Raw genomic sequence first — 275,621 nt, 5'->3', positions numbered from 1 at the left:
GTAATGTTCATGTCACCTACACCTTGGTGACGGGTGGCGAGAAGCTGGCTGCCAAAGCCTCCGCGTGACAGGCCCACGGCAACAGGAGCCAAGGTCGAGGGCCGGCAAGGCAAGGCGCAACGGCGGCCGCGGGCACGACGCCGCCACGCACGAGTCCAGGCAAGGCTGTCATGGAGTCGGTTACCGCGCGACCGGTATCAGTTACCCCACCCAGCCCGGATTGGTGGAAAAGCGAGTGCATCCTCCCGCGATTGGCCAAAACCGCGACTGCCGCGCCATCTGGCGGTTCCCGAAGCTTCGGAAAATTCCCCAAGCCGAGCGTTTGTCTTGCCTTTGTATGCGGGCACAACGTGACGACCTCGGCTCCCCCCTCTCCCCTCGCGGACTGACTCTCCGGCGCCTTTGCAGCGCCAGCGCCATTCCCTCTTTTGCCTGCAAAGAGACCGACCCGTCCAAGCTCCAATCAGACCATGCAATCGGCGGCGTACCTCGCGGCCTTCGCGGCCATGCTCGCGGCCGTCAAGGCCGAGTCCGGCTCGGGCCAGCCCGGCTACTGCAAGAACGACAAGTCCTGCGAGGACGGCTACCAGTGCATCTCCGTCCAGACGACGCGTTCAGGCACGGAGGACGTGAAGCAGTGCCTGCCGTACTCGACCGAGGGCGACGTGTGCTCCGGCACGTTCCCCGGCCTGTGCCCGTCCTTCTCGACATGGAGCACGGCCTTCCAGTCCATCAGCAGCGTGTGCGCGGCGCAGCTGCCCTCGGGCACGGACAAGTGCCTCAACAGCTCGCACTCGGGCTCGGACATGACCGGCTACGTGTCGTGCGTGGACATCACGGAGGGCTCGGGCTCGACGGCCGAGACCGTGGGCGTCATTTACGGTTGCGTGGACTTCGACGGCACCAACCTGCTCTTCGACAAGAACTCGGACAACTGGGACATGTCGGAGCAGATGAACTACACGGCTGTGATCAACGACGGCTGCGTGAACCCCAACAACGCAGCGGACTCAGACGTCGTGTGCTCCGGCCGCGGCACGTGCAGGCCTTACACGGCCGGCCAGATGGACTACTACTGCGAGTGCAACGTGGGCTACAACGGCACCTACTGCCAGAAGGTCGTGTCCAACAAGTGCACGCTCGAGTCGCAGTGCCAGGCCGGCACGTGCAACCTCAAGACCCAGGAGTGCGAGTGCGACGCCGGCACCACCGGCGACCAGTGCGCCTACTGCGACCCCACCTCGTCCAAGGCCTGCAACGGCCACGGCACGTGCGTCGCTGCCTCGACCAGTTCGGGCTCGTCCACGACCTCCGGTTCCACCACGGGCTCCACCACCGGCTCCACGGCTACCGCCGGCACGGTTGTGGCTGCCGGCTCAGACAGCTCGGCCGCTCGCTTCTTGATGGAGACCGTCGGTATGGCCTCGACCTCGGGCTCCTCGGGCGAGGGCAACGTGTGCAAGTGCGAGAGCGGCTACGCAGGTGACCAGTGCACGCGCAAGGTGGACTCGAGCTCCAGCGGCACCGGCAAGAAGAAGTCCAGCGGCTCCACCTCGAGCGACGCCTCCTCCGTGGTCACCTCCATCGCCCTCGTGGCGTCGGCCTTCGTGGTTGCTCTCCTGAACTAGACGGATTGTCCATTGCTGCCCTAGCGGAAAGGTGGAGGCAGTTGTGGCTAGCAGCTCGGTCATAAGGGCTGTTGGCTGCGCACTGCCAGTTGACTGTGTTGTTTTGATATGAGGAACGCCGCGTCATTTCCCCTTAATGCATTTTTGCTTTTCTTATAAAACTCGTATTCCTGCTAGCTTCAACCCATGCTTGTGAGCGTCAACTGCTTCACGGTGTTGCATGTCAGGTGGAGTTTACGATCCATCCTTAAACCATCGCTTTCACCTTACTTCCAGTAATCTGTTCTTCGCTATCATTGGTAACCTATCAATGAACAACCGACAGAACCGATCTTCGCCTTCCAACACTCGCAGGAAGCAGCGAGGATTACGGTCTTTGGCATTATGGACTTTGGTTGCTGCATGGCTGCAAAAACATCCGCAAATACAGCAATGTGAGTAATTCGGGCCAAGTGCGCCCAACTGGATATCGAATCAGGCTTAACTTGCTTTTAATATGACCCATTCTGACGGGGTTTGTGTAGCCACACACATGGGTGAATTTCTCTGCTGAGGCGAGTCACAATTCGAACGCGGTTGACTACCTGCCAGGCATGAGCCACTACAGCCGCTCGTCGCTCAGCCACCGCTCGTCCGTGAGCAGCAGCGTGGCGGCGGCGCCCACGGCGCTGCGCAACGACGCCATCCTGTACCTGACGATCGTGTCGGCGCGCGACCTGAAGAAGGTGCAGACGCTGGGCGAGCAGGACCCGTACTGCAGCGTGTACCTGACCACAGGCGGGAAGGAGCAGGAGAAGTCGTTCAAGACGGACACGCACGACAACGGAGGTGGGTGCAGCCCAGACTGGAGGCTGTGAAGAGAGGTGATAGTGCTCACTACTGCTGCTGCTGCTGTGGGGCGCAGGCACGCAGCCCATGTGGAACTCCAAGGGCCACATCCTGATCCCCGACATCTCGTCGGACGTCGTGCGCTTCCGCGTGAAGAACAACAACTGGGGAAAGAAGTGAGTGCAATGCGACGGGATGTGATTGCATTGCGTTGCATTGCATTGCAGTGCACGGGCGATCGTGCCGTTGGTGCGGAGACTTATGCTGCTCGATCGATCACTTGTGACACTCGTGTGCAGTACTGTCATCGGGGAGATCGCGCTGGCGATGCGCGACCTGTCCCGCGGCCGATCCATGGAGAAGGAGTTCGCGCTGACGCCCAAGGGTTTTTTGAAGGTCTTGATGTACCTGTCGTTGGGCCATGGTGCGTTGTGTGTTGACGGCTGTGGGTTTGAGGTGCAAGACTGACGACGGTTGCTTGCTCCTCATTGCTCAGAGAACCCGACGTCGCAGCCCCGGGCGAAATACGGCGAGTATCCGCAGCACTTTATCCCCGGGAAGACCAAGCTGTATCTGGGCCTCATCTCCGGCAGCAAGCTGCGTGACATTCAGTCGTTCGGCACGCAGGACCCATTCTGCGAGGTGTACCTCGGACGAAGCCGCACACCGACGGCGAAGGACCTGGTGTACAAGACGAAGACTCATGATAATGGAGGTACGACGGTGGTGATAGTAGCATTTGCTTCGGGGTGGCCAGTGCTTTACGTCGGCGTATATGTGCAGGCAAGAACCCGCGTTGGATCGAGGGCATCACGGTCAGCGTGCGATGCATAGAGCACGACTTTCTCGTGATTCGAGTCATGAACGACAACACCGTGATGGAGTAAGTGGAAGGATATTACTTACTGGGCAGAGCAGGATCCATGATACTAACATCGTTGCTGGTGTGTGCAGCACTCTCATCGGCGAACTGTGTCTAAAGGTGGAGATGCTGATCGGCCGCAACTTCGAGGACAAGAGCTACCCGATCGAGGCGGACGACACGATCGTCGGGCAGGTGCGGCTTCAACTCGCGCTGTTCAACGACGAGATCATGGACGAGGACGAGATCCGCGACTGCGACGTGGACGGCTGCTCGTGCGCCTCCACGCACCCCGTGCGCGCGACGAAGGTGGGCGACGTGCTGATCGACGGCGTCTCGCCCGAGGGCGTGCAGTACCTCGAAGCCGGCACCGCCGTGCACACGGGCTGCGAGCTGGCCGGCAACTACGTCGTGGACAAAGACGTGTACGAAGGCGGCGGCTGGCAGAGCGACGAGCTCGACACGCGCCGACTCGAGCAGATCGACAGCGACGAGTGGGAGGGCGACGAGCTCTAGTCCGTCAGCTCTGGCCCTAGACAAGCGACATCAACAGCAGCAGTAACAGCAACAGCAGGCACCCAAATGAACCTACCTACACCTTGAAGTGAATGGCTACACTATGGAACCACATGTCGTTTCGTTGTAGGTACAGTGTACCATGCGGATATTGTGAGAAGAGCTAGCTGGAAGGGGCGGTCAGTTATTATAATAGTTTTCAGTCTCTCGAGCGCAAGCCAACGCCAGGAGGGGAGGGAAGCATGCGCGCGTGGAGTGGACAAGCGGCCGCGCTGGCGCTGAGCGCGCTGTGGGCGGCCCCCGCCGAGGGCTTCTCGCTGCCGGGCGTGCAGATGACGACGTACACCAAGAGCGAGGCGCTACCCATGTTCGTGAACAGCCTCAAGTCGGGCGAGACGCTGCTGCCGCTCGACTACTACAAGCTGCCCTTCTGCCAGCCGGAGCACATCGAGTACAAGTCGGAGAACCTAGGCGAGTACCTGACGGCCAACCGCATCCAGAACTCGCCGTACGAGATCAAGTTCCTCGAGGGCCAGGAGTGCTCCGTGCTGTGCCGCCAGGAGTACGAGGACAAGGACGTCAAGGTGTGGGAGGACAAGATCAAGGACTCGTACCGCGTCAACTGGATCCTGGACAACCTGCCGGCCACCTCCGTGTCCTCCGAGGGCGGCATGACCGTGGGCTTCCCGCTCGGCAGCTTCAACCCGGAGGTCGAGGTGGTCCCGCAGCTCAACAACCACGTCAAGATCCTCATCGGCTACAACAACAACCCGCTGGGCACGGCCGAGGCCTCCGAGGACGAGGGCCGCATCGTGGACTTCAAGGTCATCCCCTACAGCTTCGAGTACGCCGCCCGCAGCTACGACGAGGAGAACAACCGCATGGACGCGTGCGAGCACTCGAGCGACCTCAAGCGCCCGCTCTACGTGCGCAAGAACAAGGAGGGCAAGATGCCTGTCTTCTGGACCTACAGCGTCGAGTGGGTGCTAGACAATGAGCACGACTGGCGCACACGGTGGGACGTGTACTTCGATGCCGGCTCGGGCGGCGACGAGGTGCACTGGTTCTCCATCATCAACGCGCTGGTCATCGTGCTGTTCCTGAGTGGCATGGTGGGCATGATCCTCATGCGCAGCCTTCACCGCGACATCAGCCGCTACAACCGCGTGCCAACCGAGGAGGAGCGCGCCGAGGAGCGCGAGGAGTCGGGCTGGAAGCTCGTCCACGCCGACGTGTTCCGCCCGCCGTCGAAGCACCCGATGCTGTTCTGCGTCATGGTGGGCACGGGCTGCCAGCTGCTGGGCATGGCACTCGTCACGCTGTTCTTCGCTGCTGTCGGTGTCTTGGCGCCGTCGAACCGTGGAAAGCTGGTGATTGCGCTGCTCGTGTGCTTCGTGCTGCTCGGTATGCTGGCGGGCTACACGTCGGCTCGTACGTACAAGATGTTCAAGGGAAAGCGCTGGCAGATGTGTACGGTGCTGACGGCCGTGCTTTTCCCGGGCATCATGTTCTCGCTCTTCTTCTTCCTGAACTTGTTCGTGTGGGGTGCTGGCTCGGACGCCGCTGTGCCGTTTGGCTCCATCCTGCTGGTCTTCTTCCTCTGGACGGGCATCTCTGTGCCGCTTGTGTTCGCGGGTGCCTACTTCGGCTTCAGGTACGAATGCGCTTGATACGCAGCAAAATGCTGGGATTACTAACAGTGCCTACCTGTGTCTTGCTGTCATGGTTTCAGGAAAGCGCCTCTTGCGTTCCCCGTCGCCACAAGCAACATCCCGCGGCCCGTGCCGCCTCAGCCGTGGTACATGAGCCACATGGCGGCGGCGGCCGTGGGTGGCGTGCTGCCGTTTGGCGCCATCTTCGTGGAGCTTTTCTTCGTGTTATCGTCGCTGTGGACGGACAAGTACTACTACGTGTTCGGCTTCCTGCTGCTGGCCTTCCTTATCCTTATCAACACGTGCGCGGAGATCACCATCGTGCTCACCTACTTCCAGCTGTGCGCTGAAGATTACAACTGGTACGTTACTCGCTGCGAAATCGTCAGGTAGTCAAGTGGCTGACTTACGCGTGTGTTAATCCGTTTGCGTGCAGGTGGTGGCGGTCGCTGTTCGTGTCGGGAGCCTGCGGCGGCTACGTGTTCCTCTACTCGACTTACTACTACTGGACGCGTCTGGACGTGACGAACTTCATCGGCGCCATGCTCTACTTCGGCTACATGGCTGTCATCTCGGGTGCACTGGCGCTGCTGACGGGAGCTGTGGGCGTTGGCGCCTCGCTGTGGTTCACGCGCAAGATCTACGCGTCCATCAAGGTCGACTAGAGCAAGCGGAGAGAATCGGTGCCTAGTGGTATGCGAGCAAGTTGTTCGCGTTGTAGGAGCGCAGGCGTCCACCATCCTCCCTGCTTTCGGTGTCCGTTCGCCATAAGGCGCGCAGATTGACGCATTGAAGTGGACGCGGGGAGGCAGTGTAGGCGGGCGGCGCGAGACGAATACACTTCTCTTGATAGTGATTGCAACATGGCAAGCAAGGCGACGACGTCGTCTTCTTGCACCGCGTTCAGTTGTGGCGATCCGCTGTCGTTGCATCGAAGGGCTCTTATCCTGATTTATCGGATCTGGTTCAACTGCAGTTGTCCCTCACGCTAATAACTGAAAGATCCGCAACAATGGAGACGTCAATGCAGGACCGTCAGAATGCATTGGCGGGATCAGCTCCGCCGTCCGCGGTCCCTCCTCCATCGTGTGGTGTTGGTGCAACGGACCATGTGCCAGCTGGCGCAAGTTGAAGGGTCAACCGGGAGGCGGTAGAGACAAGATCGCCAGCAACCGGAGCCCGAGTTTTAGTTTCCCGGCGTCATCGTCTCGGCATGATGGATACAGCTGCAGTACAACTGCTTGGTGCTTGTCATGCTGGTGGCGGTGGTGGCCGCGCGTGTTTTTCTGCAGTCGGACTCCCGCGCACAGATGGTGTGGTTTCATACGGAAACGTTTATGCTTAAGTGGGGGTATTTCTAGAGCGACTGCGGCATGTGGATTTGGCGATAACCACGCGACGACTGTGGTGTTTGGTCGGTGTTAAAAAGCAGGTAGCTGCTGGAGAATGGAGATTTCGGCGCTTTTGATTTTTGAAGCTTAATTTAAAAAAGACCACCCATTTCCATAAAATTCTAGGCGACGAATAACTTTGACGCTTTCTCGCTAGAGAGATGCAGGAAGCGGGAGGGATCAATTTCGGTGAGTGCAGCACAATGTCGTTATGCAGCGCTATGTAGGGACGCGAAGCAGTTAAAATACTGCGAGTTCCTTTTATTAGCAGGGTTGATTCAATACAGCAATCTTCACAAAATTGCTCGCTCTTGCGTGGTTCACACAGTAGATACGTTTGCGTTTGGATCCATTACGACTCGCTTTGTTAGTCGTATTGTACGTCCTCCATGAGTTGATGTTCGTAATGGATACGCAATGGTAGTAAGCTTATCCGTTGGGATTTCAGCGACTATGGTAGTACAGTGGTAGACCCTGAAACTACTTTCATACTCGTCGCGTGGCCACACTAAATAAAGCAAGCATGCACGCATAAGATCCATAATTTCGTCGGCAATAGTGCACAGTGAGTGATGTCTTTGACTTGCAGTAGGCCATGAACCTCATTCATGACCGGACAAACGCGCAGGGACACTATTTCGGCATCATTTCATAAAAACTGTTTTCGACAAAATTTCTACAGATCCTAGCACTTCCTATGGCTGCGCAGGTTGCACGCGCAGAACAAGCTTTTGAGGATGCGTCGCTGCCAGCTTCCTGGGCAAGCGTTCTCATGTGGCGGACGCTCGGCCGCATTCCAACCCCGCAACATACATGTATCACTAATCAGAGTCTCCCCACATAAAAGTCCCAAGCCCAAATAAACCTCACATTTTGCCGTTCTCTGTCCCTGGTTTTAGTGACCTCCGCACTCTCCGACAACTCAGAACCATCACTCCGAGCTCACCAGCCACCACCACCTGCAGCCCTTCAACGCGGCCACATGACGTTCGCCATGCGTCGCCCCACACACGGTCAGCATCCTGCAGCGCTCTCCGACACTGGCCCACTCCCAAATCGCTCCATCTGTCTCGGCGGTGTTGAACCCACTTTCACCTGTCCACACCGGGTTCTTATCTGCAGCTCCTCCGTGTCAGTAAACCCAGGCCCCCGCGACGAGGTTTTATTCAGATGGCCACCGCGACCGCACTCCGCACTCCGCACTCCCCGATCGGCAGGCAATCGCGCAACTGATAGCGCAGTGGGCGCTCGTCGAGACACGACTCCGCCAGCCGCCAGCATGCAGCGCGGGGGCACGCGCAAGGAGCGGCTGCTGCGCGCCAAGATGAAGAAGAAGATGCAGGACGACGACAACTCGCCGCTGGGCGCGGGCGCCAGCACGTTCGAGGACATCCTGCAGATGTCGGACCTGTCGGAGCAGTCGCTGCTGAGCAACCTGCGGCGCCGCTACGAGCACGAGCTCATCTACACGTACGTGGGGCCCATCCTCATCGCCATCAACCCGTACCAGCAGCTGGGCGACGCCTACAGCGAGCGCAAGATGACCGAGTACTACGGCAAGGCCATGGGCATGCTGCCGCCGCACGTCTTCGCGCTGGCCGACCACGCCTACACGCAGCTCATCCAGGGCGGCGCGCTGGACCCGGCCAACCAGAGCATCATCATCAGCGGCGAGAGCGGCTCCGGCAAGACCGAGACCACCAAGATCATCATGCAGTACCTGGCGCGCGCCACGAGCTACCGCAAGGGCCCCGACGGCGACGTCGTGGAGGCTGCAGCAGTCGCCGCTAACAGCGGCATGTCCGGCGCGCTCGGCAAGCTCGAGGAGCGCGTGCTGGAGAGCAACCCGCTGCTCGAGTCGTTCGGCAACGCCAAGACGCTGCGCAACGACAACTCGAGCCGCTTCGGCAAGTTCATCGAGATCCAGTTCAACCACCACGGCAAGATCGTGGGCGCGCAGATCCTCAACTTCCTGCTGGAGAAGACGCGCATCGTGTCGCAGAGCCTGGGCGAGCGCAACTACCACATCTTCTACCAGCTGCTCGCGGGCGCCGACAACGCCCTACGCGAGCGCCTGCAGCTCAAGACGCCGCACGACTACGAGTACCTGAGGAAGAGCGAGTGCTTCAGCATCCACTCGTGCGACGACGCCAAGGAGTTCGCCACCACCAGGAGGTGCATGGAGACCATCGGCATCACCGAGGACAGGCAGGAGATGGTCTTCGAGCTGCTGGCCGCCGTGCTGCAGCTCGGCAACTTGCAGTTCGCCATGGAGAACGACACGTGCGTGACCGTGGGGGACGCCTCGGCCAACGGCTTGAAGCTCGTGGCGTCGCTGCTCAAGGTGAGCGAGGACGCGCTGTCCAAGGCGCTGCTGACGCGCCAGCTCTACGTGGGCGGAAAGGTTATTGTGCAGCAGCAGAACTCGGAGCAAGTGCGCGACAAGCGCGACGCGCTGGCCAAGGGCATCTACTCGTCGCTGTTCCTGTGGCTCGTGTCCGAGCTCAACCGCACCATCTCGCGCAACCAGGACAAGTGGGGCTTCATCGGTGTGCTTGATATCTACGGCTTCGAGAAGTTCGAGTGGAACACGTTCGAGCAACTGTGCATCAACTACGCCAACGAGAAGCTCCAGCGGCACTTCAACCAGCACATGCTCGAGGTGGAGCAGAACGACTATGCGAAGGAAGGGATTGACTGGAAGCACATTGACTTCGAAGACAACCAGGAGTGTCTGGATCTGATTGAGAGCAAAGTGAATGGCAAGCCAGGCATCTTCATTTCGCTGGATGACAACTGGCGACTCAAGGGAGAAGAGGCGAACAAGAAGTTCGTGTCCAACCTGCACAACTCGTTCGGTCGCACATCCAGCGGACATTCGAGCAGCAAGAACAAGTTCTACGTGCACCCGAAGATGGACGCGGACTTGCACTTTGGTATCAAGCACTATGCCGGCGAGGTGATCTACGACGCTAGCGGCTTCAACGACAAGAACAATGAAACGTTGAATGACGACATGAAGGAGCTCATCCGGCAATCTAAGAGCGACTGGCTGCGTGGAATCTTTGACCTGAACATGCAGTCGATCGAGGCGATTCCTGGCAACAAGCCGCAGCAGCAGCACTCGGTCTCTCGACGACCGAATGAGATGAAGGGCAAGGGCGCGCACCAACAGGGAAACAAGTCGCGAAACATTCGTGAGGTCTCTGTGAGTGCCCAGTTCCGGTATCAACTTCATGAGCTTATGAACAAGATTTCTCTGGCGAACCCTCGATACGTGCGTTGCATTAAACCGAACGAGTTCAAGCGTCCGAGCGAGCTCAACGACCAAGATTGCGCACGCCAGCTCAAATATTCCGGTATGATGGAGGCGATTCAGATTCGTCAGCGTGGTTTTGCTCTGCGCGAGGACCACGACGTGTTCTTTTACGACTACCAGTCGCTCGCGCCTGACGCTGAGAATGTCAAGGAGCTTGTTGAGGAGATCTCGTCCATGTTGGGTGCCGGCAAGGAAGAGTGGCAGCTAGGTAAGACGAAGGTTTTCCTCAAGAGAGCCATGGCATTCAAATTGAGAAAGCTTGAGGTGTTGCGGTGCAAGTCTGCCGCTCGCGCGATCCAGAAATGGGTTCGTAACATGGCGAGGGCAGAGGCTGCTATCGTGATTCAAACGAAAGCTCGACAGTTCGTGGCGAAGAGACAACTGCAACGACTACGTCGTAGTGCGTACCGCCTGATGTACATTCTTCGCATGCGTGTAGCCATGACCAAGTACCAGCGACTCCGTGGAGAATACCGTCTTCAAAATGAAAAGGCTGTAGTTGTGCAGAAAATCGCGCGTGGGTATTTGGTGCGTAAGCGCGATTTGCTTCATCCGTTTGGAGGAATGGGTCCGAAGGAATTAGATGCAAAGATCGTCGAGATGGAAAGGGCCATTGAAGATGCAGCGTCGAGCAAGCAGTTCGAGCTGTGTGCAAATTTGCAGCTGGAGCTGGAAAAGATCGTTGAGGCTCGTAAGAAGGTTCGCACCGCAAAGGAGATCGATGCAGAGATTAAAAAGCTGAACGAGGACATGGAGGCAGCCGCAATGTCGAAGCAGTTTGGTTTGTGTGCTGAACTCCAAAAGCAACTTGAGGTGCTGCAAGAAGCTCGTAAGCACGTTAAGGAAGATCTCAATGAGCTGGAGCCTGAAGAGCTTGATGAGCGCATTCATGCGATGGAAGCCATCATTGCCGAAGCGATGGCTGCGCGTGACTTTGGCAAGTGCAGCGATCTTCAGGTTAGTTTGGATGCTCTGGTGTCTGCCCGTAAGAAAAAGCAAACCCCCGAGGAGCTGGATGCGGAGATTGAGAAGCTGAACCAGGAGCTTGACAACTTGATGAAGAAGAAGCAGTTTGACAAGTGCGCTCAGCTTCAGAAGGATATCGATGTCCTCAAGAAAAAGAGGGCGAAGTTCCCTGCTGCTGCTCCGAAGACTCCTACTCCGCCGCCTTCTCCAAAGAAGCCTGAGCCGCCGGCAGAACCAACACCACCCCCGTCTCCGAAGAAGGAAACACCGCCAGAAGAACCTGAACCGCAACCTGCTACACCTGTTGTGCCTGCTCCCCCTTCGAACATGGACCGCAGCGGAATTCTACCGGCTCGTGAATCTACTCCGGCCGCACCGACCTCCGCTCCTGCTGCTTTCCCTGGTGAAATGCGACCTGCTCCTGAGATTCCCGAGCCAGTCCCTGCCCCCCAGGCAATTCCAGCCCCGCAGGCATCTCCGGTTGCGTTAACCCCTGCGCAATCGTTTGAGGATTACCCAGCCGCAGCTGCGCCTATGAATGACTACCCAGTTCCTCAGGAGGTCCCTACAGCACCTGCTCCTACAGCACCTGCTCCGACGATGCCCAAACGACCGCCTGCAATTTACAACGGGCCTGCTCCGACCATGAGGAGAGGGGATTCGAAGCCGCCTACTATGACACCAGTGATGCCTCAACGGCGTGCCCGCTCGGGCTCCAACAGCTCTGCAACTTCTGGACACTCGTTTGCGAGGTCACACTCGTCAATGATGTCGACGTCTTCTAAAACGAAGAAAGCATCGTCTACGTCAGATCCTTCGCGCACGGTTGCCCGCCTCCGGCCTGCCAAGGCGATTACGGTGAACGAGGACGCAACAGTTTTGGAAGCTGCTAGACTGATGAAATCCCACCGCTCGGCTGCAGTTCTCGTTACCAACTGGGAAGGCGCCTTGACTGGCATCTTTTCTGACACGGACGCCGCTCGCCGTGTTGTTTCCAAGGGCGTCGACCCAGCTCGTGTCACTGTTGGGTCAGTCATGACACCGAACCCCAGCTGTGTTAGCCTGGAGGACAGCGCAGTGGATGCGATGGATATCATGCTTAGCGGAAAGTTCCGCCACTTGCCTGTGATCAGTTCTCACAGCGGCAACATTGTTGGAGTGCTCAACGTGGCGAAGTGCTTGCACGATGCAATTCGACGAGTGGAGAACATGTCGTCGTCTCTGCAGCAAGAGCTTGGCGCAAGCTCGAACAATGTCATGCTGCGTGGAATGCTCGAAAAGATGCTGTCCCCGTCGCTCCAAGATGTGGTGTCGGCGCCAGGCGAGGTTATGCCGCCGCTTGTATACGGAAACATGACGGTTTATGAGGCGACGACGTACATGGCGGAGACCAGACGGCCAGCTCTTGTGGTTTCATCGAACCCAGAATTCCAGGAACTTATTGGTATTTTCACTCCGAAGGATGTGCTGCTTCGCGTCATTGCGGAGGACTTGGACGTTAGTACCACTCCGGTTAGCCAAGTGATGACTCCAAACCCCGAGTCTGCAGCTCCAGAGACGTCAGTGTTGGACGCCTTCCACATTATGCATGATGGCAAGTTCTTGAATCTGCCTGTGGTATCTCCGGACTCTGGCGACATTTTAGGTGTGGCGGACGTGCTGTCAATTAGTTTGGCTTCTTTTGGAGAGGCGCGCGATATCGGCAAGTTCTTCAACGCTGCTTTCGACTACCATGATGACGACACCAACTCGATTGTGTCGGGTAGGTCAACGTCCAATATGTCTAATGCTAGCAAGGTGCGTCAGCAGAAGGACCGTGATAAGGGCGTCAACGTTCGACCAGTGTCAAGTCTGCGGCCCCTCCCTGCAATCACAATCGACGAAGTTGCGTCCGTGTTTGAAGCCGCGCTGCTGATGAAACAGAAGCGAACCGATGCATTGTTGGTTGTGGACGAAGCTGGCGGTCTGAATGGTATTCTGACCGACACGGATATTTGCCGCCGTGTGCTGGCCCTGAATTTGATTCCCGAGGAGGTGCCTGTGTGCAATGTGATGACTAGAGACATCAAGTATGTGTCTCCCAACGACAGCGCCATCGATGCGCTGCTTTCGATGCAGGAGGGACACTTCCGCCATCTGCCGGTTGTCGATGGTGGAGGTATTGCCGGCGTCTTGAACATTGGCAAGTGCATTTACGATGTCTCGAAGCGCCTTGAACACGCTACGCAGTCCACCGACCAGTTGAAGGCATCTCTCGAGAAGAGTGGCAAGTCATCAACACTTCAGCAACTTCTGGCTCCGATGTTGGAGAAGCTCGCGACTCCCACTCTGGGATCCATCCTGGAGAACGAGGCTCAGAACGGCTCCACGCCGGCTCCGCGCCTTCCTAAGTCATCCCTTGTTAGCGACGTGGTTAAGGCAATGGCATCGACGAAAAAGGCGGCGCTTATTGTCGACGATATCAACTTCGACAAGCTGGTGGGCATTTTCTCCCCGAACGAGCTCGTGTTGAACGTGATTGCGAAGGGATTGAAGGCGTCGGCTACGTATGTCGAAGAGGTGATGCAGAACGATCCGGAGATCGCTACGCCTTCGACGTCTGTGCAGGATGGCTTACACATTATGCACGACTCTCGCTGCCTCAATCTGCCTGTGCTGAAGGACGACTCAAACGAGCTTGTTGGCATGGTCGATGTATTGGACCTGAGCTACGGCACAATTGATGCTATCTACGGCGAGAACCGTGAACAAATGCAGGAGTTCTGGAACACCACGCTGCAACTCGACCAACCCTCCCTGCCTTCGGAGACTGGTGATCGCGAGCGTACGACGCTGCTTTCTAGGGCTGAGCGCGAGGAGAAGAGTCGCACGGTGGCAAAGCTACGACCAACCAAGGTGTTGACAGTCTCGGAAACAACAACCATTGCAGAGCTCTCACGGACCATGGGCCGCAACAAGATGGACTGCGTGTTGGTCGTGTCGGAGGAGGGAATGCTTAACGGTATTATCACGGACACGGATCTGACGCGCCGTGTCGTGTCAGAGAACAAGTCATTGGACTCGACACGGGTGGGCGACGTCATGACTCGCAACCCTGTGTTTGTGTCGATGGATGACCCTGCCATTGATGCTCTAATTTGCATGTTGGAGGGAAAATTCCGTCACTTGCCGGTCGTCGAGCGCGATGGCCCCGTCGTTGGTATCCTCAGCATTGCGAAGTGTCTGTACGATGCTATTAGGAAAATGGAGAAGTCAGAGCAGTCATCGGCAGCCCTACGTCACACGTTGGAGAAGGAGATGAAGAACCGCGTAAATGGTGGCGCTCGTACTGGTGGTGTTTCTCAGCTCCTTGGATCCATGGTGAACAAAATGTTCTCGCCAGATATTAAAACGGTTATCGATGAAGAAGGCATTGATCCCCCGCGTGTGCAACGCTACACGTCTGTGTATGAAGTCTCGAAGCAAATGTCCATTACGAAGAAGGCAGCTCTGGTTGTGAACAACCGTGGCCAGTACTGCGGTATTTTCACTCCTAAGGAAATGCTGGAGAAGGTGCTTGCGCGTGGGCTACCTGTTCACACGACGCCTGTGTGTGAAGTGATGTTGGAGAAGGATGTGACTATCAACGGAGCAACCTCGGTGATTGACGCTATGCACGCGATGCATGATCACAAGACACTGTACCTGGCTGTGATGCAGTCTGAAACGAACAAGCAGCCCATCGGCCTGATCGATGTGCTTTCTCTGAGCTATGGCTCTTTTGCGAAGGGCAAGCCCAGCGAATGGAAGTCTTTCTGGAATGCCTCGTTCGAGGCTACTGACGACGATGATGTGTCGTCGCAGCACAGCTTCCGCAGTGGATTCTCCCACAATCTTGCGCCAAGCAGCACTGGCATGAGCCAAAAGGGCCGCCAAGCAAATTTGGCAACGGGTAATGTGCGCCCTGTCTCAAAGCTGCGGCCGTCAAAGGCGATCACGATATCAGAGACGTATTCTGTTGCTGACGCTGCGAAGGAGATGAGCATTGCACAGACGGATGCTGCATTGATTATTGGGCGTGACGGTGGACTTCTAGGCATTCTTACTGATACGGATGTGACACGGCGTGTGGTGGCTCTCGGAAACGACCCGTTTTACGTGAGCGTGCTCGACGCTATGACCCCGGACCCGAAGTTTGTGGATGAGCGTGACAGTGCCATGGATGCTATGTTCATGATGCTTGAGGGCAAATTCCGTCACCTGCCCGTCGTTGATGAAACAGGTATGGTCGCGGGTATGCTCCGTATTCAGAAGTGTCTGTACGATGCTATCACGCGTATCGAAAAGGTACAGCAGTCGTCGAGTGGTTCCCTCCGAGCTCGTCTGGAGAAGCAGCTGCAGGCCACCGGTATTGGTACTGGCCAAGGTGCGTTAAAGCAGCTTGTCGCCCCCATGGTGGATAAGCTTCTTTCCCCCACAGTTGACTCAATTCTGGAGGATGAGACGCTCCCCCCGCTTGTGAGCGAGCATGACACGGTGATGGAAGTGGCTCGTCAGATGGCTGCGTCCCGCAAGGCTGCTCTCATTGTGGAGGACCCGAACGCTGACAACAGTTCGTCCGTCAGTGGTGGCCACCGCTCTTCGATCAGCGGAGGGGGCTACGATATTGGCACGTCAGCACTTACTAGAAGGGTTCTGGGTGTGTTTACACCGAAGGATCTCCTGCTCCGCGTCACGGGTGCTGGTCTGGATGCTGCTGAGACGACTGTCGGTCAGGTTATGACCCCCGATCCTGAGACGGCTCCACCTACCACGAAGCTTGTTGATGCACTTCACATTATGTATGAACATAACTTCCTGCACTTGCCGATTGTCAACGACGAGACGGCTACCATTGTTGGCATGCTCGATGTGTTGTCCTTGTGCTACGGCACTTTCGCTAGCGGTGCTGCTGCTGAAAGTGGCAAGCCTATTGACGAAGACTCGGACTGGCGCGCGTTTTGGGATGTGTCGCTGGCTCTTGGTCACGACGACGATGACTTTAGTGAACTAGCTAGTATGACCGGCTCGCGTATTTCACGTCGCCGTCCGGGCAAGTACACTGAGAGTCACCACTCGTCGATGATGGACCATGTTCCCGAACCTGAGGGTGCGATGCGGCCTGTTTCGATGTTGCGGCCACAGGACGTGACCCGCATCAACGAGTTTATCACAGTTGCAGAGGCAGCGAAGCGCATGCGACAAGCACGCGTCGAGGCCGTTGTTGTGACGACGGAGGAGGGCGAGCTTCGTGGTATTTTGACCGACACCGACATCACGCGCCGCGTGCTGGCTGAAGACATCGACCCGGAGAGTTGCTCTGTGGCTTCTGTGATGACCACCAAACCAAGCTGCGTGTACATGGAGGACCAAGCTATCGAGGCTATTACGAAGATGCTTGAGGGCCGATTTAAGCACCTGCCGGTGCTTGGCTCCGATGGTACCCCGCAAGGAATGCTTGACATCTCCAAATGTCTCTACGACGCCATTACGTGTCTGGAGAAGGTGCAGCAGTCGACGGAGGCGGCAGCATCTGAGTTCTCCCGTGACCTCGGTACCGGCTCGAACCTGCAGCGGCTGCTGGGTCCGATGATGGAGAAGATGGTTCGGCCTACGGTTGGAGACGCGCTTGACGGCGAGATCATGCCGCCTGTGATCAACATTCACACCACGGCGGCTCGTGCGGCAAAGCTAATGGCTAACACGAAGAAGGCTGCGATTGTTCTGGGCGACGAGCAAGAGCTGTGCGGTATGGTGACGACGAAGGACCTGCTGCGCAAGCTGGTGGCCAAGGGTTTGTACGCTGAGACGACGACTGTGGAAGAGGTGATGACGATGGACCCCGATTTGATGGGCCCCAATATGAGCATTGTGGATGGCTTGCGCTCACTGCATGATGCGGGCCAGCTCTTCATGCCAGTCCTGGCTGATGACGGCGAGATTTTGGGTATGGCGGATGTGATTTGCCTGAGCTACGGTCAATTCCAGACTACGTCTGGAGGCACTTCCAACGGCGACTGGCGGCAGTTCTGGCAAACGGCGATGAACCTGCAGGAGGAGGTTGCTGGTGGTGCGTATGGCGGCATGAACGACGACGCTCGGTCGGTGGGTACGATCGAGGAGTTCGAGCGCGATGAGTACAACGCATCGACTCCGACGGCGAGTGCTGTTGGCATGAATGGAGCTGGCCGGTATTCGAACTCGCTGGGCGCGTACGCGGAGCTGGGCGAGAGTGTGTCGGTTGTCAGCGGTGCCAACACCGCTACGACGAGCGTCATGATGCAGAAGGTGACAGACGAGAACACGTTCGTGTTCAAGGTGAGTGACGGCCCTCAGGGCCACTTCCACCGCATCATGTGCCGGTTCAACACGATGGGCCCGCTGCTGGAGCAGATTCGCTTTAAGATGGGTCTGGACGACAACGAGGCATTGCGGCTCAAGTACGAAGACGACGAGGGTGATCTGGCGCTGCTGACGTCAGATGAGAGCCTCGTGGAGGCTGTTCACATGGCCCAGCGCGCCGGGTGGAAGCGCCTGGTCCTTGTGGTGGATGTAGTGAAGCGCCAACAGCACGACGGCAACGGCAACGGAAACGGAAACGGCAGCGTAGTGTCGGTGGCCAGCTCGGCAGCCAGCGGCTCGAACGCGGCCGGCCCCAAGCCGCGCAACCGTCTCCTCACCAAGGTGGACGAGATGTCTTCGTCGTCCGAGAGCAGCGACGACGACAGCAGCTCGGAGGAGGAGGTCGTGCGCCGGAAGAGCAAGAAGTCTCGTCGCAAGAACCGCGACCGGGGCTTCTCTTTCAACGGCAACGCGGGCCTCATCGCCGGCGGTGCCGCCACTCTGGTGGTGGGTCTAGGCGCGATGGCTCTCATGATGCTGCGGCGCAAATAAGGATAGGGAGAGAATTGTAGGATGACACGAGTTGATCTCTGTTGTGATCGAATAAAGCAATACCAATGCGTATAGAAGAACAACGTCGATTATCTCGTGACCTCGTGGCCGCCTTGCGACCGGTAGCGAGCTGCGCCAATTCCGAGTCAAGTCACTTGTAAGTTTTGGTCTACTACACATAACGAAGCCTTCGGTCGGCTTCAGTTTGTTGGCTACACGGACGAGAGGTCGAGTTTCAGTTGTTTGGAAACTGTCTCCTGCGTGTTGCCGTCCGTCACAACGGTAAGTTTCGGGTCTCCTTCCCCGGGTTCACTGCACTCGTCGTCCGTAGGCGTACCCAAGCTGGGTAATTTTCCGTCGCCGTTCAAACTTCCGGCTGGAGACTGCGCCGCCTGCGCCACAAGGAAACTTTCGTCCCGGACATCCTTCTTTAGGAAATTGTCCTGGACCCAGAACTGCAGCGCGTTCATCAAACAGGGACACGCGATCATGACCAGCGCCAACTCGACCTCCGGGTGCTTCGCCAGCGGTTTGAACAGCAGCACCGCGAAAGCTCCCAGCGGCTTCTGGAACGCCACGATGAGCGACGCGATGAGGAATTTGCACGTGAAGATGACCACGATCCACGACATCACTTGCAACAGCCACGTGCGGACACGAATCGGGATGCCGTAGTCTCCAGGGGTTTTAAGTGACGTCCAGCCGAAGCGATGAGCTAGCAGCACCACGGCCGAGAGCAACACGTAGTTGAGGAAGACGCCAAAAGTCGTATCCAAGGTGAAATTTACGAAGTACAGCGCACACTGGAAATGACAATATGTATAAGAAAAATGGTTAGATAATAGTTGGCAGTGGCCAATACTGTAGCGATTCTTACCTGATCCACGGCTTCCTCGCCGGTATGTTGCTCCTGCTGATACGAGTAGAGCAGGATGGCGATGAGCAGGTTCGCCACGTGCGCGAACGTGGCGCCGATCATCTGCTTGGAGGCGTCGAAGGCCCACACCTGCTCGAAACCAATGACAATATTTGCAACAGCAATAACAAAATATTGGCGGGTTAGACACTGCGTAACCCCGTTTAGAGACGCTATGTTGCCGTTGTTGCCGTACCATCAGCGGACGCCGCGGCACCTCGCGCAGCCGCTTAAGCACGAGCACGGAGATGGCGATGAGCCCTAGCAGCACCTGTAGCCCAGCCGCGAAGTTGCCGCTCAGCAACTTGCATTCGTTCGAGCTGCCGCCCTCGTCGCTCTCTTCTCCCCACGCGCTCATGCAGCCGTTATGCGTCTCTAACTGGCTCGGCAATTGGAAATTAGTTGAGGAGTTGTTGCAATGCGATGAAAGGTGGGATGTGTAAAAATTCTATAATTGGATAAAAATGTCGCTAGCCAATCAGCGAGCTCTATAGAGACGAGACAGAATCAGGAATCAAACTCAGACGTAACGGACAGTCCAAGTACAAGTACGTGGCAAAGTCTCTTCATATTTTTTCACCGCACGACTTCCTCTACAGTCATGGCCCTCCGTTGCGGGAACAGCTCGTTGCATCCGTTGGCCGCTGTTGCTGTTGCTGTCACTGTGAGGTCCAGAGACCGAGTTTCGTGGCGCTTTGGATCGAAGTACGACTGCAAAATCTCAAAGTCCTGACTCATGGAGCCGCCGAGGAAGCAGCCGACGCCCGTGGTGGAGAACACCTTGCTCTCGCTGCCCCCGGGGGCGGCCGAGTCACCGTTGATGCAAGAGGATTGCAGCGTCGTGCGGCTCTCGCCGACGGGGGTCACACTCAGCAGCACGGCGTCTTCGTCGTCCTCCTCCTCGTGCACCAACACGCCGTTCATCGTGTCGCTGTACACCTCGCCCTCAAGCAGGCGGTGCAGCTGCGCGCTCTCGCGGCGTAGGCGCTCCAGTTCGCTCTGGAGGTCCGAGTTCTGCTCCACTTGACACTGTAGTTGCTGGTGAGCGGCGCTGAGCTGGTCTTGCAGCTCGCGCTGCGTCACTTGCAACTCCTTCGCCCACGCGTCCTACAGACAGCAATAAGAAGCCAAGTGTGAGATGAGTTGTTTCGAGTTACGATGACAACACAAGTGCACGCTGAACGAGCAGAACACCACACGACACCAGACAGCACGCAACATGGAGGAAAGGGGACCTTATATACCCGAGAGTCATTCGATTCCAGCGAGCGCAGGTAGAACGCCGTCCAGATCGCCAGCGAGCTCGTGTGCCACTTGAACTGCAGGACCTCCGGAGATCTCTCGGTTGAAGCTTCGCCACGCAGCGGCACCATGTAGAATGGATTCCGGAAGTCGCCAGCCTGAGGATGCGCTTCCAGTAATGTCCAGGCGCTCGTGCATCGGATGACCGTCTTCGACCCCTGTTACGCGTCAGCAAAAAAATCAAGGACGATGAGGATAACGCATCCAGCACGAGCTCACTCAGTACGGCACAAAACTACGAACCATTCGAGCCTCTTCGCAATCGTGCAGGAAGGTCCCACTTCTCTTGTTGTACACTTCGTCGAGCAGTGCAATGAGATAGCGCTCGTTGAATTCGAATGAACACGGGAATTGGCGCATCAGTTGCCACATGGCGTCTACAAATTGCATGAACACTGGCGACGTATTGTCATCTTCCCAGTACGCCGCTTGGGTATCTGTGTGACCCGATCGCGCGCGGAACTGGTGACCAAATGCACACCATTCCTGTTCGATCAACACCTGAGTAGAGAGAAACGCACGAAGATATGTAAGGGGGATGTAAAGACAACGCCAATGTTTGATCATTGGACTGTACCTGGAAGCCCTTTACGGTTCGATAAAAGGGATCTGCACACAGTTTGACCAGAGCTGTGATTTGAGCAGTGCGATCCCACCCATCAGAGCAGTGGATCATCAGGCTGGTGCCTTCAACGAGTTTTGACACACAAATCGAGCACGACACCAAGACGGAGCGCACATGCTCTAGCCATCTTGTACTCTTCAGAATGTACCAGAAGTCGAATTTCAGCATCACCTCTTCACGCTTAAAGTTTAGTAAATTTGCGTACCTCAAGACACGACAGCCAATTCGGCCGTTCATTGCCACGCACTTCGTTCTTGATCAAATCGAAGAGCTTGCGAATCGAATCTCGCATCGAGTGGATGTTTTCAATACCCATGAACATGATGTTGGTATCCTTGTAGTAGTCCAGCCTATTGTCACCATAAAACCGCGTTGGTGAACAGCATCCAGAAGCAACTACAACGGTAGCAGTAACATCGATCACTTACACTTCAAATCCTCCACCCAGCGCGATATTACCATACGCGCTCGTCTGACTGCGGCAGTCAATAAACAACAACTTCCCCTTGCACTCTCGTCGTAGTGCGACCATGTACGCTTCGTCCGAGGTGCACCTCTTCCTCCTTAGTCCAACAAGAGGTTGTGCACACCGCGCCACCACCGCATCATTCTTGTGTCGGTACGTCACCGCCGGCACGCGTCCACGCGCTCGAAAGCAACTTATTTTCCTCAGCTCCCCATCCGACACTGAGGCCGGCACCACAAAAGAGCTGGGGTAGGTTGGCGACATTTTGTAGTTGTTGTTCACGTGCGTGATCCGGAACCCCCCGATCTGCGCACCGCTTTTCGGCGCCTTGAAGCCCACTCGGGTGAACTCTGCCTGCAGGTCGTACGCCGCCCACCCGGACGTGTCTGGCTGGCGCGCGAACGCATACGCAGCAGGCTGCAACTTGTCCATGAGCATTTGGTTAATTTTCACGTAGACGTCCCCCGACACGGCCTCTCCGGGGAAGTTGAACTTGACCAGCTCGAAGTTCTTGCACGAAACCTCGAGCTGGCTCATCGGGCCCAGTTTCCCATTCACTCGGAACTCCGCCAACTCGGCAATGTTGTTTAAATGAACCTCCACCAACTCCTCCTCATCATTGTGCTACATACCAACAAAATGTTGCATACAAGTAAGTAAAAATATTTTTGCAAAAATGAAAAGAAAAAAAAAACTCACGTGGAAAGAGCGGAAGAGCAGCCTGTAATTGGTGAGGAACAGAGTGCCGTGCATCACGTCGTCGTCGTCGTCTTGAGAGACTTTTTTCTTGTTGCTGACCCCCGCCACTCTCCCCAGCGTGGACTGGTCGCACAGGGCGTGCACCTTGCAGTGCACCGTCTCGCCCAAATAGAGGGCCCCCGCCGGGTTTTCCATTACCAGATACATACTCTCCGACACGTACGACGTCTGCAATTATCACAGAAAAATGTTTAGCACCACTTAACCCAAAACATGCCAATAATTATTGTCCTGGAACTATTTTTTTTGTCACGTCGTCTTCTTACTGCGTGGTCGAGCTCCTGGCGCTCCACCTCCGTCCACGAGTCCTCCTCGACACTGCGTCGGCTGCTGAAGGGCAACGCCCCGTCCGCTCGCCTCGAGGTGGTGCGCACTGCGCCGCCGAACATGATCTCTCTGACAGGTTAGCACTAGCCTAAACGCGCGTGGCAAATGGCTCCACGTCGGGCGTTTTTTTTCCTTCACTTTGTGGCTGCTTGGGCTTTCTGATACCGGTAAGGTCAACTCGCCGCGCTAAGTACGATTTGCCCAAGCTGAACTCTTCGATTGGCTGGCTGCGCGCACTTCAACTTGGGGGCGAGTGTAGCCATGTACTTAAGTAGCCATGTCTAGAGGTAGGCGTCGCCCATGGCCGCCAATGCCGCCTCCAGCTCCTCCGGCGCGTCGGGACTCATGCCGCTGCGCGTGAACTCGTAGAGTGTGCGCTTGTCGCTCTTTGCCACTCGTTGCGCCAATGCCGACAGGTACTTGCCGGCTTCAGAGCTGGACGACAGTTGGGACACCGCGTCAATCGACGTGCCCGCCAATGTCTGGACACGAAAGCTGGCCGGTAGAGCGAGCGGGGAGGCTTCGGACCAGTGCAGCGCGACGTCGCGGGGAGAAAGGGGGAACCGGTCGATGCAGTGGCGCAGCGACGGGTAGTTGGCGAAAGCCCCGCGGAAGTGGAGGCGGCGGTAGTGCGTCTTGTTGCTGGAGTGGTCTTCGCCCTTCAGCTTGTGGGTGGGAGGGTGTGAGATGGCGGGGAGCAGTGAGTTGGGCGCGAACGGGTCGTTGGTCGAGGAATTAGTGGGACCGACTTCGGCCGTGGAGCTTTCGCTAATTCGCTGGAGTAGAATTGTCGGATCGCTTGAGTGCGAGAACGATGCGGCCAGCTCGGCGACTTTCATGGTGGGTTGGAAACCCTCGAGGATCTCGTACGCCGGCCGCGTTCGGTACGCTGACATGGTGACTTCCAGCGCCGTGGCGACGACCGAGCTGGTTTGGGCGCAGTTCGACCGGTCGAATCCGAGCTGCGAGAACCGGGTGATCGGTAGCGTGCTGGACGACATGGCAACGGGCACCAAGAGGCCAGAAATTTCCGACAGCAGCGCGACCGACGACGCCACGTTGACACGCCTCCTGCCCTCGATCTTGGTACGGTCGCGCTCCTCCGCCGCGACGCGGAACACGGCGTCGTCGTCGTCCGAAGCCATGGGGTAGCTCCAGTCGTTGCCCACCACCACAATCACTGCACCTGGACACTCCTCCGCGACGTACGTCATCACCTCGTGGGCCAGTCCTCCCCATGACGAGTCCATGTCCACCAGCCCCTGCACGAGTCTCAGCTGGTCGCAGGACTCCAGCACTGCCCGCACACGGTCCTCGGCGTCCTCCAGGGTGGCGTTGCCAATGATTCCTCCGTTGGAAACGGCGTGACCCTCGTAGAAATTGTGCAGCGGCATGTGCGGCCGGAACTCGTCCACCTCCACGAGGTTGCGCTCATTGAGGCAGCTCCAGCTCCACAGGCCGGAGTCCTGGGACCCACGTACTGGTTCAGCCCCCGATTGGTCGTACACCTGCACACCTCCACCCCTGCATAATAGTAATAAAATACAAAAATACATTCCCAAAAACAGTTTTTTGTTAGAGAGAGAGAAAAAAATAAAGGGTAGAGCGGGTGTATCGACAGGTAGTTTTCAGGGTTTTGTACCACGTCGTGGGGTCTTCCTGCTGCTGAGCAGTGGGTCGGAGCTGCCTGCGTACGCGGCCTTTGGCCTCGAACGCCAGCACGTGCGGCGTCTTGGAGCACCCATTGGCCTCTTGCAGCGCCAGCCACTGGCTGCCGATCGTCGTGGCGGCCGAGCCGAACTGCAGGCGCAGCGTCTCCTCCATTGCTACACTGCGCTAATGCGACTTGTGTACGTCACACCAGTTGCGGCTGATACATGGCTACACTGTATTTTACAAAGTTGAAGAGAAGGTCAACTTTAACGCAGACAACGTCTGCAGCGAGCAACAATTTCCGCTGGTGGGGGCAATTACGATGGCGTGTCAAGCTTCTGATGTGGCGATTGCAGGCCGTCTCGAGCTGGGCTGGACCCTGCCCTTAAATGGCTCCGACACAACTGATCACTGAGCTTAATTGAGAGCTGCGGTGCTGGTGGCTGTGGTTGAATTCGACCAAGAGCGTGGGGGGTGGGGGTGAACCGATGGCGACGGCTTTGCTGTAGGCGGGCTACACCCACGTAGTCGCTGGTGCACGATGCAGAGCTTTAGTGACCATTGCGCGTTGTGACTGTAAACCGTTTCGAGGGGTCTCGGCGTCCGGGCACTTTCCGGCCTTCACCGCCCAGTGCGTGGGTGCAGTGCTTGAAGCGATTACACGCTGCCGCCTCTCAGGAGAAAGTCACATCTAAATGAGCCCCAGCTGGCACGGAGGCACCTCGTGCGTGCTGTCGTCGTCCGAACGTCCAGCGTTTCGGACAGCACAAGCGACACCCGACGATGGAAGGAAGACGGAGCATGAAGGCTGGATGCGGATCCACCCGTGCAAGTGAGCGACAACAAAGACGTCCAACGTCCGTCTCGCACTTGCGCTGTGTCCTGGCACGAGGCATGAAGACGCAATTGAGGCGTTAACCTGGGGTCCAAGTGAAGAACGCCCCACACATTTTATCACAACGATCTCATTTCGAGGCGTGACTGGTTACGAGGTTTTCTCGTCGCGAAAGCCGCGCTGATAGGTATCATTTCGAGTTGCGCGGCGGTGAGTTAGCCGAGCAACTTGTTTGGGCAGTCCGCCACACGAACGCTCTGAAACGTGAACCCGACGCTAATGCGTTCAGGCACTTGTTGCTGTTGTCGTTGTTGCGGTGGGAGACCATATCGACTTAATCCGTGTGTCACGTCGAGACGTGGGGACAGGCGGCGGCGCGGGCGGGCACAGAATGCTGTCGCTCTTTTCAGCGCCGAAGAATTTGGCGCTTCCTGGCGACCAATGATCCTCCTCTGGACTGCGCTGCTCGCCATGGAGATCGCCTCCGCCCCCAAGCGCTTCCGCGTCTGGAGCTGAGCAAAGTCTCATTCCCCAATTTGCCAGCGACTCAACATCTTGAGTACTACAACCCCCAATCCATCGACACCATGGTCCGCGTCTTGAAGCCTTTCAGCGTTGCGCTCGCGACCGCGCTCTCGCTGGGCCTCGCGGCCGCAGACACCGTGTCGGTAATGGGTGATGCCACCTACTCGATCCCGGCATCTCGCGGAGTTATCTGCGGTGCAGGTGACGGAGCCTGCCCTCTCAAGGGTGATGTCGCCACCGATGCCTGCAGCGAGGGCATCCCATCGTACAAGGACGGCAAGTGTGTTGCGCCCAAGGATGCGCAGTGCGTCGGGGTCTCGGAATCGACCTGGGGCTGCGCGTTCCCCGACGGCGAGACGACCGAGGCGCCCTACAAGAGCGTGGAGCAGACTTCGTCGTGCGCCGGGGAGACTGAGGCCCCGTACCAGCAGACCACGTCGTACAGTGGCAGCGATACCGAAGCTCCGTACCAGATCGCTTCGTCCACTTCCGGCTCGTGCGGTGACCAGGAAGAGGTCATGAACCCCTACGGAAGTGCGGCATCAACGCCGTGCCCCACGGAGGGCACCGACTATCCGGTTGACGAGGCCACCCCCTGCCCGACGCTCCCTTACACCTACGGCGGCGATCACAGCTACGCGACTGAGGACACCCCGTGCCCGACGCTTCCCTACAGCTACAACACTGGCAGTGAGAGCTACCCGACTGGCGGTGAGAGCTACCCGACCAACGATACCCCGTGCCCGACGTTCACGCTTCCTGGCGGTAACAAGAACCAGAACGGCGGTGACTATGGTAGCAAGAACCAGAATGCCTACAACAGTGGTGGCGACAAGAACAAGAATGCTTACAACCAGGGAGGTGACTACAGCCAGAATGGCAGCGGCGTCTACAACAACGGCGGCGACAAGAACCAGAATGTCTACAACCAGGGAGGCGACTACAGCCAGAATGGTGGCGGTGTCTACAACCAGGGCAATGCTGGCGAGCACAGTCACAAGGGCGAAGACAACTACAACCACGGTGGAAAGCATATCCACGACGGCGACCACGATCACCAAGGATCTGGCAAGTACGGCCACGACGACAGCTATCACCAGAGTTCGGAGGCCCCGTGCTCTTCGTCGAAGGACAATGACTGGCACCACCAGCACGATGGCGATTACAACCAGGCCGGCGAGCAGGGCTACGAGGGCAGCCACGCTTACGATGGACACTACGGCAAGTACGGCCAGCAGAACTACGACAACAGCGATGCTAGCGACTCCGTGGACACCCCCTGCTCTGCGTCCAAGGACTATGATAACAGCCACGACCATGACGGCAAGTACGGTCACGATGGTAAGCACGGACACGACGGCAAGTACGGACACGATGACAAGTACGGACATGACGACGACAAGTACGGCCACGCTGGCAAGTACGGTCACGATGGTATGCACGGACACGATGACAAGTACGGACACGACGACGACAAGTACGGCCACGATGGCAAGTACGGACACGGAAGCGAGTCGGTCGATAACTCGGCCTCGAACGACTACGAGCACAACCACTCGCACGATGGCAAGTACGGCCACGGTGAAAAGCAAGGCTACGAGGGAAGCCACGCAAGCGGCTCCGCCGAAGCTCCGTGCTCATCGTCGGAGGACAACGAGGGCAGCCACGATCACTCGCACGATGGCAAGTACGACGGCAAGCACGATGGCAAGTATGGCCACGGTGAAAAGCAAGGCTACGAGGGAAGCCACGCAAGCGGCTCCGCCGAAGCTCCGTGCTCGTCGTCGAAGGACAACGAGGGCAGCCATGATCACGCGCACGATGGCATGTACGACGGCAAGCACGATGGCAAGTACGGACACGATGGCAAGTACGGACACGGAAGCGAGTCGGTCGATAAGTCGGCCTCGAACGACTACGAGCACAACCACTCGCACGATGGCATGTACGACGGCAAGCACGATGGCAAGTACGGACACGATGACAAGTACGGACATGATGGCAAGTACGGACACGGAAGCGAGTCGGTCGATAAGTCGGCCTCGAACGACTACGAGCACAACCACTCGCACGATGGCAAGTACGACGGCAAGCACGATGGCAAGTATGGCCACGGTGAAAAGCAAGGCTACGAGGGAAGCCACGCAAGCGGCTCCGCCGAAGCTCCGTGCTCATCGTCGAAGGACAACCAGGGCAGCCATGATCACGCGCACGATGGCATGTACGACGGCAAGCACGATGGCAAGTACGGACACGATGACAAGTACGGACACGATGGCAAGTACGGACACGGAAGCGAGTCGGTCGATAAGTCGGCCTCGAACGACTACGAGCACAACCACTCGCACGATGGCATGTACGACGGCAAGCACGATGGCAAGTACGGACACGATGACAAGTACGGACATGATGGCAAGTACGGACACGGAAGCGAGTCGGTCGATAACTCGGCCTCGAACGACTACGAGCACAACCACTCGCACGATGGCAAGTACGACGGCAAGCACGATGGCAAGTATGGCCACGGTGAAAAGCAAGGCTACGAGGGAAGCCACGCAAGCGGCTCCGCCGAAGCTCCGTGCTCATCGTCGAAGGACAACGAGGGCAGCCATGATCACGCGCACGATGGCATGTACGACGGCAAGCACGATGGCAAGTACGGACACGAAAGCGAGTCGGTCGATAAGTCGGCCTCGAACGACTACGAGCACAACCACTCGCACGATGGCAAGTACGACGGCAAGCACGATGGCAAGTACGGACACGATGACAAGTACGGACACGATGGCAAGTACGGACACGGAAGCGAGTCGGTCGATAAGTCGGCCTCGAACGACTACGAGCACAACCACTCGCATGATGGCAAGTACCCGTCGAAGCACCTTCGCGGCAGCAACTACGATGGCTCTGAGAGCCACCACGGCGACTACCAGAAGGAACCTGAGTACGTGGGCAGCGACAACAGCGCGGGCTCCGATGAGGACTGCGATAAGAACAAGTCGATTGAGGGCAGCCAGAACGGTCCGTACGCTCAGTCAACGACTGAGCCTGCCTACACGACTGAGCCTGCCTACACGACTGAGCCTGCTTACACGGATGCCTCCGCCTCGACGACTGAGCCTGCCTACACGACTGAGCCTGCTTACACGGATGCCTCCGCCTCCACGGATGCCTCCGCCTACACGGATGCCCCCGCTACTCAGCAGAACGCCTACACCCAGGCCCCTGCCTACACGGATGCCCCCGCTACCCAGCAGAACGCCTACACTCAGGCCCCTGCCTACACGGATGCCCCCGCTACTCAGCAGAACGCCTACACCCAGGCCCCTGCCTACACGGATGCCCCCGCTACTCAGCAGAACGCCTACACCCAGGCCCCTGCCTACACGGATGCCCCCGCTACCCAGCAGAACGCCTACACTCAGGCCCCTGCCTACACGGATGCCCCCGCTACCCAGCAGAACGCCTACACCCAGGCCCCTGCCTACACGGATGCCCCCGCTACCCAGCAGAACGCCTACACTCAGGCCCCTGCCTACACGGATGCCCCCGCTACCCAGCAGAACGCCTACACTCAGGCCCCTGCCTACACGGATGCCCCCGCTACCCAGCAGAACGCCTACACTCAGGCCCCTGCCTACACGGATGCCCCCGCTACCCAGCAGAACGCCTACACCCAGGCCCCTGCCTACACGAATGCTCTCGCTACTCAGCAAAACGCTTACACTCAGGCCCCTGCCTACACGGATGCACCCGCCGAGCAGCAGCAGATCGCCCCAATGGAGTTCGCGTTCTAAGTCTCTTGTCCCGAAGTTTCCAAGCTGACTGTGGGCACACTGGAACTGGCACCGGTGTTGTGCACTTCGGCTTTTAAGCTGAGGCGACGAGGAGGCCGACGTGGATCTCCACATGTATGCAGTACTACATTGAACGTTATGAGCCGAACGCTTTCCTGAAGCCTGGTCGCGAGGGCGACGGGGGTGCGGGGATGGCTCATTTGTATGTACGCTCGCGATTTTGTTGCGACTACCTTAGTTAGCCTAATGTAGATAGACAATTGTGCGTGGGCTCAAGGTAGAAGCTAGCAGGAAGACGAGCTTCCATAACTGCTGTCCATTGAATCAACCTTTCTCCTTTTCATTTCGACTATCATCACAAACTTCATGAATATTACCGAGAATTCTTCTTCCCTGTCATACGTTTGGATAGCTTCTAGTAACCTGCGACGTAGCGGTATCCCTTCCAGTCCCGCGGTGTTTCAAAGTTGTTCGACTTCAACACCCCCATGAGGTGTTTGCAGGGCCCGTCTTGGGGTCGAATTTGCTGAGCGTGAGTGAGGTAATGTCGCGCCTTCGGCCAATCTCCACTGAGGTAGGCTTCAACGGCGCTGCCGGCGGCCTCGAGGAAGGCTGGTTCGAGGCCTTCACGGATCTCGAGATACTCGGGGTCGTTCTCGAAGTCCACCGCTACTTGAAGCCCCGTTGCCGGGTCGATCTTGGGCGTGCCAAAACCAACCTTCATAACGGTGACGTCGAACGTATACACCGTGAGAGGCGTGTCCACTCCTCGGATACTCATGCGGTCCATCTTGCGCAGGAAGCGGCGTGCTCCGGGCGAAACTAGTGCTGCAAGCCAGTGCGAAATGTTAATCGGCGTCATGAACATCTTGGATCCAGCTTCGAGGCGGTCGGCCATCTCAACATGCGGAGATATGTACGTGGCGTCGATCTTGAAGCGCGACCCGATGGCGCCTTCAACTGCCCAGCCCACGTGCATGCCGAAGCCCATTTTGATTCGGAAAGCTGGACCAAATCGCTTCACGACAGCGTCCTTTGTCAAGTACTCCGTTAGCGGACCATCCGTGTTGGCGTTATCCAGGTCGATCATACACTTGATGAAGGCCGTGAGGGCGCTGTCGGCCATCTCCGTCGGTGTGATGCGACGCAATTTGGTGCCCGCACCGGCATTTGGTGGACACGTGATCGACTGGTTCACCTGAACTCGGTCCTCCTCGGTTGGTGTATCCGTAAATCGCGAAAAGCACGCGAGCTCGCCGTCGCAGATTTTCCACGATAACAGAAAGGCGTCACCGACATTCTTGTTGGCCATGCCGTAGTAGTGGTGCGTTCCGGTGTGCATGATGTCGCCCAGTTTGTTCACGTACACCATCACCTCTTCTTGCAGACATTCGGTTGTGTCGGTGAATTGGCGGATATCGCAGAAGCCGTAGATAGCTGTGATCTTCTTGCCCGGCAGCATCGGATCAAGGTCTCCAGAGCCCATGTTCTTGCCGATGATGTCAGCGCCGGCCGCACCGAAGCCCACCTGCATAAGACGACCGACCTTCGATAGTGTAAGCTCCAATAGTGCCGTCTCGAAGCCCTCCTCCTTGGCATTCTTGCGGATCTGAGTGTCGTCACCCGATGTCTGCACGCTAGCCAGCGGGTTGTCGGCGAGCTTTTTCACGACGTCCATCATGCGTTCGATGGGGTCCAGCACAAGAATGCGAGCCGTGCGGATGAAGGATGTCGAGGCCGCGACCAGCACGATAATAATGAAAAACGTCTTCAGAATGTTGTAGGCTGCCGACGACGAACTCGCCGAGGACACGTCAAAGATGGCGATACTTACGCACGCACTGGTGGTGTCCGAGGAGTCGATCACGATGAAGTTCTGGTTGAAGCAGCCGTAGGTTTTCACGATGTTGACCTCGACATCGCGATATTTACTCGTCACAGCAGCATAGTTGGGCAGCAAATTATCCACCGACCAGTCGTTGGACGGGTTGACGGTCAAGTTGTGCGGAGAGCTGGCCGAGGTTTGGAACCGGAGACTTGTGATGTCAGCCACGAGCTGATCGTTGGTTACGTTGGTCATTTGAATGTACAGCAGCAAACCAGCGTCACGCACGTAGCCAAATAGGAGGCGAGAATACTCCGAGGAGCTTGCAACGCTCGGTGTTGTCATGCCCGAGGACACGAGCATGTGGATGATTCGAAGTCCATAATCCTGGTAGCGGTACTCCACCTGGGTGTATCCGCCATCGAATACCGGCAGTAGTATGATGAGGAAGAGCACCAGAATCACAACACGCTGCACCGTCACCTCGCCCATCTTGCTTCCGACTTTGCTTTCCTGGAGCACTTCAGAAGGTCCTTTGTTGGCGTCGTTCTTCCACTTGAGGATTTTGACGACTCGGAAGAGTCGAACAGCTCGCACGACACGCACGATTCGCCCGGCCTTGCTACCCGCCCGTGTAGCCTTGCTGGCCTTGATCGCTGATGAACTCGTGGTGGTACCGATAATTTGATTCCAGATCCACCCGATGTCGGGCAGCACGGAGAAAGTAGCGATGAGGTCCAGCAAGAAGTAAAAGCTCAAGACGTAGCCCGGTTTGGCGTAGCACGAGGCGATGAACTCGAGGGAGAAGAGCACCAGACAAATGGTGGCCAGCGAGTAGAACCCGTTGTCCGCTGAAAGCGAGAAGAGCGACAGCCGGATGTCGTCTCCGAACAGCGCGTACACCGTGACGATCAGCATCATCACTGTGAACCACTTGGCTTCCAGCACGGACAGCACAGCGCGTCTACGCGCCTCGCGCAGCGCTGCCTGTGCCGGTGTCAGCGGCTTTTGAGCGCCAAGAAACGGGAATCTTCGAACGGGAGCGTTGGTACCGTTCATTGCATTGGTCGATGGCACTTTCTTGCTGATGCCGACGTTGGTCGGGATTTTGGGCGTCAGGGTGGCATCCGGATTCGGGTTTTTGAGCGTCACCTCCGGGGACACGCGGTGGTGACCGCTGCCGCCACTGATCATGGTGCTAGTGTACTAATGTGGTAAAGTTGGTCTTGGGCTCTTGATGGTGTCTTGGTTCTGTTGAAGAGTGGGCGCGGACGTTGCTGCGGAAGAAGGCGAAGTCGTTTCGTAGGCACCCAAGATGGATGTGATAAAAATATGGTTTCGTTTGTATTTATGTTTTGAACTGCGGGCGTCATGCCTGCAAAACTCTCGTTCTTTCCAACGAAGTTGAAGTGTTCTGTGCATCACCCAAAGTTTGAATCTACCGGTACCGCGAGACGGTAGACACATAGATTGCAGTACTTCAGACGCCTAAAGTGATACAGTTGCAGTTCAACATACATGGCTCGACCCCCGAGGTGGGTGAATACTACGAAAGTCACAACAATCAAGTCTTCAACTCGTCAGCAAAAAGGCCTGCATTCTTCACATTCAAAGCGTCGTGAGCCGCGTGAATTTGCACGCCTTGTACTAAAGAAAACGCGCGAGATCATGCAAAATGCTGGCAAAAGTACACGTAGTGGGAGTGTAAGGATTTTTTTTGCTTCAGCTCTTAGTTTGTCGTACACTGGTCCACCAACTCGTACTACAGCCAGGTCACTTTGATGCCAGCCGCGAACAACACAATGGTCGCGATAATGAAAAACTTCTCCTTCTTCGAGCTGTTCGCCGAAAGCCTAGAAAAGTACGCTCGCAGGTTGTTTGAGCTCTTTTCCGTAAGGGTCGCCTGCTCCAACGCCTTGACCGTACTGGGGCTCTTCTGTAGCTTCTCGGCTTGTTTGGCGAGGCTCGGTTTCCGATTGAAAATGCCCATCACTCGCTCCGCAAAGTTTCCCAACGCAATGTTTCCCAGCCTCTCTTCATCGCTTGCAGCAGTACCCCGGAGATTGCGGCTGCTGATGGAGGCCTCGATGGAGTCCGAGTGGAGAGCATTGACCTTGACGGCACGCTCGGCGCTGGCGATTCCGCTGCAGCAGGCAAGCAGCGCGAACAGGAGGAATACGAAATCAGCACGCATTTGGCAGCTTAAAGTTTACTCGACGGATAGGGTGCCAAATGTGAAATGGAGGGATGCTCAATACAGAAGCCACGATGTGAATTGGCCTCACCTGGAGTGTTGAAATTTCTGTACATATGTAGTAGCTGCGCTGTACCTGTCGAAAATGTACGATCTGTTGCAATGGCAGATCACACATTTATCGCGTTTCTCATAGTATAAACAAATAAAAGTGATGGGCCAGTCCGGCTTGTTGAGCTGGGCGGCACACCTGGTGCCTGTACACTGTACCGGTACTCTCGCAGGAGCATTTGTACGGAATCCCTGATCATCAGAGCCTGATGGCAGCGGAAGTGGCGAAGGACGGGAAGATACACATACGACAAGCGTGGACTCGGGGTCTACCAAGAGCACGGAGCATGTCAAACTCTGGCGAACAGCCCCAAGAGGTCCACCATGGCCACCGATTGGCATGACCAGATTATGTTTCACCATAAACGTAGGATGTACATTTACAGACATAAAATACAGCAATATGTTCAAGGAGAACATTCCCTCAGAGCGGGGTTGGCCAGCATGCACCGGCCTCTCTAATCGAGGGAAATTGGCCCGATTTCCCTCGCATCACTTCTATTAAGACGCCTGGTCATCCCTTGCAAAATCGAGATTTTTACCCACCTTCTCCATGGGATACCGCCAGCCCAGCCTTAAAATCTAGCGCCAAAGCGAGACTCACCAACACATTGAAGGTTAAAGAAACATGCAAACAACCTCCAGGCCCGTTTCAGTTAGTCCAAGATGTCAAGTACGCCTTAGACGACATCCGGAGACGTCTAAAGTGCTTTTGCTACTTGCAGTTTTTCTTCATTAACCGATTTTAAGAGAAAAGGGACCGGAAATACGGAGTACATCAAGTTTCTGTTCCGAGTTAACAGGAAACGCCATACTCGAGTTGATCTACTCGAACACGAAGCGTGGAGAAGTGCGCGGATAGCTTTGAAAAGGTGTGGAAGAAACTAAATGGTCGCTTTCAGACGCTGTTGCGTCTTAGTAGGGCGATGTGGATAGTTTCCAAAACGGTGTCACGGCAGCGCCTCTAGAGCGAACCCCCCCCCCCCCCCCCCCCCCGACTCGCTCATCAAGCTCGGATCCTTGCGACTCAACACTCTCAAGTAGCACAGTCAATAACTTAGTTCAGAATATATTATGTTGCGTTTACTATACGGATCCATCCTCGTCATACCTATATTAGAATGACTCAATTAGCTTAATATAGGGAATTGAGGGTATTCCCTCAATTAGAGAGGCCTGTGGACGCATGATGCAGGGCGAATCACTCGGAACAGCCAGACACTGCTGAAACCGTTAAATGGATTGGCAGAGCACCACCAAAAGTCGAGATGTGCTGTACAACATCAGCAAGCACAGAGGGATGAACGAGAGCAATTTGACGTGTCATTCAAATACCTACAGTACAGTACAACCATACATTCAGTACTGAACATGTACGTGTACGTTTAATTACTGAACATAACGTTAATTTGAGCGAAGAAATACGAAAAACATTCTCCTTTACGGTAGAATCCGAGACTCTGAAGATCACTGGGGTCTCGCTAGCTATGACGACAACGTACTGCAGCCAGTGTTCGATAGCGATACATGGATGAACACAGATAGTCGGCGTGTCTTCACTTCCCAGTTCCAGAGCTAAACACCTACAAATGTGTGTTGGGACCTATATATATCGTCTTTGTGTAGTAATTCCCGACCTCCCGTAAAGGCGGTAACCTTTATTACAGGTCATGAACGCATTAAGTCACACGCTTTGATCACGTAACCAATTTCCCTTAGTCATGTGTTAGATAAATGGAAATGGATTAAGGGATTAACAAAGTTTGCTGAGATTAATCTGCACTACTGTGGGCGAGTGACTGCTCCTCACCGTCGGACTCCACCGCTTCTTTATAGTCTAGGAAGTGTCGTAAATTATTCCGAGATCCTCGTGGAGCTGTGAACCGTCATCGATACCATTAATATACTCACTCTCGAGGTTTGTGTCGTCTTCACTGACGGGGTTCTCGACTTCACTGGGTTCTGGTAATACTGCCGGTCTTGAAAACACATGCTCAGCCTTACTGAAGCGGCGGAGACTCCTGCGATTATGCTCGACCTGTGGACAACATACTCGCGCGCGATTTCTTCGATGACACACACGAACCGCTTGAGCGTTGGATGTGCGTTCATTCTCGTGTTTAACTCTAAGGTGCCCCCCCCCAAGCGGAATTTTGGTCCTGTTTACAATTTCGCGCTGCACCTGAAAGACATTCCACAACTCTGGGGGAGGGGGATACATACGAGACCGCGTCAAACAAAAACATGCTTACGAACCTAAGTACGAATCGCGATTTAGCCGCATGAATCGAAAGAGCTGTGTCTTGTGCTTCTTTTAAGCTGTTGATCGTTTTAAATTGTCTAGAACTCGTGGAGTCACTTCGGTCGAAAAAATATATCTCCATTTCCGGACCCCCGAAATCCGGGACTTTATTTGGTGCGTGTGATCTCAATATTTTTTCAATTTTAGCGTATTGTATATTGTCGGAAAGCTCGTGTAAAAAGCAAATGAATTGGTTAGATATTAACTAACCACGTTTTAGCGACGTACAGCCAAAACAAATTCCATTTGCCTCGCGAATACACCAGATTTGTCGCCTCTTAGCGTGCCTTGACCTTCGATTCCACGTATTAGACTTCGCATTTGCATGTCCAACACGAGTTGTCACCTGAGCTCGAGAGATTCCTCGCACACCACTAGTCGAGGTTTTGTAGAACCTTTCGTAAGTCATTGCCCAACTGTTCTTAGCGAAAAGGCCTGCTCCGCAAGGTCATCTAGGTATTTCTACATGGCATCTTCATTGTAGACACAAACACCGTCATCATTCGCTAGCACTTCTGCAACTCCTGCTTCGCGCTGCCACGTGTGGGGCACCATGTTCTCAAAGTCGTACGACATCGTTCCCGCATAGTAGAACAAGCCTCCTTTACAGAAATCTGGGTTACGGTAGAAACTACAACGATATGTAATTTTTACCGCTCGAGTGTACTCGTACCTGTAACGGGGTTACACGCACAAGTGGCTACAAGCCACTTGTGATTTTAACAGATAAAATATCTGTTAAAAGTTTTAGATATTTCCTCATCTTGGTGTAAGACACACCAATGGATACATTGAAGTGGGCCACCACAATGAGTGGTCCACACCTACCCAAAGAAACTATTGGTAGAAAGCAGCATATTTCTACCAATTAGAGACGTGCATATTGGTGGGGCTCTGACAGCCAGCCGCTGCCAACCCCTTTCATAGATGATAAACAGTTTTAGCAGATTTAGGAGGAAGATCAATTTACAAACAATACAGTTCTCAATTTACCTTAAACTAGCTACTTGGAGTCTTGTCTAAGTTAAATTATATCTGTGTATTCAAATAAAATTAACCTAAGTAATTACTAAGTATTTACGCTTCCTCATACACGTTGCGCAACGTGTAAGCGAAAGTAGTGAGTCAAGTTAGACCCACTACACCTGGTAGCACTTTGTAGTCCGTCCAACGACCGACTACGTGACGTTCGTACGAGGTGTACGAACGCGGAGCCGAGAATCCCATGAGCACGGAGGTGCCCATGGAGAGCTCCAACACGCCTGCAACGCATGTTGCACGCGCTGACTGCCCCCACCTGTCTGACCCAGAGTGGGAAGCCCTCCAACGACTGTCAACAGTCATTCGAGAAGCGGCGATAGCTACGATGCTGCGTACGCTATCGCCGACGGAGCAACATGGTGTTGCTCTGGGGTTCATCATGAAGGAGCAGTGCGATGCTGCTTCCTCAGTGACGGCGTCGTCAGGGACGACACCGCGTGCTCAATCATTGAAATTGAGCGTAAGTAATTACGTGGGAAGAGAGGGCGAGCCTCTCCTCCGGTGGCTTGTCGAGCTCGACACAGCCATAGCGGCTCGACGCATCGTCGACCCGCTGTCGAAGGCCGCGTTCGCCATGTCCTGCCTTGGCGGACGCGCAAGGAGTTGGGCATATGGGCGCCGACTCTCCGATCCTACGTGCTTCAGCACGTACGAAGTGTTCAAAGAGGAGCTCAAACAAGCGTTTGAGCCCCCGCAAAACGAGTTCCGGTCGAGGGCGGAGTTCCTCGACCTTCAGCAGGGTAAGCATGACGTCCATGCTTACGCGCAGCGTGCACGGTACTTGGTCTCGAACATCGTGACCAATCCGATAGACGAGGCGACTAAGGTTGTCACGTTCGTGAAGGAATTAAGAGATGGGCCCGTGAAGACCTATCTCCTCCGAGAGTACCCGAGTACTCTCGAAGCTGCAATCACCCTTGCCATGCAAGAAGAGTTTAGCCTGCGGCAGGCTAAACTCCATGCAAATGTACCGAGGCCGCAACCGCGCCCGGTAATGAGGACGGGAGGTCCAGAACCAATGGACCTCTCGAGCGCAACAACCGCTGGTTACCAGCAGCAGGGAGGTAACGTGCGATGCTTCCGTTGCGGAAGGATCGGTCGCTTTGCCAGAGAGTGCACGGCTCCCGTGCACTACAATGGTGGCCGTCGTGGCGATGCTAGGCATCGCCGCGGACCAACAAAAAACGCGAACATCCAGTAGGCGCGGGGCGCCCTACTGGTAATGCTGTCACGCGTGCCGACATCGGGCACGCGACACTGAGGGCTACAGCCCCTAGTGAGACTCATTCTCGCTGCAAGAAGCAAGATGACAGGCCGAACTTAGTCATCTTGAAGATTTACTCGAAGGGAGCGAGTGACTCTCTTCGAGCTTTGGTAGATTCGGGCACATCTAATAACTTTGTTCGACTGCGGATCTTACCGAGTGTTGACTTCGAGGATGTAAAGGTAACTCGAAGTGTTCTGGAAGTGCGACTGGCAACAGGTGCCATCATGAAGACCGAGAAGCGCGTCGTGAACGAGCGCTTCTCGTACATACAACGAGTGTTTGTCGAACACTTTATCGTCCTGGACCTGGACGATAAGCACGACGTTGTTATGGCGTGCGCTTCGGCGGCGACAGCGGAACAGAGAGCGATGGCCCTGTTACCGCAGCGCACGCACCCGCAGGTGCGCGCGACTCGCCAGTCGAGACAGCGCTTAATGCCGCTGTCCCGGAGTGCCCAAGGGGTGCGCGAGGATGCGCACAAGTGGGATCCACGTCGGCGGTGCTGCCGACGTCGAAGGATGAGGATGTGTCGGTTCCGGTAACCAACACTCGCGTTCAAGTACGCATGGGACAATCCCTGACCCGAAGAGGTCAGGTCGACAACGACGCGTCGGCTCCGGGATCCGACGCACCCTCGGTGATGAGGGGCTCCGCCAATGAATGGCGTCGAGGTGACGACGGCGTGTCAACACCAGGAGTTGACGCTGCAAACAGTGCGGACGGTTGCAAACGTACCGCACTGACGCAATTTGCATGCTGTCGTGCAGCCGGGCTGCACGACGAAGCGCCATGCGATCAAGCCGGGCTTGATATCGCGCGCCCGCAGACAGGGTCTGCCGGCGAAGGGACACATTTCCGTGCAGCCGGGCTGCATGAAGGAACATGCGGTCAAGCCGGGCTTGATACCGCACGCCCGCGGACAGGGTCCGCCGGCGAACAACTGTCCACGGCCGGGCCTGGACCAGAAGAACAACTGTGCGGAGCCGGGCTCCGCACAACAAGAAGACGGCGCAAGCGGAGAACGCTGCGCAAGTCTCGGTCTGGGACCGAGACGCATCAAGAGCAGTCTGCTGGGCAGACTGAGGTGGTGACGCCGGATGTCGAGACGCTAAGCGTCTTGACGCGCACCGATACTGGATTCCAGTATCGTGAGATGGAACTCGCTAATCCTCCGACGACGGCGTCGGAGTTGACTTCGCTTCCAGTCGTGAGCTGGGAGCGCTTCACACGCGTCTTGCACCATGGACGCATCGAGCAGGTCTGCGTTCTTTCGGACAGCGAAAGAACGAAGAGCGAGAGAGAAGAGCTGAGACAGCTCTTCATGGGAAGTACCACTGAGAGTGAAGACACTCTCAGTGCGAATACGAAGCGAGAGTGCTTCGAGGAACAAGGTTGGGACTCGCTGAAGTCGATTCCCTATTACGAATTACTGAGGGAGTACAAAGACGTACTCCCGGAAGACATTCCTGCGGAGCTTCCGCAGGATAAGGGCATACAGCACGAGATTGATCTCGTGCCGGGCACGAAGTACTGTGTCACGCGGCAGTGGCCACTGCCGCGAGAGCAAGTAAAAGCAATCGACGACTTCTTTGAAAGTCGTCGCAAGGCTGGACAAGTGCGGGAATCAAAGTCCCTGCACAGTGATCCGACGTTCTGTGTCAAGAAGCCACAGGGCGGATGGCGCATCGTTCATGCCTACAACAAGCTGAACGATGCGACGGTACTGGCGCAGACGCCGATACCGTGAAAAGATGTTATCATCGATTCGATGGCCGGGAGCACCGTTTACAGTACTCTCGGCTTACGAGATGGATTTTATCAAATCCTAATGCGTGAGAGCGATATCCCTCTCACGGCAGTGAGCACGCCAAGCGGCATGCTCTGGGAATGGCTAGTAATGCCACAGGGGCTTAAGAATGCCCCTGCGACTTTCAACAGGTGCGTGACGCACTTGTTGCGCTCGGTGAGCGACTTCGCACCAAGCTACTTCGATGATGTGTTCATCCACAGCCGGGCTGTGGACGGGAAGACCGACAGAGAGATGCACTCTGTGCATCTCCGGAAGCTACTTGAGCTTATGCGAATGCATAAGCTCCACGCGAACCTGAAGAAGTGTATCTTCGGGGCGAGCGAGATACCCGTCCTCGGGTGTCTCGTAGGGAAGAATGGTGTCCGCCCTGACCCGGAAAAGGTCAGGGTGATCAATGAATGGCCAACGCCTTCAAGTGTCAAGGAACTGAGGCAGTTCCTTGGCTTGGCCACGTACTTGTGCAAGTACGTGGAGGATTACGCGGGCAAGATCCGCCCGCTGTCACAGCTTCTTAAGAAAGAAGCTGTGTGGAATTGGACAACCGATTGCCAAAAGGCATTCGATGCAGTCAAGCGGGGCTTGATTGTGGCGCCGATCTTGGCAGTGGCTGACCAAGATCGCCCATTTCACGTCGTATGTGACGCATTCGATTTCGCGATCGGATGCGCGTTGATGCAACACGATCACGAGGGTTGTGATTGTGTCGTCTACTACCAATCGCGTCAGCTGAATCCAGCTGAGCGCAACTATCCAGTACATGACAAGGAACTCCTTGCCATGAAATACGCACTCCCGAAATCCCGAGTGGATTTGCTTTGAAGTAGACCGTTTCTGGACTACACCAACCATACATCACTGCGCACTGCAGTGAAGTCGCCACACATACCACAAAGAATGGCGAGATGGCTCTCATTCTTAAGATTGAATGTGGTGGCCGACGCGTTATCACGTCGGCCGGATTATGCAGAAGCTGCTGACGTCAATGCCATTGACGTCACGCGATCGAGCAAACCCACATCGTCTCTGCTGGACGATGTGAAGGCCGCGTACGCGCACGACGCGGACACGAAGCTCTTGTTGGCCTATGGTACAGCGCCTTCTGACAAGTCCCGTCAGAAGCTGCCCAAGCACCTTCGAGCGCGTGTACACCGCTTTCGTGTGCACGACGGACTACTGCTTTACAATGCAGTCAACGACAACGCGGATCGCGTTGTCGTGCCGAATGACCATGACCTGCGACTCAGGATCATGCACGAATATCATGATGCCTCGTCTGCGGGATATCTCGGACATGAGAAGACATACGTCCTTCTCACGCGCGACTTCTACTGGCACCACCAGTATAAGTGGGTGCGCAAGTACATCCGTGCTTGCGAGGTATGCCAACGCGTAAAGCCTGCGCCATTCGCACACGCACTACCGACTCCGTCGGAGTGTTGGAAGTCCATGTCTTTGGACTTCATCTTTGGTCTTCCCCCGGATAGCGGAGGGAACACCGGTGTTGTGGTCTTTGTAGACCGTTTCAGCAAGATGGTACATCTTGCTGCGGTGCCGGCAGAGGTGACTGCGAAGCAGACGGCCCGTCTGTTCGTCGACATGGTGTTCAAACACCATGGCATGCCGACCGACATCGCGTCGGACAGAGACCCGCGCTACACAGCGCACCTGTGGCAAGAAGTGTTTACACTTCTTGCTGTCGACTGCGGATCATCCGCAGACGGACGGTCAAACCGAGCGCGTGAATCGCGTGCTCGTCGATATGTTGAAGAGCTACGCTCACTCGTTCCAATACTGGAGCGAGTGCTTATCGATGGCAGAGTTTGCCATCAATAACTCAGTGCATGCCTCGACAGGGCATACACCGTTCTACGTGAATGCCATGCGACATCCACGTCTACCGAGTTTACTCGGAGTGATGGCTCCCACTTTAAGTGGGGGAGGACCTACGACTGCAATACAGCAGCCGCAGAAAACCGCTGACACTTGCACAGTGTCAGCTGCAACAATGAACAAACCACATGAGTCTGCACCCTGCGCAGACTCCTCCACCGACAAGGACAACGACCACGGGTCTGCGCAGGGCGCAGACACCGCGAAGAACCACGCAGAGGCCGAGCCTCTTGCAGAGAACGAGCTGAATGACTTCAGCCCGGATGCAATCAATTTCATCACCAAAAGACAAGCCGTAATTCGGTTTGTCCAAGACACAATGGCAGCTTCTGTTGATCAACAGAAACTGAACGCAGTCAATTTGGGCAGAGGCAACACAAATGAATTTAAAGTTGGTTCATTAGTTTTGTTAGCTACACAAAACCTGCCTAAACATGCAGTTTCGGACTTCGGAGCAAGCAAGCTTGCTCCGCGCTTCATCGGTCCATTCACTGTGTAGGCACGGCACGGCAACGCATACACGCTAAACATACCGTCTAGCATGCGCCTCCATACGACCTTTTACATCGGACGGCTGTAGCCATACCTGCAGCACGAGCCATCTAGCTCGGCTGACCCGAAGCCTCGGCCGGAGCCGAGGCAGAAGCGGAAGCCTTGGCCCCGGCGACGAGCAGCCTCACGCGCTTGCTTAATCCGATCACGGTAAGCACTCGGTTTCTTGTTGAAGTTCTCAACAAAGCGTTCCAACTTTGACAAAGTGCCTGCCACTCGGGCACTTTGCTGCAAGAAGATGTCTTCTTGCTTTGAAACCATCGGAGCTCATGGAAGAGTCCGATGTAATAATCGCGCCTTTGATGCGTCTTCGCATCAAAGTGCAGCTCGGCAGCCACGGCGTCATCTTTGATGGCGCTGCATACGTACAGCGGCACCTCATTCGGAGGTACCGAGTTCCCATACCGGTCCGTAATCTCGGACGCGGACGGCATCCACGGATCGCGCGCTGCAGGCGCAGCGCGCGGAGTACTGAGAGCCCCAGCGGAAGCGAGTGGGGTATCGCTCTCAGTTCGCGAACGCTTCGAGCTCGAAGCGTCCGATTCGTCCCCTTCACGCGGGCGAATGTTCTTGGCATGAGGGTCGAGCGATTCGCTCGACACTGAGTCCTTGCGCTTTGAGGACGAGTCCTCCTCGTCCTCCATGTCTTCATCGTCGTCGTCGAAGTCGACGACGTCGCCATACTTCGCCTTCTGGCGTTCAAAGTAGTCATCGATGGAGAGATGACTCTCCACCGACTTCGGAGTCTTCTTCTCTTGAGGCGCGCTCATCGTTGAATGAGCGCGGATTTCTTCTCCAAACGCGGAGAATTGACGAATGGTCAATTCAGAAGATTGACGTGCCGAGACCCCGCGCGTCTAACCTTAAGGGGGGATGGTGTAACGGGGTTACACGTACAAGTGGCTGCGAGCCACTTGTGAATTTAACAGATAGGATATCTGTTAAAAGTTTTAGATACTTCCTCACATTGGTGTAAGACACACCAATGGATACATTGAAGTGGGCCACCACAATGAGTGGTCCACACCTACCCAAAGATCCTATTGGTAGAAAGCAGCATCTTTCTACCAATCAGAGACATGCATATTGGTGGGCCAGCCGCTGTCAATCCCTTTCATATATGATAAACAGTTTTAGCAGTTTTAGGAGGAAGATCAATTCACAAACAATACAGTTCTCATTTTACCTAATCTAAGTCACTTGGAGTCTTATCTGATTTAAATTATATTTGTGTATTCAAATAAAATTAACCTAAGTAATTACTAAGTACTTACGCTTCCTCATACACGCCGGGCAACGTGTAAGCTAAAATAGTGAGTCAAGTTAGACCCACTACACGGACCATCCGCAGGCGGACGGCCAAACCGAGCGCGTGAACCGCGTGCTCGTCGACATTCTGAAGAGCTACGCTCACTCGTTCCAATACTGGAGCGAGTGTTTGTCGATGGCGGAATTCGCCATCAACAACTCGGTGCATGCCTCGACCGGGCATACACCGTTCTATGTGAATACCATGCGGCATCCCCGTCTGCCGAGTTTACTCGGAGTGGTGGCTCCCACTTTAAGTGGGGGAGGATCTACGACTGCAACACAGCAGCTGCAGAAAGCCGCTGACACCTGCACATTGTCAGCCGCGACAACAAGGAACAAGACAACCAGGTCTGCGCAGGGCGCAGACCTTGGCAGGAAGAACCAAGGGTCGGCGCAGGGCACTGACCGCCAGAACAAGGAAAACGAGTCTGGGCAGAGCACAAACTACACAAGGAACAAGGACCACGGGTCTGCGCAGGGCGCAGACACCGCGAAGAACCACGCAGAGGCCGGGCCTCTTGCGGAGAGCGAGCTGAACGAGTTCAGCTCGGATGCGATTGACTTCATCCATCGCAGCCAAGCCGAAATTCGGTTTGTCCAGGACACGATTACAGCTTCTGTGGATAGACAGAAGCTGAACGCCGATAATATTGGCAGGGGCAACACAAATGAGTTCAAAATGAGTTCATTGGTTTTGTTATCTACTCAAAACCTGCCTAAACATGCAGTTTTGGATTTCGGAGCAAGTAAGCTTGCTCCGCGCTTCATCGGTCCATTCACGGTGATGACACGCCACAGCAACGCCAACACGCTAGATATACCGTCTAGCATGCGGCTCCACCCGACATTTTATGTCGGGCGGTAAAAGTCATACCTCCAGCACGAGCCAAGTGGCTCGTCTGACCCGAAGAGACAGACTCAGCAGGGGAAACCCTCCTCTCCAGCGCGACTACGCGCTGGAGCAGTTAATACAGTCGGGCCTACAGTCCGACCGCACGTTCAAGGCGGTCTGGGAGACCGCCACAGCCGAGACACGATGGTACAGAGCGGCAACCTCCGCGCTCTGAAGGTACTCCGCGACCGTCACCTGGTCGTGGAGCGACACGAGGTGAAGGTCAACACGGCGTTGACCATCGGTGCGTGTTTCCACCACCTCCGCCACCGCTGCGAGACGCACGCGGGGAAATTCGCTGGATCGTCCAGCGAATTGTTGATCATAGGAAAACAATCCGAGGTCCGGATTGTTTTCGCATTCGCTGGAGAGGTTTCCCTCCCCAGCACGACACATGGGAACCACGAAACGTCCTGATGGAAGACGTTCCAGACATGGTGAAGGAATACGAAGCCCAACACGCACTACCAGCAAGAAGGTAGTGCGAGCGCTGTAGTAATCTACAACGCCTGACGACTCGCGTGCTAGATAATTAGCACGGAGATCATTGAAGCTTTCAGGTATACATATAGTATACCTGTTGTGGTCGCGGTTGCTAATACGCACCGCCACCTCGACGGACAGTGCGCACGGCGCACGGACACCAGCCTCCACCGCAACAGCGTGGAGTTGCTAATACTTGCTTCGCTTCGAGAAGGACTCGAAGTGCTTTGGCGCTTGCTTACCCGATCACGGTAAGCAACAGACATTCGCTTAGAGATGTCGACTCACAGACGCGGTCGACATCGAAGAATCGTACACAGACACTGTGTTGTCTGTTCCCGTGGTAGCGGCGCACCTCGCCCTCCCACGCATGGTACTCAGCAAATGAGAGCTTACCCTCTGTTGCAATGGCGGTCTTCAGCTTGGTCGTACTCATTGCGGATGAGTACGGAAACCCCCAACACAAACAATTGACCAGCAGTCAATATTAATTGACGTGTTGAGCCCGGCACGTCTAAGCTTAACGGGGGGTTGGCGTAACGGGGTTACACAAACAAGTGACAACTGTCTCTTGTACATGACAATGGTTTAACAGATAAATATCTGTTAAATGTTTTAGATACTTCCTCACATTGGTGTAAGGCACACCAATGGATACATTGAAGTGGGCCACCACAATGAGTGGTCCACACCTACCCAAAGATCCTATTGGTAGAAAGCAGCATATTTCTACCAATCAGAGACGTACATGTCTCTACTAGCCAACCACTGGCAATCCCTTTCATAGATGATAAACAGTTTTAGCAGATTTAGGAGGAAGATCCAACAGATTTAGTCTGCCCATTTAGCCGAGGACGAATGCTCAAGGCTGAGGTGTTGTCGAAAGCCTTGAAGACAGCAGCTATCGGAACAGGTCTGGACCCGCAGCGGGTATCGAGTCACTCTCTGCGTAGTGGTGGAGCATCAACGCTAATCGCCGGAGACGTGGATCAACTACGGTTAAACTCCACGGGCGGTGGAAATCTAGCGTCTTTCAGCGATGCACGCATTACACTCAAGAAGTTGGAGCACCTCTAGCTGCATTGATGGCAGGCGAGAGCAAATTGGCACCTCGTGTTACGAGTATCCCACATCGCAATGCGGTTCATGCGGAAGCGTGGCAACATGCGATGACTGCGTAATCTCTCAATGTCAAGTATGCTTCTGATCCCCATCTCATGCTTCTAGCTCTATTACATCTTCACGTAGGATGGATCCCCTCCTTCCGTCTTTAATTTACGTACTGTTCTGCAAGTGAAAAAAAAAGTGAGCACAGAGAGTACAGGCAAGCCACCACAATCGACTTAGACAACGTCAAACGCACATCCACATGGCGAAATTCTATGTAAATTCGAAACCTTCTCGACAGGCAGTGTGTGGGGGGCGTCTAATTGAACGGGTTGGTTATAGGGAAGGGTCCGTCCAGCTTGCAGCAAATTGTTCAGAAGGCGACTTGACAACTTTGTATGCGCATGTTTTTGACCGCACTATCAAAATCTCAGCACCAAAAATATTCCTTCAAGCATGAAGTGAAGTAATTCCCCTGTCTTCACCTTCTCTTGTAGTCGACGGGGGGGGGCGACTGTTACTATTGTCTTGTTGAAACCTGCCCTTGGTAAGCAATTGCGATCCCATTCGCTGGTTGTGATACTAATAGTAGCCGAGCAGTATGCATAGAAGATAAATGTACTCAACGAAGTTTTCAGCCTGATAATATGTCTTTGCAATCTGCAACTTTTTCTTGCGACGGCCACTTGGGATCTGTACAAACATATATTGTCTGTATTAGAGATCTTTCAGAGCACCCAAATCAATAACCTGTTTAGTTGTATATGTCGTGGGCCTACTTGGCTCACTACTGTTTCTTACACGTGCGCCACGTGTGTGAGGAAGCGTTAGGTTTATTAATAATTTGAATTAATTATACTTGACTCCACAAGTATAATATAAATCAAGTAAAGACACCTAGTAGCTAGATTAAGATAAAATGAGAACAGCATTGTTTTTAAATTGATCTTCCTTCTAAATCTGTTTATCATCTATGAAAGGGATTGCCAGTGGTTGGCTAGTAGAGACATGTACGTCTCTGATTGGTAGAAATATGCTGCTTTCTACCAATAGGATCTTTGGGTAGGTGTGGACCACTCATTGTGGTGGCCCACTTCAATGTATCCATTGGTGTGCCTTACACCAATGTGAGGAAGTATCTAAAACATTTAACAGATATTTATCTGTTAAACCATTGTCATGTACAAGAGACAGTTGTCACTTGTTTGTGTAACCCCGTTACGCCAACCCCCCGTTAAGCTTAGACGTGCCGGGCTCAACACGTCAATTAATATTGACTGCTGGTCAATTGTTTGTGTTGGGGGTTTCCGTACTCATCCGCAATGAGTACGACCAAGCTGAAGACCGCCATTGCAACAGAGGGTAAGCTCATTTGCTGAGTACCATGCGTGGAGGGCGAGGTTACCACGGGAACAGACAACACAGTGTCTGTGTACGATTCTTCGATGTCGACCGCGTCTGTGAGTCGACATCTCTAAGCGAATGTCTGTTGCTTACCGTGATCGGGCAAGCGCCAAAGCACTTCGACTCCTTCTCGAAGCGAAGCAAGTATTAGCAACTCCACGCTGTTGCGGTGGAGGCTGGTGTCCGTGCGCCGTGCGCACTGTCCGTCGAGGTGGCGGTGCGTATTAGCAACCGCGACCACAACAGGTATACTATATGTATACCTGAAAGCTTCAATGATCTCCGTGCTAATTATCTAGCACGCGAGTCGTCAGGCGTTGTAGATTACTACAGCGCTCGCACTACCTTCTTGCTGGTAGTGCGTGTTGGGCTTCGTATTCCTTCACCATGTCTGGAACGTCTTCCATCAGGACGTTTCGTGGTTCCCATGTGTCGTGCTGGGGAGGGAAACCTCTCCAGCGAATGCGAAAACAATCCGGACCTCGGATTGTTTTCCTATGATCAACAATTCGCTGGACGATCCAGCGAATTTCCCCGCGTGCGTCTCGCAGTGTAGTGGGTCTAACTTGACTCACTACTTTAGCTTATACGTTGCGCAACGTGTATGAGGAAGCGTAAGTACTTAGTAATTACTTAGGTTAATTATATTTGAATACACAAATATAAGTTAAGTAACAAAAGGATTCCAAGTGACTTAGATTAGGTAAAATGAGAACTGTATTGTTTGTAAATTGATCTTCCTCTAAAATCTGCTAAAACTGTTTATCATCTATGAAAGGGTTGGCAGCGGCTGGCTGTCAGAGCCCCGCTAATATGCATGTCCCTGATTGGTAGAAAGATGCTGCTTTCTACCAATAGGATCTTTGGGTATGTGTGGACCACTTACTGTGGTGGTCCACTTCAATGTATCCATCGGTGTGTCTTACACCAATGTGAGGAAGTATCCAAAACGTTTAACAGATAACCTATCTGTTAAATTCACAAGTGGCTTGCAGCCACTTGTACGTGTAACCCCGTTACACCATCCCCCCCTTAAGGTTAGACGCGCGGGGTCCCCGCACGTCAATCTTTGGAATTGACTATTCGTCAATTCTCCGCGTTTGGAGAAGAAATCCGCGCTCATTTAACGATGAGCGCGCCTCAGAAGAAGTCTGCTAAGTCGATGGGGAGTCATCTCTCCATCGACGACTACTTCGAACGCCAGAAGGCGAAGTACGGTGACGTCGTCGACTTCGACGACGACGATGAAGACATGGAGGGCGAGGAGGACTCGCCCTCAAAGCGTAAAGACTCAGTGTCGAGCGAATCGCTCGACCCTCACGCCAAGAACGTTCGCCCGCGTGAAGGGGACGAATCGGACGCTTCGAGCTCGAAGCGTTCGCGTACTGAGAGTGATACCCCACTCGCTTCGGCTGGGGCTCTCAGTACTCCGCGCGCTGCTTCTGCAGCGCGTGATGTTAAAGCTCAAGGCTCTCCGCGCGCTGCGCCTGCAGCGCGCGATCCATGGATGCCGTCCGCGTCCGAGATCGCGGACCGGTATGGGAACTCGGTACCTCCGAATGAGGTGCCGCTGTACGTATGCAGCGCCATCAAAGATGACGCTGTGGCTGCCGAGCTGCACTTTGATGCGGAAACGCATCAAAGGCGCGATTACTACATCGGACTCTTTCATGAGCTCCGATGGTTTCAAAGCAAGAAGACCTCTTCTCGCAGCAAAGTGCCCGAATGGCAGGCACTTTGTCAAAGCTGGAACGCCTTTGTTGAGAACTTCAACAAGAGGCCGAGTGCTTACCGTGATCGGATTAAGCAAGCGCGTGATCGCTTCGAGACGTACTCGAAGCGTGGAAAGCTGGAGCAACTTCATGTTGCTGCTGAGGAGGCAAATGTGCCGTGCGCTGTGCCCGAGGGCTTTCAGTGCACGAAGTGCTTCCAGGTGCGGTCCGCTTGAGCGACCGCGACCTGAACGGGTACACGTCGTTCCGTGTGCCCGAAAGTCTCAAGAGCTCCGTGCTAAGTTCTTAGCACGTGAGGGTTCGGGCGCTGGCGATGATCGCAGCGCTCGCTCTACTCCGCTGTGCCAGTGCGTACTGCTCCTCGTACGCCCTCACCATTTCCGGAACGTCCTCCAGCAAGACGTTCCGCGGCTCCCATGTATCTTGATGGGGAGGAAATCCTCTCCAACGAATACGAAAACGAGCCCCTTGAGGGTTCGTTTTCGGGATACTATGGTCAACAATCCGCTCAACAATCCAGCGGGTTGAGCCGCGGGCGTCACGGATCGGCGGTGGCGGGGTGGAAACACGCCCCGGGTATGGTCAGCCCCGGGCTGATCAGTATGCGCCTCTCCACGACCGGGTGACCGTCGTGGAGCGTCTTCAGGGCGCTGAGTTCGCCGCCCTGAAGCAGGAGCTGGCGAACCAGAAGGCCCAAGTCGCGGCGGTCTCGCAGACCGCCTCGAATATCCAGGTCGAGCTGGGGACCCAGATGAAGGGGTTGCTCCAGCGCGTCCGCGCGCTGGAGGAGAGGTTGCTCGTCGCCGAGGCCAAGTCCTCCGCTTCTGCCTCGGCTCCTGCCGAGGCTTCGGGTCAGCCGAGCTAGATGGCTCGTGCTGCCGGTATGGCTTCAGCCGTCCGACGTAAAAGGTCGGATGGAGGCGCATGCTAGACGGTATGTCTAGTGTGTATGCGTTGCCGTGCCGTGCCAACACAGTGAACGGCCCGATGAAGCGCGGAGCAAGCTTGCTTGCTCCGAAATCCGAAACTGCATGTCTAGGCAGGTTTTGTGTAGCTAACAAAACTAATGAACCAACTTTAAATTCATTTGTGTTGTCTCTGCCCGCATTGTCTGCGTTCAGCTTCTGTTGATCAACAGAAGCTGCTATAGTGTCTTGGACAAACCGAATTACGGCTTGTCTTTTGGTGATGAAATTGATTGCATCCGGGCTGAAGTCATTCAGCTCGTTCTCTGCAAGAGGCTCGGCCTCTGCGTGGTTCTTTGCGGTGTCTGCGCCCTGCGCAGACCCGTGGCCTTTGTCCTTGTTGTTGGGGGAGTCTGCGCCCTGCGCAGACTCATGTGGTTTGTCCATTGTTGCAGCTGACACTGTGCAAGTGTCAGCGGTTTTCTGCGGCTGCTGTATTGCAGTCGTAGGTCCTCCCCCACTTAAAGTGGGAGCCATCACTCCGAGTAAACTCGGTAGACGTGGGTGCCGCATGGCATTCACGTAGAACGGTGTATGCCCTGTCGAGGCATGCACTGAGTTATTGATGGCAAACTCTGCCATCGATAAGCACTCGCTCCAGTATTGGAACGAGTGAGCGTAGCTCTTCAACATATCGACGAGCACGCGATTCACGCGCTCGGTTTGACCGTCCGTCTGCGGATGATCCGCAGTCGACATGGAAAGCTGGCTCCCAAGAAGTGTAAACACTTCTTGCCACAGATGCGCTGTGAAGCGCGGGTCTCTGTCCGACACAATGTCGGACGGCATGCCATGGTGTTTGAACACCATGTCGACGAGCAGACGGGCCGTCTGCTTCGCGGTCACCTCTGCTGGCACCGCAGCAAGATGTACCATCTTGCTGAAACGGTCTACAAAGACCACAACACCGGTGTTCCCTCCGCTATCCGGGGGAAGACCAAAGATGAAGTCCAAAGACATGGACTTCCAACACTCCGACGGAGTCGGTAGTGATTGCAGTGGAGCCTGCGCGAATGGCGCAGGCTTCACGCGTTGGCATACCTCGCAAGCACGGATGTACTTGCGCACCCACTTATACTGGTGGTGCCAGTAGAAGTCGCGCGTGAGAAGGACGTAAGTCTTCTCACGTCCGAGATGTCCCGCAGTCGGGGCATCATGATACTCGTACATGATCCTGAGTCGCAGGTCATGGTCATTCGGCACGACAACGCGATCCGCGTTGTCGTTGACTGCATTGTAAAGCAGTAGTCCGTCGTGCACACGAAAGCGTGTACACGCGCTCGAAGGTGCTTGGGCAGCTTCTGACGGGACTTGTCAGAAGGCGCTGTGCCATAGGCCAGCAAGAGCTTCGCGTCCGCGTCGTGCGCGTACGCGGCCTTCACATCGTCCAACAGAGATGATGTGGGTTTGCTCGATCGCATGGCGTCAATGGCATTGACGTCAACAGCTTCTGCATAGTCCGGCCGACGTGATAACGCGTCGGCCACCACGTTCAATCTTCCGGGTTTGTATTCGACCCGGAAGTTATACTCCGCAAAGAATGAGAGCCATCTCGCCATTCTTTGTGAAATGTGTGGCGACTTCACTGCGGTGCGCAGTGAAGCATGGTCGGTGTAGACCACAAATGGTCTACTCCCAAGCAAGTACACTCGGAACTTTGCGAGTGCAAACTTCATGGCAAGGAGTTCCTTGTCATGCACCGGATAGTTGCGCTCAGCTGGCTTCAGCTGACGCGATTGGTAGTAGACGACACAATCACAACCCTCGTGATCGTGTTGCATCAACGCGCATCCGATCGCGAAATCGGATGCGTCACACACTACGTGAAATGGGCGATCTTGGTCAGCCACTGCCAAGATCGGCGCCTCAGTCAAGCCCCGCTTGACTGTATCGAATGCCTTTTGGCAATCGGGTGTCCAATTCCACACAGCTTCTTTCTTAAGGAGCTGTGACAGCGGGCGGATCTTGCCCGCATAGTCCTCCACGTACTTGCACAAGTACGTGGCCAAGCCAAGGAACTGCCTCAGTTCCTTGACACTTGAAGGCGTTGGCCATTCGTTAATCACTCTGACCTTTTCTGGGTCAGGGCGGACACCATTCTTCCCTACGAGACACCCGAGGACGGGTATCTCGCTCGCCCCGAAGATACACTTCTTCAGGTTCGCGTAGAGCTTATGCTTTCGCATGAGCTCAAGTAGCTTCCGGAGATGCACCTTGTGCATCTCTACGTCGGTCTTCCCATCCACAGCCCGGCTGTGGATGAATACATCATCGAAGTAGCTCGGTGCGAAGTCGCGCACCGAGCGCAACAAGTGCGTCACGCACCTGTTGAAAGTCGCAGGGGCATTCTTAAGCCCCTGTGGCATTACTAGCCATTCCCAGAGCATGCCGCTTGGCGTGCTCACTGCCGTGAGAGGGATATCGCTCTCACGCATTAGGATTTGATAAAATCCATCTCGCAAGTCGAGAGCACTGTAAACGGTGCTCCCGGCCATCGAATCGATGATAACATCTTTTCGTGGTATCGGCGTCTGCGCCAGTACCGTCGCATCGTTCAGCTTGTTGTAGGCATGAACGATGCGCCATCCGCCCTGTGGCTTCTTGACACAGAACGTCGGAGCACTGTGCAGGGACTTTGATTCCCGCACTTGTCCAGCCTTGCGACGACTTTCAAAGAAGTCGTCGATCGCTTTCACTTGCTCTCGCGGCAGTGGCCACTGCCGCGTGACACAGTACTTCGTGCCCGGCACGAGATCAATCTCGTGCTGAATGCCCTTATCCTGCGGAAGCTCCGCAGGAATGTCTTCCGGGAGTACGTCTTTGTACTCCCTCAACAATTCGTAATAGGGACTCGACTTCAGCGAGTCCCAACCTTGTTCCTCGAAGCGCTCTCGCTTCGTCTTCGCACTGAGAGTGTCTTCACTCTCAGTGGTACTTCCCATGAAGAGCTGCCTCAGCTCTTCGCTCTCGCTCGCCGTTCTTTCGCTGTCCGAAAGAACGCAGACTTGCTCGATGCGTCCATCGTGCAAGTCGCGCGTGAAGCGCTCCCAGCTCATGGCTGGAAGCGAAGTCAACTCCGACGCCGTCGTCGGAGGACTAGCGAGTTCCATGTCACGATACTGGAATCCAGTATCGGTGCGCGTCAAGACGCTTAGCGTCTCGACATCCGGCGTCACCGCCGCAGTCTGCCCAGCAGACTGCTCTTGATGAGTCTCGGTCCCGGACCGAGACTTGCGCAGCGTTTTCCGCTTGCGCCGTCTTCTTGTTATGCGGAGCCCGGCTCCGCACAGTTGTTCTTCTTGTCCAGGCCCGGCCGTGGACAGTCGTTCGCCGGCGGACCCTGTCCGCGGACGCGCGGTATCAAGCCCGGCTTGACCGCATTTTCCTTCGTGCAGCCCGGCTGCACGGTAATGTGTCCCTTCGCCGGCAGACCCTGTCTGCGGGCGCGCGATATCAAGCCCGGCTTGATCGCATGGCGCTTCGTCGTGCAGCCCGGCTGCACGACAGCATGCAAATTGCGTCAGAGCGGTACGTTTGCAACCGTCCGCACTGTTTGCAGCGTCAACTCCCGGAGTTGACACGCCGTCGTCACCTCGACGCCATTCATTGGCGGAGCCCCTCATCACCGAGGGTGCGTCGGCTCCCGGAGCCGACGCGTCGTTGTCGACCTGACCGCTTCGGGTCAGGGACTGCCCCTTACACGCTTGAACGTGGGTGTTGGTTCCCGGAACCAACATATCTTTTTCTTCCGACGTCGGCAGCATTGCCGACGTGGGTCTCACTTGTGCGCGCCCTCGCGCACTTCCTGGGCACTCCGGGACAGCAGCATGAAGCGCTGTCTCGACTGGTGAGCCGCGCGCACCTGCTGGTGCGCGCGCTGCGGTAACAGGGCCATCGCTCTCTGTTCCGCTGTCGCGTCCGAAGCGCACGAGCGTGCGCTTCTTCCAGTCTATTACCGGATCATGCCGTGCAAGCCACGGCATGCCCATTACTACGTCGAATTTATCGTCCAGGTCCAGGACGATAAAGTGTTCGACAAACACTCGTTTTTTGTACGAGAAGCGCACGTTCACGACGCGCTTCTCGGTCTTCACGATGGCACCTGTTGCCAGTCGTACCTCCAGAAGACTTCGAGGTGTATCTACCTCCTCGAAGTCAAGCCTTGACAGGCTTCGTAGTCGAACAAAGTTGTTCGACGCGCCTGAGTCTACCAATGCTCGAAGAGAGTCACTCGCTCTCTTCGAGTAAACCTCAAGATGACTAGGTTTGGCCTGTCATCTTGTTTCTTACAGTGAGAGCTGGTCTCACTGGGGCTGCAGTCCTCAGTGTCGCGTGCCCGATGTCGGCACGCGCGACTGCATTACCAGTAGGGCGCCCCGCGCCTACTGGATGTTCGCGTTTTTTGTTGGTCCGCGGCGATGCCTAGCATCGCCACGACGGCCACCTCCAGGGGGCATGGGAGCTGTACACTCCCGTGCAAAGTGACCGATCCTTCCGCAGCGGAAGCATCGCACGTTACCTCCCTGCTGCTGGTAACCAGCAGTTGTTGCATTCGAGAGGTCCATTGGTTCTGGACCTCCCGTCCTCGCTACCGGGCGCGGTTGCGGCCTCGGTACGTTTACATGGAGTTTAGCCTGCCGCAGGCTAAACTCTTCTTGCATGGCAAGAGTTATTGCAGCTTCGAGAGTACTCGGGTACTCTCGGAAGAGATAGGTCTTCACAGGCCCATCTCTAAGCCCCTTCATGAACGTGACGACCTTGGTCGCTTCGTCAATCGGGTTAGTCACGATATTTGATACCAAATATCGTGCGCGCTGCGCGTAAGCATGGACGTCATGCTTACCCTGCTGAAGGTCGAGGAACTCCGCCCTCGACCGGAACTCGTTTTGCGGGGGCTCAAACGCTTGTTTGAGCTCCTCTTTGAACACTTCGTACGTGCTGAAGCACGTAGGATCGGAGAGTCGGCGTCCATACGCCCAACTCCTTGCGCGTCCGCCAAGGCAGGACATGGCGAACGCGACCTTCGACAGCGGGTCGACGATGCGTCGAGCCGCTATGGCTGTGTCGAGTTCGACAAGCCATCGGAGGAGAGGCTCGCCCTCTCTTCCCACGTAATTGCTTACGCTCAACTTTAATGGTTGAGCACGCGGTGTCGTCCCTGACGACGCCGTCACTGAGGAAGCAGCATCGCACTGCTCCTTCATGATGAATCCCAGAGCAACACCATGTTGCTCCGTCGGCGATAGCGTACGCAGCATTGTAGCTATCGCCGCTTCTCCAATCACTGTTGACAGTCGTTGGAGGGCCTCCCACTCTGGGTCAGACAGGTGGGGGCAGTCAACGCGTGCAACATGCGTTGCAGGCGTGTTGGAGCTCTCCATGGGCACCTCCGTGCTCATGTGGTTCTCGGCTCCGCGTTCGTACACCGCGTACGAACGTCAAGCAGTCGGTCGTTGGACGGACTACAAAGTGCTACCAGGTGTAGTGGGTCTAACTTGACTCACTACTTTAGCTTACACGTTGCGCTACGTGTATGAGGAAGCGTAAGTACTTAGTAATTACTTAGGTTAATTATATTTGAATACACAAATATAAGTTAAGTAACAAAAGGATTCCAAGTGACTTAGATTAGGTAAAATGAGAACTGTATTGTTTGTAAATTGATCTTCATCTAAAATCTGCTAAAACTGTTTATCATCTATGAAAGGGTTGGCAGCGGCTGGCTGTCAGAGCCCCGCTAATATGCATGTCCCTGATTGGTAGAAAGATGCTGCTTTCTACCAATAGGATCTTTGGGTATGTGTGGACCACTTACTGTGGTGGTCCACTTCAATGTATCCATCGGTGTGTCTTACACCAATGTGAGGAAGTATCCAAAACGTTTAACAGATAACCTATCTGTTAAATTCACAAGTGGCTTGCAGCCACTTGTACGTGTAACCCCGTTACACGCAGCGGTGGCGGAGGTGGTGGAAACACGCACCGATGGTCAACGCCGTGTTGACCTTCATCTCGTGTCGCTCCACGACCAGGTGACGGTCGCGGAGTACCTTCAGAGCGCGGAGATTGCCGCTCTGTACCATCGTGTCTCGGCTGTGGCGGTCTCCCAGACCGCCTTGAACGTGCGGTCGGACTGTAGGCCCGACTGTATTAACTGCTCCAGCGCGTAGTCGCGCTGGAGAGGAGGGTTTCCCCTGCTGAGTCTGTCTCTTCGGGTCAGACGAGCCACTTGGCTCGTGCTGGAGGTATGACTTTTACCGCCCGACATAAAATGTCGGGTGGAGCCGCATGCTAGACGGTATATCTAGCGTGTTGGCGTTGCTGTGGCGTGTCATCACCGTGAATGGACCGATGAAGCGCGGAGCAAGCTTACTTGCTCCGAAATCCAAAACTGCATGTTTAGGCAGGTTTTGAGTAGATAACAAAACCAATGAACTCATTTTGAACTCATTTGTGTTGCCCCTGCCAATATTATCGGCGTTCAGCTTCTGTCTATCCACAGAAGCTGTAATCGTGTCCTGGACAAACCGAATTTCGGCTTGGCTGCGATGGATGAAGTCAATCGCATCCGAGCTGAACTCGTTCAGCTCGCTCTCCGCAAGAGGCCCGGCCTCTGCGTGGTTCTTCGCGGTGTCTGCGCCCTGCGCAGACCCGTGGTCCTTGTTCCTTGTGTAGTTTGTGCTCTGCCCAGACTCGTTTTCCTTGTTCTGGCGGTCAGTGCCCTGCGCCGACCCTTGGTTCTTCCTGCCAAGGTCTGCGCCCTGCGCAGACCTGGTTGTCTTGTTCCTTGTTGTCGCGGCTGACAATGTGCAGGTGTCAGCGGCTTTCTGCAGCTGCTGTGTTGCAGTCGTAGATCCTCCCCCACTTAAAGTGGGAGCCACCACTCCGAGTAAACTCGGCAGACGGGGATGCCGCATGGTATTCACATAGAACGGTGTATGCCCGGTCGAGGCATGCACCGAGTTGTTGATGGCGAATTCCGCCATCGACAAACACTCGCTCCAGTATTGGAACGAGTGAGCGTAGCTCTTCAGAATGTCGACGAGCACGCGGTTCACGCGCTCGGTTTGGCCGTCCGCCTGCGGATGGTCCGTGTAGTGGGTCTAACTTGACTCACTACTTTAGCTTACACGTTGCCCGGCGTGTATGAGGAAGCGTAAGTACTTAGTAATTACTTAGGTTAATTTTATTTGAATACACAAATATAATTTAAATCAGATAAGACTCCAAGTGACTTAGATTAGGTAAAATGAGAACTGTATTGTTTGTGAATTGATCTTCCTCCTAAAACTGCTAAAACTGTTTATCATATATGAAAGGGATTGACAGCGGCTGGCCCACCAATATGCATGTCTCTGATTGGTAGAAAGATGCTGCTTTCTACCAATAGGATCTTTGGGTAGGTGTGGACCACTCATTGTGGTGGCCCACTTCAATGTATCCATTGGTGTGTCTTACACCAATGTGAGGAAGTATCTAAAACTGTTAACAGATATCCTATCTGTTAAATTCACAAGTGGCTTGCAGCCACTTGTACGTGTAACCCCATTACACCATCCCCCCTTAAGGTTAGACGCGCGGGGTCTCGGCACGTCAATCTTCTGAATTGACCATTCGTCAATTCTCCGCGTTTGGAGAAGAAATCCGCGCTCATTCAACGATGAGCGCGCCTCAAGAGAAGAAGACTCCGAAGTCGGTGGAGAGTCATCTCTCCATCGATGACTACTTTGAACGCGAGAAGGCGAAGTATGGCGACGTCGTCGACTTCGACGACGACGATGAAGACATGGAGGACGAGGAGGACTCGTCATCAAAGCGCAAGGACTCAGTGTCGAGCGAATCGCTCGACCCTCATGCCAAGAACATTCGCCCGCGTGAAGGGGACGAATCGGACGCTTCGAGCTCGAAGCGTTCGCGAACTGAGAGCGATACCCCACTCGCTTCCGCTGGGGCTCTCAGTACTCCGCGCGCTGCGCCTGCAGCGCGCGATCCGTGGATGCCGTCCGCGTCCGAGATTACGGACCGGTATGGGAACTCGGTACCTCCGAATGAGGTGCCGCTGTACGTATGCAGCGCCATCAAAGATGACGCCGTGGCTGCCGAGCTGCACTTTGATGCGAAGACGCATCAAAGGCGCGATTATTACATCGGACTCTTCCGCGAGCTCCGATGGTTTCAAAGCAAGAAGGACATCTTCTTGCAGCAAAGTGCCCGAGTGGCAGGCACTTTGTCAAAGTTGGAACGCTTTGTTGAGAACTTCAACAAGAAACCGAGTGCTTACCGTGATCGGATTAAGCAAGCGCGTGAGGCTGCTCGTCGCCGGGGCCAAGGCTTCGCTTCTGCCTCGGCTCCGGCCGAGGCTTCGGGTCAGCCGAGCTAGATGGCTCGTGCTGCAGGTATGGCTACAGCCGTCCGATGTAAAAGGTCGTATGGAGGCACATGCTAGACGGTATGTTTAGCGTGTATGCGTTGCCGTGCCTGGTGAATGGACCGAAGCGCGGAGGCTTGCGCTGCTCCATCAAACTGCATGTTTAGGCAGGGTTTTGTGTAGCTAACAAAACCAATGAACCAACTTTAAATTCATTTTGTGTTGCCTCTGCCCAAATTGATTCGTTCAGCTCTGTGATCAACAAATGTATCTGGACAAACCGAATTACGGCTTGTCTTTTGGTGATGAAATTGATTGCATCCGGGCTGAAGTCATTCAGCTCGTTCTCTGCAAGAGGCTCGGCCTCTGCGTGGTTCTTCGCGGTGTCTGCGCCCTGCGCAGACCCGTGGTCGTTGTCCTTGTCGGTGGAGAAGTCTGCGCCCTGCGCAGACTCATGTGGTTTCATTCGTTGTTGCAGCTGACACTGTGCAGTGTCAGCGGTTTTCTGCGGCTGTTGTATTGCAGTCGTAGGTCCTCCCCACTTAAAGTGGGGAGCCATCACTCCAGAGTAAACTCGGTAGTGGATGTCGCATGGCATTCACGTAGAACGGTGTATGCCCTGTCGAGGCATGCACTGAGTTATTGATGGCAAACTCTGCCATCGATAAGCACTCGCTCCAGTATTGGAACGAGTGAGCGTAGCTCTTCAACATATCGACGAGCACGCGATTCACGCGCTCGGTTTGACCGTCCGTCTGCGGATGATCCACAGTCGACATTGAAAGCTGGCTCCCAAGAAGTGTAAACACTTCTTGCCACAGTGCGCTGTGTAGCGTGGTCTCTGTCCGACGCGATGTCGGTCGGCATGCCATGGTGTTTGAACACCATGCCGACGAACAGACGGGCCGTCTGCTTCGCAGTCACCTCTGCTGGCACCGCAGCAAGATGTACCATCTTGCTGAAACGGTCTACAAAGACCACAACACCGGTGTTCCCTCCGATATCCGGGGGAAGACCAAAGATGAAGCCCAAAGACATGGATCTTCCAACACTCCGACGGAGTCGGTAGTGATTGCAGTGGAGCCTGCGCGAATGGCGCAGGCTTCACGCGTTGGCATACCTCGCAAGCACGGATGTACTTGCGCACCCACTTATACTGGTGGTGCCAGTAGAAGTCGCGCGTGAGAAGGACGTATGTCTTCTCATGTCCGAGATATCCCGCAGACGGGGCATCATGATATTCGTGCATGATCCTGAGTCGCAGGTCATGGTCATTCGGCACGACAACGCGGGCCGCGTTGTTGTCGACCGCACTAAAAAGAAGCAATATTCCGTCGTGCACCCGAAAGCGGTGTGCACGCGCACGAAGGTGCTTGGGCAGCTTCTGACGAGACTTGTCAGAAGGCGCTGTGCCATAGGCCAACAAGAGCTTCGTGTCCGCGTCGTGCGCGTACGCGGCCTTCACATCGTCCAGCAGAGACGATGTGGGTTTGCTCGATCGCGTGACGTCAATGGCATTGACGTCAGCAGCTTCTGCATAATCCGGCCGACGTGATAACGCGTCGGCCACCACATTCAATCTTAAGAATGAGAGCCATCTCGCCATTCTTTGTGGTATGTGTGGCGACTTCACTGCAGTGCGCAGTGATGTATGGTTGGTGTAGTCCAGAAACGGTCTACTTCAAAGCAAATCCACTCGGGATTTCGGGAGTGCGTATTTCATGGCAAGGAGTTCCTTGTCATGTACTGGATAGTTGCGCTCAGCTGGATTCAGCTGACGCGATTGGTAGTAGACGACACAATCACGACCCTCGTGATCGTGTTGCATCAACGCGCATCCGATCGCGAAATCGAATGCGTCACATACGACGTGAAATGGGCGATCTTGGTCAGCCACTGCCAAGATCGGCGCCACAATCAAGCCCCGCTTGACTGCATCGAATGCCTTTTGGCAATCGGGTGTCCAATCCCACACAGCTTCTTTCTTAAGAAGCTGTGACAGCGGGCGGATCTTGCCCGCGTAATCCTCCACGTACTTGCACAAGTACGTGGCCAAGCCAAGGAACTGCCTCAGTTCCTTGACACTTGAAGGCGTTGGCCATTCATTGATCACCCTGACCTTTTCCGGGTCAGGGCGAACACCATTCTTCCCTACGAGACACCCGAGGACGGGTATCTCGCTCGCCCCGAAGATACACTTCTTCAGGTTCGCGTGGAGCTTATGCATTCGCATAAGCTCAAGTAGCTTCCGGAGATGCACAGAGTGCATCTCTCTGTCGGTCTTCCCGTCCACAGCCCGGCTGTGGATGAACACATCATCGAAGTAGCTCGGTGCGAAGTCGCTCACCGAGCGCAGCAAGTGCGTCACGCACCTGTTGAAAGTCGCAGGAGCATTTTTAAGCCCCTGTGGCATTACTAGCCATTCCCAGAGCATGCCGCTTGGCGTGCTCACTGCCGTGAGAGGGATATCGCTCTCACGCATTAGGATTTGATAAAATCCATCTCGTAAGCCGAGAGTACTGTAAACGGTGCTCCCGGCCATCGAATCGATGATAACATCTTTTCACGGTATCGGCGTCTGCGCCAGTACCGTCGCATCGTTCAGCTTGTTGTAGGCATGAACGATGCGCCATCCGCCCTGTGGCTTCTTGACACAGAACGTCGGATCACTGTGCAGGGACTTTGATTCCCGCACTTGTCCAGCCTTGCGACGACTTTCAAAGAAGTCGTCGATTGCTTTTACTTGCTCTCGCGGCAGTGGCCACTGCCGCGTGACACAGTACTTCGTGCCCGGCACGAGATCAATCTCGTGCTGTATGCCCTTATCCTGCGGAAGCTCCGCAGGAATGTCTTCCGGGAGTACGTCTTTGTACTCCTCAGTAATCAATAATAGGACTCGACTTGCGAGTCCCAACCTTGTTCCTCGAAGCACTCTCGCTTCGTATTCGCACTGAGAGTGTCTTCACTCTCAGTGGTACTTCCCATGAAGAGCTGTCTCAGCTCTTCTCTCTCGCTCTTCGTTCTTTCGCTGTCCGAAAGAACGCAGACCTCGATGCGTCCATGGTGCAAGACGCGTGTGAAGCGCTCCCAGCTCACGACTGGAAGCGAAGTCAACTCCGACGCCGTCGTCGGAGGATTAGCGAGTTCCATCTCACGATACTGGAATCCAGTATCGGTGCGCGTCAAGACGCTTAGCGTCTCGACATCCGGCGTCACCCCGCAGTCTGCCCAGCAGACTGGCTATCGTCTCGGTCCCAGACCGAGACTTGCGCAGCGTTCTCCGCTTGCGCCGTCTTCTTGTTGTGCGGAGCCCGGCTCCGCACAGTTGTTCTTCTGGTCCAGGCCCGGCCGTGGACAGTTGTTCGCCGGCGGACCCTGTCCGCGGGCGCGCGGTATCAAGCCCGGCTTGAGCGCATTTTCCTTCGTGCAGCCCGGCTGCACGGAAATGTGCCCCTTCGCCGGCTGACCCTGTCTGCGGCGCGCGATATCAAGCCCGGCTTGATCGCATGGCGCTTCGTCGTACAGCCCAGCATGCAAATTGCGTCAGTACGGGACGTTGCAACCATCCGTACTGTTTGCAGCGTCAACTCCCGGAGTTGACACGCCTTCGTCACCTCGACGCCATTCATTGGCGGAGCCCCTCATCACCGAGGGTGCGTCGGATCCCGGAGCCGACGCGTCGTTGTCGACCTGACCTCTTCGGGTCAGGGATTGTCCCATGCGTACTTGAACGCGAGTGTTGGTTACCGAAACCGACACATCCTCATCCTTCGACGTCGGCAGCACCGCCGACGTGGATCCCACTTGTGCGCATCCTCGCGCACCCCTTGGGCACTCCGGGACAGCGGCATTAAGCGCTGTCTCGACTGGCGAGTCGCGCGCACCTGCGGGTGCGTGCGCTGCGGTAACAGGGCCATCGCTCTCTGTTCCGCTGTCGCCGCCGAAGCGCACGCCATAACAACGTCGTGCTTATCGTCCAGGTCCAGGACGATAAAGTGTTCGACAAACACTCGTTGTATGTACGAGAAGCGCTCGTTCACGACGCGCTTCTCGGTCTTCATGATGGCACCTGTTGCCAGTCGCACTTCCAGAACACTTCGAGTTACCTTTACATCCTCGAAGTCAACACTCGGTAAGATCCGCAGTCGAACAAAGTTATTAGATGTGCCCGAATCTACCAAAGCTCGAAGAGAGTCACTCGCTCCCTTCGAGTAAATCTTCAAGATGACTAAGTTGGGCCTGTCATCTTGCTTCTTGCAGCGAGAATGAGTCTCACTAGGGGCTGTAGCCCTCAGTGTCGCGTGCCCGATGTCGGCACGCGTGACTGCATTACCAGTAGGGCGCCCCGCGCCTACTGGATGTTCGCGTTTTTTGTTGGTCCGCGGCGATGCCTAGCATCGCCACGACGGCCACCATTGTAGTGCACGGCTCCCGTGCACTCTCTGGCAAAGCGACCGATCCTTCCGCAACGGAAGCATCGCACGTTACCTCCCTGCTGCTGGTAACCAGCGGTTGTTGCGCTCGAGAGGTCCATTGGCTCCGGACCTCCCGTCCTCATTACCGGGCGCGGTTGCGGCCTCGGTACATTTGCATGGAGTTTAGCCTGCGCAGGCTAAACTCTTCTTGCATGGCAAGGGTGATTGCAGCTTCGAGAGTACTCGGGTACTCTCGGAAGAGATAGGTCTTCACGGGCCCATCTCTTAATTCCTTCACGAACGTGACAACCTTAGTCGCCTCGTCTATCGGATTGGTCACGATGTTCGAGACCAAGTACCGTGCACGCTGCGCGTAAGCATGGACGTCATGCTTACCCTGCTGCAGGTCGAGGAATTCCGCCCTCGACTGGAACTCATTTTGCGGGGGCTCAAACGCTTGTCTGAGCTCCTCTTTGAACACTTCGTACGTGCTGAAGCACGTAGGATCGGAGAGTCGGCGCCCATATGCCCAACTCCTTGCGCGTCCGCCAAGGCAGGACATGGCGAACGCGGCCTTCGACAGCGGGTCGACGATGCGTCGAGCCGCTATGGCTGTGTCGAGCTCGACAAGCCACCGGAGGAGAGGCTCGCCCTCTCTTCCCACGTAATTACTTACGCTCAATTTCAATGATTGAGCACGCGGTGTCGTCCCTGACGACGCCGTCACCGAGGAAGCAGCATCGCACTGCTCCTTCATGATGAACCCCAGAGCAACACCATGTTGCTCCGTCGGCGATAGCGTACGCAGCATCGTAGCTATCGCCGCTTCTCGAATGACTGTTGACAGTCGTTGGAGGGCCTCCCACTCTGGGTCAGACAGGTGGGGGCAGTCAGCGCGTGCAACATGCGTTGCAGGCGTGTTGGAGCTCTCCATGGACACCTCCGTGCTCATGGGATTCTCGGCTCCGCGTTCGTACACCTCGTACGAACGTCACGTAGTCGGTCGTTGGACGGACTACAAAGTGCTACCAGGTGTAGTGGGTCTAACTTGACTCACTACTTTCGCTTACACGTTGCGCTACGTGTATGAGGAAGCGTAGGAATTTATTAATAATTTGAATTTATTATACTTTTGTCCACAAGTATAATATAAATCAAATAAAACACCAAATAGCTAGTTTAAGGTAAAATGAGAACGGTATTGTTTGTAAATTGATCTTCCTCCTAAATCTGCTAAAACTGTTTATCATCTATGAAAGGGGTTGACAGCGGCTGGTTGTCGGAGCCCCGCCAATATGCACGTCTCTAATTGGTAGAAATATGCTGCTTTTTACCAATAGTTTCTTTGGGTAGGTGTGGACCACTCATTGTGGTGGCCCACTTCAATGTATCCATTGGCGTGACTTACACCAATGTGAGGAGTATCTAAAACTTTTAACAGATATCCTATCTGTTAAACCATAAGTGACAAATGTCATGCACAAGTGACAGTTGTCTCTTGTGACCGTTGTCATTCACAAGTGACTGTTGTCACTTGTGTGTGTAACCCCGTTACAGCTTCTCTGCCAGTTCTAGCAGTAATGCTGCCTCAAATACCGGACACACCTGTGGATGGCCGGGCCGTCTTAAATGGCGCGACGTTCCCTGTCCTGGCTAGTCGGTCTTGCTGCCACTGAGCGTGATAACGGCGTGTGTGGCGTCATGAAATTTAATTGCAGGCTTTCCTTCGGCATCGAAAACTTCAACGTCACGACGCACTAGAGCATATGTGCGCCTACCGCCTTTTACTGTCAAGTCCTCCGAGCGTTTTAGGAGATAAAAGAAACCCAACGACACAGCCCCAAGGAAGAGGCGTTGATTGGGTTTCTTGTAGTCAGTGCTGCCTGCCATCCATTCGAGCATGGTGCGCGAGACGTGTGTCCTGGGTTGAGACGGTGGACTGATTCATCGCATTCCTTCGAACGCTGTAGCATGACTTGCGCTGATGACGGGCTCGAATCCTACGTATCCCTTATGATACCACTTGATGTGGCTAATCTGGACGAGAATGGTGGAGGTAGATCTGGCGCCGATCCTTTTGATTGAGTATGATGACGACCATCGGTCGATGGCAATTAACACCAATCGGAGAGACTGGGGGATCGGATCGTGTTCTGGTAGCCATGGTGAGCTTTCGAACCGGTGGCAGAACTCGGGCCATTGTTTCCATGTGGACCCGTATTAGCTTCGGGAGGTTTCGGCCAAGGAGCGTCGTTGAAGGGCGACCAGCTTCCGTCGTAAACCTTCCTCGTTGCGTCGGGAACCGTGACCTGCATCCAATTAGTGGTTAGTTCCTCCCATTGGGTGAGATAAGAATCGGACCATGCTCGGGACACCAGATCGGTGAGAAAATTTGATGACCCTGCATGATGCCCACCAGATATTCTTATACCCCATTCAGCTTCCACCGCACCAAAAATACGATTCACTTCCTGCGAGAACGGATTGGTACTGGCGAGTTTGTTGCACCACGCCACTGCTGCGGTGTTGTCTATCCAGAAACACACGTGAGTCAGTGCATGGTGACTTGATGTACGCCACCGCTTTACCCAGCATAGTACTGCCAGTAAGGCACTGAATTGTTCACGGACGTTGAAGCTAAACTGGTGGGTTTCGATGAGGTCTTGCTCGGTAGCATCGAATTGAATACGTATAAATTCGTGCTGCGCAGGATGCAGAGTCCGACGTTGCTGGCGTCCATATTCAAATGCACCGCCGGTGTCGGAAGCCCGCAAAAATACTCAATGGGTACGCCTCGTAAGCGGCCGTGCTGTAGTTACAGCGATTGAAACAGTGGAACACTGCTCTTTTTCGTGTCGAATGCTCAAGGAGATGTGGCAAGTACTATGGTGACCATGGAATCAGGTTTTTACGACATGATTGGAGTGGAGACTGTTGCTCTTTCCAAAACTACGTGATATCAATATCAAGTCGGATTGGAGAAACAAACTAAAAGTTATACTGCTTTTGTGAAGAGTACACACAGCTATTACATTTCATGCGACATGGAGGCTACGAAATGCTATTCATTTCCATGAATCCGATGCAGAAACACCGAACACACAGAGTGTGACAAGCTTCTTCAATCGTCACTGTCTGTTTATTTTTCACCATTCCTCGGAGTTTGTTATTGAAGATAAAGTTGTCGCTGATGTACTAGGGCGGCTTTGATTCGACACACCGCTCCCTCTATCTGTGCCTTCTGAACACCGAATTTGGGTTCCACGTGCATAGTAAAAAAAAAAAAGAAAAACACACACACACACACACATGATAGATAAGAAAAAAAGTGTAGCTAGCAACACGAGTAGTCCAGTAAATTGACAATCAACTTTGTCTCCTTCCTCCTAATGATCACAGTGATTCGTGGCATCGATGACTTGCCTCTGGAATCCTGGTTGCCATCTGCCGATGCGAACACTAATCGATGGATACTCTGGTGCGGGGTCAACTGGACCTACGTAGTCACTGACGACTTCCAGTGTTAGTATTATGCGCGCAGCTTGAAGTTGTGCAATTTGACGCGAGACGGAGTTCGTTGGCTGCAACTCTACCGACCAACCAACAACAGAGGGAGCCGTTGTGGTTACCGAAGCGGCAGCGGAAAGGCACGGATGCTGTATCATTCCCTGCGTATCTTTCATCCGCGTCTGCCGAAGGGTCCGGGGTTTGCATGCTGTCTGCTGCCAGACTTGTGTGCCAGATCCAAGGAAGAACGGGTAGCATTTCTCTCGCAAACGCGAAAGGTCTCCGAACGGCGGAGTCGATGCTTATCCTTATCTGCAGACCGTATTGTCCATACTCTAATAAAGCAGAACACTGAGGTGTTCTCACAACACTGTCCAATATCGTCCAAATCCCAACAGAGGCTAAGTACACGCAAAGTGTTCGAGTCAACGCCGCGCAGACTTTCCGCGCAGCCGTCTTCATGACATGCTCGTTGGATATAGGTGCCTACACAACGTACCTGCACGGTCACTGGCCAGACGTGGAATGATATGCATGCTCCTGGCAGTGCCAACTGACAACCCACGAGTCTGATAATTGAGCCCAAGCTCTCGTTCGAACAGGACCGTGCTACTACAGTACTTTTAAGTTTGTACTTAAAAGTACAAACAAGTCCGTGTGCTTCAGACGATGTCGAAGTTGCTCACAGTTTCGCGATTTGTAGCTATCTGCTATCTTCTGGTCGGTCGTTGGAAGCTGGTGGAAGTTCCCAACATATATTTTTTACAAAAATACGAAGCTCCCCCTTCTATCACTTCTATCACTATTTAGAGGTTTTTAATTACGGAATGATGGCGTATCGCTAAGAGGTGCTTGCCATAATATTGCCTTTACTCAGCACCATGGGAAACTTGGGCCTGGTCAGAGAGACCTTAGCAACTTGTTTTGGAAGCCTCAGAGCACGGAACTGGCACCAAGTTACGGCAATATCCCTAACGTACCGCGACGCTGGCACGGCTGGTTCCCTTCGCGCAGTGATACTAACATCATCTACCTGTCCATCAGGAAAATTCTCGGGTCTCATTCACGCCTCGCGCCATAGTCGCCTAAAACCACAGCCAATGGCACCAAGTGAATCACCTCTTCACCAAGGGGCCTCACTTCCAGATCTTCCCAGTCTCAATCGCATCTCACCACCTACGTTTAGAATGGCGCCCGCCTCGGTGGCCACTCGCGATTCCTGCCCAGAGCCGCGCAACGACTGCAAGTCCGATAACGAACTACCCGATGAATCCGAAGCCGCCGACACCATCTACCTCCAATGGCTGCTCAGCTGGGATGACTCGACACCAGACTCTCAAGACGGCTCCGACACCATCTCCCGGCGACCTCGCATCCGGCTGCACTACAGCGACGAAGGCGTGCGCGACCGCTTTTGCGCCAATGCGCAGCGGCTCCTGGTCCTTGCGATGGACGACCCGCGCTCCGTCTTCAAGAACACGGAGCTGGCGCGCAAGGCGCTTGGCTACCGGAATCTCATGAGCTGTTTGGACGGAGTGGACCCTCGTGCCTCGAACTTCGATGTGTCGTCGTTCTTCGGCGTAGAGTGGCACAAGCAGCAGCCCGAAAACGAGTAAGGCGCTGCATGACTAATAGCTGTACGGCAGTAGTTGTGCTTACAAAGTGCTGTCAGTATATGCATGGTTTCGTTCATCCTGCTGCTGAAGCACTAGTTGCGCAAAGAGTTCGCCGCGACGTGATATCTTGCTTTGAGCAGTACTTTGTGTATTAGATATTGTTTGTGCACGGCAAATAGGCTCGTTTCCTCAGCGGTCGTCGTGGGACGACCAACGCGGGAGTTACGTGAGCCCAATGCCTTCCCACTTTGGTCTGTGAGATGGCGCACATGCACCTGATGCAAGCTTGCTCTGGCTTTCCTCGCTCCCTGATACTTCGGAGATGAACAAAATACAAAGACTGCCCCAACAGGGATGCAGAACATAGAGATTATTAGCCACAGTAAGACAAGACCGACACGCAAGAACTGGTGGCGCTACTGCTGCTCAGCCGTTGTGGTTGTCGTTGCAGTGGTGTTGGATGTAAATAGGCGTCAGTGTTTGCAGAAGGTCGTTGTTCTAATTTACGACCATAGAGCCTTCCCGTTTTCGCCGTGTCGGGTTTCAATAGCAGGTACAGCTCATTATGTGTTTCTGCTCGAGCACGCTCCCGGTGTCGCTCCTAACAAGCGTGCCAGCACATTGATCCACGTGGCTTGAATGTCGACGTCCTACGGTGGTAAGCAGGGCTGTGTGCGGCTAGGCTGGCGATTCGTGAGTTGCTCGAGGTTGGTGCATGAATTAAACTGCAGATTGCGAGGAGGTGGGCGATTTCCGCGAGCAACCGATGTACTGGAACGGAATCGTATACATCTCCGTGATCTCAATCCGAATCGACTGATTTCTCAGTTTTTATCGAGAGACTGCACGCTGGTAAACGTGTTGTGGCTTTCATGAGACTATGGTCCCTGATTTATTGGCACTAATGGTTGATTGTTTTACGTGTTGTGCGACGCGAAAGAGGTATCTCCTCTGTGGCTTTTGATATTGTTTTTGATACTCCTTTGTTGATCATTTAGCCTGGCTTGCGGCGAGTGGTACCCATAGCAAGGGAGACGTAGATGACGCACATGGCTGGAACATCGTGAAATGGTGGAAGTTGGCATTCCGTGGAGCAGAGCGCAAGATGAATCACATGGGTGCGGATAGTGAAACCGAGGCATTGTTATGCCTGATGGTAATGTGTATCGTCGTTCAGGCTTTGGTATTGTTTTGGTACTGCTGCCAGAAAGACTTCACTGTGAGATCGTCCGGGGCCAGCATACATGTTCTGCGCTCTCACCGTCGCGCCGCTCGTTTATGGGCTTTGCCGTCCACTAATGAGCATTGAGCACACTTGCACGCTTCTATCGGCAAATGCACCGTGATGTCGGGAATCTCCGTGAAGTATGAAAGTGCGTCGAAGGATGATCAGTGTAAAACACGCTGCAGTCTCGCTGATCGCCTACAGTGGTCCTAGCTGTCAATGCTTACCCGAGGTGGGCAAAGGAACCTTTATCCAGCCTTCGAAACTACCATACGAAAGAAGACAAAAAGCCGTGTCCCAGCACCGCGCGAAGTGCCTCGCAGCATCCAAGCACGACGCTCAGATGAGCTACCATCACTATCACGAAGCTAACACACATGGCCTTCGGTCACTAACGCGACGCCTTTGATTGATGGGGCCGGATCAAGGCACCCTCATGCATCCGGAACACCCGATTCCAGGGGACGACAACCGATTCCACTGGACTGTTGTCCTTGGAGCTCCTTCGATCGAGGGATTCCTCGCGTCATCCGTCTGCACGACCGCACGAAGCTCGAACCCAGTGCATGTCGAAGTAACTCCACCCCGTTCACAACTCAATCCCCCGCCCGCGAGCTAAACTGCCATCGCGCCATTGATCCATGCTCGGGTCTCATCTGTCCGATGGCTGGACGCCGCTGTCCATGAACATGACCTTGAAATACACTAAGCTGAGCTGCGGGGCCGCCGTGAACTCGGTCGCCAAACGCAGCAGGTCTCCTCAGCAGCTCGCGGTCGCTAGAACTCAATTGGATGTGCTCCGAGTGTTGAAGGAGGAAGGACTGGCTGCAGTCGACGCTAGGGACGCCAAGGCGTACGCTTCTGCCTTGGTTCTTGCTGCGGAGAGGGGGCACACCAGCAACGTGCGGTGTCTGGTGGATCGAGGCGTTGGCGTCGACGCCACGGATAACGACGGGAGTACTGCTCTGCATGTGGCTGCGACCGTCGGGTGGCTCGAGATCTGCCAACTGCTGCTGACCGCAGGAGCTGCAGTAGATCGCGCGGACGGGGACTCCTGCACAGCGTTGATGCTTGCAGCACGGGAGGGGCATGCGGACATTGTGCAGACTTTAGTGAGCCGACGTGCTGCACTTGAAGTGCAGAATGTCAAAGGAGAGACCGCACTGAGCGTTGCGGTGCAGAGCTGTCAATGGGCGATCGCTCAGCTGCTGCTTAGTGCCGGTGCAGAGGTGGATGCGGAAGACGGTGCGGAGATGACACCGCTCATGTTCGCCTCGAGGAACGGGCAGCTAGCGTTGGTAAAGCTCTTGGTCGCTAGAGGAGCGAGTCTCGACAGGGTCTGCAAGTCCGGCCACGCAGCCCTTCACCTTGCAGCGGGGCACGGGCGGCTGGAAGTTGTCAAGCAGCTGCTGAGTGCTGGCGCGGATCTGGTGGCTCGTGACAGCGTCAATGGCTTGACGCCACTCATGTATGCCGCCGTTCATGGCCACACTTACATTGTGAAGAATATGCTGCCCCGCTTGTTCCAGCGCGGAGGCGATGCCATCGAGACGAAGAGCGCGAAAGGATGCACGGCCCTGTATTTGGCGGCGGCGAAGCACCACGTTGCAGTGTGCGAGGTGTTGCTGGATGTCGGTAGGGCTGCTGTCGATTCTGCGGAATGGAGAGGGTTTACGCCGCTGATGGCTGCAGCTAAGAGAGGGCTCGTGGACGTTGTCAAGGTGCTGTTGAGTCGTGGGGCGACTATCGAAGCGCTGAATGATGACGGTAACAGAGCGCTGGAGATCGCGGCGCGCAACGGGCGGACTGCAGTTGTTCGGCTCTTGCTGGAGGCCGGAGCTTTCGTCGACGCGCCCAACCGAACTCGAGGATACACGGCACTCTCCACTGCTGCGTTGCGCGGTCGAATCGAGGTCGTTCATTTGCTTTTAAGTCACGGGGCGAACGTAGAGGCAAAAAGCTGCAACGGGGATACACCACTGCTGCTCGCAGCGACCCAGGGGCGAATTGAAGTGGTGCGAGTTCTCCTCGCCAGCGGCGCCTCATCACTAGTAAGAAATGCCGCGGGGGAGACGCCTCTGTCTCGTGCAGTTGCTGGAGGCTATGTTGAAGTGGCGGCTTTACTGCGAATCGCTTCCGGGACCAAAAGCCGAGGAGCCCTCGCAATTGCACCAGCTCGACAGTCGTTGAGTCACAACTACCGAGGCAGTCAATGTGTCCGACGATCGTACCGTTAAAAACAATTAAATGTTTCTCGAGATGATTAAGACGATTTCACCGAGGATGGGGATCGCCTACTTCTCCGGTCATGAAAGTCGGGGAGATCATGTAGTACATGGCATGGACAGTGTACATTGTACACCAGCGACCTCGTCCCTTCGATACAGGCTCTTGTATTCCTCCTGGACCCCACGTGACCTCAGGAGGGATTACGGATGCGATTGAGTTAGCAAACGAAAAAGACCGCCGAAACTTGGCCGATCTCTCATACATGTTGGACGTGTAACATGTCATGTACGAGATCGACTCCGTCGATTCGACGGAAGTGTGAACTGCTCTACGATGAAGACGTGTGCGCTAAATATGCAAGATATTTTTGAGTCTACTTCTTGCTCTCAGAGTGAGTTTGCTACGGTTATCGGTGGGAAAGCATTTCTCGGCTAGGGTGTGCGTGCACCAGAAGTCAGGACGGGGGTAGAGCTCCACCGTGGAGCTCTTCGCGATAAATCAAGTGGAAGGTCCATGGCGAAGTCACACTAATCAAAACCGTCCCACAGGCACAAGTGCCGATCTATTCCGGCGAGTCTGGGTTGTTGAGCAAGATGTCGACGAAGGTGACACCATGGGCAAACTTCAAGCCTATTCTTCGGCTGGTATCGCGCCACAGTCTGTGACCCACAGAACGCAATGCAAAAGCTAAGGCTGCTTAACTACGCATACAAACGACATGCGTGCGGTGCAAATGCCGACACCTTACAAGCTGTACATCTTGATCTTCATGAAGATCGCGGCCGTGAGGAAGCCCAGCGTCGTCATGATGCCGCCGAGGAACACCGGCAGCTTGTAACCGAGCGATGTGTCCACAATCGCCGTGCCGATGGCGAAGTTGAGCAGCTGGCCGAAGCAGTTGGCCGAGTTCAAGGCACCCACGTACATGCCGATCTCCACATCGTCGCCCATCACGTGGATGATGACTGGCACGATGCACGAGAACCACACGGAAGAGGTCATGCCGCAGATAGCGACGACGAACACGTCGAAGCCCTTGTTGCTGACCCAGGCCATGATCATCAGGAGCATCTGTGGCACGGTGGACATCGTGAGCACCCACTTGAGACCGAACTTGCTCACCAGGAAGGGCAGGGACCACGAGTACACGTAGCCCACGATATTGTACGCCAGATCGGCGTCTCCGCCAGCGAGACTGACACCGTCGTTGTAGGCGTTCTGCTCGTCCGAGCAGGGATCACAGCTGTCAGCGTTATCCGATGTTCCGCCGTACACCTCAAGGCCGAAAAACTGTCCCTTGTTGCCGTTGTAGGCCGTGTAGCCGTACTGAATGAAGAAGAAGCCGATAGCGTACACCACCAGCACCGGGGGCAGCGTCTTGATGCCAAGCCACACCGAGTAGAAAGCGCCCTTCACCTGCGCCCAAGCGGAGACCTGGGCCACCTTGCTCGGGTCCAGCGGCTTTTCGTGCGCGAAGATGGCCGCGACTGCAACGCAGACCAACATGATGACAGACAGCGTGCCCATGAACCAGTGCATGGTCAGGTAGGCAGCGCCAAAGGCGCGGATGTAGACGGCAACGACGATCGATCCCAGCGTCGACCATGCCTGACCGAGAGCAGCACCGGTTGTCTGCCGATCGCCGGCAAAATCGGCGACTAGCAGCATGGCCGGCGTCTGCACGATATTGACAGTGATATCCATCCAGGCGTAGAAGAAAATGGTGAACACGGACGTCCACGTGCGGTTCGTGTCGCCCGAGTCGCCAAGAGCTTCTCCAATCTCACTCGTGTAGCCCATGGCGATCCAGCAGATCACACTGAGGATGCCAGCAATAACGAGGTACGGGCGACGGCGACCGAAGCGGGAGGTGGTGCGGTCACTGAAGACACCGATACTAGGGCCGACAATGACACCGACGATGGGGCCGATGAACTGCGTGGCTTGCACGGCCGAGTTGGGCAGCATAGTGGACAGGTACGGGCCCAGAGCAGCCCACTGCGCCGACCAGGCCATGTTGATCGCCATACGCGGCATCGACACCGCGAGCAGTAGCCAAATCGACGGGTGGGCGAGGGGTTTCTCGTCACCACCTTGAATGGAGCCCGGCTTGGGCGAAGCGTGGAGTTCATAGCCCGGGGTTCCGGCTTCAATGTCCTTCATGGTTCCCGAGCTCAGCAGGAGAGAGGAGTTTGTTGAGTTGTGCTTCGGAGGAAGCAAGTTGAGGAGTGCGATTTGATCTGAAAGCGACTCGGTCGCTAGGCAAATCTGGCTAGGACCTCAAAGAGTAGTCTTAGGTTGAGCTGCAGGCTTAACTTTCGTTAGAGCCTCCCGACAGGAGCTACGGCAACACGCCAGGACGCGCAGCCTAGCATATGTCAAGTCGATCGCCGGGATTCGGCCGGGAGTTAGCATCGGACTTGGTCCTGCTGCAGGACTCTGCAGGAAGGAGCTCCGCAGAGCGATATCGAGCAAATCCTTGAAGCCCGCAGTTTTAGGCTACAGTAGAGTTTCAGCCAGACCAGGGTCTTTTTGCGGGGCTGCCCTGTGTATCGACGATAGATTAATCGGGAGTGGGATATCGAACTGACAGACGGTCTCGACGTAGCGCTCTATCAGACTGGCAATCATTGTTGTGTGGAGGCCGCAGACGCCTTGCACTTGCACTTTGGCTTGAAGTTCGCCGCCCTGCGTGGACCGCAATGCGGTGCTGCGACCACCGCGCTGTTCTGTTGTTGTGAGGTGCAGGACCCAGTTTTGTGCAGATAAACATCCACTGGATCGCGTGACGGTTAATTGAACGTCTCGAAGTCGAAGATCATGAAGGGTCGTATCCTACCATAGGATCCTGCACAATATTCCACTGCACTCTGTAGAGGTGTTCGTGAAAGTGGCATCTCAGCAGTTGATATGGTTGAGCCCGGCTGCAGGGACTGCGGTGGAGCATCAACTTGAGCCGGCCCAAGCTCTTATATCGTTAACAATGGTGTCAAGCAGACACCACCTGTGCATCGAAGAGCGACTAGCGGAATGGATATCCTACCCTTGTCGAGACATAGAGGACGTAGAATTTCAAAACGGGTCATGCGCCTACGTAGTCCACCGAACCGTGTTGATACCTGTGAACAATGCGAGATTGCACAACCAGTGTGCACGTGGGCACCCTATCGAGCTGATGGGGTGTCCAGCCGGCTGCGCAATCCGAAAATGATGTAAGCTTCTTAAAGAAAACAATCAAGCGTGGCAGTTCACTTCAACTTCAACATTACCCTCGAAACGGCTACACACATATTCGATTGCCGAAGTGCGTTTCGCTCTCTACTTCCCGACTTTCGGGAAGCAAGGAATACATGTGTACTGTACTGTATTAAGTGTAGCTCAGACCAGAGACTCGGCGAGGCTTTTTGTTCACCGCCGTCGAGCACTGGACAGCTGCAGTATATGTAGCTGTACGTGTGCGTGTTCAATGAACGCTGTTCATGCATGAAAACTTGCCATCGACAAGACCAACAAAGTGCAAATGCGCCTTTGCGGCGGGCCTATGCAGATTGACGACGGTGACTGTACTAAGCTTAAAGTGTCGAATACATGTACACGGATGCTTCGAAGCCGCAACCTTGGTGACAACGTCACACTGAGTTCCTGAACTGACTAGATTCTAGATGCAGCACTTTCTCGTTGAGCGACTGTCGCGTTTCAAGGTATTTGTTTTTTGTTTTTTGTGTGTGTGTTTGTTTTAGGTACATTGTTGTCACTTATCATGCTATATGCTAACGACATCCTATGACCTTGTCGGCGGTCGGCTCTATCCTACCTTTTGATTTGATTTGATTGCGGTTTTGACGGCTAACTGTTCCCAAAGCCGCGCTGAGCGCGGCCCGCCTACGGGTATACCCGCGACAGCAGCCCATTCGACCTATCCTACCTGCCCTCTAATAGGAACTGAGGCTAGAGTTGTCTTAGCCCTTAAAGCGCTGAGGCCTCGAGTACCGAAGAACTCTCATCCGTGTTGCGCTCCATCCAGTGACTGATGTCACCGTTCGCAAATTTGAAGACTTGCTCCCATGGTGTTACGTTTCAAGGTATTGGGAGTCTCACATCGCCGTAAGGTGATCAATTGCATGCACATGCATGCGTCAGCAGCGGCGAACGGGTTCTCGCCGTGACATGCACGCTTCAAAGTGTACCGCTCGGTGCAAACGGTTCCTGTCGGCAATCCTGTCGGATGGGGGTTGTTGCGTCTGTGCCATTGCCGAAGGCCCTTTGGCGACCAAAAGTAGGGCGATCGCACTTGGCGGCGACGCGCTTGGCGTGTACCGAGAGTACCGCGCTGTTGAAGTTGACCGTAATGTACGCCTTATGCGCATTTGCTGGTCACAGGAACCCGCATGTGATGTGTACATGGGCGCAAATCTTAATTCTCACCGCGAGGCTCGCTCAAGCGCTACAGTGCATGGTACCTGTACAGCGCTGGAAACGGCGTCTTAACTGTGTACATGTAATATGTTCACAGTTGCGTCAGTGTTGTCGAGAAAGCGTGATCGAAACGCACGAAGAAGGCTACTCTAACTACATGTACCATGTACGGACCATTTTCAAATCGGATTTTCAGTGCACGATCGTTCATTGGTCTTGACCATCAAAGTCCTTATTGAGACTTGGAGTACATTGCATTGGCGTGGGCTGTGCAAACTAAAACGTTTGGGGCGACATAAGAACGCCCGGGGGTCCTCTAGTGGATGAAACCTCCGAGCGGTCCTTGTTGATACATCACTTCGGAATGAAGTCAGAAATGGGGCAGCGTACTGAGCACTATCCTATCGTCAGGCAATCAAACCTCACTAAAAGTCTCCAGACACCTTGACAGTGTTAAATCGCGCAGAATGAGGGCCCACTTGATTGCTTTCCCATAGCTGCTTGGAGCAGCTTTTGTGGGTGAAGCAGGTGGCTGAGCCGAAGGTTTATTTATGAGCCACAGCGGCTCAAAAACCTTCGCCCATACAGCGCGCGAATGTACACGCAGCAAATAGCATCCCTAAGCCGCACAGCTACCGTTCAACGGTCGGTTTTCTCGCTCTCTAAAACACCGCCATACCGGTGCAACACAAAGCAGACCTACACGACGACGTCCCCATCGATGAGCCCGCCGGATTTGCTTGAACGCGACCGAATACTTCAAGTTGAAGCGTCCAAGCGCTTCCACTCAAATCTGATTGCCCCGTTACATCTCGTGGTTTGTCCGCAGGATTTAGACTCGAATCGAGGCCCCTACACTGGCGCACAGGCCTCCGTACTGTACAGTAGTTGAACCTATCGAGCGAAATGTGCATGTATGCAACTAAGCTTTCGTATTTGGGGCGAACCTCAGGAACGCCAAGCAGCACGAGCCCAGATGGCTCAGAAATGGGAGCCCCGCTCAGCTCCTCCCATCCAAAGCTGAAGTAAAGTCTGCATGGTAAAAGGTATCGAGGCAGAGCAGTTATGGTCGAACGTGGAGTTTTCCAGTGCTGCTGGTCGCTGTTCATGACTTCTCGGAGCGCGGATTAACCTGTAGAAGGTGCGAGTTGATACAGTACTGTACGTGCGGCAGCACCGCGCCATAATATGTGTTCGCCATATGGGCCCTCGCCCAAAACCAGCATCGAGGTCTCTCTGTTGTCTCCACTCTGTCCACTTCGAGCGTTATGCACGCTCGTGCCTGGCTATTGCGAGCCGCAGTCTTGCGCTGTGTCGCCGCCCGCAACAACACCGCCGACGTGTCTGAAACTGCAGTTCATTCTTCAATTTGCTTTCCACAGCAAAGCCTCCTTCCCCACTCCGCCCCGTCTGAAGCACTCGAGGATTGCCAACCGCATCATGAAGGACATCGAAGCCGGAACTCCGGGCTACGAGCTCCACGCTTCGCCCAAGCCAGGCTCCGTTGCGGCCACTGGCAATGAAGAGCCGCTGCCGCACCCGTCGATCTGGCTGCTGCTCGCGGTGTCGATGCCGCGTATGGCCATTCAGATGGCTTGGTCGGCGCAGTGGGCCGCTCTGGGCCCGTACCTGTCGACTATGCTGCCCAATTCCGCTGTCCAGCTCACGCAGTTCATCGGCCCCATCGTCGGTGTCATTGTCGGCCCCAGCATCGGTGTCTTCAGTGACCGCACCACCTCTCGTCTCGGCCGTCGCCGCCCGTACCTGATCGTTGCTGGCATCCTCAGTGTTGTTTGCTGGATTGCCATGGGCTACACGAGTGAGATTGGAGAAGCTCTTGGTGACCACGGTGACGGAACCACCGGCGAGACCGACCGCACGTGGACGTCCGTGTTCACTATCATCTTCTACGCCTGGATGGACATCACTGTCAACATTGTGCAGACGCCGGCCATGCTGCTTGTCGCTGACTTTGCCGGTGACCGTCAGACGACGGGCGCTGCTCTTGGCCAGGCCTGGTCGACGTTGGGATCGATCGTCGTGGCCGTCTACATCGACGCCTTTGGTGCCGCTTACAAGACGATGCACTGGTTCATGGGCACGCTGTCTGTCATTATGATTATTTGTGTGCTGGTTGCCTGTGTTTTCGCGCACGAGACCCCGCTCGACCCTACCAAGGTGGACAAGTCGTCGGCCTGGGTGCAGGTCAAGGGCGCTTTCTACTCGGTGTGGCTCGGAATCAAGACGCTGCCTGGTGTCCTCATTGTGTATGGTATTGGTTTCTTCTTCGTGCAGTACGGTTACACGGCCTACAACGGCAACAAGGGACAGTTTTTCGGCCTTGAGGTATATGGCGGCTCGGCTGCCAACGCCGACAGCTGCGACCCCTGCTCGGACGAGCAGAACGCCTACAACGACGGTGTCAGTCTTGCCGGCGGAACTGCCGATCTGCTCTACAACATTGTCGGATACGTTTACTCGTGGTGCATCCCGTTCCTGGTGAGCAAGTTCGGTCTCAAGTGGGTTCTTACATTGTCCACCGTGCCGCAGATGTTCCTGATGATCATGGCCTGGGTTGACAACAAGGGCTTCGATGTGCTTGTTGTCGCCATTACGGGTATGACGTCGTCGATCTGGTTCTCGTGCATCGTGCCAGTCATCATCCACGTCATGGGTGAAGATGTGGAGATCGGCATGTATGTAGGCGCCTTGAACTCGGCCAACTGCTTCGGCCAGCTGCTCAACTACGCTATCGGTGCGGCCATCGTCAACACTTCGCTGGGCTACAAGCTGCCGGTGTTCCTCGGCGGAGTCATGTCGGCTCTGGGCTTCTTCGTGTCCGCCATCTTCCTGAAGATCAAGATGTACAGCTTGTAGGCCAGCGTGTTATTTTTGCAAGTCGTTGAAAATGTATTGCCTTTTGGTCCTTTTGTTCACTGAGAGGTAAGGAGCGATTGGAAGTTGTTAACCCTTTCCTTATCCTTACCCAGAAAATGGGCATTTGGGTAGACCAAAATAGAAAGTAATTGATATGTTGTTTTTTGCAGAATCTAGACATTTACTATACCGTTGGGTAGTAATAACATAAAGTATGTATTATACGGTAAGATAATAACGGAAAATGCCAATTAGTGCACTGTATACAATCGAATTGAACACACTTCATTCTTAGCAAGGTACACAATTAGGAGGAGGTAAACTATTGCCTAGACGGAATCCTCGGAGTCCCAAATCGTGAACTCGTCCAGATTTTCGAGAAGATCCTCTTCAACATCATTGTCATCGGAATCATCGTCGCGAGAGAGCCACTTGGCAAAATAGCTCTCCATAGACGTCATGGCGACTGATGTGCCAATCTTGGTAACAGGGAGCGAATCCTGCCGCTGCCAAAGACCGAGTAACAACGTCGTCAGGCACATCTATTCAGGCTGTTTCCACCCACTGAGCAACGTCTGTAACTGGAGGCTGCTTCGGGATTCCACCTTTCGTGTACTGCACGTGGTCCAATGATTTCCATTCGTTACTGGTAGTCGAGAGACCTCTCGGTGCTCCTCGATCCACGTGACGACCTCCTACTTCTCCGACATGGTCTTAGCGAGGCGGGATCCAGGCATGGTGGCGTTGGTTGGTCGGTGCAGGTGCTTGTTGTTGACAGCAAATTGAAAACTGACAATATTTCCGCAGCGCAAGTGCCAAATGTCGTGCTCTAGGATGCCAACGTGAGGTATACTAATTGGCGTAGGTACAACAGGATTGTATAGTGAACGAGATGATCGGATTCTACCGGGGGTATTCTATTTGGCACCGCAATACAAATTGGCATTTTCCGTTAATATGGATACTCTAGTTATTTAAACGTAAATCCTGAAATCATAATGTATAAATGGAAAGGTTCGTATAGGCACCCAATGTATCGATAATTTGTCGGCTGATGCATGTATTAACGTCGCGCTATGCAAATTCATGCGTTGTCGACGGTAAAGAAACTCTAGCCTTCAATTGCTCTTCTATTTGTCCTCAATATTTTAAGCATTCTGATTTCCCTGAAGTCTTAGGGATTGTATCAGACCTAAAACAGCACTCTCTTTTCGGCAGTAGTTCCGAGACGCAACACTATTTCCATTTAGAAAAAGTAGGAAGTGCTCCACTGGATCAATGCTGAAGACAGGAGTCCAAGTCGTTATGTCGCTCAATTTTGTTCACAAGGATGTTTTTAGCCTTGAACAGTGAGAACTTGGACGTGGTCGTGTTGTTCGCGAGCACAGAATCGATGCAGCCTGCATTTTCTATTGAAATTTACTCTACTACGTAGTATTTGCATTGTAGATATCCATGTCCTCATTGAGAACGGGGCGAAATTGCCGCCAAACCGGCGCTAAAAATCCGAGAACGAGGTTATCACTCTGATTAAACAAAATGAGTCTTGGAAATCAGTGCAATACGTCCCAGAATTATAAGCTCTCACCTGTTTAGAAGTCCCGTCGCTGATTTTTGGAGGGGCTCAAATAAATAGTAATCCGGGTACTATTCGGTATGTCGTCGTCGTAACACCTTCGGTCTAACGCTCCGACGTGCAGGACGGCGACCTGTGCCGGCTCCAGCTTCCGTTGAACCGTTTTTTACAGCAACAACCGGACGCTGGGTGTTCTGGGAAGCCTTAAATGTCAGTTTCCAACTGTAGTATCACTACATAGTACTACAGTCGGAATACCTGTACCTGTACTGTAACTGATATCATAGTTTCTTGCGATTTAACATCCCTTCAACGCAGGTGCTGTGCCACTACTTCTGATCATTCGGCAACAAACACTCTCAAGTACAAAATGGGAGTATGATATTTTAGATCGCTCACTCACTCGCTACGACTCCGCTTCCTCCTTCTTTTCTTCCGCAGAACCTGCTTGTGACTCCATATCCTCTTCCTTTGGCTCCTCTTTACACATCTTTGCGACTGCTTTCTGCGTCTCATCCCTATTCACATCCTCATCGGTTCCGTTCTCTGTTCTCACGGCCTCATCGCTCATCATGACTTCAGCTGAGGATTTGTTGTTTGTGTTAACCTCAGTCGTGGCTTCCGGGGAGACTTCACCCAAGGGCTCCGGACCAGCATCGCTCGCACTGTGCTCTGACTCAGTAGAACAGGGCTTGGCTTCAACATCCGCCATCTTGACGTCATTATCAGTGGCTTCCTCGTTAGCCTCAACTCCGGTTGAAACCGATTCAGCATCAGTTTCAGCATGGTCGCCTTTGGCACCATTGCCATTACTTTCCTCCTGCTCACTTGATGGAACGTCCGCGATGTCGCCCTTTGCGTTCGCGTTAACTCCTTCAGTGTGGCTGTTTGTGGTGCCTATATCGGCAGCCAAGTTTGCGGCTCCAGATTTGACTGTTGTAGGGTCTTCAGATTCTGCGGCATCGGCAGTAGCCTCCGTTTTCATAATTGACTCAGTACTTTCCACTTTGCCGACAGAACCATTACTGTCTTCAGTTTTAACGCAAGTACCCTCGGTCTTGGACGGCATAACAGCATCCTCAGCTTTACCGGCGCTTGTGTCGGCTTCCAACTTGGTATTTGAGGTGGCAACCTCTACCTTGACGCCAGCAATAATCTTTAGCTGTTTGTCAGTAGTTTCAGCCTTAGCATCAGAAGGCAGCACAACGAACAATTCGTTGTGAACAGCGGGGCATTTGGACAGCAATGGCTCGTAGAATAGCCGACAACCAGCAAACACTGGGCTACTCCAAAGCGCTTCAAATGCCTCTAAAGATGAAGAGCACTCGCGTAACACACCTAGGGTTTTTCTGAGATATGAGGTGGTCATCGCATCGGCACCAGCCCCGGCACCTCCTTTTTCAATCACAGAGAATAGTGACGATAGCACCATAGCAGCCTTCTCGTGGAAAATAGGAGTCGGGAAACTCTTAACCACATGCTGGCGCTTGCGCTTCTTCGTAGACGTTTCGCCCTCGTTCTCTTCGTCTATAGCATCAATTTCACCATCCGCAAAATGCACGACAGACCCCGTCATCTTCTTCGCAGCTTGAATACGCTTTGACAAGACATCCACAAAAAAGTTGTCGAAAACCTGCTTCCAGACTGCCAGTGCCTGCAGCTGCTCGCCAAGCGTCATGGTTACCTCGCCATTTTCAGCAGAACTTGATCCACCATCGTTACCGGTTGTATTGCTACTACTCGCGGCCACTGTTTTCACCTGCTCGAGTAGCACTTCCGCCACAGCATGAAGCAGCACGCGGTCGCGAAGAAGCGATTCGTCTTCGGCTGACACTAAGCGGTGAAGCAGCTGGACGCCCGCATCGATCTGGTGGTCGACCAAGCATTGCACAGCGAATGATTTTGCCATGGCACGAATCGCCGAGCTCGCACGCAGCACATTATCCCAAAGCATGGCACCAAGGACATCCTCCTTCGCTTTTGCCTTCAAGTCGCGTTGTAGCCCCACCGGAAATGCGTAATACACACGGAAACCAACCATCGTACGTAATAGAAGCGGCAATACGACGCGCATTGTTACCACCTGCGGAGCACGCAGCACAAAGTCTTGCTTCCGAATCATACGGCGCACACTAGAGGGGTTCCCAATTTGCAGTAGTTGTACGAGTGCACGGCAGATGAGATTGTCCGTAGGAAGCTCTCTCTTTTGCCAGCACACCACCAGCTTCTTCATAAGAGCATCGCAGATCAGCTGCTTCACGAGCGGATCCGACAAAATTAACGCCACGTCCGCAAGCAACTCGTCGCACATACCCTCCGGAATCATTCCTGATTGGTCCACATCACCAAAATCCTTGATCGTCACAACCCCCGAGCTGGTAAGCATGCTAAGTGCCTCGCTTGTGGGCCCAGTTGCAGTTTTGCGGCGTTTCTTCGTACGAATCCGTTGGGGTTCACCACGCAATGATGTAGCATGTCGCTCGATCAGTTCATTGCCACGCTTCCCGATACGCTTTCCCTCTTTGTAGAAGATAGTCGTATCCGGGTTGAATGTCATGCAATTACGAATCATGAGGTTGAAGTCCGCCACGAAGGAATCGAGAGTTTTGTACTTGCCCCGTTTGGCTTTCCTCTGCATCGTTGACAGGTCCATGGGATCTTTGATAATCTCCCGATACTTAGGCACGTCATCTGGCACAGGTTCCGCAAAAATCAAGCGAGCATCGATTTTTGCAATCTTGTCCAGCACAGCCAGCAGTTCATCCACAGGGGGCGGCCCTAACACAACTTCAAAGCTCTCCTCTTCTTCCTCTGCGCCGCCTTTCTTGCGAAACTTCTTGTTTGGCGGGAGGTCCGCTGTACGTAGTCGACCAATGAAACCTAGCAATTCATGGAGCTGAGCGATCTCGAGAGTCTGGTTCTTCAAAGCACGATCCAAAAACCAGATAAACTTGTGCAAAGGGTCTGTTCGGAGAAGTGGTGTTGTCTTGTCACGTTGAAGATTAGCAAGGTCACTGCGCATCGCACCCAGCAGCGACACATAGTCCACATACTCTTTCGGATGGTTGTTTGTTGCGCTGCCGGGAATGCTCGCAGCCACCACGTAATTGCGCCATATCTCCAGTGTCGCCAAATATAATGCTTCCGAGTCACCTAGCATCTCCACCAACTTCATCAGCGCAGGGTTATTCCGACGACGTTCGTCTGGTGAATACGAAGGTCGTCGCTCGCCACTAAATCCAGACGCCGACGCTGACGTCCCTGCAGCCTCAGCAGAAGACGGAACGTGACTCGAGACGTTCCATAAACTTCCGCCCGCCGATTCATCCAAGCTGCGCTTCCTGTTCTGGTTTCCAGTTCGCATACTATTATTGCTGTTCCTCCTCGATAACGACCGATGAGTCGTCGCTGACCCCGACGTAGGATGGTTGAGGTACCACTCGAGCTGCTCGGTCACGTACTCACGCGTGCACTCCTCCACGAGGAGCTGCAGCTCTCTTCTGTCCACCTGCAAAATCTTCCTCCGCACATGCACGGGCAATTCGGACAGAATACGTCGGTTCTCCGTCAGCTCGCGCAGATACAGCTCGGGCGTGTCTTCCTGCCTCGCTAGCACCGCAATCGGGATCGCGCGGAGCTCCCGGAACTCAATGTATGGGAAGGTCTGCTCGAGCACGCGGGGCAGCTCGCTCTGCGGCAGGTCGGCAATGCGCAGCAGCATCTCCTTCTTCATCTGCTCCAGCAGCGACTGGTACACGCTGGAGCGCGGCACCTGCAGCAGGTCCAGCAGCTGCACCGCGGGCGCAAAGGTCGTGGGCTTGTCCTTCCGCTTCTCTTTCTTGCGCACGAATAGCTGCGCGTGCGCCTCCGCCACGCCGTGGGCCGCCTGGAAGTCGCGGATGGCCACCTCGATGTTGGGCGCCGTGCTCAGCAGCTCTTTGACGGCAACGCCGCCCCGCGCGCCGATCAGCAGCTGCTTCTGCGCCTCCTCGGCCACCGAGGACACGGACATGGAGCGCGGCAACTTGAGCTTGAGCCGCAGCTTCATGGCGTCGCCGGCCGCGTGCTCGCTCATGCTGCTCTGCGCTGTGGGGGTCGCCTGGGGGGAGCAGGAGCTGGAGCTGGAGCTAGAGCTGGAGCCTTGGAGCGGGGGCCTTGGGCGGACGCTGGCGACTGGCTTGGGCTTGCGGAGGAGAGGGGAAATTCAATACTAAAGCGGCGCGCGCAACATCGGCGCCTCGGCGCCCAGTGCGGAAAGTGCAGAGTGATTGTTTAAACTTGAAGTTTGTAGCAGGGGGGAAGCCGCTGGCGCATTCGTACTTAATCCGAGTGCGCACTGCCCGATGCCCACACCCTCCCGGCCATCCACAATCTAAAGCGCGATCTGTATTGAGCAGCAAGAAACGCGGGGCAACATGGTGTCTATCCGGAACGCGACGGTACGTGGGCTGCGCAGCGCATAGAGCGCCGAACGAGACGTAGTTCTGCTCTCCACATGCGACTCTACTGCTTTCCAGCGCGGCGTGGCGTGGATCTCGCGGCAGCCTTCGCTACAAGAGCGTAAACTGACGGGATGGTCCCCCCCTTGGTCGTGTGTTCATTCGTTAGGCGGACGACCTGCTGCAGGTGCAGAACTCCAACCTCTGGTGTCTGCCGGAGAACTACCAGATGAAGTACTACTACTACCACATCATGACGTGGCCCCAGCTGCTCTACGTGGCCGAGGAGCGCGGCGGCAAGATCGTCGGCTACGTCCTGGCCAAGATGTGCGTGGCTTGATCAGGCTTCTGACTGGGGGAAAGACGCTGAGGGACTATCGCGATGACTGATGCTGTTGCTGTTTGTTGCCACAGGGAGGAAGAGGCGTCGGTGCCGCACGGCCACATCACGTCGCTGGCGGTGCTGCGCACGCACCGCAAGTGCGGCCTGGCCACCAAGCTCATGCAGGCTGCCCGTACGTTGCTGCTCTACTGGTAGGCAGGAAGTGGGGGAATTGTGTGTGTATGGCTGACAGGTTGGTGTTGTGGTGCAGAACGCGCCATGGTGGAGAGCTTTGGCGCCGAGTACGTATCGCTGCACGTCCGCGAGGGCAACGTGGCGGCCATCCACCTGTACCGCAAGACGCTCAAGTACCAGTACGTGCAGCTTTCACTGGCTGGGGATTTGAGCGGAGGTGGTGACTTTGGCGTTGGGGTTGTTTGCTACGTTGCTGCAGGGTGTACGACATCGAGAAGGGATACTACGCGGACGGAGAGGACGCCTACGACATGCGCATGCCATTCACGGAGAAGTGCAACCAGGCGTTCGCCTCGCAGGTGAACCGCTTCAAGAAGGTGCTGGCAGAGAAGGATGCGGAGAAGGAGGCCAAGGCTGCCAAGGAGGCATCTGCTTGACTGCCCAGCAACAGGCTGCGTGTGGCGGAAGAATAGGAGGCGCATCTAGATGGTGACGACCTGTTAGACGCAATAGTGCTGCTGAGGAGAAGGAGGCGGCAAGGGTGATCGATGGCTAACGTAGATATTTAGCAGCTGACCGGCCCAGCCACCTCGTGCGCTTTCTGACCTGCCAGTGTTTGGTGTCGAGTGTTGTAGTTTGCTGTGATCGTGGCTCTACAGGGGTTGGATCATTTGTAGTTGCAAGATTCTCCTGGAGTATCGGCACGAGTGCTTACTTCAGCTACGTCGACAGGGTCCGCGACGCTGGCTAACTCTGAAATTGCAGCAACTTGGTGGGACTCGTTTGGCTCTGGTTGTTTGATTCGCGATGCGGATTCAACTAAGTCGAGAACACCCGTATCGCTGGTTTTCCCTGTGGTTGCAGCAACCTCGTGGGGCTCGTCTTTCGGGCTTGGTTCTGCTGTTTTGTTACGCGGTACGGATTCAGCTACAACAGTATCAATCGTGGAACCGCTTAGGGCCCTCGCATTCGCGTCTTCTTCAGCTGTGCTTCTCGCACACTGATCAGTATTTGGTGTGTCGTTCTTTTTTGCGGTGACGGCGCTGTTTATCTCGGCAGTGGACTGCTCAGATTCCGCAGGGGGCGCATCAATATTGCTGCTACCAAGCGATGTTGAAGTGTCCGAAATCAACGCATGATCTCTTGACTGCTCCTCAGGCCCAACGCCAGAAATTCGTTCTGACGCTATAACCTCTGGCCCAATTTCAGGTAGCTGTACTGACTTCGGTGCTGTTTCCACGGGTACTTCCTGCTCGCCCACACCTAGATCAGTCTCGCTGACCATTGCACCATCGCCATCGACAGCACTTGAGAAGTCGACCTCGTCACGTGCTGATTCGCCTTCGTTGGACAAGTTTTCAGCATATTCAGCAGGAGTACTTGTCGTTTCTGCAGTTGCATCGAGATTTTGAGCATGAGTAAGGCTCACATTCTTCGTAGGAGGGGGTACGTCCGTTATCTCCGCCCTCACACGACGTGCTAGTGCACAGGCTTCAATGAGCTCAGGTATTGCTTTCTTTGGTGCTGCTGCTCCACTTTGAGTGGCATGCTCGGCAGGTTTGTTATCACGATCCTTCGAATTGGCAGGTGCAGGTTCGGCCGATCGAGTCGTGTTTTGTTTAGCTGGAGATGGAAGGGACCGAAACCGTGGTCCAGTGCATTCCGCAACACTTACGGTTCTGATGTTCGAAGTTGGCTTCGCTAAGGCTGGAGATGCCGCCTTTGTCACGGGTAATGGAGCTACAACAGTCGTCATTGGTATTGCTATATGAGTCTTGCGCCTCCGTGTTGAGTGCACATGCACCCAACAGATCGGACAAAAGTGCAAGCTTTCTTCGCACTGCTGACACTCGAGTACAGCACGCTGGTCACCACACTCCTCGCACCTTCCGCGCCGAATAGCACGACCACGAACCATCACAAAAAATTCAGCTCGCTGCTCGCGCGCACATTTCCGCCCTTGCATTCCTCGTGCATAGCGTTGAATCGTCATTGTCGCTTGCTGCTCGCGTGTGATGCGAGCTCGCTGTTCCTCCTTCCGTTGCACGATTTCTAGTGCTAACTGAGTGTTGGCCTCGACTTGGGCCTCTATGTCGTGCACGCGGCGCCCAACCTGTGCGGTCAAAGCATGCGTTCGTTGTTTAATATCCTGTTCCAGACTCTTCGTACGTGCAGCACGCTTGGCTCGCTGCTTTAGTTCGTAAAGATCTCTATTCGCCACGACCTCGGGTGTGCAGACTGGGAAGATATCTCCCTCGTTCGTGACATTGTTGCTGAACTCGGCCCTATATGGCTTATCAATGACCAGTGCCCCGTTGGTTATCAAGTGAGACTGCGTGCAGTGGGCTCGCCACCATTCAGACGCCTCGTCATCGCTAACAGGCTGAATTGGTTTGGCCTGCGATTCTGCGCCCACGTCTCCGACTAGGAATCGCTGAATTTCGTGTGAAGGCCACACGGAATTGGAGCATGAACTGCCTGAGGACTCGGCATCATCACTCATAAATTCGTTCTCTTTGTAATTGCCACTGCCATTGCGAGGCCATATCCAAATGTTGTTCTCGTCCTCCCAGGGACTTTTCGCCACCACCACGCGCCGGATGTCGCGCTCGTCACCAGCAAGCTGTGTTTGCCACCAATGCTGTCTGTTTAGAACTGAACAAACTGCACGGCGGTGGTGATTCCAAGCAGGGATACGTCTAGCTGGATCCCAGCTTTCCGTTTCGCCAACACCTTGCTGGTTATTCTCCTTCGACGGTGTCATTTGTTCGGGTGACTCACTTCGGAGGTGTTTGAGTCGATTCTCGCAGCTTGCTATGAGTTGAGCTGATAAGAGGTCTCTTTGCGGCCGTGAAAGACGAGCTCCGCGCTCACGACTAAGCACACGCTCAGCTGTGGCTAGCTTCATGGCTACCACTTTCTCGTACAATTCACGTCGTCGGTTTACGGTTGTCTTTGCACCGTCCGTCGCACTGCAACTATTTTGTTTGGGAGAAGACTCGACTTTGGCTTTTTCCTGCGCTGCCTTACGCTTGATTCTGCCACGAGAAATTACATGAATGAGCCCGTTGATGAAGTCAACATGAACATATCACGGGTATGTACCTACCGTTCCTGAATTTTCTTCCGTCTTGACACAAATGCTTCATCATCGGGGGATGGAGGTGTGCTAGCTGAAGCCGATGCCTGGAGTTCATCCTGGGTCAGGAAAAGTGACAGCGAAGGTTGCGAGCTATCAACATTCTTCTCGTCACGTCGCCATTGATTAAACCGAACACCCTGTGCTTTAGCGTCTGTGGAAGCAAAACCGAACAGGTCGAACGTGTAGATGCGGTCGCTTGGGTCGATATCCACCGCATTATCAACTCTTGGGGCAGCTACCGACTGGGTCGCAGTCCGCCAAGCCCGTTGGATTAGCCTCGCGGAGTGCTGCTGCTGGAAAGCACGCACCCTCTCCAGGTCCGCTCCATTGGTATGCTGCAAGAAGTAAAGTTCCTGCTCATTGCGCCAGATACGGATCTGTCGGCGTCTTGTGGCTTGCTGGAAGCTTTCCTACACCAGATTCCCGACAAACCCGTTAGACGTCGCAATGTACCAAAAACATTGAACACTGGGTCTTACCTGCTCCCTGGAAAAATCTCGCAGCTCTGCAAACTCTCGACGCGTGAAGCGGCCACGCTGCAGAGCCTGAAGCTTAGTGACTGCTCTCTGTCAATGATTCCAAACGCACAGGCGATGAGTGACAAACCACCGCGTTACAGCATCTGAGGCGATCAAAAGTTTCTCACAATGCCTCGACGCTGCTGCCGTCGCCATCGGATGCCTCGGAATCGTGCCTGGATACATGTTGCCGCCTGGTTCTCCGTCGACATCGCCAGCCAGCGGGGCTGTGAACTGCCTCAGGCGCAATGGCGACTGAACTCTTGATTCAAGAGTCGCGTCCGGTGAACGAGGAAAGGAAGATGGCTACAGCGCGTTTTAGGTCATCATAATATTATTCGGACCGACTACGACTGGCACTAGAGCAGGAATTGCTCGCCTGCTGGATAGGAGGTGGCTGTTAGATACTATCTGCGAAATAATAAGTGGGCGAGGAGCTTGAGCTCCTCACGAGCTCACTGTCGTCCGCCAGGTGACACACATACATCAAAATTGACGCACCGGGCTTTGACAACTAGCTGGCTTGGGTCTGGGTGTGCTGCACTGCAGCATGGAATAGCTTCGGGCTTCACTGAGCTATTAAGTACTCCGTCGATGAGAGGCGCGAACTTCAGCCTGAGTCTGGCATGCTCTCGTTGGGGTGGTGAGCTAGTAAATACGGTTGAGGACGGCCTCAATCAAAACTCGACCGGCGCAGCGCGCAATCCACGGAGTCGACGGACAACGGTGACGTAGCCTCGAGAATAGGAACAAAATCATCGCTCATTTTGAAAGATTCCAGGCCCTCTTCTTCGTCGTCTTCCTCTTCGATCAGGACATTCATGCTTTCGCGACACAGAAGCGTCGCGATAGTCGGCGTGAATTGGATTCGTGTAGATTCTCGCTCCTGCTCCTCATCAAACTCGTCGTCCGACTCCGAGTCGTCGTCACTCTCACTGTCCGACATGGACTGAGAAACTTCCTTGATGCCGGCGAGCTGCCTTTTCCGCTGCTCCATCTTCCACTGCTGTCGCTGCTGCTCCCGTGCCTTATCCGATTTGACCTCGTCATCCTCGTCATCCTCGCCACCACTGTCACTGTCGCTGAAGCTAAACCGCGAGTTCTCACGCTGGTCAAGAGTGCTGGAAGCAGTGCTTGAAAGCGCGATCGAAGCGGCTCCGTTTTGCACAGACTTTTTCCTCGTATCCAGCGTGTCTCGGTCATCATCGCCAAAGTCCATTTGCGAGCTCTCGCGAGTGTCCAGGTTGCTGGACAACACGCTCAGCTTCGAATCGTTACCAGTCCAGCGCTTACTTGCCTTGTGTCGGTTATCATACTCATCCAGGTCATCGTCATCATCATCATCTTCTTCCTGTGGGACCTGTGGGTTTGACGACCATGAGGACATCGACGACCTCGAAGACCTCGATATTCTCGACGTTCTCGAGAGCTCAGCCATCTTCATCTTTGAGCGTTCTGCATTCGCCACAAAAAGCACAAAATATCAGCCTCACCGTACAGCGGAGCAAGAAAATGAGTTGCCACCACTATCAATCAACTGCACTTACCCAGTTCTGATCTCCTCATTGTACCCCGATTTGCGTACGACGCATCCAGGCCAGCTGCGACCGCTGCCACTGGAGGAGCCTGGGTAGACGCCGGGGCCGGTTTGGTCGCTGCCACAGGTGATTCCAGGTCGCTGAAAACATCGACGTCTTCATTCGACGCCCGCTTCGGAAGCGGCGAGGCCGCCGGGGAGGCGGACGCATCACTGGCAGGTTCCGAGTCATCGATGGACTCGTTCGACGTCGCGCTAGCACTGTTGTCCCGCGGCGTCTTGGGCGACCGTTTCTGGTCGTCGTCCTTGTCGCTTGCCGAGCGGTTGCTGCCGTCGCTGCTCCCCAGGACAGTCGAGTTGACCGGCCGGCCGTCGAAGCGCCTGGCAGATCTGTGGTACTTGTGGTCGCGTCGCGAGGCCTTCTTGAACGCGCGCGCCGCGACCTCCTCGGGGGACTCCTCAGCGGGGATACTGAGGTACGAGTCGCTGTTCTGGTGGTTACGAGGTCGGTTGGGGACGCCTTCCTCATCCTGCTCCGGTTGTCGGCTCGGTATCCTGGGCCTGGAGGGGTCCACGAGCCTCATCTGGAGACGGATGCGACCGGCGTCCTTCTTGCCGGTCTTGAGGTCGACCCACTTGTCCACGGTCGCGGGGCCCTGCAGCGCCAGGTGCTTGAGCGAGATGCAGCAGGCGCCGATGGCGGGGGACGACATGAGCCGCGCCGACTTGACGCGGATGCTCAGCATGTCCTCGCTGGCGTCCAGCACGGGGATGTCGAACTTCTCGTTCCAGACGGGGTTGGAGTTCCTGCCCTTCTGCACCTGCGTCTTGAGCACGCGCATGCGACTGCCGCCGGGGCCGCTGAGGTCCCCCTCGGACGAGGACGTGGGGGGCAGCGGCGTGGTCGGGGGCACGGCCGTGTTGCCGAACGGCGAGTGCAGCAGCGTGCCGAGGCTGTGGCTCGAGCCCGACGACGTGAGTTTGTGCGTGCGGCGTGCGAAGGCCCCGCTGCCGCGCACCATCTCCGTGCCGCCCACGTAGAGCTTGCAGTAGGTGCCGTGGTTGGACACGTGGCGCAGGTCCTCGGCCGCGTGCACGCGGAGCAGCAGGCGGCACGGCTTGGGGCGGGCGAAGTACGACGAGGTGGACGCCGGCCGCTCGTACGCGGCGTCCATCGCCGAGGAAGAAGAGGACCCCACAATGGGCGGGGTGCAGGCGAGTACTCGACGCTGCGAGTGACGGCCGGACCGCGGACTGCAGCGTCGGTCGAGCGAGCGGAGCGGAGCGGAGGGCGGTCGTTCTCCCTCCTCTCGGTCTCTGATCTGGCTTTGGCGCGTTGTGTCATTCCTGCCCGTTCTGTCTGAGTTCCGCTCTCTGGCGCCTTCGCCAGGAGCATAGTGAAGACAAGTCGGACATACTGGGCGCGAGTCACGCATACTTTAATCAAGACGAAGGATGTGCACGGTCGAGACGGGGCGGCGATCCGAAATGAGTGATGCAGTACGCACTATAGTCACATCGAGATGTGATGTTTCAGAACCCCACTCTTTGCGGGACGACCGACTGATTGATGAAACAGCCGAGAGGTTATAGCCCACAATCCCCGCCAGCCGGCCCGTGGACGGACACAGCTAACATAGCAGCAGAGGCCACAGCGCCCGCCGCAGCATGACGTGTGGGGATGACGCCGACCCGAGCAACACGCGCACCTGCTATCGCAATCGCGTTTCCGGTCGTGCCCGGCAGCTCTTCCTAACCTGCTGCCGCGGGGCTCCTTTCGCCGTCATTTTGGTGCCGCGAGCGCTTGTTGATGCCCTCGCTGATCGAACGAAACCACTGGATATTTTCAGCGGGTGATCACTTCGGCCCCGGAGGGTTGTAACGGGTCAAGACGCTGAACTGCCCGACGCGCACGTCTCGGAGCGTGCTGGCGCCGTTCGACTACTAGTATTAGGAGTTTTCGAGTTCCGACACCGCAGCCAGCGCACCGCAACGGCCAAAGCTGACCACCAGCACCAAGGTACGACGCAGACAGCAAAGTACCGGTACAGTAGCCGCCGAGATCGACGGGTAGACACCCCTGAGGTGAGCCCCTGTTGCACTCGCCGCATTGTTGTATTTCGGGGCGGAGCAGCTCGCGGGCCTCACGCACGTTGGTTGCTCACAGTGACCGCTGGCTCTACCGACTGAGTTCATGGCGGTGAGGCAACGGGCGCGCCTGCACACCAAGAGCGGAGCACTCTCTGCAACACGGCAAGACGAGCGCGGGATCAGCAGCTGTGGTCTGCGGTCGCCCAAAAAGATGCAGCGGGCACTCCGAGCGGACAACCAGCGCGGAGTGCGGCAGTCTTTCCGTCCGTTTGTCTCGCACAATGTATGGGCTCAGATTAGTCGAGCGCGCCACACAACGCGCACACCACCCCGTCAAAGCTCACCAAGTTGCAGTCCATGGCTGACGACGCCGCGGCCGAGGCGCCGTTCTGCGTCGCGTGCCGCCGCTCGAGCGCCGTCAAGTGGCGGAAGCACGTCTTCTCTCGCGGCCACCAGCAGGCGGCGCGGCAGTTCCTGCTGCGGCACGCGGCCAAGCTCCAGGAGCTCTGCGACGCCGCGACTGCGGACGCCGCTGCCTGTTCGCGGAGCTGGTGGCGCTGCGTCTTCTGCGACGTCGCGCTGGCCGCGGCCGACGCGCCAGCGCACTTTGGCGGGGGGCCGCACAGGGCGCAGGTGGAGGCCTTCTGCCGCCGCCACCGCTGCGACGCGGACCGCCAGACGCGGCCGCAGCTCTGGCTGCAGACGGCCAAGCGGCGAGAGGTACGCCACCACTTCTACTGCTGCTGCTGTTGTTCTCGTGGCGGAGTGAGGGATCGGCGAGTTCTCACGGCTGTTGCATGACGTGGAGCAGCTTGAGGCGGCGTTGACCAAGGCACAAGACGTAGAGGAGAGACATGAGGAGCGGCAGCAGCAGGAGACTGCGGACCAGGCAGCAGGCGAACGGGTAGAGGCGTTCTTGGCATCCGCTGCGTCGAGGCTGCAGGAGGTGCAGACGGAGAGGCGGCGAGCTGTGGAGGAGACTCATGCGGAGGATGTGGCGGCGCGAAAGCAGCAGCAGGAGGCTCTTCTGGGCCCGCAGTTGGCGCTGACGACGGCGCCCAGACGCTGCAAAACGGTCTCGTCGACCGACGGAGTGCTGCAGAACCCTCTCGGCCGACATGAAGGCAGGCGCGTGTGGGGAGGCGGTATCGTCAAGCTGCGGAAGGCCGAGTGGATACCGTGGGCGATAGATCAACTCGTAAAGGAGGAGCAGGCCGACCGCCCGGAAACGCATCTCGCCGGGAAGGACGGTCCCGCGTTTGTGCATCGAGTGACTGAGCTCGCGCGGGGCGAAGGACTCAGCTCCATCGCGTCGGTGTCCTGGGGAGCTGGTGTGGGGAATGTTCACACGGCGGCTGTGCCGCCCTGGATGGTGCAAACGGAGGAGGAGTACAAGAAGTGCAATCACCGCGAGCAAGCTGCATTGACGCCGACACCACCGACCAGGACGAACCGGGTAGAAACAGAAGCCACCAAGAGGCGAGACATCTTCTCGGAGCTGCAATCGAAGTCGGAGTATGGGCCAGACTGGCTGCCCAACTTCGGCGGTGTCTGGCAGGAGGGGCCTCGCTCCAAGACGAAGCAAGCTTTCAGGAAAGCAACAGGTTTGGCTAAGCCCCCGCGTGGCCAAACTGCTGTTCGAACAATGGAGCCACGGATGTCACTGACAATTACAAGTCAGCAAGTGCCACCCGCGAAATCGTTGGCGGTATCGGTGCCGCCAATACAACTGCCGATGCCAGCAACACATCAACCGCACCCTGGAGACCACTTTCCAGACCCTGTTGTGTTGCAGACAAAACCTCAACAAGAGGCACCAGTATTATCGACTCAAGAGCCTTCTGACATACAAAAGGATAGCAATAAGGCAGCCAACTCGTTAGACGTCAAAAAGCAATTGTTGTTAGCCCAAAAAGAGCGCTTGCGCGCAAAATTGGCAGCACGAAGGCGTAAGTAAGTTGGCAAAGTCAATGATGACACCGCTGTCCATTACACCGTCGACCACATTTGTTTACTTGCCGCCTCGAAATGAGAATTCTTCTCGGTACGAAGGTTCATGGATGCCGCCAGTAGATCGCACAAGTCCGTCGTGCTCATTTGCGACGGCCCGCGCTTCACAAGACCTCCATCGCAAAGAACTGGGTTATCGTCCACCTTCACGGTGCAAGGAATGCATAGCACGTAGCGAGCCAGCCGTGCTAGGAAAGGATACTTCATACGCACATTTTGCCACCACTCCAAAGGGTTGGCACGCAGCACGATGCGTCCTTCTTCCTGGAAAAAGGATACTTCCACCTCCAACAGGTTGCTAGACTTGGCAATCTCCAGCGAGGATTTCGCGGAGCTTAGAAGCATTTCTTCCTGTGCGCAAGATGCAAGGTTTGCTTGGAGATCATCCCATAAGTCGGTATTTTTCTCCACACCGCTCCCATCCAAGTGGCTGTCGTCGTCCAAAGAGATGGCGCTATCACCAAGATCGTTTCCGTTCTCTTTATCTTTCATCTTGGTGCCTGCAATGTTTGCAGCCTCCGACTTGACAATGTCCCAGAATTCTTGTTGGGGTAACGAACCCTTTATGATGAACGACCGCGTCCGAGGGTCCAATATCGTAGCAGACCACAACAGATTGAACGTTTGTCGCTTTCCCACACTCCAGGTATCATCTGGTACTGAGAAGAGGTGCCCGAAGCACGCCGACAAATTAGCGAACGCCAACTCTCTCAGTGCCTCGATATCTTCCGGCACTTCTTCCGCCGCCTCCGTGTTGCTCTTTTTGCGTCCAGAGGACTCGCTAGAGAATCCAATATTGAACGTGTGAGATTCGCGTAGCTTTTCGACCAAAGTAAAAACTGAAGGCACAATCAGCGATGACACTACATACTTCTCGCCGTCCAGCTTTGCGGTGGCCTCAGCAAATGGCTTCAGTATCACTGTGAGATAGCGAACTCGAGCCCACTCGTATCGAGATAAAGATGACAGTTGGATGAGTTTGGAGAAGTCCGAATCGTTATCCTTGTGGAGCAAGAAATATCTCTTGAGCGCCGCTCTCATGTCTTCAACAAGTGCGAGCATGGAATGAATCCCTCCCACGGATATCGCCATGTCTCTCAAACGATCGATGAACAAGCGTTCATACGAGTCTGCGCTCATGTTGGCTTGTTCCACTGCTAATCTCCGCAGAACCCATCGTGACTTTGGAGCTTGCTTGAAGTGTGCTAATAGGTACATGACTTTGCTCACTAAGTCACGGTACGTGTGCCCTGTAAGACTCGTAGGTAATTCCTCCAAAATGCTGGAAGTGGTCTCCACTACTGGCACGCTGTAAAAAGCGTCATTCGATGAGCCCGCTGCAACTGCAACAGAGCTACTCTCAACGTATTCACCCTGATCCAGTCGACGATACTGGAAACCCGCACAGCCAGAGGTATCAGCGGTTGCCACCACGTTGCTGCCTAGACAGTAACTACCCGATAAGTCGACTCCATTAATGGTCGCAATCATGATGTTTTGCAGCACCGTCGGGACACTTTCCAAGAAGTCCAGCTTATGATCCGTGCAAAAAGATCGATATTCGCTCGATGGGGGCTCCACCGCGAGAATTTCTGGCATGTATCGACAGGATGCGACACGATGCATCGCCTTCCTAAGCTCTTTGTCTCCGGTAAGCTCTGCTGCTATCGATTTCCCCTGCCCTGTGCGGCTGGCCACATGCAAACACCGCCGAAAGGGGTTGAACTCTTGGTCCAACCCAACCGCAAACAATGCGAGGAAAACCATCTCATTGTTACTGCGAGAAGCGAAGTAATCTCCTGGTGACACAGGTTCTGCCGGAATTTGTTCACCAATAAAATTCGATGATCGCCATTCAGAAAGCATGAGATGCGAAAAGTCTGTCATCTTCATCTGCATGACCGTGCGCACCTTCACCTCGGCAGCCATCTTTTTCGCATAGCCAAAAGCGATTTCCTTTGCGAACATCGCAAAGCTGTTGGAGTCGTCCACATATCCACCCTCCCCGCCAGAGCACTCCACCATAAGATTCCGGAATGCGTGGCTCGAACACAACTCGAACGGCAGCATCTCGTACAGACACAGATACCCCATCGCCTCGCGTACCTTTTCCGGATTGAAGTTCCCAGTCACCGCCACATTCGAAACGCCAGCAACACTCACTCCGGCTGCACCTACCGCGGTCTGTCGACTCGTCGCTTGATGCTGATGATGCAACGCGCTGCTCACCGCACCGAGCGGATAGTCTGCAAACAAGTGGGTATGGTTCTCTCCCCGCTTCGCTTTCTTCGTCGCAGGCACGCGAATAGCGGTCGTCGTCTGTGCACCGCCGTCTTCAGCCAGTGGCTGCACCTTGTTCACATCCTGCTCGACGTTGCCAGCTGCAGCATCCACCGACACTGCTCCAGCAGCAGCAGCAGCCGGCGGAGTCTGCACAGCCTTCTTCTTCCTGCCGCGCTTCTTGACGCCCATGACGCGGTGCATCTGCACGCTCTTCTTCTCGCCCGCGTGCTTCTCGTACACGTCCGGGTGGTTCTCCTTCAGGTGGCGCCACAGGTTGGACGTGACGCTCTTGCTGAAGCGCACGCACGTCTTGCGCTCCAGCTTCCCCTGCTGCCGGCACAGCTTGCACTTGGCGATGGACGACTCCTCGCGCTTCTTGGCGCCGAAGCTCTCCTCCACCTCGTACCAGCGGTACACGGCCGACACGTTGCTGGAGCCCGCGGCTTTGGGCCGCGCGCCAGCGGCTGGAGTTGCTGCTGCTGTTGCTGTTGGCTGCGAGTTGGCGGCACTGAGGGAACTGACGGCACTGGTGGCCGCCGACGCGGCGGCGATGAGATCGGCGGCGTGTCTGGGCTGCGGCTCGGCGCCGCTGAGCAGCGCCAGCGCCTCCTCGTCGCCCTTGGCCGCGTCGATGGCCAGCGTCATGTCCACGTCCTGCTCGGCCGCATAGAGGGCGGAAGTTGAAGTGCCCGGCAGATGCGATGACATCGAATCGCGCGTGGCGGCGGGGCGGCGATTCACTGGTGAATTTTGGAGTGCGGAATGAATTGCGGGTGTGGGAGGATAAGTCGAAATAATGTTGAGAGTGACAGAAAATGTTGTATTATTACAAAACTGGGCTCGATACAGAGGCAGAAGGGGATTACAAAATAGGATTATTGTGAAAACCGGTGATTTTGTCACTCCGTATAGCTCTGTAAATCAGGGCTGTGAACAAAAACGATACGTGGTATTTTGTACTGAATAGGAAGTTAATGTGGGTACTAATCTGAGTAAGTCGGCTTAAATAGGAGTTGTGACTGGGCTCTAAAGCCATCTTGTCAGAACAGAGTGGTGAGGGAGAGAGACAGCGGAGACACGATGTATGCCGCAGAATTTCGATGGAGAGCTGTGGTGCTGCATTACGCGTATGGTGTGCCATGCAAGCGTGTCGGCCACATATTCGGCATCAGCTCGCGTACGGTACTTCGATGGTATCAGCAGTTCAAACGTAACGGCCACGTGATGGCATGTAAGCGATTAAAGAAGACGAGACAGCCCCCTCACGTCCAGCGATTCGTTGCAGACTATGTGAAGGTCCACCCATGCTTTTACATGGAAGAGTTGCAGACTGCTCTTCGTCAGAGGTTTGGAGCTGGTACCAGCGGCTTCAGCGCGTCAGCTTTGTTGCGTGTACTCAAGTTCGATTTGGGGCTCTCCAGGAAAGTACTGGAGCGTAGGGCTCGTGAGGCTGTCCCTCACGAGATCGAGGACTTCCTGGCGAAGATGAAGTGCTGGTACAAGTACCCGGAGCAGCTCGTCTTCGTGGACGAGACGTCGAAGAACGGCCTCGATAGTATGAGGCGCTACGCCTGGTCGGCCAGAGGTTCACGTGCTGTAGTGCGCGTCCCGTTCTCCCGTGGGAAGCGCGTCAGCATTCTAGCTGCGTGTGATGTCAGCGGCTTTCTTTCGTGGAACTGTACTCGCGGCACGTACACGCGAGTGGAGTTCCACCGAGCTTTTATGCGGGAGGTGGTGCCGAAGTTAAACCCCTGGCCGTTACCTAGATCCATCGTTGTGATTGACAATGCGCGTATTCACATGTACGGAGAGATGCTGTCCACGCTTGTGGTGCTGTTCTGTTGTATCTGCCTCCGTACTGCCCACAGTTTAATCCTATCGAGGTCATGTTTGGGCAGTTGAAGAGATGGTTGGCTCGACATGCAAACCTCGCCTTCCCAATGTACCCTGAACTGGTGCTGGAAGTAGCGATGCATGCCTGTGTGAAGAGCGACGACGTTGGTGTGAATCTGTTTCGCCACTGCGGCTACGGAGATTGCGGTGTGGAAGACGCGGTGTTCACCCGCGAGCTGGAGATTCATGGAGGCCGCGGGGAGGGCAGAAGGTGAGGAGGAGGTGGGACGGGCGGGAGGCAATCCCCGAGCGGAGCGAGGGAGCAAAGCTGTAAAACCGAGTAAAAACATTAGAAAAGTTGGTGTGTCTCTTGTTTTCCTAGTCCTCCTGGTGGTCTACGTCTTCTATGTCTTCCTCGAGTTCCGGTGGCGTGACAAACGCTGAGAAGATTCCGCTGCCCATTGCGTTGTGACTTGGCAGGCCGAGTATGGCGCGTAGGCCCTGAACGTTAAACGTAAGTTGTAGCTCGGTCGAGCCGTTGATGCGGACAGGCATGGTTTGGAACACGGCCTCGTCACGGTCCGCGGGAGGTTTGGCAGCTCCCACGGCATCCAGGTGTTGCATCTGCCGAAACGTTGCAGTCTCGGGAACAGCAACGGTAGTCCCTGCTGGCTGACGCGCTTGGGTCATCTCCCAGTGCGTACGAGCGATGACACCAACCTGAACGTCGGGTCGCTCTGCAAGGAACTCGTCGATGTCTTCCGCAGTCTGTTGAATACGATTACGTGTTGCACGTCGCCGCGTTGTGTCGCCTGCCTGATTTTCCCTGACAGCAAATGAGAATAGCTCCAAGCAGAGCGGCCCTGTGTCCTTGCGACGCCGCTGGAAGTTGGATCGGACCGTGGCCACAACGGCAGTCCAATTTGACTCAGTTAAAGCCACCCAGCCCTGCTGAGTGGCGCCTTGACTTGGCTTAGCGTAGAGATTAGTATCAGGGCGCAGCGTTCTAATATCGAAAGCAGCTAGCGCGGCTACGATGCGCTCTTCCGCTCTCGCGTAGAGGTCATCGAAGCAACCCTCTGGGTCGAAGCGAAACTCCACGTCCTCGACACGGACGCTGGTTCTGCTCGTCCTGTTGATTCCTCCTATTTTGACTGATATCTTGGCTAGTGTTTGCATAGCCGCCTGCTCGGTGGATTTATTTGTGCGGACTTCCTCGGAATGCCGAGGTTGGAGCTGACATTTCAGCCTATTTAGAGACCAAATCGATTCCGACTCTAAAATAGCTTTGACGCAATGCTGCATAAGACCAATTATAATTAAGGGTTCCCAATTCTAAATAAGGGACGGATCGAAATAAATAAGGGTTCCCGTCTCTAAATAAGGCACTAAATCAGCCGATTTACTATCCAATTAGACATTCTGAGTGCTTTTCACAATAACACAACGCCAAACGCACATCGAGGAGTTCGGCTACTACGGATTCTTAGAGCTGTTCGAGAACGGTTTCCACGACGCGCTGATGTGGCTCGGCGGCAAAGCCGCCAAGCATGCGACGAGTTCGGCCAGGGATTCGTCAGGTCAAGAGGACCCCGCGACGCTCCTAGAGAAGGACCGCTCCCACTACGACCGAGTGCTCGCCCGCTCTCTCGACCCGACGACCATCGACGTGGACGGCTACGCGTCGTTTCCCGAGCTGCTCGAGCAGGCGCAGCTCATTGACCTCACGCGGAAGATGCACCAGCGTCTGACGGACAAGGCGTTTGCGCGCATCAAGCTGGATGTGGCAAACAACAGTCCCCCGGTCTCGTCGCGGATCAGCAACCGTTCTAGTGGGCCGCGGGAGGCGCTGCTCTCGGACGCCACGCTCCGCACGACGCAGCTCGAAGTCGCGAAGTTCCTGGTGGCCCAGAAGAAAGTATCCAAGTATGACGAGAAGCCGTTCAAGTCTTCACAGTTAGGCGACTACCACTCGGACTTCGAGAATGGCAACGGGTTCACCGTGCTCTCGCCGACGCCGCCGTTCCATCTTCCCAGTCCGGAACCCTCGGAGGACGGCGGCACCGACGTGCTGGCTCGAAGTGCGCGGCCGAAGCATGCCGCGCCAATGATGTCCGCCATGTCCGCCGTTGGTGGTTGATTGTGAAATGAGCTTCACGGGGCCACGTGGCCTAGCTGCGGAATGGGTGGTCCTGGTCGTGCCCCCGTTGTGTCGGCCACGTCCTCGTTCTGAACGTGGCACCTGGACGTTATGGGGATCGGAGAACAGGACTTCGCCTTCTTGGAACCCGAGGTGCTTGGTTTGATCTTACCGGGGCTGGGTGCCCTCGAGTTGGTTGTCAGGGTTGCCCCTGTACCGTTCTAGCTAATGACTGCGGGTTGTTGCCTACGTTTGCGCAATATTGCTATGTCACGTTCAGCGCCTTCAAACTTGGTCGTAGATGACGATCGGTATCAAGGTTAGAGTGTAGCATTTATTAAAGCCAGTTAAAAGGTAAACTATGTATGGTATGCTACATGTGTCTCCCTTCTTCAGACTTCCACAGCTTCGGCTTCAACGTAAGCACGCTCTACCTAACGCCGCTTGCGCTGCCTGTACTTCTTAATCTCACCAGCAGGCCCCCAAGTAGGCCCCCACGATGACAGGCACTTCCTAAGAATGCCCCCCTCCCCCAACCAACTTTAATGCATAGTTTGGACAAAGCAAATGTGAAATTTCACTCAACAAATTTTGTTGTTAAATTACTGTTGACAGCCTACACCTGGTAGTGCTTACGGACGACCACCCCCAGGCGTGACAAGTAGGGGCAAGCACCCTCCCCGCAAATAACCAGGTCTTCCGTAGGAACTTGTCCAGATATCCTGCCAGCAGCTCCTTGCGGACGCCCCTCACACTCTTCAGTTGACGCTTGATGCGGAATTCCCAAGCGCCCTCAATGCGATTAGTGTGGCCCCCAGTCACGGGGCCTACGAAGCACTCGTCACGGTTGACCCAGCAGTGGGTATGCTGCATGCAGCGTCGGAAGCGATTGTTTTCGAGCGTGTGCTTGCCGTTCACGCTCACATAGGAGTCGAAGGCATCACTGACGATGATGATCTTCGCCTTCACATTCTTGCGCACGATAGGGGACAGCGGCTTTTTCCTACCGTTCGCACCCGTGATGATGCCGATCCACAGGCTGGTGGTTCGGTCGACACCACAAAATAGCCAGTTAACTGAGTGCTGAAGACTCGACCGTACTTAGACTTCTTATTCAAGCTAGTTCGACGACGTGACCCGGGTCCCCACTCTACAGACATCGCAGTAAATAATTAATACCCACTCTACAGACATCACAGTAAATAATTAATACATCGCTAAGTCCTGTAAGAATGCCTGGATGCTGCACGTCAGCATTTCATTCAAACAGATGTCATGACAAAAACTGTACCAATCGATCACCGTGACATCTGAGGTGTCAAGCCACTGCTGGGCAACGCCAACTGGTAGATCGCTGAGCCAAAAGAAAAGTAGACGCCGGCATTTCGTCAAGGGCATCTTCGACTTCGCGAAGAAGCTGCCCACCCGCACGCTCACTTCGTAGTCGCGGCAGCACAAGTGGCGGATGCACCAGAGCCGGCACGGCGAGGCGTGTCCATTGACATCTCGCCGTCAAAATGGCGGCACAACATCGTGCGTGAAATGAGCCCGTACCTCACCATAAAAAGACGCATGCATGGTCGACAACGGTACCTTGCCGTACGTGAACACCGACGCCTCCGGGGCGGACATACCTCACAGGTACAGCGACGGCTCCGCGGGAGCCATCTGCATGACGTTGAGCTCTGCATCGGCAGCAGCGCGGGAGGCACGGAGACGAGCGGCGCGTGAGCGAGGCATTACAGTTAGTTGGAGGGGGGGGGGGGCTTGATTGCTGGTTGGTGTATTTGATTGTGAGCTAGCTGCACAGCCTTCGGTTTACGGAAGCGCACAATGTGCGCGCCAAAACGGGAGATGTGCTTCACATGTGGTGCGCCCTTTAGGAGGCATTTTTATTGGATCAACTGCGGGACAGGTCAACTTTTGGATCGACTATTTATTAGAGTAATTAGACTAATATGTAACGAATACTCTAATTCCTACATAGTTTTTGATCCAAAAGTTGATCCATCGCGCGGGGTTTCTACCTTTGTAATCTTATACAATTTTCTGATAAATTGTATTAGTTTGTACGCTCAGTTGAGAAAATGGCACGCCACTCCAAGATTTGCCCCAAATGCAGTTTTGCGACGCATGGAAACATGAAACGCCACCAGAACAACGTGTTCGCGTGCTGTGCGCAGTTCGTTAAGCAGCGCAAAGAACTGGCTAAACAAAAGAAAACCTACCGTAACGGCTTCGACTACCTCAAGGGCCGTCTACACGAGTACCAAGGCCCCCTTCCACCATTCGACGCTCCTCCACCTGCCCAGACGCCGCCCCCTTGACTATGTTTCGGTTACAGGTCGCCTTGTGATCACCGTTCTGAGTGACACTCCCGTCTGCCCGTACGTAGAGCTTGGTCATGCACTTTGTCCGCTTGTAAGAGCTACAGCGGTAGTTTGTGGTCGTTTTCGTGTTGTGATATTTGCGCAGAAAACTTTCTGAAAACAACCAGAGCGGAATTTGGTATGTGCTCTTCATCCTTCGTTTCATCTTCTTCATGCTTCGCTTCTTCTTCATCTATGGAGCAGTCGTAGTACTTGGTTGAAGTGCCTGTATTGTCGCTTGAACCATCAGTCCAGAAATCCGTGGCTGCAGACTCTTGAGATGAACACGACGACGGGGCGCGTAGAAAATCTATAGCAGACGAGGTTGGGACAGAAGGAAGGGGGGCTTGTAGTTTTGATAGAGAAAAGTGAAAGTCTGTGCATGAAGGTGAAAACAAACACCACGAAACCGTCGCCTCAGACGATATTGATGCAAAAAATAAAAGTAAAAATGACGACATTAAAAAATGGTAAGATTTACGTTTATCGACGTTAGCGATGTTATTAGCACAATATACGAGCTCCCATTCATGCATATTCATTATATACTTTATTTGGTATAAGAATAACAGCCCACAATCTCCACTTCCATGAATAGACCTTTCTTACAAAAAGAGTTTGTTTGATCCCAACAGTCCACAATGACCACTTCCATGAATATACACTTCCTTAAAAATGATTTTGCTTAATCCCATTATTAAAAAAGAAACGGTTTTTTTTACTCAAAACTTTTGATCTAAAAATTAATCCATCTCACGACAAAATTGAATCCAAATTTGACCTGTTCCGCGGTTGGTCCAAAACAAGATATATCCGTACGTCAAGTTGAGATTTGGTACTAACCTGAGTTTTTTTCTTATTGTAACGTTTTGGTTAGCGGGGGACATTGTTAGCACGAGCTTGCCGCGTTCGCGAAAGCAAGTTTTCAAACTCAAGCGGGCGCCTGCCCAGACGACGATCTCCAGTATCCTGCAAAAGGCCCCCACCACTATGGGCGATGGCGTATGATGACGGCAGACGCCACAAGTCACTGGAAGTGAAGTCATTGGCTATGGAGCAGAAGCTGTGGGCGTGGATCCGGTATGTCGAATCCCTGAATGTATGGCTTTCAAGGGGGCTTATCAAGCGGAAGGTCCAGGACGAACCTACAGAAGGAGATCTGCAACGCACGTAAGTTGGATGTCTCTGACGAATGGCTCACTGGGTTTGGGCACCGCCACGGACTGCGCTATCGCAAGTATCATGACGAAGTTGCGTCTGCCGATACGACTGCTGTTTGTCAATGTAGGTAGACCTAACCGACCAATACGCTCCTCAAGACGTAACAATATCGATGAAACAGGCCTTTGCTGCGTTATGGCATCGGCCCGATCCATCTGCACGAGAGGCGCCCGCTGCGTGAAGATGAAGAAGACAAGAATCACAATCGCGCTACTGCTTATGTCGATGGATGCAACGCACTACCTCCGTTATTATTCGTCCGCGCCACGCAGCCGTACTGCTTCAAAAAGCGCACAGCTTCCTGGCTCAGCTTCCAGCACAAGGCCTACCAGAAAGCGTCGATGACAGGTCAAGTTTTTCGCGAAATGATGGTTTATCCTTGATCGTGATATGCGTGCATCAGAGCGACGCATCGTGCTGTTCGTCGGCAATGCATCTTCGCATAGTCATGATGATATTGTACGCACTAATTTCCCCCTAGGGTTTCTGCCACCAAACGCGACTAGCCTATGTGTAGTGGACCTACCTTGGCTCACTCCTACGACTTATACGCGCTCAAACGTGTATGTGGAAGCGTAAGGTTAACCCCTTCGCGATGAGAGGGCGCATTTTACAAACAAGGTACAAACTCCCCCACTACAAGGGCGAATCCACCATCTTTAAAACAAATCAGAAAGGGTGATTAGCGTAGACATCATGTAATCATGTTCAATACAAACATAAAGATCTAATTTCCCACATTATGTAACCAGCAAATCACAGTAGATGACATGTCTCATGAGACACGGAAACCGCAGTACCGTGATTTCGTCAATGGACAAATTCTGCGACCTTTTACAATCAATTGTCTTAGGTTTGTATTGCTTAGTTAATATAGGTGGCGCGAAAGGGTTAATTTAGCTTAAATTAATTGTACTCGAGTCCTGTTGACCATACCGAAAAACATCCGACCGTCGGCCTTTCCGACCAATCGGTGTGACACACAAATAAATGTACTAAAATTATTATGCCTATACAAACAATAAATAATCTCTGTAGAAACACATAAAAATGTAGTTATGCAAAAAAATGACTGGTTTTCAGGGTGGATGTGGTTCTGCAGCGCTCACGTTGTAATTACCGAGCGGACCGCCAATAGATGTCTTCATGTGCCGAAGCGACCACCCGGCAGAGTGAATTGAGGGGGCCGTGCCGCGCATCGGTACGGCTAGGAGGGGCTGTCGCTCACGAAGAACTGTGTTGAGTTAATCCTCCCTTCTGGCACGCAGACGAGTATCCCTGTGTTGAGGTGTGCTAACTCCTATTAAAGTAGCTCAACGGAAGAGCTCCCGAAAGGGTAGATGTGGGTTCGATCCCCACCTTTGGTATATTTTATAAATGCGTTGAAGAGAGCTAGTGACGCTTTGTGATATTTGAATTGATAGCGGAAGCGGTTAATTTGAAAATCTAATTCCTTTCGGTATGAAAACGATTGTATTGTTCGCTTGTTTACACGTTGGTTATCTTTTTAGCAGAGCAGGTACTTTGCTGTGCACGCACCTCGGATACGGTTGTCTGATGTGTATATACTGACTGACTACTTCTAGTACGTTTTACGTGTTTCCGGGAGCACGGTCGCGGATTGCAGCGGTATGCAGCAGACGCTGGTGGCGCTCGATCTTCGCGTTCAGGTCTTCTGAGCGATGGAGCGCACGTAGGTGCTTGAAGACAACGCCGGATAAACGCGATGTGGTGTCGCGCTCTGCGAGGAAACGCAGGACGGCATCGTCCTCGCTTGTCCAATTACAGAACACGGTCACGTAAGTCCGATGCGGACGAGTCCAACACGAATCTGCCCTCCAAAAAGAGGTTCGGGAAGGCCACCAGCAGCTTCGCGTCGAACGTCTGCTGCTTGGAGCTCGGCGCCTGCAACATCCGTGGCTCCTGCGCGTACCACGCGAACCACGTTGCATGAAGGTAAGTTACTGATGAACGGCGCTGTTTCTTCTTTGGATTGTTCACGTCTGCATCTGTGCTTTCGGGCTTGTTTCGCTTGGTTATAGCTTGGACATGATCGCGATTTACCTTGGCTTCAAGCGGATCCATGTGTGTGTCTTGCCGTTGTGAGTGCTCGATCAAGTGGTTAATGACAGCGACTTGGTGTCGGATGGTCTTCTGTGCTTCGGTCTCCTCGATTGGGTTGGTAGCTTGCTTGTGTGGTTGCTCGGTTGACCTGTCTTTCTTGTCACAGTTCGCGGGCGGGGTTGCCAAGTGAGTCGACCGTGCGAGGAGATCCGCGATGGAACTGCCGGTGTGAAGAATGCTTGTTTCGACTCGCTTGATCGCTGAGATTTATGGATTGAGTTCCTTCAGCACAGGATAGTGGAGAAGCACACAGGCGGTAAGTACATCAAGGACGATCTGACTGACGCTGTGACGTGCAGCTTCAAGGTCTTGACAAGTCGCAAACAGAAGCCGCTAAACCCCGTCGATCTTCGACCGCGTCTGGTAATCGAACGCCTTCAGTCGCTGGAGCGACACATTTGCCTCCGCGTCCCGGCCGCTGAGTATCTTGCTGATCTTGTGGTCTTGTTTGCTGGTATTGAAGATGTAGTTAAACTCTTGTTTGTTGTTGTCATGCTCCAGGCGCCGCAGTCGAAAATCCAGTGAGCTGTCAAACTCCCGGAAGCGTTTGCGTGTTGTACCCGCCCCAGCGAAACGAATGCGAAGTCAGCGCAGCAACCACGCCAGCGGGTTTGGCGATGCGGTCGAGGACGCGGTTAACGTGGGAGTAGATGATCGGTGTTGTGTCCAGGCTGACGGTGTCTCGGCGCAGCAAGTCCAAGCGTCGTTGTCGCATGGTCCAGAATATCCAAGACAGGTACGTCTGGAGACAGTTCGATGGCGATCTGGCTTGGCTATTGAGGCAAGTTGTCGGTGACGTCAGGCGATGGTGCAGCCAGCATGAGGAGCGCCAGGGCATGACCAGCAGCGGCTGAAATCCGGGAAACAGCGAGAGGCCCTGCTCTTCGGACGTCTATATGCATATGAAGCGAACGAAGAGCACTTCACCAGCGTCTATCAACACGTTCGGCTTGCGGAGAAGCGCGAGGTCGGATGCGCGGTTAATCAGGTACTACAATAGGCAGATTAAGGCAGCCTCTTCGTAGTCACTTGGACAACTTGCAATAACATTCAAATTCACAAGCATTCTTTTCAGATTTCTCTTTGAGCATGGTGGTACCTTAGTGATAAAACCACCAGCACCTCTCTTCATGCAAAGTTGTCAAGGGTTTCCCCATTTTAAGCATCCATGCCTCAAGTTTAGCACGGTGCGGAGGGAATTGTTCGAGTAGCCATAGTTTAGCTTGCCGGTAGTATTGCATCGAAGTGTTTAGAGCCAACGGTTTTCATTTTCTGCCCTCGGCAAATGCAAGATACATGCCAAACTTATCCAATATGGATCCAAAACATTTTCCAGTATCATCACGCTCGATGCAAGTAGCATAGTCCTTCGTGTACTTGTGCAAGTAGTCTCGAATACGCATCACTCACATTCTCAGACTTCAGGAACTTCTGAAATGCTGTGACAACCGTCGCCTTGGCGCGCTTAGTGTTGCTGGACTGTGTTCTTCTAACCAAATGCTGCGCGTCGGATAAAAGCAAACGTGCGAAGGATACGTAGTCAACTTCATAATACACATATTTTCCAAGGTGGTCCGACCTGATACAACGGAATGTCTGGCTTACAGGACTTACCCTATTGAATTCTATTTTGCTATTTGGGGTGATACCTCTAAAATGATTGGACAATTATTATCACAGTGGACATGATTGGCTGTTTATATACATACAAACTTTGAGTGTAGTCGTATAGATTGCCATATTAAACTACAACAAAAGCTTACTCCCTTTTGACCAACCTATGACCAAAAAATGGGTTGATCCAGTTTTGACCTGCACAGCGGTTGTCCCATAAAAAGGACACCGTTATCTTTTATGAAATAGTAGCCTAGAGGATATGTTTTAAGGTCGTCCTTGTTGTTATTTCCGCCAGGGATACCCTTATTGTCCCAGCCATAAATGCTTGGACAGAAATGGTAATTTAAGGGGCGTATTCTGGAGGGTCGGATCTCGATGAGCAGTCGCTCAAATGGGATAAGGATGCTACCATTAGGAAGATCAATGTCTATAAATACATGTACGCACACCAGAGCACCGCCTTCAACTTCATATTGAGAAATGGCGTCTGGTAAGAAATTGTCTGCTGCTGAGAAAATCTTGCTGGTGAAGACCTACGAACATATACGACGCCATGCCCCATCTATGGAAAGGAGATGTACGGGACCATGTTCATGACTGTCTAGGTCTCGCTACTGGCACAATTTCGGCAGTCAAGGGGCACTGGGAAAAGAACCACGGCCCAAAGTTCACATCGGTGGGTGCTTACAGTGCTTATAGCAATTATAACTGATATTTAACTTTTCATTAATCGCAAAAGCATGTATTCCAGATGACAGGTCAAAACCCACCTGGTAGACCAAGAAAACATAGAGAAAGCTTGCATCCAATAGTGCGTGAGTTAGTTTTGGAGATGAATAAAAGTGGAAACCTTTTGCGGCACGAAGTTGGCGAAGCGATTGAAAGAAGAACACGACATTGTTGTCTCGGCACGTTCGCCGCGGCGGATGGGTATGCAATTCATCAAAGGGAAGTTGCAGAACATTTTAACTGAGTCAACAGCAAATGTTGGCTTCCGAAATCAGTAACTGAAAATGAAGTTGGCTAGCTTAAACCCCTTAAGTGTTTCTGGACGAAAAAAAACGCAATTTGCACCATATTGCTACGTTGTCCTGGGTCGACATCGATACAGTAAGATATAAAAAAACGGTCATGGTCCCAGGTAAATAAATATTGGATTTGTGTTATTATTTTCATGTCCGTGTTAATGACAATTTTTTTAAAGGTTTTACTTTGTTGCTTCAGGGATCTTTCACCATGTCAGAAATGACATTGTTGGGTCGTTGATTGAAGAATCACGTGAATTTTGGCAATCCAACCTAAAACGCAAGGGCGATACGGATTATCACTGAAATTTCAACACAGAGCAGTTTGAAAGGTGGTTTGAGAATCTGAGTGCTGTTTTATCTGCGAAATATACGGGCCTTGTAATATTCATATGGATGGTTCATGCTATCACACGAACCAAACTAATCCTGCACCTAACTGTAGAACGCTAAACATGACATTTAGGAGTGGTAGCAAGATAACGGTGAGGTATTACGCCTAAATGAATATGTATTTAATTCTAAAGAGTTGTCCTGCTTATAAATTTGGTACAACTCCAGCTACACGAAAGCCGAATTGCTCGTACTTGTTCATGCCAACAAACCGAAAGCAATCTATAGAACGACTGAAATTTCCACGTCGCATGGTTGCGTGCTGTATTATACACCACCATATCCTCCTGAGCTGCAGCACATAGAGAGCTGATATGGGCGAACATTAAGGGGCAAATTGCTGACGACCCTGCAAGGGATATGGCAGAGCTTCGCCGCAAAATCGACGCAGACTTCGTCTCACTTACCTCAGATACATGGACAAATGCGTACGCTCACGCACAAAAATTCGAAAAGGTGTACATGGAGATAGCGGACGAATGCGAGCTGCAGTTGGAAGACGACGAAAGCGATGGTGACAACGACGAAGATGGCAGTGATAACGACTGAATGCCGGGTTCTCCACTAAAAAATTCTTTTCCTAACTTTTTTCTAACACGCTCACCATCTTTCACCAATGGCGATATGTGACTGACATACGGTAATTTATCCAATCAGATCGAACAATTCCAGCTGTTATCTTGCCTCAGCCAATCAATTGCACGAATATGAGCATGTGGCCTGCTTACAATTGCAAGCAATAATACAAGAATAAGAACCATTTTCCAGCAGTCGAAATGAATGGGATGGAATTGAGATACGCAAACATGGACGTCAAAATCGGAATCTACGCCCGATTGTATGCCTGTTATCTAACTATCTTTGTAGATTTTACGTCTGTAAGTACTCCCAATTATTTGTCCAAGGTTTGATTGCCGGGACAATAGCTCTTTTGTTGCCGATACCTATTGTAAATTTCGTATACATTATTAGATATGTTTTTGCAAAACGCGGCATTATGCTGCATTTTAAGGCCGTGTTCGATGATTCTACCATTTTTCTAAATCGTGATGTTCCCGGGTCCGCTCGGCAGGAAAAATATTCTCAACCCGAGCAAAGTATCATTTCAGCGGTGGTCGTGTTCGGACCAAAATCACATTATACGGACCACAGACTGAGTGGTCCACACAATGATCAGACATCATCTCCTTAGAGTTCAAATTCGCTCTTCTTCGTAAGCTCCTGCTTTTGGTCACGTGCTCTCACGACTAACGAGCCTTCACTTATATTTTTGGCCCTAGAAGGTGCTGCTGTGTCTACAGAACAAACGGGGGAAGCCTCCATTTCAGCGGGTGTGAAGGCGCCGCTATAAGTTATGTAACATTTCGTGTCTACTGTAAGCACACCGACTAACACTTACTACTTGTGCTTAGAGCGTGAAAAAACATGCTAACTAGCACAATGCTCCCGCTCATTTATATTGCAATGATACGTCTAAGCGCCACGCGGCGAGAGACCCAAAAGCAAGCTCATCTCAAGGTGGTGCGGAAGTTGGGGCTTACAACCTCAGATGGCGAACGCTTTTTCGAGGCAATTCACGCGTCATCAAACCGATTTAAGTTTAGAGACCACTTTTGAATGGGTACCGCAGCTTATGATGCTCTCTTTGAACGCTGTGAAAGTCACATCACGTTGGCCGATCGAGATCAACGAAAGGTGGTTGAGGGATGACGTAAATCCTGGATTAGTGCAGGCAAGGCAATAAAATCAAGCGACAGTAGCGTTGATTGATTGGACTAGAACGCACGAGTGGAAAGACAGGGGACACACTCGAATCAATATCACTTCTCGTTTTGCCTTCCCAGCAACACTTCTCTCTACAAATAAGACCTCTTCAACTAGCGACGTGTCACTCTGTGACATAGCAATACCTGTTCGTCGATCTGCCTGTGAGTGGTAGCAAAGTGGGAAGTTTAACAGGTGGCTTCAAGTGATCCACGGGAATGGCTACATAATGACTAGATCCCCGTCCCTGTGGGACAAGGCATCGACTTCGCTTACTATGCTTTACTGGACTGGTGTGTGGCATACTGAGGATCATATCAATTGGCACCCAGCTCCACTGCGACACCTGAGACAACGCGGTGAACCTGTCGCCGGTTGAAGTCTACTTGCTCTGACGAGGGCGTGCCTCCGCTACACCACAAGCACCCGCGATGTGTCCTGCTGGATATACTACGGGCACAAAACACTTTGTCTATCCGCCACCACCTCAACCCGACTGCTTCGGATTTCAACAGCTTCGGCGGCTGCCGAGCTTGTACGGAGTGTATACGGTTTCGTCTCGTCCAAGCGACGGTATCAAATACCAGTCACAATAATTAATTAGTTCCAGTATTCATGACGACACCGATGACCAAGATTACTTTAAACCCTTACCATGATTAAATTGACGTCGTCGAAGACAGCGAAATAGAAGCCCAAGGCAGTGACGATAATGACGACACCATCGAGAATGATGAATCGGGGAATGCCCACGAAGTCGACGCAGGCAATCACAATGTGCTAACCGAGACACAGAACAATGACGTGGGTAGCGTTAGATCAATCGATTGTGAGGTCGGTAATAAAGATCTATAATAGTGGCGGTATGTAACTGATACCTATGTATGCCAACGTTACAGAAACCATTTATCTAGGCGAGGCGACAGTGGGTCTGCACACTAGAACAGAGATTCAAATTTACTCTGCGTGACCAATTTTTCAGCCATCACCTGGGGCTCATTGGGCCTTCGTTTGACCCAGTTTTATCCAGTTTAGAACTCGGGTCTTTCGCTTCAAAATCCGTTTTGCTTTAAAGTCGGGGTGGTTGCAAAATATTGAAGTTTGACATTGGTGCTTTTAAACGTGATATTTGCGAAAATACTCAAAAATCGTGAATTTGGACCAAACTTGACTCGAACGTACCTGCTGGAAAAAGGAGAATCCTTTTATGGAAAAATTATCGTGATCGTACATGTACGACGATCCAATGATGACGAACTTGGTGATCATCATTTAAATCGCCTCATGAAATCACCGCACGGCGTCCCACTGCCACAGGTTTTGAATACATATTGCGACACGAGTATTTTTACACTACGAATTCTGAACCTGTTCGTATAGAAGAAATTCAAACAATCTCATTTTTAACAACAATATAACATTTAACCAATCCCATTTCTATTTGGAACTCTCGTTTGATGGGCCAGTTGGCGGGCGTGGCTATAGCCCCAGTTTGTACAAGATTCGCGAGACCTAATTCCGCAATTTTACGTGAACGCAAAAATGCATATGCTGGGGAGGGGGCTCATTTCGCCCAATGAATTCCCAAGCACGCCCATAATCCATGACATCTATACTCGAATCGCCCCGATCCACTGCTCGTTCCTCCGTTAGTCCAACGAACGCATTGGCGGTGCTTTTGGAGATGACTTCTGGCGCACGTGAGGACTTCGGCTCCGCCAAAAGGAAGTCATGCAAGCCGAGAAGCCGTTGCGCCTTAATCTTACAAGCGCCCAGTGCCTAAGTGCCCTTCTTCATGTGCAACCAAAAGCCTTTTGTCGCCGCCGTTGTCATAGCGTTGAGACTTATCGACTATATCGCGCATTTATCATGACGAGGGGTGGCCGTCACTACAGCTTGCATTAAGCACTAACACCCGGAAGCATCGATTGGGAGTGTGCAATGGTGAACTGTGCCTTGTTCAGCTGTGTTTATGCGTTCGAAAGTGCTGCTGCAACACTAGCCCGCTCCAGGCGCCAACATGCTTCCGCACGAGCTGGAACAAGAAATAATGCTTATAGTGATCGTTTACATGCGTCCGGACAGACAATCAGAAGCCAAAAGCCACCACAGTCAATGGCAAAACAGCAGATACCGACTTCATCACCTGTTGCTGTGAGGACACCCGCGCCGGCACTGTCAGTGATAACTAAACCACCCACTACCACGAGGCCACTAGCGCTGTCACCGCCAGCGACGACTCCACCATCGGTTGTCGCGAGGTATTGGACCCACCGAATTCAGCGATCGCGTATGCCTCGCGGACGCCTGTAGAAGTACCGATTACACCACCTACTGAGATAATGCGTTACATTTGTTTTAAACTAAGGCTTCTGCGCTACGCTACCTACGACCGGTACTCAAGCATTGCTTTTGACGAGCGCCGGCGCGAGCATGCTCGATTGGTTAGACCATTTAAACTGACCGAGATAGTTGGAGTTCTTCTTAAGAATCCGCGCAGCCTCCATTGTCGCCTTCCAGCCCGCCCTTCGGATTTACCCGCGCCACACATGGCAGCAGCATAGCGTCGATGTAGACTCGCTTGTGTGTTTCGTTCTTGTTGTGGAAGGATCCAATACAATTGAACTTCTGGTGTACTGGCGCTGATGCTAAGAACCTGAAGTTGTAATCGAAGGGGCCCCGAGGGCCAAATGACCTTTCGAAGTAGCGGGGTAGAGTGATGCCGACTATGCTGTAGAAGAGCTAGGGTGTAAATCCACCACCAAAGGTCTGGTGACTGCCGACGACATGAGTATCAGATGGATTTGCAAGAAACAGGGTGGTGTGTTGCTCTCCACCATGGAGGCTGAGTACACCGCTCGATCAGCGGTGGCGCAGGAATTGCTCGGAGTTCGCGAACTACTGGGTGGATTGGGACTGACTGGACTATGATGGTCCCATTCCACTGGAGGTTGTCAACCAGGCTGCCTTAAAACAACTCGAAGGAGAGCAAACGTCGGGGGAAGTGAAACACATCAACGTTCACTTAAATTTTGCGATCGATTACACTCGACGAGGCATTTTGAAGCCGGAGTACGGGGTTAATGAGATCATGCCTACTGACTTGCTGACAAAGGCCCAGAACGCGCCAAGGTTAGCAGAGCTAAAAGGTCAAGTCGGGTTGGCCTGAGTTGCATCCAGCTCGCTGGTCGGTCGTGCCGGCGAAGAGGAGTGTTGAAAGTGGCGAGCACGTGCCTACATCATGAGCTGGGAGCATCTGTAAGTATCCACGATACGCATAGGAGCCGTCGGGCTTCGTTGAGGACCAAAAACGACTCACGCTCTCTTTTACATCACATCGAGCGCCCCGCTCTCCAACATGAAGATCTCGATCTAACAAGCCGATGGCCTCGCTGGTTTGAACATTGGCGCGCAGGTTCTACACTTCAATGCGACTTGCCATTTTGACACGAATTTTGGCGATAGTTTTAGTAATCTAGTATAGCGCTCTCACAGCATGTTCACCGCTTGTGAAAAATAGCCCAAAGATGTGACTTGGCAAGCATACCATCAGTAGTCGATCATTGTTGCTTATATGAAACTTGAAAATGCTGTTAAGAGAGAGTACATGTTTTGTGTTGGAAGGCTAGCGTCTTCGATGTGGGCACTGTGAATATCATCAGTGTCTACTTTTGAGAGTCCTATTGAGTTAACCCCTATACCATCCTACAGAATAAAAAATGTGACAGGACAAAGTGTGTTGATAGCTTCCCATCAAACATTTTCTCCGCATAAAGATATTTGTATGACATAGGGATTGGGGAAAATTCGCACAGTAAGAAGCTAAGTACTACTCCATTCAAGATTAATTGCTCCATACCAGAACAAGATGTTAATATAAGCTCAAAATGTAACAAAAGTAGATATAAATGAATATAAAAGACGAGTGTACTGACAACCATTCAACTCGTGTGGTCAAATTCGCAAGGCGTCAAGATTTGATGCCACAGCGCTAACATTACTGATGACGCTTGCTTGTTGCCTGCAAGCAGACCTGTTCATTACAAGGTTTCGCCTCTCCTGCTATAACGCGCGCCACAAGCCCTTAACCATGGCCCATCCCACATTATCCCTGTCGACGACAGATGCATCAGCCGCGCCCGCGTCGCTCTCGAACGCTCCCACAGAACCCCAGCCGGCTGAGCACAATTCAATCCGAGCTACACATCGTCGCACCCAGAATCTGACGGGTCGCGAACGCGACGAAGTGGTGCACTGTCTTCCTCCACGTTGGAAGAACGGCTGCCCGCACAGAGGAGCCAAGCCCGATGTCGCAGCGCTGCAAGGCCTCCACGTAAAATCGTGTGACGTATCTGCAAACGTGCAGAATTGGAGTGGATGCGATCTGGTGTCTATCGCTGCTTACGCGTCGACACCGTTGTGGGCGGCGCCCACAATACAACAGCCAAATACTCGAACGTCTTGAGACTTTCTGGAAGCTTCCTTCCCGCTATCTAAACGCTATTCTTCTAGCGTTGTGGCCTACATGGGCTTGTGAATAGAAAACGACGGAGATAATGCCTTCCAGCTGCCTCACATGGGGAAGCAGCGCTTGGATTGGTAAGAACGACTTTCTTTCATGCTCACCGAAATCAGCTGCAATCATGTCAGCGTTGGCCTCATCTCTCTCGCCACGCAATAGTTAGATCAAGAAAAGGTAGGGAGCCCATATTCAGTAACAGTAACAAAAGTGCAATGGAGCTATTAAAATGGAATGGTGTAGTACACAATATTGACATAGAAACAAGACGATACAAATGGGTAGGGGCAGCCCCCATTCTTCATTCGAGAGCGTGGCACGCGGTGCGCAATGAACGGACCAGGGAAGAAGACGTTCAAGCACTTGTGGCGGGGGCTAACGGAGGCCGGGTGGAAGGCGCGCACATCGGCGTCAATTACTCTTATGTCAAGCCTGGTATTACGGGGCGGCTCGATGTATCGAAGAAGGAGGTCGACTTCTTTGTCGGTGCGTGCTATACTGGTGCTGTTGGCGTGGGCCATGTTACCTACAGTTGTTGCATTGTAGGGGAGGAGACACTCATGGCGTATGCAAGGGCGATGAAATCCTGCAGCTAGAATCAGCACACGTCAAGACGAAGCTCGATCAGCTGCTGAGCCTGCGTCTGCCGAAGAATCTAGCGGTTATCAGCTCTCGCCGCTGACTCTCCACGTACGCCGACAAACGTGTCACCCGAAGCTGATCGCCCTTATCGAGGAAGACGATCGTAGACCACGTCCCTGAACCTACCACCCCATCCAGTCTCATGTGCAAGCATCTCACTGGTCTCTGCTATGGTGCTAAATCTGACCTATACAGAATTGATTGTTCTAACCCAAACAGAATTGGCTGTTCCGGATTTAGCTGCTACAGAATTGACTGTTCCAGCTCCTACAGAATTGATAATTCCGTCTTCAGAATACAACCGGCGGTTCCACAGAAGGGAATAAGATGAAGTGCGAAAGAGCGAGATGGCGAAGATCACGTGTTTTGGCGAAGATCTCGTGTTTTGCGGGTCTGGCGCCACTTCTCGAGGAGAACGGACTCCCACATTGTGTTCATCACCGAAACCCTCGCCGATTTTGACAAGCAGCCTGGCTGCGTTCGCTTCATCGTTGGTGACAACCGCATCACCAACCAGGCTATAGCCACGCGAATGGGCCTACCTCTCGTTGGTTGTGCCAACCACCAACTCAATTTGACAATTCAGCACGTCGCGGAGCGCGAGTCCCTTCTCTCTCAATTCAACGGGCTGATGTGCCAGTTTCGAACCAAACCAAAATACCGTGACGCTGCGCAAGTACACATAGCTACCACCAGTGAAGAGAAACGTCACCCACTCGAGTTCTACTTTCAAGATGGCGAAGAGATTTTAGCAGATCAAGGATACTGCCAAACCTGTGGAGGTAGTAGAAGTGCTCGTGCCTCGAGATCGTGCTTGCAGGAGACTCGGGAAGCTGCATGAGGATTTGCTAGCCTTGGATAGCATACGTATGACATTGCAGTCTGATGGAACGACGCATGCGGGCACGTCCGCGTTTTGTTTGATGTTGGCATAATGCGATGCCCAGAAACGCCGGATTACCTGGTAAAGGATGCAAGTATTGTCATTTCGCCAAATTTTGAAACCGCTGTCGTGAAGTAAGGTTGTTTCTGTCACTTTTGTTATTTGCGTAGTAACGCTCTCCGTACCACTGTAGCTACAGTACTGTACACTTTTCTACACAAAAACCAGCTCTCAAATTCAAAAAGTGAGCGCTCGCATTCAAACGAACTTTACAACATAATATCAGATGTATTATAAAGATAGTAGGATTATTTTGGTTGGTCCCAGAGGCACTTGGAAATGGCGGGAAGCTTGGTGTGAACGCTGCGCTCGTACATTCTTCGAGCTCACTTCTTGTTTCGCACCATGACCCCCATAAGATACAAGCGGTACCCGCAACAAGTGCGAGCGTGCGTCCTGCGCGCCGCAGAGAAGGGCAAGGACTGGAAGACGGCAGCGAAGGTCCACGATGTCCGCGAGCGGACCACCTGGGGCTGGGTCACGACGGCGTTGGACACAGGCGATTGGAGCGGCGTCCAGAAACGGCGCGGCGGCTCCGACAAGAAGATCGTCGATGCATACGTCGATTACCTGCTCAGCGATCTCCCTAGTACACCTGAATTGACACTCCTCCAGATGGCTGAGCTCGTTGAGCAGATGCGCATCAGCCGAGAGACCGTGCGCCGCGCTATGGATGTGCACAGCTTCATGCTGAAGAAGCTCCACCGCGACGTCGTGAATCGCAACAGCGACGTCAACAAGCAGAAACGCTATGATTACGTCGTCAAATTTTACGCGGCTCTCTCTAATAACAAGAAGGTCTTCTACCTTGATGAGACCAACTTCAACTTGGAGTGCTCGCGTGGACGGGATTGTAGCAAGCGAGGACAACGTGCGGTGCAGACAAGTGTGGCAAGCAAAGGTAAGAACATTCCTGTCAGTGCTGTTATCTCGAGCACGGGTGTAGCCTACCATGAGTCTCAGTTCGGCTCGTCCACAGCTGAACTGTCGAACGAGTATATGCGGTGTTTCCTGCGCCATATCCTCCAACGCCGCTGGACGAGGTTGTCCTGGTACTAGACAACGCCTCGTGCCACATCTCAGCCAAGGACGTTTTTCAAGAAGAGGAGTTTGTGGCGGCGGAGATGTTGAGGCTCGGGCCTTACTCTTCGATGCTAACCCCCATCGAGAACGTATTCTCGGTGTACAAGAGTTCTGTAAAACGCTTTCTGGCGCGACGCCGCCCAGCTATCCTGTGTGTTCCAGAAGGAGCGACTATCACAGAGCACCGCGCCGGCTTCCTGGAGCTCGCAGCAGACCCTCTCTTCGCTCAAGTCGTCACACCTGAGTTGTGCAACAGAGCGTTCTGTCACTCGTTACCTCACCACCAGCGTGCGCTCCGCTTCGAAGATATGCAAGTTGGGGCTCAGCATTGCAATCGAATTACGCATATATATATATATATATGTAACGTAATATATCTGACAGGGTTTTGAATTTGAGCGCTCACTTTTTGAATTGAGTTTTGACTTTGAGAATAACGGTGTAAACTTTTGAATTATTTCACTGTAGAGCGTTTTTAAACGTTAAATAAATTAAAATTCAAAGGCCGATTCGCAATTATTTTAAATATCGGACCTGAATCACAATCTCCCCGTTATTAATTGTAACGAGTCTGCTAGCATCAATGGAGCCGTGCGAGGCGCTAGGCCCTGCGCCCGCGACGCAGCCTCAGCCCCAGCCCTTCAGTTACCATGCGTCCATGCGCCCTCAACTGCAGTTCACCGCGTCCAAGGAGTTCTCCGTGGTGTCCGCAACCTGTCGCAACAACTTCACCAAGGGCGTCCAGGTCTCCCCCGACGGCCTCTGCCTGCTCACCAACAGCAACGACCACACGCTGCGGCTGTTCGAGGTGAGCGGCGACGCGTCTCAGTCCAGCACCAGCATCCTGCAGGCGAGAGAGGGCGGCACCGTGTACGACTACCAGTGGTACCCATTCATGTCGTCCGCTGACCCCAACTCTTGCATCTTCGTGAGCACCAGTCGAGACCAGCCCGTGCACCTGTGGGACGCGTACACGGGCGAGCTGCGCGCGTCATACCGGGCGTTCGACCACATGGACGAGCTGGCGAGTGCTCAGAGTCTAGCCTTCAACTCCACGGGCACCAAGCTCTTCGCCGGCTTCGACCGGATGATCCGCTACTTCGATCTGTCACAGCCCAGCAGGGACTTCAGGGCGAGGCCGCTGACCAAGACTCGGCGCTCTCGAAAGGGGCAGAGAGGGCTGATCAGCACGCTGCACTTTAATCCAGACCATTCGAAGATATATGCGGCAGGATCCTACGGTGGCACGACCTGTGTGTATACGGAGGACGAAGGAGAGGAACTCCTGGCGCTGCGTGATCACGATGGTCGCGGCATCTCTCAAGTGAGGTTCTCGCCATGTGGGAGATATTTATTCACGGCTGCACGCCGCGACGCTCGCATCCATTGCTGGGATATACGAGCTACGAATGAGATTTTGCACACTTTTAACCGCGTGGCCGACACGAACCAGCGCGTGGAGTTCGATCTACACTGTGGAGGGAGGTATCTCGCGACGGGTAGCCGGACGGGTCGCGTCATGTTGTACGATGTGCTCACGGGGGAGCTGCTGGACGAAAGCATCCAGCTCCCTGACTGTGCGAACGGCATTTCGTTTTTCCCCGACCCGTGCAGAGCCCTTGTTGCAGTTTCCAGCGGGCAAAGGCACTATGACCTGCCGGAAGACATGCAAGACGAGGAAGTTGGCGACGCCGTGGAAACGGCTGATAGACCGACAAATGTGCTGCACGTGTATAGTTTTCAAGCTCCTGGGGGCAATGCCATCCCTGATCCTGCAGCATGCAGCACGTAGAAGAACGAGACGTAAATGCTGAAGAAATCTCATACTACCGTATACGGCCCATGCCTCCGTAGCTCTTGTCCTCCTGCTTGTCCCTCCCGCCGTCCTGTTTCCTGCCCGCATCCCGTCTCGGTCGTGGCGCCGAGGGCTCCAGCCTGCCTCTCCAGCCCGTAGCACTGGGCTGAGCCGCTGTTTGGTCGCCCTTGGTCTCCGCGTCCCTCTCCTCCCTCGCCCTCTGCTCCTGTCTCTTCTGCTGCACCTGCTGGAAGATCTCCAGCTGCTTCTTCTCGATCTTCTTGAGCTTCTTGGCCGCCTTCTTGGCCTTCTTCTCCTCGCGCTTGCGCTTCTTCCGGTCCTTCCTGGTCTCCTCGGGCGCGGCGAACACGTCCACGCCCTGGTGCAGGTCGAAGTCCGAGGCCAGCTCCTTGCCCTCGTACGCGTGGCCGGGCAGCCCGCGCGGCCTGCGCTCCCTGTCCTCGTCCTCCGAGTCGCTGTCCTCCTGCAGCTCCTTGGGCAGCTTGTACTTGAGCACGTGGTCCACGCGCAGCACGCGGTCCAGCAGCCGGAAGCCGTTGAGGTTGTCCACGGCCAGCACGGTGCTGCGCTGGTCCTGGAACTTGAGGAAGGCGAAGCCCTTGGACTTGCCCGTCTTGCCGTCGCGCACCAGGTGGATGTCCTCCACCTCGCCGAACTGGCTCAGCACGCACAGCACGTCGCCCTCGGACAGCTCGAATGGCAGCCCGCCCACGAACACCCACGCGGACTCGCGGTACTTCTGGTGCCACGAGGCCGACAGCGGCACGTTCAGCTCGAGCTCCCGCTCGTTCAGGCGCTGGATCTCCTGCACCACGTTCATGGTTGCGATGGTTGTGGTGATCGAGAACTCACTTGAAATCACTATTGACTCTCTTACGTACGAATTAAGAAAAGCTAATCGCGAGGAAAGCATGCAAACAGCGTGGAGTTAATTGATACACATTTGGTTTTGGTTAATACGTGGTCCTGCGACGACCGTCGCTGTTTTTATAGTTTCTCCATCACGGTCTTGAGTTCCTTGATGGCAGCGCGCGGATCGTCCACAATCGCGATTACTTACGCCACTGTAGTCCACCTAGCAGCAGTCAAAGCTGGAAGTTGGCCTCCTACGAGAGATCGTCCACCAGGACGGTGTGCAGTACGTTTACCAGCGGGTCCTTGCGCACCGACAGTGTCTTCTTGGTCAGCGGGAACAGGGCACGTCCATGGAAGACTTCTGGAACGGCTCCACGTTGGCGAGTCGAATGATGGCACCATGACGCTCACAAAGTCAGGCGAGACCTTCTGGTAGCTCTCGACCGGCTTGGCCAGCAGCTTCTCCACCGCCTCCTGTTCCTCGCAGCACTCCTTCGAGTTCTCCTCGCCCAGTCCCAGCGAGTTGGCAGGTCGTCGTAACTCTCGGCAGGGCGATGGTGCATACAACGGGAGACTTGAACTGGAACATCTTGGTGAAGATGTCGTTGAAGTTCATGGTCTTCATAGACTCGATCAGGTACGAGCAGTACACACGCAGCGCGTACAGCTCGAGAGCCAACTCGCGGGTCTTTGATCCTCGTGGTCAAGAAGCGAGATAGGCATGTCGACAGCGGTTGCAACTGGCCCAGCAGGTTGCCGCACGCGGCAACAAGGTCGGTCGACGAGCCGTTGGCGAGGTAGTCCTAGAGAATCTTCTCCACCTGGCGGTCGCGGTTGGACGGCATTTTGTTGTCGATCGGAACTGACGGCCTCAAGAGCCACCAGTGAGTACTGGTTCACCATGATTGTAGAGAGCTTGAGGATCGGCAACGCCGCAGTCTTCATCGACTTGTGGGGATCCATTGCCGTGACGCGCTCCATCTAGGCAGCAGCACCTTGTTATTTGCCTCCAGCGCCTTGTGTGAACGAGCGATGGCGAACACCTTGTTCAGGTCGGTGCCGCCCCACATCGAACTGGAGCAGGTATCCGAATTTATCGCCGTAAGTTTCCGATAGCTTCCCACCAAAGAGACTGATTGATGATAATTTACGTGTTCGCGTTGCCAAATTACACCCGCGCTAGTCTCAGTTTAGCTAGTTGGCGGCATAGAGTGGTGTCAGGCTGATTCCTGTCAGATCAGCCTACCATGTAGGTATACATGTAGACATAAAACATAAACTGATTTTCAACCAATCAGATCGTTTTATCGTTTTGCCGTCATGTCAGGACTTCTTGACTGCGTCGATTTGGGCGTCAACTTGACGCCCAAAAATCGAGTCCAAACGACATAAGAGCCTATTGACCTGCCTGGTATCTGACTGGCCATTTCAACACGTTCCCTTCTCTTTTTTTCACCGGAAGCGCGCGCGCAACTGCAGCTCGAGCGCTAGCGTTCATGGCGCCCAGTAAGTTACTGTAATAACAAATTGGACTCCTATCATCAATTTCGTGCAGTAAATAATAAGAGGGTTGTCGCCAAAATCTATAGAACTGATGGCTAGTAGACCACTAGTGTGGGCCATCCATTCACACTGGCCACACACTCCTTGGCATCCCTTAACACACCTCAATCTGCTTTGAGAGCAACAACACCAGCGTCACGTTCCCTGCCTCCAATGTCCTCCATCTCTCCAAGATCTCTCGCAGTAGCCCTCTTCGTCCCTGAGGAAGGCGACTAGTACCAGTGTCGACTTTGCTTCCTGCGCAGAAAGCAAACTCGTGAGACGGGGTACATGAACCTGGTAGAGCATTGCCACCGCTGCCACGCGAGCTCGTTCGAGGGCGAGTTCAAATTCGTTCGAGACGTGACGGAAACCTCGACGCGTTCGTCAACGGCGACGAGTTCTCTCGTAACCTCTACCACTGGTTGGACTGGGATCATCATGGACAATCGAGAACTAAGCATGTGTGAGAAGCTCAAGACTCGCAACTATACGAATCGGAAACGCTCGAGCTTTAAAACTATCCAGAAACACATGTTCGCGCTGAAGGATGTCGTGCAAGACTACGTCAAGAAATGTTTGGTCTGTCAGAAGCTCGGCTTCGCAGTGGACGCGTGGACCGAGGATGGTACCCACTTCGTCGCGATCGTCGCAATGACATTTACGGACAAGTACCTGCTGTCGTTCTCTACGTTGTCGGATGAGTCTGACATGAGTTCTGACGCCATCATCGAACGCTTCGATTACGTGCTCGACACGTACGGAAATGATACCGCCTCTCAAGTGTGCTTCCACGTATGTGACCATGCATTTGTGAATATTGTCATCGCACGAAAAACGCACGTTCCATTGATCGGGTGTGCTAGCCATAGGATGAACCTCTGATTGAAGATGACAAGTGTCTCCTCGAGAAGGTGTAGTGACTGATGACTAAGCTCAACACGCACCACCTTCGCGAGGCTGATGCTCTCATGCCCGTGTTTACCAATGCAATGCGATGGAGCAGTATATTCGCAGTGATGGATCGCTATTGCAAGCTGGACCGCGTTGATGACGACCGACGACCTGGCTGACTATATTCCCACGTAACGCGAGAGCGTTTTGCTGAAAACTCTGTACGATGATTTGAACAACTTGGAGAGTGTGCTCAAGAAGCTTCAGTCAGCAAGTGTGTCATTGCTGGATGTGCGTAAGCTGTTTGATCATGTCGTAATGCACTACCCTGCTACGCAAATGTGCCTAGCTGCTACTGCTACCCTAGTGAAGTACCCCCACTTCGAGAATGGGATTGCGAAGGTCTTGGATGGAAAACCGGGCACATTTACGCGTGCTGAGCGCACAGCGGTCAGCATATTGCAGTCAGGCGGCACAAGGGAGCGACAGAACCAAACTTCTGTAGTAGAAGTCAGAAAGAAACACTTATTCAGTGGCGCGTCGTTACAGGAGAAGGAAGCGACTCCAACGAAAATTGACCTACGGTGGGTCCCGCCAACATCTAACGATGTCGAGCGCCTCTTCTCTCAAGCTGGTATAATGTATTCCCGGCCTGAACCCAATGATACAGGAGACAATTCTTTTCCTTCACTTTAATCGCAAGTTTTGGGATGGCAACGCTGTTGCTCAAGCTGTCGACAACAACAGGAAGAAACGTTGCGTAGCCAACATGTAGTGTGGTGGTACAGTGAGAGAATCTGTTTTTTTACAGTAGCCAGAGATAATATCATTTTTGGTTCAATTATAATATGCTGACTACAATAATATACATATATATATATATATATATATATATGGATTGAGGTTAGCGATGGTGGTTGTGTAGGTGTTCGTTTGATCGGGGGGGGGGGGGGGGGGGGGGGGGGGCGGAGGAAGGGTTCTCGAGGGGTAACCCCCCTCTGAATTCATTGTGCGTACTGGTTTGCCCTGATTCCGCGATTTTTTCAATGGTGTGATACTAATGCGACGGGGCACAAGACCAGCAAACGAAGCCATGAGCTAGGATAAGGACGGCGAGGAATTGGCTGCCACTTGTTCACGTAACGGCACTTGTTGATCATCCAGCAGGTTTCAATACACTCCACCAACATGTTATTACTGCAGGCTGAGACGTCTAACGACGACACTTCTTCATCATCATCGAACAGATCAAAGAAAAAACAACATTTTCACCAAGATTTGCCGCACGATTCCCGCATCTCAAACTGCACAACTCGCGTTACTGTTGTGACATTTGGGGCATTTTAGCAATGCCGCGTTGGTGTAGCGCAAAATCTCCGGTCGCCCGCTGTTCATGACTCTAGCCTCGGCACTGGCGCTGGGGTTGATGTCGGTGTTGGTACTCGATTCGCCGTCGGTGCTGGTGATCGACTTGCCCTCAGCGCCTTGAAGAAGTATATAGCGGACTCGATCTGCGAGTTGCTCAGCGCGGACTTGGTGCTGTTGGCGCGACTACACGGACGCGTTGGCGCTTATATTTTCCCGTCAACTGGCCGACCTCGGAAAAGGGGTTCGAGGTAGCGTTTACAACAGCCAATCAGACGGGTTGAAAATGTTCATGTCTTCAGGCCAATATGTTGGCAAATCCTATTTTGAAACCCCCTAATGTCAGTAACACTATCACATTGGTACGACCTAATATTATTTGATCAGAACTATCTTCACTTTTTTGGCGGACTATTTCCACAACCCATGTTCCTGATAGTTAGCAACACCTAGAATTGAGGATCAGCTGCTGACTATTGTACTTCTGATTGATAAAAACACCGCAGCTCGCGTATAATTAACGGCATATTGGCCATAATTCCTAGATACAGCTGGTTAGTGTCGCACACGCGGCTGTTTAGCTATGAGCTGAATCTAGCCTTAGTGAAGCTGGAGGCCCACCTAATTCGCGCTGTGTGGTAAATCTCCCACTTTCAAATTCGACATTGCCCGCTCAAGTGAGTGAACTTGACGATCCCACCCTTCATCGGACGCCGATTCACTGAAAGATGATTCCGATCAAGTGCTACAGCTCCGATGTCACGACAACCTGCAGATGCAGCTACTATCGTCCTGGACGTAAATGCTCTGGGTGCAGAGCTCGAAAAAAATATTATATAATAATTGTGGAATTGAATTGACGGAATAGCGGATTATAGGAAATGCCAGGTTCCCGTAAAATTGGCCCCGTAACAATATATTGAGTTTTTACCACCAGTAAAAAGTAATGAGGTGGTAGGCATGGCCCACCTCGAACGACTGACTTGTGTAAGCGCTGCAAACCGTCTTGCGCTGCAATCTCAGATAGCTCATTCTCATTTCTGACAAGAACCACATGTCCAGCTCCCGCGTGATCACAAGTTTTTTTCTTCATGGACTCCTGCGGCGGTCAGTATTCCAGCAAGCAGTGCAGCAAGATTCGAAGGCAGGCATCTGGAACGGGCTACTCCAACCTCCTCAGCCACCTTGCGACAGACCACACGGGCTACAGGGAGACGTACGACGAGAACCAGCGTGTTTACGGCGAATCCCTAGAAGCGCATGGCTACGCGGACCAGCGAACGATGGAGATCTTCCAGTGGATGGAGTGGATCATCGCTCAGAACCATGCTAGGAGCGAGGTGGACGACCCTCTGACGCGCTCGTCACCGAGTAGATCTACATCTTTAACAGCTAAGCTCCAAAACAAGATACTTGTTATCTCGCATAAACATGTGATTGATGAATATAGGAGGCTATGTGCTATATCGTGCAAACCCATATCCGCTGGTGGACTGTCTTGTGCCGTTGCCCGCTCTTTTTTGTTTGGAGTTTGACCCCTAGCCAGGAACATACGTCCAAGTGACAACCACCAGCTTCTCGATAGGTGTGATACTCGAACCCAAGCATAGTGATGCGGTCGGGACATTTCCAAACCACTACACCGTTCCGACCCTAAGGGCTTCATACAATAACGGAGATATGTATTATTGCTGTGACATGAATTGCAATTACTTATTATTTCTTCTTGAAAAACAATGCAATTTTGTATTTTATTTCCTAGCTCTGCCTGGGTGCCCAGCCAAGTTCAGCATCAGGGTTGAAAAAAACCTCGGTAAAATTTGACAGGCGGGTGGGCCATTGATATCCAACGGGTGGGTGGGTTTGTGGGTTTGGGTTTAAAGTGACTTTTACAAAGTAAGTAAAACATGCTAATAAAAAATAATGAACCCGTCATTTCCCGTCCACCAACTTGTCCAACACCACATTCCGCTCCACAGATGCCAGCTTTCTCACTCTCCAGTTTACTCTGAGCCAAGCAAGCCAAGCACTTCACCTTCCTCCTTTCTCCCTCCTCAAGTCGTCATGGACGCCACCACTCCTGCCACGGCTCAGCCAACCACCAGTACCCAAATGGTTTTGGGTAGCGCTTCTGGAAAACGCAAGGTTGGGCTGCGCACGGATCCTGTATGGGACAACGTCATCGTGGATGAGGGGATCGTTTCTTGTAAAAGATGCGAAAAGATCATCCACCACATGGGGAAAACCCATGTGGAGCGAGTGCGTTACCACATGGAAAAGAAGTGCATCAAGCACCCGAGAAACCAGCTGATACCATCCTGTTTCAGCCCTGCCCTCAGCGCCGAAGCTATCGACACGTTTCAAAAGGGCTTTGCGCTTTGGTTTTACTCGACCGGCATGGCCTTCAACAAGATATCGCATCCGACGCTGGCAGCTGCGCTATCACTGCTTCAACCTGGATCGTTCGTTCCTACACGACAGCAGTTAGCGACATCGTTGTTGAACTCGTGCTACGAGGACTACCGACTGCGGATGGCACATGAGCTCAGTGGACAGCCTTGCACTCTTACGACGGACGCGTGGACTGACATGACCGGGAAAGCAGTCCTGAACTACGTTGCCATTTGTGGCGAGAAAACGTTCTTCCTGGAGTCCGTTTACACCGGTGCTGTTTCGCATGATGCTGCTTTCTTAGCCTCAGATATCGAGAGAGTGATCCACGACTACTCGTGGTTGACTGTCAGCGCTGTAGTGACGGACAACACCCCTACGAACAAGCTGGTATGGAAGAGCCTTCAGCCCAAGTACCCTAGAACGTTCTTTCATGGATGCGCGTCTCACGTTATCCATCTGGCTGTAAAGGATCTTGTAACCAAGCTGAAGTGGCTGAACAAGCTGGAGTCTGACTGTAGGACGGTCGTTCGGTTGCTGAAGAAGCGCCAGCAGCTTTGGTACGAGCTACGCCGCCTTCAAAAGGCTGAAGGGAAATCGGCTTTGGTGCTGCCTGCTGACACCCGTTGGGGGACTATAGAGAAGTGTTTTTCCTCTATGTTGGACTCGGAGGAAATACTATTCACGTTTGTCAGCTCACGGGATTTTCTCAAGGCTAAAACGAAAGACCTGAAGGCCAAGCGTCGCTTCGCCTACTCGACCATCACCGCTCGTGACTTCGTCAAAAATCTGGAGAAGGCCGTCAAGATCGTGAGCGTCCTGTCAAAGTTCCAGAAGGCATTCGAGCGGAATACCACACCGGTGTCGGATGTCTACGACATGTTTCTCCAGCTGCCCAAGCTCTTTGAAGACATCCAGATGCCCATTACCGTGTACAGCAGCATCGTGCGCGTCATCCAAGATCGCTTCAAATTTGTCTACCGAGATGCACACGGTGTGGCGTATCTTTTGGATCCGCGCTATGCTGGCGTTGACATGGACGCTGACACAATGCAACGCGTACAGGACTTCATCTCCAGTTGGCACGGCCCCGACAAGGAAGAAGCCACATCGATTGAGCTGGTCAAGTATCATGCCAGCTTGAAGCACCGATCGCGCGAGTTGAAGCTGTTGAAAGACAAGAAGATCACAGTGCACGAGGACTGAGCCAATATCCGCTGCTTCAAGATGTCGCGCTGGCGGTATTTACCGCTACCTGCTCAAGCGCTGCCGCCGAGCGCAACGTCTCTGCTTACAAGTTCGTGCACTCGCAATCTCGGAACTGACTCGCAGAGGCAACTGTCAAGAGGTTGGTGTTTCTGTTCCTCAACATGAAAAATCTTGACGACGAAGATTTCGAGTTTTACGACATGGTTGAAGATCTTGCAGACGAGAGCGACACCGAAAAGAACACGAACGAAAGCAGCGACTACGAGTACTATTAGGGAGCTGGTAGTTTGCTCTGAGTTAGATAGTTTTTTGTTGGAACATAACTTTTTATCCACAATAAAACACGACATTTTGGTCCGTAAAGGTAAACTAGTAAGGAATTGGCATGATATCTATCGGCTTAATTATTTTTTCTATCGGCTAGAAGCTGTGGTATGCTTTCTTTGTTGCGCCTTGGACAGCGCAGGTCAAGGTTGATGTCCACGGTAATTGCCACATGTGCCAGGATAAATATATGGCTGCTAAAAAACATTTGTTCTCGAATAAGATTTTTTTAAAATTTACATTTGGCAGGATGGATACATTTATAGAACTTCAATGAGATGTTTCACTTGAAGCGAATCGCTTCGTGCATTGCCATAATGGCACCGCAGACACCACGCCAACAGCTTTGCTCGGGACGATGCTGGGCGCTTCTCCGGCATCGATCCAGCGAGGAAACACCGTGCCCGAGCCCCCGTAATCGCTCCCGTCTCCGACGAGGAGGATGACGATGATGACGGAGCGCCCGCCGCGGTTTACACAGCGCAGTATGTGATCGAGGCCCTGCTGGCCAAGCGAGTGTACAACCGTACCACTTGGTACCTCGTGCATTGGCAAGGATACGACAATGTCGCCGATTTAACTTGGGAGTCCATGCAAGAGCTCCCGAGTTTAGCCGTGGTGCAATATCAGCGGAGCGTGCAAGACATGGCGCACGAGTACGTGTCCACTCGAGGACGCCCACGACAAGAACAACGCCCCGCACGCACAAGTCAAAGAGTACGTGCACAGAGCCGTCAGCGCCGCGTTGTTGCGGGTTTGAACTTAGCCTAAACGAACATAACAATATAACCCAATAAATCTGCTGTTGAAATTGGTGGGTGGGTGGTGGTTTATTCATTAATTAAAAATAAACGCCAAAAACAACCCTGTTCAGCGTGATGGCAAATAGACGCTTCTGAGAGGTTCGGTTCCCGCACATTTGTGCCTCGACACGTCAGCCCCCAAGGGACAGCGAGGTGATTGATGTTTCGTGCGACTCGTCCGACAACTCCACCGCCACAGTGCCATCTCAGGACGTGGTCACCGCGGTTGTCCCAGAAGACCTGACAAGGCAAATGACCGAGGAAACCAATGCATTGGCGTTGGTAGAAGTGGCACTTCCTTCGTCATAGATCTGGCGCTTGATCCACGAGCAGTTCACCCGGGTTCGATCACCTGCGGGTTGGCTCGAGAACAATTGATCGGTCGAGTCTACCGCACCAGAAGTCGATACTTTTTAGGGTCCATATATGGCCAGGTTGAAGCCCCCCCCCCCACCACCAGGTGTCTGTGGCTAGAGATGGGACCGAGTTTACCGGGCTTTAACACGACTTCTCACGCACGACAATGTGCCATTGTTCGTAGACAAAACCTTCCACTGTGTCCCGTCCTCTTTCTACCAGTGCGTGATTGTCATGGTGTAGTACCTCGGATCTCATTGCTACGTTCCCTGTGTCTCAAAGCTTTCGAGTGCAAAAACCAAACTGGGATGAAGGTGCAGCCGGGAACCATCACATGTGACTACTAGCGAGCAGTGATCAACGTTGTTCGGGACGAATTTCCAGACGCTACCATTGTGGAATACCTGTTCCACTTCAAGCAGGCTATTCGACGCCGAATACAGACGCTATTTAGCCAAGTGAAGAGATCGCTACCGCAATGGGGCAGGGAATGCTTGATGCCTTCGCAATCTTGTCCCACGATTAGATTAACTGTTTCAATGGATTATGTGCACCTCCCATGCTAGGAGTAGGCATTTCAGAAATAGACCCCTTTGGTCCGGCTCAAGTATTGTGTCTTCTATCTAAAACATAGATTAATCGAAATAATGTGCAGCTATCTTCCCTACTTAGAGAAGAGCTATTTTTACGGACCAAGATCCGAATCTACTTATTCTTGTGTATACAAATCACAATTGGGACTATTTGAGTTACGTTCCAGACCTAGCTCAAATCGGTAATAGACTCAAAAACCCTAACCATCTCAACCATCTCGGTAATGATGAACTAGTGGGTAGCCGTGCCACAGCCTTCGTGAAGGTTTGTCCGTGTGTTGGCGAACACGTCGAGCACCATGCGGCCAGCAAACGACGATGTGGCCATCTCCTCCACGGGTAGGAGGTGCTCGTTCAGCACCTGGAACAGGTCGACCAGCGCCTTCTAGGTGCGGTCCTCTCGTGGGCGTAGTAACCCCGTTGCAATTGTCCGAATTTGGACATCGCGTTCGTGTTCAACTTTCTCGTGAGTACGGGGAGGGGAGGGGGTCTGCGGAACACTCGTAGACAGGGCGTGTTGCTGTTGCATTCGGTTGGAATATATTATTTTTAATAAAATACTTGGTCGTCACACCAAATTGTTGCTTCGTTAGCTCGATTATTATTATTATTATTATTATTATTGCTCTTCCAGCGGTTCCGGGGGATCCGATCTCCCTTTCCTCAAGCAAAACATGGTGGTGGGCCCTTCTGAAACTTATTGCGGTCGTGTACGAAGCCCACGGACTCTTAAGTCCGACGTTAAAACGTCAGGTTCTGGCGTGGATGCTTCGGGTAACAAACCGATATAAGAGTTGTTATATACACGCAGCTGTAATACGTGTATATGTTGGCGATTTGATGTATTTACTGGTGATTCTATTGTCGCTGCATGAACGCCAAACGGACGTAAAACTCAGTATTGAATATGGCACCCAGATTAGGGCTCTCGCAACAGAAAAAATATTGCGTATTCATTTCGGGGTACCTGGACCCAAGTGTTCTCGATCGCCATTCCAGCTGGACCGATTATTACCAGCGGGGGGGGGGGGGACCATACTGAACATGTGTGTATTTTAGAGAGGGATTGCTCGACAATGTTGCTTTCTGCAGCCCCAGGGGGTTCTTCTTGCTACGTCCCTTGTACCTATCGCCCTCAGCACCGAGCTGCGTTCTTCTGTATTCCTTCGCTCCTCTGCAACCCAAATCCGCAACCCCGTTCTTGCCACCCAGATCTTACTCCTTGCCGCACTTCGACACTTCCAGCCACAAGATTGCGCTCCCTTGTCACAACTATTGAGAACGTATGGATGAAATTCAGCAGTCCTTCGACATCGGCAGAGTGGCGCCTGCGGTGGCGACTGCGACCAGATCATTATCCCCTCTTCGTTTTGCCCTTCTCGCCCTTCTCGCCCGTTGCGGTTCTGGCTCGCTAACAAGCGCCGCCCACATAGCGTGTGCTTCCAAGTCAGCGCTCTATTGTTGTACGAACATATTGGTCAGGTCAGACACGTATTCATACAATTTTGGAGGTGAATTCCCATGATGCTCCGAGGTGATCCGGCGGGGCCCATTCAGTTTCGATTTTCCAGACATGAGTGTCTGCCCCAATACGACAGCGGAGAATCTTAGACACGACAAACCCCCATGTTCATGCAGGGCTTGCTCGATCAGATCTTCGGTCAAGTTCGAGATAAAACCGTAGACGGGACGCGTGACCTCGAACGGTGGACTGATGTTCTGAACTTCAAAACTATAACCGTCGGGAGCATTGACGGTACGACGCGAACCTCGCCAGTGTAACGCAAACTTGTTTGGGCGGGCAGTGACTTGGGCAGCCAACCCAAGTCTTAAATTGAGCATCTGCACGACCTGTTTCTTTGGTCTACGAGCTCGAGTCTGTTCTTGACGTTTCATGGCACTTTGTTCAGCTCACGGTGCATTCCTTCCACCTTGCACGGCTATAACATGCTGCTTCTGCTGTTCGTACACACTCGGCATGTCGACCACCTCAGCCGTTATCGGATACAGAATAGTGGGGATCAGGGGCGGCGCTGACAGAGCGGGGGAGGTGGTATTCGCAGGAGCCACGTCTGTATTTACAGGAGAGCCAGTAAGGGCGCAAAAAGGTGGGGCCCTAAACTTATGTAGCACACCCAAAGTGAGTTCCTCCAATTGATCAATTCAGCGCCCCCTTGTCCAGTAGCCAGCCACCTTCAGCCCCAACAACAAATCGCTGTCTGCGTCTCGCGCCGCCCCCGCACATCAGGTCCCTGCTGCCAACTCGAAGGCCGCCTGCTACTTGACGAGCGACAGCTTCTTGATGGCAATCTGCTACTCGAAGTCCGCCAGTATATATAAGGCCGTCAGTACCTACGAGTTCGCTCCCTGGTTATAGTAGTTTGCTGCCGCTACCATGGCACAAGGGTGGAGACTACCTTGCCATCGTGAAACTGCATTCATGGATATCGATACAGCAAAGCGTGCAGCTAACGAGTTTACTCTCGAACATGGCTACGCATTGGTGGTTAAGTCTTTACCAAATGATCGGCGAGGGCAACGCCGCCGAGTAGTCTTAGGCTGCGATCGTCATGGAGCACGCTGTCCCTACCTTTCGAGGTCTATCCGGCGTCGTATGAATGTATCATCTAGGCGATGTGGGTGTGGCATGGAGCTAAATCGCATACGAAGTGGGGAGGTTGGCGCAGCAACTAAGCGGTGGGTGTTTGAGCGCCGCCATAGAGCTACCGTTCACAATCATCCGCCCTCGAGTCATCCTCCTGTTCACCCGGTACATTCCAGGGCTGTATGTACCACCGCAATGCAAGCGGGCATAGCGACTGATGCAGAAGTTGGTGTAACCGCAGCCCAAACACTGTCACGATTGAACTTGGATGGCACGCGTTGATTTGTGTTATCTAGGAACATCTACAATGAACGACGTCGTGCAGTGAATGTACGCATGGTAGTCTGACGCGAATGGAGTATCTTCTTCAAGAGTTATGAAATGGAGATTATTTTGTGCAGTTCGAGAGCGAAGATCAATCGCGCCTTACACATTTATTTTTCGCGTTTGAACCTGCCGTTGCAATCTACAGAGCCAACTACGACATCCTACTACTGGACTACACCTACCGTACGAACCGCTTTGGTCTGCCGCTGTTGAATATTGTCGGTGTCACGGGAACCGACAGCACTATTCACGTGGCTCAGGCTTTCGTCCGGACGGAACAGCAGCCAGACAGTCACTCATGATAACGTACAACGTCTCGCCACCTTAAGTGTTTTTCAGTGATACTAGAGGATCTTTTTCCAGCAATACCGCACCCCTGTGTTTGTGGAATGTCATTAAGAACGTTGATACTCATGAACGGCGACACACATTCAGGCAGGTGCGCGATGACGATCAATCGACGACAAACAAAGCCACGTGGAGGGATTCAGATGCGCATCGAAAGTTTTGTGGCACCTTATTACAGTTTTCCTTATTGACAGTGATCTGCCGCAAGCTTTATGGGGAGAATGTCCTAAGCACGGTATCGACGTACTCAATATCACACCTAGTTCTGTGACGGAAAAAAACACCCCACACGAAAAGTGGCTAGAGCGAAAACCCTCCGCACACTACATCAACGTGTTTAGATGCAAGGCATATGTACGCATTGCGGAACGCTACCGTAATAAGCTCGAAGCTAGAGCTCGCCAATGCATGTACCTGGGACTGTCATCCAAAAAAAAGGGATATAGGCTACTTGACTCTCGGGAAAACTGCATCATATACGGCAGGGATGTCACTTTCAGTGAGCATGAATATCCTCAATTGGAATTTCTCAACACAAATACATCACCAAATGTGCTCAGCACTACAACCGAACGAGCACCTATTCTACCAACACCACAGGTGATACCACCATTACCTGCCATCCTCAAATACACTGCCGATGCCCTCACGACTGAAACGAGTAGCAAGCTAAATCAGATAGCGACTCGTCTAAATTCATATTCATTCTCTAGTGCGCTCAACAAGAGGGCACATACGCCTCTCTGCTACTCCATTTTGTTGTGGTGTATAGACGTTCGTGGACTGCGCATGGGCTTTGTACTTTCGATGATATGTCCCAGTTTTTCGTATTCTCGAGCATTGTCACTGTGCAAGTACTTGATTTCATCGTCGTATGCTCTCGCCTATAGAGGCTGCCTACATTGATGACACCTGGCTTAGTTTATGGAAACGTCGGCTAGTTCAGTGTTGAACGAACGAGTTGCAGGCCACTTCTAGAGCTGAAGATTATCATGCAACAATGAATAAATGGATTGCAACAAGCAGAGGTGGTCTTCTCACAATCTAGACACGGTTACAGCACTGGTAGCCAACAAATACTGGGCTACACGTGCAAGAGAAGAAACAATATTATTGAATCGGCTCGCTGGCCACTATTTGACGCTGTCGTGAGAGTGATATCATCGCATGCATTAATTCAAACTGATGAAGTAAGCGTATCGACAGAGCTAATATTGAGACCGTGTACAGAGGTATACAGTCGCGCCTACGGAATGCCCTGCTCACATCAAATTCAGGCGGCTGTGGAAAATGGTAGAAGGCTGTTATCTCAACACTTCCACGCTCATTGGTGGATCGACCAGGAAACTGCCCCAATAGCTCCCCCAGCTAGGGTCCTTGAACCAGAAACAATAGCAGACCGGAGAGCAAAGCGGCGCGCAGACCGGCAAAGAGAACGCCAGTGAGGTGGTGCCGCTAGGGCGCTCGAAGAGTTCCATCGCAATTTGAGTCATCCTTGCTAACTAACAACAGTGCATCAAATAACTAAATTAACAAAATGAAGAACCACAGAATGTAGTTTTATTCGCTCTCAGGTGAGTCACCTCCTTCCTGCCGATCGAAAGATGGCAGTCACATTGTTAGTCATTTCGTATAATAATGGGATTGTCCGCTGTGCCTTCTGCCGGAACCTCGAGGTTTTCAGCAAAGGCGGTCGACACTTGATCGCGTAGGTGACGAATGTATACCACAAAGGCCTCCCTACCTTCGAGCGTGTCGGCAGGGGAGGGGGCATCCCCAGCTATCAAAGTTAATGTACAAATCTTGCGCCACTTTGTTGAATCAGATGGATACTGAGCTCCAGTCAAATCACCCCAGCGCTTTACGAACCCCGTTACGGGGGTCTCTCTCCGGTGGTGATATTCAGTAGAAACTCGCCATTCGAGTCGGTTTTGAGAACGCTCGTAGTGCGGAGACCGCGCGAGTCACCTGTGACGTGCATAGGCGAATAGGACTCGACATATTCACCGGCCTGGAGAGCCTCTGCGAGTAGCTGAGAAGCAGATAGCGGTGCCATTAGGCTAGAGATCTTTCTCCAAGGTGAAGTTGTGGGCGTTGGCCTGCATGCAGTCCTAATTTAGGCTTGTCCGTTAAAGTGTGAAATCACGGTACTCATAGCCAGCGCCTGGCCATACTAGAAACTCTCTTGTCTAACAGATGGGTTCACACCTTCACATACAGCGACTTTGTATGGCTTCCAGTAAATAAAGACGTGGTTTCAGCGAATATCACCTCCCCAGAGCGGTGAGGGCTGTTACTGGTGTCACACCGTCAAGTCGGTCTGCGAGCATCTGATTCAGGGTTGTCTAGGGGAGGGGGCAGAATGATTTTGTTTTTCCTTTCGAGCGTCGTGGTGATCCCTAAATAAGTCCACCACGGCATGCCTCGAGTAGCGAGAAGTCCAGCGATAGGCCGACCTCGGACACCCACTCAGCGTCCCGATCTCTTCACGCCACATATCATCATCGCTAGCCCACTAGAGCTGTCCGCAGTTAGCACTGGATATTTTCGTCATACACGTCGGGTAGCTAGCGTCCCATCAGCTTAATAACAAGACGGTTGGCGCCAGAATTTTTAACACTCTGTAGCCCCGCCGATTCGCGCTGAGTAAGTCGAAAATAAGCTTGTATCTAATCCACTCGATGCTGGTGGATGCTCGAGAAGTCGTCCACCGTGATGCCTTTCCTCGATTCAGTCGATAGCGCAAGATGAGAAGCTCGCATACCATAGGTTCGTGTTCCTTTTAAAACCAGCAAGCTGGTTTAACGGGACACAGGCCCTCGTCGCCTGATGTAGCCGATCCGATGATATACAGAGCCCAAGCGATCTCCCCCTCTGCGACCTGCCTTGCCTGACCGGATTCGGCGTTTGTGTACTGTCGTAGGAGAAGCTAATACGCAATGTGGTGGTTGCGCATCGGCCAAAAAGCGATGGTCATTAGGGCACGCAGTAGAGCTGGTTTTGGTTAAGAATTCAAACTCACTTTTGCTTTCGCTTTAGAGTGCGGAATTGACTACACTCGACCGGTGGGGAAAGCGTCGCTCCCCGTGGCCAAACTTTCTTTGCGCTGCGGAGACGGATGCCCACCACACCAACTTCCCACGGTTTTACCACATTGTTTATTTTATGCTGGAAAGTAAGGCCGCCCAGTCGAAAAATGTACTGATGGTGCTTCCTCTCGATAAATAAAGATTCCGATCTCCGCAGTAGGGAGAAAAATGCAAACAGCAGTCCACCCCAAAATAATTGATCCCGCGCATTTCGTAGATCCAGTCCACGATGTACACACCGTTACGAGCGGGGGAAACGGGCTGCTGCTTGACGGCTGGGTTAGTGAATCTTCGAATTTCCCGTAGCAAAATCGCATGTCCAGTGTTGACCCCGGGGTCGTATCTGGTCGCGTGCTTATGGAACCACCTCACGCGCACAATTTGTGTCCGATTGCTAAGTAAGTATTCATGTTGCCTGACCGCGACCTCCATTGTATAATTTGGCCGTGGGCAGTAGGCGGTCGTGAAGTGGTGACGGCTGTGATAGCATTTCCGAAGTAGCTTCATCACCTTGTTTTAAAATGAACACCTTGCTCATATACCCTCGGAGTGGTGGGGCCATAGCGTTTGAACCAGTCGATAAGAGCAGTACAAATCTCCTCTACTGGAGCATTAACACACGCGATCAGATCCGCAAAACCGCTCATGTTATGTTTGAACACCAAAGCGTACTTGCCTTGTGATGTACTCTTCGGAAGCGGCAAGTAATCGATGTGTAGGATCTCGTTGGGCGCTGTTGCACGAAGTGTAGGGCCATACGGACGAGGGATTACGTGATTACGACAATCAGGCTACGTAGACAGCCACAGACGAATGATCGGACATCTCTATATAAAGATGGCCAGCTAAATACATCAGCCATCACGGCCGTCGTAGTTTCAACTCCGCGGTGCCTACTTAATCCTGCGTGATCCACCGTTCTTGGAGATCGATTAACTCATCGGGAATCCAAACCTTTCGGCTTAAGTAATATACGTTTCCATTTCGCTATCCTAACTCCAATCTGGAAGAAGATCCTAATTACTGCGCTCTCCAGGAGCACGCCTCTGATCGGCAACGGTTGCTTCATCGGTTGGCCAGTCAAAATCAGGAGTTTCCAATGGTGAAACAGGGCATACCCTAACCAGGGCATGACTGCGGACGGGCGGAGGCGTCGCTGCGGCATCGGCGCTTCAGCGTGAGACTAGACCTGCCCCAACGTTGTCGATCGCCATAGCCCGCCGTTGTAGCCGGTCCACTTGGTGCCATGCCTGGGAATGATTCACCGCCAACGGACCCGATATGTACTGGAGGTTTCTGTGATCCGTGTACATACGGAATCCACCAAAACGTAGTAGCAAATACATGAAGCGCTTGAACGCAGCTGCAATAGCGAAAGTTTATTTATGCACGGTCTCTCATCGCAGAATTGATCCTGTGAACTTCCCGCTGAGGAATTCGCGCGGCTGGTGGAGTAGTTCGACCATGGCGCGTCCGACATCAGCGGGAATTTGCATCACAACTGTTCCTTAATGTGGATGACTTGTATATGCAAATAGACAAACACAAACAGCCCAATCGGGCTTTAGATGAGCTGGTGTCGCGAGGCCCTCTTTGCCTCGGTTTAGGTTTGTTCGTTCACGCCACAGAGTCCAGTCGCACTTGATGAAATCGCGGCTTTATTCTGCCACAGACGACCGCCATCGCGGATTCCAGCACCTCCATCTGTTAGTGCAGCGTACTCTGGGAAATTGGATCCCATCCAATTTACTGCGCAGGGGAATTGCTGGAGTTCACCAGTCGTAACACGGCACAAGTCCTTCGATTTTTTTCGGGATGTGCCTGGCGCCCGCAGCAGAGATCGAACTACCACACCACTCTGCTTCACGAGTGGAGAGAGCTGTACTTTAACGGGTGGAATTTTAGACAGACCCATTCGCACAACTCGAGCACACTCATGCATACTTCGCAGTACCTGCACAAACTACCCCAGCCGGTCGCCCAACGACAGCAGGACTTGCGTTGCGAGAAGAGGTCCAGCAATTATGTCGACGACACCACAGCAATGTGCGACAGCATTCGTACAGCCCATGACCACTCGGGTGAGTGTTTACCTTCCATTGTGCGCCATGATAGTGAAAATCTTTCGAGACTATTCATGCATTGCTAATAACCACGCCACGTCAATGTGAAGTAGGAACCTGAATCATCTACCTAAGCTAGCGCACATTCGGTATCTGGTATGGGCAACGGCATTAGCTCAGTAAGTGTGTCCACCGCACGTTTATCCACCGTCATACGGTAATAATCCGGAGGCCGTTTTGTCACGATTCGAGGTGCGGACGCCCAGCGGCTTCGATGATTCTTCACTACTAGTCCGTGCTTCTCCAGTTCACGAATATTCTGCCCGAGATAGCGCTTGTGTGCAGAGGTAGGCGTTCGGTCTTGGCTTTGACAGACCGAGAGTCTTCCTTCCGTCGCACTCGTAATGGCGGCACCTTCGCCGAGGATCATCGCCGAGAGAGTGACGGAATACATCGATGTAGCGAAACGACAAATCACGGAGCTCGTCGCCTTTAGAATCAGGTAGGTCGTTGTTCCGCACCTTCTGTCAAGGCTTCCTGTACGGCGGTAGTGGTGGTCGCTGCCAGAGTTGCCGTTGTAACCAGCTCATCCACATCGTCTCTGTCATCCCGATCGTTCCACAGTACACGCGTTCTTACAGCATGTTTCCTTTATCAATGGCGTGCTGTCATTGCGGGGTAGAGGCTCATCTGTGAGACAGTACTCTTGTTGTCTCTCGGGAACTGCAGCTAAGAGACCGTCGGTAGAGTACCCCAATCGCTACATATCCAACTTGGTTATTGTTAGCGCGGTATCAATGTCTTTTTCATGGACGAAACAATCGAGATTCCGCCGATCTAGTGGCCCGGTAGAAACCTGTAAGACGACTTCTCCAAATCGAACCTTGTGGTGAACGAGAATATCCTGGTCGCCAACGGGAATCAAATGCGTCGTTGCTGGTGACATCCCCAGAACAGCATCCCGAGCTTCTAGCTGGTCAACGCACCCCTTGCTTACAGCTGAGACGTCTGTGGCGAGGCGGGTGAGCGCCTTTTACCGCCCAGGTGTGTAGCACGTAGCCACGGGGCTGCCCCTCCGGAGAAAATACTCCTCCTTCCGGATTTCCCAATGGGGTCAGACCTCGGAAGCAGCACTAGGTGCCTCAAAGAACGAGGTTGGCGTGTGACCTTGTGAATACCTGTAGATGTAGTTTACCTTCGGTGGGACGGAATTCACCGATTGAGTTGTTTTCACTCTGAAGAGGCCTTGAGCGCAGAGCGCTTACGTTACTTCAAACAGTAAGTCGTCACGACTGGGGGGGCGAAATCACAGGTACGCCTTCCTAGATAACCAAAAATACAGAGAGTTAATATGCAAATATACAGCCGCTACTTATTCTTTTGGGTCCTTGAGCGGAGGGTCCGTGCACCAGTCTACTTGAGTTTCTTCCGGATCACTGGTCACACCCGGAAGCACCCTTCACTCACGCGCACCAGCTTCCACAAGGAGATAATTAACTCCAAGCAGAAGACTTTGACAAAGCTCAACTCCAAAAGGAGGACAACCTCAGTCAAACAATATACAGTCCTATCACAAAGTAGTTAATCGATTGGATCCAGGGGTGACTACACACAACCTCCTAGAAACGCAGTTAATATGAAATATGAGGCCTCCAGAAGGAGAACCAACAACTGGAATATGAAATAGGACAGGTCACTTCAGGCGCGCGTCGCCCGATCACCGCCTAACTTGGTCTTAGCCTTTGGGAGAGTTCCACGGCGGTAATCGTGGTCACGACGCGTCCAAACGCAGGCCTCGCAGCTTGGGGCCGCCAGCAGGGTTGGTTCCTCCAGGCTAGGCTTGTTCCTCTCACTGCTTGACAGCACCACTTCACCCCTAAGGACTCCACAGCACTTGCGCTCTTCTTGGCAAATTGAACTCTCTGTTTATCTAGTCTGTTAGGCGTGTGTACCTACAATCTCTCTGGAAGCAGTCATTTTATCTTGAATTCACTATGGTCGGGCGTAGCGTAATCACGTCGCACGTCGAGCAGGTCATGGATCGGGCAGGAATCTGGTCGGTGCATAACATATCATGGTCGGCCGTCTTGGTCCGTCGTTTACATCTTGACTGGACTATACTTGAAACTAGGAAGGACTTTCTGGGTACATCCCCGGACTTTCTGGGTACACACCAGGCGTCGACTGGTCGCATGTGGTCGCTCCGTCGGGAGGTCGGCATTCGGAACTCGGCGTTCGAAGTTTTCTTCGTCTGGAGTCGTGAAACTGGGGATTCTGGAGATGACTTGGGTTCAGTATACTTCACCATCAAGCGTTTCGGGCAGCCTCCTTCCGCACTTCACCTCCACTTGCTTGGGCTCTCGGCTTGTGCATGCCCCTGCTCTCCGCCATGGTTGACGATCTCCAGCGTCGCATGTCTTTTTTCCGGACCCATCGCAGGCAGGGTTACCGGAGAGACACTTGGGCAATTTCTGAGGAGCAGCTTCGTGTCACGTCAGTTCCACGGTCGGGGTAGCGATGCCCGCACTTCAAGACCATCAATCATAGACAGATGTCCATCCGCGCTGGTCAACACTGACGGCGTACGGGCTTGCTTCAACCGAATACCTCCAGCCGATGTTCGTGTCACGCATGGGTTAGCAGTTATAGAGACCTTATTGACGAGTGGATGAGACGATTCATTAGCCGCTTTTCGCGCTGCTAAGAGCGCTTCGACTTCGCCCTGCTGTATTCCTGGGCATGGCCGGACTAGATGCTCCGCAGATCCATATTTAAGGCAAAAACCGCGTGAAAAGCGAGCTGTAGCCGCCGGACGAGGCTTAGCTTATTTTTCAACTGGAGCCTCTTAAGTATTCGACACTAGGCTCGGCTGTGGCTTACTCCCACTGTTCCTGTTGTTTGGCCCTCGGCGTAAAGGTTTGCTTCCTTTGCTCTGCGGGCTCAACCACCAGTGGCTGCCAGACTAGGTGCCCTTGAACTGCTTCAATATCCACGTGTAACACTTGACCACGTCGGACTTGAGAGACTTGTATTGTGCATACTCCAGCCGCTTGCGGATGGCCTCCCTGAAGTCAGCCGTCTCCAACGCTGCAACGAGATACTTGATCAGCTTCATCAGCTCATGAGCGATGAGGACGCCTTCCACGTTGTGTGCATCCAGAAGCTGGTGCATGTCCGCCCTCAACTGCCCCATCCGAGATACCGCATCAGGTAAGGGTGTCCGCATTGTCAGCTGCGCCGCGGCTTTGTCAACCACCGAGTGGTCCTCCGGCTCCAGCGCTTGTAGGAAATATCTAACCACTCTTCTTCTGTCACCAAGTTGGGATCCTTTCGCAGTCCGTACATGCTTACTAGTCGGCAAGTGCGCTCCTCGATACAACCGTTCACTGGCATGACACATGGCTTGCCGAACGACGTGTCGAAGGCGCTCAGACCATGCACGTAAGTTTAGTATGTATCAAGTTTAGATGAGCTTTCATCGTACTACCAGCGTATCGTGGGGCTGGTGGCAGTGTCGGAGCGTTCGTCACTCGCACTGGTGGCATATCTTCAAAGTCGTTTTCACGACCTGGTGACGCTGTTACCATTGGGACGCCATCCTCTCCCACGTATGCCACATCACCGACACCACTCGATGGGAGCATGGCGTCCACATCAGTCGGTGCGAGTTGTTACCCCCTCCCCTCGAAGAGCACCCAGTATAGCCTTCCACCGGGTGTTACAAGTGGCTTGGGCATCTGGTGGAAGCGGTGGCACGCCGATCGCGAGGTCCTCTCGTAGTGGTCGCCTTTTTCGTCCGTCATCGCGCTTCATGTATTGGATTCGGGGAAAATTTATTCTGTTCCCGGTCGCGGCCCTAGCTGGGCGTGATCGTCCTCCACTTGTGCACCAGTGGGGAAAACCGACTGGACATGTAGTTTGGCGATGGTTTGCTCGACGATGTTGCTTTCCGCTGCCCCAGGGTGCTCTTATTGCTACGCCCCTTGTACCTATCGGCCTCAGCACCCGAGCTGCGTTCTTTTGTATTCCTTTACACCGTTTCAATCCAGGTCTGCAACCCAGTTCTTGCCGCTCCCTGCCGCACTCCGCCACGTCCAGTCACAAGACTGCCGTACTTTGTCACAATTCTTGACTGCGCATGGGTACAACTCAGCTACCCTTCAACATCAGCTTTCGCAGTTCTCGGTAGCCCGTGGCTGCTTTGGTAGCCTGTGGCTGCTTTGACGGGAAAAAAACGTATCCAGTTAATGATCATCCAAAACTCATTTCCCTCTAGAAGTTTCGCTTGCCTTACTATTGTGCTAAACTTTGTTGCTTGATACCTCACAGCAAATGTAGTGTGCATGCTCTACTGTATGTAGACACTCAATACGTGTCGCTTTTCATCTGATTGCATCCTAGTAGTCTGGAGTGAGGCCCGAGTTACCTCTCGCTAATTCAAATGTACGATAAGAATTCAGCCTTTCCATCGAGAACGGTATTCAAAGATATAACAGGTGCTCAGACGTGCTCGAAGGTGCTTTAATGAGACTCGTCTATATTTGGTGAAGTTGTCGCAAACTGGAAACCAGTTCGTGGAAGCACTGCCTCTGGCTGCTTTCACAACTCTAACGGTGCCCGAACGCACCGTTTCACCTATTGCATGGTCATAGGAGGCTGATTCGGTTATCTACTTGTCAATTTAGAATACTTGCATATTTATATTTTCGGCAGCAATCTTGTGAACATAAATTTCAGAAAAGTATTCAGCCAGTGAAGCATGCCCGGCGGGTATAAACTCGAAACAGTTAAGCCGAACGCAACCTTAAAGAGAGGGTACGAAGGGCATGTTCAGAGTGGATGGCGTTTTCCCGATACCATGAAGAGGTGTACTGAGCTACTTCACTCACATTTTCCGCAAACGCGCGGTAGAAACAATCGAGCTGTGTCCTGGATGTGGTGCACCACACACCTTCAACATTGTTATCGATAGCAGCGCCCACGACTAGGTATATTTCGTCTATATAGACGATAGTTTTCGTCTTTCGTTTTCGATAAACAACCAAAGTTTTATCAATCTCTCATACAATCCAGAATTATATGGTAGAAGCAAGCACATCCACATTCGCTATTGCTTTGTCCAAGAAAAAGTGGACAGAAAATAATTTAAAAGTAAATACTGCAGTACCAAAGACATGGTAACATATATATTTTCGAAGTCATTAACATAACCTAAATATTACAAAAAGAGTCACTTTGCAACACAAACAAAGAAAAGAAAATGAAGAACGTAGTCCACTTTTCATATTTACTTTTCTTTTAAGTATTAGATAAATATTGCAGAAGAAAAATAAAAGAAAGTGAAGAATATATACCACAGTTTTCATATTTACTTTTCTATTACGTATTTAAGAAATCATGGCAGAAACAAAACCGTTAAAAAGTACACTTTCCACGTGCAAAATGTTACACGAAGAATAGAAAACAATTTTCACAGTGTCCAATCGCGATACAGACAGCGACAGATGAATCCAGATTCACTGAATGACATCCTCCATACTATAGAGCAATCACCACTCCCGACTCAAAAATCCATATTCCGCGATTGGATTGGTTGATTAACTAGCCTATGGTACAGAAAACGAAGTTGAAACCGTATAGAAAAGCAAAAAAAACGTGTTATTAGACAGTTACCTCAGGGTACCTAGGAATTGCTTTTTCGAAGCTGCGAATTATCGTCTTTGTCGGTGTGGCGTTCCATGCAACAACTGTTAGCTAGAGTATTGACATAGTCGTGATCAATGCAGATAGGCTGTGTAGGTGTATAGTAAAGAGCTTAGTGTTCAACCAGATCTCATTCATCAATCAGCGCCATCCTCGCCAGCTGCCCCCTCAACTTGCACAAGGTATGTTTCCTGCTTGTCCTTCTATTTAAGAGAGTAAGGTGCCCACAATTTAGTTCGGACCGCTGCACGGCCTCTTCGTGCAATTTGTGATTTCGCACTTGTTGTGGGCATTTTCTAATTCGGATTTTTTATTGTATTTTATTCTATTGAAATACTTACAGTGTTATTTTGTTGTAAATGCAACTGCATAGATCTATTGTGTACCATAATCAAGAAGCATTGCCAGATGCATATTCTTTTAGTGGGCTCTACCGCATTAACAACAGTCAACAGGCGAGGGATTGGCTGACACCTCCGAGAGGTGGATCCTCGCCAGGATCATGGTGACACATGGACGGGTGGATGGATACACCACCCACGCACTCCGCCTCGCACTTCAACAACGCGGAAAGCGTTTGAGGTATTTAAATCCCTCATTGAGGTGCAGTGGCGTGCGGCGTGCGGCCAAGATTGTGCGACGTCGCGAGCCCTCTCTGTTGATCATCGGGCGTCGTCCGAGACAGCGTCCGGGTACTTGGCACTGCATTGCCCGTGCCCGGATTGGCTCAATTTTTTGTGTTTGGAATCGGATCATTACATGTTCTTCCCTACTTGTGACGCTAAGTTGCGTACTTAGTTCGAGCATGTGGACGGGATCTACGCCGTAGAGGACATTTCGCAACGTGTGACTGAGAACTAGAGCTGTAGGGTTATTACACACTTTTTTTCTTTTAAATTGATGAATATATTTGTGAATTTTTTAAAGAATATTATGTTTGTATTGATTTGATTGTGGTCAATATATATATATATATTATCTTAATCATGCGATCATTTGTTGTATTACCGCGATAAGGCAGTATGAAAATGGTTTTATATTCTTCCTGTAGCATTTTGCACGTGGAAAGTGTATTTTTTAACAGTTTTGTTTCTGCAATGTTTTCTTAAATACTTAAAGAAAGTATGAAAAGTGTGGTATATATTCTTCATTTCCTTTTCTTTGTTTGGTGTTGCAAAGTGACTCTCGAAATTTTAAATATGTGGTTTTGTTAATGACTTCGCAGAAATATCTGCTACCATAACTTTGGTATTGTTGTATTTAATTTCAATTTTTCTGTCCACTTTTCTTGGACAAAGCAATAGCGAATGTGAATGTGCTTGCGTTTACCACGCAACTCCGGGTTGTATAAGAGTTTGATACAACTTTGGTTGTCCTCAAATATTGTGATGGCATGTGGGTTGTTGTGGTTTAGTTCAACAACAGTAAATTTAGGAAAAGGGGGTTTTGATTGCAGTGGCACAGAGCTATGTATTATGCCTCTGTAGTGGGGAGAACTACTGTGTGATGCTTCCTACACTGCCAGGAATTGGGCTTCCGCACATGTATGTGATGTAGCCTCCAACAGGCCGCCTAGTGTCTGGGCAGTTGACATAGTCTGCAACGGAATACGGCGTAAGGAAGCGTTGCACGTTGTACTGCTTAACATTGTGGATTCCGCCAAGGGTAATAAATAGGTTGCGAGTGCCGTTGAGGTATCTAAGGCCTCTCTTAGCCGCATTTCAGTGGGCCTTGCCAAGGTTGGCTAGGAATTGGCCGACTTCTCTCGGGAAATATGCCATGTCCGGTCGAGTCCCCATCATCAAGTACATGAAGCTACCGACTGCCTCTCTCTACGGAATCGCTTTCATCTCATCCGTGTATGGGTCTGTCTGTGGGCACATGTCCAGGCAGAGCTTTACGCTCTTGTCTGTGGGAGTTCCCACTGTGTGTGTATCGAGATGGTTGAAGCGGTCCAGTGCTTTGGTATCGTACTTTTCTTGGTAGATGAAGATGGATCTGGTTTTACGATCATGAACAATGGACCACCCCGAGAGGTACTGTGCTTCACCTAGATCAGACATTTGAAAGCGCTTCTTGAGAGCGTCTTTAATGTGGTTGATGACGCGAGTTGTCGGTGCAATGATGAGGAAATTATCGAGTGTACGAGGATTTTCATGTCTGACCGTCAATCTCTCCAATGAAGACGCACTGGTCTTTAATCAGTTTACGGAACTGCATGGCTTTGAGGAATGCACACAGCGCGAGGTATCAAATACGAGGTGCCTGCTTTAGGCCATAAAGGCTCTTGAGCAGTTTTCACGCGAGGTGCTCTTTTTCTTGGACTGTAAAACCTTCAGGTTGTTCCATGTAGATTTCCTCATCCAGGTATCCATTTAAAAACGCTCTTTTAACGTCCCTTTTATGGATTTCGAAGTCAAGGAGTGCTGTAATTGTCGAGAGCAGGCGTGGGACTTCCGTGCGGATGACTGGTGAGAAGATCGCGTCGTAGTCAATTCCGTATTTTTGTAGGAAATTTTGAATTACCAGGCGGGCTTTGTATCGGTCGATGGTGCCGTAGCCCTTGTTTTTAACGACAAACACCCACCGAGAGAGAGGAGCCCTGCGTCCTTTGGTAGAGCCGTTAGAATCCATGTGTTTTGTCCATTAAGGACTTGTATTCCGAGCGTGCTGCTACTCTGCAGTGGTGGACTTCAGGTAGTTTCATTGCAGTCGGGTAAGTTTTCAGCTCTGAAATACTTGTTCTCGTGGTAGTGGACTTCACCACCCTCCGCACGGAAGATGTTATTGGCTTTCTTTCTAAAGTCTTCATAGGACTCGTACAGATCTGACTTCCGTTTAATTACGTAAATCAACATATAGCGTATGTAGTCGTCAATGAAAGTCAGGAAGTATTGGCATCCTGATAGTGTGGGGACTGGCAGAGGTCCTGTGTCAGTGTGAACCTTTTCAAGGGGAAATTTCGCCCTTTCAATTGTACGTTTATTGAATGGGTTGCGGTGGGACTTGGCGTATGTGCAGGTTGAGCAGAAGTAGTCTTGCATTGGGTCGAAGTTCGATAGTCCCATGTCCGTGACGGTGTTTGCCTTAGCCAGATCCTGCATAATGCGGAAGTTAGGGTGAGCCATTTGTTTGTGCCACAACATAACATTGTCAGACGTACCTGAGGTGGCCACATTGGCTTCTTGATCAGAGTCCGTTGGTTTGGGTTGGAACTGGTAGAGGGACTTGCCATCTACAGTCTTAGCTTCGAACTTGATGCGGCGAGCAAAGAAAAGAACGCGCTTCTTGGCGTTGGGGAAGTTGATCTTAAAGTCGTTCCCAACCGTTTGGCGGACCGAGATGAGGTTAAACTTCAGGTCGGGTGCGTATAGCACGTCATTGAGAGCGGTGGATCGCTCCTTCCCCTTGATGTCCTTGATTTTCATCTCCACATCTCCAGTTCCCTCGATGGGAATCTGGCGGTTTCCACCGATCGTGATGGCTTTTTCAGCAGTGGGCTTGAGTGTCTTGAACCACTTCGGGGTGGACGTTACATGCCGGGTGCAGCCAGAATCGACAGTCCACGTGAGATCATGGTCGGACTCAAGGGCGCTGCGGCTCAGTTCTCCTGCTACTTGGCTGAGGTCCAGCGTCGTGCACGCAACGATGCCATAGTCGCTGTAGTCATCGTCGTCGCGGTTTCGGCGGCCATGATACTTGTTGTGCCCTTGAGGTCTGCCATGATTACCACGGTTTCCATTGCGCGAGTCCTTGTTGCTGTGACGGGACTGGTCTCCACCTTTGCCATTGTAGTTGCCCTTGTAGGGATGCTGGCGTTGCGGTGGCTGTTACCGCTGTTGTTGTTGTTGCTGCTGCTGCTGCTGCTGGGGTGGCCTCGGCTTGAAATTAGCTGGAAGTACCGTGTCTGTCTTGACTTGGCCATTGTAGTGGTGCCGCTGCAGGATGTAGCAGTCAACCGTGTCATAGTTGTCACGGTGGCGGTAAGTGCATTTGAGCGGTGCCACCAGGGCCGTGTCCACCTTAGGAGGGGCTACCACAGGTACATGTTCGGGCGCCAAGGCTGGCATAGCCATTTCAGCGCGGGTCTCCAGAGATTCTGGGGTCCCTTGCTTGAGCACATAGCGGTTGCGAGCTAGTTCGTTCTGAGTCTTAGTATCGATATTGCGCTTGAGGTCCTCGTACGGGATGAACTACCAGCTGCCTTTCCAGACTGCGAGTTCGGGCTTCCAATCAGTCGGCAGCGAATGATACAAATAGAGCGATTTCTGCTCGTCGCTGAGCACACTGTTCGTTGAATCAGCGGCAGCCTTCATTGCGCTCTCTAGGTCGAAGATGAAGGTTGCGAGGCCACATCCTTCTTCATACTCCAAGGCCATGAGGTACGACCGGATGTAGTACAGGCCCCTTTACGGCTGCACCCTCGTACTTGCTACAGAGTTTCTGGTAGATCGCGAATGCCGCAGTCTTCTCCTCGATTATGAGGACGAGTTGGTCATCGATGGTCTTGATTAGGAACGCATTGGCCTTCGCTTACATGAAGCGTACCTTCCTGGAGCTCTGTTGTTCGTTCTTGGCCTTCAGCTCTCAGATCGGCCCAACACTTGTTGCTTTTGTGCAGTGAAGGACCGGATCACGGGCAGTTTTTCTTGTCCCATGTCCACATCGCTGTCGTCTCCAGCGGAACCATCCGTTCTGCCGTCAGAGGACTTGCTCGATGAGGAGTCTTGTTGCAAGTCGGGCTTGGGCGCGTCGTGTTGCTCGACGAGCGCTTGGTTGGGTTCTTCGTCCTTTCCGAGGTCGACGTCAGAGTCTCCAGCGTAGTCGGGTTGGGTGACGATGCCGAGGAGATTTTTGTCGTCGAGTGCAGCTGTGACGCGGGTCTTCCAAATGACGAAGTTCCTACCGTTAAGGCGAGGAAAATCACGGTCGTTCGTGGGCGAGTCTTATGCCGGGCTCATAACCTATTAAGGTGTAGCGTCGAAGGGCGAAGAGAGAGAACCCCAGCATGAGGTCGAGAAGATAAAAGAAGTTGTGATTGAGGAGAGTTAGTTGTCGGCTCCTAGTTGCCAGTCAAGTTCTACCTGTCTACCATGATATCACCTTCTCAACGTGGTGAACCTACACATGGATTGCGTGTTTTACACTGACATCTGGCTCTAACTTTGTCACGCTTCGCTTTGGCCCGAGCATCTGCCAAAACCGGGATCGAGAAAAACGCGACTTGGCCAGCTTATCGCGTCATATAGAGGAGCCAATTGTCTTTGTTCTGCCTGAGTTCAAACACACGTCGATACAACAACACATTCTTCTTGTGATCGGACACGAGCTAGGGCGTCATTATACACAGTAGGGTCGACTTCCCGATTCCTGCGACCCAACGAGAATAATCTTCTTGTGCGAAAGCAGTGCTCGGAAATGTATTATGATAAATGGTAGCGATAATGGCGTACGACAACTATTTACTGTTGTTACTTTTCGTGCGAGGAAATAATGATATATCAACGCATTTACTTGGATTTGACTGTACAATACTAGGAATTAATAGTTACGAAAAAGTATGCATACCAGTATGGTATTGTGAGACTCAGTCTTTTGGAATGACTGACAGGGAGTTCCGTGACATTGCTGTATTCTTAGACCCTACCATTTTCCATTTTGAATACCCCAGCCCAACCCTCCCCTCCTTGCTATCACTAAGAACTCAACATTTGCCGCGTTCCTGTTCGCCTCGCTGCCCGATCACAACTTCAAGGGGTACCATTCGCGGACAGTGTCTACCAAGTGGCTACTCCGAAGGAAAAGTGAATGTGACGATTTGTGAGAAACATCTCTGCTGGATACAGCAACCTGTACGACTACATCGTCGAGCGATATCCCGACTTCGTGGCTGCGATGATGGCCAATGGTACATCACCACGCTGGTCGCTTCATTGACCCGAAGTCGCAGACAGTGTTCTGTTGGCTGGACTAGGTTACGGCCTGCAACATGCCGTTTTCGTGTTGTTTGTATCCATATACACCCATTTGGGAGACATTCCTACGAAACCGCTGGTGAAGTACGCCGCTTTGGTCGTGCGTCAAGTCGAAATCGACATTGGTCTGGCCCTCCCCGCCAAATTCGGTTACATGACTGATGAATGGACTTTCCGCTCGGAGCATTACATCACCGTGTTCGCGGGGTTTTCAACACGACGGTCGACAAGGCGTTCCTGACCTTTGTGCCTATGATTGACGACGATGTAACGGACCACACCTCGGCTAGACACGTCAAGTTTCTGACAGGCACACTTTTCTTTTTACGACCGTAACATTGAGGATGCCACCTACCTTGTCGGATACAATAGTGATGTCAACATCAAGGTGGCCAGTCTTTTGGCTGATCCGCTCATCAGTTGTGCTTCGCACCTGAGGTCCTCCAATACAGTCTCATATTGAATTGGGGCCAGCAATTATCACAAATAAAAACTGCAATTTACTAGCAAACAATAATAAAAATTCCAGCAATATATATTGCAATTTATATTGAGCGCCTTCCTACTCTACCTCTGCCTCTAGTACCAGTAGGAACTCCTGTCGGAATTTCAACTCGGTAATCCACCGGCCAACGTACACCAAGCTCGTCGCGTTCAAACTCATTAATGAGGTCTTGCGGCAGGTCAGCTGCTGGCTGCCAAGTTAATTCTGCGTAGCCCGCCCAGCCCACAAAGGAGCACGCGTCACCTGCCGGGTTAGTTTTTTCCCCGTAAATAACACCTACTGTAAATAAATTTGGACCCTCGCCAAAATCAGAGGTGTCATCTTCCGATGACGTCTCGATTTCCTCCACAACTATAGTTGGGCAACACCAATGTGTCGACTGGGCTTCAAGTCGGAGTGCTGCCAGGGGGCATGAGTTGTTGGTTGGGATGCTTGGTCGCGTGCCGGGCGATCGCGCGACCGCTTGGCTGCTGCTAGCGCAGCAATTTGCTTGAGCCGCTTGTTTTTTTTTCGGCATAGGTTCTTTTGCCGAGTGACACTGCTGTCAGCCAAGACAACAAGCAGGATGTTGAAGAGGTGATTGCATTTTGATAGGGAAGCTATTAGGATATTTTAAACAGTGTATTTTAAATTGGCCAAAGAGGAGCTAAACTAAGAATTATATATGCATAATTCTTATTTTAGCTCCTCTCCGGTCTACTTAACCCTTGAGACCGAGGTAGTACGGTACCCCATTGGTCCCTAAGCCCTAGACGCTCTAACGTGTATGTGCGGGGAAGGGTTCTCATACAAAGCCCTACATCATTCCATAACTTGTATAGTGTATAGATGCAGGCTAAACCTAACATTCGATCGTGGGGACTCTCGGTATCGTGTATGGTTCATGATTTGGCAGTGATAAATACATGTTAGCGCTCATAACATGTATGTTGTGCAACAAAACCAGTGCAAGGGAGTGATAGAGGCGCTGCGACGATGAACACAGCCGTGTACAGGAAGAGCATAACAGCCTCACCACGAACATGTGCTGCTGATCAGATAGGCGGGAAATTTTGCTATCCTAAAACCCAATTGAAATGGAAAATTCTAAACAGCAGTTCAATCAGCCGTCGTCGCGTCGAGTGCAAGACAGGCCCGCTTTGGCAGGTGACTAGCGAACACCGTGGACTCATCGCTTGCATGCATGCCACTACCACCACTCCCTTCTCCAGTGTCTTCATCTTGGCGCTGCACAATCGACAGCTTCCCACCCTCGCTGCGGCGCAGTTGACAGCGCCTCATTGCTCCAGCACTTGTGTCAGATATCGAAGCAGGAGAGCAGCTCGCCGTAAACGGTGTGGCGCTTCTTCTCGCACCGAAAGATGCGCCACACAATAGGTTTCTTCGACAAGGTTTATAGCTGGCATGTACTGCAGTACGTTGATGAATCACCACCACGGGCGTTGCTAATGCCCTTGAGAAGTGAGCACACAGTGTATGCTGTTGTTCGCCGCTTCCGGCCTTGGTTGTTGTTCCCAAGTCGCCACCCATTGAGCTTGATTGATCTGCCCTCTCCTATTTTTCGCAGTATACTTGAAATCGGTATCATACAATTTAACAATGTGTTCGGTTGGACCATACACGATAAGCAGACTTGGGGATCAAAACAAAAAAAGAAGGTGCGCCCAAAGACACGCCTGGCACGCATCGAATGCAATAGGCAGTAGTTACAAAATGAACAACTTGGTGCACCACTTGTGGGGCTTCACTTTGATGTAGACACGCACGCTATTGAACATTGAGCGCTAAGGAAACACCACCTCGTCGAAGGCCATGATGACAGGCGGCATGTAGCCAGCAGCAAAAACGGTCTTGTAGTGCATCAATACCGGGACTCAGATTCCGCGCGAGATCCGTCGCGACCTTTGGGGTCATCATTCGGCTGAAAATTAGGTTCATGAAGTTATGCATGAATCGATCGTGCGTCATGAAGCGCCCAAAACACCCACGAGGTGTGACACCCTCCCTCCTTTTCTAATGATGCGCAAGTATTTCTTTGTTTGGAACAATGAACCGTGCTATAATAGAACTATGAAGACATACAACTTTCTCGCTTCGATAGGTGATGTCTTCACCACGTCCTCATGGATATCATCCCGTGACTTGTCCTTGAACTTAGGATACTTGAGTTCTTGTGCAAGTTGTTTTACATATTAGCCTTCCACGTCGACACCGGGCTACACCGCCTCGCCTCGGACTGATAGTCTTCGTCGGAATCATCCAACTAGCCGCGGTTATCGTCTGCATCCTTGAAATCTGGATCGAGGTTCTGGGGACTGATACACGAATCTAATACACAATCAAATATCAGATACAGCATTAGGTATAAGCATAACTTGGACCATACACGATAATGACACAATATTATACCTTCGAGATTTTGTAGGATTGGCCATCGCCACTTCCACGGTAAACGTAGTGTCGTGCGGGGAAATGGCCTGCAGAACAGCCGGGGTGGGAGGTGCGAATGACCTTGGCGTAGCCTCATTTTCCAGTGGCGGGGCGGGGAGAGATGACTGTGCCTGTTGCGGCGGGCTACCGACGAGTGATTGAACTCGTGGGTTTTTGGATCCGGCCAGCTAGTACACAAGTACGCGGTAAGCGCGATTTAGATGTGGTCCAATCAGAATGCAATACATTCAGCCGCACCGGGTTTGCAGCCCTTGGTAGCTTTTACAGAGTTTGAAGAGGTTTGACGTCGAACGACATTTGCTGATCCGCCACGCTTCGCCTGCTTCTTCGCTTGGAGCTCAGCTGTTCATGCAACAGTATCAGTACAATGTAGCGAGTAAGCACCAAATGCAACATGCGGTGTTACCCCGATCAATCTTGTCCAAATACTTCATGAGCGCTTCCACGCCTTCGAAAAAATCTTCTCCGCTGACGCCCTTGGTAGTCTTCCCAAGCTTGAGATAGGTGAAGTCAACTGATAGCCCAGTGGATCGCTTGGATGTCCAACCAGCCTTCTTCAGCCTGAAACGCCATTTTGGAGAGGCAGCGTGGGGTTTAGGAGACAAGCGAGAAAATCCGGAAATGAGCCACGGAGTCGAGTGGCGGGGGGCGATCTTCTACAAAACAGCATATGCAAAATGCAAGTTTGATCTGTTAATGTCCTTTCTGGTAGTATCGTTTATGTTGATCGTTGCACATCAGCGGGAAAGCGTGGATACAGTACCTACCCCTTCTTGACTTGAAATTTGTAAGGGTCAATACACAATCAAAGTAAATAAAACCTTAACGTGTATGGTCCACGTTAAGGAATGACCCTTATCTTGTAAGGTCCAGGCGTCCGGGCTCAAGGGGTTAAAAATACGCTGTGTTGATTATATTTTGAACACTTATATTTATTTAAGGGGGATACATATTTTAAATACTTATATTATTTAAAGGGGGATACGTGTCCGGATTATCATTGGCTCCACGAGAAATGCATCTACTCCTTGAATATGAATCTTCCGCGACTGGAGATACTTGCGTTGTAAAGAAGAAAGACAGGTCTACATAACTACGATTTGACTTGACCCGAAACGACAATACAAAAGTCCTAGAGTAACTTTGCAAAAATGATTAGAACATGGGAGAGCATAACTTCAACGTAACGAATTACTGTAGTGATGTCGCCACTATCGATCGTATTCTAATTGGTTGCCTCTTCACTAATGCGAGCCACTGTAGCAATGTCCCACATATCGCGGTTAACGCGCAGGAACGTCAGCTGCTCGAAGTTGGCCGGAAGCATAGAACGCCGATGTGGTGTCAAAACCAGCTTGCATGGGAGAAGAGCCTCTCGACAGTGTTTGAAGTTGGGGGAACCATCTTCTCGAGCGGCATGTAAGTTGCAATACTCGCTTCATGTTTCTTCTTTCCTTTTCCTTGAAGCAGAACTGTAGCGCAGTCTTCTCCTCGTTCCTTGCGCTTCTTTCCAGTGTCTGCTCAAATCGCTTTAAAGCTGCTATCTCCGCCGATGAGAGAACCGAACCTGCTAACACTTTGACAACACCAGTTTCGAATGCTGGTGTGTGAACGATCTTGACGGTTGACTTCAGATGCTCTGACATGACGGGAAAATCTGCGATGAGAGCATCAAACATCACGCGTACCTCTCTCATGCTTGTGTCCCCGCGCTGCAGCCGCTTACAGATACTCTCGAACTTCTTCAGGTGTTCAAACAAAACAACCAACTTTCTGTGTTTTCCACCAGTTGGGACCATCTCCTCAACTGCGTCAACCTTTTTGATTTCCGCGCGAATTCGAATGTATCGCTGAACCATCGTAAAAGTGGAAGACCAGCGGGTGACGTTACGCTTGATAGGAGTAAGATCCGTGTACTTCTTGAGCTCTGCGCTGTTGTTTTCGCGACGTAAGTCCACCATGAGGTTGTTATCCTCATCCAACAAATCGTCATACGGCTCCAAGAACTTGTTTACGGCCAGGTTGAATCGGTGGCTCGCACAGCCGACTAGAGGAATCCCCATCTTGGTTGCGATAGACTGGTTGGTGGCGCAGTTGTCTCCCACCAGAAATCCCACCATGTCGTCAGTCTCGTTGTAAACATCGAGGATGTTCTCGAACCGCTTGACATGAGCGTCAGCTGTCTGTGTGCCATCTTCAAGTGGTGATAAACCGAGTAGTGGAACACGTAGCTTACCACGTGCCTCGTAAACGGCGTAGAGAGCGACGTAGTGAGTGCCCCATGCGACCAGCCGTCAAACATGAGGGCGAAGAGGGCTCCCATCTCTTTCTCCAGCTTTCTGCTGACCTCGATCGCGATACCCTCCATGCACTTCTTGACGGCCCAGGTCGGAGCTAGCTCATAGACCGAGTGAGCGCATCTTCGACTTCATGAATGGGCATGTTGCGCTCGATGACCCAACGAATCCATTGGAAGAGATGGCTCACCTCCTCTGCGACAAAGCCGAACACCTGAAGGGGCCGATCCGAGCTTGACTGGAGCGAAGCGTTTGTTGCCTCGTAGCCAGTGTGTTTCGATGTCAGAAGCGCAACCAGATTGGAGTAGCTGGATCCAGACAACTGTTTGCGCTCGCTACCGCGCAGATTGCAGCGGAGCAAATCATGCGGAGTATACAAGAAAGCAGCAAGTTGCTTGTTGGAGACCATCGTCGTTCAGCCGAAATAAAGTTGTGAGCGACAAGGGGCCCGTAGTTTGTGTTAGCGAAATCGACCAAACGCGTCCCGAAGCCAGTCGTTTGTTGCTGACACTAGTGTGGTGTGGTTAACTTCAGCTTTGACGTCATCCCGCGATGTCATCGATGACACAATTGCGGAGTTCAGCCAGTGGCACTTTTACGATATTTATTGTCACTAATTGGGTCAATATTAAATTGTAGTGGAGGCCGTAAGGTCCAGTAATAAAAAGGTTTTTTGAAAAAAACTGATTATTTATTGTATTGCACTTTTTTTTCGACCTCTGCTTCGCACCGACTGAGCATCGCCGTTCAGAAATTCATTGCGAACTGCAGCTCTTTGTTGGATAAGATCAAAGACCTCATGCGTAAACCTCAACCACTCCGCGTAACTTTGGTATAAGTGTACTGTGCTGTAATTGGCTATCTTTTGCAATTTTCTAAAATGTGATTTTTTGTAATGTAGAAAAAAACACTTTCTGTAGTATCCGTGTTGCGCCAGAGTATGTGCTGGGATTCGGCGTACAAACTGGTAATGCACTTTTTTGCAATCAAGGACTTTATTGGTACATCGGCCGCGCCGGCTTTGTCAATCGCGCCTTACGCGCGCTCAAAAAGCAGCATGTTTCTGTTCAAGTTTACTGCGGTGTGAGTTTCATCCCACCTACGCCGAATGCCGTGGCGCGGCTGTTTAGCAAGGCACGCCATGTTCTATCGCTTCACCGCCACGTCATTCTCCCTATTCGACTCGATATACTGCTGTTAATCAAGGTGGACAGGCGCTTCTAGGGGCAGCGACGGTGTCGAAGGCTGTCAAAGCGTAAGTTGACAGGGTTTTTTCTACCTACAAATACAAGTTGTCATGTTGTACTTGAAGTTGTTGCTGTACATTGAATAATTTATTTTCGAATGTCTGAAGCTCCGCGCCATAACTTCTTGTGGAGGTAGGAATGGAATTGCAGCACCATTTCCGGAGGGCCTGTGGGATAGGATATAGTCAGCCAGCTTTTCGTCGTCCGCCGAAATGAACTCTTGCAGCCTGAAGAAGCGCTCCTACATCGAAAGCGTTGATGACCAGTGCGTGTCCTGCCGGAGGACTGGCGCCAGGGCGGGTTTGGTCGTAAATTCAGAAATAATTACATAATCGGGGAAGCACATATTTAGTCAAACCCAAAATTAATAATGCGAATACCCAAATTGGCGGTCGTACGAATTTTGCTCACGAGCTGCTGCGCATCTTCGAGAGTGCTGTCGTGTGGCTCCAGATACAGATAACGACGTACAAACACGCCACCTCCACCTACTAGCTGTCCATATTGAATCTCACTATTGCACAAGGACGCAAAACACACCATCATCAAAATAGTAAAATCTGATTGGTCGAATCAAATCACGAAACAATAACGAATGCATGAAAAGGTGCAAGTAATGCGCAAAATCAGAACATCAACTGTAAGGAGAAAGAGCATTTCAAATTGATGTGGCACCCCGAGCTGGCGTGCAGCCGGATTGACACCGATTTCTTCAGCCAGATCGATTGGCTCTCGTTTTTGACTGATAGTGTAGGCCCGCTGCTTAAAGTACATCTCGCATAATGAAAATACCAGCACAACCTGCTGGGCGAGCTGGCTACGAGAGCCAGCAATTTTGTATTGCATTGTATTGGATAAAAATAATTATCGTCTTATTTGCCACATCGGATATCCCACTTTTAGATGGCGTGTTTTGCTGGTGGTGGTGTGTGTGTGTGGGGGGGGGGGGTACGTCCCTGTCTGTAGTCACGAGTGGCCAAGTTAAGATGGTGGCTTGCGCATCCAACAAGCGGCACGCCAAGCATAGTTGCAAGCCGCTTGTTAAGTGCGCAGTTGTCACTGACCAGGAACTTGCAGTCGGAAACAGACTTATTTCACCAGCGCAACGGTAAGACAAGCTCATGCAAAAAAACAAAGTAACTAATCAAAAGTGTGAAATCAGAAAAATTAATATTAGCCAATAAATGTGGTTAGGAGCGCATTCGATTCGCACATCGCGACATAGCGAGGGGAGTGACGACACGCGCGCCGTATGGCACCGCTGTGAAGACGCCGTGCGACACGTGTGGCAAGGCGATATCGCGCACCAATCGTTCCCAGCACAAGAAGAGGTGCAAAGGTACCAAGGAGCGGCTCTCACGCAGTGAGATTCGAAAGAAGTCATGGGGGAAGAACCGCATCAAGCGTGTCGGCACCCAGCGTGCCAAGCGTGCCGCTCGTGCATTCGAGCGACTTCAAGGTTTGTTTAATCTATAGCGACCATACGTTACCGTTATTTTCAACACATGTCTCCAGTGCTACGAGCGGAGCTTATCGAACTAGAAAGCGTATCTCTCCCTCCGAAACCCGAGTCTGTAGACTTGAAAGGGCACGAACTGGAAGATTTAAGTCACAATGCAGACCTATTTGACATCTTCACCCAGGTAAGTGTTGATGGATGAAAATCAAAAGGCTCTCATGTCTTTTATTAATATCACTATGTTCAGATAGAGCACAAGGACGTGCTGTCGCAAATTTGATTCAAAAGAACCTTTCTACTTTTGCATCCCGAGAAACGAAGAAAAAAAACAGCGGTCTCAAGAAGCGCAAAAGTGCGAAGTTTACTTACAGAGCCAAGCCACGCCTATTTCGCTTAGCGTTCTACACAGCCATTTGGCGAGCACAGAAGGATTCATGGAAGCGAATCGCTTGTGGTTTACAGCGTGTCGGATGACCTCTGTGTCTTATGCTCGAGTCCGCTGTAAGGATCCTAGTAGAATTAGAAGATTAAGTAGCTAGTGTATTTATACAAAGCATGTAGGATCAATGTGGTGGCTGGGCTTGGTGGTGAGGAGAGAATTATCCACTTCCGAATCTCCTTCTCTTCTCCAAGAACCAGCAACCAAGATCCCGGAGCCTTAGGCCCCGCCATCCCGTGTTTCAACCTTCCTACTGTGTCCGCGGCAATGCACAATAATCAACACAGCGGTATCCGCATTTGCGTTCTATAGTATGTGCCGAATTAACGAGGTGCTGAGCCCGCAATGGAAAAATTTAACGCTAAGGCTCACGCGACAACGTTTTTCGGACTCTGCCTCATCCATATCGTTTACATCATACAAGCTTGAAGGACGGGAAACTGAGGTCGCTATAATCTATACCACTTGTGCGAGCGTGAACGACCAATAGATGTTTTGTATCATATTACGGCCTGGCTGGCATACAGTGGTGGGTTGGGTGGACACAAATGAATCGGCGGAGACGCTTGTGCGCTATCTTCTTGACCAAGCAGCTAGCGACGAAGATAAACAACTAGGGGATTGTTTGGCCCCAGATCCTGAAGTCTACACAGGTTGCCCGACGACGTTTACCGGGCGAAGGCGAAGTGCGGCAGTTAATACTAGGCAGACGCCTTCAGAAATCTCACTGGAAAAGCATTTGAAGACCCTCGAAAATGCTACACCTTTGCAGGTCCAAAGTGGTGCTAGTCCAGAGCAATGCGGTGAAGTAGGACAAAAATCACAATAGAATTTCATGTTACTTAACTCATTTGTGTACGAAACACCAAACACAGATCAAACCGGCATTTACGGAGACCAAACCGGTGGCCACGAAGTGGGCTGTCTGCGAATTGCTCTTACTGCTCTCACTTGCTGACTTTGTAGCTCCAGTGATAACGGCCTCTACACCGACCGAAGCCTCATGTCTCCTGCGCACCATGCCCTCGCCGCCCCATTCGCCAGTAGCTCGAGCACGTATCCTCGGCAGCTACCGAGCTCGAGGGGACTGCATGCTTGTAGAGGCGCGCAACGGCATCTCGCCAATTTCGGTCCGACGGACCAAAGTTTGCGAGATCCAGTGGACGCGAGGATTTTCTGCCCCGTGGCGGCTTACGGGATGCGTACGTGAAGTGCACGCCGGAGATTGTTACAGATACTTCAGCAACTATTATACCTACGCGTTGCAGGCGATGAAGGACATGGTGGCGTACGACTTCAGCACGTCAACCATTTCGGACAAGCTCATCGGCATCCTATACACTGTGAATCAGGTACATGCACATCACCACCTACTAATATATTGACGCTACTGACGAGAAGGTGAAGGCATCACCTACCAAGAACACTTCCAGGGTAAGAACGTGGTTGTCGTGCTCGACAACGCCCCGGCTCACAGCCAAACTGAGGATCGTGTTGTCGATCACGACGATCTTGAACTGCTCAGCCTGGCACCCTATTCGCCTATGTGCCACCCCATAGAGGGTTCCTTCAGTGTACTCAAGGTACGCATCAATGCGGGCCTAGCTTTGTCGCGTGATGAGCTGGTGGCAAGTCATCCTCGCGGCCAGATTGCGGAGTGCCGCGTGAAGATTCTGGAGCGCGCCGCCAAGCGCAACATCAGTTACATGGACCTCCGACTCGTGAGCAAGATGGCTTTGCACTGCCAGTATGCTGTTGTGGCTGCTGAGCGCATGGAGGACATGCAATATGGGACTTCAAGCACTCTCCGGTTTACTCTGGGATTCCACCGCATTGCTCTGTGATTAGTAATGAAATTCCAATTTTGTCTTTTCTAATTAGTCATATTTATTAAAACAAATCGCATTGGTCAGGACTAGCACCACTTTGGACCGACAAAGGTGTACATGCGCTTTAGAAAAAAACGGATACCCTGATAGTGATACTACAGCCTGTGAGGTGCCCGTGCCGGAGCTATCGCGCGATCAGCCTGAAAACAGTGAACAGGAATCCACTCTCCCTCCAGCAAAAGATTGGAATGACTTGTGTCGCATGTATTGGAAGGCTGATCCTTCTCGTCATTTATTCATGCCGGAATACGAGTGGACCAATCTGGGCAAAACGAATAGTGATGTGTATCCCAGCCGCCTTAGTGTTGCCAAACTATTTGCCCAAGATGTGTTGGAGTTCGCCGCCTAAAAGGGAATTGCTGACCCAAGGGATGTTTCGGACGCTACACTCACCGCGTATTCGGCTTACTATATCACACATTGGTTAAAGGACAGCGTTATTTCGACCATGTGTGTACTCACGATTGATACACTTGCACGATATATTCGTCTCGACAAAAAGCGCCGACTTGTGAAGACTCGGCATGCGTACTTGCAAGGAATTGTGAAGTTGATAATAGCATCGTATTGCAGGTCTTGTCTAGGACAGCAAGTCTTGTACTAGTACTTTTAAATGGTAAGCCTTAAGCTAATTTGGTGCTCTGTCGATCGGTGTCTTCGTAGCTGAGGAGAGAAGTGAAGCCCCATAGCTCGCAGTTCGCACGGAGGAAGACGATCATCTCGAAGTTAGCTGGGAGTATGCTCGACCCAAGAGGGGTCAGAATAAGCTTGCACTGAGAGAAGAGTCGTTCGTACCGGTTGCTGGTCGGTGGGATCATCCGGATGATATCCACGTACACGGTGTTTGTAGCGTGTCGCGGTCGCTTGGCTTGACGAAGAGTAGCGGTCGCGAAATCCACTCGATCCAGTGCTGCTGGCTGCACGTTGGCTGAGACGGCGAATCAAGCAACTACCTCCTCTTCGATAGCTGTCAGGGCTCCGTCGGACAGGAGTTTCATCACGGCACTGTCGAATACCGGTGAGTGGATAATCCGAGCAGTCGGCTGAAGATATTTCGCTGTGGTTGGGTACTTCGAGACGGTGGCATCGAAGACAAGGCAGACATCTGCCAGAGTACGATCCTCCGCCAGGAGGTTGATGCACACGCAGTCAAGATCCTTCGTTTCTCGACGAGCTGTGCGATCTTGCGGTGAGTACTTGGGCAAGGCAGTGAATCTTCCACGGCGGTGACCATCTTGATAGCGTCTCTCATTTTTATGTAGCGTTGGAGCATCTTAAAAGCAGACGACCACCGGTCGCGTTCGCTTTCAGCGACTTCGGGCACGTATGACTATCCAGTTCGGCTGCATTGTTGGGGGTAGCGAAGCAGGCCTGGACCTGGTCGATGACCGATTGGTACTCGTGACTAGCACACCCGACAAGAGGCACACCCAGTCGAGTCGCGATCGCCTGGTTGCTCCGCGACGATAAATAGCACCATCGTACCGTCTCTGTGGAAAGTTCCAGTACCGTTTCGATCATCTATATGTCCGCGTCAGCCGTCTGGCCAAACTCCGCTGGTGAGACCGCGAGCAGGACGTGCTGCAGCTTGCGAGCTTTAGCGAACACGCCAAAAATTGCAACAAAGTTGTAGGGGCCTACTTTGGCTCACTACTTTAGCTTACACGTCGCGCCACGTGTATGAGGAAGCGTAGGAGTTTATTAATAATTTGAATTAATTATACTTGAGTCCACAAGTATAATATAAATCAAATAAAACACCAAGTAGCTAGTTTAAGGTAAAATGAGAACTGTATTGTTTGTAAATTGATCTTCCTCCTAAAACTGCTAAAAACTGTTTATCATCTATGAAAGGGGTTGGCAGCGGCTGGCTGTCAGAGCCCCGCTAATATGCATGTCTCTGATTGGTAGAAAGATGCTGCTTTCTACCAATAGGATCTGTGGGTATGTGTGGACCACTCATTGTGGTGGCCCACTTCAATGTATCCATTGGTGTGACTTACACCAATGTGAGGAAGTATCTAAAACCTTTAACAGATATTCATCTGTTAAACCATAAGCGGCAATTGCCATGCACAAGTGACAGTTGTCACTTGTGACCGTTGTCATGCACAAGTGACTGTTGTCACTTGTGTGTGTAACCCCGTTACACCATCCCCCCGTTAAGCTTAGACGTGTCGGTCTTGACACGTCAATTAATATTGACTGCTTGTCAATTGTTTGTGCTGGGGATTTCCGTGCTCATCCGCATTGAGCACGATCAAGCTGAAGACCACCATTGCGAGAGTAAGCTCTCTGTTGCTGAGTACCATGCGCGGTAGGGCGAGGTGCGCCGCTACCACGGGAACAGACAACACAGTGTCTGTGTACGATTCTTCGATGTCGACCGCGCCTGTGCGTCGACATCTCTAAGCGAATTTCTGTTGCTTACCGTGATCGGGTAAGCAGGCGCCAAAGCACTTCGAGTCCTTCTCGAAGTGAGGCAAGTATTAGCAACTCCACGCTGTTGCGGTGGAGGCTGGTGTCCGTGCGCCGTGCGCACTGTCCGTTCAGGTGGCGGTGCGTATTAGCAACCGCGACCACAACAGGTATACTATATGTATACCTGAAAGCTTCAATGATCTCCGTGCTAATTATCTAGCACGCGAGTCGTCAGGCGTTGTAGATTACTACAGCGCTCGCACTACCTTCTTGCTGGTAGTGCGTGTTGGGCTTCGTACTCCTTCACCATGTCCGGAACGTCTTCCATCAGGACGTTCCGTGGTTCCCACGTGTCGTGTTGGGGAGGGAAACCTCTCCAGCGAATGCGAAAACAATCCGGACCTCGGATTGTTTTCCTATGATCAACAATTCGCTGGATCATCCAGCGAATTTCTCCGCGTGCGTCTCGCAGCGGTGGCGGAGGTGGTGGTAACACGCCCCGATGGTCAACGCCGTGTTGACCTTCATCTCGTGTTGCTCCACGACCAAGTGACGGTCGTGGAGTACCTTCAGAGCGCGGCGGTTGCGGCTCTGTTCCTTCGTGTCCCGGCTCTGGAGGTCTCCCAGACCGCCTTGAACGTGCCGGTCGGGCTGTAGGCCCGACTGTATTAACTGCTCCAGCGCGTAGTCGCGCTGGAGAGGAGGGTTTTCCCTGCCGAGTCTGTCTCTTCGGGTCAGACGAGCCACTTGGTTCGTGCTGGAGGTATGGCTTTAACCGCCCGACATAAAATGTCGGGTGGAGCCGCATGCTAGACGGTATGTCTAGCGTGTATGCGTTACCGTGGCGTGCCATCACCGTGAATGGCCCGATGAAGCGCGGAGCAAGCTTACTTGCTCCGAAATCCGAAACTGCATGTTTAGGCAGGTTTTGAGTAGATAATAAAACCAATGAATCCACGTTGAATTCATTTGTGTTGCCCTGCCAATATCATCGGCTTTCAGCTTCTGTTTATCCACAGAAGCTGCAATCGTGTCCTGGACAAACCGAATTACGGCTTGTCTTTTATTGATAAAGTCAACCGCATCCGAGCTGAACTCGTTCAGCTCGCTCTCCGCTAGAGGCCCGGCCTCTGCGTGGTTCTTCGCGGTGTCTGCGCCCTGCGCAGACCCGTGGTCCTTGTTCCTTGTGGAGTCTGTGCAGAGCACAGACTCGTTTTCCTTGTTCTGGGGGTCAGCGAAGGGCGCTGACCCTTGGTTCTTCCTGCCAAGGTCTGCGCCCCGCGCAGACCTGGTTGTCTTGTTCCTTGTTGTCGCGGCTGACACTGTGCAGGTGTCAGCGGCTTTCTGCAGCTGCTGTGTTGCAGTCGTAGATCCTCCCCCACTTACAGTGGGAGCCACCACTCCGAGTAAACTCGGCAGACGGGGATGCCGCATGGTATTCACATAGAACGGTGTATGCCCGGTCGAGGCATGCACCGAGTTGTTGATGGCGAATTCCGCCATCGACAAACACTCGCTCCAGTATTGGAACGAGTGAGCGTAGCTCTTCAGAATGTCGACGAGCACGCGATTCACGCGCTCGGTTTGACCGTCCGTCTGCGGATGATCCGCAGTCGACATGGAAAGCTGGCTCCCAAGAAGTGTAAACACTTCTTGCCACAGGTGCGCTGTGAAGCGCGGGTCTCTGTCCGACACGATGTCGGTCGGCATGCCATGGTGTTTGAACACCATGTCGACGAACAGACGGACCGTCTTTTTCGCGGTCACCTCTGTCGGCACCGCAGCAAGATGTACCATCTTGCTGAAGCGGTCGACGAAGACCACAACACCGGTATTCCCTCCGCTGTCCGGGGGAAGACCAAAGATGAAGTCCAAAGACATGGACTTCCAACACTCCGACGGAGTCGGTAGTTATCGTAATGGAGCCTGCGCGAATGGCGCAGGTTTTACGCGTTGGCATACCTCGCAAGCACGGATGTACTTGCGCACCCACTTATACTGGTGGTGCCAGTAGAAGTCGCGCGTGAGAAGGACGTAAGTCTTCTCACGTCCGAGATGTCCCGCAGTCGGGGCATCATGATATTCGTACATGATCCTGAGTCGCAGGTCATGATCGTTCGGCACGACTGCATTATAAAGAAGCAGTCCGTCGTGCACCCGACATCGGTGTGCACGCGCACGAAGGTGCTTGGGCAACTGCTGACGAGCCTTGTCAGAAGGTGCTGTGCCATAGGCCAGCAAGAGTTTCGCGTCCGCGTCGTGCGCGTACGCGGCCTTCACGTCGTCCAACAGAGACGACGTGGGTGTGCTCGTTCGCATGGCGTCAATGGCATTGACGTCAGCAGCTTCTGCGTAATCCGGCCGACGTGACAACGCGTCGGCCACTACATTCAATCTTCCGGGTTTGTATTCGACCCGGAAGTTGTATTCCGCAAAGAATGAGTGCCATCTCGCCATTCTTTGTGATATGTGTGGCGACTTCACTGCGGTGCGCAGTGAAGCATGGTCGGTGTAGACCACAAATGGTCTACTTCCAAGTAGATACACTCGGAACTTTGCGAGTGCATATTTCATGGCAAGGAGTTCCTTGTCATGTACCGGATAATTACGCTCAGCTGCTTTCAGCTGACGCGACTGGTAATAGACGACACGATCACGGCCCTCGTGATCGTGCTGCATCAACGCACATCCGATCGCGAAGTCGGATGCGTCACACACGACGTGGAATGGACGATCTTGGTCAGCCACTGCCAAGATCGGTGCCTCAGTCAAGCCCCGCTTGACTGCATCGAATGCCTTTTGGCAATCGGGTGTCCAATTCCACACAGCTTCTTTCTTAAGAAGCTGTGACAGCGGGCGGATCTTGCCCGCGTAATCCTCCACGTACTTCCACAAGTACGTGGCCAAGCCAACGAACTGCCTCAGTTCCTTGACATTTGAAGGCGTTGGTCATTCATTGATCACTCTGACCTTTTCCGGGTCAGGGCGAACACCGTTTTTCCCTACGAGACACCCGAGGACGGGTATCTCGCTCGCCCCGAAGATACACTTCTTCAGGTTCGCGTAGAGCTTATGCTTTCGCATAAGCTCAAGTAGCTTCCGGAGATGCACCCTGTGCATCTCTACGTCGGTCTTCCCGTCCACAGCCCGGCTGTGGATGAATACATCATCGAAGTAGCTCGTCGCGAAGTCGCGCACCGAGCGCAACAAGTGCGTCACGCACCTGTTGAAAGTCGCAGGGGCGTTCTTAAGCCCCTGTGGCATCACTAGCCATTCCCAGAGCATGCCGCTTGGCGTGCTCACTGCCGTGAGAGGGATATCGCTCTCACGCATTAGGATTTGATAAAATCCATCTCGCAAGTCGAGAGCACTGTAAACGGTGCTCCCGGCCATCGAATCGATGATAACATCTTTTCGCGGTATTGGCGTCTGCGCCGGTACCGTCGCATCGTTCAGCTTGTTGTAGGCATGAACGATGCGCCATCCGCCCTGTGGCTTTTTGACACAGAACGTCGGAGCACTGTGCGGGGACTTTGATTCCCGCACTTGTCCTGCTTTGCGACGACTTCCAAAGAAGTCGTCGATTGCTTTCACTTGCTCTCGCGGCAGTGGCCACTGCCGCGTGACACAGTACTTCGTGCCCGGCACGAGATCAATCTCGTGCTGAATGCCCTTATCCTGCGGAAGCTCCCCAGGAATGTCTTCCGGGAGTACGTCTTTGTACTCCCTCAACAATTCGTAATAGGGACTCGACTTCAGCGAGTCCCAACCTTGTTCCTCGAAGCGCTCTCGCTTCGTCTTCGCACTGAGAGTGTCTTCACTCTCAGTGGTACTTCCCATGAAGAGCTGCCTCAGCTCTTCGCTCTCGCTCGCCGTTCTTTCGCTGTCCGAAAGAACGCAGACTTGCTCGATGCGTCCATCGTGCAAGTCGCGCGTGAAGCGCTTCCAGCTCATGGCTGGAAGCGAAGTCAACTCCGACGCCGTCGTCGGAGGACTAGCGAGTTCCATGTCACGATACTGGAATCCAGTATCGGTGCGCGTCAAGACGCTTAGCGTCTTGACATTCGGCGTCACCGCCGCAGTCTGCCCAGCAGACTGCTCTTGTTGCGTCTCGGTCCCGGACCGAGACTTGCGCAGCGTTTTCCGCTTGCGCCGTCTTCTTGTTGTGCGGAGCCCGGCTCCGCACAGTTGTTCTTCTGGTCCAGGCCCGGCCGTGGACAGTTGTTCGCCGGCGGACCCTGTCCGCGGGCGCGCGGTATCAATCCCGGCTTGACCGCATTTCCTTCGTGCAGCCCGGCTGCACGGTAATGTGTTCTTTCACCGGCAGACCCTGTCTGCGGGCGCGCGATATCAAGCCCGGCTTGATCGCATGGCGCTTCGTCGTGCAGCCCGGCTGCACGACAGCATGCAAATTGCGTCAGTGCGGTACGTTTGCAACCGTCCGCACTGTTTGCAGCGTCAACTCCCGGAGTTGACACGCCTTCGTCACCTCCACGCCATTCATTGGCGGAGCCCCTCATGACCGAGGGTGCGTCGGCTCCCGGAGCCGACGCGTCGTTGTCGACCTGACCTCTTCGGGTCAGGGACTGTCCCTTACACGCTTGAACGTGGGTGTTGGTTCCCGGAACCAACACATCTTTTTCTTCCGACGTCGGCAGCATTGCCGACGTGGATTTCTCTTGTGCGCATCCACGCGCACCCCTTGGGCACCCCGGGACAGCGGCATTAAGCGCTGTCTCGACTGGCGAGTCGCGCGCACCTGCTGGTGTGTGCGCTGCGGTAACAGGGCCATCGCTCTCTGTTCCGCTGTCGCGACCGAAGCGCACGAGCGTGCGCTTCTTCCAGTCAATTACCGGATCATGCCGTGCAAGCCACGGCATGCCCATAACAACGTCGAACTTATCGTCCAGGTCCAGGACGATAAAGTGTTCGACAAACACCCGTTGTTTGTACGAGAAGCGCACGTTAACGACGCGCTTCTCGGTCTTCACGATGGCACCTGCTGCCAATCGAACTTCCAGAAGACTTCGAGGTGTATCTACCTCCTCGAAGTCAAGTCTCGGCAGGCTCCGTAGTCGAACAAAGTTGTTCGACGCGCCGAATCCACCAAAGCTCGAAGAGAGTCACTCGCTCTCTTCGAGTAAACCTTCAAGATGACTAGGTTTGGCCTGTCATCTTGTTTCTTGCAGTGAGAGCTGGTCTCACTGGGGGCTGCAGTCCTCAGTGTCGCGTGCCCGATGTCGGCACGCGCGACTGCATTACCAGTAGGGCGCCCCGCGCCTACTGGATGTTCACGTTTTTTGTTTGTTCGCGGCGATGCCCGGCATCGCCACGACGGCCACCATTGTAGTGCACGGGAGCCGTGCACTCTCTGGCAAAGTGACCGATCCTTCCGCAACGGAAGCATCGCACATTACTTCCGTGCTGCTGGTGACCAGCAGCCGTTGCATTCGAGAGGTCCATCGGTTCCGGACCTCCCGTGCTCACTACCGGGCGCGGTTGCGACCTCGGCACATTCACATGCAGTTTAGCCTGCCGCAGGCTAAACTCTTCTTGCATTGCGAGAGTAATTGCAGCTTCGAGAGTACTCGGGTACTCTCGGAAGAGATAGGTCTTCACAGGCCCATCTCTCAGTCCCTTCATGAACGTGACGACTTTAGTCGCCTCGTCTATCGGGTTGGTCACGATGTTCGAGACCAAGTACCGTGCACGCTGAGCGTAAGCATGGACGCCATGCTTACCCTGCTGCAGGTCGAGGAACTCCGCCCTCGACCGGAACTCGTTTTGCGGGGGCTCAAACGCTTGTCTGAGCTCCTCTTTGAATACTTCGTACGTGCTGAAGCACGTAGGATCGGAGAGTCGGCGTCCATACACCCAACTTCTTGCGCGTCCGCCAAGGCAGGACATGGCGAACGCAACCTTTGACAACGGGTCGACGATACGTCGAGCCGCTATGGCTGTGTCGAGTTCGACAAGCCATCGGAGGAGAGGCTCTCCCTCTCTTCCTACATAATTGCTCACACTCAATTTTAATGATCGAGCACGCGGTGTCGTCCCCGACGACGCCGTAACTGAGGAAGCAGCATCACGCTGCTCCTTCATGATGAACCCCAGAGCAACACCATGTTGCTCTGTCGGCGATAGCGTACGCAGCATCGTGGCTATCGCCGCTTCTCCAATGACTGTTGACAGTCGTCGGAGGGCCTCCCACTCTGGGTCAGACAGGTGGGGGCAGTCAGCGCGTGCAACATGCATTGCAGGCGTGTTGGAGCTCTCCATGGGCACCTCCGTGCTCATGTGGTTCTCGGCTCCGCGTTCGTACACCCTGTACGAACGTCACGTAGTCGGTCGTTGGACGGACTACAAAGTGCTACCAGGTGTAGTGGGCCTACTTTGGCTCACTACTTTAGCTTACACGTCGCGCCACGTGTATGAGGAAGCGTAGGAGTTTATTAATAATTTGAATTAATTATACTTGAGTCCACAAGTATAATATAAATCAAATAAAACACCAAGTAGCTAGTTTAAGGTAAAATGAGAACTGTATTGTTTGTAAATTGATCTTCCTCCTAAAACTGCTAAAAACTGTTTATCATCTATGAAAGGGGTTGGCAGCGGCTGGCTGTCAGAGCCCCGCTAATATGCATGTCTCTGATTGGTAGAAAGATGCTGCTTTCTACCAATAGGATCTGTGGGTATGTGTGGACCACTCATTGTGGTGGCCCACTTCAATGTATCCATTGGTGTGACTTACACCAATGTGAGGAAGTATCTAAAACCTTTAACAGATATTCATCTGTTAAACCATAAGCGGCAATTGCCATGCACAAGTGACTGTTGTCACTTGTGTGTGTAATCCCGTTACAAAAGTGGTGAGTTCCACAAGTCCAGCAAGTCCAAACACATTACTCATGTCCTGAGAGATGCGTTCTCCCACTTTGGCAGCTATGTGGCGCATGTAGCGCACCGAAGTCTTCGAGGAGACGGGCTTGATGGCGGCCAAAGCACGGGTCATCGGGTCGTCTCTCTCGCACAGAGCGTGGTTGCGAGCGATCACCCACTCCATGCACTTGAAAATCTCCATTAAGAACGGATCTACAGAGCCATGAGCTTCCAGCATTTGGCTAGCGTTCCGCTGGCTCTCCTCATACTTTTCGTTGTAGCCCGGGTGCTTGATCTTAAGATGGCTGATGAGATTCGAGTAGCAGGTCCCTGTAGTTTGCTTGCGAACCTTGCCGCACTGCTTGCAAGAGAAGAATCCGTCGCCACAGTCCGTGAAGAAGAAGGTTGACATGACTGGAGGCAGCAGTCCATGCAGAAGACTGGATCCAGTCGTTTGATGGAGACTGGTTCGGGCGTATTTTTGCGCTGGTACATATCAATACTCTTATTACAGATATTCAATTTCGTATCTTACGGTAATCTCGACTTTGCAATAATAAGTTATTCCGTCAATATAATACGGCAATTATTGTCTTTATATTTTTTTTCGAGCACTGGTAAGTGTTCTCTGGATTTTAATCTAGAGATGTTGGGGCGATCCCAAAACCCCTCCCAATTTTGAAATGATAGCACCACAACAGATTATATCTGCATTAAACCATTGCAATCATTTCACACCAAAACTGAATGTTGCTTGTAACTCAATACACATCCAACACAATGATGGTCACGAAACACACTCACAAGAGCAGCAACCAGAAATACCTACAATGTTGCATACTAGAATATTACATATACTTAGCTCAAGCTCACAGTCCTGTCGTATTGAGGTTAGTTTGGTGCAACGATAGCACGCGGAGCTAACGGACGCATGCTTTCTGTCCCATCCAACGGGAACTAGCTCACTTTCGTTTTTGCGGCAAAAAGCACACAGAACAATCCTACTCTCACCGCTGTGGCTGATGCTTCAACGCATTCGAGAGCTTCGCCGGTAAAATGTCCAGCGTCGTCGTCATCATCACAAACGTTTTCAGTCCTCTGTAGTGCCGCAATATCAATACCAGTTCTTTAGCAGCGGAAGGATTGCCCCTACGGTCCTTCCTAGCCCCCACTACTGTAGCTCGCCTCTTCTCCGCTCGAATTCGCCGACGATCCGCTGCCGCGCGTTTCAGGCATGCAACACACCGGACCGAAACCAAGCCTCTTCTGATGGAAGCACGCGAAGGCTCAAAGCAAGACAAACCATCTTCTGATTATTTCCAAGAAGGCTGCCGAGTTTTGTTTTGATTACCACAAAAATGAGGGACAAGCCCAATTACTTTAATCATCATATAAATTTAAATATGAAATTTGAAAAACTGACTCGTAAATCCAGAGCTTCCCCGTGCAAAGCACGGCTTTGTATAGAAATGTTGGAACAACACAAGGACTCTTGCATTTGTTGCTATAGAAAACAACACATTCTTCAGTACTATGTCACACAGAAGTATTTGCCTGTCTACAAAGTTTAGGTGAAATGTGTGGATCAAACAGTTACGAGGGGATAAAAGTTGACAATGGAGTTGGAGACGAAGGAGGAGGCGTCGGTTGCGACGCTGTGTGCCGAGGTCCCTGCGTTGGATGCGGATGCATCCATGTATCGTGCTGATAACGAGCTGTTCGCTGACAATGCGACAGCGTCTACGCCACCCCAGAATGCACAGGATGCCACGACAAAGGTGGTGTTCCTATCTGTGAACGACGTCTACGAGCTGCTCCCCGACGCCAATGGCGTTGGTGGCGTCGCGGAGCTTGCTACCATGCTGAAGGTCACTAGGCAAAAGATCTTGCCTGACGCGCACGTCATCGTCACGCTGAACGGGGACTTTCTGTGGAGGTCGGAGCTGGATCGGAAAGACAAAGGGTGAGTCACGAAAAACTTTGGGAGGGTGTTAATTAATCTTTGTTATAGCTAACTTAGTAATTATGATCCGCAGAGCTCTCATGGTGGAGGTGCTGAACACAATCGGCGTCGAATATGTGGTGCTGGGTAACCATGAATTCGACTTCGGGGCCGAGCACATGCGCGACTTGCTCACTGGTGCCAACTTCAAGTGCTTCGGGTCGAATGTTAGGACTGCTACCACTGGAGAGCTGTACCCTGGTCTGGTGGATACGTGTGTGATTCCTCTGAACAACGGATTTCGACTTGGGCTGTTTGGGGTGCTGACGACTGTCACCGGGAAGGACCCATTTGCCGGGCCTAGTGTTGTTTTTGAAGACGAGAGACCCCATGCGCGTCGCTGTGTTGAGGAGCTCAAGAGTCAAGGAGCAGACGTTATCGTGGCGCTTACACATTTGAAAGCTGCGCATGATGTGCGACTTGCTATGCAGGCGCCGGGTATCAATCTCATCCTGGGAGGCCACGATCACTTTCCGGTAACATGCGCTTCTGGCGTCGACACGCTCATTCACAAGTCGGGCATGGATGCTCTTTGGCTGGGAGCTGTGGAGATGACGTTGACCACGCTGAAGGGATCTCACCAAATTGGGGCCACAATCCCCAATGTCCAAGTGGGGTTTCAGTGGCAGATGCTACTGAATCGCGGGTATCAAGCAGATCCAGGATGTCGAGCACTACTGAAAAGGTACGTTCAGGACGTAGAGCAGGAGGAGCTAGCACAAGGAAAGCTAGATCCACTAGCAACAGCACGCACTGCGTTGGATGGCCGACGTATAACGTGCCGCACTCAAGAGAGCAACATGGGCAATCTCGTCGCGGATTCACTGCGCGAAGGGCTGAGAGCTGATATTGGGCTAGTGAATGCAGGCTACATCAAAGGAGACCAGCTGAACGGCCCCGGGCTAGTTATTACGCGCAAGTGGCTCGAGAAGTATCTTCCACTAGTGAAACCTACAGTGGTTGTGGAATTATCTCTTCGCGAACTGAAGGACGCGCTTGCATACTGGTTGCGCCGGTACCCTGCGATGAGCTCGTCGCAGCCACATTTCTCCGGTCTTCGTGTCGTGTACGACAACCAGAACACTGCCAAACCGACCATTACCTCAATTCGGTTGTCGAAGGAGAATTACGAAAAGGCTGCAGAAAATCTGCAACATGAATCCAACGATGAACAAGAAGAAGCACTCATGGATCGCCTGGTTTCCGTCGCGGTGCCTTTGCTGAACAGCATGGATGGGTGGCATTTCTTTGGAGGTGCTCGGCAACTAAGATCAGGGCCTCTTGTGCGTGATCTGGTTGAGAAGTTTGTTAGTCAGAGGTCGCAGATTGATTATCCTCCGAAAGAAGGCCGTCTGTGCGTCCTCGAATCAGTTCAAGCACAACCAAACATCCCGAAAGCATCCGCACTGTGATGCTGATGGCTAGTGAGCACTACAAGCGCTATTTACTGAAGCCCGTGGTAAGATACAGCATACAGCCGAGCCAGACCCCATGGCAAGCTCCTTGCAGATATAAGACGAAACTAGCGGAAAATATCATGAGCGTAGTTACACACCATTTTGCGATTTCACCACCAATTGATGGCACACCTAGCTATTTTCCAGGAAGCGAAACTCCATCGCCTATGCTTGAGCGTAGCAGCCTTGTTATCATGCTGCGCTCTGCAGTCTATCCGCGAGCATCTTGACGAAGCGGTGCTCCTTACCATGAGTAATCTGAAGAATACGCTTCGCCTCGGTCAGGTGTTCCAACGACTTGGCCTTGCTGTTCTCTGGACCGGTTCCTGTCTGCGCTAGCTGGGCGTACAGATCGCCGAGGGTGAACAAGTGGAGCCCCGTCATCGGATGGTTAGAAGTGTACACGCGTTGATAGAACTCAAGCATGCCCTCCCCGTATCCAACCGCTTCCTCTACGCTGCCACGCTCCATTTCGGCACTGAAAATCGTAGCCAGCGTCTGCAACCGAGCAATGCTGTCGCGGTGTAGACTGGTACTTTGACGCTCTGCCAGCTTCTGCAGCGCGTCGATGCATTGCTGCTGTTGCTCGGCAAGGTCAGTGGAGGCCGACGCGCGGTCCGTAGCATCGCTAACTTCCTTGAGTGCGCCCTCCACCTCGTCCCTACGCTCCTGCGACCACTGGCTCGTTGGGACACCATCAATGTCAGCATCGAGGAAAGCATCCAGACTCCCAGGCTCCTGCAGAGGCAGCGAGCAGCGAGTGCACGCGCAGTTGAAATGGTACTTGCGCTGCAGCCGCTCGTGTCTCTCTCGACGAGGAAGCGCAACATCGACTGTGAAACAAAGGCAGCGTAGTCTGGGTTAATATAGGCAACCGGTGCATTGCATATTGAAGCAGCCCGTACCATAGGTCTGCGTGATCTCCTCGCCAGCCTTGATGGGTCTCATCGCCCTGAACTCCATCTCGAGAGTCTGGGGGACGAACCTACAGCAAGCAAAAACAAATCAACGACATAAGCAATTGCCCCAAAAGTATCACGTACATCTTCACCACACTTACGTGACAGCACAGTTGGGGTCGCAGCTGTGGTTGATCATCGCGCCGAGCGGGAAGCAGCCCGCGCCCTGCTCCAGCAGCAGCTCGTCGCAGATGGAGAAGTTGTTGTTGCGGAAACGGCTCAGCATGCGCAGCATCTCGTCCATCGAGTACGAGTCTGCACCGCAGTCAAACCGACACACGTCAGTCTCTCCAACAACCCACCACAAAGAGCCTCTCCTCCTTCTGCCTCCTCACCGTCCACCAGCTCCAGCTTCTGCGCCAGCGCCGCGAGCAGCATGAGCTCCTGGTCCTCCATGTCCTCCTCGTGCCACACCATCTCCTTGGCCTGCAGTCCCTCAGCAGCCCCGTCACGCCGCAGCACGCGTCCCAGCAGCAGCACGTCCGTCGTCTGCGCGTCCCGCAGCCCGAGCTGCGCCAGCGGGCCCAAGACCTTGCATTCCTTGCGGTGGTCCGGCTTCCAGTCCGCTTGCTGGCACGCCTTGGAGCCTGGCCACCGGTGCACCGTCAGCTCAGCCCCCACCACCTCTCCACACACTCATCCACACATAGTACTGACAGTAGAGCGCCGTGCCGCAGCGCCCGCAGCGGCTCAGGCGCGTGCCCGAGGCGAAGCACTTGTGGCAGTGCGAGCCCCAGAGCGCCGGCAGCAGCACGGCGGCGAGCACGGGCGCGCGCAGCGCGAGGTCGCCGGCGGCCAGGTCCTCCTCGGTCTCCACGCGTCTCCCGCGGTCCCCCGAGACGTCCTCCGAGGCGTCCACCGCGCCGACGATGCGCATCTTGGCGGCCATGAGCTCGTAAAGTGAGCCAAGTGAGCTAATGGTGGTCAACTGTGGCCAGCGGATGTCGCACGAGTGTTGGCGCGACCTTCGCGCGACCTGTTCGACAGAAAAGCCACCTCTAGTTTAAGTACGAACTCGCACTTACCCCGGGCTATACAAACCGCCAGTCTAACCCCGTAAAACGCGACGGCCGCCCGCGGTCCGCCTATTCTTATTTCCCCCCGAGCGAGTGACCATCACTCTTGTTCTTCGCCATTCTCGCGGGGTGGAAGGAAGAGCCTCCGAGCCCCCAGCTACAGTCGCCCGACGGCTCTCGTCGGCCTGCGCCCTGCGGCCCGCGCCCCGCGCCGCGCCCCGGAAAACTATCATCTGCGCGGCCTCATCTCCGCCCCAGGCGACTCCCGCGTCCCGAGCTGCCCTCTGGCCGCCGCAATCCCGAGGTAAGAATGCGGTAAATTACCGAGGGGGGCGCCCCCGCCGCCACGCCCCTGAGGCCCCGGAGCGTCTCCAAGTCCACGCAGTGGGTTATTAAGCCTGGATAAGTCCCTGGAGTCTCTTTTAGCGGCCCCCCGGGGCCTTTTCCGAGCCCTGGAAGTGACGTCACCCGCCTGTCAAAGTAAATTACCGTGAGGACGGTAATTTATTTTCTGACGGCGCGTGGGGCTGTTCCAGGTGGCCTGCAGCGCCCCGAAGCAGAGAATATATGTTGCTAGCAATGAGGAGGAACTAACTGGTGTGGTTGCTGCTGTGGATTGGTGCTGGCGGAGCAGGAATCCTCGCTAGAGCTGGAAACTCGGAGGTGGCCAGGGTCCAGGGGTCTTTGGAGCTTGGCAACGGCTTGGAAACCTTCGCTGGAGCAAGGCAACCGTCGCTGCTGGAGGAGAGAACGCCGCAGCTGCTGGGAGCAGACTCACGAGACAGTTTTACTAGCCCATGTCCGTCCCCCAGCAATCTATGCCCCCTGTTTCTCAGTATGCACCAAAGCCGACAGTAGCTGGTCATTCTGAATCCACTGCCACTACGCCAGCAAGCAACGTACGTTGCACTGTCGCGCCTGCAGCAGGAGGAGAGCTGCAATGCTAATGACATTGTGCGGATGCATATTTCCGATGGATTGCTGGTGTTGTGCAGGCGATGAACCCAAGCACCTCAGGAGCTTCAGTTTCAACAGCAGTATCTACACCGAGTTCGAGCGCCGCCATGACTGCAACAAGCGCGAATACCGCTACCGCAGCTACTGCGCCTAATCCAGCAGCAACAGCAACAGTAACAGTCGCCGCCACCGCAGCAGCAGCAGGGGGCGTCCCAGGTACGACCGTGGGAGCGACAGCAGATTGGAGGGATAAAGACGCCGACCGAGGCGCAAGACAGCAAATTGCACGAATCATGTGCGTACTTGAAGGGGTTTATTCTGCGTAAATGCTGGGGATTAGATTGACTGAATGTTGCCGAGCTGGTTGTAATCGTGTGCAGCTTGACATTGATAATGAAGAGTGCGAACAGACCGACTTCCGCGAATTATAACCCACGGGAAATTGCGAGAAGACTGGAGCACACATTGTATATGGGAGCGCCATCAAAGCAGGAGTACAATAATGTGCAGACTTTGAAGGCACGGCTTCAGCAAGCGTTAGACAACTCAAGGCGGCGGCAGATGCAGCAGCAACAGGCAAGATTGCAGCAGCAGCAGCTTCAAGCATCAGGAGCATCTACTGAAGCTGTTCAACAACAAACTCAAGCTCAATTGCTTCAGCAGCGGCAAATGGCGCTACTTCAGAGACAACAGCAACAGCAAATGGCTGCAGCGCTGCACAATCAACGAGCCAACTTCCAAGCTGTCCCGTTCCCTGGAGCGTCAGCTGCAATGAGCCAGGCTTCCGTTAACCAGTCACTCCAGATGCCCGTGAGCATGGCACAAATGGCGGTGAAGACTCTTGGATCTACCTCAGCAGCAAGTACGACTCCAGGCACCGTGGCTCCATCCACCAACAATGGGGCTGCAGGCGCTTCGATCCTGGACGAGCTGGAACGTGAGGCTGATGAAATGGCAAACGGAGTGAACGACCAGCCGCTCTCGATGCCTGAGTCTGAACTCCAAGCTGCGACAACCCCAACCGGAACATTGAGTGCTGCAAATGGAAACAACTTCGTAAACGTTACTCCAACGGCGGCTTCGCCAACTGTAATCGGTGGCGTCGGAGCGGGCGCGTTTAACGCAGTTCCGCTAAGTATGCCACCAGAAATTGGTGCCAGTGTGGCCTCCCCAGCAGCTGGATCATCTGCGACGTTGGTTCAACCGACTCCTGCGATGGTTAGTACCGCACCAACGACTGCTGCCGCTGCTGCTACTAATATGTATCACGGCATGAATTTGACGGGACCACAAATCCAACAGATCCAGCAGATCCAGCAAATGCAGCAGCTCAGGCGGATGCAGCAACTCCAACAGCTTCAGCAGCAACAGTTAAACGGAAAAGTCAGCGCTGCTCAACTGCAGGCAAGTGCGGCTGTGCCGACCAGTGGGGCTTCGACTACACCAACCTCTGCGGCTGCTGGGGGTAATGGAGTCACGTCTGGAATGATTCAGATGAACGAGGTATCAATTGCTCAGAAGCGGGAAGAGCTCAAACGACGGCTGATTCAATTGAAGCACGCCCGTACATGTACTACAGGGGAGTGCACAATTGACTACTGCAGTCGCACGAAGGCACTACTTTCCCACGTTTCACGATGTGCAAACGCTCAGTGTACAACACTCGGGTGCAAATCGACTCGACAACTGCTTTCTCACTTTCGTAAATGCCGTAATCTGCAGTGCGACGTATGCAGTGCTATCCGGCCCCCGATGAATGAGAACGAGCAACAACTGGTACTTCGACGTCAACAAGAGCGACTTTGTATGCTACGTCATGCCAGCACTTGCACGGCTCAACAGTGCATACTACCGTACTGTGCAGGAATGAAAGTACTGTGGAAGCATATCTGTGAGTGTCACCAGCGACAGTGCCGAACGGACCATTGTATTTCTTCGCGCTACGTGCTTTCACATTTCAAGCAGTGCAACAAAATGATTTGTGAGGTATGCGGACCCGTGCGGAAAGCTATCAAGGTTGTTGACTCTTGTCGGGGAAATCCAGCTCAACTTCAGTTGGCGGTAAGTCAGTGCCCGGAGGGTGTGCGGGGGTTAATCAAGATTATGAACACTACTACAGCCGCGGTTCCCGCGGGTGTCCCTGCTTCGGCCTCTGCGAAGCAGACAGGGGCTGGAGCAGCTGGAAGTGCGCAGCAAGCAAACGTGAAGGTCGAGGGTGCGGCCACAGTTGGCACAGCGGCCAGCGGTGCGGCTAATCAAACATCCAAGGCGACCGCCAGTGGAGCTAACTCAGCAAAGGTGAAGGAGTCGACTTTGCTGGAAGAGATGAAAAAGAAGCCCCTGAAGCTTCAAACCGAGAAAGAGAAAAAATTGCGTCGGAAAGAGCAAGCGAAAATTGCAAAAGCCCGGGCACAAGCAAAGGCTGCAGCAGCTGCCGCTGCTGCCCTTACGGGGCCTGTAACTGCTCTGGGATCACAAGGTGCATCGCAACCTGTTATGCACAACGGTCTTGTGGTTCGTGGAACTCAGGCAGAGCTGCGCGATGATCATCATCTTTCTCATCAAGATATATCTTTCTTAGACTCAATGACGGAAGGCCAACTGGATGAACACATTCGCTCGCTCAGATTCAATTTCTGTGGACACATTTCGGTGGCGGAGCTGAAGAGCCGGCTGATGCCTTTGCTTACGAAGCTTATGGATAGTGAGTATGGCTGGACTTTCAACAACCCAGTGGATCCTGTGCAGTGGAATATCCCGGACTACTTTGATATTATTAAGTGCCCGATGGATCTTGGTACTATCAAGAAACGGCTAGAAGCTGAACACTACAACAGCGTGGAGGCTTTTGCGGGCGACGTGCGTTTGGTCTTTGAGAATTGCATTGCTTACAATAGCAGCACGAACAAGTTCAACATAGCAGCAAAACAACTACTCGCTTCGTTCAACAAGTCGTTGGCTTCGCTGAAAAATCAGCTAGAGAAGCAGCTTTTCAAACGCTGCGAACAGCGTCGCGAAGAGATGTGTCAACTGTGCGGTGGAGATTCGTTTAAATTTGCTCCATGCATGCTGTTCTGCAGCGGACCGTGTGCTGGGCGCATTCGAAGGCATACCCACTACTACAGTGATCCTCGGGGGGAACACCATTGGTGCTCAAGCTGTTACAAGCAAATGAAAGAGGGTCCGATTGACATGTCGCTCTTGCCCCAACTGTCAAGTGCGGCTACAGAGGTGGCACCTCCTCCAGCTGCTGGTGCAGTACCATTTGATGGAGTGCTGAAGAAGTCGTTATTGGTAAAGCGGAAGAATAGCGAGGTCGCCGAAGAGCCATGGGTGGAGTGCGACTCGTGTAAACTGTGGTATCATCAGATTTGCGCGCTGTTCAACGAACGTAACCACGCCATCTCTGGCGAGCAAGAACCTTTCGTGTGCCCCATTTGTGTGAAAAAGCAACGTGCTGCTGGCGTGAAGCCGTCATTGGACAATGGTCTTAAGGCCAAGCGACTTCCGATAACTCGAATGGCTAAACTGATCGAAACTCGTGTTTTGGAGGCTATTGAAAAGGCAGGCAAGGACGAAGCCGTGCGTATGGGCAACATGGGCAACTCTGACAGTATCGGTTTTTCTAACGGTGTCAAGGAATCGGCATCAGATACTCAGTTTGGAATCACTATTCGCGAAGTCCTCAGCATTGATAAGCAAGTCCAGGTCAAGCCAAGGATGGGCAAATTACTAGCAGCGAAATATGGGAAGCCTAAAAAGCCTGGAAATAATGGTGCCAGTGGAACAACTGGACAATCGAAGTCACTGAAGCGTCCGCGTTCGACGATGTCTGCTGCCGACAAGAAGACGGCTGTTGCAGAAGCAGCTTCGTCATCTTTATCGCTGCAGTTGACTTACCGCTCGCGATGCATTTGCGTTTTCCAAGAGTTGGATGGCGTAGATGTGCTTATTTTCACCTTGTACGTGCAGGAGTACGGCCCAGACTCTTTATCGCCGAACGCTGGGCGTGTGTACGTATCGTATTTGGACTCGGTAAACTATTTCCAGCCCAAGAAGCTTCGCACTTTGATGCACCAGCAAGTGATGTTAGGCTTCCTCGAGGACTGCAAGAATCGTGGCTTCCACACTTGCCACATCTGGTCGTGCCCACCGCTGAAGGGGGATGACTACATTTTCTTCTGCAAGCCGGAGAACCAGAAAATCCCGAAGTCAGCGCGGCTGCGCCAATGGTATCAGAAGCTTTTGGTAGAAGCTAAACAGGATGGACTTATTGTAAATATCTCCAACTTGTACGCTGAGTACTACATGAAGAAGAAAGCAGCCCACGAGCTGCCCTACTTCGAAGGAGATTACTGGCCTCGGCTCGCAGAAGATCTCATCAAGCAGCTGGAAGAAAAAGACAACGGCAATCGAGCAAAAACCGGCGCTGCTGGTGACGTTGGTAATGGAGCTAGCGCTAGCGGCACTAGTACACCAGCAAATGGCTCTGCAACGCCAATTTCTCGGTCTCCTTCTCCAGGTGAGGCTAGCAATGAAAATGGTGGTGCAGCTGATGGTTCAACCGATTCCAAGACGTCAACATCGAAAAAAGGAGCGATGACACCCAATGCAAGCTCAAAGAGTAAGAACAAGCGCAGTAAGGGTTCATTTGTCACTGAACCGTCAGTGACGCGGAGCAGTGCGTCAAAGGCGCGTTCGAAGAAGGGAGGCAAGACGTCACGTTCTTCTAGCAGTTCCAAAAATGTGATCAATAATGATCCACTGATGCAGAAGCTGAAGGGTATTCTCGAGCCCCAGAAGGACGATTTCTTCGTGGTGGACTTGTATCCTAAGTGCCACAAGTGCGCCGTACCTATTGTGCAGGAAGGCTACTGGGAGTTGAAAACAGTCCCCCCTCCTGCTTCTGTTAACAACTTGCTAGAGGCTGCTAAGAAGACTCGATCGTCCTCCTCAAGCTCCCGCAACTCACCGCCGCGCCACTATCACTATTTCTACTGCGGTTCTTGTTATGAAAGCAACAAAACGCAGCTACTGCATCGTGTTGAGGTGTCCGGCAACTGTGCTAAGCGTGCACGGGATTTGAGTGAGCGAATTCTGCCGTTGACTGAAAAAGCGGCTGCCGCTGAATTGGCAGAACTGGATCTGCAGGAGATCAAATTCGAAGCGGTCCTGAAGTTCGTGGACCCGACGCTGGAAGTGGAGGAAGAGCCTCAGGTCAAACAGGAAACTAAATCGGTGGCCGATAGCAAAGTTGCCGATGAAGTGAAAAATGAGAAACCTGACGACAATGCAAAAGAAACCGACAGCCCCAAGGCTGCTGGAGAGGCTAGCGCTTCAGCCGAAGCAACCGGTGAATCTGGTAATGCTGATAGCAATTCTCCAACTGCGCCTGGTTCATCAACTCCTGCTGAAAAAGCTGCAGAACCCCCCTCGGCTACTGAAAAGCCGTCTGAAGAGAAGCCCAGCACCAGCGACGGTAAGGCGACAGAACAGCCCACGGGAACGAAAGCGGAAACAAGTGTGGTGCAGAAGAAGGTCAAGCGCGTGATTGGTGACGATCTGGACGATGTGATCATGCCGTGTGAAATCTTTGATACGCGGGAGGCCTTCCTGCTCTATTGCCAGAACAACCACTGTCAATTTGACCAGATTCGTCGCGCTAAGCACTCGTCCATGATGGTGCTCTATCACTTGTTCAACCAGGGTACGACTGGCTTCACATTCAGCTGCTCGAACTGCAAGACGACTTTGTTGAGCGGGAATCGCTGGAACTGCTCAATCTGCCCGGTGTTCAACCTTTGCGACGCGTGCCACGCGAAAACGAAACACGAACACCAGCTACATTTGTTCAAGGTGGTGCCTATCCCGAGGCCGGGTAATGAGGTGTCCAACGAAACAGTGAGCACGAAGGTCAAGGGTGTCGTGTCCAATGCTGCTGGCGCAGCAGGCCATGTAATTAAGCGCGAAGCGGGCAGTTCGGATCTGAAGCGCGCGAAGCATGCGAAACACGCAAAGGGGGCCGGAAACAAGACTGGAGGCTCTCGGAAGCGCAAGTTGCATCAGACCTCTCCAGTTGCGACTCCAACAGCTTCTTCAGCCGTGAAATCTGAGGCTACGTCAACACCTGCGACTGCAGGAACAGCGCCTGTTGCAGCGGACGCCAGTGCTGCTTCGGCAGCTACAGCTTCAACCGCGGTGACAACCCCGGCTGCTGCTGCAACAAGTGCCCCCAACGGTAACGCGGCTGAGAATGGCGACGCAGCCAAGAAGAGACGGATTCACAACATCGATCCGCAGCTCTTGCTGCAGCTGGAGCACGCAAGTAGCTGCACGGTGCCCAATTGCACGTTCTTCAACTGCAACCGCATGCAGGCCATGCTTAAGCACGGCGCGATTTGCGAGCAGCGCCTCGCGGGTCCGTGCGTGTTGTGCAAGCGTATTATCGGGCTTCTCTCGGCACATGCTCGCCAGTGCACCAAGGACTACACGTCATGCAAGGTGCCGCGCTGTGCCGACATTCGCCGCCACTTTCTGGCTCAAGTTCAAGCTCGGCAGCAGCAGCTTCAGCGTGCGCGGCAGCTCCAGGCTCAGCAGCAGGCAGCCAACAATGCTGCCGCTACTACGGTTGCTACCACCCCCACGACGACGGCCGCCTCCACAACAGCCACCCCTGCAGCTGTCGAGGAGAAGAAGGATGCCGCCAGTTGAGGCTAGCCATTGTTGAAAAAGCACCATCGCAAACGTTATGAAGAGAAAGAGGCAAGCAGCCTCGGAGTCGATGGCAAGTAGATAGAAATCTAGGATAGGTAAGGTGTCAAGCCGTCTAGTTGGCGGCTCGAGCCACTCGTTTTGCTAATGAATACTTCGTGTTATGTTCACTTTGAGCATTCAACTTGGTCTGGTGAGAGCCATCTCGAGTCCCAGAGCAGTGGAAGGATTGACGGTAAGGCGAACGTTGTCGTTGCTTCCTGACCAAAACGCGGCGGGGACAAGAGGCTCGCTCCTAGTAGAATTAATTGGGTTCACGAGGTGAACATACTCGTACACTGCGACCACGAACGCAGCACTCAGGCGAGCAGTGAATTCGGCGATCCCTACCGCTTCCAGGGCAACGCGTAGCGCAGCAGCAGCTTGGTTCTCAGCTTTTGAGACTGTTGGTTCGTCGTTTGGCTGTATTGACGGGTGCTGCGGTTCACTGGCCTTGCTATCGGCGGGTTGCGATGTTGTCGGGATATCCTTCAGTCCTAGACAGAGGAGCTACCAGACCCCAAAGCTTAGTTGTTGAAAAATAGCCCTTGGCCATGACACGTCCTACCTCGAACGTTCGCCACAGCAATTGCCGAACAAGTGGTGGCAGCACCTTGAGTGCATCCACAACTGCCTCTCGATCCACTGACTGCTGCCGTGGAGATCTTGGAGACCTCGGAGTACTGGCCATCCCTGCGCTAGGGAACAGCAGCGAGTGCCATGAAATCGGGGCGACTGAGGCAATCTGCAGCGCCAATTCACGCAATGCCGACGACAAATTTTCACTACGCGCGTCGTATTGAAGACGGCGAATTGCAAACTACAAGCGACAGATTAGCAAACACGGATATGCTCAACTTCGGTGGTGGCCTTACACGATCGTGAATATGCGGCATTTTGCTTGCAACTCGCTCCTCGAATGGAACAAGCTCAAGTCCATTCGCGTTAACTGCGATGACTCGCAGAGCACCTTCGTGCCGTAGCAGCAGCTCGCAGCTGGCATCGAAAACAAGGGGCACGAAGTCAGAAGCGCATCGCCGTTGACATCGAGTTGGAGCAGCTCGGTCTCACCTGGTCCACGCTGATGAGCGAAAACATGCGGCATGACAAGTTAGCCTCAATGAACCAGAACGCTACCAAAGTCGAACGTTAACACCACGTACGGGGCAAGGACGTCACACGCTGAGAAGGAAACTGCCCACGCTGCATGCGTTGAATGTCCCGAGCCACGACAAACTCAACCCCCACGCGCAATGCCGAGTCAGCGAGCTTCTCGCGTGCAAGAAGCAAGTCGCCATCTTCGCACAGAGCCAAAACGTCTTTGCTTTGAAGTTGCAAGGTCGATGGCGATGAAGAATAAAAGGAGAAGAAGCTGTTTGAACTCCAAGTGCTGCCCATGGCCTCCCTTCCACAGCAAAAATAAACTGCTATGTATTGCTGCGGTTGGGCACGACGTCCAGAGCTTCGTGTCACGAGCGGGTCGCTCTGTGGCGGGGCAAAGCGTCCACCAGGAAAGGTACTACGCCGTCAGACCGATACACTTGTTGACAATAATCTGGTGCACAACAAGTTGTTGTGCACCAGTTTTCAAGAGATGGACAATTCGTCGTGCATACCTCCTCGGCTACACAGGCCCTACGCTGCCCCCACCAAGCAGCAGTATCGAAGTGGTTGAAGGCATGTCGACTCAACCAACAGTCGAGACAAGTGGTCTTGTATTTGATGCGGTAAAGTTTTGCCGGGTGATGGATGATCACCGTGATCACCCAGCCTGACTTGAGCATCCTGCTGCTGCTGCAGGATGCAGCAGTGCTGCAACAAGCGTGTCGGGTTCTACATATTTCTCGCAAAGGGCGGCGCCAAGGATGTCGGCACGCCTCGTAGTTGGCGGAGACTGCTCGAGTGTACACGGACTTCACACGTGCCTGCCGAGAGCTTCAACCAGCCGATTAATCAGCGTCACAATAATGGCCGTCGTTCCCCACTCCTCGGAGATATCAGGGGCATCGGATGGCTGCGTTAGCAAAGTCTCGCGCGACTCAACTTCAGCAGTCTTCGTGGTGTCCTGCTCAGCGTCCCCAGCTCACAGCTAGAAACCGCAAAGCCTCGGCACCGAGTCAACGTTCATGCTCACACCGCGCTTGCAGCTTCAGCAGTCTTCACGACCTCAACGGTGATTGATCAATCGACCAGGTCCTCCTGTTGTCCACATGATCCGGTGTTCGAAGGCTTGATTGGTTTGAGGCGCGCGCTCGGCCATCACGGCATCAGCGCTGCCTGCAGGGCCGATCTCGCTCGCGGTTGCGACGCCAATTGTCGACGCTCAGGGACATCAGCGACGCCGTTCAGCGGCGATATACACGTGACACCATCTTCTTGCAGCGATCGTCGAGTTGGCGGACAAGTTGTGACGGCTCACCTCCTGCCCGGCCGCTCCATGATTGGCGAGAGGCATGCAGCTCGGTGCCGAGGTGCTCTTGTTGAGGGCAACGGAGACCTCAACCACTTCTTCCGCTGGTGCCTCCGTCGCGATGGCTGGCTGCGGGGTGGCCAGCAGAGACTTTGATGGGCTGTAGCATCAAAGGGAGATGAAGCACCACACGTACTGCTTGGTCAGCTCCGATGACCATTTCCCAATTCACTTCTTCGAAGGCACAGCACCACCGAAACACTGGGCGTAGTGGTTCACCATGTCCCAACGCGAGTCGAACCTGTCGACGCCTCGCATTGGCAAGAACCTGCAAGTCGAAGATGGCACCGACTACCTCGAAGCCAAATCGCCCAACCCGATGGCCAAGTTCGAGGAAGGGGCTCTGCGTGAAGGCCCCGCCCCCGACACCAAGAGCAAAAACTACTTCGGGTTCCTGTTCCAGTACGCGGGCGCTGGATTGATCTACAGCGTGCTCTACAGCTTAACGTACCCTTTCCTGAACAACTACCTGCGCATGTCGGGCATCGCAACGGCGTCGGCCTACGTGTTGATAGCGTTGCCATGGTCGCTCAAGACCTTCTTCGGTATCATCACCGACTGCTACCCGATCTTCGGCTACCGCCGTCGCCCGTACATGGTCATCGGATGGGTCGTGTGCACGATCTGTTCGTTCGTGATGGCGGTGCTACCCGAGGGAGATCCGTACTACCCGGACAACTCGTGGGCGTCGCTTTCGGAATCCGAGCTCACCGCCGAACAAATCGCCGAGATCAACTACGACGCCCCCAACTCCGGCATCAAATTCGTTTTACTCATGATCGTCGCCAACCTGGGTATGGTGTTATCGTTCACCGCGTGTGGAGGAACCCTGGTTGAGCTCTCGCAGCGTGAAGGTGAGAAGCGTCGTGGTGATCTGCAGACGATGATCTGGGTCGCTCGTGACGCTGGTGGTGTTGTAGCGTCCGCGTTGGTTGGATTCGGCCTCAACTCGGAAGAGTACGGCGGCACCTTCGCAGGCTCGATCCGCGTGGGCGGTTTGATGGGCGTCTGCACTGCCACTTCGCTCATCACGGGTGCTGTGGCTTGGTATTGCATTGAAGAGGAGAAGGCGGAGCGTCGGTCGATGCGCGTTGAGCTCGGCAAACTGTTCGACTTGATCCAGTACCGCGTCGTGTACCAAGTGCTGGCCTACCAGTTCTTCGGCAACATGTTTTCGTATGTAAGCGTGACGGCTTCGACTCCGCTGCAGAGCGTCTGGTTGACCATTTCGCCCGTGAACAGCAGTATCGCGACCATTATTTCGACGTTCATCTCGATGGCGTCGCTCTTGGCGGTGCGCCAGTGGGGGTTGAACTGGAACTGGCGCTGGATGATTGTCGTCACTCAACTCGCGGTCGTGTTCGTGGACTGCTTCCCCACTTTCCTGACTATCTGGGACGTCGTCCGTAGTCAGTGGTTCTGGTTGGGCGTGCCACTGCTGGAGCAGGTGCCGACCAACATCGGCTTCATCGTGTCGACCTACTGCATGGTGGAGATCATGGAGGAGGGCAATGAAGCCGCATTCTACGGTCTGGTGGTCGCTGTCTCGAGTTTGGCGTCGCCGTTCGCCACGGTCATCACCAAGAACATCGACGCCAACTTCGACATCGCCACCGCCGACCTTCAGCGTGACGACACCGAGGTGCGGAAGCAGGTAACCTATGCCTACCTCTGCTCTTACGCTTGCAAGATCTTCTCGACGGTCTTCGTGCTGCTCATTCCGCGCCAGAAGGCCGAGACGCAGGCGATGCGGCGCCACGGCGGCAAGAGCAAGCTCGTGGGGGTCATCGTCGTCATCATCGTCGCCTTCACTTACGTGTGGACCATCATGACCAACATCATGTCCATCTTCCCGTCTACCTCCTGCTACCAGATCGCCGGCGGCGACGGCTGCTCGTAGATCAAATTCTTCACCCTACATTGATGTTCGTTGGTAAATGTTACATGCACCATCATCTACATTCCTTCACGTAAAAACACCTTCTCCGCGTCAGACGTCCGAAGTCCGAAGGTGAGAAAAGACACCAACTATGTACATCATAGTGACTTCAGAGTCGACCGGGTCATACGACAGCACCGCACTCCAGTACGTGTTGTAATCGTTGCACATTTAACCATCAGATGTGCCTATCGTTTGTTTAACTAAGTTTGCGCGAGTGGACATTATCCTAATGCCTAATTCACGTTGAATCTACACTTTTATTTGCGGCGCAACTGCGGCGCTTGCGTTGCGACACCGCATGGCTGAGTCAGCGGGATTTTCCGACAAAGAACGCAGCCATCTGATGTAGAGTTAGATTTTTCATGCGCCTCCGCCGAGTGAAGGCCTGACAAGCATTCGGGCTATGCTGTACATCCACCAACACGCACAGCGCAGCGTTCTGCTGCAATGCGGCGGCGGCTGTGCACATGAAAATCAAGCGGTGCCACGGCAAATGGCTACGGGCTCCTTGTCACACCCCGGCTAGGATAGGCACCCCGTGCCCAGTGCTCACGGCGGCGTGAGTCAGGAGTCAAACAGCAAACTGCAAACCGCAGCCACCAGACCTCGACTAGCAAAAAAAAACCGTTAGACTCCTACGCAGCGATGGATTTTCCAGCAATAAACGTCCCAAACCAGTGCCACCGCGCCGTGCTGCTTACAATCTCAATTATCCCGTTCCTCCGTCTCTTATAACGCGTCTCCGCCCGCCCGATTGGCCTCCTTCATAGGTTCACGCCGGTCTCTGGCGCGCCTAGAAATCAGCCAAAGTCAACGGCCGACGCCCCAGACGCCCCAGACGCTCCAGACGCTTTTGCAGCCGCTCGCGGTGGCTCATTCGCCGTTGCGCCGCGCCCAAGAGTCAAGGAGCTCGATCCTTCCACGCGTCGCAGTCTCCCGGCAGCCAAATTCCACCCACAGCCGCCCCCATGGCGTCCGCAGCGCGCACGCCCGTGCGGCGCCAGGCCGAGTCCAACTACCTGGACGTGGAGCGCGAGCAGGCGCTGCAGCGGCTCGAGAGCTTCCACGCCGCGTCGGCGGCGGCGCGCGGGCCGTTCGAGCTGCTGCAGCGCAAGTTCGGCTTCCAGCGCGCCAGCGTGGCCAACCAGAAGGAGAACCTGGGCTGCTGGATCTCCAACTACCAGATGCGCGTGCGCGCCGAGGCCCCGCAGGGCGCCGCCGAGAGCAGCGACTTCGTCACGCGCACGGCGCTCGCCCGCGTGCACAGGAAGTTCTTCAAGAACTACCTCATGTGGTGCAAGTTCCTGCGCACGCCGCCCCGCGCGTGCGACCCGGACAAGGACAACACGGCCCGCATGGAGAAGGAGCTGGCGCTGTTCCTGCTGCTGTGGGGCGAGGCCGGCAACCTGCGCTTCATGCCCGAGTGCGTGTGCTTCCTGTACCACAACATGGCGGCCAAGCTCGAGTTCCTGGACTCGCTGCCCGACGTGGCCGACCTGTTCTACCTCAACGAGATCGTCCGACCTGTGTATCGCGTCATCGCCAAGATGCGGACGGCGACCGCCCCCAAGGGCGAACGCGCGTTCGACCACCAAGACACGACCAACTATGATGACGTCAACGAGTTCTTCTGGACGGCCAAGTGCCTCGAGTGCGACGAGATGAACGTGGCCCAGGTGCTCGAGGCGCACGACCCCAAGACCTTCAAGGAGAAGCGCAGCGTCTTCAACCCCGTGCTGGCCTTCTTCCGAGTCTGGTACTTCTTGGTGGTCGTGTTTCACGTCCTGGTGGTCATCACTTATGTGGCGTATATGGCCGAGGGCAACGACGACGGCGGGCTCGGATTTTTCTTCCGGATTTTCAACAGCGGCCAGAATAAAATCCGCGCACATGCGTTTTACACCATCTTCATCACGGTCACGGGGCTGTTGGCCATGAAGGTGGTCATGCAGATCTGGCTGTTCGGAGTGAGGCTGTACAAGGATATGTGGATGGCGGTTGGGGTGTTCTGCAGACTGATCTGGCACTCGATCTTCTTCGCGCTGTTCATGATTATCAACTTTTCGCCCGACGAATCGGCGCTTTTCGGATCACTGAGCAGCATTTTACCTGGTGGAGGAACGGCAGGGTCGTACCTGTCCATGGGGTTGGTGTACTTGGCGATCTATAGTATCCCGGTGCTGACGGCAGCGACGATCCGAGCGTTCTTCCCCAATGCGATTTGGGGCATCCGGATAGTGAACGCGCTGGACGGAACCAGTCGACAATACGTGGGGCGCAACACGGCGCAGCCCTGGGCGAACTACTCGCAATACTCCTTGTCGTGGTACACCATCTTCTTCTGCAAGTTCCTGTTCGCGCTGCAGTTCATGATCCGCCCGTTGATGGCGCCGTCCATTGAGATTTATGATATTACTGTTGACGACGACGGAGTGTTCCAGTCGGGCCACAATATCATGTTCATCCTCGCACTGTGGGCCCCGATCTTCGTCGTGTACATGTACGACGCCCAGATTTGGTTCATCTTGTACCAGTCTATTATCGGTCTGATCATGGGAAAGCGCATGCATATTGGTCACTACGTGGGACTCGCGCAGCTCAAGAAGGGTATGGCTGGGGCACCGAAGCTCTTCGACGAGAAGGTGGTGTCGCTTAGAACCAGGAAACCGAACCCAGACGCAGCCACGCCTGTTCCTGGTGGCGGTGATGCTGGTGAACTTCGTCACCACGACGTCGTGCGTCTTCGGTTTGCTATTATTTGGAACCAAGTGGTGGACAATTTCCGTCTCAACGACTTGCTGGACGACCGCGAGACGGTTATCTTGCAGTACCGCATTCTGAACAAGGGTGAGCGCATCCAGGAGCCGATTTTCCTGCTGGCTGGCAAGTTGTCCAAGGCCGTGGAGGTTGCTGCTAAAGCTCGCTCGAACAAGTGGGACACCGCTACCTTGGTCAAGAACATTGCTACTGCCGACGCCCTGGAGGGTATGAAGAACGGACTGGAGTTGACCCGCGATATTTTCTACTTGCTGCTCGGCGAGGAGGAAGAGAAGGGTGCACTTAGCGTGCTCGAGTACATTTACTCGTCGCCTGATGTTGTGTCCCTGCTGGACATGACGTACATGCCGCAGCTTTCGACCAACATGGTTGAGCTGCTGGCTGTGATCCTGGACATGCCGGAGGACATTTCGGGGATCGACTCGCTGGACAATCTGCCGGAGGAGCTGCGAATGGAGTTGCACGTCCAAGTCGCTCAAGTCGTGGACCGCCTCCGTGCTATTGCGTTGACGCTGGAGTTGATGTTGAACGACGAAACGGTCTCGCGCAAGCTGCACAACTGCAGATTCTTGCAGGCCACCGAGAACCTTGAGTTCCAGACCCAGCGGATGATCTACCTCTACAAGGCTGATGCTGTGGCTGAAACAGGTCTGATCGCGGTTCACCCGCGGGAGGAACCTGCTACACAGCACCCGCGTTTTGCCCCGGAGGACTTCATTACCAATTGCACGCGCTTGTTCTTCTTGCTCCGCTTAGATGTCGCCAGCTCTCTTCCTCGTTGCGAGGATGCCAAGCGTCGTATGGGCTTCTTCCTCCACTCACTGGCGATGGAGATGCCGCGGGTAGACTCGATGGAAGCCATGCCTTCGTTCTCCGTCATGACACCTTACTACTCGGAAACGGTGCTGTTCACGCTGGATGAGCTGAACAACCCCGTTCACTCGAACGCTTTGTTCGCGGAGCTGGAGAACAAGCAGAAGGCGAAGGGTTGGACGGAGCTCACGATCATGAAGTATCTCATTACGTTCCACGCTGAGGAATGGAGCAACTTCCTGGAGCGAATGGGTGCTAGGTCGCTGGAGGAGGCGCTGGAGATCAACTCAACGGAGGTGCGTCTCTGGGCTTCAATGCGTGGCCAAACGCTTGCCCGAACGGTGCACGGCATGATGCTGTACGAAGACGCGATCCGACTTCTGCGCTGGCTGGAAGTGTTCTCTCTTCGCGATATGAGTCTCCAAGAAAAGTTGGACGAGATGAACCGCATTTCCGCTTTGAAGTTCTCCTACATCACCGGCTGCCAGATTTACTCCAAGCAAGTCGCGAACGGCGATCATCGTGCGGCGGATATCGACTACCTGATGAAGAAGTTCCCGAGCTGGCGCGTGAGTTTTGTGGACACAATCACGGAAAAGGACGGCGACAAGGATGTCAGCCGCTTTGACTGTGTGCTTGTGAAGGCTGAAGGCAGCGAAATCGTCGAAGTCTACCGTTATGAGCTGCCTGGTAACCCGATTCTTGGTGAGGGTAAACCGGAGAACCAGAACGTGGCGCTGCCGTTTACGCGTGGCGAGTACCTACAGACGATCGATATGAACCAAGAGCACTACCTGGAGGAGTGTCTGAAGATGCCTAACTTCCTGGCGACTGCTACGAGCACGGGCGAGGAAGTGACTGTGATCGGTATGAAGGAGCATGTCTTCACGGGTCGTGCTTCATCTCTCGCTCGTTTCATGACGCTCCAGGAGCTGGTGTTCGTGACGCTGACGCAGCGTGTGCTGGCCAAGCCGCTTCGCTCGCGTATGCACTACGGTCACCCGGATGTTTTCGAGAAGTCTTTCGTCGTCACGAGCGGCGGTGTGTCCAAGGCTAGTAAGGGTATCAACCTGTCGGAAGATGTCTTCAGTGGTTACAATGTCACTCTCCGCGGCGGATTGGTGACCCACGTTGAGTTCATGCAGTGTGGTAAGGGCCGTGATGTGACGCTGAGTCAGATCAATGCATTCGAGGCGAAGCTGTCCAATGGTTGTGCCGAGAGTTGCCTGAGTCGTGAGGGTCACCGCCTGACCAACTCACTCGACTTCTCGCGCCTGAACTCCATGTTCTACGGGCACTTCGGTTTCTACATTTGCAATGCTCTGACGGTATTCTGCGTGTACGTGTATGCGTACTGCAAGCTGTACGTCGCGACGCACTCTGAGGTGGAGATCACGGCTATCATGAAGACTGGCAGTCTCAACTCTCTTGCCAGCGTGATGACGACGCAGTATCTGCTTCAGTTTGGTATGCTAACCACGTTGCCCTTGTTTGCGACTCTGTTCGTGGAGTTTGGATTTAAGCAGGCTGCTATGAAGGTGGTTGAACTGATCGCAACGCTCGGCATTGTATTCTACGTGTTCTTAACGGGCACGAAGGCGCACTTCTACGATGTGGCTCTGATTCGTGGCGGCTCCAAGTACCGAGGCACTGGTCGTGGTTTCTCGATCACACGCGACCCCATGGTGAACTTCTTCAAGGAGTACGGCGTCTCCCACTTCCGCAAAGCTGTTGAGTTGATCGGCGTGATGATTTTGTTTGGAATCTACGGCTCGTTCGACATTGGGTCGAGCGCGCTCGAGGAGTACTGCGCGACTGCGGATTTCGACTGCAACACTGATCCGGATTTGATCCCTGCCAACATCACGTCGCTGGCGGCTTTTAGCAGCAAGTCGCAGAGCTACGGCATTGCGTCGTTTGCTGTGCTGTTCCTCGGTGCATGCTGGCTGATGGCCCCCTTCGTCTTCAACACGGACGGTCTGGTCCTGCAGAAGTCCAAGGTGGATATTGCCAATTGGTTCACCTGGATGATGCGCTCACAGCACAAGGACGATGCCAACGACGAGGAGAATAACAAGGACGCAAGCAGTGCTGCAGCTCTGCAGCCGAAGGACGGATGGGACGACTGGTGGAAATCGGACGTCGACTTGATGGTACCTTTAGGTGGAATGGGGCGTCTCACCTACTGCCTTCGTGAGCTGCGTCACCCGTTGGCGATGTACTATGTCTTCTTGACCGAGTTCAAGTTGGCGTGGTTTGCTCTGCTGTTCGGAGCGATGGGTGCCACGTGGGCGCTGTTGTGGTTTGGAAACCGAGTGCACCACTGCGTGTCAAAGCACCGCAAGCTGAAGTCGCTCGCGGTCCAGGGCATCTTGTACATGGTGTGCGTCATCGGAGGCATCATGCTGGTGCCGCTGGTGCTCGGGGCCGTGGGTGGTTGGTCCGTGCTCAAGTGCTTCACATTCTCCATCTCGATGATTTTGGGTTTCAACTCGATTGTGCAGTACGCCTTGGCGTTCAACGGTGTTTTCGGAATGGAAATCGCGATGTGGAGCCCCATGATGACTCTTGGTTTCCTCATGGACATGATCGTCGGTATTTTCCTGGTTGTGCCGCTGTTCCTGCTGTCGCTGCTGCCATTCATGCGTATTCTCCAGACGCGCGCGATGTACAACGGTGGCTTCTCACGCGCACTGAGCTCAGGCTCGGAGGTGGCGGCGTCGCTGTGCATCCTGCTTGGCTTGCTGGGTGGCTTCATCTACGGCTTCACTACTTCGTTCGTCTACACGCTCGGCTACATCAACGACCCGAGCGACAACTTCATGAACCGATCGTTCTACTACTTCGTGACTACCAAGCTGTCCAACAACGGCTCGGAGATGCTGAACTACATGGAAAACGGTTACCTGAAGGTCACCTGCGCTGCTGTGAGTGTCGTCGCTGTTCTTCTGTCGCTGCTCATCGGACGTGTGCTCGGACGTCGTGTGAACATGGCGATCGGTGGCAGCCTGATCTTTGTTTCACTCGGCCTCAACTTCATCTCTAGCACGTCGATTATTCTCGTTTCGTGTAGTTTGGCAGCAATGGGATCGGCCATGTTGATGATGAACTACCTGCTCTACAGCTACGAGATCTGCACGAAAGGCTGGCGTGGCAAGAGTGTGACTATTTTCTTGCTGGGCTCCATGAGCGGTTGGTTCGTTCACTCGTTGTTGATGGCGAACACGAACGCGACGACCATCAGCGAGGACTGGGACAACAAGCCGACCAATATGTGGCGACTACAACCGGTGTTCGTGCAGCCTGCGCTGATCATAGCGTTCTTCGCCATTCTGTGGTTCGTGCCTGAAAGCCCCGTTTGGCTGCTTGCCCACAAGCAGGAGGAGCCTGCCCGAGCTGTCCTTATTCGTCTGCGCCGTCGCCAGAACGTGAACCCGGAGATCGCGCTTGTGCAGGCCGAGCTGACCCAAAAGACGAGGGAGAACCACCTCATGTTCCGGTTGTCCATCGTGTTCGCGCTGCAAGCCGTCTTCGGTTTGATTATGTCGCAGACGCTGCTGGTCCGGCGGACGCTGAAGGTGAACGCGGACGACTCTGGCAACTCCAACAACTACTGGGAGGTGTACTTCGCGCTGTGCTGTGCGACGGGTTATGCGTTCGGCAGCTTCTTGGTGGACAACGTGCGTCGCAAAACCATCCTGAAGGAGTTCATGCCGTTCGTGGCGCTGGTGGCGTTCACTTGTGGCATCATCGGAGCGGTGTCGCAAGCCGATGGTGGCCTCTTGCAGGCGCTGCTGTGCCTGCTGTACATCTCAGCGGGCTTGAGTATTATGAGCGTGACGTGGTTGTCGGCGCTGGAGATGTTCCCGGCCTCTCGCCGACCGCTCTACTGGACGCTGTCGCTGTGCGTGTTTTACACGGTGCAGGGTGTGGTGTATCTGCTGGACCCGTCGTTCACGCTGGCGTCCTTCATCTTGTCCGGCAGCTCGGCTGCGCTCACGATCGTGCTCTTCATGTTCTGCGCGAGTACGAAGCTGGGTGCCATCCAGACCAAGGCCGAGAAGAAGTACCAGCGGTCGATGCGCGAGTCCGCGCCCGAGGTTGTGGCGGCTGCTGACGAGCACGAGGATGTCGACGACCTGCACAGGCAGCAGACCCGCATTGCGCAGGCATCGGCGGCCATGAACCGCTCGGGAGCTTCGAACCCGGCGTCATCGGCTGCTCAAGTCAACTTTGGCACGTCAGCCAGCGCCCGCGGTGGGCCCCCCGCCAGCAGCGCCGGCTCGCGTGCCCAAGCCAACGCCACGCAGTTCGGCTTCAGCGGCGTGAACGTGGACGAAACCGAATCGGCTCGTCGCAGCTCAACACACAATGAGACGGACCACTTCAGCTTCCACCGGCTCCAGAGCATGGAGGACCCAGCCACAGCCAGACCGCCGCTGAACTACGGCCTGAGCACGGGCCTCAGCAGGGGTCTCAGCAGCTCGCAGTCGTCGTCCGCGGACTTGTCCGCCACGAACGCCGAGCGTCTCCGCCAGATGACGAGGCTGTCGTCCACGTTCGACTTCGAAGCCGAGTTCGAGGCCGAGCACATTGAGGACCTGCGCCAGGGCCAAATCGCGTACCCGCAGGGCCAGCCTCGCTCCGTGACCTTCCTGCAGTCGCAGCAGTACCCGGACGCCGAGCTGCACGCAGAGACCCAGTCGGTTCGACTCTAAGTCATTGGTGACAATGTCCCATGTTGGTATAAGTCACCACAGCCAGAATAGCTTAGTGACGAGCACTAGATAAAAACAAGCAAAATGCACGTTTCGTATTATTTAGTTCGTTGTTAGCAGCGTTTCAGTGCGGCTGAAGCTGGAGTTATGGATAGCAAGCAAGCAATGCGGGGTCTGAGCATTCTCCGAGTCCGCTGGAGGATGAAAGTCGTGGGAGTGGATGGATAAGCTTCGAAGAGCGGCTGGGGCGCTCCACACCCATTCGACCGCCATCCGACCATGAAGAAGTCACACGTCTTACCGCTCATCTTTCGCTATGGAACAGCACGTGCATCGTGGATAGGACGACGCGGACAGTCACGGCCACGCCGATGTCACGCCTGTCGAAAGCGGGGGTTGTCCAACAGCGAGATCTGCGTCATGTACTAGTATTTATGATCGACCATCTCCGCAGCCAAAACTTGTGATCAGTCGGTGCCATGCACGACACTAACGCCGACGAGACAGAATCCAAAGTTTGGGCAAAAAAGTCTTCCCCGGCGTCCGTTTTGCCGTGAATGGGGAAGGTGGCTACACCATTTTAATAACCACGCGCCTTGCTTCCTCCCGTGCATCGAGAGCAACCAACCAAACCAGCGCACCCTGAGCATATTTTCTCGCCTCGGAAGACCTGATTCATCGCTCGGTCGTCCGCTGCTTCTGCACTTCAAGCCTTACCTCCGCACGACGCCGCGACCAGCTGGCCGACGTCCCTGCCACGACGCGGCGATCACCACCGGCCCAAGCCAAACAGTAAAAACTCGCCAGCACTGGCCCGCAGGCTGCAGCCACCGAGTCGTTGCAAAAGTCGACCAGAACCAGCCCAAGACAGGCGCTCCGCCTCTCTTTGGGGCGTTGCAGCCGTTTCGCAGCGCATTCGTACACTGCACTGCACAGTTCGTCGCCTCCGTGCCTTCATTTCGCAGTTCGGGCTGCAGAGCGAGACCTCAGTACCGTGCAGTTTAGTTTGTAGTGTAGAATGGCCCCCACGTCGCGGCTCCTGGCGCTGTGGCTGGTCTTGTCGGCCGTGGCGCTGGCGCCCGCCCGGGCCCACTGGGAGGCCTTCGCGGCCTCGTCCTCGTCCGAGTGCTGCAGCACGTGCATCGGCAAGACGTCCAGCACCGTGTACGACTACGACCCCGTCATCTACGCGCAGTGCTCGAACGTGACCGGCGGCATCTGCTGCTTCGACTGCGGCGACCTGGGCGACCCGCAGTACGGGGACACGGTCTCGTACGCGTCGGACGGCGTGACGGCCGTGGTCAAGGCCGGCACGTACATCTCCTTCACCTGGAGCAGCGTGGTCAACGTCACGTACATCTCGCTCAAGAGCGGGCAGAAGAAGACCAAGACGCCCACCATCTCGGACACGGCGGCCTCCGAGAAGTCCAGCACCTTCCTCATCTGCGCCAAGGCGGCGGGCACCATCTACTTCCGAGGGTGGGGCAGCGACACCTGTCGCGAGGCGTCCCAGGAGTATTCCGTGACCGTCGAGGCCGGCGACTCGAGCGCCACCACGTGCGACGCCAGCGACGTGGTGGTCACCACGTCGTCCAGCACCGGGAGCTCGAAAACCTCGAGCTCCGTGGCGCAGGACGACACGGTGGCCGAGTGCAACGCGCAACGCGCCAGTGTGCAGACGGTGGACGGCACGCAGACGTGCGTGTGCGTGTCCGACTGGACCAACCCGCCCGAGTGCGACCAGTGGCCCATCTGGAAGTGGCTCGTGACCATCGGCGGTGGCGTGGCCGCGCTCTTCTCCATCATCATCTCGGTGCGCGCCTTCCTGCAGGGCCGCAAGAAGAAGCAGGAGGAGGAGATGCGCGACAACCTGGCCCCCATGGGGGCCAAGAGCGACGTCGAGACGCTCGAGGTGACCCCCGACAGCGGCTACCACACCAACGCCGCCTTCAAGTACGACCCCGAGGCGGACCGCGCACCCGGGGGCGCGCGGAAGGCCGACGACCGCGAGTTCACGCTGTGAGAGAGCCTCCCAATGACCCAAGACAGATAACGTTATAGCGCGGCCAGGACCAGCGCACCCGAGAGCCAACGAGTTAGCTTCCGCCTCCAAAAATTGATGTGTGTGTCTCCTGCTGTCGCCGCTGCTGTGAAGTTGCTACGATGTGTTGTAGCGTACGACGAGATGGCAGGCAGAGGACCCACCAGGATGACCCCAATGTGCAATATACCCCCAGCTCTTTTTGACCCCACAGGATGGGTGTGACGACTATCTAGCGTTAACCAAATACCTAACTTTGACAAGAAGCACAATGACAGCACCAGTCGTAATGCACTGAGGGATCTGTGTGTCGTGCGATAAGGGGCTGCAGTTTTCTTGTCGCCCGTGAACGGAAAGGCTCGAGATAGTCGCCATCACCGCTCCAAAACCCCCAACCGTCCCCATCGACCTTACGACAGTGCCGCCTCTTTTTTTATGCCGTTGTAGTGGTTTCGCATTGGCAAATTCGTGCTCTCGCGCACGAGGCCATCCGTGCGCATGTCCGTCCGGCTGTGAATCATTTGAAGAGTTCGTTGATACTCCACAGCGAATGCTGTACCAAACCGTCCTGTGGCTGGTCTTGTCGGCCTTGGCGTTCCGCGGAACCCGAGCCAACTACGAGGCGGCAGCCGCCAGCACGTCCTCGGAGTGCTGCAGCTCCTGCATCGGCAAAACATCCTCCGTTCCCTACAGCTACGACCCCGTTGTCTTCAGCCAGTGCACGGGCGTGTCAGGAGGTGTGTGCTGCTTCGACTGCGGCGACATTGGCGATCCGCAATATGGAGACACAATCTCGTACGGATCGGACGGCGTGACGGCGGTGGTCAAGGCCGGCACGTACATCTCTTTCACCTGGAGCAACGTGGTTAACGTGACCTACATCTCGCTCAAGAGCGGGCAGAAGAAGACCAAGACGCCCACCATCTCGGACGCGGCAGCCACGGAGAAAGCCAGCACCTTCCTCATCTGTGCCAAGGCGGCGGGTACCATTTACTTCCGAGGGTGGGGCAGCGACTCCTGTCGCGAGGCGTCTCAGGAATACAACGTGACTGTCGAGGCCGGCGACTCGAGCGCCACCTCCTGCGACGTCAACGACGTGAAGGTTCTAGCGGCGTCGAATTCTGGAGGTTCCGGTAGTTCTGGTGCGACCAAGACTGGCTCAGGTACAGCGGACGAGACGGTGGACACCTGCAACGCGCAGCGAGCTAGCGTGCAAACGGTGGACGGCGTACAGACGTGCGTGTGCGTTTCGGACTGGACTAACCCGCCCGAGTGCGACCAATGGCCTACTTGGAAGTGGCTCGTGACGATCGGCGGAGCTTTGGCGACGGTGTGCTCCATTATCATGTCCCTGCGGGCGTTCCTTCAGAGCCGCAAGAAGAAGCAAGAGGAGGCCGAGCACCTCGAGAGTTTGAATCAAAAGAAACACGAGGAGGAAAACCCGAGGAACCAGGACGACGAGTACCGAGAAAATTTGGCGCCGATGGGGACCAAGAGCGACATCGACCCCGCCGATTTGACACCTGCTAGTGCGTATCAGAAACACGACCCGGAGGTGCAGCGCACGCCAGGGGGCACTCGAAAGCCCGACGAACGCTTGTTTTCCCTTTGAGGAGCGCGACGAGCTCCAAACAACAATAACATTATAGCGCTGCTGCACTAGCGCAACTCGAGTGAAGATAACCATGCTTTCCTCATACAGTATTCCATTTCTGGTTAGTATAATGCACTAGGCTAATGCAATCAGAGTGAACTTAGGCAAACCGATTTCTTTGATGGATTTACGTAAGCCAAAATGGTGATCACGAAGCTGGCTCGGCTTCGGCCAGGCAACCACCGACACGAATTGACACAAATTCACAATGCAGCAATTCCCCTCCAGCCACGGAACTCACCCTACCTTTACCTGACATTAAGTTAGACCACGCGCATTAATCGAGCATCCGCAAGCGAATATGTGAGTCAGCATCGATACCGTTCTCCTCAGTTCGATGCAAGTTGATAATAATCTACAATACTAAACCCATCGGGGGGAGGAAAGTTGTGAACGAGAACCGTTAAGCACTTGGAAGCACCGTAACGCATCATAAGCTGACGACAATAGCAACAGCGTGCGGATATCCTGCGACGTCGTCGTATGTGGATAACCATCCACTACGGGTGTCTTGTTGTAGATTTTATAAACCAATTGGTCATGTGCCGTCAACGCCGTCAGATTGTCATCAGGCTCAGCGAGACGTTGAGCTCGCACACGCTCAGACATTGGACTTTCGAACATATCCAAGTAGCGCCCGGTGTTGCCAAGCCATCTACAGCAACAAGCATCGCTAAAAATTAGTAATGCTCCCCAAGTGTAAAGACCTGTATTGTTGCGTAATTCACAGCGCGACCCATAAAACGTACTTATTTCAGTACATTAGTCTACCTACCATGCGTAGGACGTGCATGTTACTCGCGTAGTCTTTTGATCTTGGCTATCTAGAGTAACACTGAGTTTTCATAACGCTTTACGTGTAAACAACTTGTTCCTGTATTAAAATGCGTCTTGAGCAAGGCTCGAACGGTGAACAATACCAACAATCCATTTTTTTTAACCACCGTCCTCCGCCTAGAACAGTGCAAAGGTGAAAGCGCTAGCTATCGCCACCACTGTTGCTGCGCCAGGCAGCACACTTGACACCGCTGAGTTCGAAGTCGATCCCTTGGTCGAAGACGAGGAGGAGTCGGACCGCAGTGACGAAGCGGTCGACCCGGCAATTGATGAATCGCCAACATCGGCCAAGGAATGCGACGAGCCCGACAATGAGCTATCAAGCGAAGCAGCCGTTGTCGATGAGCTGCCCGCCAGAGCGGAAGATGAAGACGCATCAACTCTATTGGCCGACGAGCTCGAGTTGGTGTTCGAGGCCGTCGCCACGCCGCTAGAGGACCTCGAGGTGGTACCATCAGTCGATCCCGTGGTCGTACTTGAACCAGTAGTTGACCCAGAGGCAGCAGTCGACGCACTGCCCGCGGCTGAGCTCGTGCTCGACGTCAACGTTGAGCCGGTCGTGGACGACCCAGGGCACACCATGGTCTCTCCACTGCACATTTGGCCGCTGGAGCAGTCGCTCAGCGTGTACTGACAGCTCGTCGAGCACAATTGCGCAGAAACCGAGGTGTCCGTGGTACAGGTGCAGCTTTGACCACACTCCGACATACTGTTGCCGTCACCAACGCGGTTGCACAGTGTGTTGCAGTCTTCAGAGGTGGAGGCTCCACCGGTCGCAGTGCATATGCGGCGAGCACAGTTGCCTTGCGCGGACTGGAGGAAGCGCTCCGTTGCACTCTCGACTGGAACAGTCGCGAGCAGCAGCAGACTCAGGACAGCAGGGATGGACCGGACCATTGTAGCTTGAGCGGAGACTTGGTATCTACCACAGTGAAAATTGGAAACTGAGGTTCTTCAGGAAGAACTCATTTGAGCGGTCGGCAGTGGCGGGGAATAGCGCCTCTATCGATCGGCTGGTCGTCGTTGCTGCTACAGTATCTTGGCAGCCTTGCGAGCGCATATGATATCCTATGCCCCTTGGCCAGGCATTGCGTACGTGGAGAAGTGCCGCCATGAGGTTTGTTCCGTCCAGATGTGTACATGTCGAGTGATTTTGGTGGGTTCCTATTGGCTTCTCGGACCAGAAGGAGCCATGCCTTGCTCAGCGTTGCTGTTCTTTTGACTCCATACCGACGTTGAAGGCCGCACTGAAGGTGTAGATACTCTAGTGGAGTGCTGTTGTTACGCCCATCTGAATTTGTTAGGTCTGAGATATAGCTTGACGATGCGTCAATGACGAGTGATGCACGATGAGCAAATTCAGCAGAGCACCAACTTGTGAACATGAAGCTGTTAGCAGCGGTCAGCATCTTTGTCAGGTGCACCATGTATTGCCACAATAACGCGTTGTGGGTTGCAGTCACTCAGTACTGACGTCTTGGGATGCCTGGAAACTTCGCTCATGTCTCCTCCACGAAAATTCCCCAGTAGCCCCAGAATTTGCTGCTGATACTAATGTATTGTATCCGCGACATCCAGAAGCCTGTTCCAAGCTATCCAACCCCACCACTCTTGTGCTACCCGGCACACAATCAGTGGTTTTTGACGTGGTTGGCCAACATGCAAATCCGCAGGATACGACAATGGTTCGTCAGGTACAAGTACGGTAGAAGCTCGACTTTTGTTGCCTGGAAGAAGTAAGATTACCACGCGTACTTCATACGATGAAGTATGAGCGATGAGAAGAGAGATACCCTTGCGTCCACGTACGGTATTCCAGTGTCCTCACCGTAGTATTTTCAATGAGGAAGCAAGATCTATTTATGCAACAGCCAATTCCACAAAGAACGTCGTGGTTGTTGCTGGATCGGCAGCTGATTCAGATGCAGAGACCCGGGTTTGTGTCTTCTGCTGTGCCAGCCCAGTGCGTGGAGTAGCATTGCGCCCTTCAAATTGCTTTTTACGTTCTTCCCATACATGTACCCCCGCAGTTGGCAACTTGTGATACTTTGATGTGTTGACGCATGCGACACATCTTTGTCGTACACAGCCATGATCGCCCTGCTTGGCCTTTTGCTTGCGGATGTCCAAGAGAACTCTGTGGCTCCAAGCCAACGAGTGACTATGGTTCACACGAACATTTTCTTTCCATAGTTGAGTGACCGGCCGGTTGATCGCTGGATTGGATCTACATGTTGCTTGCTGTCATCGATCATCACTGACCATCTCAGACAGACTGAAGGTTGATTCGCGCTCGGGCTATGCTCGTCGATGCAAATTTCTCCGCGAGTGCCAGCTCCGTCACTGTTGGTGGCGAGCAGCTTGTAACTTGCATCGCTTGACGTAGACTGTCAACGAAGTCTCGCAAATAGGTACGCAGAACGCAATGAGGGCACCGTTGGAAGCTAGCCAGTGCACGTCGAGCACTGCCCATCGTTTCCATAATCGTACAGTGGATCGCGTCGAATTTCGTCATTATAATTACATAGTTAAAACATTATTATCATATTTCAGGGGTTTTATAAACCTAATTTTAAACTAATGGAAATGCATTACTATCGGTTATAAGTTTATTGAGGTAATATTACGGTGAATTGCACCACTGTAAGTCTGGCTCCTAGAAACGATACCTCGTGTGAAACGATGCGTCGATGGTTCAAACTTTTCTCTCATTTATATACAACAGTAACCTGGAACTTGATCCTACGACCCGCTATATTAAAGTTCACGAAGTCGACATCCATACATCTCCGAAGTACTGTACGTTGCAACTGACGACATTACTGCAGGTGGCAAGCGAGAGCGCAAACGCCTCCTTCCCCCAATCTACACATCGTAAGCCTCGAAGAGAAACACGCATGCCAATCATCACAAGTTCATGGACGAGAAGGACAACCCAAAGCCAAGCTTCTTCAATCCATTTTTATTATTGGTGGTGACCTCTCCTCTGCCACCTGATTTTTTGGATGAGCGCGTGCACGTCACCAAAACGTCGAAACGAGCTGACGGTTGCCCACCGGGCAACGTCCTCGCCACCGAGGACGCTAGACAACATACCCCAGTTCTCGAGAATGTATAATTCGAGAACGCAACATCGCGCGTCGTGTATTTTTCTGCATCTGCATTTTCCACTTCTGAGTACACTCCATCCGTCTTACCCAAAGATGGATCCACGGCCTGTCGGCATTTATCGTGCAACAGGCTTTCGGGCATCGCCTTACAGTTCTTTCCCATCCCAACCGGTGGTCTGCAGCGCTTGCCTCGCCCTTTACCCACCCGCACTGGGAGTCGTAATCGTACTTAGCGGAAGTTCCAAGGCCGAAAACTAAGAAAAACCTAACAATAAAAACGGCGTACCCCCCTCTGTACAGGCCTCACTCCCAGATTCGCCTCCATCGTGCGACTTGTGCTTCGTAAAATACCGCGCCGGATAATGATGGCGCTATCTCAGCGACCCACCCGCAAGGCCAAACGAACGGACGTGGACTACGCCGTCCTGTCCTCGGGCCAACAGATCCCCGAGTATTCCACTGAGGAAGAGGACGACTCGGCGGACGAAAGTTACGGCTCGCACTACAAGAAGAAGCGTCGCAAACAGTCGACAGAGTGCTTTATCTGCCACCGCCCGCCCAGGACCTACAGAAACACCATGTTGCAATGCGACAGCTGTTCCCGACTGTACGTCGGTCTTATTTAGAACTGTGTCAATTCGTACCATAGCGCACTGAAAGATAATTATTATATTGTTTGTGTATTTACCCATTCGGGTAAATGCGTGGGTGTATGTATATGATAGGTACCACGCAGCCTGCGGCAAGCCGTTCCAGTCGGCGTCCATCCTGGGCAACACAAGCTGTTATGAGTGTCTCCAGGAAGCCAAGGTGGACTCGTTGAGTGCTCTCCCTCGCAAGACACTGGACTCCATCGCCGACTTCGTCAAGGTGCTCAAGAAGGCCAAGAAAATCGTCGTCATTGCCGGAGCAGGCATCAGTGTTTCCTGTGGCATCCCGGACTTCCGCTCCAAAGACGGAATCTATGCCATGGCTCGCAACATGGACGTCGTGCTGCCGGAACCCGAGTGCCTGTTCCAAATTGACTACTTCCGGGACGACCCGGCACCATTTTTCGAGGTGGTGCGCAATGCCTTCTCCAACTCGCCCAAGCCGTCGCCGACGCATTGGTTCTTAAAGCTGCTGCAGGACAAAAAGAAGTTGCTGCGAGTGTACACGCAAAATATTGATGGGTTGGAGGAAGCGGCTGGAGTTACGAGGAGTATTCCCTGCCATGGCAGTTTTGCGTATTCGTCTTGCATGCGCTGCAGAAAGCGCGTGCCGACGAGCACTTTGATGCCTGTAATTCAGGCAGGCATCATCCCTTCGTGCTCAGAACCCAACTGTCGGGGCGTGCTGAAGCCTGAAATTACGTTTTTCGGAGAAATTCTGGACGATAAAGTGAGCACCACCATTACGAAGGACCGCTTGAAGGCAGATCTTCTTCTTGTCATGGGAACGTCGCTCAAGGTTGCACCAGTGATGGAAATCCCGGGGTATCTGCCCGCTCACATCCCGCAGGTGGTGATCAACAAGACTGCGCTGAAGAAGAAAAAATTGAAATCGAAAAAAATCTCGGCTGGTGGGAAAATGAGCCGGGTAAGTAGTAATAAGACCGACGAGGACTCGGCGTCGGATGAGGAAGAGTTCGATATGTCGCTCCTAGGGGATTGCGATGACATCATCCGGTACATTTGCGCTCAAGCTGGTTGGAAGCTGGATCCGCAGGCGATTGAAGCTGCGAAGAGTAAACCTCTCATGCATACCAGCCAAGTTATTTCGCACCAGGATTCCACTGGCAAGCGAGTCTATTGTTTCGGCGAGTGCCAGTGCAAGAATAAGCTTGCCGCTGGTATGAACGACGACGATGACGAAGTCGAGGGGGAGGAAGAAGAACAGGAGGAGGAGGTCGAGCTTGGAGACGAAATTGTCTGGTACGTCCACTGTTTTTTCTTGGTTTGATTTGTCGCGCACTCATAATTAAAACATTTACAGCAATCGTTGCGAAGAGCGGATTGACCCGGATGCGGAGCCTGGCACGGGCTGCAAGACTGTTCACTACCGCTGCAAGTAAGTTCTCTCAGATTTGTCCCCCTGTACAATCGGCAAGAGCTTGCTGAGCTGATGTTCTAACTGGGTGATGTGCCTACAGCGACTGCTTCGACTATGATTTGTGTGGAGATTGCTACCCCAAGAGGCGATACAAACACAAGGGCGGCAGACATCGGTTCACGCAGTGCTTATAGAGGGTCGATATTTTCCTTGAGAAACAAGACCGCTTCATGTGATGATAGCCAAGAGATAGATAGTTCGAACGGCTTTCACTAGGGTTTATTAATGCTGAAGTCGTGAGCAAGGTTCTGGGTATACGGACACGTGGTTCAATGTATGCACAAGTGAAATTATTTTTCAAGTTTCTAATTACCGAAAGCAGGAATCAGCACAGAATCGTCAGCCACTAACTATTAGAACGTGAACTCAGCAAGGGGACAAGCGTACGCGAGTGCCGCCATCGATGTTCACGATTTATGCCGCACACGACCCTATACCAGCACCCGTAGGCACTTTTCCATTTTGAGCTGTGGTGCTTTAAGATGCGTTTTGTGGTAAGGTGGCCTGGTGCCAGTTGCAGTCATATATGCTGCCTTAATCGCAACCACGCGCTGCATAGGAGCTTGTACGGCGTTTTGCTACATACATTTCTGCCTTCATTCGACTAGATGCCTCGAAGGGATCAAGCGACGTGAAGAACACGAAGTTTTGCGGTGTGTTCATTATTCGCCTCTGTACGAGCCAGTCTCATCCTGCGATGCCGTTCAGCACGTTGTACCTGTGCATCCGTTCGGCAAAGGACGCACAGATGAAATCGCGCGCCTACTGCAAGACGTTCATCGCCGAAAAGCCAATGGTGAAGAACACCATGTTCTCTGCCTTTTCGAGCATCAAACACCAGTCCTTCAAGACGGCCACAGTCCAAGTGTCCAACAACCAACCAGCCTGGAATGCGAAGTTTGAGATCCGTATTAACGACCCCCGAGTAGACGTGCTGTCAGTTCTCGTTAAGACTCAGCAGTTGCTGTTCTGTCCGATTGTCGGAGCTTGTGTGATCAGTCTAAAGCATGTTATCGGTGCTGGACGTGCGGATCGCTGGTTTGCGCTGCACAAGGACCAATACCAAACATGTCGTGTTCGAATACAAATGCTGCTGGAGGTGATTGAGCAGCCTGTTATCTCACCTCAGCAAGTGTATCCTCTAAACCAGCTTCACTCGTCTGCAACCTCTCAACAGATGCAATCCGATCGGGCAACATTGGTGGAGGGTGTCTACCGACGTCTTTCGAGAGAGAAACGAGAGCGTGAACAAACAGAGATAAACGAGCTGCCATTGAAGAAGTTGGTGATGATAATGGAAAAGGCCGCAGAAAAACCTACACAATTGACAACCAGGCAGATACATTTGGCGGTGCACTCATTTACGATGTCGATAAAGTTCGAATCGATAGTGAAGGCGAGGAGCTCCTGCACTCAGAACAACCCCAATGCAGCCGTCAGGGTTCGTCGTACGCGCACAAGCATGACAGTCGCCCATATCAGCGTAAGCTTGGTGAGCCGACGACTTCAGCTCGTTCGTCCACGTTTGATATTGAGAGACGTGAACTTGGCGACGATCTGTACGGCCAACCCGCAGGATCAGATCACATATTCTACAACTACGTCCGCGGAAGGTGTCGTGAATCTTGCAAAAGCAGCCCAATACCTGCATCTGTGACGATGGATGTTACCCCGGGCGCATGGGTCAGAAAAGGATACCTTAGGTAAGTCCATGAGGGTTACCGAAGCTTGCACAAAGGTCCGTGAATTCGAGTAGTACAGCTGACAACCGCTAATCGATGAACCCAAGCGTGACGACGCTTCATCTGACTGCACTTCGTCGACATTCAACCCAGATTCACCGCGCAAGTAGGACACTTCATACAAAGCAGACGAAAGCAGTCAAAGATGGCGTGACGGACTGATGCCTCTCTCGATTTTCCGACTGCTGTGTCATCTTCATCTGGCTTGCACTATAGCCGCGTACTGACGTAAACGACAATGCCAACACCCATGGTGCCGAACGCGTGCATGGAGACGAACTATCGTGCCACTACTCAGATCGCAGACATTAATACCTCATTAACAATAGGTGCAAGGTTACTTCATTTTTACCGTTAAAAGCAAAAGGAGTGCATCAGCTCCGCGTTAGCCTGCCCCTTCGTAGTTTGGCGGGGATTGAGGACCTGGTCTGGGTCATCGAACCCGACACCATCGGGGCCATAGCTATTGCCGACATACGCCGCATCCCTGCCTTTGCCCTTCATACTTCCCTCAGTATGTCGACCTTCCCAACCCACTGGTTGCGCTGCATCAACTTGTACGCAATCAACTTGCTCCGGACCCCAGTGCTGCGCCACATACGGAGAAGCAGTGATGGAATCAATGCCTTGCGAGTCGTCATCGTAACTAAGCTTGTGCTGATACTCCATACCTGACGTACGCGTTGAAGCGCGCGAGTCTCCACTTTCATTCAGCTTAGCCCGGGCCTGGGCTTTCTTCGACTTGATCTTCTTCAGTTTTCGCCGAAGACGTTCCTCCTCTGACGATGACAACGACGACGAAAGATAAGAGGATGAGGAGAACACCGACGACGACGAATAACTACTCTCGTAGTTTCGTCGAGACTTTGCATGTTTTCGCTTGGAGCGGCGCTTCCTCTCCTTCTCTCGCTTCTTGGCCTTGTCAGCTTGATGGCGGTGGCGACGGCGGCGCTCTTCTTCTGAAGATGTTGAAGATAATTCCTCCGGATCGCTAGGTGGGAATGTCATAGTGACCGGGATTTCCTGATTCCCATGAACCTGGTTTTGGTTGCTTTGCTCACTTCTGGAGGAAACAGAGCTGTGTGTGGACTTTTTCTTGGTGACTTTCTCCTCGGGCACCTTAACTCTTGACGATTTCTTCCGATACCCCGTCGAAGGTGCCGAGCTTGAAGAGGAGGAATCCTCGTCGCTGTACATTCGTCGCTTGGAGTGCTTTTTCGCCGTGCGTCCGCGACGCTTCTTTCTCTCCTCGCGGTCTCGTCGACGTCGACGGCGGCTTTCCCGCTCCGACTCGGTCGAATCGGACGAGTCCGAGGAGGGTAGCGCGTTCTGCACAACCTGCTCCAAATCTTCCACCGACAATCGGATCGTCCCAAAACTCGTCAACTCGCGCAATGGTCCAGTGCCCGAGTCCACCCCGTAAATGGTGTACCCACTAGGAACCCCAAACTTCATCTCCAGTTCCTCTTTCTTCTCCACACCTGTCCGAAGATTTAAGTCACTCATCATCTGCGTTGCAGCAACCTCCTTCTTCTCCACACCTGTCCGAAGATTTAAGTCACTCATCATCTGCGTTGCAGCAACTTCCTCTTGCTTTTTAACCCCTCGGTTCTTGAAACTCGCGGGCAAATCCGAATCCGAATCTTCCGCCTGAAAGTGTTTCTGTTGCTGTTGCTGTTGTCGTTGCCGTTGCTCCTCCTCCTCCTTCTCCTTCACCTGCTCACACTGCAGTCTCCACTTCTCTTCTCGCTCCACCTGCTCCTCCAGCACCACTCGTTTCATTGCACCCGCCTCCATCTGCCTCCATCTTTCTTGTTGCTCCAGCTCCAACTCCCTTCGCTGGGCCTCCTCCAGCTCTCGATGCTGTTGCATCAGCCTCTGAATCGTCTCTTCGCTCGGCTGAGAGTACCGCCGCTTCGGCTCTTGCGTAGACCCATTCTCCTGCAGACAGATCTGCAGGCGGAGCTCCCCACTGGCCTTGTCGTGCTTGTACAGCGGGAACCACTCGTCCACGGTGGCCCCAAGTTGAAGTTGCCGCAAGTGGACGACGCAGGCGCCGAGAGCCGGACTGTATATCAGAACGTGGTTCTTGACGCGGATCGTCAGCACCTCCGCGTTCGGGTCGCGCACGTTGAGCTGGAACTTCTCGTTCCACTCGGGGCAGTCTCTGGCGGCGCTTGCCTGCACTTTAGTGTGGAAGGTCTGGTGGCTGCTGCCCCGAGTGCTGTCGTGGCCCCCCACGAGCGACTTGCCCTGGCCGAAGCCGCCGATGATGGGCGAGTCGCCCAGGTAAAGCTTGCAGTACGAGCTCTGGGACACGGCCGGCAAGCCCCGCGCCGAGTGCACGCGTAGGTAGAGCGTGAAGTTGCCGTAGAGCGGACGCAGCGCCGACGTGCTGGCGGGTCGCTGGTGCTGGAGGCTGGCGGCCGATGACTGGTCGGACGAGGACCGGGCCATGGCGGGCTTGAAGCCCAGCGCCGTCGTGAACGCTCGGAAGCGAGACGTCGTGGGCGGAGGTTGCGTATGCTCTTTCACCATGGCTAATTGACGAGTGTCGGCGTCATGCAGGGACGACGTGGGATGAACCCACAATGGACGAGTATACTGAACCCAAGGCGTTTAGGTTCAACTGCGTGGCAGAGGGCACTTTGTGCAGCGATATGCGAGGCGTTACTGCTGACTTCGAGCAGGATGGAGCACTCGGCCGCAGCATGCCGGATTTGGTCCCGGCGTGTGGAATGTGCGATTGAGAGAGCTCACGCTTAGGGGGTTGCCTGCATGCGGTGACGGCGCTTCACTGGTATCCCTGGGATCTCACCGCACTTCGAGCACGAAGTGGCTCCACCCAGGGTTAATCCATGGCATGCCAGGACATTGAACTACTGTCGAAGTGACAACTGCGTCAGTATCAAACTAATGAGGTCAACATCTGCAGTTAGTGGATCGATACTAAAATATAAATTACTGAACACGATGGTACGTGAGCAGCAAAAACAAATTCTTAGGCATTTAATTATCCCTGACTGCGATCCATGGTTGATAGGAAGGGAGTGCAACATGAAACAACAACAACGACAATGACAAGCATAACGTCATATTAATGTGACGTATATTAAACTATGTCATGTACGATGGCAAATGAAAATACAAAATACAGTTGTCACGAATTACATTTTCAAGAAAAGCGGATCCAGTCGATCTTCCATAACCATTGTACTGCTTTTATCTTTCGGATAGTGGATAGACTTTGAGGTGGCCACTAATGCTACGAACCTATATTACAGTAATGCATGTACGTATTGTAATACCTGTGGGTCGACATGAATCTCGTGGGTAAAACCAACTGTAGCAGTGGCACCACAAAGTGGCTGCAGAATATTTCGACCAGAGGTCGCAAACAGAGATTCACGAGTCACCCTGTCCATCCGGCTGGTGTGCTGATCTGGTATCGGTCACCAGCACCCGTTCAGCAGTTTCGTCCATGAAGTTCGGGGTACTCGTACCCGTAATAATAATAAATAAATGAGACAACAGCAAACAAAAAAATACAAGTCAACCAAAGTACGAATCGCGATTTAGGGACACCGTTGGAAACAGGGCTATATTAGCTATCTTTTGAGCAACTCCACAGCCAAATTGATGAAGATGAAGTAGAGGACGAGGCCAGCAAAAACATTATCTCCATTTTCGAGTCGAGATCTCAATTTTTTTTGTGTTTCTAGAGTAAAATCACGCGAGGTATCCAGTGGTGGTCTCAGAATTAACTAAATCGATGTCTAACATCACGAAAATAACATTTTTCTCTGTTCATTACAAATCCATGGGGTTATTTTTTTGAATATTTTTTCAATTTTTGACTTCAGTCACAAAGTAACATTTTGAATTACCAGTGGACGTAAGCAACAAAATGGTGGACATCTCTCTCATACCTACGCATCTGTACTGTCCGATGCTAGAGATTTGTGCTTTTTGGTCTTTGGTGCAGGCTTCTTGCTTGGCACTCCTCTCTTCTTTCGCGCTGCTTTTTCTTTCCAGACGGCTCTGCGTCGGATGAGTCGTCAGCCATTCCACCCCCGTCTTGATTCATATTAGCTGCCGCCGCCATCGCAGCGCGATGCGCTAAGCGACCTTGCTTCGCCGACTTTGCAGTAGCCCCCTCTTTCTCACTCGGCTTTGCGTATAAAGGGTCGTTCTGAAATTCGTCCGGGACGAACGGCCTAATAGAATTGTACATCTGCTCTTTCTTCTCGGCTTTTACTGGCGGCGGAGGTGTGACTTCGATGCGGTCTGTCATGATTCGCTCCACCTTCTCCTTCGCCGTCAATACTCCGTCAATCTTTCATCGTAAATCCTGCTCTTCTACATCCGACTTTAGGCCCTTCATCGCACGAGTTTTTCGTATGACCTCTTACGAAAAACCTGAATTCCACGTGCTCGAAAATGCCCATGTCAACGAGGGTCAGCAAGAACTTGATCACATAGTTGTACTTGTTTTGACCCGAGCCGTTGTCTGCATACACAGTGAGATTCGTTTTTCCAGACGGTACGACCTTTGCATTTATAAAATGAGTCAACATCGAATTGATTTGATCACTGCCTTTGGCACTGGTACCCTCATCGTAGATGTAGTTTGTTTGAACTCCATCATTTTCGTAGTAAATTCCGAAACAGCTCACAGACAGCAGCGAGCAAAAATACCATTGAGACGGCGTATTGGCTACGCTTGGGATAGTCAAGTTTTGATAGTAGTCCTTTACAATCACCGCGTGCTCGCTAGAGCAGGAAGACTTGTCACCTTTGTACTCGCGCCTATAAGTAAGTCAAAATGTTACCAACATCCACGTTACTTATTCCAAATAAATCAAAATGTCACTTACGTCCCCATACAAAACTTACCGCATTTGCCGAGCGGATTCGGTATGGCGACCGAGAGCCTCTGACTTGTCTGTCGTGATACCGCCACACATCCCAGCGTGGTAAATAGCGCAAATATCACGACGTTGCTGCGCGGAGAGCGAATCCAAATCGTAGGGCAGTGTAGCGTAAGAAGCTTCCGCATCATAGCTCTTGCGGGTTCGCGCACCATTAGGCCGGTCTCTACAAATTGGACAGTCCAGTCAATTTTTTTCTGCATGCGAACGCGCACTGGGACCACCTCGCCAACCTCCTCTGCAAAGGTGGTAAACCACTTCACTAGCCAAACCACGTCGACCTGAGCCGCGTTCTTGTTGAGCTTGTTTCCGCGATCCTTGACGGTCATGTTGCCGTCACGAATCCGTTTCTTGTAGCGCTGAAGTGTCATCGGCACTACTCCGTAGCAGCGAGCGAATACTGGACGACAGACTTGACCAACGAATGGAAGGTAGCAGTGGAACCTCTCGCGTCCGCTGCTTCCTCGCTTGCGGTCAACTGGCACGTGTATGAGCACCGCCAGGAGAGTGTATAGGCTAGTATTCTTCTCATGCTTGGCCATCAGTGACAGTGAGCACAGCAGAGACACTAACTCCTTCGCCTTGCCTTGCACGCAATGATTCTCGCACTGGTCCGACTGAATAGCCTCTGTCACGCGAGCGTTGAGATCAGTGTCGAACAAAACGTTACGTAAGTCCTCCTCCGATTCTGCCGTGCTGGGTGCGCTCTCTGCAATCAACGCCTCTTCATCGCTGCCCTCGTCACTTGATTCCAGCGAGAAGGCTTCATCGCCACTGTCGTCACGCTCCTAACTGGAGCTAGACACGCCCTCCGCACCCCCACCATTGTTCGTAGAGTAGGCTTGGTCTTCACTTGGCGATTCGTCGCCTTCTTTTTCGCTGCGCCTGGCAGCAACGCCGCGGGGCTGTCGATGATCCGGCAACTGATCGTCGTTTGTGTCGGTCCGGGCAGGGGCAGAAGGCGCAGTGCCAGCAGCTGGAGACGGCGGCGGCGAAGGTGGCGACGAGGAGGCGTGCGGTTGGTGGGTCTGCATCTTTCTTTGAAAGCGTGTGAAGAACGAACTGCGACCTGCAAGTGAGAGCGTCGATACACCCCGTTCAAATTTTTGAATTTGCTAAAATGTAACGGGGTTACACACACAAGTGACAACAGGCACTTGTGCATGACAACGGTCCCAAGTGACAACTGTCACATGTGCATGACAATTGTCACTTATGGTTTAACAGATAAATATCAGTTAAACGTTTTAGATACTTCCTCACCTTGGTGTAAGTCACGCCAATGGATACATCGAAGTGGGCCACCACAATGAGTGGTCCACACCTACCCAAAGATCCTATTGGTAGATAGCAGCATCTTTCTACCAATTAGAGACGTGCATATTGGCGGGGCTCTGACAGCCAGCCGCTGTCAACCCCTTTCATAGATGATAAACAGTTTTAGCAGATTTAGGAGGAAGATCAATTTACAAACAATACAGTTCTCATTTTACCTTAAACTGGCTACTTGGTGTTTTATTTGATTTATATTATACTTGTGGACTCAAGTATAATTAATTCAAATTAATAAATTCCTACGCTTCCTCATACACGTGGTGCGACGTGTAAGCTGAAGTAGTGAGCCAAAGTAGGCCCACTACATAAAAGGCCCGTTTCTCAAAACTTTGCTTACGTGCGATTTTCAGTCGGTCAACTTTAAAGTCGATTATCTCGATAAGTCTCAAAAGCGCGTTAGCAACATTTTGTTTGCCGTTGTCTCAAATATATAATATCCAGCTAAGCCAGTAACCACTTGAGATGAATATGATTAGTAATATATGGTTTGTGGAGTAGATTATGAGAAAAATTATGTAGGAATCAATCCCAACTGCGCATGATCATGAAGCCACTACAAGAGATCAGCATTTGAACGACCTACAAGTGCGTCGTCCAACACCGATGGGCTGAACTTGGACATCACATTCCCCGCGTTCGAGAAGATACCCTCAGGCATAGCGCTTGATGCAAGTAAGTAACTCTCGCTAAATCAGGCAAGGTGGGTTTCGCCATACTGCACCGCGGCTGCAGCAAGTCCAAGTAGTCCATTTCTGCCTGTGATAGTTTTGTTCTCCAGTATATGTTGGGCTCGAGCTCTTCGGATTGAGTGTGCCGTTGGATTCGTCACAGAGGTCGCAAACAGAAGTTCACGGGTCACCCTACCCGTCCGGCTCCTGTGCTGATCTGAGACTGCGTCAAAAAGAAGGGAAAAGATGCTTAGCCACCATTTGGAGTTTTCGAGATAATCACGTTTAACCCCTTGATTCCCAACTTTTGGGCACCAAAGCACGTTATCTACGGTACTCAATGTCGTATCTTACGACTTAATTTTTCACTTGGTATTTGTAAAGCGTGCATAATCTACTTGTGGGTAGGTGTATAAATTTTGAACAGGTTTTTAAAGCAGTGTCGTAAGGTATACGACTTGCACACCCTCATCATACCCGCAATGTCGTAACTTACCACGTTCAAGTCGGAAAAGGCTCAGTGAATTGCACTTTGAATCCAGGGAGTGAAAAAAAAACAATACAATAGACACAATACTTCAAGAAACTGACCATTACAACCGTGCAAAGCTACCACACTTCAAAGCTGGCTCTCATTACTGCGCACACAGAAATTACCCTTGCTCGCTATCATGATCGTCCTTACCCTCCTCGCCATCAACAACACCGCCGTTGAGACGGAGTTCACGGCGTATTTTTTGCGTTTGCCAGCTTCCTTACCGGGGCGTTTCAAAACTACTTTCCTGCCCAATAAAGCTGGAATAGATTGACCACAGTTGAAGTCATAATGCCAGATAGCGAAACAGGCTTTACCTATACCCTGTATTCGTGGCGAAACTTGTTGCAAAGCCAGCATATAGCGTCGTCGACAGAGCAGCGTTCGCAGAAGTATGGTGTCGCGAAGGACTTCTTTTTTGCATTTGTGCGTAAGAGAGCACACACTTTACAGGAGTGTTGATGGCGTTTCTGAACGCCACTGACAGTCACCCAGTCTTCCGACTGCTCCAGGGAATGGGTGAGCCGACCCGACGCACGTCGGCGCTTCTGGTTGTTGGGTAGCGGTGAAGCATCCACCCCAAGAAAATCACCTTCCTTGAGCTGCAGTAGTTGGTTTTGCAGAACACGTTTCATGTGGTAGTCCCTTCGAGTCTTGCAGCCTCCTTGTGCGTAATGTAGGCGCTTACTAACGCCACATCCACAAAGCCCAAAAATAAGCTCTTATAATACTTTCTGAACTCGATAGAAGTCTGCAACGAGAACGTCTGCAGGCGGAGTTGATCATGCACGTCAACGCCGCCCATCCACCTTTAATAGTCCTTTACAGCGGCCAGGAACGGCACCATAATTGGACCCAACCGTTTGACGTTTCTGCTGATTGTCGATGCTGTCATCGTCGATCCAGTGCACAAGTAATGTACTAGTGTACGATCCCACCAGTGAAAAGCTACCATGTTCGGAACTGCGACGGCGTGCGAGAATGTGAATGTGCCACGGGGGATAGATGCAGGTCGCGACTTTCGCTTCTCTACGATGGTTTTGTCGAATCCAAGTCTGTCAGTCATAATAGTGCCGACCACGTAGACACTCATAGCGAGAAGCTCAATCCCAACTAAAATAGACGAGTAGAAACGGTCTACGACGTCAAGGTGCCACGGGAGTCGAGTGTCGGTGTCAAGCCCAATCTTCAAGTTCCGAACGACTGCCGCAGCACCTGTTTTGTGATCGAATGAGCTGGCACCACCGCCGCTAGAACTGCGCTTGCCCGCGTACATTTCAAACCTAGGAAGTTACGACATACGATATTTCAAGTTAGAAATAAAGCAGTAAGTGACGATGTAGCTGTGATAGTATGACATACATGTGGCAATATGCATTTCTAGAATCACACAACATATACATTTTTGACCCATGACGATGTGGCTTGTCTGGCATGAACATTCGAGTCGTATTGCGCTTTGAGATTGAAGGGAGCACTCCATCGTCAACAGATAACACAGCACGAAGAGACCACGCAACTAAAAATTGCTGCTGGAGCTTGGTTACAACGGGGCGAAGCTTCCACAGTTTATCGCGTGTGCGTGTGGACTCGTTGTCCACAAAATGTAAGCCACGTAAGATGCCCTGGCATCGATTACGCGCCATGAACCGACCAATGGTTCCATCTTCAGTCATCGTCCAATGATCTGCAAAGCGGCGCGTTTGCGGGCACAGCATACGTGCAACGAGAAGGCCGATGACATGTAATATTTCGTGGGTCTCATACGCTGGCTTTGCCTTCAATCGCCGGCGGATCTGGGCGAGAGTCTCGCGAACACGATGACCAGTTCCACTAACACGACCACGCTGCTTTAGTAGAATCGCTTGAGCACGCCGCTCGATTTGTTGGTTGTAGTACCGATTTTTCTCCTAGGTTATCATGTCCCACAGCGACTTCGGCATAAAGTAGAAAAATGTAAGTAGTGGCGAGCGCCAAAGCTCTCGTAGTTCAGCAACATGCCGAGCGTCTTCAATATGTAAACCTGAGTACGCTGTCGCGCTATCCTCAAACACCGACGACACTGAAGTCCACTTCATGGCACGTAATGCGGTTGTCCGCTGTTCGATGTCTCGCTTGCTAAGTGAGTCCTTGCCGATTTGAAGGGATTCAATAAACGCTTCATCCATCTTCACAGCATCGTCTCCCGACACAGTGTCCTCGTCGTCGCTTGAAACCCTCGAACCATCGTAGCCGTCGCCATCGTCAACAGCATCTTCTCCGTCGCTTTCTCCAGAACTAAAGCTCTCGTAGGCACTCATGCTCTCGTCCTCCGGTACAAAGTTGATGCCATTCTTCAATTGGACTCGGGGTCGTAGCACACGTCTTGAAGGTGCCACGGTGGCGTCACCTGGTTCAACCTCGCTCTCAATGCCCGAGGCTTCAGACAGCAGCTGCAGGTTTGTGGTCGCATTTCGCAGTTCCGGCGACTGCAGCACGCTGGGCGACAAATCGAATGCCCTGGGAACTGCTTCCTGAGAGAGCGCAACGGCAGAGTCGCTGGAGGCTCCAAATAACTCGTACAGCGTATGTTGGGAGCGCTGGGCTGGCGTGCCGATCTGTGATGCTCGAACCTCGTCACCGACTTAGGTCTCGACGGCTGCACTTGTCTCCTCTTCGCTCATGCTCTCGTTGGCGTCGCACTTCTTGTTGTCTAACATTCCGGACTCGATCGCATGCCGCACGACAGCTTCCTCACCGACAAGTACAGTTGCGCCATCAGGGCTTACGTATCTCCAGGCGTCTTGAATTCCTGTCGGGCGCTTCGCAGTCCAGCCTGTTGCGCATAGCTGGCGCCAGAAGTGGCCAAAGTTGATGTCCCGTGCGACCGCGGAAACAGCGGCAGTCTTCCCGCGGCGGTTTGTCCGAACGCGCGCCATCCAGCAAATTCTCGAATGGCGCCGCCTTCCTTCTTGCAACTCCCCGTCTTCCCCGCAATCCTTCCGTCTCTAATTCCCGCTGACTTGTTTTTGAATCTTTCCCACGGACCTCTTCCATCTTATTTTTCGGAAACAACTTGAGTTAAGTATTGGCTGAGCCATTATCTATTGCTGTTCTCTTAATGTCGCATAATACGAGATTAAGTTTTGGTGAATTCACCTAGGACGTTGGGAGCTATGGGGTTAAAGTTGACCAATCAAAACTCGTACATAACCGGACATCAATGATGTAAAACTAAAACCACTCATAGAAATAGAAAACAACTCTAATTCGATTACTTTTTACACGAGCTTTCTGACAATATACAATATGTTAAAATTTGAAAAAATGTTGAGATCACACGCCCCAAATAAAATCCGGGGGCTGTGACGTGGTCATGATACTTGGGAGTTGGAACTCCCACTAAGCCAAAGTGTACTTATCAGCTTAGATACAAAAAACAAACTGAACTACCTTAGCTAGTTTGTGAACGCTCTCTCCTGCCGTTGCGGCAGTCCAGGGAGAGCTACTTGCTAGATACAGATTACTCCCGCAACCCAACATGAATCCTTGCATGCGTTGTCTGTTCCCGTTATGATATCTGCTGCGATCTGCTTCACTATGGTTGCTCAGCGAGCACACCACTAATAGCGTTGCGGGTTGGATATGCTTGTTGCAAGCCCTGCAGGCCATCATCACACTGCCCCCAAGCTTTCCAACACTGCAGTTCAGCATTCATTTTCCGTGGTTTAGTCGATCTGTCTCGTCGCATGTGGTCCAGAACCGGTGCGCCAACTTGAACGCGTCGCAGTGTTACAGGTACCTCTCCGGAAGATTTGCAACGATTCACATCCAGCCAATCGTGTACCAGGAAATCGAATATTAACCAATCAAATTCGTCCAAATGTTTGAACTGCCATTTAATTGTTCACATGCTCTCATCATCGTCCTTATCTTCGTCCATGGTGTCTCTCCTGCGTTGCCAATTCACCATCATTGCCAGGAAGACCAAATGTTAAGGGAGAACGAGCTAGGCAATAATCCTTTCAAACCCGATCATCGGTTGGAACAGGAACATGTCATAACTTAGCTTCTCCGCGTTGAGCTGTATGACTTCCTGGAATCAATAGCGGATGTCACGGCGCGTAGGAATTCACCATCACTTGTCGTTGTTGCGTACTGTAGTAGTAGTTGAGGGACATCCTCACTCATCGTCTTGAGGGGTTCCCATGAGTCCTCGATCGTCTCGAGACCCAACCATTTTACCTTCACCTCATACGCTTGCATATCGGAGTTCATCCTATGCTCAATAATCGCCTCTACAGCGAGCAACGTGCCCTGTGAAGCGATGTGGTCGATTAGCTCCTCATTTATATTGAGCGAGTCATCAGCATACAATTTTAAGCTAGACGGGTGCACATCCACCGTGGTCCCGTTGACCAGATGCTCCACCGTAAAATAGTAGTCAGCGCTCCCAACCACACGGTACGGGCCGACCCACATCACTCGCAGCTTGTTGGCGTGCAACTGCTTAACGACACGTGATCTCAGCACGTAGTCGCCGACCGATTAGTTCACCCTCTGCTCATAGTGTAGTCGCTCTCGGTACCTCTGGGCTTGGCGATCGCGCTCAGCCTTCACAGGTTTGTGCATGTCTCGAATATCTGCTCGCAGCTTCGCGAGTTGCTGTTCTGTACTAGGCCGGAGTTCATTCAATGTAACCACTCGGCCACACCCCTTCTCCCCCGGAAAGAAAACGGTGTCCAATGCGCTTGGACACGGTAAACCGGTGAACAGCTCAATAGGAGCACGGTTCGCCAATGACAGAACTGGCGAGTGGTTGATACTCGACTGCACTAGTGGTAGCAGGTAGGGCCAATCGTTTTTGCTTACTTTAAACTCCAATGCCAGTGATTTCAGTATTTGTAAAATATCGCGGTTCACACGCTCAACCGAGCCGTTTTTCCAAGGTGAGTACGCGAGTACAAATTCCTGACGCCTTTTTAGCCTCCGATTGAGCTCGGCAATCACCTTGTTTTTAAAATGCAAGCCAGTATCACTTACCCACATAGTAGGTACACCAAAAACGACGGTACCAGTCCAGTATTGCACTTGCAGCCACTTCCGAGGTCGGGCTGTCACAAGTCACAAGGTCAACAAAATGGGTTGCCTCGTCTTTAAGTACTAGCGTGTAGCGAGATGTACCAAAAGATTCACCAAGTGTCAAAACGTCCAAGTGCAGCGTCACGTTGTGCTCAAATGTATGATGAGTTCCGCTGAATAGCCGAGGAATTGTAATCCCACCTTTCACATGCAGGCAAAGTAGGCACTTCGAACAGAAATCGCGCACAATCCTGTCGAGGCCACATATGTAGAATAGTCGACGAATGCGATTCTGCATTACATGCATCCCGCGGTGACCGTTGCGACCACGTGTCGAGAGGGCGCAGCGGAGTCGTAGCACTTGTTGGCTTATCACCGTTAGTCGCTGCACGTTTCCTCTTGGCTCGTATGAACCGCTTCACTGAGTTAAAATGCGCTGTAGATAGCGCTCGACCACCCCATCTCGAAATGAGATCAGCCCAGACGTTATGGGCTCCTTCAATATACTCAATAGTATAGCGGTACTCCAGAAGTTTAGTTGACCACCGCAGCAGTTTACCCCATATGTGCTTTTTGAGTTCTTTGCCAGGGCAAAACAGGTAGATAATATTGCGGTGATCACAATAGAGCCGAAACCCTTGCTGTCGTAGAAGCAGGTACTCCAACTTACCACACGCATTTACAATTGGGAAAGATTCTTTTTCGATCACGCTCCAGTTGACCGCTGGTCCCGTAAAGCTGCCTCCCATAAAAACCAAAAGTTCGTGCTTCTGTTCGTGAATTAGTACGTCGGGTCCCATTTTCCCACTTGCGTGACTACGATCCCCAACCATAGTCTGATGCGTCTGACAGGACACACAACTGCTTCGCAGGGTCAGGAAAAGCTAACATCGCTGAATTACTAAGCAGCTGTTTCACTTCAGTGTAGGCGTTTAGTTCATCCGTGTTGAGCACCAAACGGATCCCCGCTGCGGCTCGTTTGGTCTTTTTCGTGCCACTCAGACATGGTCGAGGCATTCTTGTAGCGGTCTAGCCACTCGGGAATAATCTACCAAAGTCGGTCTCATTCAATTGCTGGCGCACAAAACTGCTCTAGCTCAGCAGCAGTAGTAGGCACTAGCATACTTTGTAGCGCCTGTATGCGTTCCTTGTCGTGGCCGATACGATTCTTGTTAATTATCCGACCACACCACCGAACATCGGTAAGAAACAGGGCGCTCTTCGTAGGATTGAGGATCAAACCGTATTCATCCAGCTTCATTAAGACTGCGTCAATTGATTCTAGCAGGTCGTCAGCCGTGTCGGCGAAAACAAGTAAGTCATCAATCCAGACGATGACGGACTTGTTCACTAAATCACCTCAGACCATCTCAATCGTAGACTGAAAGCGCAACGCGGCATCCGTACTCCCTTGTGGTACACGTGTCAGAGTACAGTCATGTAGGACATGAACGCTTGGCAGCTCTGATCAATAGGCAGCTGCCAAAAGCCTTTGAAAAATCAAAAACGGCGTAAAACTTTTTTCCCTTGCAGTATTCCAATGTTACCTCCAAATTGGGTATTACTCCAGCAATTGGTTCCGTCATTGCATTCAGAGGTAGGTAGTCATTAGTCTGACGAAATTCATTTGTACCAGGTTTTCTCACGGGTAGTGCTGGGCAGCACCAGCGACTCGCTCTGTTCTCATATACCCACCCGAGAGACACCAACGTTTGGTTGAACTCAGCCAGGAAAGCTGATTTTTCTGGGCTGTATTGGCGGGCTTTGCACCTGCAAGGAGTGACTTTCGGCTTCAACCTAATTTTTGTGGGGGTACCCGCACTGGCGGGTCATCTCCAAGCTCCAGTCGCCATCCACCGTACTTTCGAACAATTGCATAGAGTCGATCAGGCGTGTGTTTGTCAATCACACCGCGGTCCACGGCGTCATGGATCAGAGCATCCACGACATTCGCTACAATTTCACCAATAGTAGGTTTGCATGCTGGTAGTCCCTCAGGGTCGTCGAGTAAATCATCATCAGCGATCTCCCTGGACGCTAAATATTCCAGTTGGCGGTCCACATCAATTCCAAGTTCGGCCAATATAGATTTCCTACCAGAAACCCGTCCTCTTCGGACTCCACAATTATGCAGCGAGTTAAGTGTTGGCATCGCACTGGACCAGCCGCAGTGTTGAGAGTCAGTCGTAGATCAACAGCCTGAGTCGAAGCCAAATCCGCGCCACCCACCGCACGGGCCTGAACTACTTCGTCTAGGTCGACGAGATTGACACTTTTATCCTGCGTCTGCAGTTGCTGAACATGCATTCTTGATAGCACATTCCAATCGCTGCCGCTGTCAGCCCAGTATGGCAATTTCAGAGCCCTTTTATTATGACCGTTGACTGTTCGTCTCTTTCGGTGGTCGGAGAATAAAAACGCTTCACTCGAAAACCCTTGCTTCCATTTGTTGCATCTCGCTTGGCCTTTCGTTCTGCTAGCAAAACTTCCTTGCCAGCCTCGTCCAAGTCAGGACTCAGCCAGTGGTCTTTACCACAATGAAAACACCCAGCTTTGGGCTTTGTTTTCGCTGGGGTTGGTGCTGAGCTTGACTTTTGAACGAGCACGGTACGCGCCTGCTCTTTGCTGACACGTTGCTCTTTTTCTATCGGTCGTGGTACAAGTTCTTGGCCTCGCCGAGATTTATTACCTGCGGCGCCTGCTGCGGCTGTTTTTTTCTCTTTGCCAGAAGTTGATACACCTTCTTCTGTTCTAGAGCCTTTTCCTTAACTAGCAAATACAGCGCATGGTCGTTCGACTTGCTAGCGTTAACAACCAGCCGGTGATGAGCATCAACTGCATCCCTCAGCGCTGCTGGCTCGAGATGTTGTTGCAGCAAGCGACACTTTTTTTTTCATTCCCGTCACTGTCGCGAACGTGTTTGCCACACCATACTGCAAGATGATTTCATCACAGAGCATAAAATAGTTGATCACACGTTCCTTAACACCACGCTCACGCAAGTCCATCTTCAACTTGTTGCAAAAAATCAAATCTACATCCACCACTACGTCGTTCATGACGTTGCCGACAATTCTATCGAGCTCAGCCACGATCTGCGCGTCTGTGATAGCCTCCACCGTCGTATTCCACTCAAACTTACACAACGCCTCCAATAAGTTCCTGTTGAAAGAATTCTTAACACTTCTTAACGCCTTGTCCTTGCCTTCACCCGTTGCCGCGCAGCGTGCTTCGACAGCATCCTCGTATTCACGTCTCTCTCGCTTCCACATGACCAAAGCTGGGTGCGAGATATCCGTGACATACGGTGGCATGAGAGAGGATGAGGTCTCAGGAATCGCAGCAGCATAGCTGCTCGACGAAGATTTCGAACTCGAATTCACCGTAGTTGCTTGGGCAGTTGACTCGTTCACCGTGGTGCCGCTAGTGTCCACCCGGACACCCTGGGTCGCTTGTCCACTGCGCGTTCGCATCGTTTGCACGATACTAAAGTTAACTTTGTGACGTGGTCACGATACTTGGGAGTTGGAACTCCCACTAAGCCAAAGTGTACTTATCATGTAGTGGGCCTACTTTGGCTCACTACTTCAGCTTACACGTCGCGCCACGTGTATGAGGAAGCGTAGGAGTTTATTAATAGTTTGAATTAATTATGCTTGAGTCCACAAGTATAATATAAATCAAATAAAACACCAAGTAGCCAGTTTAAGGTAAAATGAGAACTGTATTGTTTGTAAATTGATCTTCCTCCTAAATCTGCTAAAACTGTTTATCATCTATGAAAGGGGTTGACAGCGGCTGGCTGTCAGAGCCCCGCCAATATGCACGTCTCTAATTGGTAGAAAGATGCTGCTTTCTACCAATAGGATCTTTGGGTAGGTGTGGACCACTCATGTGTGGTGGCCCACTTCGATGTATCCATTGGTGTGACTTACACCAAGGTGAGGAAGTATTTAAAACGTTTAACTGATATTTATCTGTTAAACCATAAGTGACAATTGTCATGCACTAGTGACATTTGTCACTTGGGACCGTTGTCATTTGGGTGTGTAACCCCGTTAGATATCAGCTTAGATGCAAAAAGCAAAGTGAACTACCTTAGCTAGTTTCTGAACGCTCCTGCCGTTGCGAAGAGCTAGTTGCTAGATGCAGATTACTCCCGCAACCCAACATGAATCCTTGCATGCGTTGTCTGTTCCCGTTATGATATCTGCTGCGATCTGCTTCACTATGGTTGCTCGACGAGGGCACCACTGATAGCGTTGCGGGTTGGATATGTTTGTTGCGGATGCGATGTGCAAGCTCTGCAGGCCATCATCACAGGGCCAGATATTGAGATATGTTTTTTCGACCGATGTAACTCCAGGAAGTCTTAACATTTACGAACGATCAATAGCTTAAAAGACGCACAAGACACAGCTTTTTCGATTCATGCGGCTAAATCACGAGTCGTACTTAGGTTCGTAAGCATTTTTTGGTTTGACACGGTCTCACCAGATTCTGGCTTCGGGCACCCGCACCCGTCCAGCGTTTCCCGTCGTGAAGTTCGGGTACCCGTACCCGTACAGGTAGTTTCAATAATAAATAATAATTATAACATATACAATTAACCATCACGTTCTACCCAGAAACGACTGCAATTATTGGTAACCATTTTCGGATCTATACCTGCCCAGATCACCCTGCCGTCCCGCAAGCTCGATCGGGTACCCGAATTTCGGGTCTCGATGCGAGCTCTGGTTTCGACACTCATTTTCCACATAAAGACAAAGGTAAGTAAAATAATTTCCAAAAAATTGTCGTCGGTGTTCATAGTGCGTGTACAAATCGGCTCGTAAGGGATAGCAAGAAGCCGTCTCCGGTGGTTGAGTGTACTAAATCAGTACGTCGGCTCAATTGCTACCACGTTTCACCGATCCGGTAGCAAGTCAAACGTACATTTCTGCCGTCAATTTCTTTTAATGCTGCAGCGCATTTGCTCACTTTGTCTAACAAATCACCAGCTCACGCCACTGCTATTAATACGGCAGCATCACCTATAGGCTGAAAACACGTAGAGGGCAGTCGTCACCATCATCCCGGTACAGCGCGTCTGTGCCAGATCCTCAACCGCAATACATGTAGACCACAGGGTAAAAAACAGAGATATCCTTAACATAATACAGTCTTTTGCCTGAATAAAGAACAGGTAGAAGCTAATAACCTTCTGTTTCTGATGTTACTGAAGTTGTAGCCACTTGCACTGCTACAAGAAGGGTTGAACTTGGGATTCCGCCAATTAGATGGTATCTACAAAGATTCCAGGTAAAACGCAATGTCTTAACTAAGAAAATGCACTTTGCGCTGGACGAGATCGAAATTGGCAACGATCAACCCTACAAGGTAGGAATGCTTCGACGAATTCAGTGGTGTGCGGATGCATGGCGGAAGTTACCCGCTGAGACTATTGAGCACTGTTAGCAACACACCGGTCTACTTAGATCAGCTTCATTCTCAATTAACATAATTTAGTTTCTTGCTGTTTTCGAGGCTCAAGCATTTTGCCTGTATAGTCCGATGACCTTGGGCTTTGAATATATATCAGGTGTTCTTTATTCAGGCAAAAGACTGTATGTTATGGGTATATCGTGGATACCGATGTTATTTACGAGACAATACTGCGAGTGCAAACCAATCCAGTTTATGGATAAGCTACTACGAATATTATTACTACTAGTAGTTTAATATAAGATGCGATATTAACACATCTAACTCGTTCATTTTCTATGCAGCTGACATGCATAGGCAAAGCTCAGCAAAACATAATACGATGGTAGTATATCCATATTTTCCTGCATTTTTTAGATAAGGCTATCTCGTAACAGATATCTATCCTACATTTAGATATCTGTTACAAGACAGCTTTATCTAAAAGTGCATAGCTTTCGCAAAATAACACAGTTACTGATGAGCCACTCGCGGCACAAGACCAGCCCGATTTCTAAACATTCCAGCAGCAAGATGCCGACCACCTCTGCCCAAGTCCTCGACCGTCTTACTCGCCAGTGGGATGGCGAGGTTGCCAACCTGCTCGCGGCGGCAGTGCGTCGGCTCTTGGCTACTTGTTTTTAGCAGCACATATTTACACTTGATATTGAAGTACAGTTGTTTTGGTGGATACGATGCTCTAAAACCTAAAATTTTGAGCCACAAATGTAGCCAACTCTTTTTCGTAGGATCGTACTTATTCTAGGCACTAACTCCCTGTTGTGATGTCTGTGGCGAGATTCAAAACTATTAGAAATAACAGTTGTATTGCGATATAGCTTCATCTACAAATCTTGTAAAAAAAAAAACGCCTGTAATTGCATATACATGAACATCAGTTTTCTGCGACAATGATTATCATACGCGAGGACTGACTTCTTTGCATCTGTTATCTAATATGCAGTTGCCAACTCAGACGGTAAAGCGACCCTTCGTTTACTCAGTAAGTATGAGTCCGCGCAGAACGAAATGATACTTAACTACCATTTTGAGTTTTTTCAAAAAAGCCGATCAAAGATGAGCAGTCGAAAATCGGACCTATCCGAATTGAAGAGAAAACGAGGTTTTTGTGTTTGACGCACGTCAGCCATTGACGTTAAGTTCGCACGGGGCATGGAGTCCGATTCTGACAGTCTGAGCGCTGTGGTGTCGGAAGGAGCGGCGTCGACGAGTGATAGCGATTGGGGGGGGGGGGACGACATCACCGTTGATGTCAGAGGGAGAGGAAGGGGTTCTGAAGATGGCACTGAGGGAGAGCAACGTGTCCGCTCCCATGTTTGCCCTCTACAAAGAACGAATGATGACTGTGTGCTGTGTGTGAAGCCGCACAGAGGAAACCTCAACCTAAATGCCGCTGCGCTCAACCTCCCGTGGATCGTGTCGTGGCTAAAAGGTGTTGCTTGAGACGTAGGAGGTAGAAGAGACGTAGGAGAGACGTAGGAGAGACGTAGGAGAGACGTAGGAGAGACGTAGGAGAGACGTAGGAGAGGTGGTTCCAGTGCGTGTGCGCCACCAGAAACTCGAGAGCGGCATGGTTATTAAGTGTGCAACCAGAAAGAAGCACACAATGCTACGTAAATCCGTTGTGAATTGATTGCTCCATTTGGACCTTCTATGATACATGAGCCCATAGAAGAGTCTGCGTACTTTACAAGATCAAGCATTTTGAGCATGTTCCGCTCGTCATTGGCCAACAAAAACTCCATTTTCGGTTTCCTCGCGAAATTTTACCCCTAGGCAGCCAATAAACGAAAAAACGAACTTAAGAAAAGTGTCAACTTCCAAATTTTCCATAGCTGCTACTCGAGGTTTCAATAGCAAGAACTACATATTAATACTTGGATAGAGCTAATAAATATCTTTCGATTGAGCCATCAATCGCAGAAATCGTGTTTTGAGAAAAGTGACAATTCATTCTGAGCGGTCTCATATATGCATTCTTAAGTCTCATCATGCGCGCGCTTACGATTTATTCGGCAGACGTCCAGTAGTGGTGAGCTCTTGTCAACTTCTAACGGCGCAAGTAGCTTCCCCAAGCGACCGTTGCTCGTGAAATTATCCACATGTATGTGCAGGCCACTGCACATGGATCCATTTGCCTCAACTGACCAATGATGTCTATCCTATCGAAGTGGCTACTGATTCCAACACGGAAACGTGCCATGGTCTTGACGGCCGGCTGATTCTTTCACACTTGCCGACAGAGAACGACAGGTCTCTAAAAAAATGACTCGACCAAGGCTGGGAGTAGTTAGTTGATCCTGCCATTCATCCGTCATTTTCCTCTGAATACTGTACCTCGGGAGCTTCGAGTCGGAAAAGCAAATCCTACCGTAAACTAACGTGAGTGATGGTCGAAATTCCACAGCGAGACTGCGGGCATCATTCCTTGCGGTGAAAAACATTTGTTTTCACCTTGACTGTATTTTTACAGAGCGCGGGCGGACGTTGTACATACCACCAACGGGACTCTAACCAGCGTCGCGTAATACAGCGTAATAAAGTAGCGGTGCTGCAGCAGCCACCAATACTTGGCTCATAATTAGATAACTCGCGAGAGCTCCAGGGAGCATCATGACGGCGCTGGGGGATAATACGTCCCTCATCTCCCCCGCCCCCAGCACCAAGCAGCCCCGCTACTCCACGTTCGCCAGTTTAAACGACCAAGTGGACGAGACCAAGCAGAGACTGCACCATGCAAAGACAACCACACCCGGCACTGCGACTTTGTCGTCGCGGCTCTTCTTCTCCTTCGCCAACCCGTTGATGAGTGCGGGCAACACGCGCCAGCTCGACAACGAAGACCTGTGGGAGCTCGACGAGGAGAACCGATCGGCAGCGGCGTTCAACGAGTTCGTGGAGCACTACGAGCGCCACGACAAGTCTATCGTCAAGGCCATGGTGACTACCTACGGCGGGTCATTCCTACTGAGCGCTCTAGCAACGCTCTTCACCACTGCGTGCAATGTATTCGCACCCGCCGTTCTGAATCATGTCGTCACGGCATTTGCGGCGCCTACGATCGACATGTACAATCTGAGCTTATGGCTCGGAGTATTTTTCGCCTCACGACTGGCAAACTCCATCGTGATGCCTCACGTGCACTACTACATCGAGTTAATTGCACTCCGACTGACTGTGTCACTCAAGGGGTTGCTGTTCAGGAAGGCCATGCGGCGGAGCATTCAGAGCAAGGGTGATTCCAAGGCAGTGGACATTTCGAACCTCTTTTCGTCGGATGTGGACAATGTACTGTGGGCTGCTTTCGAGATCAATACTGTGTGGATCACCCCCGTCCAAATTGTGGTTGTGGTCTATATGCTGTACGATGTCATCGGCGCTGCTGCCTTTGCGGGGATGGGAGTGATTCTTGCCTCCATCTTGGCGGGCATTATCATTGCCAAAGTGTCTGGCGACACGTTCGAAACAGTAATGGAGTGCAAGGACAACCGCATGAAGACGATCAAGGAGGTCTTCAACGCCATTCAAATCGTGAAGCTGAACGCGTGGGAAGACAAATTCGCCGACAAAATCCACAAGTTGCGCGCTACAGAACTCTCTGCTATCAAGAAGTTCATGTACCTTGGAGCTCTCAACATTTTCGTGCTGTGGGGCTCTCCGTTGGTTGTGTCGGCTGTGTCGTTTGCAGTGTATGCCATCGTGATGGAGAAAGCGCTGACTGCGGCGAAGGTTTTCACAGCTATTGCTCTTTTCAACGCTATCCGAGACCCGCTGAGAGACTTGCCCACGGCTATTCAAACGTGCATCCAGGCCAAGGTTTCGATTACCCGATTCGCAGATTATCTCGCTCTGGACGAGTTCGACCCGGACAACGTCACACGTGACGACCCTGCGCAGCCAAAAGATGTCGCTATGGCAATTACAGACGGAACTTTTGGGTGGACACAGGAGACAGCACTGCTAAACCGCGTGGACCTCACCGTGAAGCAGGGAGATCTAGTTGTTGTGCACGGCTCCGTTGGCAGCGGCAAGTCTTCCCTGTGTTCGGCGCTCCTCGGTGAAATGAAGAAACTGGCCGGCAATGTGTTCGTTCGAGGACGCGTTGCCTACTACTCGCAAGAGACATGGATTCAGAACATGACCATCCGCGAGAATATTCTCTTCGGGATGCCATACGACAAGGAGAAGTATTCACGCGTGATCGGAGCGTGTGGCCTGATGCCGGATATGAAACAGTTCCCCGCAGGTGATGAAACGGAGATCGGCCAGAAGGGAGTGAACCTTTCTGGTGGACAGAAGGCTCGTGTGTGCCTCGCTCGCGCATGCTACTCAGACGCTGATATTCTGCTGCTTGACTCTCCGTTGGCTGCTGTGGACGCGATCGTGCAGAGACAAATCTTCAGTGACTGCATTTGTAACTTGCTGGCGGACAAGACGGTAGTTCTGGTGACGCACAGCGCCGACATCATTGCGAGTAAAGCTGCGAACATGAAGGTGCTGGTGGAAGCAGGCAAGTTGACGGCTACTCGACACGATGTTGCTTTGCCGCGCAGCTCGTACACGCTTTCTCCTCGTTCTGCGAAGGACGGGCCAATTGACGGTGAAGAGAGTACTACTAACCAGGATAAGGATGCGGGTCGACTGATTGATGATGAGGAGCGCGAGGAAGGTCGCGTGTCCAAGGAGGTATTTTCCAACTACTTCAACTCGCTCGGTGGTGTCAAGGTGTGCATCTTCCTCTTCGGCGTGCAAACGCTGTGGCAGGTTTTCCAGATCGGAAGTGACCTGTGGCTGAGTCACTGGACCGGCCAAAAGAACGGGTCGTACAACCAAGACGAGACAGCTTACAACATGAAAGTGTACTCGTTGCTGGGAGCCGGTGCTGCTGTCATGGTATTTGTTCGATCTGCGACAGTGGCGATTGTTGGACTTCGAGCTTCTCGTCACTTGTTTGACAGCATGACTCAGTCTCTGCTACGAGCTCCGCTCCGCTTCTTCGATGCGAACCCGATTGGCCGCATCGTAAACCGCTACGGTGATGACATGGCGGCTGTGGATTCTATGATCCCATTCGCGTTTGGAGGTTTCCTCGCCATGTTCTTCTTCACAGTATGCCAGCTTGCAACTGCTGTGTACACAATGAACTTCTTGGGCGCTTTGATCATCCCACTGGTATGGATGTATGTGAAAATCGCCAACTTCTACCTTGCTCCGTCCCGAGAACTTTCACGCCTGTGGAAAGTGTCCTCTTCTCCTGTACTGAGCCACGTTTCCCAGTCGGAGGAAGGTGTAGTCGTCATTCGTGCGTTCGGACGAGATACGATTGATCGTATGATCACCGAGAATTTTATTCGCAATGACGTGAACAGCAGGTGCTGGCTGGCAGACACTGTCACTCAGCAGTGGTTTGAGCTTCGCATGCAGCTTCTAGGCTGCGGGGTGATTGTTTTCGTGGTGACCGGCTTGGTGTACCTGCGCGACTATTTATCTCCTGGTCTGGTGGGACTTGCATTCACGTACGCGCTCAGTGTCGACAGTGGTCTCGCTAGTCTTGTGCAGTCCTGGTCTTGGGTAGAGATTCAAATGGTCAGTCCCGAACGGATTCTCGAGTACGGGTCCATTCCCGCTGAAGGAAGCCAGCGACCGCTTGTAATTGAGCCTGATGCCTCCTGGCCTCGTTCCTCTACCGTCCAGTTCCAAGATGTTGTCTTCAGCTACAAACATGGCGGGGACCCTGTGCTCAAGGGTCTCTCCTTTGCTATCCGCAACAACGAGAAGATCGGCATCGTCGGACGTACCGGCGCAGGCAAGTCTAGCCTCACAATGGCGCTCTTTCGCATCAACGAACTGGTATCAGGACGAATCATCATCGATGGCGTGGACATCGCGACCATGCCGCTACGCACATTACGATCGAATCTATCCATAATCCCCCAGTCGCCTGTGCTCTTCAAGGGTTCTTTGCGTGCTTACATGGACCCTTTCGACGAGTTCACAGACGCCGACATCTGGAGTGCGCTGGACAAGGTGGACATGAAGACGCAGGTGTCGGAATTGGAAGGTCAATTGGCGTACGAATTGAGCGAGAACGGCGAAAACTTCAGCGTAGGAGAGCGGCAGATGCTGTGCATGGCTCGTGCTCTGTTGATTCGTAGCCGTATCGTGGTGATGGATGAGGCCACGGCGTCTATTGACCACGCAACGGAGAGGAAGCTGCAGGAAATGATCAAGCGCGATTTTCAAAACGCGACGGTGTTGACGATCGCCCACCGGTTGGGCACGGTGCTGGACTCAGATCGGATCATGGTCTTGAGCGGCGGGCGTGTGGTGGAGTTCGACACTCCTCGCAATTTGGTGAAGAATGGAAGTGGGGTGTTCTATGAGCTGGCCAAGGAAGGAGGCTACCTTGATCAGCTGCTTTAATCAACAAAATAGATTTCGTTTTTGCTGCCTCACTGATCTACCAAGGTACCGCGCCACTTTAATAGAGTCTAGTTTTGCTGCAACGATACTACGTAGTAATATTTTGTATATGAAGAAAGCTGGCGACTTCGACTTTTTTTTAGGGTGAGATATGATCCCCCCCCCCCTCCAAGTAGAGAGTTGGGATTCAGCGGTGCGGCCAGAACGGACCGCTGCCTAGGACTCAGCACCAACTTTAACCGGCGGGGTGAAGCTGGAACCACTGGTCCGTGCGTCCCCTGAACACAGGTGGGCGAGGTAGATGTTCAGCTCTCTACGAGCGAGTCGCTCGAGTCCTTCACGCGGACTGTGAGAACCTCGGAGGCGGGGTTGGTCACATCGACTTGCACTACTTTGAACGTGGTTTGGCCGTAACTGGACATTAAGGTTTTGATTGCTGTGGGGAAACCTGTGTCGTTACGGCAGATCGCCTTTTGCCGATTCTGGGGAAGCCACCGTCAAACCAAAGCAGAACAACTCCAAATTCCTACCACATCCATTCGCACCGATGCAGTTTTGCTATGAAATGCAGCCGACGTTTCTTCCGCGCAGTTTGTCCTTGCTAAAAATATTGAGCCGTCGTGTCTGAACCAACCACACCGGAGGAGTCTTGGCCCACCAACCCCGTCACACCCTGGCCTCCAAGAAATTGACTCATGTCCGGTACTGCAAACGGGATATTCAAACCACCCGCACCACCTCCAGTGTTTCCACCCCCAGCCAATTGTTGAACGCTCGTTACAAACGGGATATTCAAACCACCCACACCACCTCCAGTGTTTCCACCTCCAGTATTTCCACCTCCAGCCAATTGTTGAACGCTCGTTGCTACGGACGCCACGTTCGATAGAATTGAAGCAACATCCGAAGCCGTACTGATCATCTCCCCCATCGAACGTTTTTGTTGAGGCTGAGGAGGCAATGTCTCGATGTAGCCGGGAGGTGACGCTGATGCAGATTGCGATTTAGATTGCGCAGGTCGCGCGAACGGTGTGTCACCGTACTTGTTGTAGCTGTCGCTGTACTTGTCGCTGTACTTGCCGCTGTACTTGCTTTCCTTCGAGTAACTTGAGTGATCTGGGCCGTACGAGTTGGAGTGGGGCGGAGCGGAGCCCCGTGGCATCGTGCTAGCCTTGCCTTCACGCTGAGAACGAGCCCTCTCCTTCGTTTTCTTGTGCTTCTTTGCTTTGCGTTTGCGACGCTCATCGGAGGATGACGAGTAAGATGACGATGATGAAGACGATGATGACGAAGACTCGTACCCATCCGACTGACGCCGAGCTTTTCGCTTCGCCTTGCGTCTCCGACGACGCTCTTTCCTCTTCGCTTTCTTCTCCTTGCGACGGCGGCGTCGCCAGCGGCGCTCTTCTTCGGACGACGACGACGATTCATCTGAAAAGCTGGACGATGCTGGCGAGAGGCTTCTGCGATGAGTCTCCTCTTCGTGCTCAGGCCCAGGTGCAGAGGGAAAGAGAGGAGCTTGTGAGCGTCTCGATCTGTCTTCTTTGACGCTGCGGGCCTGCGTTCGCGAATGCTTCTTGCGGCGTTCCTTCTCCTTATGGCGTTTGCTGCGTCCATCTGACGATGTCGAGTCCGACGACGGCAAGGCGTCATGCACCACCTCACCAAAGGCGATATCCGTCAGCTCCACAGCTTCTGCAACTTCCTCGCAATTACCTTCCTGAGCAGCAGTAAAGCTCTGCTTCATCCCCGCCGACGATGTAGACGACCGTATCGATGCTGTCACCATGTCGTCAGCAAAGTAGTAGTTGCCTCCGTTACCTGTCTCCTTAGTTGCTTCCTCGGGAGCGTCCTCCACCTTCATCGCATCCATCTTGTCAACGAGCACGTCTGCTTGCCAGGTATCTTCATGCTGCATCTGCTTCTGCAAGTACGCTTGCACCTTGGCCTGCTCCTCCCTTTGGATCTGGTCTTGTATCGCTTGCATCCTTGCCACCCCCTCGATTCGCCTCCGCTCCCTCTCCTCCGCTTCTTCTCTCTGTCGCCTCAGCTCTGCTTGCGCTCGCTCCTGCTCTTCAAACTGCTGTCGTCTCATTGACTCGTCGCTCTGCTGCTGTTGACGTCGGTCGCGTTCTTGCTGGCAATGCTGCTGGATGAGTCTCTGCATCGGCGACTCGCTAACAGCAGGAGGGGGGGCCACCGACGGGTCTTTCCGAGTCAGCAGCAGCTGGAGTCGGATGTGACCCGCAGGCTTGTCGCCTTTGTGCAGTGGGAACCACTGCTCGGCGGGCTCCCCCAGCCTGACATTAGCGAGAGGGATGGCACACGCCCCGATAGCGGGGCAAAACAACATCAACTGGTTCTTTACTCTTATGGTTAGGATCTCCGTCTCCGGGTTCAGCACGTGCAGCTCGAGCTTCTCGTTCCACTCGGGGCACGTCTTCTGGTCCGTGTAGAGCACTTTGGTGCGGAAGACTCGGTGCGTCGGCTGCTGTTGCTGCACTTGGACCTGCTGTTGCTGGGCGTGGTCCGCCGCCAGGAGGTTGCTGAACGAAGCGCCGCCCTGCGTCGACCCGCTCACCAGCTCCGTGTTGCCGAGATACAGCTTGCAGTAGGACCCGCGCCCCACTGCCGCCAGATTGCGGGCCGAGTGCACGCGGAGAAACAACGTGAAGCCGCTCTGCGGCAGCGTCGGGTTGCCCCATCCTGCCAGGCCGATGCTCTTGGAGGACGCGAAGCGCTCCATTCGCTCAAATGCGCGCGAGGTCGACGGCAAATTGCAGAATGAACGAATCGGCGGCGCATCCGTGGAAAGTGTACCCATTAACAGGCAAAAGGCTTCAAGGTGCAACTTGTCCGAGCATAGGGTCTCGCTTATAGTTGCTCGCTGCTTCCGTTCTTGCTACAATACTGTAGTGGGTGGAGCTAAACAGTACATGTAATAGTTTGTGAATTATGTCTGGAATGCTTGCTGATCTCTAACACGGAGCGCGTGGCTGTGCTGATTCACTTCAGTGTATTTGACAGCACCGTAACAATTAACCCTTTTTTAATAGTGGCTACGACCCGAAGAAGGAGCCTAGCGGCCCGAGGCCGAGCGCACTGAGGCCGATGGAAGCGACAGTGCCCAGTCCGCTGGTGTCGACTCCAGTGCTGTTGCCGTTGAGTTGCTGGAGGTTGGCGGCGATGGTGGAGATATTAGCGGCGGTGCCGACCATTTCGTGGAAATTGGAGCCGCTTGACTGTTGCGGCTGGTAGCCGGACGGGAAACCGGCAGGGTAGTGGGGCTGCGACTGCGCCAAGTTGCTGTGTACGGCGTGCTGCTGCTGGCGGAGCTGCTGCTGGATCATGAGCATCGCGTTCTCCTGCGCCTTGTTCTGGACCTCCAGCAACGTCGCGATGTGCGACGGCAGTGGACACTCGTTCACGGCCGCTGCTCGCTGCTTCATCTTCATGTCGAGCAGCGCCTGGAACTCTGCAGAGTAGGGAGAGTTGGGATTCAGCGGTGCGGCCGGAACGGACCGCTGGTTAGGACTCAACACCAGTTTTATATGGATGTGGCCGGCGGGGTGAAGCTGGAACCACTGGTTCAGTGGCTCCCCTGCACGCAGGTGGGCGAGGTAGATGTTGCAGCTCCCTACGAGCGAGTCGCTCGAGTCCTTCACGCGGACAGTGAGCACGTCGGAGGCGGGGTTGGCCACCTCCACTTGCACGTCTTCATTCCACTCGACGCTCTGGTTGGCGCCAACGGAGCGGAAGCTCGTGTACTTTGGTGGCGACTTCAACTGGGCGGGGCCGCCAGGTGACGAATGGTTCCAAATTACCATCGAACAGAACGCTGCGCTCGCGTGCGTCGAGAGGTGCTGGCCAGAATGCACCCGCAGCGAGAGCGTGAATGGGTCTTGGACGTAGCTGGACATTGAGGCTTTGGTACGTTGGCGGCGGGTTTTGAAGTGAACAATAGCTGAGGCAGGGCGTTGACAAGTGTAGCCAAAGAAACTTGCTCATCCAGGTCCAAGGTCGCGTGCCTCGACGATGTGTGTGCGGGAATCGCGTCCACGGAGAGTGGCAACTTGCAGCCGCGGCGTTCTCTCTATGGTTTTCGAGGTCGTCCAATCTCGAGGGCTGGATGCACTGAGAGGGCTTGTCTCCTCCTCAGGCTTTGTCAAAAGCCCGGTCTTGTCCTCTTGACAACCTCGTCTTGCTCAGTACCGTGAGTGAACCGGCGTTCGAACGGCAAAAATGTACAACATTGACTATTGAACTATCCCCCGCGTCGTGGTCGGGGGGATCGGTGCCTATGGAAGCTGCTTCCATTGCCGACTGAAATACCCAACTCGCTAGAACGCGACAGGCACAGACTTCTTGTCTACCTTGGGCGTCCGGTCCACTTCCACCTCGTCACATGGTGCAGCCTTGACCCGCGAGAGCTTGAGCTCCCCGTGACTGTGACGATGTGTAGTCTCCTTCGACTGGTCAGCGATGTGCTGGGTCCTCTCGGACGCCGACGCGGTCGACGCCAACGAAGCCACGGACGACCCGGACAGCAGCGCCTCTGGTTCCTCCTCCGAGTCGAGCGAGTCGTCCGAGTCCGAGTCCATCTGCAGGTCCGGGATGTACTTCTTGAGCTGCTCTTTGAGCTTCCGTAGCCGCGCGGTCTCCTTCCTCACCTGGCGCAGCTTCCTGTCCAGACGCTGTTCATACTCGGACATGGGGGACACCGGCAACTGCTCGGTCGTCGGCGGAGTCACCGTCGGACTCTCTGCATTCTGGTTGCCCTGCTCCCTAAACGCAGCGGGGGTGCCCAACGGGGGCAGCATCTTGGGCGACGACACTCCGGGAGGGGGTGGCCAGGTGGCGTTCTCCGCCCTCTTGTGTCTGTAGCCGACCTCCCTCCCTCCCTCAGCCTTATCATCGCACTCGGCGGGTCTGTTCACCTCTACGGGGGGTCCGCTGGACGTTCTGTCCAGCCTCCTCTGCCTCCTCTCGGCCTCCTGTCGGAGCTGCTTGTCCACGAGCCTCTTGATGGCCTCGTCGGCCTCGTGACTGGCCGCCCTGGCCGCCATGACGTCCTGGTTGGGCTGCTTCCGTCTGGCCTTGAGCACCTTGTCCTCCGGCGCCACGAGCAGCATGACGCGGATGCGGCCCGCGGGCTTCTTGCCCTTCTGCAGCGGGAACCACTGCTCGAGCCGCTCGCCCGGGCTCAGGTTGGCCAGCGACACGGCGCAGGCCCCCACCACGGGGCAGAAGAAGAGGTGCTGGCTCTTCACGCGCACGCTCAGGATCTGCGACGCCAGCTCCAGCCCCGGGCGGATGGGGAACTCGAACGTCTCGTCCCAGATGGTCTCGGGCGGCGCCAGCGCGTTGGGCTGCTGGTGCTGCGTGCGCGTGCGGCGCACCTCGAGCTGCCAGGCGTCGTCCGCGTCCTCGCTGGCGGCGGCCGCGTCGCCCGAGTCCTTCTTGCTGTAGCCGCGGTGGCTGCCCTCGGTCATGGGCGTGGCCCCCACGTAGAGCTTGCAGTAGGCGCCCTGCGACGACGAGTGCTGCAGCTCCTCGGCGCTGTGCACGCGGATCACGAGCTTGTAGCGCTGCTGTGTGTCGGAGGCCGCCGGAGCCATCGCAGGTAGGAATTAAGTCACAGGGGGGTCAATTAGCAGGCCTGGCTCGGCCCCGCGAGGAAAGTCAGCGAATGAGGGCGGAAGCAACGAGCGCATCGCATACCGAGCGGTGCAGTGCCGCTAACGGACAGTTTGAGGGAAAGGGACGGTACAGTGTACCGCTTATCAGAGCGCATAGGTTCATTTTTAGAGATTTCGATCAGGTCGAATTTTTACGGGGTCTGGGAGATAGCAATGATGGCGGGCTGCCATGGAGCGAGCAAGCGCCCACTGTGCCACTTTGGCGACCGAGGATGGCGAGAGGCGGGCTGGAGTTATCAGGTCGGTCGCGTTGCGGCCCGCGGCTAGCGAAAGGCTTTCCGGCTTTTCGTGTCGACGTTGCCCATCGGCAAGATTTAATGGCAGGCTAATTTTTACGCGCAATTTTATATGGTCGAAAAAATTAGAGACGGAGTTCGTATCCAACCCGACATGGCTACACTGCGGCGACTTATTGCAGCAGGTGCGGCAACTTCAATCGTCCGCGTCGTTGTCGCCGTTGAGCTGGTTGAGCTGCTGCAGCAGGTGGCGCAGCTCGGCCTCGCGCGCACCTCGCGGTGGCTTGCCTTCGCTGCCGGTGCTGCTCTCGACGTCGAGATCCGCGGTGGATATCCGCGACGCCTCGCGCAGAGTTGACCGCGTGCGCACCGCGTCCATCATGGCCCCGACGGGAGACGCTGCGTCTCCGCGCTGTCAACACGAGGCGACCGCAATGCATAGAGAGAGAAGTAAGCGGTTGGAGGGCAACATGCGCGAGCGAAGCCATTCGGCCACTTCAAAGGGACCTTACCGTGAAAATTTTCGGTGAAGACGCCGCAACTCGGGCGGCTTTATCGCTGCTGCTGCTGCGATGCGGCTTCTTACCGCTGGCGATCGCGTTGAGAGAGTTGCGGATCTCCTCCATGCGCTTGTCGAAATCTAGAACAGGAAGTCGGCAAGGAAGTCAGCGAAAAAAGTCAGCGGGCAAGTTGAAGTGGCGAAAAAGGCAACATAGGTTCACCTTGGAAGATGCTTTCGGTTTGGAGCTCGTTGGGCCTGCTGCACTGGTCGGGCAGCGAGCTTGCATCGCTGACGATGCTCAGAGATCGACCATGTGAGCGCGAGATGTGTGTGCTGATATCGCTCGCGGCTGTGGACTCCCCTGAGTTGCCCCACCGAGACTGCAACTGCGACGAGATGTAGGTGGACGTCGTGGACCTAGCCGAGTCCGGCATGGTGGCTGCAGGCACATCGTCGTCGCTGTTCGCGTGAGACGAGCGCCGGGTTAGTGGGATACGAGGCGAGTGCTCTATGGGCCTCTCGTCACTGCTGTCGCGGTCACTGCCACCATCTTCGGAGATAGCGGGGCCCTTAACGCTGATACCTTCGTCGGCGTCTAAACCGTGGCTGGAAGTGGGAGGTTGTGCTCTGTCAAATCTAGTTAGTGCTTTGGTGGTTGATGCTCGGATTTTTGTATGATCACGATCGCGACGAGGCCAATCATCGGATGGCTTCCCCGATCGTTGAAAGTCACTGGCGAGTTTGGTGAACTGCTTGCGCAGGTGAGCTAACTGCTCGAAAGTTTGACTTGCAAGCTGCTCTGCTTCTTGCTCCAAGTCTTCATTGAAGACAGGACTTCCGGTGCTCGGGTCGGACTTGAAAAACGACCGGTGTACGTCCACCATGTCTTCGACGCGGATGAAGACCTCACGCATCTGCTTGCGAAATGCATAGAAATCTTCGCGCAGGTCGCTCATGGCCGACTGAGCGTCTCGCTTGGGACCGTCAAATTGTTTGGCCCTGGGTGCGGATATCATGTCTTTCCGTGTCGATGACTTTCTGGTTGATGCTGATGAGCATGGGGATACAGCCTTCAAGCTTCTCTCTTCGGATCTACCCGAAGACGCTGGTGACGATATGGACGGCTTTGAATAGTGATCGTGGATTCGTTGGGCAATCGAGTCGCAATTTGAATCTGGAGAAGAAGGCGGAATCGACGTCTCCGAGTTTGTTGGGCTGGGCGGGTCGTCGTGGTTTTCATAACCTCGGGAGAGCGATGCGATAGTGATTTTCGGTGCGTTACGAGTTGGTTCCTTGTCACTATTATACGTAGATGACCTCATGGGTGAGTCGATTCGGTTTGGTACGGGCGATTCGGCTGCGCGGATTGAATCAGCTTTGTCGGTGGAGAACCTTGAGCGCGTATCAAATCTTGTCGAGTTGGACGACGAAGAAGAACGCGAACTATAGTAGGATGCTGCACGGCTGAAATCTCTGGATTCACTTACGCCGTTACCACGGCGCACATGTTTGCTTTCTTGCCGCAATTGTCTAGGATCGGACTCTCTGGATTCGTCCTGTCGCCTCCAGTCAGATGACCTGTAGTTGTTGCCATGGAAGGAGTCACCACCATCCTGTTGGTTGTCGTGGATCCTTTGATCGCTCCCGTGCGCTGCATCACGCGAAGAATCGCGGCTGCTTGTAATCGATGCAAATGCTGCATCTAATGACCTTTTGTCCATAATGCCCCGTTCGCTTGAAAAACTGCTGAAGTCGTAACCCGATCTCTTCTCTTTCTGCTCATGCAGTTGTGAAGCTTTTCTGGTTGAGAATTGCCGGGGCCGGCGATACTCGTCTTCCCTGAATGAATCGGTTCGGCTTGCTTGCTCGCTTGTCTTGCCGTAGTTGAAGCCATCAGCATCTCTAGACACCGTTGATTCACTACGAAAGCGGTCTTGTGTTGACGTGAAAGACGAGTCTGTGCCCAAGCCGCTCATATCCAGTTGTCGAGGCATCGGGCGCCTTGAAGTCCTCCCTTCGTTTCCTGCAGGCATGGTGTAGAAGCTGAAACAATCGAAAACTGACCATTATGGGCAAAAATGGAAGGGTCGCTAGGCAAAACGATCGTATGTTAGTGACAACCGATTATCCAAACCTTAAAGAGTTCGTCTACTACTACACTAGAACGAGTCACTGTTACTTGCAGCACTACAGCACCAAGTACGCAAGTTAAAGGTTAGACATTGCACAATAGACGCGATCCATCAGTCACATACCTCGACTCGGCAAACGACCCTCCCGATAGCTCCAGTTCGTGGTCAGACTCGCTACCGTCGTCCAAGAGCTGAAGCCTCTGTCTTTCCTCCTCTTCTTTCGCCTTTCGCTCGTTCTCCGCTTCTTGCTCCATTTGTCGTTGTTTCTCGGCTGCTTTTCTGGCAAGTACGCGCTGACGGTACACGTCGATGACATCTTCATCCTCCTTCTTTTTTACCTCATCTGCAGCGTTTTGTCTTTCTTGTTCTTCTTCCTCCGGAGTTTTTGCTGGTTCTGGTACTGCTGCTATGGCACTGCTTAACATTTCATCATTGTCCTGATCTTTGTCACTTTCAGCACTTGTTGGTGCCAGCTTCACTTCCTCCACTTGGACTTGATCTGGGGACTCTGCGTTTTCGGTCCGAACGGTGTCTTGAGCAGCATGAACTACGTTGGTGGCTTCGTTCTCACTAGCGACAACCTCATCACGACCCGCACCGGCCTTGGTGTCGTCGCTACCGCTGTGGGCACTATCGGCTACCTCAATACTCGACTCTTGCCATGATGCATCTTCCTCCGCTGAAGCATCTTTATCCGCTTGGATTGCATCCTCGGACTCCTTTCGCTCACGTTCTGCAACTGCAAGCTGACAATCGATTTCTCGCTGGCGATCTTCCTGTTCGTGTTTCAGCGTTGCTGCTTCTCGTTCCTTTTCTAGTTCAATACGCTCTTGCTCTTCATGTGCCACGCGCTCCTGCCGTAAACGTTCTTCTTCTCGTTCTTGCTGTTGCCTTGCTACCGCTTCGTCCTCGAGTTGCTGTTGACGGCGCTTTGCCTCGATTTCCTCGTTGAATTTGCGCTCTTCAGCTAGTCTCCTCTCCTGATAGGCTTCCTCGTCTTGAAGTCGTTTCTTATCGTCAGCCAAGCGTTGTTCCTCCAACTTCCGCTGTAGCTCTGCGGCTTCTTGTATTGCTGCATGCTGTCGAGCTAGTTCATCTTGCAGTTTTGCTTCCACCTCACACTGCTTACGTTTACGTTGATCTTCCAGTCGCTCTTCCTCTTCAAGACGCTCCTGACGCATGCGAGTCATGCTTTCTTCAAACTGTCTACGTTGTTCCGCGAGTTCGCGTTCTTGTTCCTCCATCCGAGCCTGCTTCTTTTTTTCGTACTCGCGCTGTTCTAACATTTCCCTCTCGATCCGTGCCTGTTCTTCTTTAAGCCGCTTGGATTCTTCCAGATCTTCGTCAGGTGACTGATTTAGTGCCGCTTGTTGCACAGGCTGCTGCTGACTTGCGACTGCTGGAATTCCTTGATCAGGACCCACGGGTCTCTGGCCTTGGTGAACGATGTTGCGCTGTGAAGAACCCGCATCTTGAAAGTTCGCCATCATTTCCATCATCTTCATCATAAACGTACGCTCACTTCCTGCTCGCATGATCTGATCAGATGAACTGGTATCGAATGTATCGCCACCTCCTCCACCCCGCTGCGTGCGAAAGGATGCCATTTCTCGCTGTCCACCATGCCTCGCATTGATAGTCGCTTGAGCTTGTGTCAGGAGTGAGTTTAAACTTGATACATCGTGCCGCAGAGATTCTACATGCACCTTTTCGTCCTCATATTGGCTTTGATATTTTTCAGCAAGTGCTTCGGCCTCCGCTAAACGACTCTGCATCTCACGCACTTTTGCCAGCAATTCGTTTTCTTTCCACTGAAACCGGTCACGCTCTTCATCCATCATTTGCATAAACCTTTTCCTCTCAGTAACGATCGCATTGGCTTCGTCGAATTTCATATCCAGTATCTGCTGCTGCAGAGTTCTAACTTCGACCGAAATAAGCTTCATCTGCTCTTTCATCGCGGTATTTTTCTGCTTATAATGAGACAGTTCGTCGTCAATCAGGATCCTGTCTGTGGCTAGGCGAGCGTTGGTAGTATTTGCGTCCTTCAGGCTGGATTTCAGTTCACCAATTTCCAATTCAAGCTCTTCGACTCGCTTTTGCAAACGCTCACGATCCTTTTCAAGCTGCACTGTCGAATTTTGAGCCGCACGCAGATCGTCTCCTGATTTCTAGAGAGAAAGATAACACACGAAGAATTAGGTTTGCCGTTTAGATAGACACGCATAGATAAACCATAAACAGCTTACCGATTGCAAAGCTTCCAATGCAGCAACTTCCTGCTGTAGTGCAGACGCCTGTGCTTTCAAAGTTTTGAGTGTTCCTGTTTCAGTAGTAAGAACTTGCTCGCGGTCTGATAACTCATCTTGCTTGGCTTGAATATCCTGAATTGCTTGCTGTTTCTGAATTTGCCACGAGCGTTCTTTCTCTCGCATCGCTTGAGTAACGATACCCTCCAGGTTAGCCTCTTGCGTGCGGACACTTTCCTCCCAGAGCTGGAAACGCTGGGTCTCGTTAGCAAAGTGGCGGAAATCACTCTCCACCTTTACTTGCAACTCGGCCTCCTTCACTCTAAGTCTCTCCATGTCTTTGAAAAGAGACTGTCGCGTTTCAAAAAGCGAAGTCTCGAGTTCTGTCCGCCGTGCAACGAGTGCAAGTTCCAAATCGCGCTCACGCTCTTGAAGGCGCTCCTGCTTATTACGATACTCTTGCAAAAGCGATGCTCGAAGATTATCCACTTCTCGATTAAAGCGCTTTCGTTCTTCTGCTCGAACCAGCGCAACCTCAGTAGATTTGTATCGATCCAATTCTTCTTGAAGCCGCTTATCACAGATTTCGTCATACTCTCTCTGGTATTGAACCATCCGCTCTTCGAGCGATTTCTGGGGTTCTAATTTCTGAGCAGCACATTCAGCTAGGTAGGTATTCTCCACATGCCGTAATTGATTTTCTAGTCGCCATATAAACGTTAACATCAGTGAACAAACAGATCGGTCAGTCACAGTTAAGTTGCGTACCTAGGACGATTCGATGATCGAAACAATCCATCGCTGTCTGCGTCCCCGAGTCCATCGTTGCAAGTTGGAACCGGCGAACAAGCTCTCGTACAAGAACCAATAGCAGCGACTGTCCTGTGTTCGCTCGCTCTAATTCCTACAATATAAATCACGAATGAGTAACAATCTAATGCAAATACGTAGTGCAATGGTCTTACCAGTTGATTTTGAATAGGTGAGCTTACGTGTAGCATCTTACAATTAAGCACTTCCGTTTAGTACGATCTTTAGTCTACGCAAGAGCAAAGTACGCAGCACTCACCTCCAATATCGTCGCACTATCCACTTGGTTTCGAGACCCACCGATCTCCGGCACAAACACCGCAAGCGTGTTCTCCAGGCCCTTACTAGCCAGATATTCGGCCACAAGCCCATGCGCAAGTTTCTCGTCCAGTGTAGAGTTCGGGGAAGATCGATTACCTCGACTGGCATTGTTCTCGTCATCTTGGTCATCGCGGAGTCGACGCTGATGCTGAAGTTTCTCGATGAACCGTCGACGAAGTTGCGCCTATGCAAACAGGGTCAGCATCTCATACACACAAATCGATGAGCAAACAACTTACCCGAATGAGCTCCACTGTGCCGTTGTCGCGAATGGACTGGAACATGCCCTCCTTCAGCTCCTCGAGCGACATCAAGGCGTTGCCATCGGCATCACGCGTCTGAGGATTCGCCGCCACGTTCTCGTCCATCAAGATACAAACTACGAAAGGTCACATCTACCAACCAACGTTACTACGGAGACAGCGAGTTGCGCACAGAGGCGGGCTTCTGCGATAACACGGATCAAGCTACGACGTAGACGAAATCCAACAAACTACAGCAGGTAAATCCACACGCATCTCATAGATACCATCGATCGCACGAACCGTTCCCGGTCCAGCAATCTTCACCCCCACGAAAAAGAATACAACCAGAGACCTCTTCATTCTTGGTCTGCACATACTCAACCAGCTAGGCACCATTTAACCCGGCAATGTGATGCTCACCCATTTCCTCAGCACCTCCTCGTCTTTTAAATCCAGAGGGACTCGTCATCGCTGTCTTCGCCGGAGCTGCTTTCTTCGTCCTGGTTGTTGAGCACCTCGTCCCTGAGCCTGGCGAGCTCCTTCTCGCGCTCCTCGTCCTTCTTGAGCTCCTTCTCCTCGTCCCGCTTGGCCTTCTTCTCCATGAGCTTGTTGACCACAAGCGCTGACCGGATCTTGTCCAGAATGTCCTTGGGGATGTCGTTCTTCACCAGCTGCACCATGACCAGCGACCTGTTCTGCAGGATGGCCTCCAGCAGAGCCTGGCCGCCCTCCTCACCGATCCCGTTGTTGGCGAGGCCCAGGTACTTGAGCGAGATGTTGTAGGGCAGCACCTGGGCCACGGCCTTGGCGCCGGCGTCGCCCAGCTTGTTGCTGGAGAGCCCCAGGTGCTGCAGCGACTCGTGGCCGTACAGCGCGTCGCTGATGGCGGCCGCGCCCTCGGCCGTGATGTCGTTGCCGCGCAGGTCCAGGTGCTGCAGCGTGTTGTTGGCGCGCAGCATGTTGCCCATGGCGCGCGCGCCGGCGTCCTCGATGTCGTGGTCGGGCAGCAGCAGGCGCAGCACCGTGCGGTTGAGCTGGAACACGCGGCCCACGAGGTCTCCGCCCGCGGGGCGCAGCTTGCGCTTCTTGGCCGCCATGTCCTTGAGGTCCAGCTCGCGGATCTGGTCCTTGTTGGCGCGGATCTTCTCCAGGATCTCCTTGAGCGTGGCGGCGGGGCGCTGCGTCACCAGGTTCTCGTCGTGGTGGCGCACCGTCATGGCCGACAGCACGGACGTCAGCACGTCCGTCTCGGACTTGTCGGTCGCCATGGCGTCGGTCGTCGTTGATCTTCTGGCGGAGATTGCGGAATGACTAGCTAATGGAGGGATGGAAGAGCGCACAGGAGTGATGGTCGGTATCGAGTTAGTAGGGGTATATGATTTAGAAAGGTGTGAGTCGAAGGGTGGAACTTGGGAATGGTATGAGGGGGCATAGGATATGGTGTGACATGAACGATCGAGTTTGGAGGGAATGGAAGGATGAGAACTTGGATACATTTTTAGCCTGCTCTCAGGATGCATTTGCTTTTTGGCAAGCTTGCTGCCTATGCCGACGAGTATTTCATGTTAGAGGCGGCGTGCTGGCCGTTGGTGTGCAATGCAATGTTAACTGTAGCCAAGGCTGCTGCTGGTGGCGTGAATATCCAGCTTTGGTCGGTGGATTCTACGTAGAGGTCCATGCGAACAGAAATGTTGGATGAAAGACTGTCAATACACCTTTTTACTAGCACTGGCGAAGACAGAGTACGTGTAGATGTAGGCATCGAACATGATTTGTGTCTTTTGTTTGTTTTTTTTTTCTTCCCAAGAGCACAATAAGTCATGAGGCCGTCATTGTCAATGACGACCTGTCAAAGTGGAGATGTGGTCGTGCTGGTGGTATCTCACCCGCGAGTAACTCACGCGCTTGTTACAGATCACATCCGTCTACCATGTTAGAATAACATGGTAGTCGGCGCGTGTTTGACAGCGTGCCAGGCACGCGTCTCCAATGGAGACGGTCAATACCAATGGAGACCGTCTCCATTGGTATTGCGGCAAGCTAGACGTTTTGGTCGAGTGGAGCGTCTTGAACTGAAATGCCAAGATACCGTGTGCAATGAGGTCACCGAGCTGCACGCATGATGAGAAATAATGGTGAGCGCGTGCCTGGGCACCTGACAAGCGAGATCACAGGACAATACCCGCGATGGTATCGCAAGATCTACATTTTGACCCTTGCAGCACGAAGCTGGACATCGTTTCGGAATCCACAAGACAACAAAGCAGTATCTCGTGCCATTGGCACGTGTCCTTCTTGTCTTACGAGCTCCGGCTTGTGCAGCTCTCCCTTTCAATCATCTCCCTCTACGCCATTCTGTATTTACGCTCAAGCAACGAGTCGTTCTGTGTGAATACCGCATGCCGGCGTGTCCTGGAAGCTCTGCGTGGAATCGACGAATGCTCATTTGATGATGGAGATCTTCATCAGAGCGTTGTGCTCCCGGTTGAGGCTGTGTGCAGCGCCACCAGAGCCCTGAGAGCAGCCGATGGATCGCTCCATGGAGGTGTCCTCGGGCTCTGTTGAGGCGGAGAATTCTCATGACGCAATGTCTTCTTCTAGTGAGATGAATCGAGTGACACGGAGGATTCGCACGATGTCGCTCCATCGGCTTCTGGTTCACCCGCCGCCGGTGATGATGACGATCACGATTCGCATGGCATTACTAGCTGTACAGCCTCAAGCTCCACTGGAAGCAAAGCAAGCAGCGACAAGACCACCAGCTCCAAGACTGATAGTTCTACCGCGGGTTCGAAAGCGGCTAACAGCAACTCAACCTCGAGCACGCAGGCTCCAAATGCCTCAGCAACATCGTCTGCTGGATCTATCTAGGTTGCTCTTGGATCAGTCTTCATCGCGGTTGCAGCTGTCTTCCTTTAAGTACAAGATCACCACCTGCACACTTATCGTAGACACCGCGCTCTGATCGACGCTCCATACTGCACGTAGCAGCTGTAGTCCATCAACACGCCTTCGCCCTGTTCGCTCATAAAGCTTCGTGTTAAACAGAACGCTTGAATGACCCATCCGAGGAAAAAAGTTTCCCCGAGTTGCATGTATCCTTTGTAATTGCCAGTTCTTGGACGGTTGAATCAACGCACATCGAGCCCAACGCCCTCTGTGTGACTCTGGGACAGAATGTTCATGGAGAATGCACTGCCCAACGATAACAGTCCAGCGATCAGTTTCTCGCGTGTGGGCCGCCTGTACTGACCGCAACCACAAACAGCGACGCGTTCTGACCCTACTTCTGCCTTCGAAGGCGCAAGCCACATGGCCAGTGCCTCTTCCTTGATGTGTTCGAACAACATCAAGCTTGTGGGAGGACAGCCTCGTTTCACCATTCCTCATTCTACCTCGAGTAGCACACTCCGGTCCGACCAATCTCTTCAAGATCCCAGCCAAGATGCCTTCGCTCGCTTCGGTTGTGCTTCTCAGCCTCGCGCTCGTCAGCCCCGTTGCCGCCAAAGACTGCCCCACAGAGGCACTTCTCAGCCTTGCCAGCAACACGAACCTGGCTACCTGTCAAACCGAGACGGGCGTCAGCGTGGCGACCATCTCAGCTCTGACCAATGCACAGATCGCGAAAATTTGCAAGAGCTCCGCTTGCCTAGGGCTGATGGCGGATGTGGCGTCAATGCACCTCGGTGACTGCACCATTCCAGGCTCGAGCGTGACGGTGCAGACGGATGTTCTGGACAGAGTCACGGCTGCATGCGGCGGAAGCAGCTCTGCGGCGTCTACGGGGTCGACTGGATCAGAGGGGTCGTCAAGGTCATCCGGCGCCACAACGGTCGGTGACGAGTCGAGTGCTGGTTCTTCAAAGAGCGACAAGGTCGTAGGAGGAAGTACGACGGGGTCTAGCAGCGCTGCGACGGTGACTGTCGGATTCGTGTCGGCGTTGGCTTTGACGGCGGTGGCGTTGCTAGTGTAGGATGCTGAGTCATCTTGTAAGATTCCCTAGGGAATGCTTTCAAGGATAAACACAATGCAATCTTTCTTGTTATCGTCTGAGGGTGTGTTGTAAGGCCCTGCCGTGCAGTGCAGGGTGACTTTCGAATTTGCCGATTGGTTTCAATTTGCTGCACTCTTCAACAGAGGATTGCGCTGAAGTTATGTGCTTTTAGCGACGATAATCCATGTACAGTTGACTCTTAACTAGCGTAATGAACGCGAGACCACCACGTAAAATCCATGTTCTGCATATTGTATACCATCGTGTTTCCACGACAACAGTGCTTTGGAGACGGGAACAGGATAGACGTTGAGTTCGATGTACCTTGGCCGAAGGAACCTGGGTGTAGGCACCAGATGAACGATGGGCAGTCTGAATTGTGAGAGAGTGGTGCCGGATGTATTTGGTGAACGTCAGGTCCTTGCGAGGGCCGACCCCTCTTCACTTTTCGAATTGCCCCACAACGAGGAGATCACGTCGAATCATTGCCACGGGCAGCTTCTGCAATATGTTTTCTGTGTCTTCGCTGGTGGCGATTTGCTTGGTGCTCGCTGGTGCCGTCAACGGAAACCAATGCTCCACAGCGGAACTGCTGACGATCACAGGCAACTCGAACCTGGATGGATGCACTTCAGACGTGGGCTTCGGTGGTTTCGCTGCTATCTCGGTACTCACGAAGAAACAGATCCAGGCTGTCTGCGATAGCAGCGCGTGCATGAGGCTGATGGACGACATGCGGGCGATGAACTTCGGGAACTGCGTAATCGAAGGCACAAACGTTTCGCTGGAGACAGACATCCTGGACCCGTTCGCTAGGGTATGCGGCGGCAGTGGGTCATTGGATATATCGGCAAGCACTATCGGTGATGAATTTGTCGGTAGTGGTGCCAGCGGCTCAAGCTCGACTAGTGGTACTCCAACGAATGCTATCGGTTGGATCTTCACTGTCGTTTTGACATCGATCTCGTTCTTCACGTAAAGCTGGCCTTTCGGGTCCAAAGAAATATACTGTATTGACATCGACTTTATACTTACTTGATTCGGGTTCGCTACATTTCTCTTGTATCAACAAAAAGTGATTTCTTGAGTGACACCAAGGAATGCAAAGTTACAACGGAGGCACTCTAAAATTTCGCGATACCTATACTGGGACTCGAAGCTAATATCACAAAGCATACTTGGAAGTTACAAGTTGCAGCCAGCTAGTTATAATATATCTGTGTACAATAAATGTCTTCATCAGAACGAGTGCCCATCCACTCACGCTAAGCTTTTCTTTTGATTTTGTTGAGTGCAGCAGCACCATATGAGAATGATTTGATGGGTACAGAAAACACTCTATTTCGCTGGCGTTTACCCGGTTGCGGATAGAGCATTCAAGGTTTGATTATTATAGTGAGCTCTCACTTCCCAACTCGCCCAGTTCCCGACAACGGGCATATTCAAGATGCCTGTAAACGTTGCCTTCGTGGTCGTGAGCTTGGCACTGATGGGAGCTACTAACGCGAACGATGAGTGCTCCACTTCGCAGCTAATGGGTCTCGCGGGGAACAAGAACGTTGCTGGCTGCTCGAAGGCTGCGGGTTTCAGCGGCATGTCAACCATTGCTGATCTCTCGCCCGAACAGCTCAAGGCCGTTTGTGGAAGCTCGGCCTGCGTAGCGCTGATGAAAGACATGGCGGCGATGGATCTAGGCAACTGCAGGATCCCAGAGTCCAAGATTCATCTACAAACGGACATCATCGACGCTTTCAATGAAAAGTGCAGTGCCCGCGGATCGATGGACTCGTCGTCAAGCTCTACCGGCTCAGTCAGCAGCAGCAATCTCAGAGAAAGCAGTGCTGCGAGTTCAGCGAGCAGCGCAACAACGGTTGTCATCGGCTATGCGTGGGCGATAACGTTAGCGATCGTCGCGATGCTACTGTAAGCTGCCACGCAAGCAACAATTTATGAATCCTCGATAGTGTGTTTGTACGAATATGAAAGCAATTCCGAGTCTTGACAGAAGCGTCATACTGAGCATTATAAAAACCGTTGCTTCCTAGAAAACGTTGGGAGGTGGTAATAGCGTAATGCTACTCGTTTGGACTCATCAGAGTAGTGCTTCCATCTTCTTGGTACGCGTGTACTAAGTATGTGGCTTGTTGTACCTCCATGAAACCCGAGTATGTCGAAGCGAATAAACCTTAGCGGAGGATCCGCGCCACGCAAGGACGCCGTCTTTCAAGGACTCCTTGCGTGCCCTACGCGTATCTTCTTTGAAGTACGTAGTATCTGTGAGGACATGCTTCAAGTGACCCGGAGGGTCGCACTGATTTACTGAAAACATCTATCAACTACAGTAGAACAAGGACTCGCTATTTTACGGCGACAGCAGGGGTGAATGACCATAATACGAGCAATACCGCGACTACAGATATGCGCGACCTCATAATGAGTAATGAGGTCCTCATTACTATGCAGTCCTATACTCTGGCGAGCAAGCGTGGTTCGAGCGATTGTGTTCTTATCCCCCCCCCCTTCCCCTCATTTTGCTGGCTGTTAAACATCGACGCAACCGTTGCCGATCAATATATATGGACGCTTGGTTCTCCTTGAAGCCTCTCCTTGCTCATTAACGCCTGTCCTTCATCATCGCTCATAGCTTGGGCCTTGTGAACGTCCGCCTCGACTTTGAATGCTATGGTATGGAGCCGTTTGCCCGGGGCATACTTAGAATCGCCTAGGTTAAGAAGTACAGACCGAAGGGCATGCCGAGGGTTTCATTGTGGTACAGCATCGATAGAACTGTGGTAGTGCCCGCATATTAATTTCTAGAAAGCTCGTGTATAACAGGCTTCTCCCAGTCTTGTTGTGTGCCTTGGCACCGATATAAAAACACGTCTTCCAGCTTCTTCGCGAGGTTAGCGCTGGTTCTGATGCTTCGTTTGGGCTACGGAAGGCAGTTAGTTATCCAAAGCACCGCCCTCAGGGCGCCACTGCACCTGGATCGGATATCACGCCGTCATCGCCGTGCTCCATTCCTACCGCTCAAGGGGACTTCAGGCAAAAAACGGCTAAAGATCTGAGATTTTCCCTGATTACGAATCTCTAATCCCCATTCGTCGTGATGTCGGCGGTGCTCCCCTTGTGGTGAATTAATTTCTTGGGTAACTACAAGACGAAGCGCCACTTACCCAACTTTGCCCTTGGCTGCAACTGTACTGTGCAACTTGCCACATACATGTTGGTTTCCAGGGAGGGCCTCGAGGGATCGAAACCTCTCTCGAGCATAACAACAGAATTGATTACATTCCGTTGGGGATAGTTTGGTAGGAGGTCATCAAGGGAACATTCGTCTCGGTAGCTTCGGCTGGATTGGGTTATCTGGCAAGTAACAGAAAAGTCCAGTCCGTCAAGATAAATCTGCTGGATGCTAGCGAAATCGGCAGCGCTACCGACGTTGAACGAGCTCTTCAAAGTGGTGCAAACATGGAGACAAAAGACGCCAATGTTGGTGTTGCTACATGTCGCCGCGAAGCTTGGGTTTGACAACATTTCTCGAATCCTACTCAGTCACAACGCCAACATCAACGCGAAAACTCTCCGTAGTTCTACGGACTGAGTGTTGCTGTGGACGAGGTTCATTTGGCTGTTGTTCGAGTATTGCTGGAGTCTGGTCCGGCATAATGTACTCCCTATATGCTAACAGTATTGTTCACTAAGCATGTGATTGCCGAACAAACAATTCTCGGACAAAATCCCGGATATTACTCAAACGTTTTGACACTTGAACGCGGCAAGGCCCAAATACATATATATCGAAAATGGTAGGGACTAGCATGTATCAGTAAACTTACGTTATAGTCAGCTTTTGATGAAATATATTGCACGATTATTTTTCTGCAACTAACTCTCCCACTCACAGTCAGCAAACATACACTTACAGTTAATGTGTAGTAAATGTTACAAGCAGCAAAATGCCCCACACTATCCTATGTATGCTGACGACTGCAACGGATGGTGGTCATACCGAGGTGGCAAAATTTCTAGCGGGGTAAAAGCCCAGTCTCGATATTCGGCTGAGTTGTGATAGCACAGCACTAACAATTGCGAGTGTTCTAGGGATGGTGGATAATGCAGAAACACGTCTCGAAGGTGAGGAGTCTGTGGACTTGACAGACAATGACGGCTGGAATGCAATTTTGAGTGCAGCAACGAACGACCATAATGCCGGCATATGTGAAAAAGGGCCCGAACAACGCCCTGCCCTGTCGAATACAGCGCTATGGGGCCATCTGGAAGTGGAACGGGAGCCGATCTTCGGTTAAGCATCGCTCGATGAACCGAGTGATGTCGGCTCAACCCCTCTCTTCAACGCAACCAAAATGAGATTGTCCAGCTGCTTGTGATCGAAGGTGCAGATTTAAAGCGACAATCTTGCACTGACGCCAAAGCTCTGCTAATGGCCGTAATGTATAATCACTCAGCATTCTCTTGGACGCGGAAGCGAATGTGGATTTGGAAGATTTTTGCGGCTAGACAATACTATCGATGGCGTATTTTAGCGGGTACCCTCAACTGGTTCAGCTCTTCTCTCAGAACTTGTGGCGGATTCAACACTTGTGCATCAGCAAGGTCTGGAATAGGCGTACCAATAGTTCGTTTGCATTGCGACGCCTCACCAATAAATCGACAAGCTTCTGCAAGTGCACAAGAAAAACTCCTATGAGGATAGAGCATACTAAAGATTTTCAAGGAAGTTTATCCAAATAGTCGGTGTTTGCATCACAATTTATCCAAATAGTCGGTGTGTTGCGAAGCTTGGTGAGAAAAGTTGGGGTAGCACGGAGTTCGAGCACCCAGAAGTGGTCTCAGATGAGCAAGTGGAAGAGTTGGTTATATCGTTGGTGAAGACTTTCCAAGCACGCTTGGCAGGAGTCGAAAGTCGGCAATCCCATAGTACAGAAGCGCTGCTTGACGCAGCGCTTCTGTACTATGGGATTGACTATCACGGACTTGAATTGAACAGACTGTTGGTACCTGTCGGGGAATGTATTTCCTCCAATGAAAAGTCACGATCCCAAACACCGACTATTTGGATAAATTGTGATGCAAACATCGACTACTTCCGATTTTCAATAGGAGGAAATGGACAAACAGCAAGCTGGCATACTGAAGTACAACACATGGTTCTCGTCATTTACAGCAAGCAACTTAAACCTTATTGGGTGGACGACATCTTGCAACTTTTACAGCAGCAAATACTTGCCTGTAGAGACCTATCTTGCATACAAAAGTGGCGTGATGGCAGAGATAGCCGACTGCAAGCGCTCATTGAACGTCGGCTGTGTCGCCATCCCGCAATGGAAATCTTCTAGGGATAGCGGAGGTGGCTTCAGTTATGGGGGTAAGCAGCCTTTCAACTGGCCACCGTCTTGTGGATTGATACAGTTGAGCGAACGCTTACTCTGAAATTCGTGACAGCATCACTACACTACTCGATCGTAGCTCTTAGTACTCAAAAGTTAAGATGCTCCGGTCAACATCGTCCACAAGTGACTTCGGATCGGATTATACCCCCCTGCTAGTCTGAGCATTACCAGCGGCACAGTCGCAATTATTCTGGTTTTGTGGCACCCATGCTCTGGTAATGCGAAACTGTTGGCCATCGGCCATCCGACCTTCAGGTTGTAACAGATCAGGCCGCGCAGAATAAGCGCGCATGGGACTGCTTAGTCAAAGATACCAACATGCCAGTTGAGAAGGTGTACCAGGGACAATTCGTGGTCGACTTTTAGCGAGCAAAGACTGCTTTGATCGTAACCTACCTCGAGGTTTGCTGTGTTCTTCGACAGGCTGCGAAGGCGGTCGTCATCGCCATCGAGTACAGTAGTTAAAGTGCTGGCCACCTGTGCGGCTGTGGATAGGATTTCGTTTTGTCATTGTGGTACATTGATGCCACTTCACTTCTTGGATGCAGTATGTTCTGTCACAAAAAATTGCTGGACACGCGAATATCTGGTAATATTACAGTTTGGTGATCCGCCACGAAGAACATCCGTTGTTCGTAACCTGACTTTACTTTGCCCTTATGACACGGCCGAGCCACAGTTTGACTTCTGGTATACACGCCACGTGGCCTGGTCAACTAGTTGCTAATTGACAAAAGCTCCCGCTTGACAGCGTGATATCTCGTACTCAATCCTCGGTTTCACTTTTCAATATCCCCTTCATCTCATCAGCGAGAAATTACCAGCAATTGAGACTATGCCGTTGTCAGTGTCTTTAGCGATCATTTTGGCTGCTGTTGGCACTGTCAGGGCAAGCGACTGCACCGAGGCGCAATTTCAGGCCATGTCAAGTAATTCGTACGTTGGAGAATGCACCAAGGAAGCGGGGTTTTCTATAATTTCGAAGCTTACTGCAGACCGCATCAAGAAAATCTGTGCATCTAGTGCGTGCATGGCGCTGTGGGAAGATGTTCGGACGCTGGGTTTCGGCGACTGCACATTTCCAGGACAAGGCATATCTTTGCAGACGGACATCCTGGAGCCCGTATTTGCCGAGTGTGGAGGCGGTGGGTCTACCAGTATATCGCCAAGCAGCTCCACCGACGATGAGGTTGGATCGGACAAAACCACTCGCAGTAGCTCAAGCTCCACGATCAGCGTTTCGCTTCTTGCCGGTTTTTCCACAACTTTCATGGCGGTCTTGCTGCTATAGTCAAGTCTGCATTCAAGCACCAAAAAGAGCAAGCCCGTACCAACTAAATGTTGGGCTGACACGGTGCTTTTCTCCTTCAACAACGAACGATAACGAGTCGAGAAACCCCGTGTCAGTCAGAGTACACAGCATCATTTTTTATATTCTTGTTTTCAATTCACTAGCATCATCGAGCCCCTTTACTTGGGCAAGAATGGCTGGGCCTCCCCTCCGTGCAGCATGAAGTGGTTGTTCTCGGCGTAGAACACGTAGTGCTGCAGGATGAAGACCACATCCACGATGATGCTGACAAAGCCCAGCGAGAACTTGACAGGGTCGCCGGTCATGGCCGTCCAGTCGTCCGTAGCGGCGGCGTCCAGCACCTGCTGCCCGATAGAGAGCAGTCCTCCGGCGATGTCCAGCAGCACGTTCCAGATGGTCCACCCGACCGTGGACTTGCGCTGGTAGTTGAGCGCGATCTGCGGGAGGCACTTGACCAGCGTCGTCATGAGCTTCACGTAGCTCAGCAGGTAGAGCAGGTTGAGCGTGTTGAGCACCGAGTCCTCCCTGTCGCCCGTGACCAGCACGGCCATTGCGAAGAGCAGCGCGGCGACGACTGTCCCGCCCGTCCAGAGGATGGTGGGCTTGCTGACCGTCTGCCCCCCTCGCGGGTAGATGGCGCACTGGAACAGCGACACGGCCACCAGCACGGCCGCGTGCAGCGAGAAGAAGACGTCGTTGAGCTCCACGGCGTTGCGGTGGCCGCCGTGGCGCCGCATGTACTGCTGCTGGACGCTCTCGCTGTAGTAGAAGGCCACGTTGAAGACCGAGTAGCACGAGAAGCCCAGCATGTTGAGCACCGTGTAGTCCAGCGACAGCCCCACGACGCTGCGGCGCTGGCGGTTGAGGAACACCTGCGGGTAGAAGCTCACGCTCCAGCAGAAGAAGTAGATCCAGCCCACGATGCTGGACACGCGGTTCCAGGGCCGCGGGATGTGCGCGTTGGCGTCCAGCGACAGCCCGAAGACCAGGCCGGCCAGCAGGATGAAGGCGGACACCACGGCCGCGCGCCGGTTCACGGACAGGTCCATGAAGGAGACGCCCATGGCTGCACTGCGAGCGAGAGCGAGAGGAAGAGGATGTGATGATACATCTTCCGAGCAGCCATTGAAGTGTGACGGTAGCGTCGGTATGTCTTGAGCGAATGGGAGCGTGGGACTCCATCGACGCGGCTTTTCGACAGCGAATCAGAGGAAGGGAAAGCTGCCGCGAGATTGGGGGGTGCATACCGGTATAACCGGTGAATATGTAGACGAACGCAACGTCATTGGCGGACGGCGGATCTGAGATGCACAGGCCAATCGTCACCTTCTGGATCTTCGTCACCGGTGTTGTCTTCGTCAAGTGCAAACTCTTCTCGCATCCTTTGTTTCAATTTTTATTCGTGGTCGTAGGTAAGCTGCGTACTGTAGTTAAAACACATTTGTCCTCCTAAAGCGAATGCCCGCTATCGTACAGTCAGCTGCATACTGCGCTTGCAGCTGGGCGACGAAAAGGCTTTGTCGCGTTTGCTTGCGGACTGTCGAGTTGGTGCAGTGTCGCACTTTCGACTAGCGTCCAGGCATACGTCAACAAAGGTGTTAAAATCAGAAGATGACGGAAATGCAGTTGAACCAACCTTCTTTTCAGCGCCCCACGCTGAAGGCTGTTCCGGGCTTGTGCCCCAGCAGATAACTGACATTGCTATAGGCTACAGCTTGCAACGACCTCACGCAAGCGTGCGAAGCAGCGAGAATTCCCAACCTCTTTGGCAACCACATGACCGGAGTGGCTTCCCGATGGGCGATCACAGAAGGGAAATCACGCCGTTAGAAGCAATATGGCAGGGTAAGCCATGCCCCAGCGAAATGAAGCAAGATGGATGGTGGTGGTGGTCGTTATTGATCACCATAGCCGGCCGAATGCTAACGAAGGCTTAACGGGGCGGTGCTGGTTCTTTACCGCCGCGATCGTTGCAGTCAGCAACCACTTTAACAGCTTCAGCACGACCAGCTTTGAGCGTTGCTCATTCCCATACAAAATCCAGTTAAACTGACAGCGTTCATATGCTGGGGCAGCGAGTGACGGGAATTCGGCCGCCTTCGGTGGTAGAGAGGCGGTCTCGGGAGCGATTTGTCGGCTGAAATTGCTGTCACAGCTTGCAATAATGCATCCAGCGACCCAAATCCGCTCCCTTCGCCGTGCTTGAGCCTGGGCAGCGAACACTGCTGAAGTGTTGGTGCTGCCCAGCTCGGCAACGGCAACCCCACGCTCGCCCGAGCACGACGAAACGCTGCCTTCTCCTTTTGGCCGCTCAAAATCAAAACGCTCCGTCGGCGTTCGTCGTTCGGCTTCTTTGCCCCTCGGGGCAGTTGATTCAATGGCAGCCGCGAGCGGTGAGCTCCCACGACTAGAGCTCAGTTCCCGATTTGCGTGCTCGACGTGAAGTGGGTTTCGGTGGCCAGCCTCTTCGACGGATATCTCCACGCTGTAGCAGCACTTAGCAATCCCGCAATGGCGACCCATTACGACGAGAAGTGTCGGCGCTGCTCGTGCCGGAGGAAGGCGTGTCAGCGGCGTCGGGCGCAGCACCGGCGCCAGGTCAAGTGCCTGTTCCCGAACGCGCAGTTCCTACTGGTCCCGAGTGCCGGAGCGCTCTTCAGGAGGCAATACCCCATCGCGGTCAATCACAATGCACCCCCATTCGAGATAGAGGGGGGCGACGAGATCGCGATCGACAGCGAAGACCTGAAGGTCATGCGCGAGTCGGTCGATACGATGCGGCAGCAACTGCGTCGTGGTCTGCGCGACATCGAGGAGATCCGCAATCTAATCAAGCGCGTGGTAGCTCAAAGGGATGCCGAGAAGCGCGAGCTGAGCCTGAGAGGTACCAATGGAGAGAAATAGCAGCAACAGACGTTAACAACATACTTCACGGTCTCTATGGATACGTTTACGAGTTCTTAATCTATGTTTGGGCATAGTAATACTAAGTGCAGTGTTTACTCGTACGAGCCCTGCTACTTTTGCGCGTACTTATGAGCGGTTATTTTTTAGTTGGCGTTTTGGTCTTGGTCATGAATGAGCACGTTCGGCTCATAGGGCGTCATGACAAAGCGCTCTCCGTATGAATTAGACGGCGCTGCGTCGTTGGCTGCTGGTGCACAGCGAACGAGGAAGAAGAAGCGGCGAGAGAACGCTAGCGATGATGAGACGGCCGCAAACATCTCGTGGCTGGCTTCCGTTCTGCATCCAGAACAGCAAACTCCTGCTCCTCAGGTAGAAGGTCAAACCAATGAAATCATCGCACGGAGCCGCCCAGTCGTACTGGAGAAGCAAGCGGGACCGCCCCGGGTATGCAGTGCCGATAAATCTTTTGCTGTGTGATGTGTTAACGATGGCGATATTGTACTTTTAATTTTGGTTGTAGATGAGCGTGGAAGCTCTGGAGCAGAAGAAGATGCTGCTGCCATACCTGGACAAGATCGAGTACATTAATTGCCAGCTACGGTAGGTAAGTAGTCTGGATATATCATTGTAAAGTGGGCGAGAACTGTGATCTGAGCGTCTGTGCGGCTGTAGCCAACGCGGACTGCTACCGGCTGAAGAGAAAACTGCTCTCAAAGACGGCGATCGATCCAGTAGCCAAGTTAGTCGAGGTCTGCACAACAAGCCATTGGCAAAGCCACAATCTAGAGTGCTACCTGGCGCGATAGCGCCGCGAAATCAGGATGAACAAGATACTGAACCTGGCAAAGACTCAGCGTCTGCAGTTACGCCAGCCAAGATGTCGACTCGAATGCTTCGGTCACGGTATCCACGATTCTTCGAAGCTGTTGTGCCAGCCGAAACAGTAAAGACCATGATCCCCAGACAACGCGGGATCAATTGGCTTCTCCAAACGATCGAGGTAGTATACAACTCTCTGGCAGATATCCTTTTACTGAAAGTGGGGTCTGAAAAAGTCGACGCAGACTCCACTTCTTTGGACACCTGGGCAAAGCCAAAAGCGAGCCGAATGACCACTCCAGGGTGGCTAGCCATGCCATTCTTCACGCGTAGATTTATCCGCCATTCGTTGGGTCTCCCCGAGCTCGCTGATCAAGAGTGTATGGATCTCATGTACAATATCGAACTGGTACGGGATCAGTATCCGCAGGTGACACTATTCGCTTCGTTTCTGAGGGAGATTTTGGACGAAGACGCACTCCTCTTCTTCCTGTTTGTTCGGAGTCATCTACAAGAGGAACTGGACCTGGATCTATCATCTAAAGAGAAGCTAGCACATTCGTCGCAAGCAAGTGGATCCAAAAAGTATATCGCCAGCAATATGATAGAGCTGCGCAATCACCCATTGATTCCAGACGGCACAAAGCAGGTTTTCCTGTCCATGACAGCTTGCGAGACTGTCATGCAGCGCGTATTCGACTATTCAAGACGTATTCGGTCTAACAGCGCAACTCGGATCGCAGCTCCCATTCTTCTGGCACAGTACATTGTTCGCGAACCGATAGTTATTCGACTGCAAACCGGCGAAAAGCGATTCATGATTTCAGCTCAAGTTTTCCTTACCACACTGGTTGAATTGTTTGGCGAAGTCGCTGAAGACATCCTTGCCCAGTTCAAGTTCAACGACGACGGCGAGTCCTTGTCGAGCCTAATTCGCCTTCGAGATACCATCACACTCGATTCCAAAGTCGACAAATGGGTGACGCTGTACGCCGAGCAGGAGCGAGCTTTACGCAATCAGAAAATTGAGCTGATGAAGATGGAACGCAGCAACACCAACAACCAGTTCCGCGTGCAGCTCCGGCTGCTAGCGAATCGGATTCGTCTACAAGAACGAGAGCTCCAGCATATCCAGAAGAAGATTACGGACGGAGAAAACCTCGTGAACAACGTATGGAATGAGGTGGTGACAGTGAAGTCTCCACCCAAACAAGTCATCGTGAGAGGATCCGGCCAGATTGGTGAGGGCGCTACATGTAGTAAGCTCCTGCCCTCCAAAGAACTGGTCTCGATCCTTGGCCGCTTTGAAGCGCACATTGGAAGGCTGCAAAAGAAGCACGACATCGCAGTGAAGGCCTCGATGCTACTCGCTGTGCCGTGGCAGCAGCAGATGGAAGAGCTACGACTCCGCATGGTGATTCGAATTCAACGCGCGTATCGAGCTCGAAAGCGCGCTAAAGAAACCAAGCAGCAAGCTCGCGACAAACTCGCGGCTCAGATTCGAGAGCGAGAGATCAAGCTGAAGAACCAAGAGCTGGAGCGAAAGCGCCTTGAAGCCTTGCGCGAGAAAGACATGGAGCGCCACCAGCAGCGCTTGAAGGCGAAAAAGGAGCAGGAGGAGAAGCAAAAGCGCGAGCTGGAAGAGAAGCAAAAGAAGCTGGTCCAGAAGGCCCGGGAAGAAGAAGCCATGCAGCGTGCTGCAGCCATGAAGAAGAAGGAGTTCGTCCACGTGATGGAACAATGGAAGGCATTCGTGATCAGGAAGAAGAACCGACGGAAGGCCAACGTCTTGTTCTTGAAATTCAAGCTCATGAAGTGGAAGCTACATTTCGCTCTGCACAAGTGCATGGCACGCGCAGCCAGGACGATCCAACGCTTTATTCGCCAGCGCAAAGAGCACGCACAACTCCAGAAGCAGATGAATATGCGTGCAAAGCGCAACAAGGTGGCCAAGAAATATTTGCTGAAGGTGCAGTCGCGTATGATGAATCGGTTGTTCAACCAGTGGGCGGCCTTCACAGTCGAGCACCAAAGACTGCGCGAAAATTTTGCAAGTATCATCCAGAAACGAGAAGGCCACTGGTTTCACCGCTGGGTCAGCTTTACCGATACGATGAAGGCACGAAAACTGGAGTCTGCTATCTTGATCCAGCGGCAGTACAGAGGTCGAGTAGCACGGCAAGTGTTTCGCTACCAACGAGATCGCCATCGAAAAGCACTCGCTATCCAGCGGGTCTATCGTGGCTATCGAGGTCGAACTATTGCCAGAAAACGGAAGGAGATCAAGTCGACCCAGGACTGTGGGGTGGAGGCAATCCTGCGTCGCATCAGGAACCGAGAAGCTGGGCTGTGTTTTGATATGTTGGTGAGGAACACGTACTGGGAGCTACGCATCAAAGAGATGGCGCAATCTCGACGACTTGCCACGGAGAGATCGACGCTGCTCGCTTGGGAGGCATTCGTCACAATGAGGAAAGAGAAGCGCTCGGCACTTTTCCAGCTTCGCAATCACAGTGCCTTGGTCATCCAACGGAACTTCCGCCGGCATCGCTGCCAAGTTGTTTTCAAGGAGGCATTAAGCAACCATCGCGCTGCCGTTGTGATTCAGCGGGTATTTCGCGGATATCTCGGTCGACAAGCAGCAAAACGCCGTCGCTGGGAAATGAACGCCGCGCTGCAAATACAAACTGTCTGGCGGCGACACAAGGCGAAGAAGTACGCTGCTGCAGTGCGGACGGAGAAGATTCTTCTCGCGACGTACAAGGGTGATTACACGACAGTCAAACGCGCCATTGCGAGCGGTTTCTGGTACGTCACGGACGCTGACGGCAACGGCATTCTTCATCTTGCAGCGGTGGCAGGGAACAAGCGAATCGTGAAGCTTTGTCTCCGCTACTCGTTCGACATCAACCTCGTCAACTACCACAGCCAGACTGCATTGCACCTCCTGCTTGCCAATCTCCCTCCTCCGAGCGCTGCACTTGACGCGAGCGACGTTCGATCTCGAGATGAACGGGTCGCTTTGGCAGAATACATGATCGAACATGGAGCGTGGCACGAAGCACCCGACGAGGAAGGATTCACCCCACTTCTCCTATGTGCATCCTTGGGTCAGAGCGAAGCTGTCGACATGCTGCTGAACCACGGAGCCAACGCCGAAGCGCGAACTTCTGGAAGTTACTTGAACGCACCTCAGTTAGCGGTTGAAGGCAACTACTCAACCACACTGAAGGTACTGCTGGAGTCAGGGAGCTTCGATACGGGCGAGAGCGGACGCATAACAGAATTCTTGCTCCACGCATGTGCTGGTCGAGGGCTGGTAGACTGTGTCCGAGTGCTGGTTACGCATATACGACAGCGGCTTGAGGTGTTCGGCTATGACGCACTCAATTTGTGTGACTCGGAGGGCTATACCCCGTTGATTTACGCGGTGAGCAACGGGTATATCGATGTCACTGAGTGCTTGCTGGAAGCTGATGCAGGTCCAGACGTGAAGGACTATTTCGGCCGTTCTCCACTTCACTTTGCACTTATTGCCACTGACGCAGCGACGCGCGAGGCGCTGGTACATCTCCTCATCCAGTACGACGCCGACGTGAACATGAAAGACACGGACGGCGACGCGCCACTCCACGTGAGCTGTGTAGAAGACGAGAGGCTGGCATGCACGCACCTCTTGCTCACGAGTGGTGCCTTGATCTGTGCGAATGCGCTTGGGAATCATCCCACTCACATCGCCGCTCGCAATGGTGCAGTTGACACGCTCAAATTGCTGATCGACTATGGCGGGGACATGAACCTGAAAACTACGAGGGCAAGACCCCGTTGGGTATGGCGCGCATGAACAACCAGCCAGCTATCGTCGACTTCGTATCCGCATACTTTGCGCAGGAAGCCGCAGACAAAAAAGACGTGGGTGGACCTGAGCGTGATCCCGCGGAGGTCGATGGCAGCAACCAAGACGAGCTTGAACATCCAGAAGATCAGCAAGTTTCCAGTGATAGACTAGAGGTGCTGAGTGTCGCTGAGGAGGTAGCTGAAGATGAGAACCAGCAAAGGAGTGGACACCAGCGGAGTGGGCTGCAGCTGTATCCGAAGCGTACTGCATGGGGTCAATCGCAGAGTGGACACAGTACGTCGACTCATCCACCGAAGTGCCATTCTACTACACGTCGGGGCCTTCAGGCGAGCACATATACACTTGGGATACCCCGGTAGAATTCGATGCCGCTATGGGCGAAATCTGGGAGATCGTGCGTGGCCCCTCAACGTCAGCGGCAGTAACACTACTTGACGGCGAAGAGCTGGATCCGTCTTCAGTTCGCAAAGCTGCTGACAGTCGCTATTATCTGTACCACAATCGGATCACAGACGAGCTCACATCAACAATTCCACCCATCGACTACGCGCTGCTGCAGGACGTGGTGCAGAATTCGAAACGAATGAAGCTACTGCGCGCTCGTGTCCGAAAAGTATCCGCCGATGAACTTAGCGCATCCGCTATGGAATACATGCGCTTCTTCCGTGGCTTTGAAGAGGAGAGCGCCCAAATCCGCAAAGAGATGCGGGCTGCCATCAAGATCCAGCGGCACTTTCGAGCTCGAAGAACACACTTGCTTGTCAAGGCTCTACTCCATCAGAACCGGTGTGCTGTTGATTTACAGCGGGCATTCAAGGGACGAAAAGCCCGTCGAGACGCTGAATTGCGCCGGAAGCAGCAGACTGAAGTCGTAAAATTCAAGCGGCGTATCGCGGATACCTCACCAGAAAACGCGAAGCCCGTGGGCTACGAGCACAACGCCAGGTGCACCTGAAACGCAGACTTGCAGCACGGGAAATTCAACGCACATTTCGAGGCTTTGTGGGCCGCAAACTTGGCTATCGCGAAAAGTTATCCAGCGGCTTGGTCCGAAGGGATACTTTGAATGGGAAGCACTGCGGAAGCGGGCAACAGTGGTGCGGTCGTTCAAGGTTTGGGACGAAATGGAGGCGCGCACAGACTTCCCCAGCGCCTTGTTCTACTGCCACCAGGTAACGCGCGCTTGTAGCTGGCAGAAACCACCTTCCTGGATCACGCACGACCACGAAGCTTTCGAGACCCGATGCCAATTGGTTCGTTGGGGTACACCGAGAAGATGCAGCAAGCCGCGCAAACGCTGCAGGCAATCTGGCGAGCGCACGTGGCACGGGTTTCGTTTCAAATGGTTCTTCGCGCTGTGAGACTCATGAAGACTTGTGAACGCGAATACCTCGAAGACCCGACGCACTTGGTGAAAATGGGCAATTACGTACTCTACTTGCACACGATCGTGCACGACTACGATCGGGCACGACCGCTTTATGGCAGGCTCCTGCGCGTGATGGCTCAGCGTGGACCTGACATTCCCTTCGTCCTGTTCTCGTACGGTATTTTCTTGTACATCACACAGGAGGAAGACACAACGCTTGTCGAGGAGATGATCTACCGTGGTAAAGTCGCAGATCCGACGCTCGTCAAGTACAAGGTCGCGTTCATTGGTTTCTTCCGGCAGGCGATTCTGCAAAACCCCGATGATGCTGAGGCGCACATCAACTACGCCGCTTGTATCCAGTGGCTCTACGAACAATACGACGAGGCCATAACTCATTATCTCCAGGCGCTAGCTCTCGCACCACAACGCAAAGGCACCATGGAGATCTTCCAGAACATGCTCGATCGTAGGAGGCGCATTGAGCGAGCCAAGCTCACACCTCGCAGCAGAAAGGCCTTGACGAAGATGGAAGACGCTGGTGTTGAAGAGCAGTTTGACGCTTTTGCCCGATTCCGACGCTGGCAGTCCAAGCAGGCAGAAGATGACGACCGCGCACGACGCTTAGCCCTCGAGGCGGAGCAGGACGTTGTCAATAGGCTCGAAGCTGCACGCAAAATTCAGGCCCGATATCGGCGTCGAAATGCCATGCGAAAGGTGACGCGTCTCCGACTTGAGTACAAGATCGCAGCGGCGAAAGCTGAAGAGGCCCAACAGCAAGCCCTTTACGACAGAGTGACCGTGGCATTCGAAGACATCCTTTCCAGTGCCAGTAAGAAGAAAAGAAGGAGACGCCAGCACCGTCCTGAGTCTTCCCGTCGCACAGCTTGACGCCATCTTCATCTCTCTGAAGATGGAATTCAATGAGGCTCAGCTGAATGCCGTGAGCGCCAAATTCCGGAAGGACCACCACAAGTTGAAAACCGTGAACGTTATGGACGTTTGTCGCTTTGTGCAGGCGCAGCCACTCCTGCAAGAGAGGCTTCCTAGCATCTTTACGTCAGCAGCGTCGAAGGCGAGCGCGTAGTTATCATATAGGATAGAAGATCTGTGAAATACCACACATGAAGTAAACTTGTTAGTCCAACAACGCTGCATTGAGAGGCTGGACGAATTCGACGGTATTGCAGACTGGTAGCCGCCCACGTGGCCTTCAGCTGCATTAACCACGTGAGCGGCGACGTAGGATAATCAAATACATATTATTTGGTACGATTGCTTGAGGGATATGCATCTAGAGTACTTGGTGTTGTTGTTGATGATGCTTGGGGTGAATACATGTCTGGCACAAGGTCTGGTGGGGTGCAGGTAAGCTACATCGAGCACCCAGCTCGACTTGCAGGCTTCCTCACATGAGATTCGCTTGCTTGGGTCGGGGTGCAGCAAAGACGCCAGCAGGAAGACGGCGTGAGGGGATAATGTCGGCGGGAAAAACCACGTCGGGAACGCCACGGATCGCCGCGGCTGGACGCCGCCCGCGCCAGCAGCTCCACTCTTGAGCATGCCAGCGTCGGACGAGAACGGGCTGTTGGCGCTCGCGGATGCCGAGCACGACCCGGCGGCCTGATTCTGGTTCCAAAGCATGTTGGAGCCGTTGAGCATGAGTCCGAGCATCGGCGGCGTCGCGTGGAAGCTAGGGTGGGCCGGCGACATTTCCGGGAGCTGCTGCTTGGAGCTGCTGGGGCTGCCACCAGCCTGGAAGAGGTTGGCGTCGAATAGCAGCTTGCCCGTGTGCGGGTCAATCGGCAGAGACCGCAGCCACTCTCCGAACTTGAGATACCTCGGGCACGTGGCCAGGTCGCGTCCGAAGGGGAGCGTGCCGACCAGCAGTCCGTACAAGATGACGCCGCTGCTCCACATGTCTGCCTTGCGGCCGTCGTAGCCGTACCGCGCGTTCTGCAGCACCTCCGGCGCCACGTAGTGCGGCGAGCCGACGATCGAGTTGAGTCGTCGGAAGCGCGAGGGCGCCATCATGTTGGTGAGGCCGCCCTCTCCGTTGTTGTCCAGGTCGTCGGCGCTGGCGCCGCTGCTCACGGCGGCGATGAAGTGCGCCGACAGGCCGAAGTCGGCGATCTTGAGCACGTCGGCGTCGCTCAGCAGCAGGTTCTCGGGCTTGAGGTCTCGGTGCACGATGCCGAGCTGGTGGCAGTAGCGCACGCCGGCCAGCAGCTGGGTGAAGTACGTCCTGGCCGTGTGCTCCTCGACGCCGGCGTCGCCGCGGATGCGGTCGAAGAGCTCCCCGTAGGCCAGCTCCAGCACCAGGAAGATGGTGGACTTGGACGGCTGCACGAGCTCCAGCACGTCGTACAGCTGCAGCACGTTCTCGTGGCCGCTGCCGATGCGCTCGCCGCTCACGCTGTTGCCCGTGAGCTTGTGCATGTGCGCGATCTCCCTGTAGATGGTCTTCCTGGCCTGCAGGAAGGCGCGGAACTTGGCCGGCATGCTGGGGATCACGTAGGCCGCGTCGTTCACCACGACCACCTCCCCGTCCTCCTGCGTCTGCGCCTGCGTCTGCTCCTGCTCCTGCTCCTGCTCCTGCTGGGCGGCCGACGCCGGGTCCTCGCAGCGCCTGCGGCTCGGCTGCAGCTCGTCGTCGTGGTGCTCCAGCAGCCAGAGACTCACGCACATCTCGAGCGTGAGCTCGCGCAGCACAAGGGGACCCGGCGGCGGCGTAGCAGGCCAGCAGCTCGCGCCGCCGCGGCAGGTGCACCAGCTGACGTTGTCCAGCGTCATGCCGCGCACGTGGCCGGCCACGGGCGCCCCTTTCTGACCACCTCGGCGCGGCGCAGCGCCCCGGACTCGTGAGCTTGTAGCCCACGGGGTTGAGGATCTTGACGGCCACCGGCCGCTTGGCGCACTGGTCGAAGGCCTCGTACACGACGCCCGCGATGCCCCCGCCCAGGTAGTTGCCCATCACGAAGGCCGCGGCGCCCGGACACGACGACAGCGTGATGTGCTGCCCGTCGTAGGCGGCCACGCGCTCGGGCGACACGTCCGCCTCGCTCAGAGGCATGTACTTGGTCTTGAGCAGCGCCATGGCTGGCGGCGGTGGGCGGAGAGGAGGAGGAATGGAACGGGGGGGCTGCTGGGGGCTATTTTCTCCTGCGACGGCGCTAAAATGCCGCCTAATTCGCTTCGAGAGAGGGTGGGCGGGCCCTGGTGCACGCAACAGGGTGTGGCAACACACTCACACACCTGAGCGGGCGAAAGCGTAAATGGGGAAGGAAGAGCCCTAGCCTTTTGGGGTAGGGCCCACTAGAAAACGGAAACCAAGATTTCGGCCGCCGCGCGCAGAGACGGGCGGGCCCCGCCACACTGGCGTCCAGTATGCAAGCCGCGGTGTGCTAACGCTCTGGAGCGGCTTGGGCTTCGACGGCGCCTGAGCGCTCTCGAGCCACGCTGTTTGCGTGGCCGCTAGGTGCAAGGAAGCAGGTGCGTGTGGCTTGCGCTGAAGCGGAGAGATGCAGTCGCCGGGCTGAGCTGCACTGCACTGCACTGCGCTGCGCTGCAATGCGCGGCGGCGGAGCGACTGGATCCAGTTCGGTGCGCCACGCTGACTCCTGCTGACTGGACGAACGCTGGAGCCGAAGCGGCCACGGTCGCAGCTAATAGCTGGCTGCATAGATAGCCAAGCTTGTAAAAGAAAACTTATCTTGGCTTTCTGGTGTACGGCATGACACGCCCGCAGAGCAGACCCGACTGCAGAACGATTGCTGCAGGGCAACGTTCTCGTGACAGAGAGCAGTGCGCGCTCATGACGAGTTTCTTCCGACGCCGCGCAACCGGGCCATCGCAGAGTTTTTCGCAGGACGAATTACAGACGATTTACGACGCGCTTTTAGGCTGACTGCTCGATTGTATGCGCGCGCTGACTATCCAGCGCCTAAAATTTAGCTGGGAAGTCAGCACCGGCTGCATAAACGTGCGGTCTCCGTCGATCTTCAATCGGTGCGCTCCGACGGCGCGGCGCTGGCAGCTCCGGCCCGGCCGTCGGCCGCCCACCAAGCGCGACCCAGATAGATACCGACCCATGCTATTGTCACCGGTGCCTTGCATGGGTCAATGCCGCGGCTGAGTCAGCGCACCCAGCTTATCCCGCGCGGCTGCGGCGTTTTTTGGCGTTCGCTCCGCCCCTGCCGTCTCGACCGGCAAACTCGGCGGGGCTGGGCTGGGCTCGACTCCGGCGTTTCGAGCCTGGAGCTCGTCCTGAGTTGTTCGACGGCCCGATTTGCTTGTTCAGCGCTGGTTCCGCGCAAACGGAGCGCTGGTTTGAAAAATCTGCTGGCCGCGGCGGCAGTCTCCGCTCGAAAGGAGTCATCGTCATTTCCGCCACGAGATACAATTCGTTGATCCCAGTTGCACACACCACTGCCCACCGAGTTGAGGAGTTGATGCCCGGCATGGCAAGCAAATCCAGCGCGCAGATGGACAGTGCGGCACCGCATGGCACACCCGGACTCAATGGCATCCGCACGAGCGGCGCCTTGCAGGAACTGCAAGCACAGCGCGCGCCCACCAGCAGCAGCACCAACAGCGAGAAGATCTGCTCCGTCCTACAGCCTCCATCTCCACAGCCTCGTTTTCCATCCGAATCAGGCTGGTCCTCCGTGGTCCTCGTCTACAACGCGAAGCTCCCGCTTGTCACACGTCGCATATATCCACTCTTACACCGTTTAACTGTGTACGAGCATTTCTATCTTACCGTCCTCCACCTTATCGTCCAATCAGAAGCCACTCAGCAACCCGACGAAGAGCTACGTAACTCGACGATCGAGCGGCCCATGATGGCATCGCCTCGCCGCGACGTGCGCGAGGCGCTGCGGGCGTCGCTGGGCTGGAACTTCTCCTTCGCGTCCTCGGAGCCGGCGGCCGCGCGCTACCTGGTGGCACACCCGAAGGATTGCGCGCGGCTGGCCGAGTGGCTCGTGTGCGAGCTGCCAACGCTGGCGCACAGCGACGTGCCCAAATCGGGCCCAAACGCGGCGGGAAGTGCCCAAAACCAGTGGAAGGCGGCCGATCCGGCGACCTGGAGGCGCTTTTGGAGCGGGAACTAGGGTTCAGGGCCTCCGTTGAGCTCGTGGACTCGTCGGCGACCACGGAGGACCGGGGAGCAACACGACGGTAGCGAGTTGCAACAGGTGCGAGACGGCAACATGCAATAATGGCAACATTTGCAATTGCAATTGGCGTAATGGTGCTAAAGTGGGGTTGGGGCTGATGGAAATGATGACGTATGCTCGAACGAACGTGTTGCAGCTGTCCACCCGCGAGGTGCTCAAGCGGCTGTATGAGGACATCCCGTCGTATCCCGATGAGGACGTGCTCAAAGTGACTCGCGGGCTGTTCGACGTGCAGGCCACACCTCGCAACCCGCACTTGCCGGCGTTGAGGGGTGTTAACCACAGCAGACCCAAATTCGCAACATGGGGCAACAACTTCAACTTCAACATGCGCTTTTGCGGTGTTCGAGTACCACGCGCAGTCGCTGCAGGACGTGCTCACGTACAACCGAGCAGTGCTGGAAGGTCGTCGTGATGTGGACGTGGACGCGGCGTGCGAGCCCCAGTCGCCCGAGGAGCAGCAGGACGCCCTGGGAGACCTGAAGAAACGGCTGGTGCTGTTCCAATTGCGCCGCGTGCTCGAGTTCCTGCACGAGCGCGGCCTGGCCTGCGACGGCTTCTCCCCGCGTGACCTTCACTTAACCGACACGTTGTGGCTGCACCTGTCGGCGTTGCCGCGCGTGCTCGACGCCTGTGCTAACGCGCGGCGTGGACCTGAAGCTGAAGTTGAGAGCGTGCAGCAGCAGGTGCAGGTGCAGGTGCCTCTGGATGTCGAGTCGCGCTCCTCGAGGTCGATCACCGAGAGGTGGAGCACTGGTGACATCAGCAACTTTGAGTATCTCATGACGTTGAACGCTGCCGCTGGACGCCGCATGGAGGACGGCGTGTTTCACCCGTTCTTGCCCTGGGTCACGGACTTCACGGCGGGCCCGCACGGCGGCTGGCGCGACCTGAGCAAAAGCAAGTTTAGGCTCAACAAAGGCGACGCACAACTCGATCGCACGTTCGCGAGCAGCGCTGTGCCGCATCATATCACCGAGAGTCTGTCGGAGATCACCTACTACATCTACTTGGCAAGGCGCACGCCGATGGCGTTGCTTCGTCGTGTTGTTCGCGGGGATTTCCAAGCGCGAGAGTACCCAGCTACAATGGCGCGAATGTTTGAGTGGACGCCGGATGAGTGCATCCCGGAGTTTTACACGGACCCAGCGGTGTTCAAGTCACTACATGGTGACGATATGGATGATTTGCAGGTCCCGTTCTGGGAAGATACAGAAGGCGGAAAGGACCAGGATGTCGCCTCAGTGTTTGTGCGATGTCACCGCGCGATGCTGGAAAGTGACGAAGTGTCGGCACAGCTACACAAATGGATCAATCTGAACTTCGGTGCTGCGTTGAGTGGTGACGCTGCTATCCGTGAGAAAAATGTTCCGCTGGTGGTGCACGCTGCTGGTAAGAGTCCTGGTTTCGTGCAGCTTTTCACTGTGGCACATCCTAGGCGAATTTATCGCCGTCAACAACAGCAGCAGGAACCCGAGCCGATCAAGCGGCCTGCAACGTATTCTGTTGGAACGGAGTCAGAAGCTCCGCGGGCAGCATTGCGGCCACAGGGCACCACAAAGGAAGTAAACGCGATGCTTTCAAGAGCGATGCAAGTTGTGACCGACGCGCAAAAGGATGGACTCGCGTTGTCTCCGTTAAACTTGGGTGGAGGTGGCGTTTTGGGTGGAATGGCAGCATTAGGAGCTGCAGCGAGGGAGGCGCGGATATGGAGATATCGCGCTTCGGTCTCATGCATAGCCAGAGTGCTGGGGATGGCGGTACTAGCATACCTGGGGCTGGTGGCGTAAATGTAATGAGCATGACAGCGGCGTCCCCGAACGAAGCCACACGGAGTCAGGTCATCATGCGCAATCTAAAGCAACGCCGACGTGGAGCCAAGCCTCGAGCACGGTCCCAGGCAAATGTGGGTGGGGCTGATCCACTTGTGTCGCCTCCGGCATTCCTGTCCGCGGGAGGGCGTGATGCAGTGTCGCCTCCGGCGCCGTCGTCTGGATCTGGATCAAGCGGGTTGGGTGCATCGCGACTGGGAAACCTGTTCCACTCGGACTCTTCCAACCCAAGCAACACTAGCAACAACAACAGTATTGTCGGTGGTGCCAAGACTTCGAACGGAGCATTTCCTAGCGGCTCAGAAGTGTCCGCAAGCCCACCAAACTCGACGGGGCCATTTACTAATACGCACAGCACCAACAACCGAAGCTTTACAGGAAGTAATGGCCTAACGACCTCCGCGTGCTTACCATCTCGACACCTCAGACCGGAAGTGGCAACGCCAATGGAGGGCTTGGTGCATCTGCTGGTGAACGAGGAGAAGGTACCCTGACATCGTATCACACACGTCATGCCTCTCTAGGAGGTGGTAGCCCCAATACTGGCTCGCATCTGCTGCGTGACTTGTGGCAACAATTGCGCCAGCCTGAAGACGATAGTTCGACCGGAAGTAACAGTGCGGGTGGTGGCCACAGCCACGGTCATGGCCATCGTCGGAGCGCTAGTACGGGACACGATCTCATGTTGACTCTTGGTGCGGCACCGGGCGATATGCAACTCTCGGATTTGGACGCCGTCAATGACACTGCTCCTGGTATTGATGCATGCGGAGCCCTGGATGACGTCGACCTAAAGCTGCTCCAGCTTGGCCTGCGAATTGTTCTACCAGAGGCTGAAAAGAGCAAAGAGTAGAGCCCGAAGCCCATGCACCGACTATGCCTGAAGTGGAAATGTCGATGCTCAATGATCAACATGCATTTGGGGATGAAATGGTGGATCCTGTGTACCGCATCCCTCATGAGTTCCTAGAGTCTACGGGTACGGCCCAAGATCTTACGCCATTCGAGCTAGCACAAGCTGCTGATATTTTTCGATGGGCTGTATTGCCGCCGAGCTGTACACACATACACCAGTGTTCTCACGGCGCTCTCTGGAGGACTATCTTGCTGCATACTTGCGCCAGCAGAAACAAGAAGCCACTGAGGGAACTAACAACGGTAATGGCGATGAAGATGGTTGGATTTCGGGTATTTTGGCTGCCCAATGCCACGCAAAACTTTCGCGGCAGCAGCTCCATTGGAACCACGCTGTGGCAGAACGCCTTGCAGGCTTACCACTTAATTTGAAACAAGGAATGCTGGACATGCTGCATCCAAACCCACGCGAGCGGCTGCTTCTCGCCTGCAGGATTGATGGACTTGAGCCTGTAGCTGTTCTAGGCAATTCGGTTCTCTCTTTGAGAAGAGTAAGTCGTGTGTTCCGTCGACCAGACCCTTGGATACATTCCACGCAGCACCCTCTGCATTGTTCCCGAAAGACCTGGGGTCGTCTACAAATTCTTGACAAAGCTTCACAGCGCTCCAGAGCGAGACTGGCATGCTAGATTTACTGCAGCAAGACAATTACTGGCGTCAGTATCCGGTTTATCCGAGATCTTGTTCCGTGTTGCGATGCCTGAGCTTTTGCGGTTCTTTCGAGCAAGATCACACACGGAGACCATCCGCGCCGAGCGAGTGGCGGCGGCTGTCGTTTTCCTGCTACCCGAGATGGCGCGACAGCTTGGCCGGGAACGGGCTCGTGTTGAGCTGCTGCCTGATGTGGTGCGTGTCTACGAAAGCAGCGAATTGGGGCGCTCGCCGCTCTTGAGATGCTGTCTAGGAGCACCAAGTGTGTTACTCTCCCTTCTTCGCGCATTTGGAGCAACTGCAGTACTCGACAGCTTTGTTCCGGTGGTATTGGAGTGGTTGGTTCCTCCTGCGACAGACTCCGACGCGGAGCTGAGATCATCACTAACGCCGTTGTCTGTTCGTTCTCCACCGTTACCCCGTTTGCCGGTGAGTCTGCGGCGCTTGCTGCTGTGACCTTCGGTGAGTTATCATGCTCAGCGATGTTGGGTCCATCGCTTACGGCGAAATACTTGCTGCCGTCACTACTGCACCAGCTTGGGCGCGTTAAAGTCGCTGGACGCACCTCGCAGATTCCAAGACACTGCGGCGCACCGACAAAAAAAGTTAGTTTGGCTCCTGTCATCATCGAGAATGGCGATCTTCCCGGAACGTCTGAGTTCCACCTTACCTTCCTGTCTAAGGCCAAGCTGTACGAGTCGCATCACGTGGCGGACGCTATTCTGCAAGTGTGTCGTGAGTTGGGCGAGTTCCCCGTGGCGACATTGCTCCTCCGCGACTATTTGACGTGCTTCCACGTCTTGTATCTCTATCCGAGAAAATCGGGTCTGTTCGCATCGAAGGCGTTCCGGTACGTGCCTCGCCTTTGTTTCTCAATGCGTTGATGTTGCAGAGTTAACCGTCACAATTTTGGTACAGGAGGAACTTGGGCGCGAAATCTACGTTCTGCTTCGCATTTTGCGGCATGTAGTGCGAACGCTGAATGACACAGCATCTCTGCAAGACCTGCTCTCGCCGCGCGCGTAGCAATCTGATGGAATTACTAGCACAGGCAGCTCCACCTTTTGCACCCTCGTATGGCAACTGCGGTGATTGCAGCCGCCACTGCGGAGGTATTGAGTCGACTTCATCAATTCGCGCGACATCTACCGGTACTACTACGATCTCGACGAAGAAAAGGTGCTGCGTAGCCTGAATTTCATGAAGGACGCGGACCACCGCAATTTACGCGCTTTCACGGTTGTTGGTCTCTCGCGCACGATCGTGGCAGTGTGCCAGAAGCTCGGTGCAGAAGCTACTGTGTCGGATGCTAGCGTTGTGAGCGGCATCAACCGGTTCCTGAAGCGCTGCAGTGATGTGTATGCTGAGCTCGGGTATCCAACAATGGGATCTAGCAGGTGAACTGGTGAGCGAGTTGTGTGTCCACTACGAACATTGCTAGGGGAACTGTTCAACCGCCACTTTCCTATCGTTGCCGGTAGCTCGGTTCTTCAGCTGCTGCTACCGCTGAGCAGTAGTGCTGGTGTCGATCCCAACCGAGGTGGGTTTCGACAGCCAGGCGCTCAGAAGTGACAAGCGGAACTTAAGCTCGTTGACAACCGTCTGGCGCAGTCACAAATTCACATACGCAAACGAACGCCACTGGTAGAGGAAGCAGAAGGAGCAGGTGACCGAAGGCGACGATGCAGATGACGAAAATCGCGATAACGCATCGGTGACATCGAGCTCGAGGATCGCGACATACCACGTTTTGCGCTGTTCGCGTAGTCCTTCGCGTTTCCTTCGTGGTTCTGGCAGAAAGCGGCGCAGTGGGTTCAAAGGAGTTGCTGATCTTGCATGAAACGTCAGCGCAAGGGTAGTAAGCGCAGAGCGTGCTTGCTGGTGCATTTGGCTTCGACCCGTATCCGGCCTCGATGGAAGGAGCCCCGGGCGGCGGATGATTGGTGGCGGTGGTGGTGGGATGCTCGGAAGTTCTTGGGCTCTTAGCGCCGAAATCCGACAGTCCATTAAGGCCCATTCCAGCTCTATCCGCTGTGTAAGTGTGGATGCCGACGAAGAATTGCTCCTGACTGGGAGTCGTCATGGCTCGTGTCGGGTATGGCGTCTTGCAGGTCACCCAGTCAAGCTCGGGCGGCAGCTCCGACAGGTGCGTCCGACAACCGTCCGATCCTGTCGGTGGCTCGCACCGGTCGAGCTGGCGCTCGAGTCAAAACAGGCAGGTGCTGGCGACGCTGATGGAATGGCAGTGGCGGCCTCAGCGTCAGGTGTAATGCTGTGGGATCTGCGAACGAGCCAGGAGCGGATGCGTCTGCCGTTTTCCGCGATGGTGCCTGGAACCTGTTGTGTGGCGACTGGGCGGCGCGTCGTCTGTGTGGACTCCCGTACCGGTCCGCGTGTTGTAGCCGAGTGGTATGCCGATGCTGCTGGAATCGGCTCCAGTTCATCGTCAGCAGGGTCGAGCTTGGCAGCCGTGGCCTCGTTCGTGGACGGTACCGGGTATCTTGCAGTGGGGACTGCAAGCGGTCGTGGTTCTATTGGACGCGCGGACTGGTCGTCAGGCAGATGGCGATTTGGAAGTCGGCTCCCGTATCGTTCACCTGGTCCAGATTTCTTCAACGCAGTTGTTGGTGGTGGGCGCAGACAAGGCCGCGCGTGTGGCGCGTGATGCTACGTAGTCACGGCGTGCTCGGTCCTCGGTGATGCGTTACCGGCGCGAGGGATCGCATTCGCAGTCCAGTCTGGCAGGCCACGGACACGGGCGTGTTCTACGGCCAACGGCGCCGCTTCCTGCGTGCAGCTTCCGCGGAGCCGCTTCCGCTGCAGCAGGCACGTGAGTGATGGTTGGAGTGCGTGGTCTAGCTGAAGGGGCCCGGAGGGAACAACAACCGTGTTACATCCACGGCATTTTACCACCACTTCCAGGACTTCTGCTGGGTAGGCACGG

General features: G+C 53.3%; 61 protein-coding genes across 62 annotated transcripts; 31 read left to right on the top strand and 30 right to left on the bottom strand.

The window, feature by feature from the left end:
* Positions 1-470: 470 nt before the first annotated feature.
* Positions 471-1,628, top strand: IUM83_18643 (Cysteine-rich protein; the record flags this gene model as incomplete). The annotated part of the gene is made up of 1 exon (XM_067943653.1): positions 471-1,628. The coding sequence occupies one exon, from the start codon at positions 471-473 to the stop codon at positions 1,626-1,628; it is 1,158 nt and encodes a 385-aa protein (XP_067786229.1).
* Positions 1,629-2,221: 593 nt separating this feature from the next.
* Positions 2,222-3,834, top strand: IUM83_18642 (C2 domain; the record flags this gene model as incomplete). The annotated part of the gene is made up of 6 exons (XM_067943652.1): positions 2,222-2,456; positions 2,533-2,632; positions 2,756-2,880; positions 2,953-3,171; positions 3,240-3,339; positions 3,411-3,834. 6 exons carry the CDS (start codon positions 2,222-2,224, stop codon positions 3,832-3,834), a joined length of 1,203 nt encoding a protein of 400 aa, XP_067786230.1.
* A 242-nt stretch (positions 3,835-4,076) lies between these two features.
* IUM83_18641 (Endomembrane protein 70) lies at positions 4,077-6,151 on the top strand (the record flags this gene model as incomplete). Its single annotated transcript, XM_067943651.1, has 3 exons — positions 4,077-5,488; positions 5,567-5,848; positions 5,923-6,151. The coding sequence occupies 3 exons, from the start codon at positions 4,077-4,079 to the stop codon at positions 6,149-6,151; spliced, it is 1,923 nt and encodes a 640-aa protein (XP_067786199.1).
* A 2,005-nt stretch (positions 6,152-8,156) lies between these two features.
* Positions 8,157-18,074, top strand: IUM83_18640 (myosin-like protein; the record flags this gene model as incomplete). The annotated part of the gene is made up of 2 exons (XM_067943650.1): positions 8,157-11,565; positions 12,175-18,074. 2 exons carry the CDS (start codon positions 8,157-8,159, stop codon positions 18,072-18,074), a joined length of 9,309 nt encoding a protein of 3,102 aa, XP_067786228.1.
* Positions 18,075-18,286: 212 nt separating this feature from the next.
* IUM83_18639 (myotubularin-like protein) lies at positions 18,287-19,348 on the bottom strand (the record flags this gene model as incomplete). Its single annotated transcript, XM_067943649.1, has 3 exons — positions 18,287-18,877; positions 18,952-19,080; positions 19,187-19,348. The coding sequence occupies 3 exons, from the start codon at positions 19,346-19,348 to the stop codon at positions 18,287-18,289; spliced, it is 882 nt and encodes a 293-aa protein (XP_067786161.1).
* Positions 19,349-19,566: 218 nt separating this feature from the next.
* On the bottom strand, positions 19,567-22,531 carry IUM83_18638 (myotubularin-like protein; the record flags this gene model as incomplete). Its single annotated transcript, XM_067943648.1, has 6 exons — positions 19,567-20,097; positions 20,536-20,754; positions 21,123-21,267; positions 21,346-22,007; positions 22,227-22,310; positions 22,409-22,531. 6 exons carry the CDS (start codon positions 22,529-22,531, stop codon positions 19,567-19,569), a joined length of 1,764 nt encoding a protein of 587 aa, XP_067786167.1.
* A 219-nt stretch (positions 22,532-22,750) lies between these two features.
* Positions 22,751-24,293, bottom strand: IUM83_18637 (myotubularin-like protein; the record flags this gene model as incomplete). The annotated part of the gene is made up of 2 exons (XM_067943647.1): positions 22,751-23,993; positions 24,112-24,293. 2 exons carry the CDS (start codon positions 24,291-24,293, stop codon positions 22,751-22,753), a joined length of 1,425 nt encoding a protein of 474 aa, XP_067786162.1.
* Positions 24,294-25,544: 1,251 nt separating this feature from the next.
* On the top strand, positions 25,545-29,279 carry IUM83_18636 (pre-mRNA 3' end processing protein WDR33-like; the record flags this gene model as incomplete). Its single annotated transcript, XM_067943646.1, has 1 exon — positions 25,545-29,279. One exon carries the CDS (start codon positions 25,545-25,547, stop codon positions 29,277-29,279), a length of 3,735 nt encoding a protein of 1,244 aa, XP_067786170.1.
* Positions 29,280-29,694: 415 nt separating this feature from the next.
* Positions 29,695-32,298, bottom strand: IUM83_18635 (Voltage-gated Ion Channel (VIC) Superfamily; the record flags this gene model as incomplete). The annotated part of the gene is made up of 1 exon (XM_067943645.1): positions 29,695-32,298. One exon carries the CDS (start codon positions 32,296-32,298, stop codon positions 29,695-29,697), a length of 2,604 nt encoding a protein of 867 aa, XP_067786169.1.
* Positions 32,299-32,866: 568 nt separating this feature from the next.
* On the bottom strand, positions 32,867-33,298 carry IUM83_18634 (putative secreted RxLR effector protein; the record flags this gene model as incomplete). The annotated part of the gene is made up of 1 exon (XM_067943644.1): positions 32,867-33,298. The coding sequence occupies one exon, from the start codon at positions 33,296-33,298 to the stop codon at positions 32,867-32,869; it is 432 nt and encodes a 143-aa protein (XP_067786166.1).
* A 34,345-nt stretch (positions 33,299-67,643) lies between these two features.
* On the top strand, positions 67,644-68,072 carry IUM83_18633 (uncharacterized protein; the record flags this gene model as incomplete). The annotated part of the gene is made up of 1 exon (XM_067943643.1): positions 67,644-68,072. The coding sequence occupies one exon, from the start codon at positions 67,644-67,646 to the stop codon at positions 68,070-68,072; it is 429 nt and encodes a 142-aa protein (XP_067786165.1).
* Positions 68,073-72,270: 4,198 nt separating this feature from the next.
* IUM83_18632 (Glycoside-Pentoside-Hexuronide (GPH):Cation Symporter Family) lies at positions 72,271-73,689 on the bottom strand (the record flags this gene model as incomplete). The annotated part of the gene is made up of 1 exon (XM_067943642.1): positions 72,271-73,689. One exon carries the CDS (start codon positions 73,687-73,689, stop codon positions 72,271-72,273), a length of 1,419 nt encoding a protein of 472 aa, XP_067786164.1.
* Positions 73,690-77,382: 3,693 nt separating this feature from the next.
* On the top strand, positions 77,383-78,819 carry IUM83_18631 (Glycoside-Pentoside-Hexuronide (GPH):Cation Symporter Family; the record flags this gene model as incomplete). Its single annotated transcript, XM_067943641.1, has 2 exons — positions 77,383-77,979; positions 78,100-78,819. 2 exons carry the CDS (start codon positions 77,383-77,385, stop codon positions 78,817-78,819), a joined length of 1,317 nt encoding a protein of 438 aa, XP_067786163.1.
* A 329-nt stretch (positions 78,820-79,148) lies between these two features.
* IUM83_18630 (uncharacterized protein) lies at positions 79,149-79,556 on the bottom strand (the record flags this gene model as incomplete). The annotated part of the gene is made up of 3 exons (XM_067943640.1): positions 79,149-79,319; positions 79,425-79,434; positions 79,519-79,556. 3 exons carry the CDS (start codon positions 79,554-79,556, stop codon positions 79,149-79,151), a joined length of 219 nt encoding a protein of 72 aa, XP_067786168.1.
* A 1,245-nt stretch (positions 79,557-80,801) lies between these two features.
* On the bottom strand, positions 80,802-84,470 carry IUM83_18629 (irf-2-binding protein celtix-1; the record flags this gene model as incomplete). The annotated part of the gene is made up of 1 exon (XM_067943639.1): positions 80,802-84,470. One exon carries the CDS (start codon positions 84,468-84,470, stop codon positions 80,802-80,804), a length of 3,669 nt encoding a protein of 1,222 aa, XP_067786210.1.
* A 340-nt stretch (positions 84,471-84,810) lies between these two features.
* IUM83_18628 (N-terminal acetyltransferase complex ARD1 subunit) lies at positions 84,811-85,788 on the top strand (the record flags this gene model as incomplete). The annotated part of the gene is made up of 5 exons (XM_067943638.1): positions 84,811-84,834; positions 85,004-85,161; positions 85,249-85,349; positions 85,428-85,530; positions 85,611-85,788. 5 exons carry the CDS (start codon positions 84,811-84,813, stop codon positions 85,786-85,788), a joined length of 564 nt encoding a protein of 187 aa, XP_067786211.1.
* A 2,377-nt stretch (positions 85,789-88,165) lies between these two features.
* IUM83_18627 (IQ motif, EF-hand binding site) lies at positions 88,166-89,223 on the bottom strand (the record flags this gene model as incomplete). Its single annotated transcript, XM_067943637.1, has 6 exons — positions 88,166-88,227; positions 88,382-88,389; positions 88,461-88,735; positions 88,802-88,903; positions 88,973-89,059; positions 89,140-89,223. 6 exons carry the CDS (start codon positions 89,221-89,223, stop codon positions 88,166-88,168), a joined length of 618 nt encoding a protein of 205 aa, XP_067786207.1.
* Positions 89,224-89,684: 461 nt separating this feature from the next.
* Positions 89,685-91,723, bottom strand: IUM83_18626 (C2 domain; the record flags this gene model as incomplete). Its single annotated transcript, XM_067943636.1, has 2 exons — positions 89,685-90,466; positions 90,559-91,723. The coding sequence occupies 2 exons, from the start codon at positions 91,721-91,723 to the stop codon at positions 89,685-89,687; spliced, it is 1,947 nt and encodes a 648-aa protein (XP_067786208.1).
* Positions 91,724-92,996: 1,273 nt separating this feature from the next.
* IUM83_18625 (coiled-coil domain-containing protein 84-like) lies at positions 92,997-94,484 on the top strand (the record flags this gene model as incomplete). The annotated part of the gene is made up of 3 exons (XM_067943635.1): positions 92,997-93,359; positions 93,451-94,243; positions 94,435-94,484. The coding sequence occupies 3 exons, from the start codon at positions 92,997-92,999 to the stop codon at positions 94,482-94,484; spliced, it is 1,206 nt and encodes a 401-aa protein (XP_067786214.1).
* A 144-nt stretch (positions 94,485-94,628) lies between these two features.
* IUM83_18624 (zinc finger BED domain-containing protein 1-like) lies at positions 94,629-97,640 on the bottom strand (the record flags this gene model as incomplete). Its single annotated transcript, XM_067943634.1, has 3 exons — positions 94,629-95,468; positions 96,428-96,463; positions 96,561-97,640. 3 exons carry the CDS (start codon positions 97,638-97,640, stop codon positions 94,629-94,631), a joined length of 1,956 nt encoding a protein of 651 aa, XP_067786215.1.
* A 1,503-nt stretch (positions 97,641-99,143) lies between these two features.
* Positions 99,144-99,944, bottom strand: IUM83_18623 (uncharacterized protein; the record flags this gene model as incomplete). The annotated part of the gene is made up of 1 exon (XM_067943633.1): positions 99,144-99,944. The coding sequence occupies one exon, from the start codon at positions 99,942-99,944 to the stop codon at positions 99,144-99,146; it is 801 nt and encodes a 266-aa protein (XP_067786212.1).
* Positions 99,945-100,287: 343 nt separating this feature from the next.
* Positions 100,288-100,905, top strand: IUM83_18622 (uncharacterized protein; the record flags this gene model as incomplete). The annotated part of the gene is made up of 1 exon (XM_067943632.1): positions 100,288-100,905. One exon carries the CDS (start codon positions 100,288-100,290, stop codon positions 100,903-100,905), a length of 618 nt encoding a protein of 205 aa, XP_067786205.1.
* A 597-nt stretch (positions 100,906-101,502) lies between these two features.
* Positions 101,503-106,409, bottom strand: IUM83_18621 (uncharacterized protein; the record flags this gene model as incomplete). Its single annotated transcript, XM_067943631.1, has 2 exons — positions 101,503-101,944; positions 106,282-106,409. 2 exons carry the CDS (start codon positions 106,407-106,409, stop codon positions 101,503-101,505), a joined length of 570 nt encoding a protein of 189 aa, XP_067786213.1.
* A 12,779-nt stretch (positions 106,410-119,188) lies between these two features.
* Positions 119,189-120,397, top strand: IUM83_18620 (Guanine nucleotide-binding protein; the record flags this gene model as incomplete). Its single annotated transcript, XM_067943630.1, has 1 exon — positions 119,189-120,397. The coding sequence occupies one exon, from the start codon at positions 119,189-119,191 to the stop codon at positions 120,395-120,397; it is 1,209 nt and encodes a 402-aa protein (XP_067786206.1).
* A 34-nt stretch (positions 120,398-120,431) lies between these two features.
* On the bottom strand, positions 120,432-121,241 carry IUM83_18619 (U2 snRNP component IST3; the record flags this gene model as incomplete). The annotated part of the gene is made up of 1 exon (XM_067943629.1): positions 120,432-121,241. The coding sequence occupies one exon, from the start codon at positions 121,239-121,241 to the stop codon at positions 120,432-120,434; it is 810 nt and encodes a 269-aa protein (XP_067786178.1).
* Positions 121,242-123,280: 2,039 nt separating this feature from the next.
* IUM83_18618 (uncharacterized protein) lies at positions 123,281-123,738 on the top strand (the record flags this gene model as incomplete). The annotated part of the gene is made up of 2 exons (XM_067943628.1): positions 123,281-123,613; positions 123,691-123,738. 2 exons carry the CDS (start codon positions 123,281-123,283, stop codon positions 123,736-123,738), a joined length of 381 nt encoding a protein of 126 aa, XP_067786177.1.
* A 3,403-nt stretch (positions 123,739-127,141) lies between these two features.
* On the top strand, positions 127,142-128,674 carry IUM83_18617 (uncharacterized protein; the record flags this gene model as incomplete). The annotated part of the gene is made up of 1 exon (XM_067943627.1): positions 127,142-128,674. The coding sequence occupies one exon, from the start codon at positions 127,142-127,144 to the stop codon at positions 128,672-128,674; it is 1,533 nt and encodes a 510-aa protein (XP_067786192.1).
* Positions 128,675-142,148: 13,474 nt separating this feature from the next.
* Positions 142,149-142,358, bottom strand: IUM83_18616 (uncharacterized protein; the record flags this gene model as incomplete). Its single annotated transcript, XM_067943626.1, has 1 exon — positions 142,149-142,358. One exon carries the CDS (start codon positions 142,356-142,358, stop codon positions 142,149-142,151), a length of 210 nt encoding a protein of 69 aa, XP_067786175.1.
* Positions 142,359-147,976: 5,618 nt separating this feature from the next.
* Positions 147,977-155,940, bottom strand: IUM83_18615 (Hydroxyacylglutathione hydrolase; the record flags this gene model as incomplete). The annotated part of the gene is made up of 3 exons (XM_067943625.1): positions 147,977-147,987; positions 148,053-148,701; positions 155,509-155,940. The coding sequence occupies 3 exons, from the start codon at positions 155,938-155,940 to the stop codon at positions 147,977-147,979; spliced, it is 1,092 nt and encodes a 363-aa protein (XP_067786152.1).
* A 4,341-nt stretch (positions 155,941-160,281) lies between these two features.
* Positions 160,282-161,106, top strand: IUM83_18614 (RNA polymerase II-associated protein 1; the record flags this gene model as incomplete). The annotated part of the gene is made up of 3 exons (XM_067943624.1): positions 160,282-160,464; positions 160,531-160,614; positions 160,696-161,106. The coding sequence occupies 3 exons, from the start codon at positions 160,282-160,284 to the stop codon at positions 161,104-161,106; spliced, it is 678 nt and encodes a 225-aa protein (XP_067786176.1).
* Positions 161,107-172,070: 10,964 nt separating this feature from the next.
* IUM83_18613 (Calcineurin-like phosphoesterase) lies at positions 172,071-173,868 on the top strand (the record flags this gene model as incomplete). The annotated part of the gene is made up of 2 exons (XM_067943623.1): positions 172,071-172,417; positions 172,491-173,868. 2 exons carry the CDS (start codon positions 172,071-172,073, stop codon positions 173,866-173,868), a joined length of 1,725 nt encoding a protein of 574 aa, XP_067786172.1.
* A 237-nt stretch (positions 173,869-174,105) lies between these two features.
* Positions 174,106-175,761, bottom strand: IUM83_18612 (zinc finger family protein; the record flags this gene model as incomplete). The annotated part of the gene is made up of 5 exons (XM_067943622.1): positions 174,106-174,746; positions 174,819-174,898; positions 174,974-175,127; positions 175,208-175,459; positions 175,530-175,761. The coding sequence occupies 5 exons, from the start codon at positions 175,759-175,761 to the stop codon at positions 174,106-174,108; spliced, it is 1,359 nt and encodes a 452-aa protein (XP_067786171.1).
* Positions 175,762-176,080: 319 nt separating this feature from the next.
* IUM83_18611 (uncharacterized protein) lies at positions 176,081-176,999 on the top strand (the record flags this gene model as incomplete). Its single annotated transcript, XM_067943621.1, has 4 exons — positions 176,081-176,192; positions 176,523-176,691; positions 176,780-176,787; positions 176,884-176,999. The coding sequence occupies 4 exons, from the start codon at positions 176,081-176,083 to the stop codon at positions 176,997-176,999; spliced, it is 405 nt and encodes a 134-aa protein (XP_067786174.1).
* A 2,171-nt stretch (positions 177,000-179,170) lies between these two features.
* On the top strand, positions 179,171-183,556 carry IUM83_18610 (Histone acetyltransferase; the record flags this gene model as incomplete). The annotated part of the gene is made up of 2 exons (XM_067943620.1): positions 179,171-181,367; positions 181,443-183,556. The coding sequence occupies 2 exons, from the start codon at positions 179,171-179,173 to the stop codon at positions 183,554-183,556; spliced, it is 4,311 nt and encodes a 1,436-aa protein (XP_067786173.1).
* Positions 183,557-183,736: 180 nt separating this feature from the next.
* Positions 183,737-184,993, bottom strand: IUM83_18609 (uncharacterized protein; the record flags this gene model as incomplete). The annotated part of the gene is made up of 5 exons (XM_067943619.1): positions 183,737-184,105; positions 184,164-184,415; positions 184,471-184,591; positions 184,667-184,676; positions 184,759-184,993. The coding sequence occupies 5 exons, from the start codon at positions 184,991-184,993 to the stop codon at positions 183,737-183,739; spliced, it is 987 nt and encodes a 328-aa protein (XP_067786226.1).
* A 1,292-nt stretch (positions 184,994-186,285) lies between these two features.
* On the top strand, positions 186,286-187,965 carry IUM83_18608 (Transmembrane protein; the record flags this gene model as incomplete). The annotated part of the gene is made up of 1 exon (XM_067943618.1): positions 186,286-187,965. One exon carries the CDS (start codon positions 186,286-186,288, stop codon positions 187,963-187,965), a length of 1,680 nt encoding a protein of 559 aa, XP_067786203.1.
* A 1,010-nt stretch (positions 187,966-188,975) lies between these two features.
* On the top strand, positions 188,976-196,316 carry IUM83_18607 (callose synthase 5; the record flags this gene model as incomplete). The annotated part of the gene is made up of 1 exon (XM_067943617.1): positions 188,976-196,316. One exon carries the CDS (start codon positions 188,976-188,978, stop codon positions 196,314-196,316), a length of 7,341 nt encoding a protein of 2,446 aa, XP_067786218.1.
* Positions 196,317-197,334: 1,018 nt separating this feature from the next.
* Positions 197,335-198,339, top strand: IUM83_18606 (60S ribosomal protein L31; the record flags this gene model as incomplete). The annotated part of the gene is made up of 1 exon (XM_067943616.1): positions 197,335-198,339. One exon carries the CDS (start codon positions 197,335-197,337, stop codon positions 198,337-198,339), a length of 1,005 nt encoding a protein of 334 aa, XP_067786219.1.
* Positions 198,340-198,907: 568 nt separating this feature from the next.
* IUM83_18605 (uncharacterized protein) lies at positions 198,908-199,969 on the top strand (the record flags this gene model as incomplete). Its single annotated transcript, XM_067943615.1, has 1 exon — positions 198,908-199,969. The coding sequence occupies one exon, from the start codon at positions 198,908-198,910 to the stop codon at positions 199,967-199,969; it is 1,062 nt and encodes a 353-aa protein (XP_067786216.1).
* A 1,090-nt stretch (positions 199,970-201,059) lies between these two features.
* Positions 201,060-201,482, top strand: IUM83_18604 (uncharacterized protein; the record flags this gene model as incomplete). The annotated part of the gene is made up of 1 exon (XM_067943614.1): positions 201,060-201,482. The coding sequence occupies one exon, from the start codon at positions 201,060-201,062 to the stop codon at positions 201,480-201,482; it is 423 nt and encodes a 140-aa protein (XP_067786217.1).
* A 2,838-nt stretch (positions 201,483-204,320) lies between these two features.
* Positions 204,321-206,183, top strand: IUM83_18603 (uncharacterized protein; the record flags this gene model as incomplete). Its single annotated transcript, XM_067943613.1, has 4 exons — positions 204,321-204,565; positions 204,684-205,871; positions 205,933-206,007; positions 206,090-206,183. 4 exons carry the CDS (start codon positions 204,321-204,323, stop codon positions 206,181-206,183), a joined length of 1,602 nt encoding a protein of 533 aa, XP_067786221.1.
* Positions 206,184-208,356: 2,173 nt separating this feature from the next.
* Positions 208,357-210,329, bottom strand: IUM83_18602 (C2 domain; the record flags this gene model as incomplete). Its single annotated transcript, XM_067943612.1, has 4 exons — positions 208,357-208,379; positions 208,463-208,570; positions 208,634-209,272; positions 209,333-210,329. The coding sequence occupies 4 exons, from the start codon at positions 210,327-210,329 to the stop codon at positions 208,357-208,359; spliced, it is 1,767 nt and encodes a 588-aa protein (XP_067786222.1).
* Positions 210,330-217,170: 6,841 nt separating this feature from the next.
* IUM83_18601 (uncharacterized protein) lies at positions 217,171-217,824 on the bottom strand (the record flags this gene model as incomplete). The annotated part of the gene is made up of 1 exon (XM_067943611.1): positions 217,171-217,824. One exon carries the CDS (start codon positions 217,822-217,824, stop codon positions 217,171-217,173), a length of 654 nt encoding a protein of 217 aa, XP_067786204.1.
* Positions 217,825-223,152: 5,328 nt separating this feature from the next.
* Positions 223,153-223,794, bottom strand: IUM83_18600 (uncharacterized protein; the record flags this gene model as incomplete). The annotated part of the gene is made up of 1 exon (XM_067943610.1): positions 223,153-223,794. One exon carries the CDS (start codon positions 223,792-223,794, stop codon positions 223,153-223,155), a length of 642 nt encoding a protein of 213 aa, XP_067786220.1.
* Positions 223,795-228,421: 4,627 nt separating this feature from the next.
* Positions 228,422-232,231, top strand: IUM83_18599 (ABC transporter C family member 5; the record flags this gene model as incomplete). Its single annotated transcript, XM_067943609.1, has 1 exon — positions 228,422-232,231. The coding sequence occupies one exon, from the start codon at positions 228,422-228,424 to the stop codon at positions 232,229-232,231; it is 3,810 nt and encodes a 1,269-aa protein (XP_067786193.1).
* A 601-nt stretch (positions 232,232-232,832) lies between these two features.
* IUM83_18598 (C2 domain) lies at positions 232,833-234,977 on the bottom strand (the record flags this gene model as incomplete). The annotated part of the gene is made up of 2 exons (XM_067943608.1): positions 232,833-232,969; positions 233,057-234,977. 2 exons carry the CDS (start codon positions 234,975-234,977, stop codon positions 232,833-232,835), a joined length of 2,058 nt encoding a protein of 685 aa, XP_067786189.1.
* A 313-nt stretch (positions 234,978-235,290) lies between these two features.
* On the bottom strand, positions 235,291-236,151 carry IUM83_18597 (C2 domain; the record flags this gene model as incomplete). The annotated part of the gene is made up of 1 exon (XM_067943607.1): positions 235,291-236,151. The coding sequence occupies one exon, from the start codon at positions 236,149-236,151 to the stop codon at positions 235,291-235,293; it is 861 nt and encodes a 286-aa protein (XP_067786197.1).
* A 420-nt stretch (positions 236,152-236,571) lies between these two features.
* Positions 236,572-237,849, bottom strand: IUM83_18596 (C2 domain; the record flags this gene model as incomplete). The annotated part of the gene is made up of 1 exon (XM_067943606.1): positions 236,572-237,849. One exon carries the CDS (start codon positions 237,847-237,849, stop codon positions 236,572-236,574), a length of 1,278 nt encoding a protein of 425 aa, XP_067786198.1.
* A 513-nt stretch (positions 237,850-238,362) lies between these two features.
* Positions 238,363-239,624, bottom strand: IUM83_18595 (40S ribosomal protein S19-1; the record flags this gene model as incomplete). Its single annotated transcript, XM_067943605.1, has 3 exons — positions 238,363-238,578; positions 238,679-238,806; positions 238,889-239,624. The coding sequence occupies 3 exons, from the start codon at positions 239,622-239,624 to the stop codon at positions 238,363-238,365; spliced, it is 1,080 nt and encodes a 359-aa protein (XP_067786196.1).
* Positions 239,625-240,827: 1,203 nt separating this feature from the next.
* Positions 240,828-244,548, bottom strand: IUM83_18594 (LisH dimerization motif; the record flags this gene model as incomplete). The annotated part of the gene is made up of 7 exons (XM_067943604.1): positions 240,828-240,855; positions 240,924-242,971; positions 243,050-243,750; positions 243,818-243,953; positions 244,015-244,050; positions 244,119-244,364; positions 244,420-244,548. 7 exons carry the CDS (start codon positions 244,546-244,548, stop codon positions 240,828-240,830), a joined length of 3,324 nt encoding a protein of 1,107 aa, XP_067786223.1.
* Positions 244,549-244,871: 323 nt separating this feature from the next.
* IUM83_18593 (Myosin-like protein) lies at positions 244,872-245,693 on the bottom strand (the record flags this gene model as incomplete). The annotated part of the gene is made up of 1 exon (XM_067943603.1): positions 244,872-245,693. The coding sequence occupies one exon, from the start codon at positions 245,691-245,693 to the stop codon at positions 244,872-244,874; it is 822 nt and encodes a 273-aa protein (XP_067786195.1).
* A 2,177-nt stretch (positions 245,694-247,870) lies between these two features.
* IUM83_18592 (elicitin) lies at positions 247,871-248,398 on the top strand (the record flags this gene model as incomplete). The annotated part of the gene is made up of 1 exon (XM_067943602.1): positions 247,871-248,398. One exon carries the CDS (start codon positions 247,871-247,873, stop codon positions 248,396-248,398), a length of 528 nt encoding a protein of 175 aa, XP_067786190.1.
* A 529-nt stretch (positions 248,399-248,927) lies between these two features.
* Positions 248,928-249,398, top strand: IUM83_18591 (elicitin-like protein INL3B; the record flags this gene model as incomplete). Its single annotated transcript, XM_067943601.1, has 1 exon — positions 248,928-249,398. The coding sequence occupies one exon, from the start codon at positions 248,928-248,930 to the stop codon at positions 249,396-249,398; it is 471 nt and encodes a 156-aa protein (XP_067786194.1).
* A 5,905-nt stretch (positions 249,399-255,303) lies between these two features.
* IUM83_18590 (Lysosomal Cystine Transporter (LCT) Family) lies at positions 255,304-256,209 on the bottom strand (the record flags this gene model as incomplete). Its single annotated transcript, XM_067943600.1, has 1 exon — positions 255,304-256,209. One exon carries the CDS (start codon positions 256,207-256,209, stop codon positions 255,304-255,306), a length of 906 nt encoding a protein of 301 aa, XP_067786151.1.
* Positions 256,210-256,575: 366 nt separating this feature from the next.
* Positions 256,576-256,844, bottom strand: IUM83_18589 (uncharacterized protein; the record flags this gene model as incomplete). The annotated part of the gene is made up of 2 exons (XM_067943599.1): positions 256,576-256,713; positions 256,782-256,844. The coding sequence occupies 2 exons, from the start codon at positions 256,842-256,844 to the stop codon at positions 256,576-256,578; spliced, it is 201 nt and encodes a 66-aa protein (XP_067786154.1).
* Positions 256,845-257,656: 812 nt separating this feature from the next.
* On the top strand, positions 257,657-258,656 carry IUM83_18588 (Ankyrin repeat; the record flags this gene model as incomplete). The annotated part of the gene is made up of 3 exons (XM_067943598.1): positions 257,657-258,029; positions 258,279-258,496; positions 258,573-258,656. 3 exons carry the CDS (start codon positions 257,657-257,659, stop codon positions 258,654-258,656), a joined length of 675 nt encoding a protein of 224 aa, XP_067786153.1.
* Positions 258,657-259,184: 528 nt separating this feature from the next.
* IUM83_18587 (Ankyrin repeat) lies at positions 259,185-262,715 on the top strand (the record flags this gene model as incomplete). Of its 2 annotated transcripts, none has more annotated exons than XM_067943597.1 (1): positions 259,185-262,715. In XM_067943597.1, one exon carries the CDS (start codon positions 259,185-259,187, stop codon positions 262,713-262,715), a length of 3,531 nt encoding a protein of 1,176 aa, XP_067786156.1. The 2 variants fall into 2 exon arrangements, with proteins under 2 accessions (XP_067786156.1, XP_067786157.1); XM_067943596.1 differs by having other exon boundaries at positions 259,689-262,715.
* A 1,357-nt stretch (positions 262,716-264,072) lies between these two features.
* Positions 264,073-264,990, top strand: IUM83_18586 (Ankyrin repeat; the record flags this gene model as incomplete). Its single annotated transcript, XM_067943595.1, has 1 exon — positions 264,073-264,990. The coding sequence occupies one exon, from the start codon at positions 264,073-264,075 to the stop codon at positions 264,988-264,990; it is 918 nt and encodes a 305-aa protein (XP_067786155.1).
* A 164-nt stretch (positions 264,991-265,154) lies between these two features.
* On the bottom strand, positions 265,155-267,196 carry IUM83_18585 (CAMK/CAMKL protein kinase; the record flags this gene model as incomplete). Its single annotated transcript, XM_067943594.1, has 3 exons — positions 265,155-265,207; positions 265,512-266,925; positions 266,996-267,196. 3 exons carry the CDS (start codon positions 267,194-267,196, stop codon positions 265,155-265,157), a joined length of 1,668 nt encoding a protein of 555 aa, XP_067786159.1.
* A 1,744-nt stretch (positions 267,197-268,940) lies between these two features.
* On the top strand, positions 268,941-269,213 carry IUM83_18584 (inactive serine/threonine-protein kinase lvsG; the record flags this gene model as incomplete). Its single annotated transcript, XM_067943593.1, has 1 exon — positions 268,941-269,213. The coding sequence occupies one exon, from the start codon at positions 268,941-268,943 to the stop codon at positions 269,211-269,213; it is 273 nt and encodes a 90-aa protein (XP_067786158.1).
* Positions 269,214-269,376: 163 nt separating this feature from the next.
* On the top strand, positions 269,377-273,647 carry IUM83_18583 (inactive serine/threonine-protein kinase lvsG; the record flags this gene model as incomplete). The annotated part of the gene is made up of 4 exons (XM_067943592.1): positions 269,377-269,553; positions 269,642-270,671; positions 273,158-273,527; positions 273,596-273,647. The coding sequence occupies 4 exons, from the start codon at positions 269,377-269,379 to the stop codon at positions 273,645-273,647; spliced, it is 1,629 nt and encodes a 542-aa protein (XP_067786160.1).
* Between the last annotated feature and the right edge of the window lie 1,974 nt (positions 273,648-275,621).

The sequence above is a fragment of the Phytophthora cinnamomi genome (assembly GCF_018691715.1).
Source record: "Phytophthora cinnamomi strain GKB4 chromosome Unknown Contig70, whole genome shotgun sequence".
In the NCBI taxonomy this organism is placed as follows: Eukaryota; Oomycota; class Peronosporomycetes; order Peronosporales; family Peronosporaceae; genus Phytophthora; species Phytophthora cinnamomi.
Note: the sequence above shows the minus strand (reverse complement) of the source record. Positions and strands in the feature narration are given on the sequence as shown.